We start from the raw sequence: 230771 nt of genomic DNA, 5'->3' as shown, positions 1-230771 counted from the left end.
CTGCACCCCTTGATCCTTTTGTCATTATTTGTCCCCCATGATTAGTTGGACATGGGTCCAGTTGTCCCTCCCGCAAGGCTGGGGGAGGGGCTTTTAGAACGTGGATGGGCTTTGCCCGCCCACCTTCCCATGTTTTCAAATAGAACCTGCTTCTAAGGAAGCAGGCACTAGCCACAGCTAGACAGGGTGACTGATCCTTTTAATTTAATATGGCAGCTCCTATACAGGACTATTAGTGCAGAGAGCTAAGGCTCTCCCATGAATTCTCCTATATTACTGACTCTTGACTTGGCACGTTCCTTGGCTTGCAAAGGGGCATGTGCAGAGTCAGGGTAACAAAACAAAAGGGTGAAGTCAAGCTGATACTAGCAGATATGGTGTGAATCAAGCAGGACTGGATAAGGGGGGGGGGGGAGCTAGCCGGGCAGTTGCTCGGGGCACCAACCTATGGGGGGCACCTGATGGCAGCTGTAAGGTGCGCAGAGTGCTGAGGGCGGAGCTTCGCATGTGTCACGCACCCGCTGCCCGGGGCGCAGGAATGGCTCGAGCTGGCCCTGGAGTCAAGCTAGCATGGTGAACAAAATATGGCACAATAGCAGCATTGGCAGGGTGAAGAGATAATTTTGTCTTGCTAACAGCAGAGGGCACTTTCATTCTAAACACTTAGCTGCTCACCACATTTTGCAAAAGAACATATCTTCATGAGCAGCGCAGCATTGTTCTCCAATCAATATTTCCTTTTGAATTAATAATGCCAACATGTTCCAGGGCTGTGATGCACACTTTGATCCAATAAACATCCAAGAAATAAAAAGCAGCTCCAGTGTTACCGATTGCTCCTGTACCATACACACACAATTGGAGTTAATTGGACTTGAATTGGAGTTAATAGCCATATTATTCTGTTAAATTATGGGGAATTCACATCTACAAAGTTCTCTCTGCTGTTTTTTTCTTTCATTGTGACACTCCACAGAACACTCCGCTTTGCTTGCTCGTTAACATGGGCACAGGAGGAGATAGCTGACGTAGATTCATATTTGTACCTGGGTAAACTGCATAAATATGCCTGGATTTTTTAACGAAACCCTCTATTGATTTAGAGCAAATACAGCATCTTCTGTATGAGCTTCCCCACACTCTGTGTCTGAGAGAGACTACCTAGAACATGAGGGGATAGGTCATCACTTGTACACCTTTCTTTTGTAACTATCAAGATGTCCAGTTGGGGTGGTGACTGGGACAGGCTGTGAACATCTGCTCAGCAGGGAGTGGAACAAAACCTGCCACTCGTTCTACAAAAACAATAGAAGTCTGTCTGGTAAAACTCTGATGACTACCAACCTGGAACAGTGATCAATACTTCAATCTCCTGAGTTAAAGGCTTGCAACCTGACCAGAACTCAACTACAAGGGTCAGGCATGGCAGCCCTATGGCTGGGCAAACTGTACTTTCCCTCCCGGGCGCCTTAGCAATAGGGGTGCTGTAAGGGGCTCAGACTTCCCCTCACTGGCTGCGGCTGGTGCAGCTCAGTTCTGGTGCTGTATAGCAGGAATGCTCCAGTTCCCTGCCTCATCCTGAGTCTCTTAGTTTCGCTGCTGCACTCTGCTGCTGGGAGCCATCCCCGCCCAACTTCTGCGGCGCCTCTTTCCTGACTGGCCAGTGGAAGGGGAGTGTGGTGCCTCCGTCAGCCAGTGGGAGTTTGGGAGGGCAAGGGAAGAGACTGGGAACACAGTGCAGAGCAAAGAAGAAACCAGTAAGTGTAGGGTGTCCTGACCTTGTGCTCCCAGCCCCCTCCTACTGCCAGCCCGTCCCGCCTCCTGGGGATCCCTCCCTATCTCCCAGAGGACCTTCCCTGTGCTCTCGCACCCCTCCCCCAGCTCCCAGGGGACCCATGGCCAGCCCTGAGCAGCAGCAATGCCAGGGATGCTGTGTGCATCCAAGTCAGTTTCCCAAGCGTGGGTGCAGGAGAGAGGTGCAGGGATTAGGATGAAGGGGGCACAGTGCAGGACTGGGGACAGACTGGGGGGCAGGGGTTGGGGAAAGGGAAAACAGTGCAGGGATTAGAGTGCAGGAGGGGAGCAAAGGGGGCACAAATGTTTGGGAGCCCATCATGGCCAGAGGAAATAGGGGGCACCATGACTACAGGGCTGGGGCTCCATTTTCCCTAAGGCCAACCCTGGGGTCAGGGTCAGGTCAGGACAGCTCAAAACCACCACATTCCTTTGGCTCAGGTTGGGTCATCTCTGCTCACCTTCTGCCTGTGAGGTTGGTGCAGCTGCAGCTGCCTACCCTGCTCCTGCCAGCTGTTACCGCCTCACTGTGCTGCACCTCTCACTCCACTGTACACACAGCAGGAGTGCAACACGAAGCTGCCACAGCAATGAGCTCACGGGTAGGGGGTGACTGGAGATGGATTTCAGGCGCAGGGGGCAGGGAACAGGAAGACCAACAGACCTAGTCTTAAGGACAAAACACTGGTGCTGACACAGGACTGAGGTGGAAGGAAGTGTTCCATTCAGGTCAGGTCTGAGAATGATTTGACTTTCTTGGACTTGAAACAGGCTCAGCTTAAACCAGCAGTGGGCAATAACTGGCCTGCAAGCCAACCAGTTTTCCAGGGTTAGCCTCTGGTGGGCCCCCATTGCTGTATTTACCTGTGCCTCTGCAGGTATGGGTGCTTGCAGCTCCCATTGGCTGCGAATCACTGTTCCTAGCCAATGGGAGCTATGGAAAATCGCATCTCAGTCCATGCCACGTCCCGACATTCCCATTGGCTGGGAATGGTGATCCATGGCCAATAGTAGCTGCAAGCCCCTGTAATTGCAGAGGCGCAAGTAAATATAGCAACTAACCCTGGCGAACCATCACCGTCTTATCACCCACCTCTGGGTTAAGCTTTAAAATTAGGCCTGCACAGATCTCTACTGCAGGGATGCTTTCCTCGTCCTGTTCATCTCCGTCGTCATTAATAACATACAATGCACGTTGCTTAAATACTATCCTTCTGGGGCCTGATCTGAACTCTAAGGAACTGCAGGACTTTAACTGCAAGTTAGTATTAATCAGTTAATGACAAATAAGTTATTAAGCTGGATACTGAGGAAACTGTGAAGCTCTCTGGCCTGCATAGATCAGGAGATCAGATTAGATAATCTAATGATCCCTGCTATCTTAAAAATCTCTGACACTAGGGGAAGGGTTTGGATTGAAAGACCAAAACACATATACACAGTTTTTTTTAGCTTCCTAGCAAAAGCCTTTATAGCCAGATGCATTCCCAAGTACAGTGTAGACATATCCGAGAAGTTTACATTTCTCCACAGGTCTTCTGCTCAGTAATCTTTGTTAAAGTAGGAAAAGTACACAGAGGCTTACTGTGTTTTACCTTTTTTTGTGAAAAATCATAATTAACTATGCCTGTGAGGTAAGTACTGGCCCTCACTCTATTATACTGCTAGTGAGATTTGCATACAATGTACTCCAGAGTTAAATTGCTCATAAAAAAAACCCAAGTAAAACATTTAGGAAAAAAAATTTATTGGAAAAAAAGAATTACATCTCACACATATACACCATGAAAATAATTATTTGTGTTTAATCTTCAATAAGAAGAGGTTAAGACTGTCACAAAAAACATACACTCTGTATTACACTCTGTATTACAGCATTACTCTATTTGATCACAGATTCTGGTGGCCTCAGCCCTGTTCATTTATATTGGACAGCAGTACAGCAGGATTAAATGTGCTTGAAACTAATTGGATTACAGATGCTACCCACCTTTAGGTTAAGAAAAAAATTACACCCATCTGGGTCAATATTTAAGATTCACTTTAATAATTTTTTTGGTAAGGCCAAACTCCTTTTCTTAGTTGATTCAGAAATCAACAGCCAGGAGAAAACTCCAATGGAAAGTAATCCCCAACTCATTTTTCTTCAGTGGCTGTATGAGTTAAACGCACCTTAAAATGGCATTTAGGAAATAATGGTGAATCATTTTCTAATAAGAAAGTGACATAAAAAGACTACATTTAAAATGGTACCAACAGCAAATTGTACGGTCATGATTCAATGGCATTAGTATACCCATGATATCATCTCACTCTTACAACTATACCACAGTTTTCCAATATATTAATATATCAGAAGAAAATATTGTTCAATCAGTACTGACCATTTCTCGTATAAATATCAATTGTGATAGTCACTTGGCACTTATGGCTTCAATCTAGCAAAGCACATAAGCCCATTCTTAACTATTAAGTACCTAAGTAGCCTCAATGAAGTCAATGGAACTACTCAGATGTTTAAAGTGAAGCTCACACTTACATGCTCTGCTAGACTATAATATATATAAATCCACAAGGCCTCTTTTATAATTGATCATCTATTAATAAGGTCTTCAGACAAAGTAGTACTAGTCTGACAGCTGACTGACAACTAGCATTATACTGCTTGAAAATATATCCTTTGGAATGCCTTTCCTCATAATGAGACTAGCATTATTTTGGTTCACGAAAGTTTTTTTAAAATGTGTAAACAAACAAACCAAACAAACAAAACACATTAAATGCCACTTAGACTGGAAGGCTTAAATAAGTAACCCATCAGGTGCTGAAGAACGCAGCACAGTTCACTTCCAGCATTTTCTACCATAAACAGCAGGTTTCCTTGGCAACTTAACTTTTTCTTGTGCAAAAACTATGCGTTCAGACTGTGTGGCAAGAACTGAAATCATTTGTTCTAACAGAAACGGTCTAATTTTTAAACAATTCTTGTCAGACCTGGAGACCACGGAACATGCAAGTATTGTTTGTGAAAGCAGGTCCTACAAATGCTACTTCCCATTACTCTACCCACAACTTGAGTTGTCACAGGCAACCCCTATCCAGCTCTAGTTGTCTCCCAGCCCCAGAGGGAACTACTACGAACTGTACCACTGTATAGTGCTTTTGCAGTGGGGGAGCGGTACTTGCTAAAACAATCCAACTGAATTCACTTGAGATCCACTGAGATTTCAATATTGGTTTGAAGTAGCTAGTGATTAAACACCAAAGTTCTTCATAAAATAAATGAGGCCTACCACACCTGCTGGTAATCAAGTGTATCTAGTCTTTCAGAATGAGATAGTGCTTTGGTGTGGAAGAGCAGATAATGTTGAATGTATCCTAACTAGTGTACTATTAGCCTCATATTTACTATTGTAAAGGTTAAGGAACAAAACTTAATATGTTCCATTACATCTTGCAAATGCATGCTTAACATTTAATGAATGTGGATAGCCCCATTGTCATCAATAGGACCTATTCATATGCATGAAAGCATAAGCTGCATGTAACTTATTTGCAAGACCAGGGCCTTAAAGTCGGTGTTGCTCTTAGGAAAACTGGACAAAAGCCTATCCTTAAATGTGTTATTTCACTTTAGAACTATACAAAAAGACATGCAAATGATTGCTCTCTGCAGGCACCTTCTATTTATTTCCTCTATGTGAATCTAAATGTAAACATATACAGTAACCGGCCCATGAAGACTATGTCACCATCAGTAGTCTCCTATGGCTAGGAGACCCAAGGCGGCCCCAATAAGCATGTGCTTGGATATCAAATGTATGTTGTCTTAATCAGGCTCTGGGGGCTGTACTTGAAAATTAAACTAAAATAAACTTGGCACTCCTTGCCCTGAAGGATGTCACTGAGTGAAAAGCATAACCACGTACCTATACTCATGCTAGCTCCAAAGAACAGTTGCATTTCCTCCTGAAGGGCAGTGCAAATAGAAAAGTAAGTGCATGTTGATACGGCCATCCCTCAGAGGGTCCTCAAAACTCATCACACATAAATCGTGCCCACTAACTCCAAAGGGAGTCAGATATGTGCACAGTAAAGCACAGAATAAAGCTCTGATCCATGTCCCCTCCTCTGACCCATGATTAGATGCTCCATCAGGCGTTTTAGTACAGAGCAGAAGCAGCACTTGTCAGGCATAGATAAGAAAAAGCTCCCAAGGGAAACAGTTGATAAGTTCTTCCCCAGCAATTGGAAAGAGTGAGGTATTTATAAGTGGTTTTAGGAGACCAAACTGTTTCTTTAGAAAAATAAAAGGTTAAAAAAAAGTGTGTATATCATCAGATAATCTCTGAAATCTGTGTGTATATATGGCTGGGATGTGGATACTGCATCCAATATTGGATCCTAGATCTGCTTATCTATGCAGGCAGCCACTCACACCTGCTTGGAGACCCTATAAAATAAGCGTAAAAAAACTCCAAACCAGATTCTTAATACTTAGTGGTTTGCTTTTGTCTTATTTGCCCAGCACTAAAAGATAAACATAATGGCTGTGTCTAGACTGGCAAATTTTTCCGCAAAAGCAGGTGCTTTTGCAGAACAACTTCCCAGCTGTCTACACTGGCCGCTTGAATTTCCGCAAGAACACTGACTTCCTACTGTCTGAAATCAGTGCTTCTTGAGGAAATACTATGCTGCTCCCATTCGGGCAAAAGTCCTTTTGCGCAAAACTTTTGCACAAAAGGGCCAGTGTAGACAGCTCAGATTTGTTTTGCGCAAAAAAGCCCCTATCACGAAAATGGCGATCGGGGCTTTTTTGCGGAAAAGTGCGTCTAGATTGGCACGGACGCTTTTCCCCAAAAAGTGCTTTTGCGGAAAAGCGTCCGTGCCAATCTAGATGCTCATTTCCGTTAAAAGCATTTGCAGAAAATCATGCCAGTCTAGACATAGACAATAAGGTACATCAAGGTAAGAAATAATTGTTCTGATCTTCAAAGGTGCTGGGAACGCCACAATTCTAACTGAATGGTATATTTTAGCAACTCAGCTCTTCTGAAAGTCAGGCCACATATTAAAAAACACTTGAGACCAAAAAACCCTTCACTTATCTCCATCCATACTGTTCGTCTATTTTTGCATTCCTCTCAGCATGGGCAGCTAAACAAAGCCAGTCAGCGTCACGTTCTGTTTTAGTTTAATCACATTCACTTTGATTCTTTTGACTCATCTCATCAAAACCCCAGAATCCTGCTAAAATCAAAATCCTTTAGTTTCTAACTTATCTCTAGCTTTACTATAACTCAAAACTGAAATTTGGGTCTATTGGAGTTGAAAAAAATTAATGCTCAAATTACAGTGGGTGAGGCAGCATTATTTAGTCCTTTTATCTACTGTACTACTGCAACTCTTCACAATTTAGAATATAAGCCTTTCCAGTAGAAAGAACAAAATGCATGAGAGCCAACCAGAATATACACAAACACCATACAAGCTGACATTTTCACCAAAAATTAAAACCATTATCATTACATAGCACTCTGTCTGGCATAAAATTCATTTACTTATTTATTTTATATGCTTCAAAGACAATCTTTAAGAGATGTAAACATATACAGAAACAGGGTCATCTATTCAATATGAAACACTCCACAAATATCAAGTACCTAGAAAGTTTACTTGTAAATATTTCTCTGTTTAACAATTTAGAACTAAAAAAATATTACTTAAAAAGGCATATTTTATTTATTTGTAAGCTGTCCAGGGCTGGTGGGGTTGTACTATCCCTACCATGTCAGAGCCAACTTCTGCTCTCCTCCCTCACAACATTATGCTCCCGGAAGAGGCAGATATGGTGTGGCTGGGACCTGAAGCCACAGTGCTGTCTATAAAAATATAATTCGTAAGACTTTCTGTTCCCGTTCTGAAGGCCTGCACAGCCAGCCCCCAAGTTCTACATTTTCTCCCCACTGCAACTAAAACTTAACACATATACACAGTACATAACACTACGTTCATCTAGACACACATTTTTATAAATAGCAATGCAACAACAAATGCAATACACAATTTAGACAGGTAATTTCAGTGATAATATATGGCACATCCTTCAAATATTGTTGGTATTTTCTTTAGTGCGCTGCCTACTTCTCTACAAATTCAGGGTTTTTTTTGCCTCTATACCTGTGGCTGCTCCTAGAGGCAACAATTGAGGAATACGCATCCTTATTCAGGAAAGTACTTCAGACACATGCTTAGTTTTATACATATGCTTATGTCACATTTACTTAAAGATTCATTACAGCTAAGCATGCAAGTGCTTCCCTGAATCAGGTCCAGAGTGAGCTTGGTAACTGGAACAAGTGTTAAACCATAGAAACTTTTTTTGGAATCACTGTTGAGGCATGGGATTGGTTTCTTGATTAACTATATGGAATTCATGGGGGTGCTATACTGTTTATATGTTCTTTTCTCCTGGATAGTTTCCTTTCAACTCAATTTAAATTCTGAGCAACTAACTTTGGATCTCATTCTAAAGAAAACATATTAAAAACTACAGATTCCCTATGAGATCTGTGTTCAAGAGTGTTCTTTGGTAAAATAAGCACAAGTTCATGTTTTTGATAAGCATCAGGGCCATCCTTTTTACCTTCTAATATAAATGTGCATAAACTCACTAATTTGCCCATATATTTAGAAGAGATTTCCAGTTTCACAGCTTATTAGCTATAATTTTTCAGAATAAACCGTCCTTCAATCAAGGATCTCATTTATCAATAGTAAACAGCAAGAGAAAAACAAATGTATTTTCAAAAGCCGTTTTTCTTCTGAAAATATTCTACTCTAAATGTTCAATTAATAATCAATGCCATTGACTTAAATAGGTGTTGAAAGGTACTCTAACAATGAAGCATTACTGAAAAGTACAATTTAAGATAAATTATTTATTTAGTGTTTAAGCTTCAAGAAGTGTTTTGGTTTTAAAGTAGCTGGACTATGTGCCAGTTTTATACCAGCATACAATTCAACTTTTTAAAGGGATATAGATGAGCCATTGTTTCATTTAATGGTGTGGGGGCTAAGTGACATTTGGCTAAGTTACAAAATCAGGCTCTCTGTCTGGCATTTTGCAGAAGAGACTTCTTGAATAGAGGATCTTCCATGTTTCTCACTAAACTGGCTCTCTGCCTTCTTCCACTCACAGAACTGCCCTAATGTTTAAATGATGCCATGTTAGATGCAAAAGGGATGTGATCTGGCACGGCAATCCCTTTGATTTCGCTGATAAGGAAACAGAACTAAAGAATGGACTGTGGCTCTGTCTCTGGAGGCCCTAATCCCCAGTGAGGGAAACATTCTCTCACTCTGAGCTTTCTGTAAAATGCATATGGGAACAGAGATGCAGAATGTCAGAGTCATTTTTCAAATGGCAAATGTAGGTCTCTCAAAAGCAGTCATGGAGCTAAAACATGCTACAGAATTCATCACTAACTCCACCTCCTCTCCATTAGTGAGCTTCAACCCTTGACCTTGCAGCAAGTTTCTGCCGCTATGAAAGTCATTCAAATAAATGCTTAAAGACAAGTCTAGTACTGTACTGTGCCCCAGTTCAGTGGTTTTATATTGGCATGATTTAGGTATTCAAATGTGGGCTTCCCTCTTGTTCCCCCAGTCTTCATATCAGATACTAATACAACCTTAATTAAATCCACTTACTCAGTAACACTACCAAACTGTTCTTCTTGTTTTAATTCTGAAATGGTTAACATTCAAAAATAGCAGTTAATATTTATGCACAGTATATTAATGTAGACATTTTTATTACAATCTTTGACACATATTGCAAATTAAAATAGACGAACACAATCACCGTAACCATATCAGACAACAAATTAACATCAACCAATCAAGATACATATAGGATACTCTTAACAAGGCAGTATGTTTCGCTAGCAACCTCAGTCCTCCAATTCTATTGTATAGTATGTTATCATTTTCTTGCATTTTAAATATAAATCAGCAAATGAACATCTAAGTTACTAATTTTAATGCAGATTTTAAGTGTATTTATACCAAAGTAGGAATAAAACTTCCATGTGACACTTTTTTAAAACTTTAAAGTGTTGTTATACATTTATCTTCCAAGGAAGTCAGTGAAAGTTTTATGCACAAAAAGGCTGGGTTCTGGCCCACAATAGGCCAGATCATTAGTTTAAGTGAGTTTTGGTCCATCTGCATAAGGCTTCACAAGTAAGTGAAACTATAATAACCAAAAAGGCTGCACACAAAGAAGCACAGTATAGAAAATGGGTTCAAACACAAATTAGCTAGCTCAAGTAACATCAGCCTTCCATTTTGACAACAGATGAAAAATCACTGACCAGAATTATTGAATCTACAGCTTGCTGCCAAGTTGCTTGTACCTCTGCAGTCATTAGAGACATTCATTTTAGACTGACAGCTTTTCTTTGTATGAAGATCTGCAAGTGGATAAGATGACCCCTGTACTAGCCTCATTTCCTTTAAATGGATAATTGGCAACTGTGAAAAAGGCCAGAGTGAATAGTGAGCTGTGTGCTTGTTGCTCTGGAAGTGTGTGTCTTTTCTGTATCAGTGGAATCTTCATGGATGTTACTCCAAGAGAAGAGAAGGGAAATAAAAGAATGTTAGCATCTGATTGGACTGAGATCGTGTGCCCCACATGTCACAGTTTGTTCTAAAAACACTAGGAAAAAGTGCTGCATAACATTAACTGGTAAAAATGCCTGTAAGTTATACGAATTGATTTAACATTTAAAAATACCTTTGTCCACATGCTGTGACTACACAAAGGTAACTACAATATGTATTTACAGTCAGTTTCTCAATAGGCCTTCAATTATTATTGTTAGACAGTGAGCCTGATTCTGTAGCTGATGTAAGACCTGATCTAATTAAAGTCACAGAAAGAATATGATGGACTTCAGTAGAAGTTCCTGCACATATCATATGAGCATCTCCCACTGACTTCAACAGATGACATAATGCAGCGGCTGCAAATTGCAGCCAGTTCATAACCTAACTTCTCCAAGTACACTTCTGCATTCAAGTCTTTAAGGTTAAGCATTCCCTCTACTGTGTCCATTTGTCATGAATATCAAACTGAAGGAGCGATCCTGGAGGGGGAGGGTGTGTCTGCTTTTCTCTGAAGCATCAGGCACAGGCCACTCCTGCAGTCCAAATATGTGATTTGGACCACAAGTTCAAGCAGCCATGCCAAATCATCTGCCCCACATAATAGCTGGCCTCTGTTCCACAGATAAAAATTCTGAATTGATTTATTGTCATTTAATCTATTAATCTCGTTGATGGCATCTGTTATTCCATTTCCAAATAAACGTATTTGTTCCTACAATCCTAAAATTGATTGCAATCTTACCATAACTATGCTCTCTTGATGGCAAAAAGCTTGGATCATGTATTGTTATTACTGCTTTCCAAAAGGAGGAGAGGATTATGAACCTCTCTCTTTGATCCCGATGCGAAGAACAGGAATCTTTCACTAGCCTATGGAAAATTTAAGATCCTAGAGGGATTATTCCTATAAGTTTAAAATAGCTTCCCCATATTAAAGAATCATCGTGTGAAAAGATGGAGCAACAATCTGTTGATCAGGCTTCCCAAATCTATGGGAACCACTGCAAATATCAACATGAAATGGTATGGGTTTTAAAAAAGCGAAATAAAAAAGGTTTATGCTTATTATCCACAGAGTGTGCTACATGGCCACTAAGTAACTAGCAGCTGGTAGTGATAAAACTGTATTTATGTTGAAAAATAAGTAGAAAGCCCTTGGAGTTTTATTATTGAATATTTTGATTTAAAAGCTACTACCTCCAATTTGAAAGATGTCTGTTTCCCATGCAGCTTCCATAGCAAACAACATATGCTCAAGAAGGCAGTTAATTAATAAAGATCAGTTTTAAACATATGGAAATTAGTGATTAAGGTATCTAGAAGGAAAACAGCTTTAAAATATTTTAAAGATACAGTGCTGAGGAAGAAGCCTGACTAAATTGTGCTTTGTTATGACTATGAATGTTGGACATCAGCCATAAACTCATGCACTGAAGGAAACTGCTGTGCTTTATTCATATTAACTGAATTATTATTGCTAGAAAGTTATTTCATGGTTGAGGTTACTGTAAATTGTGGCACTCCAGTCAAGTTTACCAAGTAATTTTCAGATGTGTGTGTTTCTTATGTCAGCAGAGCAAACTTAATTGCTGAGTACGCTGGAGATGATAAAGTATTAGCCAGTTAGCGCAAAAGTTGAGTTCTTCCCTTAAATGTACTGCAAAACACATTAGCATCTTATGTGTTATTTGCTTCCGAGATGCTGAAAAAGAGGGATTTAAGACTACTACTAACTGGAAAAATTCCACTCTATTAAAAAAAGGAAAAAAAAAGTTTGGCCTAAAATTAGTGATACCTGGGTATGCTAGTGGAAACAAAACGGGGACTCTGATGGCAGAAAGTCCACTGGGAGGTTGGATGCACAAAGATTGCAGTGGCACACTCTACCTACAACCCAATCATGGCTGAGGGACCTACACTTAGTCAATGGACATAGCTTAGTAACTGGCCAGGAAGAAGTTTCTGGGAAGGCATCCAGGAAATACACAGATCAAGTGCTTTTCCTGGGCAGCCTCAGACAGTGTATGAAACAAAACTGCCCTTCTTTTAGCATGCCCCTGGATGTACAACCCCCTCTCCCCTCCACCCCATTGCAAGAGGGTGAAATTTGTATCTGTGTATGCCACTATGAAGAAATCAAGTTCACAGTGTGTCTTCAGGTTTGGGCACATACACCATACTAAGGCTCATTCTCAGAGGTGCAGAGAACTTGCAGTGCCTGTTGAAGTCAAGAGGAGTTACTGGTAATCAACGTCTCCCAGGAATGTTACCAGCATACATGGTACAAAAATTGTCAAGAAACTTCTTCAGAAAGCATGTCAGGGAACTGGATTCTGATACAAAATTTTAAGCCATAAAAATTCCCCTGCTGCCTCCATGGAAGGAGAGAGAAACTAGAAGAGGAACTTTACACTGAAGTGCTGAGGTTCTATGGATGATAAGTAGTAGTATAGATCCTTAGACATATTCTAACATTAAAAAAACTGCTGTTTTCGCAAGCATAAAATAATTCCTTAAAATTCAGATAATAAAACTGTCTAAAAGTGGCATTATGAACAAATTAATAGTTCTACTTACGCCTTCAGGCAAATGTAGGCAACTGTTCACTATTGTACTTTACTGATGAACCTCTTATACGGTGCTCATTTTAATTAAGCAGGTGAGCCCTCTGAGATTTCTAGATCGAACCATTAATAAAGTATACAATGCCCTCAACAAAGATGCTAGTTCTCAGTACTCCAGTGGCTTGCTGTCCATTACAATACCAATAGGTTTACTTGGCTTTTACTAGAAGTAGCCACAGCACCTTCCTTTCTTAGAGAAGCTTTTTCTTGAAGTCTTAATTTAAAAAGAATTAAATCTAGTATCAGAGGTAGAATTACATATTTCTACCTGGTGCTACTTACTGGCTAATTAAACTAATACAATAGTTCTTTTCTGAAGTGGAGCATGCAGACAAAGTGATGTAGATACTTGTGGTCACTAGAAATTAAGGGATTAGCACCTATAGAAATTGGAATCACATATTCATTCATAGGCCGGAAATAGGATAAGTTATTAGCAACATGAAATGATACCTCTAGACCTTTGCAGAGCACCTAATGCTAAATATCTCTGATCTGCTCCCTACACACAGCCCAAAGCTGTGTGCAATTTCAGCCCTACTAGCAGCTGAGATAGTAAATATCACAATTACCTACCAAATGCCTTTAGTTAAGGGAGTAGGTAGCTAATGAAATTGGTACTAGATGCTTTGCTACAATACATTTGCCAGTCAGCCAGCTATTCCACTTGCAAATTCACACCCAAAGTCTTTGGCAAGGCAGGAAGCCCTGTATTCTCTTGCCATGAAACACAGACTAAGTGAATTTCACAGCCATTTTGATTCCTGTGAGTAAGTTATACAACTCACTTTTTTCCTCCCCCTTAAACCAAGCAAGGGCAGCACATATGTTTGATAGTGGATATCTGCCTATGCAAGGCATTATTTCATGGAAGTCAGGTTTTTGTCACAGATCTAAGGCAAACATTACAATTTACGGGAAAGAAAAAAGAGGACATCAATACATTGTGCGTTACTGGGAGACATACAGCCTTTATAACAACACAGTAGCTTTTATTATTATCTCCGGGTTTTCTATGTCCTTTTTGCTTTGGACCATTCTCAATTCCAGCTGGGCTGGGTTAGGTTTGTTTCCTTTTCCAGCCTGTTCTAAAAGAAGATATTCAAGTGTCAATAATAACCAAACACACACACACACACACACACACACACACACACACAAGAATGAATAATTTTTCTGTCCTGTCCCCATCATTACTGTTTTCCCTTTTCGTTCACTGTACTACCACTTCCCGTTCCCTCCACCAGGGGGTATAAAACAATGTTGTTCCCCCAGCCCAAGTTCTTCTGCAGTACCACTATTATTTAGAGACTAATCCCAAAAAGTTCTGTGGGAACTCAATTTTTCTTTGGATCTTATTGGGACTTGAGAGAGCCCAGCAACCTGTATTCTAGGTGACAAGGACCAAGTTGTGTGAGTATACAGTAGAATAAGGTTACTTATGTGTTTCCAGCTGGTGTTTTTAAAATTTTCCTGTAGAAGAGAAGATAGTTTGAAGAAAAATGTCTTCAGATTAGCCTAAGGCATAGGAATTCACCACTCATTAATAGGCGAGGAATCCATCCCGGTCCCAATATACACAAAAAAGGGTCACGGAGGCAACTGTTACACCCCAAAATAGAAAAAGGTGAGGCTCCCTTGTGCATAACGCTCCACATTCTCCTGGAATTTTCCCAGTCTTGTTCTAATAGCAATGCAATCCCACCACAGGTGCAATACTACTGTCAACTGTGGCCAACACATTTTTACTGCTGTCATCTAGACTAGAGTTAGAGTACACTGCTGTAAAAAAATACCAGTGCTAGAACTCCCTAAACTCTGTTTTGTGGATGTAGTCTAATAATAGGCCACCTTTTGTGCTAAAAACAACTTTCCAGAATGTTTGTTCCAATGAGGATGTGAGCAGAGTAAATTCAGGAAGAGGATGTAAAATGATTACCCTTTGCACACTTGATGGTCCTTTGCAGGACATGCTGCATGGCTGATACAGTCTTCTCACATGCCACCTGTAATTAAATATACATATATATTTAGGCTTACCAACATTCCAATCACTCAAGTTAGTAGCAGTGCTTTGGACTACAATGTTCAGAGGCCAATTTGATTGATCTGAAGGGAACTAGAGTCAATGATTTTCCTCAGTTCTATAAGACACATACAAGTTGGCAGCTGGATTTAACACAGTGTGTAAAAAGGCTGTAGAACCCATAATTAAGAGCAAAAGGATCCAAATTAGGGACACAGTTTCCAAAATTAATAACTAAGAAAGAGTCATCATGCAAGACCCACATTCTCATAGTAAGAGCTCATATGTAAAAATCAGTTATGAACCAAGGATAAAACCAAGTATTTATAATTTATAGAGCATCTTTGATTTGGTAGACTCCCCAAATACTTTTACAGACTGTACAGAGAAAGACACCTCATCAGTCATCACTTGAAATGGAATCACCCAAGCAACATTACTGAATAATGAGTGTTTTTAAGCGGCTGGGGGACATGGGAGAAAGGGAACTTTATAGATAACATTTTACATGCTTAAAAATGTCAAGTGGCCTAGCAATGAAGTTTGGTATGGGGAACAGCACACGCTTTTGCAAGAAGTGTTATTCTATATTCTAAATATTCTCTATCCGGCAGTCTATATCTATATTTTGGGCACTAACAATAATAAAATGAAATAAGTCATTTATTAAAGCACTTTGCTGTCCAAAAAAATCCCAAAAATAACAACAAAACACCCTCCGTCATACCTTAAGGTTATTTGGATGTTTGTGTGTCCAGGCCAAGAGCATTGCAGCAAACAAGTCTCCAGTTCCAACAAAATCAGCATCCACTTTAGGAGACTCCATTCGAATTCTCTGTATCTCTTTGGTGCCATCTGCTCTAGCTGGAAGACAGACATACAGTTAAACAACAGAACCTCTCCATGCAATTACAATGCTTATTATATTTAAAAGGCAATTGTTACTGTAGTGCTTGACACTAAGTTAGCAGGTTTTTAAGAGGATCTTGAAAAATCTGATACAATACACCAGCTCTATCAAACTACGTTTTTCTTCAAACTTTGCTGATTAGGGAGCCATACTCACAGCGTGACTGCTACACAAATTTGGAACAGGTAGCTAACACTATCATCTTTCATATCAGAGTACAAGCCATTGCACGCACAGGTCCGAGCATGTATTTCTCCATCCTGAACTACTGGCAGCTGGCCAGCAAGTATGGTGAATCTGGAAGCTGCTCAAACCAAGATGAAGCATCATGTGCTGGAACACTCAGTATCTCTAGGTTTCACCTCAGTTTTAAAAATAAGGCCAGCCACAGGCCACAACAGAGAACATGCGCCCCTGTACCTAACCTATGATTACCACAACATTAATGAAAAAAACAGCTTATGGTACATTTAGTGAACTAGAATTTTTAGGTGTCAGCAAAACACTAGCTCTGGATCAGGTCTGCATTCCAACTGGTTTCTTTTGGCAGCCCGGCTTGCAATCTCTACATTTACATCCCATAGGGACAGCAGAAAATGGGATTATTCACCATCTTGCGCAACAGCACTTCTTTAACATGAGACCAGTCAGTGCCAATTTGCTGAACACAGACAGTGCTTAGTGCTATCAGAAGGCTTGGGAGATATGGTGAGAAAAAATGGTTTAGGAAAGAGACAAATTATTCCTGCGCTGGTTGTTTACAATCCATTTTGTCAAGAGGACAGTGTGATTTTTCTTCTTCACTGACAAGCATCTTAAGTTTCCATCTTCCCACCCCTCACCACTGCAGGCATCAGAATCTATAGGATTGAGCTGTTCCCATGTACTCCAGGCTGTTTTGATAGAATGATTTATTTTTAAAGCAACAGAAACAAATGGAGACAGCTGTTCAATAAAACAAGACCACGACTTACTTTTCTTTTGGCTCCCTAGTGCAATTAGGTAGTCATTTCCTAGAGAAGACTGTAGGTCTGAGCTTGTGATCACCACTGTGTCTGGTCCCATTGCATGAAGCATATCCATTACCTTCCCATGCACAAAAAGACAAAATACCAGTTATGTGTTACTGCTAAATGGTAGCTCCATTAATAATGCTGAAACAGTTCTGTTGAACACTTAAAAACTTCATTGCAACCCTCATAAAAATTAAATTTTCCCTCAAACAATTAATGTAAAATAGTAAGATTAGATTTTAAAGAAATCTAAAATATTAAGTTATATACTTATTAAAATACATCATTACTCTATTTGTATTGTTTTCAGATTCTCTTCCCATACAGCCAATACTGTGAGTTCAACTATAAGACCTCCAAAGAGGGGAGTGAAACCTTATGTAATAAGAAACTTGTAATAATGAGGTATATGGGGAGGGCTCACAAAAAGTGGCATGATTCAAAATCTTATTAGCCAGAGAGGAAGTGAATGCACATTTATGTGTGTGAGCTAGTGTCTTGTAATAGTTAATAGGATTCAAGTAACTTCTCTAGCAATTGAGCTATTGCACTGAACTACAATGACAGAATGGCTTCTATAGCCAGCTTTATAAGAGACAGGGGAAAATAATCATAATAAACAATGTAATGAAACTCAAATAACGGAAAATTATCTGACCTTGTCCTGTAAATCTTCTCTCAATCTCCTTCTCATTTTGGAACCTAGACACTGTATGTTACAAAGGCATATGTGTATCTGCAGATTACGTGCACGTGTCTAACATTTCAGGTTTATTCCATAAACTACACCCCTATGTGTTTCACACCAGAAGCTAAAATCCCTAGCTGTGATTTCACAGTTGGCTGCTGTGGAAGGGATTTTGATTACACAAAGAATGAATGACTTCAGTTCTGGATTTAGCATAAAAGGCAGATAAAAAATAAATTCTCCCAGAAGAAATCCTCTCAGCCTAGCGATGACTCATGAGCAGCTGAATAATAAGAGCTTATTTCTCCAATTTTTATTCGGTATTGACATCCTTTTTTGTCTGAGCTTCAAAGAAATTTTCAGTCGTCAAACTTCCTCACACACACAAAGTTGGTTAAAAAACCAACAGTAACCTCACCAACTACTGGCTGCGCAATGCGTTTATGAGGTAATGGCAAGACCATTTTCATTCCATATTAAATGTTTCAGCTCGTACTCTCTCAATGAAAACTTAAATATTAAAAATGAAACACTTGAAAAGCCTCTAAAACAGAGACTTGGCTGTAACCTATAAATAGATGCCCTGTGCAGGAACTAACCAATGGTATGTCTGTTGTTACCAGAGCAGCATATATACTGTTATCTCTCATGGTGCGCAAGAATTCAGAGATCATGGAATAGTAGTTCCGAGAACAGGTTTCTTATAAATGGTCTTTTAAAATGAGAAAGCAAGAGGATGGTATCTCTGGCAGAGCAGTTTCTAATAGAACCCTCTTCATTATTTTCCATATAGCATCAGTTGTCTTGCACAACATGCTTGATTCCATAGCTGCGTAACAAGGCGTAGCACATGGTTGCTGGTTGCATAGGTAATAGAAGGAAGACGTTTCTGTTTTTGAGAAGTGAACACTTGGCTTCAGGTCAGACCTTGACAGCAAAGGATATTTCAACAATGCAGACTCAGCAGAGTTAAAAATTCAGGTTGATGTTCCAGTGCAGAGGAGAGCTAAGCTATGCCCATCCATAGTGAATATCAGGCTCAAGTACAGTTATTCCGAGGCAGGTCTAAGACTTGGGCATAATTTATTCACCCCTACAGTGACACCACACCATGTATAATTGTGACAGGATTATACAGTCCTGCAATTGCTCTTGCTATTAGAGCTACCTAGAGAACATTAATTCCATTTGAGAAAAAAGTTTCAAGGTTTCAAAAACTGTTTTCATTCAGCCTTCAAGCCTTGGGGGAAAAACAAATCATGAAGGACATTTCCTTCTCCTCCCTATACCCCATCCTCACGTCCAGAATAGCTAACTGCCACATGGTTAGGGCACTCACTTGGCATGAGACCCCCAAGTTCAAGTCCCTGCCAGATATGAAGCAGTGTAACCTAAACACAAAAGTGCATTGCGGGGTGGGGAATGTCTCTCTCTCTCTCCCCTCCCACCAACCTGAGAAATCTTCCTACCTAAAATTTTCATAAAAATAGAAACATTTCAGTGAAAAATGTGTTTTGCTTCATCAGCATTTTCTAGGCAGGGGAGACGGGAAGCCTACAGGAAACTAATTTTCAAAAGGGTTAAATACATTCATCACCATGCTGTTTCCTCCCTGTCTGAGACTTAATTGATTTTGAAAGGTTGTTACCAGCAAATAATGGTGAAAATCCAGCACTCACACTGTTTGGCAGAGAATTTATTTGTAAAATTGTTACTAAGTAGCGTATTATCACAATTCTTGTGTGGGACGGGTACATACAAACTTTAAGCTAGTGGCTTGTAAGTGTAATTTGCAGAACAAGAGGATTTAACCCTATACAAGGGCAAATCCTTACTATACAATAGGATGTTTGTGAAACCTCCAGGTTGTCACATTGACTGATCATGATGCTACCTGTCACAGGAAAAGGTTCTGGCTCTTCTGTGCCAGTTACTGGGAAATACTGGAAGACCATAACTGGTTGGTGGTCCTCTGCACTACTGCACCCCAAGCCTCATCCTGTTGCCCAGCTCTCTGGATAGCAAGATGCCCATCCTCTCTAAAAGTAAGTTTTAAAAAGTGAAGAACCTTCAGTCACAACTGCCTACAGCAGAAAAGGACTCAGAGCCCAACCCTTCTTGCACACAGTTTCCTCAGTGCTGTTCCCTGCAGCACCACAGAGCTTGCTGGTACATTTGTCTTCTCTAGCAAGCCCTGTGGCAGAGTGAAAGCTAGCCATGGTAGGCCTTGCAATGCTGCTATGACAGTGGTCTCATGCTGGCAGCAGGGGGAGCTACTAACACACCACACTGATTGACAGTGTTCGTTAATAATGTCTGGTGGTTCCTTAATCCCCCACCCCATCCTTACAGCTCACTGGCATTAAGTGCCTGATGCTCTATGTAACATCACTCTTTTTGTAAGTCTTTCTTGAAAGATTCTCCATCATCTAACCAGAACGTTTTCTGTCCATGAAGTGTGGCCTGAGTCACTACCAATTCGCAGAGAAGTTACAGACAAGCACTGATGGGAAGCTTAATAAAGTTTAATAAACTGAAGTGTAATAAAAACAAATGCAAAGTGCTCCACTTAGGAAGGAACAATCAGTTTCACACATACAGAATGGGAAGCAACAGGCTGGGAAGGAGTACGGCAGAAAGAGATCTAGGGGTTATAGTGGACCACAAGTTAAATATGAGTCAGCAGTGTGATGCTGTTGCAAAGAAAGCAAACATGATTCTGGGATGTATTAAGAGGTGTATTGTGAGCAAGACACGAGAAATCATTCTTCTGCTCTACTCCGCGCTGGTTAGGCCTCAGTTGGAGTACTGTGTCCAGTTCTGGGCACCTCATTTCAAGAAAGATGTGGAAAAATTGGAGAGGGTACAGAGAAGAGCAACGAGAATGATTAAAGGTCAGAGAACATGACCTATGAGGGAAGGCTGAAGGAATTGGGTTTGTTTAGTTTAGAAAAGAGAAGATTGAGGGGGGACATGATAGCAGTTTTCAGATATCTAAAAGGGTGTCATAAGGAGGAGGGAGAAAACTTGTTCATCTTGGCCTCTGAGGATAGAACAAGAAGCAATGAGCTTAAACTGCAGCAAGGGAGGTTTAGGTTGGACATTAGGAAAAAGTTCCTAACTGTCAGGGTGGTCAAACACTGGAATAAATTGCCCAGGGAGGTTGTGGAATCCCCATCTCTGGAGATATTTAAGAGTAGGTTAGATAAATGTCTATCAGGGATGGTCTAGACAGTATTTGGTCCTGCCATGAGGGCAGGGGACTGGACTCTATGACCTCTCGAGGTCCCTTCCAGTCCTAGTATTCTATGATTCTATGAGTATTCTATGATACACAAGCTTTAAGGACACAAATTATGAACTCCAGAATTGCCAACAGACGTCTGGCTGGGTGGGCGGGCAGGCACACGCACACGCACACACACACCCCTACCTCTAAAGCTTCTTTTTCTGTGTGAATCTTTCTGCCAGTGAGCAACCTAGGAGTCAAGGAAGAAGATTAAAAATCACATACACTACGGGCAATCACTATCAGTTTTGCCCTCCAGGATTAAGTCTCTCCATATATGGTATTTTGTTTACAAGAGGGCCTGAGCAAACCATTAGCTGTAAGTAGCATAAAGTTCCAGACTGTCTTTCAATGTCTTTGCATACAACAGATAGAAATTTCTTATCTTATTGTCAAATGATTAAAATTTAAAACACTTGGTATGTGAAACTAATAGGTAATTTAAGTCATGTTGCCAAAAGTTATCTGTTTTATGAATACCACCACTTCACAATTGGTTTTTACATCTCCCATTATGAACTGAAGCCATAGAACTACCTCAATAAAAGAGGCAATACCATGATACATCATGGAGATTTAAGCTGACCGGGCAGCTCAACCTACAGAGTAGAATAGGATCATGAGGCACTGCAATGGTATTTCCAAAGCAAACGACTTAAATTTTGATCCAAACTATTTAAAACAAAGCAAAACTTGAACACCCCCCCCCCCCCAACCCTGGATTTTTGCATAGGGGAAGTGCTGGGGGGGGGGGGGGGGCGCAGAAGGGGAGGGGAGGAGGAGAAATATTTTCCAACCAGCTCCAGATATGACTTTTGGACACAATCAAAAGTAACTATATCATTTGGATGTTTAAGAAAACAGGATATTTTTGAGCAGTTATTATTTTAAAAGGTAAAGTACAAATAAATCGCTTGTTGAAACAAATCAGTAAATCTTGGAGATTTACTGGAGAACCATTTACAAAAAAAGTCAGTAACAAGATTCATAAACACACAAAAGCCAATTAACTGAGTATAGTGGAAAGAAGGGAGTTCAAATATTTCTACTTTTAAACCCCAGATTTACTAAGCATTAAGAGAAACGAATACTTACTCAGCTTCAAACTGATTAGGAGTTATTATATCTGCCACAGGTACAATTTTGTCCCTGTAGACTGGAAGAAGATCCTTGGGCACATACTGAAAAAGAAAAGGAAAATTATAATTTCTGAGAGAGTTCATTATTCTGGCAGTCACAGGGATAAATTTCCTTCATCTAAATTTGATTTCCATACGTTAACATACATTCTATAGTCCAGAGAACTACTCCATTTTCAACCTGGAGGAACATTTAGAAGCTAAAGCAATAAATGAATCGGAGTTATAGTCTCTTCCCAGGTTTGCAACTGATTTGTTATGCCACCATGGAAGAATCATGTAACCTCTCCATGTCTCAGTTTCTCATCTCTGTTAAATAAGGAATTACTAGCCATCCCAGATGGAGGTTTTAAGAATAGCTTCATTACTGGGGGCTGGGCAGGTATAGCAAAGGTTCCTGACTTAAAACAATTTTTAAAAAAAAGTTAGTTACAACGGCTACTTTTTATCTTGTACAGTCATAGAAATCATAGAATATTAGAACTGGACAGGACCTTGAGAGATCATTAAGTCCAGTCCTCTGTAAGGATGTTAAATTTAGATTAATCAGCTAATCGAATAGTCAATGTAATTGACTAGCCAACTAATCGTCAATTAGTCAATAAGGGCAACTCCACCTTTGAAATATAGCAAGAGCCCTGCCAGCTTTTGCTACATTTCAAATGCGGAAGTGCCACAGGGAGCACTGGGCCAGTGGGAGACTGCTCAAATCCCCCACTGGCCCTGTGCTCCTCATGCAGGCCTTGCTTTTGAAATGTACGAGATCCTCCTCCAGGATTCTTGTACATTTCAAAAGCAGGAAGCATGGGGCCAGCAGGGGACTGCTTGAATCGCCTGCTCAGCCCTTGCTCCTCAGTGCTTTGCTTTTGAAATGTAGCAAGAGACCGACCTTTGCTACATTTCAAAGACGGAAGTGCCGCCAGTTCCCCACTGCGCTCCTGTCTCTCCCACCTCCCCGAGACAGTGCTGGAGGGAACCAGCTTTTACGCTGGCTTACTCCAACACTGGCTCCTGCTCCCCTTCCCTCCCTCCTCCTCTCCCCCCTGCTGCCTCTCTCTGATAGAGGCAGAAAGGGGTGGGGAAAGCGACCAGTCGAGTTGACTCGTCACTTACATCCCTAGTCCCCTGCCCTCATGGCAGGACCAAGCACCGTCTAGACCAGCCCTGACAGATGTCTATCCAACCTGCTCTTAAATATCTCCAGTGATTCTAGCTTCCCTAGGCAATGTATTCCAGTATTTAACCACCTTGACAGTTAGGAAGTTTTTCCTAATGTCCAACCTAAACCTCCCTTGCTGCAATTTGAGCCCATTGCTTCTGCCCAAAGCAGAACAATTTTTCTCTCTGCTCCTTGTAACACCCTTTTAGAGACTTGAAAACTGCTATCATGTCCCCTCTCAGTCTTCTCTGTTCTCAACTGGACAAACCCAATTATTTCAGTCTTCCCTCATAGGTCATGTTCTCCAGACCTGTAATCATTTTTGTTGCTCTTCTCTGGACCTTCACCAATTTATTCACAACTTTCTTGAAATGTGGTGCCCAGAACTGGACACAATTCTTCAACTGAGGCCTATCAGTGCAGAGTAGAGCGGAAGAATGACTTCTCGTGTCTTGCTCACAACATTCCTGTTAAAGCATCCCAGAATCATGTTTGCTTTTTTTTTTGCAACAGTGTCACATTGCTGATTCTCATTTAGCTTGTGGTCCACTATGACCCCTAGATCCATTTCTCCAGTTTGTCCAGATCATTTTGAATTATGACTCTATCCTTCCCAGCACTCGCAACCTCTCCTACCTCTCTGCAAACTTTATAAGAATACTCTCTATGCCATCATCTAAATCATTGATGAAAATATTGAATAGAACTGGTCCCAAAACAGACCCGTGCAGAACCCCACTTTTTATGCCCAGAATGACTGAGCCATTAACTACGACTCTGAGAACGGTTATCCAGCCAGTTATGCACCCACCTTATAGTAGCCTCATCTAGGTTGTATTTCCCTAGTTTATTGATAAGAAGGCCCATATGAGACCCTATCAAATGCTTTAGTAAAGTCAAGGTTTACCATGTCCACCACTTCTCTTATCCATAAGACTTGTTATCCTATCAAAGAAAGCTATTGGAATGGTTTGAGATGATTTGTTCTTTACAAATCCATGCTGTCTGTTACCTATCACCTTATCTTCCAGATGCTTGCAGATAAATTCCTTAATTACTTGCTCCATTCTCTTCCCCGGCACAGAAGTTAAACTGACTGGTCTGTGGTTTCCTGGGTTGTTCTTATTTCCCTTTTTATAGTACAGTGACTATCTTTGAGATGTGCTGTGTACATACATCTTCCAGAGTAGCAGCGGGTGCACCCAATAAACTTGACACAGAGACCTCAGCTTGCCACATACTAATTGTTCCTCTAGACCAAGCCCTAAACATGTCCTGCTCCACAGCACTGGCCGCACACTCATCTGAAGTGGAATGTGTGTGTGTGCATAACCAGTGCAAGGAAATCTGTTCTGATTTGATAATGAACCCAGCACAAGAGCAGGGATTAACAGAGAACCCTGTTTCACTTCCTTCCACTAACTTGGGACAGTGCTTCCAAGAGCCCCATTTGCACCAGCTGGCAGCAGGATGACGCTAGGCTGGAAGCATCAGGAGAGACTGACGCCTGACTGGGGCGTTTCTGGGTCTCCCATTCCTTCACTTGGAAGGCGAGTCAGCATCAAAACCCAGCAAACTTCTGTTGTTTTGTTTTATTTTTGTCAATAGGGCCCTGTGGGGTGCTGGGTCCACTCATTTGAATCCAGTAGCAGGACCAGGCCCCAAGAATGATGCATATGTAAAGAAATTGTGGAATGAGTCTTTAAAAAAAAAAAAATTCTGTGAAATATGAAGGGGAGAAGTTAATCAATCAAATGTTTTGGGTTTGTAATTTTTGAATAATACACAATCTCTTTAAATAAATGGCCATTCCTACTTCTGCACCATAACTGGAACAAACATATTAAAACAAAATAATTCTTGCTACCCCCACACAGCTGTCTAAAATGCCACTACTCATTTTTTTTGTGGGGGGATGGGGAGAGGGGAGGAGCAACTGTCTAAGAGACTAAAGTCTTCACCTAAAAAGTGCTGATATTCTCCTCTCCCTTCACCTGTGTTCCCATTCTCAACATCTTAACAGCAGCACCACCAGAAATTTGTTGGGGAACAGTTTAACTTGCCCAGGCACTCACCAATGGATCTAAAAGTGACTATACTATTGCAGAGCAATTTAAAAAAACAGCTGTAGAGAGAAGCTGAAGAATTTGGTTTCATTCACAAGTCTGACACCTGCAATCAAGGTCTGAATAAAGACTTTACCTGGATGGGCTGTTACATTCCACATCCTAATGACATAAAAAGCCAAGCACCGGGTACTTACAGCCCACTATTGCCTCATTTAACATAGACACTCTAACTGACAGTATTTTTCCCTATTTTTCTTCCTTCTTCGCTCTCCATCACCTCTCTTTCTCTGCTATTTTTTTGTACCCTGGACCTCTAACTCAATTAATCTGAAGAAGTGAGTTGCACCCACGAAAGCTCATGATACCACTGACATGTTTTGTTAGTCTCTAAGATGCTGTGGAACTATTTGTTGTTTTTAAAATCTAAATATAGTTCAAGTAGAAGATTACCAACCATAGAGCCTTCTCCATCCCATTTGTCACCCATCACTGGATCACAAACTGCAACAGAAAAATAAAACCAACCTTAGAAAGAAAGGACCACCACATAGTCCCTGTGATGATATACACTTATACCCAACAGTAGCAAACATGTTACAACTTTGTATTTTATACACTTGTCTCATTTGAAGCACTCTTGCAGTACATTGGAGCTGGAGTTTGCCATCTATGAAGGGTAAGAGGTGTGGTACAAACAGGAGTCATAGCAATGATAATCAACTTGTGGCCCATCACAGTTCTTGTTTACTGTTGCCCAGGCTTAGGGTTTCCAGATTCTACTGGTTTCTGTCCATGTAGTTTTTCCCCTACCATTTTACTAAAGTGACACATACAGAAAGCAAGGGCACATGAAGAGAGGTGGGTGCTGACTGCATATAGCATTGACTGTCAGAACCATTCACTCCCTCTGCACCCAATCAAAGTGCTGCCAGAGTTCAATCGACATACCCCAAAATTCTAGGTCTGCGAGTGCAATTAGCAAAGCTACCTTATTCCAGGGAGACTCTCTTGGTTACAACAATCTTGCGGCCCATTGAGGTACAGGAGAGTCACTCTGCAGCCCACTCACTAGCCTAGGAGCCTCATTGCTGTGTTAGAGATGCGCTGCTCATGTCCATTCATCTTAAATACGTGTACTCACTACATGCAAGGGTGCTGGAAAATTTTCCCTCAGCAGTATCCATAGGGGTCCGACTCTGCCCTCTGGAGTGGCGTGCATGGGCCACAGTATATAGGGTGCCACTGGCTCCCCCCCACCCTCAGTTCCTTCTTGCTGCAAACTCCAGCAGTGGGGAAGAAAGGCTTGATGTTGAATGGATATAAGCAACATATCTCAAAGCACACTACTTACAGAAACAGATACCTGTATTTCTTCTTCGAGTCCAAGCAGTACCCACAAAGGCAGTAGGCGTTTATGAACATACAGATTGCAGTACAAGTCTGCCAAACTCAGAATCATCCCTGGCCTGGTAAGTGATAGCATAGTGGTTCACGAATATGTACTCATGTCATGACCATGTAACTGCCTTACAGATGTCCTGGATTGGAACATGAACCAGGAAGGCTGCTCAAGAGGCCTGCACCCAGACCAAGAGCGCCCTCACAATTGGCGGTGATAGGACGGCCAGCTCATAACAAGTCTGTATGGAAGAGGCTATCCAATTCAAAATTCTCTGTGTGGACACCAATAGGCTCTTCATCCTCTTAGCTGATGAGATGAAGAGTTGGAATGACTTGTGGAAAGGCATCATCAAGTCCAAATAAAAACACCAGGGCCCTTCTTACATCTGGGACATGCAAGTGCCTCACACTGCTTGTCTTATGAAGCTGAAGGACAGCAGAAAGATACCCTGGCACACGTGGAAAGTAGAGACCACCTTAGGCAGGAAGGCCAAATATGGGCAAAGCAGTACTTTATATGGAAGGCCATTTAAAGCAGTTCCGAGGGTAAGGCATGCGATTCTGAGATCTGCCATCTCAAAGTTACTGCCACCAGGAAAGCTACTGTTCCACAAAAGAAGTGGTGGCAAAGAACATGAGACCAAAGTCTGAAAGGGTAGCCCTGTGAGCCCAGAAAGGATCACATAGAGGTCCCACTTTGGAACGGGTGACCAGACTTGATAGAAAAGTGTGGCCTAGCAGCCTGGGCCTGAAGGACTTGCAAATTTCATATTTATCTGTGATGTGTCCTTCTCCCAAGCACCGTAAATACCTATTGTGTGGATTGCTAATGGGCATGGTTCTCCCGCAGCGATCACTTGGCTTAAAGCCTAGGCACCGGGGCATGTCTCATTAGAGGCCAAGTCCCAACACGGGACCTAACATGTCTCTAAGTTCTATGGCGGACAAATAGAAGGAAACTTAACTATGAAACAAACCTAGAATAAACCAAGTCCAACAAGAAGCATGAACTGCAGCAGCACAGTTCTCAGCAGCAAGACAGAACTGAGGGTGGAGGGAGCCAGCAATGCTCTGTATATCGCGGCATATGTGCATCACTCCAGAGGGCATCACAGCTGGTCCCCTATGGATACTGCTGAGGGAAAAACTTCCAGCACCAGAACATGTGGTGAGCACACACCTAAGCTGAATTCACAAGCAAGCACTTGAAGAAAAGTTCTCTCTGGCAGAGGGCAGGACAAAAGAGAGTAGGTTTAAACTACAGCGTAGCAGATTTAGATTAAGTCTCATGGGCAAGGAACTGGATAACTTCAGGGACAGGTAATGGGAAACACAGGCTTTTGATCTGAGATAGCTGGCCAAGCTCAAATCAGCTATGGGCAGCTGAACATTACTGTCTTCTGCTAGCCCTTGTGTAATCTCAAAGACAGGTCCAGAAGTAAATGGTCCTTTCAGAGATAAACAGGCTAGGATGCTACCCTGTAGGATGTAAGTGATACAGGGTAACGTGGAAAAGTCTGTATCTGAGGATCAAGAGAAGACATCAGTTTCCAGTATTATCAGTACTTCTCAGATCTTCATTGCTAAGAAACAAACAGCAGCAGTATTTGCTGGATAGAGAGGATCACTTCCTAAATCACATCTTTCTTTGGCTGGCACAGTGCAAGAAAAGCACCAGTAGGCACAAAAGGAAAAAAAGGAAAAAAAAATCACTATAGCAACATTAGACAGAGTCCAAGAGAGTCTCAGGAAGATCAGAACTGGGCATTGCTATGAAACTCAGAAGAATGTCAGAGCACGGTCTTCATCTGAAGTGATTTCAATATGTGCATAGAAAAAAAAGACTAAAAAGGTTAAAAGCCATTAAGCCTCTTACCATATACCACGTTAGAGTTCTGTTGCTTCAGTTCCTGAACAATATCAACCACCATTGCAAGGAATGATGCATCCCTTGTGTAACCTTTAGGGAAAAAAAGAATTTGTAAGTTCATTTCATATTTTGATTTTAAACAAAAAATGACTCCTCTCTATGCAGAAACCAATGCTGGTCATTTCTTCCCATTCCTGGAAAAAATGTTTACAACTAAAAACATCTTAATATTTTATTCAGGGATACGCACATCTGGAACAATCAAGTTCAACATTTGCTAAGTCACCAATTAAGCCTGAAAAGAAAAACAAGTCTCGGGAATGACACAATACCTGGTCTAAAATGCTCAGAAATCAAACACTTTGCTTAAAAAGAAAACATATCTGCTTTTGTCCAAAACACCAGTTTGAAGGGTTCATAATATAAAGGAGCATTGTTCAATATGCAACAAATATGAGAGGGAAATATAAAGTTAACATTTCATTAGCATTTCAGAGACTTATGCTGGAGGCAGCCTTCTAAGGGTAGGCTATTGGCATTCTCAAACAGAAAAAAAACCTGAAATCTGGGTAGGTCTACATTGCAGTTACAGGGTATTATTACAGATCATGTACACAAACCCAACCCAGCTTTAATCTAGCTAGCTTGGAGATTGGAGCAGTGAAGCCATGGCAGTGCAGGTTCACCTGGAACCCTGGGTAATTACTTGCCTGGATGGCTCGCTCAAGACATTCAAGTAATTCAGCAATACCATGCTTCCATAGCTTCATTGCTCCAGTACCCGAGCTAGCTTGCATATGTTTCCACACGATGCATTCACACACCATGACTGCATGGTATAGGAATCACATTCCCCATATCTAGTCTGTTTGGATAAAGGCTAGCCCATCATAAAAAGCATTCATATTCTATCTTAACTTTTCTTCAGATATTTAATACTAAAGCAAGCTGGAAATTGACTTCATTTCATCTCACTGGGCTCTCTTACCACTACTATCACGAGTGCTAGGGCTCTTTAGCAAGATAGTATCCTCCAGCTTGTGACTAAGAAATGCCAACTGTAATTAAAAACTTAAATACATTTCAGAGTTTTCATTTATTCATAGAAATACTTCTTTCTTAAAAGCAGAGAAAAATGGGTGTAGTTTCCACATTCATCAAATTCAGTTTACGTCAGCAAAGGGGCACTGGTGTCAGAGGGCAGACCTGGATTTGTAACGAGCAGCCATCATAGGCCACTCTATGGAGATTACGCTAATAACTATTCACCTTCTCAAAGAGCTAGTAAATTAGTGACACAAATATCTCAAGCAGGCCACAAAACTGGGGCTAGTTTTTCCCCTAAGGCGCCTCTTGTTAAAGTAAAGTAACTTTGACAAGATCTGGGAATACCCTTGATTAAAGGCAAACATAACAATATTCAGGTTCACACGGCAAATATAATGCTAGTTCTCTCCATGTAACCCAGCAAATGAAGGATTTGAGAGTTAGAGCCATCTGCCCCCAAACTGACTTCATTTCACTGTTTAGTTTAATAGCAGGTATGCAGGGCCAGCGCGAGCCATTCCTGCGCCCTGGGGAGTGGGCGTGCTACGCATGCGCAGCTCCGCCCCCAGGTGCACAGCACATGGGCGGCCCCACCCCCCGGCACGCTGCCCCCCTTAGAGCTGCCATCAGGCGCACCAGGCAGCTGCCCAGCTAGCCTTCCCCTTAATCTGGCCCTACAGGTATGATCCAGAAAACTCTTTTGTGCCAACTATTAGAGGGCAGAGCAGGACAGAGTGTTAACAGGGATTTGTGGTTCAAGAATGTGCACATTAAGGGTACGTCTACATAGGAGGGCTACAGTCGAATTAAGCTACACAACTTCAGCTACATCAATTGCCATAGCTGAAGTCGAAATAGCTTAATTTGGCTTGTGGCTCTGTTTACAAAGCAGGAAGTCAAAGGAAGAACGCTCTTCCTTCGACTTCCCTTACTCATTGTGAAATGAGGGTTACCATGAGTCAGAGTAAGAAGTCCTCCAACTCGACATTATTTCAAAATAATGGTTTGTAGAGTAGATATGCTCTTTGTTATTTAGGAATGTCAGTTATTCCAAAATAACACTGCTATGTAGATACAGCCTAAGATTACCAAAAGGTGGTATGCAAGGTCATACTAACCACTAGTCATTATCATTGCAAAACATGTGGATGGATAATGTTTAAGAAATTATGCATGTGTACTGAAAATTATATTAAGGCCTGTGAGTTGAGGTAGCTCACCAGGTGATAAATAAGATTCTCTCACTGGTATGTTCAGTAAAGCCTGAAAACTGTCCTTGACTTATACTAAAAATATATGGGAAGAGGTGGGGGGGAGAGGCAACTGCTCTGTCCCTGCCACTGCTCCTGAAGCAAGGCTTAACTACTACTATGCCAGGCCCCCAGAGAGGGGGAGGGAGGGGAAGAGTGACGTAATCCCAGTCGCTGCTCCAGCTGGCCACCGGTCAGCTGCTCTGGCAGCCTCCAGGCTCACAAGGGCTCCACCCTCCCCCAGAAGAAGTAACAGAGGTCCCAGAAAGTGACAGAATCCATACGTCCAGGACAGAATCATAACCTTAGAGAAAACGTGCACCTGTCAGCTATGAGGGAAGAAACTCCTATCTTTGGTCATGTGTGTATTGTCTGCTTCACAATGGAGGACTATTTGCATTACTGAGCCTGACTCATTGAGAGATTGTGAAGTCAGGAGAAATAAAAGCTACAGGGGGAAAAACATAGCAAGGAGGATCCTGTTTACAAGTAAAGACACAGATTTTTTTTTTTGGTGTGTGGGGGGGGGGGGGGAGAAAAACTGAGATAAATCCAGGAGCTTTTACTGAGGAAATGCACTATTATTGTGTGCTGCCTTATGAAAGGAGGGTCACAGTCAATATGGTTGGAAAATGCTATAGATTTTCAGAGAGCTAAGCTTCATAACACAAGGAAGTCTAGGCTTTAGAACACAAGTTATAATCTTATTTTACTTGTAATAATGTGAAAGCCAGTACCCGGGTCTTGCTACTTCTTGAATCTCCTAGCATTTATTTAAATTAAACTTTACATTTAAAAAAACCTTTTACTTTACTTTACTACAGTCATATCTCAGTGTGGTGTGTGCAGCAGAGCAGTGAATGGAGACAGAGCTGGTACGCTGGACTGTACTGCTTCTCTGAGAGCTGCAAATACCACAAGTGTTCAGTGACCAGGGGCATGGTCATGCCAAGAATGTGCTCAAAGGTTGGAGAGTGCCTGAAGGTAGTGTTTGTCTTACCCAAGGCCAATGGAGTTGGGAAGCTAACCCTTAGACACAGAAAAGGCTTCCTCATGCTAAAGGCAGGTGGTAGCAAGGTACCCCACAACCCTGGGTACCCCTCCAAGTGCCACAGCATGTTACTGCTAAAGATCGTAGAACACCACTGTGCTGGATAACCTAGTAACATCCAATTCCTTCTTTGTGGGTAGCTGCCCTGGAAGATAAAAGGCTGATTTCCATGCTCAGCCCAGAGTAGCATTAGAACCCAACACTGAAACAGGGGCTCTATTTCAGAAGACATTAAACTCATGTTCCTCTTCTGTCCATTTCTTTTGGGTTTTTTTTTAAAAGGGAATTGAGGATTCCATGCACAGCTGGGAAAACAAACAAATCCCACAACCCACAGGTCAAAACCAGTCACAAAAATTTGAAGTAGTTTCCAAGAAAGCTAGTTTAGAACATTTCTCCTATTTTTGACTGAAATGTTTCAGTTTTGAAAATATGATTTTTCTTTTTCCTTCTTACTCTTCCACATTTTGCCGCTGAAACCCACTCTTGGGAGAGTGACAGGAAAACTAAAAACTTTTCATGTTTTGCTGAAAAAAGTGAGCATTTTTTTGAAATATCAAAACTTTGCAAAAGTTGTTTTTTAAAAATGGCCAATTTTTCACTACCGTGCTTTTTATTCAAGAATTTTTGACCAGCTCTAACCACATGGCACGCTTTGCAAAAAGCAATGCAGAGGGCTCTTGATCCAGACTTTATTCAACAGAAGACATCCATATGGACCACTTCATTTCTAATTCACACAATAGAGTTGCTCATAGTGAAAAAATAATATAAATATGCAATAATGATTTAGCACTTGGGGGAAGTTAGCATTTTCCAATTAACAAGCTCTCACCTGATCACAAGCAAATATAATGCAGACCACCAGTGGTCCATGTACCAGAATGTGAGTAGCTCTGGAAGAAGATATAAGCCTACAAAGACATGGCCAACATTCCCACTCTGAAAAAAACCAGCTTCTACATGCAGTCCCCGGGTTACGTACAAGATAGGGACTGCAGGTTTGTTCTTAAGTTGAATTTGTATTGTAAGTCGGAACTGGCGTCCAGATTCAGCAGTTGCTGAAACTGACCAGCGGCTGACTACAGGAAGCCTGAGGCAGAGTTGCTCTGCCCTGGGCTTCCTGGAATCAGTCGCTGATCAGTTTCAACAGTGGCTGAATTTGGACGCCTGGGACAGAGCAGCTGGGGTGCTGCCGGGTAGGTCCCCGCAGCACTGCACCTCAGTGCTGTGGGGACCAACCCGGCACCACCCCAGCTGCTCTACCCCAGGTGTCCCCAGCAGACCAGGGAGACGCGGAGCAGCTTTTCTCGCCCCGGAGGACGCGGGCGGCGGGACCGCGGCGCATCTGGGCGTCCCGCCGCTCGCGTCCTCCGGGGCGAGAAAAGCCCTGTTCGTAACTGCGGATCCGACATAAGTCAGATCCGCGTAACTCGGGGACTGCCTGTACTGTCCAAGACTGGGAATGAATACATCAACAAAATACACAGCTACTGCAATTTTTGCATATACACAGCCAGCACTGACAGGGCCAAATGGACTTGATGTAAGCAGGTGCAATCACATTCATTTCAACAGACTTGCACCCCATTTACTCTGAATTTGTCCCCAGGTATCCTAGCTCATCACTCTGTGAAAGTGCAATCTGGAATACAAGAGGCACGGTTACCAATTTTAAAAGCTTTTACATGCTGCAGACACACCTGAAACAAGGAGATGCTTCCAGATTATTTTTCATACATTTTACTGCACATGAAACAATCTTCTGGAAAATCTTGTAATACATTCTGTTTTTCTGGAAAATTGTTCTAGATAGTTGTGGACTGTTCACCCAGGAAAAACAATGTATACATGTACCTCCCAACCAATTGGAACCTGTATACTCTGATATTAATTACTGCATACATCAGTGTCACCTTATTCTGTGTGTTATTTAATACTGCCTTTACCTCGGAGAGCTCCATAAAAATAGGAGGGAAAATAATTCAGCAGAAATGCAATACCCTTCATAGCTCACTGATCCTTATGGGTCATAATTCCAGATTCATACAATTAAAGTCTCCTGTTACCCCAGGCTTTAAAAATACCTCCTTACATATGGAAGTCATGTAATCAATCAATCTGGCAACCAATTTCTGCTTGAATTTTAGAAGCAACGGCTCACTGCTATAAGAAATACAGACAATGACATTTAAAATAGATTTACTGCAGTCAGTGAAGTGGAATGATATTAATAATCCATCCCGATAGAGCAGGAGACTGGATGGGTGTGCAGCTTTTAGTATAGACTGCCTATCTTCTCTTTTAAACCAGTTTATACAAGGGCTCCTTGTCTATGTACATACATACATACATACATACATGAATGCAGGGCCTGGGACTCGTGGCCCAAGTCCTGGGACCACAAAGGGGAGAAAGGGGATGCGCCAGGAAGATGAGCAAGGGGAGCGTGTGCGCACAGGCCGAGAAGGCGGCAGGGAGCCTTAGGTGGGTGCATGCAGCATCGCCACCAGAGACAAGAGGCGAGACCCTGAGCCAGGGATGCGGATGCAGGGGAGGCTGGGGCAGGGGCTAACAGGACAACAGAGGGTGCTGGGAGCACTGGGCATTCAGGGGGCTTCGCACATAGGGACATGGAATGGGAAGCGCTGAAGGGATGTGGGGCAAGGAGGGGGCTCTGGAGATTTGGTGAGGTGCTAGGAGAATGGGGGATATTGGATTTGAAGGAGATGTGGGCAGGGAGAGAAGTCTGGGATTTGCAGAGGATGGAGAGGCACCTAGGGATATCAGGATATGACAGAGGTCTCTCCCTCTCCATATTTTATATATATATGAATGAAAGAGAAAGAGAATGAAAAAGAGAGAGAGAGAGAGAGATTTCCTGTGGGACGACATAGTGACATCACCACGTCATTTGCGTCTGACTGCCTGTCTCTGCTTCTATCCTCAGCCACGTGGCTTCCTCCCTTCCCCCTCCTGTGCACGCCCCCTTACTCCTGTCTGCCAGTGAGTGGTATAGGGGTGGGGGTGCAGGATCTGGGTGAGAGGTAGGGTGCAGAAGGGGGTTAGGGTGCAGAGTCTAGCCAGGAGGGAGGGTGCAGGAGCAGACTGGAGGTAGGTGGTAGGGCATAGCGGCCGGGGGTTAGGGAGGCACAGGAGGGACAAGCATAGCAGCTGGAGGGGGTTTGCGTATGTAGCGGCTGGGGAAGGGGTTGGCAAGCTTCTGCAACCTCCCTTGCTCCTGCACCTCCACCCTGGCCAGACAAGTGCTCCTACCCCCCCTTGCTCCTGCCCCCTCCCACTGACCAGACACCCTACTCCCAAGCCTGTTCTTGCACCCTACTTCCCACCCAGACCTTGTACTCTCCCCCCCTCCTGTACCCCACCCCACCCCCAGATCCTGCACCTCCGTCCCTATCCCACTCTTTGGCAGCCCTGTCCCTCATGCTGAACCCCTCACTTCATCAGAGAGTGTAAGGGGGGGCCACAAAAATCCACTAACCCTGGAACTCCGGAAGAGTTAATCTGGTCAGAGGCCTTGAACCTCAATCCTCCCTCCCTCCCACCATGGGGCTGAAGCACCAGAGGAGTGAAGCATTTTAATTGGGGGCCACATCAGTGAGGGTTGGGGTTTTTTGGAAGGGCTTTTTTTCCTTCTCACTTGTGTGGTCCCCAACTGATTTTTCCGTTGGTCAGTGGTCCCCGGCCCAAAAAAGATATACTACTCCTGCCATAAATAAAGACAATGTAGAAACCTGTGTGTGTTGGACACAATATTTCACTTTATTTAAAATGAAGCCTAGCCAACAAGCCCCCAGTTGGGGCTCAACCCCCATCTGGCTGCAGCATCCCGTTCCCGCCCTGGATCCTGGGGCAGGCCCTGCGGTTGAGCCCCCATTTGGCCACAGGAAGGGCTGGTGGCAGCCCCCTTCCTGCTTCGGCATGGGTAGAAGGGGAGGCCACGATCTGGCTGTGGCGGGCAGAGGGGGTGTTAGTGAGTGTAGTGAGCAGGGGGCCCAGCCTCCAAGTATATATAAAAATAACACCCTGAATTTCTATTGCTCCTTTCATTAGTGGATCACACGGCACATTAACACACACTTACCCAAACCCATATTCAGGAACACATTCCCCATTCCATTACAATGCAGCCACATTACAGCTGGAATATAACACCTGTGTCACAATGTACAGCATAAGGGTTAAAGGACAGGGCATGCAGCCAGCACTGTAGAAGGAATCTGAAGAAGGAAAATGTAATTAACTGTTTTTTAAAAAGGGAAGGACGTGGGTTATCACTTTACTCTCGTGTAAATATAATGGGCTCTGCAAAGAAACATAAGCCGTTACCTGTGAGCACGTAGTCATAGCGGTTCACATTGTTCAGTTTAAGCCCTTCATACAGTTCGTGGAGTTCATCTGAATTTAACACCTGCCCCTTCCAGTGGGCATAACCTGAAAAAGGAAAGCCAAATGACTTACCCAAGTCCATTTTATATTTAGGATCACATATTATACGTGCAGGACTTCCCCGCCACTCCCCAAAATAATGCTGCTGTCAAAAATGGGGTGAGTTATTAACAGAACATTCTCCACATTCTCTCAGTGCTCTGAAAAGGAACGGTTTGTGGATGGGGCTAGTCTGACCACTCTAGACACTCAAGTCTTGCATGTATCAGCAAAAGCATGTAATGCACAAGCAGAGAATGCAAGCTCTCCCCTACATCCTGCATCAGCCAGACCTGACCGGGAGGCCAGAGGTTAATTTTAGTTCTCATAGATTACTAATATATCTTTCATATTATACCAGTGCAACCTGACAGCAACTGGAGAGCTTGATGACAGACATATTTTTTGAGAATAAATTCTATACACTGCAGCCACTCAGAATCAAGCACGCGCACACATACACAGAGAATGTGCTAGGCCCCCTACTCTCACTGCCTTACAGTGTAAGAGAGACATTCTCCATTTACTTTAGCAAACAGGCTTACGTGCTTCGGTCTATCCTGTAAGAGCTATACGAAAGTCAGACAGCCAGCAACTGCCACATTCAGTTGCACCCCGCATCAGAGAAAACACCCTTAATTTGACACGTGTTCATTAAAATCCTACAGTGAAGGAACATCTTATGTCAGTGCTCCACTACAGTAACTTTACTTCCATTAGCAGGATGCTATCCTCAGCGACAGTGCCTCTGAATTTGGAGGCTTTGGGAGCAGCTCTGTGGATATCAGTTAGGGCTTCAGGAACATCTATTATGAGCAAAGAAATAACTTTCTGTGCACTTTTACCATCAGAAAGGGCGAAGCGTTATAAGTATGTATGTGAGGCTTGACTCAGCACCCATTGCAGTCAATGGAAAGAGCTGACCTCAGTGGTCACTGAATCTGGCCTTTTGGACCTTTAAGGCAGCATGTACCCAATATACATATGTTTACTGGCCTGGAACCTATCTCCAGAAGAGGCTGCCTCTATGTGCCATAATGTCACAGATCTCCCTCCGCCAACTGCAGCCCCATTTTGATGAAAGAGAGGGTGCTGCCTTCAGGAAATTCTGTAAGGGCCCCACAGCTTGAATACTTTCAACTGCCTCAGTCTGTATCTGCTGACCGTCAGTGCATTCTGCCACTGTCCTCGTGGCATTGGGACTGTGGAGAGAAAAGTGCTACTTGAGGCATCTTGCCCTCAAAAGCAAAAGGTATTTTTAAATGGTGCTGTAGGGGGTTAATTAGATGGCTTTGGCTTTGTTTTTTCTTCCAATTTCTGTTATTTCAGTAATTATCAAGGGTGGTTAATGCTTGGTATTAGGAATGTGACAGTGTAATCGGGTACACGGTTAATGGATTAGCTCGGGCTAATCAGTTAACCTTCACAATTACAAGGCTCCTGGGACTCACTGGGAGCTGGCTTAAAAGCAGTCTCCCTGAGTGCAATGGCTCCTGGTGAGTCAGCTCCCCCCCCACCATGCTGCTGCCTCTGTATCAGAGGCAGCAGTGCGGGGGGAGAGGGGAACAAATGGGAGCTGACACATGCAGGGAGCCAGCTCCCCTACTCCCCCTGCACATGACCATGTAACTGCTGACATTTTCAGCAGTTACATGGTTAATTAAACTCATTTCAACATCCTTACTTGACATAAGCCCTTTTTGTGTATTTCTGTGTTTGCTCCTACAAACGCAAACACACACAGTAAGTGAACAGCTGCAACCCGTCTGTTGCTTCTTCCTACAGCTTGTGCTATAGCTTGATCTGATGCGTTAGGTGAGGATTTGACCTAGGGTCTGAAACACTACTAATGTGTGTACTGAAGGAGTCTCGCAAGTTATTAAAAGGAACAAATTATTATTCTGTGTTTGCAGCCAAAAAAGTACAGTTTTGATGCCTAGTTTTGACAACAGCGGCTCTGCTACCTTTGAGCCCGTGCAAAAGGGGTCAGGACACAAAGTGCGCTCATTTTGGGATGTGACTAAATGGAGGCTACTGGCCCCTGTCATTTTTAGGGGGGCAATCCTGAAAAATAAAACAAGCTTTTCCTTTGAAGACATACTATCTAGGAAAAAAGCTTATGTTCTCCATCAGCCATATGCTGCAGTCTGCTCTGGCCTTTTATATTAAAACAGCTGATTCAATACAGGAGTGGCTCATCCTTTAATCAAGACCAGGACAGTCTCAGACTTTCCAGCCTATGGGGCAAGCCATCCCATTACACAGTTTCCACTTCTCCAGGAATTAATGTGCTGCTGATGGGAGGCAGGGAAACCTAGGTTTGCCCACAATTCACTCACTCACTTTAGAGGTGTTAAACTCTGTACACGCTAGTCACATTTTTAAACAAGGCCTATTATCCCTAATGCAGTCTAGAGATGACTTTAGTGCAATTCTTCAGTCAGCCCTGTGTTTAGTGCACTGCATATCGTGCCCATTTGGAAAATTCAGAGCTTCACAGAAGGAAGTTGTGCTACCACCACCCTGAGCACAAAATCTGCTTAAGGTGATTCTGTGACTCAACATTCAAGGTGGTTTTAATATGTCAATTCAAAGGGAAGCTGTCAAATGGGCATAAAATGGGTGTATGGTATAGTCAGGACTAAGGAGCTAGTTGTAAAAAGTTGCTGAAAGAAAAGCAATTAACACCACGTGTCTCATCAGCCTCATTCAGGATTGGATGTCAATTCCTCTAGTTCACCAAGCAAATGCTCTCATATCTCTTTTGGACTGACAGTAGAGGCAATTTGCATTATATGCATGCTTTCGACAGACCTGGTGCTTCAAGCCAGTAAAGCAATGAAAAGTGGAAGAGCTAAGCAAAATTATTCTGAGGATTACTAATCTGCTGTCATTCCTAGGTAAAGTAAATTTTTTTTGGTCCTTTTTTGTTTTTGATGTGTGCCAATCAGTTTGTCCCTTCATTAGCCAGAAGGCCCTCTCACTCAAGGGTAACTGAAGACAGATTTGGAATTAGATTTCATGCCTCATAAGGTCTAAGGGATAATCAACTCATGGCAATAATTACCTCATTATTATTTCATTAAATATATTGACTATTTGCTGAACTGTAAAAGAAAGCAGAACCATTTGTGTACATGGCATAGTTCATCCACACACACCGCAGAGTCTTAATATGAAATAATATTTATATTTTGGCACTAGGCAATAAAACAATACAAAGCTGCACATTACTTGAGTATTTATTCACATTATATAAAAAGGGAGCCAAGAAATCTTAGATAAACTATTTGTACTGACAAAAATGATTACACAACATTAGGGTGGGCTGCACTATGCTGAGAACATCAGGGGGTATTGGGTCAGTGTACTAACCTTATAACTTTGGAAGCCAAGTTCAAGGCCTGGCTCACATTCTCTGGAAAGGAAAACATGAGCCCTCTCATCCTAATTTTCCATGTTAACGTTACAAAACCATCTAATTGTGCTTAATTAGAAGTCTCTGATGAATTCAGACCCAGGTCTGGAATAGCAGACCAATGAAAGTCAAGGAATATTTGCAGAGCTGTTTGGGAAAGTTTGCAATATGTGTCTCCAAGTGGTATCTGGTTCAAGCCAATGGTGTAAGTTTCTCTCAGTTTGAGGGATTTTCTTAAATATAAAAGTAAAGTGCTTTTAATAGCCTTTCCTTTCATCAAGCTGGAATTTATTTTTGAAATTCCTTATTTCCCAGATTTACTTTTAAGCCGCAGACTTATCCTGGCATGCAATGTTTCTTGCCCTTCAACTGTCCACACCCTCCATGGGTAAAGTTATGCTTCTGCAAAAGAGGGACCAGGCTAATCCATCTACATTAAAAGGGGGCTATGCCCATGTTGCTTTTGCATGTTTTCTTCTGGACTTATCCATCCACCACACTTTTCCTTCTTTAAAAACATATTTATAAAACTTGGGAATTGCATTACAACTCAAACCAAATCAAATGACTTCCCAACCTCCCCGGGGGAACCAAAATTTTTCAGGGGAAAAAAGGTCAGCTATAAAAATAAATTTATCACAAAGGGGTATGTGAGTCTCTCCTGTTTTTTGTTTCTCCCCATCTATTCCCAACTCCATATACCTTATTCTGAAGCCTGAGCTTTTCCTTTAATGCTCCTTAAAATTATACTGAGTGGCCTTAGTGAAAGCAAGAATCCTTTAAAAGCCTTTAAGGAGGAAAGAAAATGTTGTTTTTATGAGACATGAGTTATTGTGCAACAAGTCAGGTTACACCTACTAGCCACACAACAACCACTGTAGTGTGGTTTAGTGACTGCACTTTCAAACAGTAGAATGCAAAGCTACACACTAGAGCTTGCAGTGCACTATCATAGTGTTCACATGGGATACTGTGGCACCTTCCACCTTGGATTGCCACACTGGCTAGACATGGCCCAAACCTCTGGCACTAAGTTTCTCAGTCTGTAACTGAACACATGGAAGGAAGCTGTGACACGGGAGAAAAAGATGGGCAAGGCACTGTTATAAATAATCTCAGATCAGGGCTACCAACAAAATCACAGGGTCTGGTTCCTTGTCTGTGGAAATCAAACGTTCCTTAAACAGACTATATCTGTTCCTTAAACAGCTTCAGGCATGGGACTCAGTTACAACAAACAACAAAAAAACCAAAATAAAAAACGCATGTTATATACACATTCTGCCAATCACGGTTAGAAAGGAAACCAGCATACATGGATTTAAAAAATATGCGCTAAAGCCCTCCAGATTAGATTTGCACTATTACACAGGGAGCAGGTTGCTACACCAAACAATTGGGCGTGGGGGGAGGAGGACAGCATCTCTGTAAGCCGTGTGACAGTTTCATGTGTGTGTGCATGAAGCACAATGTCACCTGGAGGTGAGTCACTTACTGAAACTGTACAGTAAATACTCCTCACCAGGCAACATGGCAAACTGTGCTCTCTGGGATTTTTGATTAAAAACACTCCCTCATATTTCAGGATCACCAGAGTAGAAAAAAGCTGAATTTTCTGAGCAGCAGTCAATAATGATAGTCTTTTGCTTTATTGACTAAAAATGAGAACAAAAATAGCAAGGATGATTCAGAAGAGCAGACCTATTAGTTGATAAAAATGATAGATGATAAAAATACAAGGAGAACTAAAAAGAACAAGCTTGAAAAAAGTGGGGGGGAGGGAGGGAGAGAAGAGTGAAAGACATTAAAAGAACACAGGGTCCAAAATGTCATAGTGGACTTTTTTCTCCATATTCTATAAATAAATAAAAATAAAAAGTGACACCCACACACAGTGTTATCTGTCCCCTCCAGGATGTAGCTCTTCCTTACAGTGTCACAAAAGCAGCTGAAAGTCAGCTCTAACAGAAGTTCAGCCATTTGTTTCTCTCACAACAGTGCAGCTGAATGAACTCTCATAAGAGAAGGCAACACTGATCTTCCTCACTTCATTCCCTGCAACATCTGACTCTGGGAAACTGCTACAATACACACATAGTAAATTAACTCAGCAATTAGTGGTGCCTTCTCCACAACAAAGACTATGCATTTGGTTATCTGTGTTTGCATGCACACACATGCTTGCCAGCATGTCTGAAACAAAAGAAAGCAAATTAAAAGAACTGAAGGTTTTTTTTTTAAATAATCTCATGATTTTAAAGGCACTCTCATAATTTCTGAACTCAGGGTGGGCAGTACCTTGTTCCATTAACAAAAAGGATCACTAATTCGTTGCTCCTTCCACCATCACCAATAGCTGTCAAATCTCCTTCCTGGCAAACCCTTTCATCATAACCCCTCTCCCAGTTGGCAAACCTTTCCAAATCGCTCGGCAACACTATTAAAAATGGTATCCTTGCTTTCATTTCAAGAATCTGATCACCCTATCGGTATTAATTTGCTTGGCCTCAGAACAGCTTCCCTTTAACTTTCTGGGCTAAGTTAAATCTGATTCTTTTTAATTCTTCATAACATTAATTTATTTTTTAAACAAAAGCAGTAAAAAAAACCCTGGTTAGAATCTTCATCAGTTATAAACATTTAGTTAGCTTCTGCAAGCAAAACTGAGACTACCTACATTTCTAGAGCTTACAATAATTGTATCAAGTTATCAAAATACTGAAAAATTTGATTGCACCACAAAATGTGAAAAACTAAAATCAGCTCCACAGCTTTTAGACTCTAGTGGTGCAAGAGCATCCTGATACTGGTCAAAGGCAACCAGGCAACTAAGCAGCTTTTGGTCAGGGAGAGCTGTATGTGAAAGAAATGTTCTTCATGTTTAGTTATTACTCCTTCCACAGCTTCCTGATATATTTTTGACTTCCTAAATGTCCCTTGGGACAGTCTTTCACCATCCTGACCTCGTACTAAAGAGTGAACTCTTGGCTCCACTGAAGTCTAAAACAAAACTCCTAAGGACTTAATGCACCAGGATTTCACTCAGTGCTTTCTGGTTATAGCAATCTATATTATCCTTCCTGAAATCAATGAGAGCAGGGTCTAAATTAAATGAGCAAGGCACATTTCAGAGCTTGCTCTTGGAATTTCAGTTGCAATTAATTGAGAATAAGAATGTAAAGTCTAGTTTAATTAACTAATTAAACGTTAAGGGGTGCTCCAGCCCAGTCCTCCACCTGCCATGGACACGCTGGAATGGCCACCCTGTCATAGATAGGGGCTGATCCAGGTAAGTTGGCGTGCCTCCATGAGCCCCTTGGAGCTGGAGCAACCTCTTGCCCACAGCAGAAGGGAAGCTACTCCAGCCCCCACTGGTTAACCATAACCAGTAAGCCTCACAATACCAGTGTTTCTTTTCAAGCCCCACTGAGTAGAATCATTGGACTATGCAAGAATCTCAACTTTCATTTTTAAAAAGTTTTTAGGCCTCATGGATGCAGAGAAAAGTTTGAAAATGGGGCAGAAATGCACCCAAAAGACACTCAAGCCAGAAAGCAAACAAGGAGTCAACGTGTATTGTTTACATTTATTAAATTTTTAGAAATAGGCTCAGGATTTCGAATGTTAGAGGTTAGCAACACTGAAATACCAACAAAAGAGGCAAATGACTCACTGTAAAAGTGCCACTGCTAGAGATTCATCCACGGTCGGATAACCTGTACTGGTGATGCATTCTGTGTGTTCTATTTCATTGTCTAATGTCTTATATTGGCATGATATTGCCTTATTCAGTTTTATTTCTAAATTTGCTAACAAAAAAAAAAAAAGCCCATGCCACCACTAAGTAGAGAATGGAATGCATTACATTTAGGCTATGCCTACAATTAAAGCCCTGCAATTGTGCTACTATAATGCTTCCGCGTAGCCACTTATTACAGCAACAAGAGGGGTTCTTCCATCGCTGTTCTAAATTCCACACCCCTCCCCCCAGAAGCTATAGCTAGGCTGACAGATGAATTCTTCCAATCAACCCAGCACTGTCTGCACAGGGATTTAAGTTGACTTAACTACATCACTTAAGGGTTCAGAGATTTCACCCCTTTGAGAGATGTAGCTATGATGATGCAACTTTTCATTTCAGACTAGCCCTTAGATTCAGGCCCTTATCCAAAACCTATTGAATTCAATGGTCTTTGCTCAGGCTTTGAGCACTGTTCTCCTCCTTTTTCATTCAAGACAGATCACAGAATGACTGTGCTTCTTCCCAGTAGCATGTAATCAGGCAGACAGAGTTTGGTAGTTCTAACTCCACCAGAGCAGATTCACAACAGCACTTCAAGATGCATGTGTGTGTATGTGTATTTACCAGTATGGTTTGAAAACTGGACAGAATTCACAGGATCAACTTCAAATCCCAGAACCTGGAAGACAGAATAAAGGAATACTGTTATTAAAACATTCCTCAGCATGCCACTCATATCATAAAACAGAAGATAAATGTTACCATGGTCTGTTACACATTTAGAAGTTTAGAATATGATTTTAAATAAGAGTGGAGTATGGTATTTCAGTAGAGTAAAGGACCTGAAGAGAGAGACACGATGCACCCACAAGAAAAGTGGAGCTCCACATCTAAAGGAGAAGATTAACCTGGGGACAAGGAAAAAGAGACTAGTAGAGCAGCATTCACAGGGTCTGGAGTAAGCTTTAGCCAGGCAATGCCACAACAACAACTGAAAGGGCCAAATGAATATAAAACGAGAGGGAGTAACGGTGGGTGAGAGGGAAAAAAAAGTTCACAGCTCTGAAAAAAACCAAACAACTTTTTCATAAATTTCAAGGGCAAATGGACTGCTGTGATCCTCTAGTCTGACTTACCACACAGCAAAAGTCACAATTTGCTCAAAATGGTTTCTTTTTTAATTAAAGCATATCTTTAAGAGAATAAATAAATCTAGCTGTGGTGGGGGCCACTGCTCACCTAGGTAACAGAGGTATTAAAGCAGCTCTCAGAGAAACTGTGCAGAACCTCAAGCAATAGGATGAGGGCTTACTGACAGAGCCAATAGGAAGGAGGCTTGCTGAAGCAGCCAATTAGGGCCAGGGAGGGCTATATAAAAGGAGCTGCTCAGCAGAGCAGAAGGCAGTCTTTCCCTGGAGTGCAAGGGAGAAGACTGGCTGAAGAGAGAAGCACCTTAGCTAAAGCAGTGTTGGGCAGGCTCAGGAGAGCAAAAAGGAGCTCTAGCTTGACTGCTACCAGACTGAGGCCCTGATACCGGGGAAAAGAAGGTGCTGGGGCTATAGGAAAGTAGCTCAGGGAAACATGTACCAGAGGTTGAAGGAAAGGTAGCAGGTGGCTGCTAGCTATAAGTCCCTGGCTTGGTATCCAGATTAGCAGGTGGGTCTCATCTCCCTACTCTTTGCACCCTATTTATCAATGAGGAGAGTGGCTATGGGCTGAGAAGAGGACATTGCAGTCCAGGGAGTGATGTGGGTCCCAGAATGGTGGGGACAGCAGGAGTGATGGCGGGCAAGGAAGGCATACTGTTAGAATGAGCTAATTCCCAGGACAGCCAGTAGAAGGCACCACAGTGGTGAGTCTTGGCCCAGTAACCAATCTTGATTTAAAAATTGCCAGTGATGGGAAATCACCTCAACCCTTAGTAAATTGTTCCAGCGATCAATTACCTTCTCTTTTAAAAGTCTGTAGCTTATTTCCAGTCTGAACGTGTCTGCTGTCAACATCCAGCCATTGGGTCATGCTAGACTGAAGGGCTAGATTCTTATTCTAGCCTTTACAGCCCTTGCTGAGCCACCCAACAGCAGCTTCATCAGCACAGTGACAGGCCTGAAGGCCACCATGAAATCCAATCAACAAGCTGACATTTGTTGACAGCAAGTGCCATTGACTGATGGAGGCCACAGTGACAAAGTGGATCAACACGCAGATGCCAGGTGTGTCGCACAGGCCCCAAGGGCTAACAGGAGAACCCATTATCAAATACAGGTTGGACATCTCTTATCTGGCACCCTTGGGACCTGACCGGTCCTGAACCAGGGAATTTGTCAGACTAGAGAAAGTTCCCTGCCACAGCCCCAACTGGACTGCCAGCTGAACGGGGGAGGGGAAGCGAGGGGAATACCTCCAGCCCTTGCTGGGCTGCCTGCTGGGCTACTGGCCCCACCACCAATGCCCTGGTTAAACTGCCTGCCAGGCTCCAACAGCCCACACTGCCACAGGCTCGGGCCCTGGTCAGGCTGCTGGGGACTGCCTAGGGCTTAGGTTCTAGTCCCAGCCCCGCAACAGCTTGCGGGCTCTGGCTCCGGTCCTGGTCCCACTACCGCAGGCTGCCAAGAGTGCAGGCTCCTGCCCCATGGCAGCCCACAGGCTCTGGCCCTGGCCTCAACCCCATCCCAGTGCCGGAAGCTGCCCTAACCTGGTCCCAGTGCCGCATCTGTTAGAGCCTGCTGTGGGCTCCAGCCCCACTGCTTGGATGCTGCTGCCAGCCTCAGAGCCTGTCCCATCCTGCTGCTTCAGCCTGGCCCCCTCCTGGATTGTCCTCTGCCACTAGGTTGGCTAGGGTTCTCCGATCCTAGAACATCTGTAGTCCAGCAACATCCATGGGCCAGCAGGACCAGAGAATTCCAGTTTTGGGAGGCACCACCTGTATTTGTTCCTCATGCTGGTACTTAGACTAATCAATGGACCTTTTAACCTGCCCTTTTTAAGTAGATTGAGCTTGTATCTATCACTGTATAGTATGTTTTCTAAGCCTCTAATCTTTCCTATGGCTCTTCTCTGAAACAGCTCCAATTTATCAATGTTCTTCTTGAATTGTAGACATCAGAACTGGACACAATATACCAGCAGCAGATACACCACTGCCAAATACAGTACAGAGATTGAATAACCTGTCTACTTTTATTCAAGATTTCCCTATTTACACCCAAGGATCACGTTAGTGCTTTTGGCCATAGCACTGAACTAGGTACTCCTGTTCACCATGGTCCCAAAATATTTCCCAAAGTCTTTTCTGGGAAAGTGGCTGAAAGAACGCTGTTTGCCCCCAAATTTAGATTTCATAAACAAAGCTTTTATGAAATTTAAGACTGAGAAATTATTTTGAGACTTTATTTCAGTGGCAAAGGCTTAATACAATGGAAACATTTTAAAAATATCCAAAATAAATAACTTTCAATTTCAATAATTGCAATCCAAATAATACAGCAGCAGGAGATCCTGAAAGTGAAGCTGACAAATATATTCTGAATGCCTGAGATGAGAGAAGTAGGGGGAAAAGCCCAAAGTAAAAATTTTATTACTTACAAAACAAGGCTGGGGAGGAGAAAAAAAATAATCAGTAAAGATTTTTAACTTGACACTGTTCATTTGTTAGAAACAGATAGCAATTACTATTTTTTAATCTGTTGTTCAAACCATGTTAGTTTGGAACCATGCTATCCCATAGTAAGAAAAGTCTAATAAAAATCTGACAACAGTTTGACATTTAGTATTTATTTTCACATTCTCCTTGCTATGGATAAATTTTTCTCTCAAAAGACAAGCTGCTATATATGGCTCTGTGAGTCATGAGACAACAGTAATGATGCAGAAATAATCGTGTATGATCCATTTTCAGGCAATTTGCTAGAGGGTTAATTGAAGCTTTTGCTAGTCACGCTCTTCATAGGAGGCACATTTCTTCCCTGTCATCAACAGCGTAACACCTTCATATAAATCAAGACCATGCGAGCAAGTCGTGCCAGCAATAAAGCTCACACACAACTATGTTCCTATAACACATACAGAGAGAGTACATTGTTCCTCTGTAGCAATGATTCATTCCAAATCAGTAAAACAGTGTTATTCTGTATGGAATGACTTTTTTAGAGATGCAGCCGTGTTAGTCTGGTCAGGCTGAAACCAAAAGACAGAACTATGTAGCACTTTAAAGACTAACAAGATGGTTGTTAGCCTTTAAAGTGCTACATAGTTCTGTCTTTTGTTTCTTTTTAGAGAGACTCTCACCAGTACTAAAGATTCAGAGGGGTAGCTAAGTTAGTCTGTACCAGGAAAAACTTAAAACAATAAATAGACTAGTAGTACCTTAAACACTAACAAAACTTGTAGATGGTATCATGAGCTTTTGCGGGCACAACCCACTTCTTCAGATGACAGTATTAGAAGCTGGACTAGAAATCTAATACTCCTGTCATCTGAAGAAATGGGTTGAGCCCACGAAAGCTCATGATACCACCTACAACTTTTGTTAGTTTTTATAGGGCTACTAATCTATTTGTTGTTTAAGTTTTTCCAGTACTAAAGATGTTGCTCCTAGATAACAGCAAGGGGAAGGGGAAATGAGGCTCAAGAAGACTTCTTACTGCTACTCAGAACACAAATTTAGCCTAACATTTGGATTTGAGACTCATGAAACTGCATCCATATGGCAGTTTTGCACAGTTTAATTGAGGGCAAAGGAATTCAAGCTGGAAACTTGGTTACAGTTCACTGAAGCATATAGAAACTATAGACTTTGTCTGACACAGCACAGACCACTCCAGTGCCACCCTATCAATTACCTACTGAGGGTTGCTGTAGTATGATAAAGGCCCTGAATATTTTACCCAGGACACAGCTTTTTCCATTGCCTCCTAAACTTTGCTAGACATCACTTTGCTACAACCAGCATAAAAAAGTAGATAATAAACCATACATTATTTATATATCAAATTATACACTGCCAGACATCACTTCACTTGACTCCTGAACATAGATGTAACATGCAGCAATCTCTTCAGAAACCAGTGTTAAAGTCTGTTGTATCCAACTGGAAATATGAAATTGGGGAAACATTCACATGGAACCCAAGTTAGGACCATGTCTTTTTACTTGTTCTATTGTGCACATTTTGATTTACGTACAAACAATTTATATAGAAAACAGTGAGCCAGTTTGGAATGCTGCCCACATTAGATCCAACAGGCCCTGAAAGACTTTCCCATATGGAGTTAGGTTCACTATTAAATGCACAGTAAATTTTAGGATACTACTTTGCTATGCCAGCATCTGTCTGGGAAGGGGTTTTACACGCAAGTGCACCCTGCCCTATCTCCTAGTGGGATTGCTGCCCTAAATTTGAAATTTAGATTACAGCTGGGGCTTTACAGGAGCAGGTCATGCAAAGACTGTTGCAGGAATGCACAGAAGTCACATGATCTCCCAGTTTCCCTGGCCACACCACTGTTCAGGTAAGCATCATCCTCCCTTTGGACTGCAGTGGCCTTCTACAACCTCTTTTGCAGAGGGGAATTCATAGCTTCTGCCTCTTCTCCCTATCCCCAGCTACTCTTCTACACTGGATACACTCCACCAATAGAATCATAAATCTTGGATGACTCTAACCCCAACCCCAGCTGCAGGTTCGGGGCAGGTAATTCAGGTAATCCCAAAACAGAGAATGCAAGTCCTTAGACTTAATTCAAACAGAGTTCTGAAAAGCCAACTGAAGGAGATTCACACTCATCTCATACAATAAAACGGACTGCTATTGAAATCTCAGTGAGAGGGACTGGAGATTATTACCCCAGGCTTACTGGAAGGTGTTTGGTTTTTTTTTAAATCACTGAAGCATCAGATGCTACCATAGACAAATGAATCTGATATGCAGACGACATGGCTGGTGAATCACTACTATCCCCTTGGGCTAACATTTGGAAGTCTAAATAACAACCTTCACACACATTGAACCAGGATGCAATAAAAATATTCCCATCTACAAAACATGAAATACAACGTTACAAATAAGTTCAAATGAACTTTAAACCTTCAACCACAAAGAGAGAAGGGAAACAGATGGACACTGACCTACTCTGCCTACAATGCAGAGGTCACTATCCTTGACTTGGAGGAGAAGGGGTGAGGGAAATGCTGGTCACCCCTGGAGAGGTACACGATATTCTAGACCACTAATTCTGCTACAAGACCTTTGAAAAAGATTCCAAGAGAAGAGAAATCTCTAAGAAAGAGGGATGCTTAAAAGATACTTAGAGCACTTTTACTAACAAAGTCACCACTTAAAAAAAAAGAGAGAGAGACTGATAGTGACTCTTTCCTGACCACACAAAGGAAAACAGAAGCGCAATTGAATTACAGATGCAACCACCCACAAAAACTTCAGGTTAGAATATGACCTTCGATTAGGATCCTAGAATCAATGAGCCAGTCTAAAACTGCATCCAAAAATATCTTTGAGGTTTGATATCCAGATCTGTCCAGTACAGCTCTGGCTCTTATCTAAATGAATCTTCACTGGTTTTAGTTACAGTGTTTAAGTGTTCTTGAGATTATTATAATTTGTTTAAATTTTGCTCCACCCCCCCCCCCCGCTCCGCCCCCCCAAAGCAGGTATCCAAGTTATACATTTCTGTTATTGATGCATGATATTTCTCCATTGGGAATGGTGGAACAGGGGTGGAGAACAACCAACGTAAAAAAAAAAAAAAAAAATCACCCCTTAATTAAAAAAAAAAAAAAAGAAGCAGCAGCTTCCCTAGCTGTTATGACTAGCACCTAAGATTAGTACAAATGGAAGATAAAATATTTTTATCATTTTCAGAGTTTAACTTGTGTTGTTGTGACCTTAGTCACCTCTATATTCATACCCTATATACAACTGCAAAAGCATTTGTACAAAATATGCCTTGTGCGGTATCTTTTGAAAACTACTATCCCCCTGGTCAATATCATAGCATTGTTCCATGCATTTCACAAGACAGTGTATGGAATTATGGATACTCACTGATATTATGCTTTAAAGTGTGAGACTAAAAGGTATTTAAAACCACGCAGGTCAGCAGGAACTGATAAGCAGGCAAAGAAAGGCAGCCAACATCTCTGACCAAGCATATCAAAATTCAGTGTGTCAGAATTTGTCTTGAGGTTGCAGGTGGAACTTTTACATTGTAAAATGGCAGTAGAAAGCACACAGGAACACACCAAGGCTACATCTTTACTGTAGCCTTCTTCTGCAAAAACTTATGCAAATGAAGCATGGAGTAGAATATTGCTGTGCTTCATTTGCATAATTAACTAACAGCCGTTTTTGCACAAAAAAGCCCTCTTGCACAAAAGCTGTTCTTCCTGAAAAAATGAGAAAGAAAGGCTCTTGCGCAAGCGGGGGCTTTTGCGCAAAAAGGAGCCGTCTACTCAGCTCCTTTCTGCAAAAAAGTATCTTGCGCAAAAACGGCCCCTAATTAATTATGCAAATGAAGTGTGGCAATATTCTACTCTGCACTTCATTTGCATAAGCTTTTGCCGAAGAAGGCTGCAGTAGAGACACAGCCCAAGAGACACCTTAATCAAAATAAAGTTAGCCTCCCCCAAAAAAAGGACAGGGGATCAAACTGTCTCTTAAACAAAGGCAGACCCTGATAGGACACGCAGAAAGAGAGAAAGTTATGCTTTAGCTGAGGAGATAAGGAAAATCTGCATCTTGGGCTTTGGGAGTAAAGTCAAGACAGCCATTTCTTCACAATTCTTCCTTTCCTGGCAACTACTGTACCTTAAATAAAGACTATAGCTTACTAAAAACTAGTTCTTTGCCATTAGAAAGTGTATTTTTACTTGTTTGTTTGTAACCATTTCCATCTTTACTCCTTCCATATATAGCATCACTTAATGCCTTCACCCATATCCTTTTGGAAACAAACTTGTTTTATTCTTACCATCCATCAACTCAATGCTGTGTTTGAGGGAAGGATGTGTTTACCCCTGTTAAATTAATAAGTTGTAATGTACTGAATCTTTAAAACTGCAGCAAATTTAGTATCTTGAAAGCCAGCTTTCTGCATGTACCTGCTAGGGTTGCCAGATGGTTTAAACAAAAATACCAGACGCATTGGTCATTACATCACAATCTACATTACATCTTATTTAGAAAATACCAGACAGTTCTATTTTCTCATTTATATTTTCTCAATTTGTTTCCCGAACAGAAAGCTAAAATACTGGACTCTCTGGTTCAAAACCGGACACCTGGCAACCGTAGTACCAGCTCCCGCATGTCCTCTTCATCCCCTGAAGGGGGAGGGGAGAGGCAGGCAGGAGCCGACACCCGCAGAGAGCTGGCTTTTAGGTCAGCTCTCCACATGTTCCAGCTTCTGCAGAGCCGCTACCTCCCCTGGCCTTTGTGAGAGGCAGCAAGGGGGGCAGGCAGCTCTGCAGAGCCAGCTTAAAAAGCCAGCTTCCTACACGTGTTGGCTCCCAAGTGCCCCTTCATGCTGCTGCGTTTGTGGAGGGCAGTTGGCTCTGCAGAAGCTAGCTCCCCATGGGCACGGACTTCTTCAATGCAGAGGCAGTGGAGGGGTTGTGGGTAACCACTATGATTTACTGATAACCGATAAGCCTGGGTTTAACCGTGTATTTGACTACACGCTAATATCCCTATTGTTAAACTCCATTCAGCTTACAGATAAGTGGCACTGGCAATTGCATTACCGTCCGTCTGCTATGTACATTGGACAAACATCTCAGACACTTCGCCAAAGGATTAATGCCCACAAAACAGATATCAGCCAAGATCACAAAGAGAAAACAGTTTCTTGCCACTTTAACCAGAAAGGACACTCTCTCAATGACTTAACCACCTGCATTCTGCTACAAAGACCTTTTATATCTGCACTTGAAAGGGAATCCTCTGAACTGTCATTCAGGTTAAAATTTGACACTCTCCAAAAAGGAATGAACAAACACTCAAGCTATCTTACCCATTACCAAGATAGCTTCCCCAATTATCACCTCTAATACCATTAACTCACAAACATCCCACTCTCCCCACCTCTAATATCATCAATTCACAGACACTTACCTTCCTTCCTCCTCCCCTCCCCCCCGCATCCCCCTTCTGTTCTGCAATGTGATTTGTCCTTTTCATATGTGTTCATTTTTTTTTAATTGTATCCTTTGGTATATATGGTTGTGACTATTTTCTTCCACTATTTGATCTGAGGAAGTGGGTCTGGCCCACGAAAGCTCATCATCTAATAAACCATCTTGTTAGTTTTTACAGTGCTACATTGTCCTGCATTTTGCTTCAGCTACCCCAGACTAACACGGCTACATTTCTATCACTGAATTTAGAGCTGCCACTTTTGATTAGATCTATTTCCTGGAGGTTTCATCACAGGACGATCTTTAATTTAAGATTAACCATTAATTCCCAGAGACTCCAGCACAATCATGGAGTGTTGGTAACCCTACCTGAACTAGTGTTGCTTGCTACTTAGGTGTATTATCATAGCACGTAGGTGCCGCACTCAGGGACCAGGATGCCTTTGTTTGTAGGAACTGTACAAGCACAAAACAAGAAGCTGTGTTTAAAAGAGTATGCTATGCTTAACCACTAGAAACAAGTAAACTAAACCATTTCCAATGTCTAACAGATGTAGACTGCCAGACAAGAAAACCATACCTTTCATTGGTTATAAAGTTGCCTAATACATCCATGTATGCTTCCAATTCAAAAGACCGCTGATTACCACCATAAAAATTAGAGGTGTGGCCAACATACTTCTAATACCTACTAACTTCATTAATTTAGCTGAGAGAGAACATGTGTGCAAAAATTTAATCACAAAACCTGCCATTACAGTTATATTGACAGAATCTTAGGGAATAAGGGATCTAGTTTTTTCAGAGTGCAATTCAATTACAAACCAGTTTTCTTTCTAGATGCCCTTTTGTCTTCTGTAGCTAGGACAATGCAGCACTTTGCCCTCTCTGTGGGACTTGTGTTCCTCCAGCCAGACAGCATTTTTATTTGTCATTTGGATAAACACAAGTGCTGTCCACTTATACAGCAATGCAACTCAAGCCACTGTAAAACTAAGGAAAAAGGATCTGAATCAAAGAGATGAATCACAAAGGAGGGAAGGACAGAGAAGCAGAAAGGCAGAGTAGAAGACAAGTAAAAGGAGCCTGGACAAAAGCAAGTAAATGGCACACAGGATTTTTCCTTCTCTCCAAATGAAGACTGAATATGTATCATTACTCCTGTAAACAATTTCAGCCTGGGACATCACACCTATCCCTTGCAAATAAATAAATAAATAAATAAATAAATACAACCCCACGTTGGTCAGTATAGACATTTTCAGTTTACCCATAACAGAGTTTGGAACTTCCTGTAATCATGAAACCAACGTGATTTTTTTGTTTGCATGTTAATGAGATATTTAATGAAAAATGTTAAATTAACAACGAGAGTCAATTGAGAATCAGGTACAAAATTCTGCACTTTTTCCTTTGTTCCAGTTTGTGAATGTCAGTGGGAGTTTTACCTAATAAATTCAGGATTCAGCCTAGGGTGGATTGCTTACATTCCTAGGAACAAAAAAGGACCATTGCATGAAATTAGAGAATAATTTATTTTGATATATTACCCCCTTTTCTTCTTGATATAAAGTTATAAATCTGAGTCATAATGTATAATCTGCAGCATGATGATAGCTTGAATAAATACTTTAAGTGATCCAGAAGTTTTTAAAAGCTCCCTGTTGAGTATGGGTTACAGGACATTAGGTACAAAATAAAGGAATCCCTTGGAATACAAAATGGGGTGATTATTCTAATTTGGCTTTGTAGAAAATTCTTGAGTGTTGCTTGCTGTTCTATTACCTTAAGAAAATTCACACATAGCAAATTCACTTAGGGACTAGTAAGGAAAGGAGGCAAGGGGTAGCCAAAGATCGCAGAGAGTGTTTCCAACTTGAAAGCCTTAACAGTGACTTACTATTTCAAAGCCTTCGCCATATGGACCAAGGAGGGGAGGGAAACTTATGAAGATGAGGTGACTTTCACGGAAGTGTCTATATGACTAGAGAATCAGGAGGCTGCCACCACCACAGACCTGATTTGAAAACAGTAAAAATGCGAAGAAAAGAGATACAGTTACTGCTACCTCTAGATCAGGGGTCTCCAAACTTTTCAGCCCGAGGGCCGCATTAACTATCAAACAGCAGTTCGGGGGCCGACTACACACTTGAGGTCCAAATAAAAAACAATCAAAACATGGATGTTGTTTTTAATTATGTATTTAATATTATTTTATTCAGTTATTATTTAATAACACATTCATGTTGTTGTTGTTCGTCCATCGTATTCGAAGAGGACCTTGACATCTAACAGGTTATGGACTGTTCATGGTGTGTCCGCAAATGGCTGATAAGGCCGATACGGGCACGGAATGTTCTACCACAGGTCGGGCAGACATGTGTGGGCACCACTGTTGCAGCTTTTGCAACTCTGGCTTTACGGAGTGCTCGCTTCTCCTGTGCTATGGTTGTCCTTCTGGCTTCAGATGTTTGACAGCCTTGGTAGATCAGCGTGTGCCATGTTGATCGGTCTTGTGCCAGGGTCTCCCAGGAGGTGGTGTCAATATCCAGGGACTTGAGAGAGGCTTTAAGCGTATCTTTGTATCGCTTCTTTTGTCCCCCGTGCGATCGCTTCCCTTGAAACAGCTCACCATAGAAGAGCTGTTTAGGGATGCGATGATCTGGCATCCTTGCAACATGGCCTGCCCAGCGTGTCTGAGCTTTCATCAGCAGGGTGTAAACTGACGGCAGACCTGCTCTAGAAAGGACTTCTGTGTCTGGCACCTTATCCTGCCACCGGATCCTCAGAAGTCTGCGGAGGCAAATCGTGTGGAAGTGGTTCAGTTGCCTAGCGTGCCTCCTGTATACAGTCCAGGTCTCACTGGCGTACATCAGGGTAGTTAACACTACTGCTCGATAGACTTTAAGCTTTGTAGCAAGGCTTATTCCACGGCGGTCCCACACTTTGGTCAACAGTCTGCCGAACGCAGAGCTTGCCTTGGCGACTCTGCAGTTGACCTCGATGTCAATTGTCACTGAGCGGGAGAGGGTGCTGCCAAGATATGTAAATTGGTCCACTGCTTGCAGCTTTTGTCCCTTCACTGTGATGGTGGGCACTTGATGCTGAGCTTTTGGAGCTGGCTGGTGCATCACTTCGGTTTTCTTTGTGTTGATGAGAAGGCCGAAGTTGTCGCATGCTGCTGCAAATTTGTCCATGCTGGCTTGCATTTCCTGCTCTGATCCAGCATTCAGGGCGCAGTCATCAGCAAAAAGGAGATCTCGTAACACAGTCTCTTTTATCTTGGTGACAGCCTGGAGTCTTCGCAGGTTAAACAATTTCCCATCGGTCCTGTATCTCAGTCTGATTCCCAAGGAACTGTTCTGAAAGGCGTCTGACAGCATGGCTGAAAACATTATGCTGAACAGGGTCGGTGCCAGCACACACCCTTGCTTGACGCCGTTTGTGACGGGAAAGGCCTCTGAAGCTTCTCCATCATCCAAAACACGAGCCGTCATGCCATCGTGGAACTGACGTACCATCAAGATGAATCTGTCAGGGCACCCAAACTTCGACATGATGCGCCACAGACCTTCGCGACTGACAGTGTCAAAAGCCTTGGTGAGATCCACGAAGGTGGTGTACAGTTCACGATTCTGCTCTTGACACTTCTCTTGAAGCTGTCGGGCTGCGAAGATCATATCCACCGTGCCACGCTCTTTGCGGAAGCCGCACTGTGTCTCGGGTAATAAACCCTGTTCCAGGTGGTTAATCAGACGATTCAGCAACACTCGTGCAAGGATCTTACCTGCGATGGAAAGCAGTGATATTCCTCTATGATTATCGCAAACTTGTCGATTTCCTTTCCTCTTGTAGAGGTGTACGATAGACGCGTCTTTCAGTTCCTGAGGAATAGATCCTTGATTCCAGAAGGACTGGAACAGCTGAGTGAGTTTGTTGACAAGCACTGCACCACCACCCTTATAGACTTCCGCTGGAATCGCATCAGATCCTGGGGCCTTGCCACTGGACAGCTGGCTGATGGCCTGTAAGGTTTCAGTCTCTGATGGTGAGACATCCAGGCTGTGGTTGATATCCGCCTGGGGCATTCTATCAATCGCCTCGTTATTGATGGAAGATGGGCGGTTCAGTACGGATTGGAAGTGCTCAGCCCAACGCTGTAAAATCAGAGCCTTCTCAGTAATAAGAGTTGCACCATCTGAGTCCAGTAGAGGGGAACTCCCTGAGGGCTGAGGTCCATACAAGGATCTAAGGGCTTCGTAGAACCGTTTGGCATCGTTTCTATCAGAAAACTTCTGGATTTCATCTGCTTTGGCACTCAACCAGGAGTCCTGCATCTTACGAAGCTTGTTCTGTACGATCCTGCGAATGTTGTTGAAGGCATTTTTCTTAGCTGTTGACGATGGGTCATTCTGGTGAGCACGGTGAAGGCGATGCTTTTCAGCAAGTATGGCCTTGATCTCTTCATCGTTTTCATCAAACCAGTCCTGCTGTTTCCTGTGTGAGGGTCCAAGAACCTTTAGTGCAGAAGAGTGCACAATATCCCGGAAGCGTTCCCAGTCCTTCTCAGCATTTTCCTCTAATTGCAGCTCTAAAAGTTGGTTGCCAAGATCTTCTGCTAGTAAAGTTGCTGTGTTGGGGTTCCTCAGTCTACTGACATTGATCTTTTTCATCACAGCTTTGTTTCCCTGCGGACGTCTCTTTGGCTTGATGCGAAAGCTTAATTTGGAGATAAGTCTGTGGTCAGTCCAACAGTCAGCACTCGGCATGGCCTTGGTCACCCTTACATCCTGTCTGTCTTTCCTCCGCACAATGACATAATCAATGAGATGCCAGTGCTTAGAGCGTGGGTGCATCCAGGACGTCTTTTTGCGAGTGGGCAGGCGGAAGATGGTATTGGTGATGATCAAATCATGAGCCGCACATGTCTTCAGTAATAGTAGGCCATTGCTGTTACATTTACCGATTCCATTTTTTCCAATGACGCCATCCCAGGCAGTGTGATCAGATCCTACTCTCGCGTTGAAATCGCCAAGTAGAATCAGCCTGTCAGTGCGCTTCACGGATGAGAGTAGGGCATCGAGATCTTCATAAAACTTGTCCTTTACTTCATCCGGATTCGTCATTGTGGGCGCGTAAGCGCTGATCAGTGTGGCTTGCTTTCCTCTCGGTAGTGGAAGATGCAGTGTCATGAGTCGGTCATTCACGCCCTTGGGAAGACTGGCAAGTTTGCGGACAAGATGATTCTTAACCGCAAAGCCAACTCCAGATTCACGACGTTCGTCACTGCTGCATCCACGCCAGAAGAATGTGTAACCACCTCCTGTTTCCATGAGCTGACCTTCATTTGCTAGACGAGTTTCACACAGTGCCGCAATATCGATGTTAAATCTTGTGAGCTCTCTGGCGACCAGGGCTGTTCTTCTTTCTGGGCGGTCTGCTGAAGGGTTGTCCTGAAGCGTGCGTACGTTCCATGTGCCAATAGTGAGTGGTGTCACCTTGCATTTTGTTCGAAATTTTATTGTTCGACCGCATGAGATGGGATCCCCTCCAGCCGCGGTAAGCTGGCCAGGGTTCTGTGAAGCAAACAATGTTTAGGGCACCTTTTCTAGCCCCTTCCTCTTACTACGGAGGTGAGCAGTGCAATCCTAAAGAGGGCTGCTCAGTCACTCAGGTAGACGCCGAATCCAGCTGTTGCTTCCACCAGCAAGAAGACGACCATTAGACCTGAGCCGCCTGTGTGCAGGTCCGCGGCTACAGCTCCCAGTGTATCCACACCTGCTGCTTCGTCGCTCGCCCGTCGCCACAGGACTTAGGAGATGTCGAGATGTCAAGACTTGCGCGTGAATTGGATTAAAGTGAGGGAGAGGTGCGCATAGTCAGCCTCACTCTCTCTTCCCAGATTCCATCTTACTCCAATGGCAGGACTAAAGTCGAGACGGTTGGAGATGGGCTGGGCGCAGTGGTTGACCAGGGCATCTTTCATGTCTTGCCGTGCTCTTAGCGTACCACATCTCTTGCAGAAACCACCTTCATGACCGTTGGTCCAATTCTAGTAGGTCTCATCCGCTCGATCCGCTGGAGTCTGTCTTCACATGCTCGGGATAGACAAGTCCCTATCTCACCGAAGGTCGATGACCCGACGGCTACTCTCAACCTAGTTTAGCCAGCCTGTCGAAGCTGTTGCCCGGGGTGTGGCCGCTGCACATGCTACAGCTACTAGGAGCCACAGGTGAGAGTTGAGTGACAAGTGGGGACCAAAGGTGGACGAGCTGCCCTGAAAGGACACGACATGCCCGTACATCAGAGGTGCTACCCCTCCCTGAACACCCCATACACCCCAAACACATTCATACACTACACATGAACACCTGTATTAGTGTGAATGGTGAAATTGTTTCCTGGATGCCAAAATAGCAGACATTTCTGGCTTTAGATTTGTTGTCCCTAACATCAACAGTGACCTGAGATTATCATCGGACAAGTTTGTTCTCAAATTGTTCTTCACGTATTTCATTCTTGAAAATGTTTGTTCACACAGGTATGTTGTTCCAAAGATTGAAAGGTACCTTGATGCAAAAGTTTTGACATTAGGAAAGACTTCCTTGGGCAAAAACTGGTAAAAACCCACCAGTCCTATTTTGAACTTGTCCCTAAGGAGGTCATTTGCTTGCAACTCAATGACTTCCAGCTGCAGTTCATCTGGGCAACTGGCCACATCTGCTTCAAATGGGTTTTGAAACAATCTCACTTCTTCTGCCTTTGAATCCAAAAAGGTCTCCACGGGCCGGATGAGAGGGCCTCGCGGGCCGCATCCGGCCCCCGGGCCGTAGTTTGGAGACCCCTGCTCTAGATGATAAACTTGGATACTCATTTTAAAGCTAGAATCTTCACTATTTTGGCTACCTTGTTTTCTCTTTCCCCATGTAAGTGCAGCATGTTACTATTTGACTTTTCTCTATTTTCAAATTTTCTACTGTATAGCAAAATTCTCATTTTATAACAATTTACAAAGCTGCCATGACATTGTTATATTAGATATGTAAGGGGACACATGCCAAGTCAGTTACTATCTGTCTTTCATACTAGAAGAAGGTTTGAGATTGATGATGCAACATTTACTGTTCCCTAAAAGCAAAAGTGCTATGGTTTAGTGGACTGAAAACTGAACCATAAACCAAGAATTTACTCTCCTCTCTACCATATATTTGCTTTACCATCTTAAGCAAATCATTTCAGCCAAAGTTTAAATAAATTATTTTAGAAAGTGTCCACTAACTTGGGGTGCCTTAGTTTCAGATGTCTCATTCAGAACACCTTGGGATGATTTGCCAAGAGACTGCACACAGCTCCCATCACCTTCACTTTTAGCTGATGATCCAGATTATTTTCACTGCTGAAGTAATACAAGTGTTGCCCCTAACCTGGTTCCTGTCCACCCACAATCCCCCTCACACAAATTTGGAAGTGCTTTAAATCCAGGCTACTGAGAGCTGGCAAAAGCCTGGGTGCTAATTTCACTTGTCTTGTAACCTGTGCACTTTGTAATGACAATGCATACTCAGACCTTCTAGGAGGACATACAGTCCTCCCATGCCTTCCCACAATTCTCTCTGCCCACATGCCCAGAAGGACTGACAGGTTCTCCCACAATTCAGTGGAAACCAGCTTACTACAGCAGAAAGGTGTATCCTATGATTCTACCAAAAGTGCTAGTGCCACAGAGGGGTGAGTAAAAGACAAGTAAGACCACAGTAATTTGAATATGGCTGCTCATGCACAGCTGACACTGTCACAAGTGCTGAACACCTCAGTAACCTCTGCAGTGAAGAAAAACTCTTAATAGGAGAGAGACGGTCAGAATGTGGGGAGCAGAGCAGTCCAAGTGCCACCCATTTTTTGAAAGGGGGTGAGAAGTGAGGGAAGAGTGTGGCTGAGCCACCACAGTTAACATGATTTGCAGGAGGTCGAGGGGGAAGATCAGCCCAGCTGTGGAAGGAAGAGCTTAAGTGCTTGAAGACTTCTTCTATCCCTAGAAGAGATACAAGGACAACCAAAGCTGAGCCCAGCAGAGTGGGCATTAACCAATTTTCCTTGTTGCAAAATTAGTTGATGTGAACACCTGAATTTTCTGGCTGGTAAATAAAGCTATGCTAGTAGGAAACAGGACTGATGTAAACATGCAGGGAGAGGGGGAAAGCAAGTTCCATTTTCCCCCAGAACTAGTAAACTTAGCACTTCAGAGACAGGGTCAACATTTTTTTCAAGCCCTATAAAAAGTCCATGTATGGAAGTGAAATACAGAGCAAAGCAACAAAATAGAAAAAAAACATGGCAACCTAATCCAGCATCCAGATACATACTACTGACAATAAATACACTGTCTGTTCACTTAAATACCTGAGTGTCCAAATACAAATCAGCCAAGGACTCCCTACCTAAGATACAGAATTACTCAGTCTGAGGCACAAGTGGCTTTTTAACATCTCCCCCATGGCTCTTTGCAGCACATGATATCAAAGCACAGTATGCTTTAATTAACCAATCAAAATTCTTTTACTATGTTATTAACCAAATGTAGAACACTGGGTCAGTTGTTCTTCTGTGACTATAGAGTAAATGAAAAAATAAAAATAAACTCTTGCTATTGTGACTCTTTGGAGTAATGCTTATTGCTAATTTGGCTCCTGAACCACTGAGATCCGAGTATCACTGCTGTAGCACCTACATTTGAAAAATAACCCCCCTTGAGTCTTCTGTGTCTATACCCTAGTTCAGAATCAGGCACCCGCACTCTCTGTTTTCAATTTGAAGTGCAAATTAAGAGCACGTGGTTAAGCCAGCTTCCAAGTTAGCATCTCATGCTCAGGATCTCCTCCCAAACTCCTTACTACATATGTTTGTCACACTGAACTGGCTGGTAAAACCCAAGCCAACTTTACAACAAGTAACCCATCCTACTGTCTCACATCTCTCCCTCCGGAGGCTGAACTCTTGGTGGACATTCATGTTTTAAAGTGCCATGGGATCCTGCTAGAAGAAAGTTGCAGTGTAAGAAGATCATAGTCTAAGGAAACTTGCAATTAGACATTATTTTCCAACAGATGTGTTGTCAGTTTGACAAGGAGCAGCTGACAGAGAGCTTCTGTGAAGGCCATCCATCATCCTGTTATTCTGCCCAACCATATCATAGATTTCAAGGAAAAGCTGCAAAAAGCAATCTAAGGTGGCTTTGTTTTTTGCATCTTAGAGCATTATAAAAATAGGTGTGAGTAAGCCACTGGGATGTTGCTAAGTTTTGTTGCTTGTGGGGAGAGGATTTTACTAGAAAACTGAGATATACATGTCTGTTGTGTCCCCCTGAAAAAAAAAATGGTGTGCATATGATAACATACTGCTATCACTCAGATTTGAAACAAAAATCTTACTAACATCTCAGTAGCAGGTGCTCTTAGAATGATGAGGCATTTTCTGCCAGCAAAGCCTTTCCTGATATGGCAATATCTACAAATCTTCTTGTAACTTGGATTCTTTGACATCTGAAGAAAGAACTACAAATCAGATGTTGCTACTTCTATTTCCCTTTAGGGAACTGATCAGAACTGTCTAATTGCACTGATGGGATTGGGAGATATAAAGGAGACAAAACAGACTATTTAAAATATAATCTGAACTTTATCTAGTAGTGTATGTAGTTTTTGACTTTAGACAGATAGATATAAAAATAAAACTAAGTTATTATATAAGCTTTTGCTTACTGGTTAATTGAGTACACTTCTACATCCCTACACCGGATCATGTGAAATTTTCAGCTGTTACACAATTATTTAAATGCATTTTAACAACCCTAGTCAAAAGCCATCTAAGGTGACTTTCCACTTTCCTGCCTACACGAAGTCAGTTCCTGCTAAAATTAACCCAGTTTAACTGTATAATAAATAACACTAACAATGAAATGGATCAGTCTATACTAAAGTATTACAGGCAATTCTTATGTTCTTCAGACCCTGATTCTATGCTACTCTGGCCATAAAACTAGTTGAAGTCATTTAATAATGGGTGGGCCAATAGTGATTTGAAAGTTTAAAATGGGGTGAAAGGGAGATAAAGGAGAGGAGAATATGGGGGGCTGGGAGAGGTTTTTTTAACCATCCAATTATGGCTATAGTAAATCTCTTGGTAAAATGTCTGGAGTACTAAACTAATTCCTCTGTATGGTCTTAAACTGTATAGAGAATTACTTAGTTAAAATAAAGGAGGTTTAATAAAAGGACAAGTGTCTCACTATATACTGCCTTTTCAATTTATTGTCCAACTGAAGCTGGCAGAAATCAATTTTTAATATAATTTCCATGGATAATATGTAAGCTTTTTTACTCATATCACCTACATTTTCAGTTTGGGGAAGGGGGGGGGGGAGAGAGTGAATCAGATAATTACTATACAAACAATACATGTTAAATTCAAAGTTATTTATAACCATTACAACAAAATTGCCATATTGACAATATACATAATGTACATATCCTTAAAATTAAACTCTCAAGCAGCACTTTCTTCTTATTTTGCTAATCAATGGAAATATTTATCACTTTGTGTGACCAGTGAAATCAATGTTTACCAACATTTACTGATTAAAAACTGAATCCTTCTAACCCTACATATAACCACTTATCTGTATTTACTAAGTCTAAGTTGTGTATCTGTCATTGGTGAAGTAACTCTCCCCTGAAGGTGATAAATACAATACGTTGCAAGTGCTAGTCTCTTGACAACCTTGAAGTGGTACACTTAACTCCCTTCCAGTTTGACACATCACTGATAACTCTTAGCTTTCTATTTCTAAGCCAATTGTTTCCTTAAGATAGTGGAGATCCAGTGAATAATTTCACTTTATAAAGGCAAGAGAGACTTTTCTTACTTAGATGTAACTGGACATGTTAACACATCACTCAGTAATAGGGTGTTGCCTCTCACTTGACAAGATCAAGTCCCAGAAAAGCAAAATGCAAGAACTGTTAAGAGTTTGTCTTTGGAGCTGCAAAACCAAGGAGTAGGGAGGGGTCTAGAATGGCAATCCTCACTGAGGCAAAATTTGCACTGATATCATTAGGTGTTCTCCCTGAGTAAGAATCTGAGGAAGTGGGTCTGGCCCAGGAAAACTCATCACCTAATAGTAATAGAAATGTAGCTGTGTTAGAGTACGTCTAGACTACAGGCTTTTGTCGACAGAAGTTTTGTCGACAAAGCTTCTGTCAACAAAAAGCGTCTAGACTACAGCCAGTTCTGTCGACAAAGCAAGCTGCTTTGTCGACAAAACCCTGTAGTCTAGACACAACCCTAGATGCAATAACACCTTCTGTTGACAGAACTCTATTGACAAAAGGCGTTATGCCTCGTAAAATGAGGTTTTCCAGCGTCGATAAAACTGCTGAGTTCTGTCGACGTTATGTCAACAGAACTCAGCGGTAGTGTAGATGCAGGTATAGTTTTGTCGACAAAACTCACAAACATCCCACTCTCCCCACCTCTAATATCGTCAATTCACAGACACTTACCTTCCTCCCCCCCCCCCCCCCCCCGCATCCCCCTCCTGTTCTGAAATGTGATTTGTCCTTTTCATATGTGTTCATTTTTTTTTAATTGTGTCCTTTGGTATATATGGTTGTGACTATTTTCTTCCACTATTTGATCTGAGGAAGTGGGTCTGGCCCACGAAAGCTCATCATCTAATAAACCATCTTGTTAGTCTTTAAAGTGCTACATTGTCCTGCATTTTGCTTCAGCTACCCCAGACTAACACAGCTACATTTCTATCACTATCCTGTAGTCTAGACACACCCTTAGTCTGGTGTAGCTGAAGCAAAATGCAGGACTATGTAGCACTTTAAAAACTAACAAGATGGTTTATTAGATGATGAGTTTTCGTGGGCCAGAACCACTTCCTCAGATCAAATAGTGGAAGAAAATAGTCACAACCATATATACCAAAGGTTGCAATAAAAAAATAAATGAACACATATGAAAAGGACAAATCACATTTCAGAACACATTTCCCCCCCGAAAGGAAGGTAAGTGTCTGTGAGCTAATGGTATTAGAGGTGATAATTGGGGAAGCTATCTTTGTAATGGGTAAGGTAGTTGGGGTCTTTGTTCAATCCCCCCCCCCTCCGGAGAGTGTCGAATTTTAGCATGAATGACAGTTCAGAGGATTCCCTTTCAAGTGCAGATGTAAAAGGTCTTTGTAGCAGAATGCAGGTAGTTAAGTCGTTGAGACAGTGTCCTTTCTGGTTGAAATTGCAAGAAATTGTTTTTTCTTTGTGATCCTGTCTGATATCTGTTTTGTGGGCATTAATCCTTTGGCGAAGTGTCTGAGACGTTTGTCCAATGTACATAGCAGACGGACACTTTCGGCACACGATAGCATAGATTATATTTCTGGATGCTCAGGAATGTGTGTTCTTGATCTTATAACTCACTTGGTTAGGTCCAATAATGGTATCACTCCCCGGTGAGCTGTCTGGCCCAGAGCCAGAAAACAAGATGGCTGCCAGCAGCCTGTTAAAGCCAAAAAGTCTCAAAGGCATTTCTTAAAGGGGCCATGCTATTTATTTATTGATTGATTAACAACTTGGGGGGGGGGGAAGGGGAAGGTTTCTTTTGCTCAACAACTTTGGTCTCCCCCTTCCCCCCCCCAGAGAATTTTTTCCAAGGGGTTTTTTTTGGGGGGGGGGAGGGAGGACAAGGGGGGGGGGTTCGATGTTTTTGGTTAAACCATCTGGCAACCCTATCTATAGAGGCAAAGTATTTTTTAAGGTCTCTTGCAGCCTCCTACCTTCTGCACTCAGAATGCCCAAGTGAGGACAGCCCAGACATATGAGAACTTCTCCTCCCCCCCTCCCCCAAGAAAACAGTCTAAAGGTTCCACTTCCATGCATCCCTTTTTGCTATTTAAAATGTGTGCTGCTGTCTTGGTCAGATAAAAATCACTGTAACGTTGCCATATGAGGCAGCCACCCGGGACTACTCTAACAACTGCTCAGGTCAAAAAGGAGTGATAGATGGTCAAAGTTCAGAGCCAAACAGAGCCAAAAAAAAGTACCCAGAAATGAACTCCTTCAAGACAGGCCCAGAAGAGAAAACAACAGAACCGCACTTGTCATCACCTACAGTTCACAACTTAAACCCCTCCAATGCATTATCAAAAATCTACAACCTCTCCTGACCCCTCACTCTCAGAGGCCTTGGGGTGGGGGGAGGGGGGGTGTAAATTCTCACTTACAGACAACACCCTAACCTGAAACAAATTCTTTCCAGTAACCATGCAGCACAGCTACATTATAAGCATCCAGGAACCCACCCCTGCAATCAGCCCCGGTGCCAACTCTGCTCACACACCTACACAAGCATTTTCAACACTGAACTACATCAGCCACCAAATCAGAGGCTCATTTAACTGCACATCCACTAATGTGATCTATACCAGTGTTTCTCAACCAGTGGTATGAGTATCCTTAGAGGTATGCAAGAGAAGTCTGGAGGGTACATCAACAACTGAAATTTGGAGAAAACTGAATTTTACGTTTTATAGCGCTTTATTATTTTTGTACTTTTTACACCCAAAAATGTCATCATCCGCCCGGCTATGATTAAGTTGTTTAAACAACTGTGTTGCAATGGTAGAAAAAATGTTTGTGTGTCTGAAAACTCCAAGTACTGGGGGTACTTTTTTTTTTTTTTTTTTTTTAAAGAAGGTACTTTATAAAAAAAGGTTGAAACACACTGATCTATGCCATGAAACATCAGCAATGCCCCACTGCAATGTACATTGGCCAAAACTGGACAATCTCTATGGGAAAGAATTAATGGACACAAATCAGATATTGGAAAGACAACACACAAAAACCTGTTGAAGAAGAACACTTGAGTCTTGGACACTCATTAATGGATCGCCAAATCGCTGTTTTCTTTCAGACTAATTCCACAAGCCAAATACACAGAGAAGGACTGGAGCTTAACATCATTCACAAGTTTGAATCTTATTCTAATGGTCTGAATCATGATATCCGATGGCGCACACATTATCAACCAACCAACCAACGAAGGTGCCAATGGTTCTTGATGTCTGTGTAGAATCTGGTGTTGGTCATCTTCCTTTCCAAGTGCTAACTAATGGTTTTTAATCAGCTTCTTGTAACTATTTAGTCTTTGAGATGCTACTAGACTAATTGTTGTTTTAAGTTTTTCCTGTTACAGACTCACTCGGCTACCCCCTGAATCTTATATACTCACTGTCTTTTTTTCTTCCTCCTCTTCAATTTTTTTTCCTACTCCCCCTCCCTCCCTTATTTATTCTTGGATCTGGACTTCCAATACTCTGGCCATCTGAAGAAGTGGGTTGTGCCCACGAAAACTCATGATACCATATACATGTTTTGTTAGTCTTTAAAGTGCTACCAGACTATTTGTTTAAGTTTTTCTTATAACAATGTCAGTCAGAGCTGTGAAAAATCTATAAGGGGGCCCCGGAATCTGTGGGAACAGAATCTATTTTGCTCACACTGCCAGATGCCTGAAATGTAGATGTTTGTTTGCTGTGGAGCTAGTGTCATGATCTATTGGCTTGTAAGAGAAGCATAATAATGAACGTATGTAGCGTTTTAGAGAATTATACCAGTTGTGCTTAAATTCCTTGGGCACTTCACTTGTTCTGGCATTAGAGACAGCTAGGCTTGGGAAGCCAGACAGCTGACTGGCCAAGTAACATCAGTTGGTAATGTTTTATTCTTTGTTACTGTTCTTACTATTTTAATAAACTAATGCTTTAAAATGTCAACAGTCAAATATTTTACAATATTTAATCGGTTGGCGGGCCAATTATGTTTTGAAAGTCAAATACCTAGTTCATGGCTAATTTTAATTATTGGTATAAAATATAGTTCTTTTCTGGGCACTAAGGACAATATAGATGGGGTAGATTTGTCAGCAACATTCCTATAATTAAATTTAAAGTTTATATGAACTATAAGCAATATTCCAGAACTCCGAATTTTTTAAAGTACTGAGAAGTCTTATAAAAAATAGTCAAAACAAAGACAAGGTCAGTAAGCGTATTCTTGCTACAACATTGCTTAAAGCTATGACTTGAAAACACAGATACTTTGAGAGCGAGTTGGCATGTGCCCCCACCAACACAATCAATTTCTGTTTTTGTAAGCTGCAATGCCAAGTGTTGCATCGCTACAATTAGAAATATGTTACTACAGACTACAAGCTGTGAGCAGATAAATATAGCACACTCCACACAAGCCTATACTACTTCTTTTTAAAACTGATTTCCATTCCTTAAGAGCTCATAAATAACTAGGAAGCTGAGGAGCAATGAAATGTTTTCACAAGATCAGAAGGATTGATTACATAACTGTACTTTGTGATCTTGGCCTGAGGTAATATATAAGCACAAAGCACACAATTTTTCACTGGAATGATTTTTCAGTGAAAAATTCACTTTTTGCAGAATTTGTCTAAAATTTTTAATTTATTAACAGGAATAAATCAAGTGATCGTATTCCAGCAGCCACTGCAGGGAGAGGCAGAGAACTCCAGTTCTCTTCTCTACAGCAGCAGGGCTTGCAGGAGTGGGAACCCTTTCCCACAGAAAAAAAGTTAGTCAGGGGCTACACACAAGTGAGAGGCAAAAAAAAAAACCAAAACAAAACAACCCCTCATTGACATGGCCACCCACTGAAAAGCAGAAAGCCATTCTCCACGTTCCCCTGCACACCAGAGTTTAGAAGGGCCCAGGCTAGTAGAAGGTGTGCTCTAGTCCCATGGGAAGATAGCGGGTGTTGGAGTGCCAGTGTGGGCTCCACAAGGCTGAGGGGAGCCTCAGGAGTTAGATTCAGGCCTTAGGTTCCCCAACCCTGGCTCAGCATGAGGCTCAGAGTTGGACAGGCATCCTTCCTAGAAGCCTGGCTGGAAGGTTCTCGTCAATGACAAAGTGAAATTGACAAGTAACTTCCAGGTAGAAAGCCAGCAAATTCATCATAAATAAATAAATAATCCATTTTAGTTCTTTCAGGAATCCCTTCCCAGGAAAGAATGTTTTGACTTCATGTCCCTATGTCAGATGAAAAAAACAAAACAAAAGCAAAATAGTTTAAACATGAACATTTTCTACAAGGAAATTACATTTTCTTGCAAGCTACGAGGCAGTGATTGATGGATGTTACATAAACACACTACTGTGCACTTTTTAGTACATAAAACTGTGTTTTATTTATTTGGTAGATGGTTGAATTAGAGCAGGCACACAGATTAAGCATCTTGCCCGTGTCACAAGTGAAGATCAGCCTGCCCAATTTTAATGCTATTGGAACTCTTACCTAAGCTTACATGAGGATGTTCTTGAAAGAAGAATACTGCACCATTGTAACCTAAATCCATTTGGTGTTACTGCAGTAGGCTATGTGTAAGTAGACTTAAGTTACACAACTCCACCTACACGAATAATACAGCTAGAATCAATATAAGACAGGTTAAATTACTGCAGTGCAAACAATGTGCTTGATCAACAAGAGATGCTCTACTATCAACTTAATTAAACTTGAATGAGAAGAGTTAGGTATCAGGGTCAACTGGAGAACGATCTGTGCTTTATTTGGCAGGCCTTCACTAGACCCACTAAAATAGACCTCTTTGGATTTCCAGAGCATCAGTCCAGCTGTAGTATAGATGTAGCCTAAGTTCAACTGGAGCAACACCCTATACAAACACTGGCTTACAGAGTAGTTTCAGTTTAGCTTAAACTAATTTCTAATTGGCTTCCTGAAATAAGCCTGGTTTACAAAGAAAAGCCACAGACTTTTAACTGATGTTACAGATTTTGTTAAGCAGGTGCAAAAGCTCACTTGCTCTCTTTGGACTACAGGCAGTCCCCGGGTTACGTACAAGATAGGGACTGTAGGTTTGTTCTTAAGTTGAATCTGTATGCAAGTCGGAACTGGCGTCCAGATTCAGCCGCTGCTGAAACTGACCAGCAGCGGCTGAATCAGGATGCCTGGGGCAGAGCAGCTGGGGTGCTGCCGGGTTGGTCCAGTAGCGCCCAGAGCGGCACTGCGGGACCAACCGGCAGCTCCCCAGCTGCTCTACCACAGGCGTCCGGAGAAAAGCCTGGTCTGCGGGGGGGGGGGGGGGGGGGGAGGGGGGGCACTAGCTGCGCCCCCCCCAGCAGACCAGGGAGATGCGGGCGGCGGACTGAGAGGTACCGTGGTCCCACTGCCCGGGTCCTCAGAGGCTTTCCTCCATGTCTCCCTGGTCTGCTGGTCTCCAGCAGACCAGGGAGACGCAGAGCAGCTTTTCTCGCCCCGGAGGACACGGGCGGCGGGACCGCGGCGCATCTGGGCATCCCACCGCTCCAGTCCTGCGGGGCGAGAAAAACCCCGTTCATAACTGTGGATCCGACATAAGTCGGATCCGCGTAACTCGGGGACTGCCTGTACTCCCAAGGCAAAGTTATAGTTGCCTCATATTTTGATTAAGACAACCTGCACTGTTCAGGAACAATGGCTAGCTGTCAGAATACAGCACCTTAAGGGAGACTGAGAAGCAGTAGGTAATTACTGTTGTTGAAATGACTCTGGCATGGTGCATACTAGACAATGCCTCAAACGGTTCCACAGAATGGGTAGCAAAAGCCACCTGTATGTGGGGAAAGATTAATTGGCTGCAGGGTACCAAAGAAATTAATCAACAATCCATGAATATAGTCCAGATTCCAAATCACTCTACTCCAGCTATGTGACTATAGTCACAGGTACAAAAAATTAAAATGTGCGTATGAGTGTATATGCACCCATTTTCAGCTTTTACAGACAGCTCTCTATTATATAAAAAAACCCTTAAAAACAATGAATAGTCCTACAGCACCTTAGAGACTAAAACAAATCTAGATGGCTTCATGAGCTTTCAAGGATACCATCTACATGTCTTGCAGCACCGTAGAGACTAACAAAGCTTTGTTGGGTTTTTTATGGTTTTTCAGTTAGAGCCTAACACAGCTACCCCTCTGAAGCTCTCTATATTGTACACGGCGCAAGACATACTGAAGGCTAATGTAAGAACAAAGCCTCTCTCCACAGACAGAACTGCAATTTTTTCAGCTTGCTGTGGATTGGCTGACCTGACTATAATAGAATGGCTGTCAAAGAAGGAAAGACTACAGCAGCTTCTCTTGAAGCACAGGAATCAACTGAAAGCAAATTCACTAATTCTCTGCTTTCCCCTAAGAAAGCTCACAACGTAAGTGAACATATCTAATTCAGCCAAATTCAAGGGAAGGCTAATGCATTTTAAAGATGTTCCTTCAAAAATCACAGCACATATGATCAAATCATTCTGTTTTATATTTCTCCTCTCCCACAGAAAGACAAAGGCTGCAACACTAATATTATTCAGTTCACGACACCAAGAACACACAGTATAAGCCTCCACCGTATTTCCCTGAAAGGTATTTCTTTCAGTACAGGAACAACTTCTCATCATGTGCCATGTACATTTTCTCCAAAAAACATCCTCCTGTGTCTGGATGACGCACACAGCAATCATCGTCTTTCCCTGCGTCACACAGTTCAGGTCCATATCAACCCAACTAACAATGACAGAGGTTTTTCGTGCAGCTAATCTCTGTTTGGGCATACATTTGGCATTCAATTAAATGATTGAATTGTATAGGATTGACTTAAGGCTCTGGGAATTGGAAAGTAAGAAAAATCTCAACATCTACCCTCCTCTCCCCAAATGCTGCTCCTTTTCAAAAGGGAAGAAAACAAAAGCCACCCTATTCTTTATCTCTGAATGTGCACCTCTAAATGTAAACCTCCCAGCCTAGGAATGTATTTACCCTCCTCTGCAAGTGAGGGATTGGACTCTGCTCCCAACATAGCAAATATGAGCTTTGCTATTAACACTACATAAGCTGAGTCTGCTCCCTGTATCTTATAATTTGCATTATAAGTTGCTAAATATTATGACATGCTATTTGCCCGAGTCCACAGATTTGAGATCCTCTTGCTGCTTCTACTAACATACTGATCCATGACTCTACCTAACTAGTCATGGGCAATATAACACATGTATTTTCAGAGATGGGACTTCAGAGTATCATATCCGATTGTTCAGCTCTAGATCTAAATATCATGGCTCTGGCCTATTTCTATGTATTGAACAGCATCCGAAGGAAAAGTACTAATAAACGATGACTAACTTATGCATAAAATGCCCATGCAAATTACACGTCTCTGGGTTCTTTTTAGAAGGACATTTCTTACAGATGATTGGGTATGTAGGGCTGTGTCTACACTGCACCCCTTTTCCGGGAAAGGGATGCAGATGAGACAAGTCGGAATTGCAAATGAAGCGGGGGATATTTAAATATCCCCCACTTTGTTTGTATAAACATGGCTGCCGCTTTTTTCCGGCTCACGGCTTTGCCAGAGAAAAGCGCCAGTCTAGACGGGATCTTTCGGAAAATAAAGCCCTGAATAAGGGATCTTTCGGAAAAGGCTTTATTTTCCGAAAGATCCCGTCTAGACTGGCGCTTTTCTTCGGCAAAGCCGCGAGCCGGAAAAAAGCGGCAGCCATGTTTATACAAATGAAGCGGGGGATATTTAAATATCCCCCGCTTCATTTGCAATTCCGACTTGTCTCATCTGCATCCCTTTTCCGGAAAAGGGGTGCAGTGTAGACACAGCCGTGCTGTAATGTCTTACATAGGATGAACAGACAGGGATTGAGGAGTAATACAGGCCGTGTTAAGAGAAAGCCCTGAATATTGGGCCTGTCCCTATAAAATCAGGACATTTGATCACCCAAGTCTTACCATTGATATGGTCCTCAACACTGTTCTTTTGCTCAAATCAGAATGTTCTGGGTGGATCTGTTCTTTAAGAGAGAGACTGTCCTATTAAAATATTTAACTTTCATTAGCTATAATGATTTAGTGTGCGATCCATTTATTACTTCAGGCAGAAGGTTGATAAATGAATCACATACTAACTCATCCTTGTTTTTCAGATGTCAGCTCTCTTTTAAAAAAACAGTATACAACAAATATCAAACGTACATCAAGGAGGGAGATTCCTAAAACCCAACTAAGGAGAAAAGTCAAATACTTCATGGTGGTCTCTGACTAGCAGATTTCATTTTGCTAATGGGAAGCATTCAGATATTAAGGTCAGTACAAAACCTTAAGACAGAAAGTTACTCAACTGTGTTGGTAACTATAGTATGAATGACCAAAGGCCCAATTCTGTTTTCAGTGACTACAACTGAAGCTGAAATTGGCTGTTCTAACATATTGTGTACCTCAGTTCACTTGACTCCTGAATTATGAGAGGAGTAGTCTTACAGTGATGGGCAGAAGAGCAAAAGTCAGGACTCCCAAATTCAATTTCCAACTCTACACCACCAACTTGCCTGTGACTTTAAGCAACCCAGGCCTTAGCTGTGAAAGGTATGAAACACTTATCTCTCTCACTGAGGTGTTATTGACTTTATCCAAAGTATCCTTGATTTCAAGTTCAGTAAAGTCACCTTAGATTCCATAGATATGCCTGAGCTCTTTTGCCAGTTTGAATTTACAATCATGTGTTTCCCCTCCTCCTCATTTTAAAAATAAGTATTGACCCCTGCCTCTCCTTGCTGTCTTCCCTTCCCCTGCCACTCACAAACGGGGAAAGGACTGAATAACTACCAAAACAGGGGAAGCAGTGAAAATTACTTACTATACACCTGGCAAATAAACAAGTTTAACTGAAGAAAGTCCATACCTCAAACTCTGGCTTAGTCATTCTAGGCATTAGATAAACATCTTTAGACAAAAAAAAGTCTAAGTTGAATGTTAATTTTTAATTTACAAAAATTAGAATCTCAGATTTAAAGCATGAAGTATTTCACATTTATAATTTTTTGAAAAGAGAAAGCAATGAAGTTAAGAAATACAATCAGTAAAAGCTAGACCTCAACGCTGGAAACTTAATTATGCCACTATAAACTACTTTACCATTTTGCAAAAACATCCAACTTTGAAGTTCTAACTGGCTACACATTTTCTAGTAAACGTTACTTCACTTTTCTTGCCTCTTCTGAATGAAGGGCACAAAAACTGACCAAAACATAGAGACTATGAATGACTACCAGCAAGATTTAGATGATTATTTAGTGTTTGGTAAGAGAAGTCACAAATCATATAAAAACATACCCATTCCAATACACAACTGCACCCATGTAGAAAACAAGCTCTTTATCACTCAATAAAATGAACTAGCCACCAATGTGCGGAGGAAAAGGGAAAACACTGCCTTGCTTGAACGCCATCTTTGTGAGAGTGCTCAGCTGTTTGTCTCAGACAGGGCAAGGACTCTGATCTCTGCATTATAGACCATGCTTGCTGATGGCAGGTACTATTTTTTTTTTTTAATTTGATTTTATTTATTTTTGTGGCTACCCTGCTGCAAGCATGGACATCTCTGTCATCTTTACTATAGATTAGCTTTGATTTCTTAGTATCTTTCATATCTTGTTAGGAGAGGTGAAACATCAGCGTTAATCAGAATGTTGGAGCACTATTCAGTACTGATTCAAACTAATGCAGGGAGCTTGGAAAGGTTCCAGGGTCAAGAAGACCACTTACAAACATGTGCCACAACAGAACAGAAGTTACCCCCACAGCGTCTACACCCTGTCACAGGGGAGACAGTCATTTTCTGACGTCTGCTCGAGCAAGGGAACACCCAAATTATCCTCTGGTAAGAATGTATTTTTGCTTTCCCCAACAGAGAAGTTACAGTCTCATGGGATATGGAATCAGTCATTTAATTTTCCGATCTTTACAGCCCTAACGTGATGGTGCTCTGAAATCTATTTATGAAGCTAGCAAATGGAGAAAATATAGATATCATTTTCTGTTTTACTCTATTCATAACTGCTCCAAATAGCAAAGGGACTAGTGCTGAGGTCACAGCTGAATTCACATCATCAACGTTCAAGGCTGAATTATAGCTTGCAAGACATCAGCTGAATCTGCATAACATTTTCTGTTTAAGACTTGACAAACTAAACCAGTGTTGCCAAAACCAAGGCTCTTCCAGTAGCTGTCAAAAGTAAGAACAGTTTGTCAAGATAGGGCTTTGACAGCGATCAAGATTTTACATTACTTATTGATAAGTATCCAATCCTGATCAGGTTATGTAGGAGCTACATTGCATCGTGCCAACCACTCTCCCCCTGGAGGCTGACATTTTCTTAATCACATCCCGTGTTTCCCAACATTAACCTTGCTTCATGAGCCTCATGTCTGCTTTTCACATGGCAGAACAAATTAGAGCAGGCCTTTCTGTCATGCCTCTTCAGCTGACGGATTCCAAAGAACAAATAAAGTGACAAACATTTTCCAATCTTCCAATTGTCTCTAATTAAGCAAAATGGCTCTTAAAAACAGGGCAGAGATTCACCTTGAAGTCGGTAAATCTATGCCAATTTACACTAGGGATGTTTGATATTGTGTAATTGAATAGTCAGGCAACCACATGAAATCTTAGCAATTACATGACTATTTGATATCCCCAGAGGTGGGGCTGGAAGCCAGTACACTCTGGACCCACTCCCAATGAGCTCCCTTCCACCCCCCACCCCCACCCCGCTGCCTCTGTCTCAGAGGCAGGGGAGGGGAAGACAGGCAGCACCATGGAGTTGGTGCTGGGGGGAACCAGCTATTAAGCTCTCCTCATCCAGCACCAGCTCCTGCCTGCCCCACCTTGCTGTCCCTGTAGGAGGCAGCGGGGAAGTGGGGGATAGGTGGGTCTGTAGAGCTGGCACGCATGAGGAGCCTGCTCAAAAGTTGGCTCCCTGCACCTATCAGATCAAGCCTGCCCCCCCTCACCCTCCACAGTGCTGCCTCTATCAGAGGAAGCAGCACGAGAGGCAGGAGGGAAGGTAGACAGGTGGATCCAGTGCTCATGGGAGCATGCTTAAAGCCAGCTCCTCACAGGCACCATCTCCCGCTCCTGTCCTCCCCCCCTCCTCAGAGGCAGCAAGGGTGGGGGAGCATGTGTAGTCGACAAGATTAACAGATAAGCCCAGGTTTATCAGTTAATTGGGCAGTCAACTATACGTTGATATCCCTAATTTACACCATCTGAGGCTCTGGGCTCGGACACCTAATAACGAATAAAATGCAGATTTATGTGATTACAAATTCTTCATTGAAGACATAGCAAGATAATAGCCTACAAACACTCGCCATGGAGTGTTATGGGCAGCAAAGATTTTCCTCACAGAAACTAGATTCTAGATAAATAATATGTTGCACCCCTTCCACCAGCCCTCTGTCATTTTAAGTGGTAAGAAGACAAGGACTGCCTTTCTGTAGGCACAGGAGTGGGGAACCTTTGGGGGGGGGGGCGGGAGAGGGGTTGCTGACCCACAGAAAAATCGGTAGGTGGCCACACACAAGTGAGAAGCAGGGGGTGGGGGAAAACCCTACCCCTCACTCACGTGGCCCCTGATTGAGAAGGAGAAAGACACTCTCCTCACAGCATGCCAGAGCCTATGTGGGTCCAGGCTAGTAGTTTGTGTGCTCCAGCCTTGAAGAGGAACAGCAGGGGGCTGGACTGCCAGCGTGGGCTCTCCAATGCTGGGGGGAACCCCAAGCCTCAGGGGCCAGATCCAGGCAAGCCAGCCTGGCCTTAGGCTCCCCACCCCTGCTATACATCTTTACAGCACATTTTTTTACTTTTTTACTTTTTTATACTGTAAAAAAGGTCACAACAAAAACAAACTCTACACCTGTTTTGTCAAGCACAAAAATTAGCATGAGCGATTAGTTCAGCCTAAGCTTCAAAATCTGAACACCCACAAACCTGAGGGAAGTTCATATCTATACTTGAACCCATTTCTAATCAACAAAGAAATGGCCATTTTTCAGTGTTCAGCACTGTTTCTCACCTCCTTCCGAATTCCAAAGTGACCAGAAATATTTAAGTGTATGGAAGAGTCACGGAAAGAGCCAAGAATTAGTATCATTCATCTTCATTATTGCTTGAGCCAACAGCTCATTCCATTCAGTAGAGAAGTCTACACAGACTACATTTCAAAAGGTCTTTTGTTCCACAAGAGGGAGGTTTGTCTCACCTAAATTATAACCCACCACGAAGAATCTCATTATCTACATCCAAGTGGTGGTGTTTTGTCAATGCTTTTAACGCCCTCCTTGAGATAGCTGCTCTAATAGAATCAAGACATGAAAATACAGAGGCGATTCCCCTATATTTCAGGGATGTCAGGCAATAATCATGTGAACTCAACATTATAAAAACTGAATTAAGGATGGAAAATTCAGTTTAAAAATAATGTTTGAAATACCTATAGGTGACTAGGTGGCTCTTTAGTAATAGAATACAAAGTCGGTCACACTTTCAGGTTCCAGACCTGAATGAAGGCCATTCTGACAGGTACGAAATGCTACTGTGATATCACATGTGAAGACATGCCACAAAATACAAGCTATTCCTAGAAGAGACTTATCCACATCTCAGAAGCTTCCTGGGCCATGCTTGTGGTATAAACAGAGCGCAAAGCCCTTCCCCTCCTCCCCAAGAGGCACAGAAAGATGCACATGTTTTGAGATGTGAGCAGGGGCACAGGAGGCAGGGAACCTGCCTGAGGGTTTCACTAGGCTGCTGGCCAGGAGCTGCCTAAGTAAGCACCTTCTGGTCAGAGCCAACACCTAGCAGCCCACTCCTTCCCACATTCCAACACTCTGCCCCAGGTCACAACCTATCCTTCTGCACCATCTAAACCTCATGCCCCAGGTCACAACCCCAAACCCTGCTCCCTGGCCCCAGATTATAATCTCCTCCCAGATCTTCAACCCTCTCATATATTCCTCCTCCAGATCAGAATCCTCTCCTACCAATAACCCCCCTCAGACCATGCACCCCAGTATCCTACCCCAAGCTCCCTTCTGCACCCAACCTCCATCAAAGATCCCATATGTCCATTAATATCATAGAAGAGTGCAGACCTTGGCCACTTATCAAATTCTTGGAGTGCCTCCCCCCCCCCCCATCAAAAATTACCATCCCGAACTAGGTCAGGTTTAGGATACTTCAGCAAAGCATCTGCCCTCCTGCATCTCATGTGGTTAGAGAAGGACTTCAGTCTCCGGAGCTATCAGCACCACATACACATCAGTGGCACAACTTTTATATACACTTTTAGAAACGAGGGGATGCTTCAAGTGAAGAGCATAAATACAATAAAAAGTTAAATATGGTGGAAAACATGCATGTTTTCCACAAGCTATATGCCACTGAAAGCAAGACAGCCCATAGTAAAGGATAAATGACTTCTACTGTATGAAAACCTGTACAATGGAAACTCTGCAGGTCAATGGCCTTTCCATATTACAAATCTGGCAGCATTGAATTTTTAACTAACACAGTGCGCAGACTGTGTGAATGTGAATTAGCTCTGTTAACACCACTTTTAGAAATCATTCAAGACTACCTTGAGAACAGCTTCTAAAATTAGCAGTTCAACAAAATTACCACCCCAACCCTCCCTGCACACCACCCAGCATAACTGGGTCAGCAGAAACTTATTTAAAAGTGTAACAAGGTAAAATGTATAATGCAGATGAAACTCTTCTGGGAATCATTGCTCTCAACCTTTGTGTGTGGAAAAGAGTCAAGGCATGCGGACCGTCCACCTGTGGTTAACTAACACATCTGCAGTGTCTCAAAGTACATACGTTCAAAGAACATGAAGAAGTGTAATTTATCTCTGGATGAGTAACCATTAACAACTTCTTTCCTGGCTTCATTGCAGAAGAAGCCAATCACAGACACACCCTGGCAACTCAAAAATACTTTAACAAATACTTGTAACACAGCATCAATATAGAAAAAGTGAACACTGCACAATTAACAAAGGCAGTATGTTTCAACATTTTACCTTTTAATGCAGTAGATATTTGGTAGAGAAAGGGACCTGTTAAAAGAACAGATGTTAATTTTTAAAAAGATTTGCTCTTGTTGCAGAACTTGAAGTGAACAGAAGTTTTAACAAGTATTAGCTTCAGTAGGTTCCACCTACAGCAAGCAAGCTATAAATATGTGGGCCTGATTTTCTTTATTCTATGGCTTTCTTTCAGGGCACAGTCTACTTTTTATCTGTACAAGTACCGAGATGTGCACTTTACTTTAATTTTTGGGTAAAAGAGTCACCCTATAATTTCTCTCCAAACAAAAAACCCTGCAGTCATGGGGAGGTGAACAGGAGAGTGTAAGAAACCAGAGTAATTAGTGATTATGCCACGTTGCTTTTATTCGGCACATGGTGATAGATGCCTTTGGCTTAGGGCTGCCAACTCCCACTTTCACCAGGAATCACACCCTTTCTCCCAGATGCTACCTCAGCCAAACCAGCAGATTTTGGGCACTAATAGTCCAGCACAGTAGTGATGCGAAAGCAGGTTCCTTTATCTGCTTTCACTTTGTCCCACTCCAAGAAGTGGCCAGCACCATCACTGCAGCCTTTGGAGGCAAAGGGGCATGTGTGTGTCTATTCACTGAGCGCTGACTCTGCAGATACTATTGGCCTGAAACTGTGGCAAATGGGAGCTGCAGGGACAGTATCTGCAGACAGTGGCACATAGAGACACTGTGGACCACTGCCAAAGGGATACACCTTCAGGAGCTACACCACCTATGTAAGTGACAAACCCCTCTCACATTCCAATCTCCTGACCCAGTCTAGATCCCACACCCCAACTCCCTCCCAGTATTTATACCCTGGCTCCATCTCTCACACCCAAACTCTCTATCAGAGTCCATACTCTCCTCTTGTGTCCCAAATCCCTGCCTGGTCAAAGTGAGTGAAAGAGGCGGATGGAATGGAGAAAATGGGGGTCAGGGCTTCAGAAAAGAAGCAGCACAAGAGCCTTTGAGTCTGCACAATCAGACAGTTGACAGCCCTACTTTGGCCTGACAGTGTTGCACTATCAGAGTGATGGTAACAACAGAAGGAAAGCTAGTGTAGACAAGGCAAACACATTTTTACCACAACAAATTCTGATCTACAAGAATGGTAAAAAGATACCCCACTATTTTGACCCAGCTGCATTAGTGCTACGCTAGTGAGTAGGGATGTAAACAATTAGTCAAGTAGTTGACTATCTGATAAGCCTAGGCTTAGCGGGTAGTTGAGTCAATAATACTAACTATTGCCCCACACACACACACACACACACACACACACACACACACACTGCTGCTTCTATCAGAGGCAACAAGGTGGATGGCAGCAGGAGCAGGTGCAGGGGAGAGCCAGCTCCCCCCAGCACCATCTCCACTGGTTAGGGCAGGGCTCTCACTACATTTAAAAGGCAAAGCCACAGCAGAGTTAGCTCCTGGGGTGACGTGAGCATGGACTACTTAGTCCCAGCTCACGCCACCCCTGAGAGCTAACCCCGCTGCAGTTCAGCCGTTTAAATGTAGTAGAAGTTGGGTGATAGGAGCTGCTGCCCGGCTCCTACTACATTTAAATTGTAGAGCTGTAGCAGGGGTAATGAGTGCCTCCCCACCTTATCGGCTAGTCAGGTAGTCCATGAAAATTCCATCAACCACTCAATTGATTGATTATTCACATTTTAACCTCCTTACTAGTGAGGCTGCACTAGTGATAAGGAGAAACCCCCAACACACACCATACGGATACGCTTTGCATTTAAGCTCTTTTGAAAAAAAATCCAAGGAATTAAGTTCCCTTTCTATTTGTAAATCCCATTGCATCTGCAGCACACGCTGTGTGGTGCCCTTTCATCTTTCAGGCATCTACAGATGTAGCATTATCCTCTCTCTTTTAGAAGCATGACGACTAATGGTCTTTCAGGAGCTTCCTTTAGTTTCCATTTGCCAAAACTCTCAGTTTCTTTTAGCCAGAAAGTGATTAGTAATAAGCGTTAGTATAACAAGCTATTAGGTGATGCAGGATCCTTTTCTGACTATATAAACGGAACACCTCTTGATAGCTATATACAACTGTAATGATCACTTTATATTGAAAGCCTGGAATCATCCCCAACAGTAATTGTTTTGTAGTCTTCGTATATACTTTTCTGAAGCTTGAAGAATACATAAGCTGGGAACCTCATTACTAGTACCTTTTGTAAGAAAATTAGTGGAGGTAAGAAAACAGTTTAACAAAGGAGATCCAAGAATGTGATTAGAACTCATGTAGTCACAAGCTACTCTCAGCACTTATGCCAGTGCATCCACTGAAAATCTGGTCTAAGTTTTCAATAAAATGTAAAAATATAACTAGAGATAACATTTTCACTGAAAAAAGAGCTATATTATATGCCCAAAAGGAAATGATTAGGAATAGCCACACTTGGCCTGATTAAGAGATTATTTCATCCTTCCGATAAAAATATTCATTTAAATTTTAGTAGTTCTGTCATTAAGCTGGAACTACTTTGTCCTCTACTAAGTAAAAATAACTTCCTCGATCTGTATACCTCTTGTCTAACCATGCACCAGAATTCATTGGCTCTGCTGTAAGGAGCCACATTTAACCCTTCTTCCACGGATACAGAACAAGAGGGAAATTTGGCGTAAGGGAGCACCAAAATTACAGAACAAATCCCCAAGCCTGACACTGTCCCCTTCCCCTGGTGAATTAGTAAGTAAAGGGTTCTGAAGATAACTCCATCTCACAGTTTTGATGACTAATAAGATACCCAAATGTCACAACAGCAATTTGGAATATTTACCAAACTATTTTCATTCTGGTTCTGGGAATGGCCCACAGGTTCCCTCCACCAATAGCTCTGATCATATGACATGCACCAAGGAGCTTTAAAGACTTGCACTGTTTGAATTCTGTAATAGCATCCACTGCTACTTCGGTAGGTACTTTTTAAAATTAAAAATATTTCAGTGCATTCCATCCAAAGTACTCTGCAAGCATTAAAGTTTGCCTCATATAGGTTGTGATTGTTATGGGTTATTTTCCCATTTTAATAACATGAAAAATGGACACACACAGAAATTAGAATAGTGATAGAGTAGCTAGAACCAAGGTATTTGCTCCCAGACCTGCATTTAAGGCACAAGGCAAAAGTTGTCAGACTAAACCTTACAGGCCTGCCCCACATGTATAATTAAAGGAACATTATTCCTTACATTATTTTATCCAAACTCTGGATAATGTAAGCAGTGGAATCAATGTCCTTATGACTTCGTTGCACTTACATTTGTTTATTGTGGATCATAGTTACACAAGTACACAGAATCCCATAGCACATGGAATTACTGGTCCATCAAATCTGGCTTCCCACCTTCATCAGTGGTCAATGCAGGATTCTGACCAAGGTGAGAACCCAAAATACATATGACTGTAGTGCTCCACATGGGGTGAACCACAGCTTCTAGTGCTGACCCAGCAGTAAATGAGAGTATGACACATGATATCTGATGAAGCATGCTTTCTAAAACAGGAGCAAAAGACAGGACTATGTAGCACTTTAAAGACTAACAAGATGGTTTATTAGATGATGAGCTTTCGTGGGCCAGACCCACTTCCTCAGATCAAATAGTGGAAGAAAATAGTCACAACCATATATACCAAAGGGGTGTTGGAAACATGCTTTGAGAATATAAAGCACTAAAAGTATGATCTTTAAAAACAACGAACTTACCCAGAAGCATTTCCAGACCCATTTGAAACCCACCTACCACGGTATTTAACTCCACGCATTTATTCAAGTCAGTCCTCATTTACACACCTAACAACCGCTGCAGCAGCTAGTAATAGGACTGAGGATTTGACAATCAAAAAGCGTCCTATGCTCAGCCCCGGGGCACAGGCTCGGGAAGAGCCGACGTGCACCTGTTTGGGCAAACGGCGTCCCTAGACAGTGGCACCCTCCGATGCAGCGCCGCGCCCGGCTGCGGGGAAGCAGCGAGCCCGGGCGCCCCGCTCACCTGCAGGGGGAAGGCGGCCGCCTTGTTGCCCACGTAGCCGCGCACGACATGGCTCTGGATGGAGAGCACCCGGCACTGCGCCTCCGCCTCCGCCTCCATGCCGCCCGCGCGCCCTGCCCCGCTGCTGCTGCTGCTGCTGCTGCTCCACGCGGCCGGGCCGGGGCAGGGGCCGGGGCCTGCCGGGCAGCGCGGAGCCGCCAGGCTCAGGCGGGGAGCGTCAGGCGATCGGCGCAGACAGCTAAAGGCCCGGCTCGCAGCAGCCCGCCCAGCGCCGGAGTGCGCCGCCAGCGCCCGCCAGCGCCACTTAAAGGCGCCCGCAGCCGCGCCGCCGTGTGTCTCCCCCGCACCCCACACACTCACCGCCCCCCACCTCCGTAGCGCCGCCGCCCGCCCCCGGCACCCCGCTACCCCCATATCCTTAGTGCCGGCACCCGCTGCTTCCCGAATCCCAGCTCCGCACTCGCCCTCTCCACACCTAGTGAGACCCACTGCTCGCACACCACACAGTGCCACCCCCCCCCCCCCGTGCACACACTTGCACCCACAATGCCTACAGTGCACATCTCCATTCAATGCCAGCCAGTGCTACCCACAGCGCACACACCCCCGTGACAGCCAGTGTGCACACTGCCTGGCACATACAATTCTCACCCCCCCATGCCACCCACTACTTCTCCCATGCTATTCAGTTCCTTCAGTCCTGCTTACTACACATACCCAGACCCATTGCCACTCAGTGCACATAGATAGCACACACCCCTTGCCACCCACTGTGCCACTTGTGCCTCTACCACACACAGATACATCTCCTCTGTATGTATTGTGCACACAAACTGCCATCTCCCCAAATCAGTCACTGCAACGATATATTCTAATGTGGGCATTGAGGGGCCCCCCGTCACTACACACACTATTTATAGTGTGATGGGGGCCCCTCAATGCCCACATTGGAATATGTTAACCCTCATGCACACTGTAACTCCAGTACCATACACTATGCCATCCCAATAATACCTGCCATGGTTCAAGGCTACAGCACATATTTATATTTCCCCCTTATCATACTTGATGACACTCCATGTGAGGTTTCATGCTCCTCAACTATCATAGAATACTAGAACTGGAAGGGACCTTAAGAAGTCATCAAGTCCAGTCCTCTGCCCTCACGGCAGGACCAAGAACCACCTAGATTATGCCTGATAAATATATTCAGTGATGGAGATTCCACAACCTGCCTAGGCAATATACTCCAGTGTTTAGCCACCCTGACAGGAAGTTTTTCCTAATGCCCGACCTAAACCTACCTTGTCACAATTTAAGCCCATTGCTTCTTGTCCTGTCATCACAGGTCAAGGAGGACAATTTTTCCTCCCTCCTTGCATGGTGTCAAGTATCAGAGGGGTAGCCGTGTTAGTCTGAATCTGCAAAAGTGATAAGGAGTCCTGTGGCACCTTATAGCCTAATAGATTTATTGGAGCATAAGCTTTCGCGGGCAAAGACCCACTTCATCGGATTCATCTGACGAAGTGGGTCTTTGTCCACAAAAGCTTATGCTCCAATAAATCTGTTAGGCTATAAGGTGCCACAGGACTCCTTATCACTTTTCCTCCCTCCTTGTAACTCCCTTTCAGGTACTTGAAAACAGCTCATGTCCCCTCAGTCTTCTCTTCCCCAAACTTAAAAAAAAAAAAAAAACACCTCCCTCCGCCCCAATGCACTTCTTTCCGTCTTTCCTTATAGGTTATGTTTTCCAGAGCTTTAACCACTTTTGTTGCTCTTCTCTGTACCCTTTCCAATTTTTCCACAACCTTCTTGAAGTGTGGTGCCCACTGCCCAGAACTGGATAAAATACTCTAACTGAGGCCTATCCAGTGCAGAGTAGAGCAGAAGAATGACTCCTGTTGTCTTGCTCACAACACTCCTGGAATCATGTTTTGGGTTTTTTTGTTTTTTGTTTGTTTTGCAACAATGTCACACTGTTGACTCATTTAGCTTGTTGTCTACTATGACCTAGGGATGTTAAAGACTAGTCGACTATCCAACTAGTCTATTTCTATGAGATAGAGGCAGCAAAAGGGGATAGGAGGGGTACTTCAAAGCAGCAGCACCGCAGAGCTGAGCTGGGGATCAGCTGTGCAGCGGCGCTGCCTTTTTAAAATGCCAAAGAGCTGTGGAGCCTGGTGGCAGCTGGGAACTCCCCAACTAACCCCGGGTTCTGAGCAGTATTTCCCCAGAATCCAGGGTCCCATGCAGCACCTTGGCATTTCAAAGGGGTAGTGCCGCACCTCTTTGAAGGGGTAGGAATTAACTTTGAAGTAGGAATAAGAGATCCTCCGGAAAAGGGCTTTATTCCGGAGAATCGCGCCAGTCTAGACGCTCTTTTCCGGCTTTTCCCCAAGCCGGAAAAAAAGCGGCGGCCATGTTTATTTAAATCCCACAGGGGATATTTAAATCCCCCGCGGATTTCCCTATTCTGACTTACCTGCTTTGCATGCCTCTTCTGGAGAAGGGGCCAGTGTAGACGTAGCCTTGTAGTATAAGGTGAGTTGTAAAGGGAGCTGTAGCAATTTAGCAAGTTCTGACTTTCTCTGCCCACTGCACCATACTTTGGTTATGGAGTTCCTTAATACTCAAATTTATTTGCATAGTAGTAGGTCTAGGATTTCTAATGAAGTGTTCTCAGATGGCAAATTAGTTTTTTTAAAGACTCACTGACAGCCCTAATCAGGATACAATCCAGACTAATGAGTAGCTGTGTCGCTCCGACCCTCTAAACTACAATGCTTCGCTGATAGCCTCCAGCCTGGACTACTCACAAACCCTCCAGCCTATAAATCACTCCCATCTACATGAGAGTGTTGGCTCTGACAGCCTTGGTTACATTGCACTGTGACCCTAACACACCCACAGTCTTGGATCTTGTCCCTTGCCCCCTCCCCAACATGCACATCCTGTACTGCCTAACCTTATCTCAGATAAGTCCATTATTTCTTCTCTTTTATAGAAATATACATATACTTGCCACCTAAAACTGACTTTTCTGGACACAAGTATATTAACCACAATGTTAGATTTCAAGCAAGTACAAATATTGAAGCATAAGCATCAGAAATAAGTTACAAGAAAAATAAAGATAAAATGCTACTGGTGCCTACTTAAACTATGTTCAAGGTAACCTACAGTTCTTTCACTATATGCTTTCAGTGGTCGGGAGCCATCCCCTACTCCATCAGCTGCTGGGCTACTATAAGCAGTGAATCAACAGGCAGGAGGAAGGGCCGAGACAGGAGTACAGGCAGTCCGCGGGTTACGTACAAGATAGGGACTATAGGTTTGTTCTTAAGTTGAATTTGTACATAACTCAGAACTGGCTCCAGATTCAGCCGTTGCTGCTGAAACTGACCAGGGGCTGACTACAGGAAGCCGGAGGCAGAGTTGCTCTGCCCCCAGCTTCCTGGAATCAGCCACTGGTCAGTTTCAACAGTGGCTGAATCTGGAGCCTGGGACAGAACAGATGGGGCGCTGCCCGGTAAGTCCCCCCAGGATCAACCCGGCAGCACCCCAGCTGCTCTACCCCAGGCGTCCACAACAAAAGCCTGGTCTGCTGGGGGGGGGGGGGCGCATTAGCTGCGCCCCCCCCCAGCAGACCAGGGAGACCCGGAGCAAAGCCGCGGAGGTGGCGGGGTCCCGCGCCTCCAAGACTTTGCTCCGGGTGTCCCTGGTCCGCTGGGGGGGGGGGTCCCCAGCAGACCAGGGACACCCAGAGCAAAGCCGCAGAGGCAGGGGGTCCCGCGCCTCCAAGGCTTTGCTCTGGAGCAAAGCCGCAGAGGCGCGGGACCCCGCCGCCTCTGCTCTGGGTGTCCCTGGTCTGCTGGGGACCCCTCCCAGCAGACCAGGGACACCCGCAGCAGCTTTTCTCACCCCGGAGGATGTGGTGGTGGGACCACTGCTCATCTGGGTGGTCTCGCCGCCCGCGAGTTCCGGGGTGAGAAAAGCCTCGTTCGTAAGTGCGGATCCGACATAAGTCGGATCCGCGTAACTCAGGGACTGCCTGTATTTTGGGGTGTTTGTTCTTTCTTTTTAATAGTTTGTCCCCCTCATGAAAAGTGTCCCCAACTGGGTATCAGAAGATAAAGTCTCTGCTGCTTTTTTATCACTTGTTTGAGTTTCCTTTCCTGCTCGATAAGTCTATGTACTGCTTAAATGCAAGTTAAGCAGAGTACACATTCATTTTGTTTGACAGACAGGCCTGTAACTATCTCAATTTGGAGCACATTAATACCACTGTACAGTGGAATCTTACAGCTTCACAGTGTTACTGCACATTCTATCATATTAATACTCATCAGCAAGTTTTAGTCTTCAAATGATACCTCACAAAGCATCTTTTGTCCCAAGATTACTACAATAGTGTGTACAGTGTGAACACAGGGATACATTGTCACAACAGCATTCAACTGCCTTAACAATGAGACCTTCCTTTCCCCCCCTGCTTCATTCACCACAGCCCTTCCAAGTTCTGCAAGGAAATGAAGCAGGGATCTTACTAGACAATGTTGCCCCTCATTACACAGCCAGGATTCATCTCCAGACGTAAGCCTATCCTGTGCACTGATGAGCGCAGAGGTCCCGAGGAAAGGATATCATACTACATGCACACAAAGGGCTGAATTAGGGTCACACAAACTTAGAATGGACTCAATGGGTGCAGCAGGGCTGGAGCACCCACAGAAAAGAGTTGATAGCTGCTAAGCAGCCACTACCAACCAGCCTCCCCCACTCCACCCCTTCTTTGAGTACACCTCCATCAGTCACCTCCTCTCCCGCTTCCCCCAGAGCTTACCGCACTCTGAGGAACAATTATTAACCAGCATGCAGGAGGCACAGAGGGGGAAGAGGCAGAGCAAGGGTCAAGAAACCCTCAACTTGCAAGGGAGTCAGCATCTATGTGCACAAGTAACCAACATTCCAGCATTTCCTAACTCGAGTGCTTGGCTTTGCCCTCCTAATGTTCTTTTAACACATGTGCACATCCTTGGGGGAGCCTGCCTCAGCTTCTTCTCACCAGGCTCCCAGAAATAAGCCACAAAGGCACCCTCTCCAATACCTTCCTTTAGGTCTATATTTATTAGAAAGACAATCCTCAAAGTACTAATCTCAAGCCACTTTCTATGTCCCCACAGGACTGCATTCCTTATCCAATTCTCCAGCTCCACAAAGTCATCAGGCAAACTGCTCTCCTGGCCTTGCCCTGATTCTTCAGGATCCCGTTCCCAGGGTACTACCCTAGAAGCCCTTGCATCCTTAGCTATCACTGGGCTTTGCTACCTTTCAGGTTTCTAGGTGCTAGACTTCAGCACTGACTCCCAAGCAATTTTTCCTGCTTTCTTTTCCCCCATACAGAAACCTTCCTTATTCCTCCACCAAGCTAACTTTTCTGCCCTTTTATAAAGCCCACATGTCTCATTATATCACCTGATCTTAATCCAAGCCCTTTTGGCTAAGAGGCAATTAATGAGCAGCACAGCTTGGACTGATGGAACAGAGCTGACTAGCCCTAGGCCTCTTATGAGCGTGAATGTGTGTTTAATTTCATAGGTTTTTTTAAAACCAACTGAAAAAAACCCAGAAACTCCACGAGGCATTATATTGACACCTACAAGGGTCATCAGCAAGCTTAGAAGCTTTCTGATCCACTACACAGGCCTCTGCCATTTGAGCCAACAGGATAACTGATAGCAGTAGGAGTTGCCATCCGTACCTGGACCAGCACTAGAGAGCAATGGGGCACTTTGCCAGTGAGTTTCACAGATAATTACTGATTGCAGAGAAAAGGTGAGACTCAGAAACTGTACCTTGCTTTCCAGCTCTAGAGGAGAGCGTGCTCTAAAAGTCTAATGAGCATGGATTCTTTTGCCTATTCCCCCCAAAATGTGATCCCTTTGGTCCTCCCTCTTCCCCACTCATGTCTCTGCCCCCCTTCTAGATCCTTCTCCCAGTTGCATTCTCTTCATCTAGTCACTTCCAGTCTCCACTCTTTCAGCTTCTCATCCAAGTCACAGTTTTCTTGCTGAATCATTCTGTTCCCCACCTTCCCCCCAGCTCCTTGTCCCAAGTCTCCTTGCCCACCAAGTCTCAGCTCAATCAGTCTTGGCTCCTTGTCTGACCTGTTTGTTTCCAACCCTAGTTGCCAATCACCTCCTCTCTGCCCACATTCTCTATCTCCACTGGTTCCCAGTTCAAATCTTCTTCCCCAAGCTCCTTGTCCAGACTCAGTCTTCTACTCACTGTTCCTTGTTCCCATTTCTTTGCCCAACTAAGCCCAATTCTCTCTTCCCACCCCCAGCTTCTCATTAGACCTGTTTTTCCTTCTCCTACATTTTCAGTCCCATCTGCCCATAGCTTCTCATCTGATTTCACTTTCTCAGCCACTGGCTCAGGCTGTCCCATTCTCCCCCACATGATCATTTCAGTCTCAACTTCAATTTCCCACTTCTTGTCAGCATCCAATTTGTTTCCGCACACCCACGCTGTCTAGGCTATGTCTACACTACAGAGGTTTTTTTTTTAAAAAACAGCTTTTTTTCCGAAAAAACTTCACTTATGTCCTCTCTGCAATCGTGTTCTTTTGGAAAAAACATTTGAAAGAACAGAGGGGTTTTTCTGACATTGGTAAACCTTTTTCTACAAGGAAGAAGCCTTTTCCCAAAAGAACTCTTTCATAAAAAGGCCTGTGTGGATGGGAAAGAGGGAGTTCTTTCAAAAGAAGAGGAACGAGGAAAAAGCACATCCACAAAAAGCACTCCATCCATAGTAATCACAACTTAAATGTGAGATAGCTTCTATTCAGTGTGGACACTATGTTTTGAAAAAGCAGATCGCTTTTTCGATGCACTTTGGCAGGGTGGTCGCTCTCTTTCGGAAGAAGTTTTTTCAGAAGATCTCTTCCAGAAAAGCTTCTTCCGAAAGAAGCCTGCAGTCTAGATGTAGCCCTACTCTCCTCCCTCCCCACAGATATGGTTCTTGTCCCCTCTGCATTTGAATTGAGCAGCTTGGTCCTCCACACTGCCTGAGCCTAGCAGGGAGTCATTTTGAGCACAGGACAGAGAGGCAGGCTTCCTGTTGTCCATTCAGGTAGTTGGACCTGGGCCTGGATGGACCCAAAGCAGCTGGGAAATGCAATTACTGGGAAAACCCTGGGTTGCAGAATGCCTGATATGGATGGAATCTTCTGGGAATTTACCTGCAAACGTCTCGTAAGTCTCCACTGAGTATGTGCAAACTGCAATTTTCAGAAGCTTATCACTTGCGAAAATTTGGGCAGATTTTCACATGGATGTCAAAAGTTACATTCCTGACAGAGAGAGAATCCCCTGGACAAATTTTAAATTCCTGATCCACATCATGGGGGTGTTAGAGCTTTACAAATAAAAAGGTCACCAGAATTTTTTATCGTGGGCAAAACAACATATTTTCATCTAGTCTCATTCTTGGAATCAATTCAACCATTTCTGCTGAAATTTTCCACAAAGCATTCACTTTGAGGCAAACAACTAACATGGAAAATTTCATCCTACCTTGTCAGAATTTAAAGGTGTAAGTTACTGAAAACAAGGATTCTATAACAGAAAGTGGCAGGTCCGACTAGATATACTATATACAATAACAAACACCATATGCTACATGCTCATGCATATACAGTAATCTTATATAGAAACAAATGTGCAATTCTGTAATGTTACATTGCACATGATGTGCATCATATATGTTATAATCCCATCCAAACAACATGGAGCACACTTTGTAAATACACATATATATAAAAACAGCAGCCTGAAACGCACACACAATTTGCACAACAAAGACATAGCATGAAGGAAACTTGATTATTATTTTTCATTTCACATTTAATAGTTAGAGGCATCCTGCTGTGCATGTGTTTCCTGAACTTCAGCAGGCAGTGGCTAAGGTTTAGGCTTATAGTAATGTTCTTTACAGTAGAAGGGAACAATACACAGCAGCTTTTTAGTCTGCTAATCTGAAGTCTGCCTCAAACAGGTTGGAGGCAGCTGACTTGCAAGTTGCCATTCTCAGGTGCGCACGTGTGAGGGCATACATACACACACACACACAGATTGCAATGAGAAACTGCTGAGCTGGAATTTATAGGAAAATTTGACACTGTCAAAATAGGTTTAAGCAGAGACGTAGAATGGCTATTATTCTACAACTTCTATAATGGCTATTCTATTATGTATTGTAATAAAAATTATTACAATACATAATTTCCCTTTAAGTTACTGCCACCTCATCACTGATGGAGGTGAGCCACATCCACTCTGATTCAATTAGCACTGATGTCATACTCCCATCTCTGTATCCCTTCCTTTTTTCTTTTTTCTTCAAGCATCAGAAGTGAGTTGTATTTCAAAAAAGCTTATACCCAAATAAATTGGTTAGTCTTTAAAGTGTCACCAGACCCCTTGTTGTTTGTACAATGCAGAATATTTCTCTGAGTCCAAAGTGCTACTATACAGGATATATTTGCTTCTACTTGTGCACAAAAAGATATATCAACTCAAATGAAAATGAATTGCACTCAGGAAGAGAATATACATATAAATCACTGCTGGAATATAGTTCATTGAGATAATATGTTTTGATATGGGATAAAATAAATTACAACTGCAGAGTTTGCCACCAGCATATGATTGCTCTGAAATACTAAGTTAATTGAATATCAATTTACATAATCTGATTTTTTGCTGCTTTTCTCTGGGTTGTGTCAATTTAGGAGCAAGTCTCATGAGTAATTATTTAAGGGCATACTGATGGTTTCTTTTAAGTTTGTATAATGTTAAGATTTGATTACTGGCCATTGTTTTTTTTTAAAAAAACCTTAGATTCTGGAGAATATTATTTGTTCTGCAATCCTACTGCCAGGAATATGATAGGAGTACTTTATTCTGTTGTACTTCCTCACTCCCAGAACATGAGGGGGCTGTGTGCATTGTTCTAGCCACATAGGGTGTGTGTGTGGGTGGGCACACACACCTTTTTTGGAGGAACTCAAGAAATTACTTCCAGTAGGGAAGCAATATATGTAGGAGACTCTGAGTGTCTATTAACATAGTTGTGCATTGACATTAACATTTTCTCTCTACATGCCTCAAGCGCCTGCTGCATGATGCCTCTCCTTCGTCCCAGTAATTATTTCCTTTTCATAGGCAATCCAAAGGAGCCATCAGTAAGTGGCTCTGGCATTTCTGATTGCCCTTTCAACAGCTGCCAATGTGAGTCTTGCATTCTTATCAAACCAGCTCCTCTTCCTAAGAGAGCAAAGCATCTATCGCATTTGGAATGTCAGTCCTTCGGATTCTGGCACAGTTCTGGCAGCCTCCCGCACAGGTGTGCCAGATGGGGCTCAGACACAGGGAGTTATCACACACCTGTTCAGGAGCTGCTTTCACTTTTAGCATCATTAGATGTGACTGAGCCCCTACTAAGGAGTGTGTGTGTATATGCAGGGCTCTGCCCATCTCTGTGCACCAGTTGTCAGTCTAAGGAGGCAGTACATGCTGCACCTCCAAAAAGGACATGTAGAAAGCAGCCCTAAGCACCCTCCCCTTGCCTCAGCTCTCCATGCACCTAGAAGTGCAAAGGCAAAATACCTCTATTAACTGCTACCCAAGCACTGCACTTCTACACCGGGTGTGCTAAAATGTTAGTTAACTCTAATCACTTTCTAATCTAAACAAGCCCTTACAATGGCAGGATTAGGACCTAAGTCAGTACAGTTATGCATTCCCTTCATCAGAAGTCCATCCCTGTTAAGACATTAATTTTGAATGGTTGCTTGAAATGGATTGGACTGTACATAATGAAGATGTACTATGTAAAAGTCCTAGCAGGATTTTACTTATTAGGCCTTACTAAGACTTCTGTTCAAATAGAACTTCCATTGGTTCAGAACTAAAATAATGTTGTCAGGAACTATCAATAATGAGGGTAAATGCTCTTCTCTGGCTAACGGGAAGTAGATTATTGAAAATGGATAGTGTCACAGAGCCCATGCTGTGCTGGAGAGTTATTTGAACATTTTAAATGATTTGACAGGAGGCTTTGATTTGTGCAAAAGATGCTATGATCAATGCTATTTTTTCAGCAAGTTTTAAATAAAATAGAACAGCAAATCAGCAGGATTGGTATGTTTTCTGCAATGCTGCAATAGAATTGGTCTGAAGAATGACTGCCAGACTTAAATCCTTATTGACTGCAATAGTAATTTTAGTGCACAGAACAGCATTTATAGATGTCTTAAACTTTCTTTAGATCAGAGAACGCGTCTCTGGAACTGATGGGAACATGATAGGAAATAAAAAGCCTATCATTACCGCACTCAGGGCCCAGTCCTGCAAAGTGCCGAGTGCCCCCACCTCCTATTGACGTCAGCACTCTTTGGCAGCCCACCGTATTATAATGGCCGGAGGAAGAAGATCAGGCAATGTATTCTAGGACCTGATCCTAGAATGTAGGACCTGATCTTGCAAATTTTATGTGAGTTATCCAACTAAAATAAATGGGACAACTTCCTTGAGTAATATATGCAAAAATTCTGGGCCCAGAAGGCTGAGTGCCCTGAAAAAAATCAGGGCAATAATGATACAAGATTAAAATACCTGAAATGCAAACTGAAAAGAGTCCAGTTTTGATGTTCTACCCATATGTGATCCTTAGTCTGAGACTGACCTACTCCAGAAAAGGGGCTAGAAATATTCTTCCATTCAAAGAAAAAACCCTAAATATTTCATGATGTGTATTCTAAGATGTATATTCTGTACTCATGTATTATTACTTTCTCTGTTACCACAAGCCATAGTATTCCAACTGCTTTTGCCATCTACATATTTTTGGCCCCCATGGAACTAAAAAGTTTAAGGGAATAGAAAGCAGAAATCTAGACCCTGGTATTTTATCGTGTAAATCTTCATGACTACAGGGAAACCAACAGACCCACATTGGTTTACATCTGCTGAGGATCTGGCTCCAAGTTTTTTTTATATTGGCTGAATTCAGAATTGAATACTATTGTGCTTAGATCAACTATCAAAACAGTAGAAAAATAACGTTTCCTATTTCCTTATTCTTTTTTATCTAATTGCTTTGTTTATTCACAGTACAATGTCTTGCCATTGCTATTTATATATAATGGTAACTGTACCTGGTCCTCAGCTGAGAAGTACCTATTTCTAAAAGTGAACAAAACCCCTGCTGTTCAGAGTGACAAACTGCTATGGTGCAATGTAATGCAATGTAATACAATGCAATCCAGTGTGGCATGTGGTCATTATAGTTTCGTGAAAAAGCTGTGTTTTCAGTGGGCTGGAGTTTTTTGGTTTTTTTAAGGCACTTAGGTGTTTTTCTGAATCCCATTGTTTTCTGTAATTTACAGCCATATAGACCTTGCTACCTAACTTCATAGAATCATTGCACTGGAAGGAACCTCACAACATGACTGTATGAAGGGGGGTGTGAAGGGTGCAAACAAAATCCCCCATGGTCCTTCATGCTCTGCCATGGCTGACATAAGGAAGGCAGGGGCGGGGGCATTGCTCCAGCCTCCCCCACCTTGCTCTGGCTGGGGCTGATTCCCGCTTCCTCACTCAGGACCAAGGCTGGGGCGGGGCTGGGCCATGGGGGCAGCCACCAGCTCATCCCATAGCTCACATCCCCCCACACAGAGAAATTCCTGCATATGGGATGCAAGAAGTCATCTAGTCCAGTCCCCTGCTCTTTTGGACTAAGCACCACCTAGACCATTCTTGATGAGTGTTTGTCTAAACCTATACTCTTAATAATCTCCAGTGAGTTTGTATTACTTAACCCCAAAAGAGGTGGGAGACAGTTTATAAGAGATACTGTACCAGATACATTTGTATTATAATCATGCTATGAGCTAGAAAAGAGCAAGCCCGTTGCTGGCACTTCTGAAACTTCTAGTCATAAACTGTATCTCTCAGCAGTTTGCCCTGCATGTGATGGCTTGCGTCACACGCTGTCATTTTGCTGTCATGAGTCACTTACTTCAGTTCCCGTTGCTTTGGGATATAAGCTTGGCGAAGGAAGCCCTGTCTCTACATATTTTAATCCCTGTAGAAATGTGCACACAAAGCAGTGGAAACTCAGGCCTCTGCTGTGCTTGAAATGGAACAGATTTGCATTTGAGCGAGAACTCCAGGGGGTGGACGTTAAGCTGAGTAATATTGCATCTATTTTCAGTCTTGTTACCGGGGTGATAGTAATTGTTTTGTTGTTCTTTTCCTACAGTGCTAGGGGGAAAAAATCCTCACTAGCAGTGAAGGGAATTTAGATTTTTAAAAATTCAATAGCTTCCCCAAAATTTCAACATCACATACAATATATCATATTATCAAAACGTCAAATGTCCAATATAAAACAAAATCTGGGAGTTACAAGCATGACTGTTTTGTCTTATTCTGTTCTTCCTTTAACCTGTATTTGATTTGCCTGTGTAATAACACAACCTTTATGATAACAGGTAACAGGTTTAAAATAAACAAAAGGAATTACTTCTTCACACAACACAGCCAATCTGTGGAACTCCTTGCCAGAGCTAGTTAAAGTCAGAGAAGCAAAACATTGCAGTTATATTTTCTTTTTTCCTGAAAAAGCATTTGCTTTCTGGTATCAGTAAAAAGCCAGAAAAATTCAAATGTAGCCCAAAGAAGTTTGAGTAGCAATAAAAGTTGTGGAAAGAAAAGCTAGAGAAATGTGGACATTAAAATAAAGTAAATTAGAATTGTAGCTTGTTTGAGAGCCACAGGACCTGGATTTGGATCCTCTAAAGAGAAATAATGATTTGGGCACATTTTAGTGTCAAGAATGGGATCCATGAAGGGACTTATGCTGCAGCACTGAGTTTCATGGGGTGTCTAGCTTTTAGAAAATTACAGGGAGAACAGTGAAGCCCACCAGGCCGAGGTAGGTGTCTAAGGGCTTGTCTCCAGTACTCTTCACCCTGTGTCGTCTTTGGTAACTTACATAACTGAATTAGCATAACTTAAGTCAATTTACAGAGTTAGCATACATCAGCATCAGCCCTTAGATCCCTGAACAATGAATGGGGAGAGAAAGGGATCCACAAAAGCCAGCACACTAGGCAGGGAGATGCCTAAGCCAGCCAATGGGATATTCTGGATCTGGGTCTAAGCACTAGCCTCCTTTCAGAGCCTAAGCCAGGCTGCAGGATCATGCCCAACTTTGCTTAGCCATTCACAAATAGGAGGCTGCCTCCTAGAGTCAGACAGTTTAGGTGCCAAAGATGTTTCTGGGACCAGCCTTACCCCATGCAAAATGGCTGCAGGAGTAACTGGTTTCTTATATAACTTCTCTCTCCCCCATTACCTACTATATGTTAATGACAACAAGATGCTAAAATTAGGCTTTGAGAGGTGGGGTTCTGCTCATTGTGCACTGCTGGAAGACAGATCTCCATAATCTTGAAAACTGCCTCGTTTGCATCCCTTGGACATCGCAGCTGTGCTGAGGAGCTGGAGCCAACACATAACATCTTCCTTGGCTGATCTTAGGCAGCAGCTATAATGCCAGCCAGCTGGGGAAAGCAATATCCAGCCCAAGAAGCCTACGGGATTAAAATGGAAAAATCCCACGATTGCTAGAGTTCAAGATTTAGTGAACACATAATCAGTGAGAGCTCTTCTGAAGCTGCAGCTACCCTAGGATATGGGGCCACCACATTTTCCAATGGATACATCGCCAGTAGTGGAGATTGGAACGTGTTCAAGGGTTGGACAGGCTCAGACTTTTCCACTATTGTCAGACCCAATGGAAATTGATTGAACTTCATCCATTGGCCATTAGTATCCTAAAAAATCCTATACCGGGCACACCCTTTGATATTATATTAAAAAAAATTGTGGAAGTATCAGTAGGATGCCACAGGGGAAGGAACTTAACACCTACGACTGGGGTGGGGGGGGGGCAGGAGACAAAGACAGCAATATGTTTAAAAGAGTGGTCTCAATCATAGAAATGTGGGGTTAGCGGGTATTGATTAATCAGCTAATCGAGTCGTCAATGGAATTTCCATCAACTACTCAATTAGTCGATAAGGAGAAAGTGGAGCACTTGCTATCTGGGCTGCACCTCTGCCTTTTAAATATAGTAAGAGCAGCTCACAACTCTTACTACATTTAAAAAGCAGAAGAGCAGCGGGAAACCTGGAGTGGGGACTCAAGCAGTATCCGTTTGCGCCGTTTCCCGCCTGTACCTCTGCCCCCCTGCCCCTTACAGAGATGGTGCTAGGGGGGAAAACCAGCTTTTAAGCCAGCTCTCCCCAGCACCAGCTCCTGTTCCCCACCCTTGCTGACTCTCTCTGATAGAGGCAGCAACAGGGAGGAGGAGGGGGAGTGATTAGTCAAGTCACTACTCGACTATCCAACAAGCATATGCTTATCGGGTAGTCAACTAGTCACTTACATCCCTACAGGGACCTTCAAAAGTCATCGAGTCCAGTCCTCTGACCAAGTTAACCTAGGCCATTCCTGACAGGTGTTTGTCTGATATGTTCTTAAATGCCTCCAATGATGGGGATTCCACTGCCTCCCTTACAAACTTATTCCAGAGTTTAACTACCCTGGTAGATACAAAGTTTTTATTGATATCTAACCTAAATCTTCCTTGCTGCAGATGAAGACCTTTACTTCTTATCCTACATTCAGTGGACCTGGGGAACAATGATCACAGGTCTCATTGTAATAGCTCTTGATGTATTTGATGTACTCCAGCTGAGGCCTTACCTATTGTTTCTTACAGATGATACTCCTGTTAATACAGCCTGGAATGACATCAGCCTTTTTTGCAGCTGCATTATGTTGACAACTCAGATTCCATTTGTGATCCTCTGTAGCCTCCTGATTCTGTTCAGTAGCACTTCCACCTCATCACTTCTTCCCTATTTTGTAGTTGTGTGTTTGTTCCTTCCCAAGTGAAGGACTTTGCACTTATCTTTGTTGAATTTCATGTAGCTGATTTCAAATCAACTCTCCAATTTATCAAGATGATTTTGATTTCTAATCCTCTCCTCTAACTTGCTCACAACTCCAGTAGCTTGGTGTCATCTGCATATTCTCTACTCTATTGTCCAAGTTTATTAAATGAGGCTTAGCTAATTCAGATCTGTAGAGACACTTTTTGTGACTTTTGCTGCCTTCGTCAGGATTTTATAGCACAGCCATTGGGAAATGTTCACTGTAGAATGCAGACTTAAGAGGAAAGTGCTTAGTTATAGTCATATTTGTTTTTCACTAAGAGCAAATTTCACTCATCACAAGTCCTTCCACCTCACTGAAACTTTATGACAAGAAGGACAGGATCCCCAAAGGAGGTGTCAGCATTAGAGACAAAGTCACTACTCGACTATCCATGGGGGACACGGAGAATCCATGAGTGAATATGCTCTATGATTTTGCCTACAGATCCAGTCACCAAGAACCCTTACACAAGAGGCACAGAGGGGCCGCAGGTGCTAATGCTTGTGAATAGCAGCCATGGAGGGACTGTTACAGTCCTGCAGCTGACAGGTGGGTTGGGAGGAGTCCTCTCCTACAAACACACCTACAAAGGCCAAGTAATGGGATTGTGTGAGAAGAAAAGTTGGATTTTTTTTCCTAACCCAGCAAAGGCAGTAGAATTCTATGGACGGTAAGGTGAATGCCAGGTATAGACACTTAAAAGTCTCAGAGGGGTAGCCCTGTGAGTCTGTAACCAAAAAGAAATTAAAAAACCCATGAAAGTCACTAAGGTACTGCAAGGCCCAACAAAAAATGTGGTTAGTATCATGAGCTTTCAGGGGCACAACCCACTTCTAAAATGGGTTATGCCCCTGAAAGCTCATGATGCTATCCACATTTTTTGTTAGTCTCTAAGATACTTCAGGACCATTTGTTGTTTTCTTAGTTCTTTTCAGACACAGATGTTAATGAGTTCTGCAATTGTCCTAAGGCATGTTTAGGAATGACTACTCCATCATATTCACACCCTAAAGAAGCTGAGGAGAGGTCTATGCTAGAAAGTTACATTGACTATGTCTCTCAGGGGTATGAAACTGGTGTGAGTAGCTGGGACAACCTAATCCCTGGGTTTAGACAGCAAGGAGGCAACAGAAGAATTCTTCCATGGATATTTGTATATTCTCAATTAGGAAGAGAGCATCCTTAATGAATGCTGATTTCTTAATCCAGTTTTAGCTTTATCCTCCGTGATGTAAGGTAGCTTTGCATTCCAAAATTGGTCACTAAAGCTAGTGACTTTTTTCCTGTGGCTCAACCCTACCAGATTTTGATAAATCACCTGTCAAGCAATGGAGCATTATATAACTTTCCCCCATCCAGTCCACTATAACTGCAATCCTAGCAATTAAGACACGCCTTGGCAAGGCCAGAAAAATACTTGTCAGCACTTAAAGTACAGAGAGGTTCATTTCAATTTAAATTGCAATGTTATTCCAGAAAACAAAAACTCCTTTCATTTTCTGGAGAATTCAACCACATATGATTCAGAGAACTCAGTGGTTCACAATCTCTCCTGTTAGAAGTCGTAAGTAGAAAAGCCCGCTTTATATCATCTACTTAGTGAAACAAAGAATTTGATATTACGGAATCTTGTATTTCAGAAAATTTGCACATATCTGAAAACCAAATGCTAAGCTTATTAGTGTTAGAAACATAGAGGTCTCTTTGCCAGCTATTCATGCAACACAGCTGTTCAATTTTAGTTCAATGCTTAATTGTAAACATTAATCTGTGACCAAACCTAACTGTATAATGTGCTCCATTTCATCTGTTTTGGGAGACAATCAGCTTCAGACTTGGTGAGCATGTGGATGAAAGCAGCATGATTTTAAGGTGACTCTAGCTTAGTAACCTTTCCTTGATTGAATTAATTGATTTGTAAAATAACTATTCCCTTGGAAGCTCTTAGTAAGATGTCCCAATGCTGGCTACTGGAGTTGGCTGCGTTCTCCTTCTGGAGATGAGACAACAAAGACAGAAAAAAAAAAAGCCATAGCCCAGATACTATACAGAAACAAATAGGAAAATTCTTAGTAGTGTATTGAACAATTTGCACAGTGTACATTAGAAGTGGGCCTGTATACTTTAGTCCCATATTCTTATTTTTTTGATCATGAGTGTGTGCTAACGAAGAAGTCTGACACTAGGTGGCAGCTGTAGGAAGTACAGATTGAAAACAGCAAAAACAAAAGAACGTGTTAAATACTACATATTCAAGGTGCCTAAAAATGACAGTCAGGAGAAAACATTGCAAGAAGGATGTATGCAACTGTTTAGTATAACTAGAGACCCATATTCTTCTTTAAAAGGGATTCATAGTTATCAAAAAATGGAGTGACTAATTTTCCATATTTCTGAAATAAAAACCCTGTAACTAGTGTGTCTTGAAATAAAGATTCTTTAACACTTCTTTTTAAGAAAGGGTTTTCCACTCCTCTACATATAAGAAGAAGGGTGTTTTGCAAGTTAATTGAATATATGGGAAAACAATGAAAATTATGTACAGAGTGCTGTAAAATGCACCAAAAGGAAGAAAAATATTTCTTCCCTTTTTATCCCACCATCACCAGTGTTAATAATCTTAGGGATTACCGTAAAATCTCGAGTATAATGCACACCTATATATAATGTGCATCTGCCTTTTAAAGGTCAAAATTCTTGAATAAACTAAACTCTTATCTATAATGCGCACCCCTATTATACTCGAGATTTTAAGGTATGCATAGGAAGGAAGGGGCTCGTGCCTGCTGCTGGGCCCCCTGCCCAGCTGAGCTCGTGCGTGCTGAGCTCGCACCTACTGGGGGAGCCTTCCCCACCCAGTTGCCAGCGCGCCGAGCTCGTGCCTGCCGGGGGAGCATCTTCCGCTTAGTTGCTGGCACGCCGAGCTTGCGCCTGCCCCCCGCCCAGCTCATGCCTGCCGAGGGTGAGTTTAAAACTTTTTAAAAAAACCTCCTATGGATAATGTGCACCCCGACTTTGCCATTAAAAAACGGGAAAAAAGTTTGCACTATATTCGCAACTTTACAGTACTTGCAACAACAGTAAATTCAAAAATTTCAAACAAAAATGTTATTTTTAGAGTTGACATCTTTTTAGCTTTCAGGGTATTGTTAAATGGCTGATGTTAATTCCTACAAGGGAGAACAGGATCCTCTAAAATATCCCTGCTGGTTACAAGAAGGTCCAGGAATCTTTCAAGTTTGGTTTCTGGAATTCCATGAACCACGATACCCAAGTCTTTAGTCAGCAGAGTTGCTGTGTGGCCTTGAAACCTGTATACTATTGTCAAATGAATATAACAGGGGCTCCACAACCCCGGAAACACAACTCTCAGTTACTATTTGCATCCTCTGTTCAAAATAGCAGACATCAGCTATTTTAGCATTATTTTTAGGTAATGAAATACAGGACACTTGTAATAAGATCCCACTTTTAACTGCAAAACTATTTTTAAAATGTAGGCTGACACTTAAAATATATTTACATTTTAAAGAGGTAAACTACACTGACAGGTTGGTTAAAGAAAGTTTACATTGAAGACAAATAGCTTGGCACGTGGACTCATACACTGAAAGCATGTTCCAACTTTCATTAAAGGCACTGGTAAACTGGAGTTAACTAAACCCAAAGTTGGGAAAGACCTCTATACTAAAGCCCAGTGGAAATCCAGAAATTCAACTCTTATTCTCACATGTATTGTTTTAAGTATTTTTCTTTAGTCATCCTTACATTATTTTCCTCTGGAATGTTCAGATTGGAGTAGGCATCATTTATGTGCATGTTTGAGAAACTGTCTATATTTTCCACAGTGCTACCACACACTACGTCTACACTGGCACCCTTTTCCGGAAATGCTTAAAACAGAACGGTTTTCCGTTATAAGTATTTCCGGAAAAAGCGCGTCTACATTGGCAGGATGCTTTTCTGGAAAAGCACTTTTCCCGGAAAAGCGTCCGTGGCCAATGTAGACACGCTTTTCCGCAAAAGAGCCCCGATCGTCATTTTTGTGATCGGGGCTTTTTTGCGGAAAAGACTACTGTGCTGTCTACACTGGCCTTTTTCCGGAACAGTTTTTCCGGAAAAGGACTTTTGCCCGAACGGGAGCAGCATATTTTTTCCGGAAAAACACTGACAATTTTACAGTAGACTGTCATTGCTTTTCAGGAAAAGCAAGCGGCGAGTGTAGACAGCTGGCAAGTTATTCCGGAAAAGCGGCTGCTTTTCCGGAATAAGTGGCCCAGTGTAGACACAGCCTACATGTTTGAGGCTAGGCAAGTCACCCAAATTCATCTGTGCCTCACGTCTCCAGTGGGGATAATACACTTGCCTACCCGTCACTGGGTGTTGTGAAGAAACACTTAGAAATTTCACTGTTAGGGGAGTACCAACCTAGCTAGCTATATAGGCCACAATCCCCTTGAGAAGATTCAGCAATGAGATTTAAGGGCGGGCCTAGGATTGAAAGCAAAGTCTGATAACTGAACAAGTTGATAACTGAACAAGTTGGCAGATGATACCAAACTGTTTAGGATAGCCAAGACAGAAGCAGACTGTGAGGGACACTCCAAGAAGATCTCACCAAACTGAGTGATTGGGCAACAAAATGGCAAATGAAATTTAATGTGGATAAGTGTAAAGTAACGCACATCGGGAAAAATAACCCCAACTATACGTACAGTATGATGGGGGCTAATTTGACTATGACAAATCAGGAAAGAGATCTTGGGAGTTATCGTGGACAGTTCTCTGAAAACTTCCACACAGTGTGCAGCGGCGGTCAAAAAGGCAAATAGGATGCTAGGAATTATTAGGAAAGGGATAGAAAATAAGACCCAGAATATCTTACTGTCCCTGTATAAAACTATGGTACGCCCACATCTTGAATATTGTGTACAGATGTGGTCTCCTCACCTCAAAAAAGATATTTTGGCCTTGGAAAGGGTTCAGAAAAGGGCAACTAAAATGATTAGGGGTTTGGAACGGGTCCCATATGAGGAAAGGTTAAAGCGACTGGGACTTTTCAGTTTAGAAAAGAGGAGACTGAGGGGGGGATATGAAAGAGGTATATAAAATCATGAGTGGTGTGGAGAGGGCCGATAAAGAAAAGTTATTTATTAGTTCCCTAAATAGAAGAACTAGAGGACACCAAATGAAATTAATGGGGAGCAGGTTTAAAACTAATAAAAGAAAGTTCTTCTTCACACAGCGTGTAGTCAACCTGTGGAACTCCTTGCCAGAGGAGGCTGTGAAGGCTAGGACTATAATAGAGTTTAAAGAGAAGCTAGATAATTTCATGGAGGTTAGGTCCATAAAAGGCTATTAGGCAGGGGATAAAATGGTGTCCTTAGCCTCTGTCTGTCAGAGGCTGGAGAGGGATGGCAGGAGACAAATCGCTTGATCATTGTCTTCGGTCCACCCTCTCTGGGGCACCTGGTGCTGGCCACTGTCGGTAGACAGGATACTGGGCTAGATGGAACTTTGGTCTGACCCAGTACGGCCGTTCTTATGTTCTTAAACTAGCCAGTCAGAGCAAGCTTCCCCCTCGGGCACCTGAGCCAAGGGCAAGAAGCATGAGCAAGAGGGATCCAACTGCAAAAGGACAGTTAAAGTCTAAACCAAGTCATGCCTTTGTCTCTGCTGGTCCTCTACTGAGGATTAACAAACCAAATCCAATCCAATAGCATAACAGATTAAATGTACAATTATATTCTTGCTGCATGCTCATAATTCCTATTACCCAATGGAATCTTATTCAAACATTACCAAAATAGACCCTACCCAAGGCATTTATTCAAGTCTGAAGAAATATATTTTTTCACCTTTCATGTTGCAGGAGATCCATTGCCTGTAAAGGATTTTATCTGGAAAGAAATCACTGTTTCTAGGTTCTTTAGGATATTTATTTTACACTCCTCCCACAGCCCATTGCTGTGGGTGGACAGATCACATTTTCGTGACTGAAGAATTAGATTTCTAATATTTCTCAGATACTGAACATTTAGCTCTTCAGTCAGGAAAATGTGATCAACAGTATTTTAGATGCTTGCATATAGCACAGTTCTTGGAATTCTTAGTAATTATGTGATCATTGTAATCGAATACCTTATGTTTTACTGATGAAAAATGTAGAGAGCCATCACACTGCCCAACTTTTTCACTTAAGTACCTCAGTGAGGCACAGTGATTATACCTTTAAGGTATACCTCTTCAGGTTGGAGTTGTGGTATTTAAACTTACTTTGCTTGTCCTGAAAAGTGTTTTTTACCTCTGTTGACCTCTACTCCTATTATAATGGTCATGTGGACAGACACCTTCAGCCACTAACTTATTTACTTCCAATATGCACACGATAGCACCTCAATTCTGGGTATTGCAAAGAAAGCAAACAGACCCCGGATGCTACCACAAAAATAAAAATTCACTCCAGAATACAAAATCCACAGAAATGACAGTTTATTGGCACTTGACTAACAGATCCAATGTTTAACCATCCATATTTATATTAACAGTATAGTTGCAAATGTACACAAATTAATGGGAAAAAAATTCCTGCCTGCAATAAAAGTTATATATGGGAAATGAGAATAAAAGGAACAAGGGATGTACAAAGCTTTAAGCTTTGATAAAAATAAAAGCTTTTACAGCCTGATATTTTAAATACAATGTTAAACAGTCCCCCCCCCCCCCCAGAGGATTCATTTTGTGCTTCTGAGTTCATCTAAAATCATTAAGAATTACAAACCATCAGAAAAGTTTGACAAGTACAAAGTTGACCAGATTTATAAAAAACTGGGGGGGAGAGAGATCCCCATTACAAAATACTGTCCTTTTTAATCTTAGCCACATTAACTTCACCATTCTGTTTCCTCAATTCTGAATATGGTTGGCAGCTGCAGATTTGAAATAAAATTAAGTGACAACTTGATTAGAATCCACTTTTTGTTTAAATCCATCTCTTTGTGCTAGAATTGTGTTTGCACAGTAATTATCTCAGATGTTGAATTTATTTCTCCTTTTATTTATCTTCAATGTTTACTGGAATTTCCATTACTGAAATGTTCTGGGTTATTTAATTCATTTAACTGAGAAATTGCATTGACTGTATTTTGGGTTTTCTTAGAAACTTGTCCTTAATGAAACTCCAGGTACACTGAAGAAAATGGAATATTTACTACACATGCATATTTACAAGACATTCCATCAATATAATGGTACACAGTATGCATTAAATCCAGGAGCCCCAATGAACAATCATATCACTACAATATTCATTAAACAGTGACTGTCATTTTAACCCACACCATTTAGCATCTGTGGGTCATAGTAACTTGGCCAAGCACTGGGTCACAGGATCCAGAACCAGTAAAGAGGGGTGAGATAACTTGAAGATGTTTGCAGAAAGATAAGAATAATAACCATTTTGTTTGAACCTCTGATACCCAGTATCTCTATATACACCAGTGACTCTGTTGCATCTACATCCCTAAGGAATACTGAATTCCAAACATAATGTATTAAAATCCATGCACATACAGATGCTATTATGCGTATTCCACAAAAGACTTCTTACCCACAGTACAAGATAACAAGCACAACATATTATTGAATAGTCTTTGTTAACGCCTACTCACCACTGCCTTCTCAGAATAAGTCGTTTCTTCAATACGAGAATCTCGTTTTTATATATTAGTAATATACCGAAGAGCAAATATTCATAGTTCTCAGATGTATACTCCCTCGTTCTTTATTGAGCAGCCAGATCAATAAAAAAATGCAACCTACTGAAATTCAGTTCTTCATTTTGACTGAGTAGTAGCATTCAAAAAGTAGAAGTAAATGATTTTCTGAAGCGCTCTCATGTCAATACCACAAGTTGTGGACCGGCACTGATTTAATGTAATAGTAAGAGACATTTAACATTGAGCACCATCCTTAATTTACAATTGTACAAGCATTTTAAGGAAATCCTAAATGAACTGGTTTCTCAGAAGGTACAGTTTCATTCTAGTTGCTGTTGATACTATTTTGCAAAGACAGCAGGCACAAAAGACTGGTAAAAAGATATGGATCTATCTATCTTTCTAGATAGATTTTACATATTTACTATGCTGGCTGAAGTACGCATCTGCTAGTTTTGATATGACATAAGATGATGATATAGGCTTCCTGTGCCTATTGATACCCAGAAGTAAATGGAGGGAAATTAAGTGAACAGCTGTGTCCAGACACTACACTGTGCTTTAACACTGAGGTCCAATGCAGAGGCCTAGTGAAAATCCTTTTTTGTATAGGCACGTCTTCCAGAAAATACCTACTGCACCAGACTGCAGAATAATTCCCTCCACACATCATAATTTGTCAGAAGAAATGAACAGTCTATTACAGCAATTTACTTCATTCTTAACTGAAGTCATAAGAGTAAAAAAACTAAATTAAAAAAAAACAATCAAATCACTGGATAACCATAGAATACTTGAATATTCCATGCAGAATAAAAACATACCAAAAATAAAACCTGTAGAAAGAATTCTTCTGGTTCTACCTTAAAGAAAAAGCTATGAGCTGCTTGCACTATAAAGCTCTACCTTGTATTTAAAGGCACCAAGGTTTTCAGAGAAATGTGTATCCTAAACAAAATGCACTACTCTGTTTTAACTCACTTTAATTTGCTGAATGAAGTTTAGACTATATTAAAGTCTGACCTCTGCTCAAATGTAGTGATACCAATTGTTAGAGGGGAAATAAAGATTGTTTTGAAACTTTTGCCATTTTTTGAGAAAGAAGACAGAAGCTGAACATTAACACACAAGAGACTTCTCAAATATGATAGCCTTATTTCAGTTGTAGTAGGTAAAAGAGAGAATGTGGAGAAGCCAACTGTGCCACAAGTGATAGTGAAGTACAAGTCACTTGTTTGACAATATTTGTGTGGTTTGTATATAAGTAGCTGATTGGCTGATCAATGCCAAGAGTTTATGTATGAAATGATCATCTCAGCAGCTACTTTATTTCTAATCCATGTGGATAAATTTTGCTGCCATCTGTAAGGCCAAGAGGTTCATTAAAACAGAGACTAAGTTTTCATGTCAGGCCAAACCAGAATGCCAGCGATCAGAGAGTTACTTGAGGAACAAATCTGTAAATACACTGACAGCTGCCTAGTACGTTGTTTTCTTTTTTCAAATCCTGAACTGCTGTAGACAGTCAAGGAGCTTGAAGAATAAGTTTTCTTAATCAGTCTCGAAAAACTGACTCTAGCAGTCCTTCAAATAGCAAGTCCTGTGAGAACGCCATGGGGAGACCACACCTTTCAGAAACGTAGGTAGAGTCTCATTTTAATCCCTTCCCAAAACAAGTATAACAAGGTACCTCACAAGGCACAGCTGAAGAGTTGGTAAAGCAGCAGTGTCACAATCAGAACCTCTTATATACAGTTCAGAGAAATTTAAAATAAAAAAAACCCAGAGAAGTCCAAAATACCTCCTGAGAAAGCTCTGGTTTACTGAAATATCCTGTACAAAAAGTAGGCCACTCCGAGCTGACTTAAAAGAAGTCCATTGCGGTTGGTCTCTTCTTAGCTGGTGTTACAAAGGATTTCTTCAGCTGGGGCTCTCCTGTGGGTGCACCAGGTGACTTCAGCACCCCATGGGGAGGCTTTTGTTCAGGGTTGAAAGCCACCCGGGAGGCTCCTTCTGGGCTCACTAAAATACTTTTGTCTGTCTTTTTAAATTCTGTCAATAAAAGTTAAAGAACAAAGTGATTAGAGACCCAGCCGATGAGAGATTTAGGCACTCCTCCAGTTCCCTGATTGCTCTGGCACCCGAATGGGTACCAAGGAAATCTGCCATCCATGCACGAGATCCAGGCTGTTACCAAAACTCAGAGTTTGAAGAGGAAAATCACAGAAATGTAGGACTGGGCAGGACTTCAATAGGAGATCTAGTCCAATCCTGCCTCAGTGCAGGGAATTACATATTACCTAGACTATCCACAACAGGTATTTGTCATTGGTAGTTTTTAACAACAGGTTTGACAGAGTTTACAACCTCCCCGAGTAATTTGTTCCCGTGCTTACCTACCCTTACTGTTAGGAAATTGTTCCTAATGTTTAACCTAGGTCACCCCTGCTGCAATGTAAGCCAATAACTTCTTGTCCCGACCTCAGTGAATCAGGAGAACAATTTATTACTCTTCTCTTTAAAAAAATTCAAGTCCCTCCTCAGTCTCCTCTGCTCCAGACTAAATAAACCCAGTTTGTTCAATCTTTCCTCGTAGGTCATGTTTTCTAGAATATAAGTAATTTTTGTTGCTTTTCTCTGGACTGTCTCCAATATGTCCACATCATTCCTGAAGCATGGAGTCCAAAACTGGACACAGTACTCCAGTTGAGGTCTTCATAGTGCTGAGAGGAGTGGAAGAATTACTTCTTATGTCTTGCTTACATCATTCCTGTTAACATAACCCAGAATTATCTTTACTTTTTTTCCTGCAACAGTTTTTATATTTCTGCGGTACTCCCTCCTAATTTCCCATTTTGTATTTGTGCAGTTGATTACTCCTTCCTAAGTTTTGTACTTTGCATTTGATCCTTATTGAATTTCATCCTTTTTCTCCAATTTGTTAAGATAATTTTGAATTCGAATCCCGTCCTCCAAAGTACTTACAACCACTCCCAACTTGGTATTTTCCACAAACTTTATAAGTGTCATCTCTGTGTTTTGTAAGTGTCATCTAAATAATTTATGAGGCTATAGACTAGAACCAGACACAGGATAGATCGATGTGCGACCCCACTTGATCTGCCCTTCCAACTTGACTGTGAGCTATTGAAAACTACTCTTTAAGAATGGATTTCCAACCAGTTATCCACTGACCTTACAGTAGGTTTGTGTAGGTTATATTTCCTTATTTTATAAGGCCATATATAGCATCAAAAACCCTCACTCAAGTCAACATACATCACTTCTATTACTTCCAAATTACAGAGAAGCCAACAAGCTTTTATGAAAAAAGATGTTTGTGACAAATCTACGTTCACTGTTACTCACTTTGTATTTTCCCTTTTTCATGCCTATGAGATTTCTTCCATCCTCCATAAATTCTTAAAGATAACTGCTTATGGCTCAGATCTCGTTAGCCAGTTCTAGGATGTGTTTCATCAGTCCTTGAAGACATCTACTTTGTCTAAATTCTTAACTTGGTTTTTCCCTATTTTGTCAGATCCTGCCCCATTTATACCGATTTTCACTATGTCAGTCATCTGATCACTGGTAAATCGGTGAAAATATGAAAGACTCTTATAAAGCAGTCCACAGAACGAAATAGATTTGAAACCACTCTGCCATAGCATTACTGAATCTAGTGGATTCTATTCATTAGGGATCAGTGCAGCTTCATGGAGTCAAGACAATCTCCGAGCCAGAAGCTTCTAGATTTTAGTCTGTCCCCCAGATCATAACTTGGGTACATAAACAATAGAATCCTAAGGCCGGAAGAGACCTCAGGAGGTCGAGTTCAGCCCACTGCCGAAAGCAGGACCAACCCCAACTAAATCATCCCAGCCAGCGCTTTGTCAAGCCGAGACTTAAAAACCTCTAGAGATGGAGATTCCACCACTTCCCTAGGTAACCCATTCCAGTGCTTCACCACCCTCCTAGTGAAATAGTTTTTCCTAATATCCAACCTAGACCTCCCCCAATGTAAGCTGAGACCATTGCTCCTCGTTCTACCATCTGTCACTACTGAGAACAGCCTCACTCCATCCTCTTTGGAACCTCCCTTCAGGAAGTTGAAGGCTGCTATCAAATCCCTCCTCACTCTTTTCTTCTGCAGACTAAATAAGCCCAAATCCCTCAGCCTTTCATGTAGGTCATGTGCTCCAGCCCCCTAATCATTTTGGTTGCCTTCTGCTGGACCCTCTACAAAGTTGACAAAAAGACACACTCTGGAAGCAGAGTCTGACAGGTTCTGTATCCTCGTCTACATACTGTTTTGTAGTTCTAGCCTCCCCTGCCCCTGTCTTTCAACACTGCCCTACTGCACACCAAAAGATATACGTATGTTGCAGGTTCGCAGACACATAGACTCACCAGCAGTCATGTTCTTATTCAATCCAAAGGTGACTTTTTTGGAGCTGGAGCCCTGCAGCTTGTTTAACTACAGAATAAAATGAAGATAGAAAATAAAGGTTGATTTGAGGCAACATTAAGTTCTGTTTCCCCGCTGGAGCTCTGCCGAGTCCTAATTTCTTCCCAGTTATAGATTACTCCCACCCTCAAAGACCCATGCATAGCAGCTTTTGTGCTGGAGAAAAAGGAATGATATTGCTTTAGATTGACTAGATAGCTCACCAACAGTCGACTGTCCTTCCTCCCAGGTATTAAGTACACTGGCCCCACCACCACTCTTAGCCCATCAAGCTAAGAGGGTGTTACAAAGCATAAATTTTAACAGGGTTCAGAAAAGTTGAGAAAAAGTTTAAGAGGGTTATATGAAAACAGGTAGGACGCCTTAGAAGACCTCTTCTGTTACAAGCCTCCATGAAAGGAAAGAGCTGCAAAACTTAAGAGACCATCTGTAAGAGCAGCAAGCCCAGCTCTCTCTCCCCAGACTCTGGGAGGTTGGGCCAGGCCGTAGCTACCCCTCCCCAAGTGAGGCCATAGCTGAGGGAAAGGCTGAGGGACGCAGAGTGATGCATGATGTCACTGTGTCATCCCTCAGGAAAAGCTTTTTTTATATATAGAGAGGGAGAGATGGACAAATAAAATGGACATATAAAAATCCCATGGAAATCACAATCTGCTGAGGAGCTCCAGGCCAGTTTTCATCTAGGTCAGGGGTCCCAAACTTTTACCCAGTCTGAATCAATTTTCCTCTAATTGTTTCCAGCCATGTGCACAATAATTTTTTACATGCACGGAGACATATGTGAATATGAAACACAAAACCTAGCTCTGGGCGCTTTGGTAATCAGCTGGGTAGCACTGGACTCTCTCCTGAGCAGTCACACAGGCACTCAGCTTACCAGGAACACTGCTGAGAATTTGCCAGGAGCCTCGGGGCCACATCTAGTTTGCACAAGGCAGAGCAGACAACAGTTGTCTTCAGTGTCACAGATGCTGCTCACGGAGACAACAGATCCCAGCAAAACTGGATGAAGACACTGGTGTAATCCACGTGGAGTATCATGGGTTGGGACCCACATCTGGACAAACTGCCTTCTGTTTTTAGATACAGGCAGCTGTCAGCCACATCCTGGAGTTCCATGAGCCATATTAAGCACCCCGCTAATTTTGGCAGACCAAATCAGGGTCACTTTACCTGCATTGAGGCTCTGGTTGAAGAGATGCTTCCTTTGGCTTTCCTGAAGAAAACTGGCTTTGGCAAAGTTGTTTTTTCAAATTTCACAAAGTCATTCTCTGTCTTGGCCTTCTTTTTCTTTATTAAAGTGAGAGTGCCACCAACCTCCTGTGAGGTGGGGAAAAATAAAACAAAAATTGACTCAGCGTGGAAAAGAGCGGCAGCTAACTGAGAAATACATGCTATGGGTTAGTGCAAGCCATTCGCTAGTGGTGGCCACAATTAAAGAATGGTAACTTATTATGAATGAATGCTAGTTGGCAGTCACTTGTTAGTCCCCTGGTTAACATTTGCCCTCATTACAAAAATGTCAAGTTTGCATGATGGGAAATCTGTGTTCAAGAAAGATCCGCACTGGAATAGGAAGACTGTTGCATGGCGAAAGGAGGTGCATTGGGGGAATTCTGAAAGGTGATGGGAACTTAGAAGACACTTGTTTGAACTTTCAGGGTCCAGATAATGCCACCCCATTCAGGAGCACAAGGTTTCCCTACTCTCTTCTATGTCCATCGGGGAGCTCTGAAGCTTTCCCCTTTCCCTCTGCCCCAGTAGGGCAAGGATTACATGGGACTGGTTCTGTGTCTGTTTAACTCTGTTCCTGCATTGAAAGAGTGTGGACAGGCTGCTACTGAGTAATATAAAGATCTAGAGAACATGACCTATGAGGGAAGGCTGAAGGAATTTGGTTTGCTTAGTTTATAAAAGAGAAGATTGAGGGGGGACATGATAGCAGTTTTCAGATATCTAAAAGGGTGTCATAAGGAGGAGGGAGAAAACTTGTTCATCTTGGCCTCTAAGGACAGAACAAGAAGCAATGGGCTTAAACTGCAACAACGGAGGTTTAGATTGGACATTAGGAAAAAGTTCCTAACTGTCAGGGTGGTCAAACACTGGAATAAATTGCCCAGAGAGGTTGTGGAATCCCCATCTCTGGAGATATTTAAGAGTAGGTTTAATAAATGTCTATCAGGGATGGTCTAGACAGTATTTGGTCCTGCCATGAGGGCAGGGGACTGGACTTGATGACCTCTCGAGGTCCCTTCCAGTCCTAATATTCTACGATTCTATAAGCACACTTTGCTCTCTAAGGAATGACTATGCTAAGAAACCTAGGAGACCGAGAAAGTTACCAAGAATGAAACAAAGTCTCTTGCAGAACCTGGCAACTAAGTGGCTGCCCTCTCCTCACGGACAAATTGAGTCATGTTAGTTCAGATTTTTTTTTAAAAGAGCAAAAATAAAAAAGGGGGCAAGAGAATAAAAGGGGACCCTTTTCAGGGTAATCTTAATCTTAACACCACTGAGACCAGAAGACAATTATGCTCCACTTAAAAAAAAGAGCATAAGTCTTAGTTTTCCAATTCTGGACATTTCTGGTTTTGCCCTTTCCTATTGTTTTACAATGTACACAGCTTCTTCCCCTTCCCAAAATTTTTCACACTTGGGAAACCAAGAAACAAAACATCTCCAACTCCATTCTCTTGAGGGCAGGACAATTTTTAGTTCAGGTTAGTTTTATGGGACATCATTTTTCAGATGCAACTAAGCTCCGTCTTCAAAGACAGAGAACCGAGAACCAGATATTACACCATTTAAAATAAAAGATGTACGAAGATAGATTCCTCTCTTTTTACATCATAAAGGAGAGAAGCAGTATTTAACTTTGCATTAGACACAGATTTAGAGATCCAATATTTTGAAAACTCTATAATGGCAGAAATGTGTGATTTGTGATTTGGAAATGCCAATTTCCTATACTCTCATGAAGCCTTCGTTCTTTGAATACTATTTGACTGCAAAACATAACTCTTTAAAAAATGTTCACAGTATTATGTATAAAAATCTATAGAACCTTTCTAACAGCATAATATATGAGTTACTAGTCTTCCAAGGAGTATACTGTTGGATCTTGTCGATACACAAATGTGCACAGGTTTAACTAAAGATGTGTTTTTAAGCTTGTTTAAACTGGTGTGTAACCAAAGGTACTTAAGCAGTCTGATTTCTAAGGCAGAGGAACAAAGAACAAAACCTTTTCTTAGACTGTGTACAAAGGTTTCCTTAAAACCCTGTGAAAGACAAAATGAGCAATGCAAAGTGCAAAACTAGGATTAAAATATTTGGAAAAACATCTGTAAACGAAAATGAAAATATATAGCTAGTAAATATTCACTAGTTTTCACTAAGGAAAACTCAGAGACTATTTCAAGGGGAAAATAGACACAACACTTCTGGAATCCTGGCAAAGTCAGAATCTGCAAAATATTTTTGGATGCTAAATGCTTTGTAAATTCAGACTGCCTCCACTTACACCTCACGCCCCAAGAAGGACATGGAGGACAAAAAACAAAATGGCCATTTATTGTTGCAAGGAATTCTTATTGCTGCATCAGAAATGGCTTTCTGATGCAGAACAAATTGAGCACAGTGTTGGATGCAATGCCCCTTTACAAGGATTTGGCCCATTCATTCACACAAGTAGTCATGGAAGCACCATGAGCAATGGAAGTGACTCTGATCCATGACATTCCTGGGTGGTGAAAGAGGGAAAAATAGGCACATGGGACTCTCCCACTCCTTTAATTCCTTTTCACAAGGGGAAATTAATGCCCTCTCAGACTACTTAGCTCAAACAAGCCTCACGAGCAAAAGAGAATTAGGCCTCTCTGCTTACGCTCTTTTTGCTTTTCTTGCATGCAGCCTCAAGAACTCCCTTCACTTCCACAGAGTTTATCACCTCTTTGATCTTCCTCTTCTTTTTCAGGGATGCTGGTTTCTGGTTTGAGACCTTGAGTCCTTCTGAACTGCCCAACTTAGGTTTTTTCTTCAATTTCACTTTTTGGGTAGGTGTGGATTCAGAGTCCCCTTCTCCTTTAAGGCTATTCTGCAAGCTTTCTCCTTCTGACTGCAGAGCAGCCTGTTCAGATAAGCCACTTCCATTGAGTAAGACAGTCCCTATTTTCTGTTTCTTTTTCACCATCTTGGTAGTAGTCAGAGGGGCACAGTCACTGCCATCCTGCAGGGCACTGGCATTAGTTGGTCCATTCTGGGATACAGGATTTACAGGAACCTTCTGTAGTTTTGTATTCTTTTTCTTGAGCTGTGTCCTTTTATTCTGTATTATGTGGGTCAGAGCATCCTGAGCACAGTTGTCACCACCTCCTCCACTGCCGGTTGCTCCAATTCCAGTCTCCGTTGGCTCTCTGTCCAGAGATTTGGTTTTTCTTTTTCTCTTATTAGTTTCTGACGCTCTGCCCTTGTTGGGTTCAACGGCATCACATACCCCTTGCTCACTCCTTCCGTCAGGTGTGCTGGAGTTTGCAATTTGACAGTCTCTCTTCTTCCGCCTCTTCCTCTTCTTCTGGCGTCCTGGTGCATCATTTCCCTCTGCACTCGGTGCCTCTTTTCCATCCTTCTCTGCGAGACAAAATCAGAAGCAGAAAATTTAACACAAATATGAAATGAAGGGACAACTGCAACAGTCCAGGTGCTTTCATTATGCCCCTAAAACTTATCTTCATGTACAGCCACCGATTCCATATCATTTTCCCCCCAGGCCTATTCATGCTTTGCTTGCCTTTTTTCCTTTGTTATTGCTGGGTTGCCAGCAGTTTCCCATGAATAGTCTATTATGGGCAATAATATCTCTGCCCCATCAAAGTACTCTTTCTTGGAGGCCTTCCTGCCAGTAAACCCATTAAAAGGCAGCTCATGTGTCAGATGACTGGTACATTTTCAGATAAGAACATGAAGCCTGTAGTAATGTAAATGCAAACCCTGATGGGAGAAACAGCTGTGAAGCCTCCTAGATAGCTTATCTCCATTCCTCTCCTGTAGACATTCCCCCAGTTGCTAATGTTCTAATACAGTGTTTCTCAACATTTCTTTTATAAAGTATCCCTTAAAAAAATTATAAGTACCCTCAGTACCTACAGTTTTCAGACACTCAAATTTCTTTTCTACCATTGCAACACATGTGTTTAAACAACTTAACTGTAGCCAGGCGGGTGATGAAATTTTGGGGTGTAAGAAGTACAAAAATAATAAAGCGCTGTAAGACTTAAAACAAAAATTCAGTTTCCTCCAAATTTCAGTTGTGCTGACATCCCCCGCCCCCCCGACTTCTCGAGTACCCCTGAGGGTACTCGTACCACCGGTTGAGAAACACTGCTCTAATAGCGTTCCTCTTTCAAGAAGACAAATATGTTCTTGCTTGCACGGTAAATACCAATAGTGCTCTTTGACAGAGTGTCATGACCATGAGAGATGGGCAGTAGCCTGGGGACTAAGGGGTTAACTGTACCTAGCCAGGTGACTTGGGTTTAGAAAGATCCAATGTGGACAAGGGGGAGGAAGTTGCAGAGGGATTGGAGGTTGTTTCTGATGGAGTGGAGACAGCCAGGGAGATGAAATAGCCCTCTGGTGATCAAGTGACTGTTTGACCAGCTTGCTGGAGTGTGTGTGTTGCTGAACAGGGATGTTTCCAGTCTGATTCTGTGAAGGGACCAGAGATCCATAAGTCTATTAAACCAGTTCACCTAGGCCCTGTCTCTGTGAGGTAGTGGCCCACTTGGAAAACTAGATTGAAAGAAGCAGGGTGACAGGTTAGTGTCTGGACTGCTTGCTTCCTGATTAGCTGTGGAGAGAAGGAAAATTCCATGGCCATTGTGAGCAAGGCAGACACACCCAGCCAGCCCTTTGTCTTTGGGATACAGAGTTCTGAATTTTAACACAAGGCGAGGGGGAGGGGCAAGACTTGTGTTTGCCCAGGAAGGAGGCAGCTTTTTAAATCAAAAAGCCCAAAATTGTCAGGGTACACTTGCTATGGATTTGTTTCTACTGCTTATCGTAACCTTCATAACCAATGTGGTGTTGTTACTAAGAATTGTAACAATGTCCACTGTGCATGATTTTGTACCAAAACCCTGGAAACTGTTAAGAAATGTACCCAAGGACACACTGTATGTTCAAAAGCCTTGTGACACTGGTATTTCACTGTTGATACCTCTGCTTAGTTTTAGAGCTTCTCACCTGAGAAGGGGCATTCCAGGATTGGTGTGCTATGTGAAAGGGGAAACGGAGGCACAACTACATTTTGGTATCCTGGCTAAGTTCCAACATGCCTACACTATGGGGAATAAGGATACATACATACATTATATCAGCATTAATTTTAAACAATTGCCAAAGCTGGCATGGATAAATTTAATATTTTCTTTAGCTGAGCAAGGGCATTGCTGTACCCACTAATGGGTGTCGGGTCCAAATTTTGTGAAAAGGGGCCCATTTAAGGTGTCTACTGAAAACTTTTTCTCTGCTGATTCTATGTATAATACTTGTGTACGTGTGTGATGTTTGTATATGAAGTTATGGAATGGACTTTGTTCTTGTATGTTAAAATTTTTCTGTCTGGAAGGACTAAGTGGGTGTGGACTGCCTACTGTGAAGAATGCTTATTCAGTGAATGGCTGTGCTAAGTAGCACTGCCTCATGAAACAAAAAACAGGGCTATGTAGCACTTTAAAGACTAACAAGACCTGAGGCCTGCATCTGGGAGACTGCAAACCATCTTGCAGAGGACTGCTTGCATGTGACCAGCTCCAATTGGCAGACAGGAACATTAAAGGGCCCGAGGCTGACACTAAAGACTGTTAAGCTAGCAGTTTGTCCGATCTTTGCTAACCACCTGCATCAAACTCTCGGTGATTGACGTATGACAAGTGTTCTCATTAACAATCTTACTCCCAACTTTTTCTTTCATTAATACACCTTTAGAGTTTAGATTCTAAAGGACTGGCCCAGCGTGCTCTTGTGGGTAAGATCTAAGAGAAAACTGGCCTGGAACTGTGGATGAGTCCTTTGGATCATGAGGATCTGTTTAGAGTTGTGATAGAAATGTAGCCGTGTTAGTCTGGTGTAGCTGAAACAAAATACAGGACTATGTAGCACTTTAAAGACTAACAAGATGGTTTATTAGATGATGAGCTTTCGTGGGCCAGACCCACTTCCTCAGATCAGTGGGTCTGGCCCACGAAAGCTCATCATCTAATAAACCATCTTGTTAGTCTTTAAAGTGCTACATAGTCCTGTATTTTGTTTAGAGTTGGTGAGTGTAACCTCCCACCTGTATGTGAGGCCTGGGTCTGATGGTGGCACAGGGAAACTGGGGTGTCCAAGGGGTTTTGCTGGTAAGGCTTCCTGCTGGCCAGGTTAGCAGCTGAAGTGCTCGGTGTAACTGGTGGGGTGCCTTGGGAAAGGACCCCAGTTGAGGGTAGTAAGTAGCCCTTTTTTTAAGCAATTCGCCCTGAGCTGACGCCCTCAGCAGTACCAAGACCCGGCCTGGTGTATGACAGTGGTGCATTCCCCAGGAGGCACAGAACCTAGTCAATCAAGCTTTGGATCAGGACCCCACGCTATTCTAAATTTGATTTTGAAATTGAGAGTTTGATTAGTTAAAGAGGCAATTCCGGACTCAATTACTTAGGACACTCTCAATATATCAGTCATGGTACTCCATGAATGTGGAAGAGTTTTGTTTAATTCTCATGTATTCGCTAAGAATGTAAATTGTGCTTGTACTTATTTACTATGTTTTATCCCAGACCTCCAGGAAGAAATCACGGCCAGTGTAACCAGAGGCTGTCCAGCACCGTCTGCGATTTGGGGACGTGTCATGACCATGAGAGATGGGCAGCAGCCTGGAGACTAAGGGGTTAACTGTACCGTACCTAGCCAGGTATCTGCTCAGCCAATAGAAATGCAGATAGGGATTTCAAACTGAGACAAAGGAATTTTGGGGTTTTTCCCTCCTTTGTCCCTGAGCAGTTACTCTCCAGCTACTGAGGGGGGCAGACAAAATGTCTCTCTCCAAGAAAAGACTCTTCACTATCTGTAAGTAGGGCAAAGTTTAGACAAATCCGTTAGGTTTTATTGTTTGGGAATAGGAATCTATGTCTGTGCATTTAAAAATGGGTTTTCCTCTCCTAGTTTTGGCCCATGGTGGAATCCCCCCATGAGTATACTGTGACTTTTCCTGTACTCATTATGCTTGCAACAGGAATAGTGTGGTGATAAAATGAAAAGAGAAAGAACTTTTATTATTAACCTGGTATTGGTTAATTTGTGAGTCCTGGTTTTACTTTTGGAGCTGAGATTTCCTAAGTAGTCTCTCACTGGTTTCTTTATTATTACTTAGGTGGTGACAGTGGATTTTTTTTATCCTCAAAATCTAGGGTTTTAAGATTTTTTGGGGGGAAGCTTTATACCAAGGCCTGGAAAGATAAGACTTTGGGATACTTTTGTGGGCCCCCACTTCTGCATTTATCGTGCCAGAGTGGGGAAGAAACTTTGACAGTGAGTAAAGGCAAAGTCCAGCTTCTTCCCTATCTGCAACGTATTGGGTGAAACCTTAGCTCCACTCACAACAGTGGCAAAATTCCCATTGACTTAAATGAGAATTGAAGGATTTCAGCCTTTCCCCTGCATTGCAATGAGACTCAGAAATCAGTGAATCCCAAGCATTGTTTTAAATCAATCTAATCCTCTTATGTTGCCATGCCACACTGGGTGTGTCTGCCCTGCAACTGGGAGCATACCTCCCAGCCTGAGCAGACAGACTTATACTAGCAGGACTTGATCTAGCATGCTGAAAAGAGCAGTGCAGCCACTGTGGCTCAGGCTCTCAAGTCTACCAGACCTCCTAGGTTTGACAATCAGAGTCACAGTGTACCACACATCTATTTTTAGCATGCTATCATCAGCCCTGCTAGCCTGAGTTTGGCTAGCTCACCACTGCAGTGTGGACATACTTGCAGCCTGGTGATAACAGTCCCGCTTCCCTAGCTTTGCCTCCTACCTTTCTCTTTCTCCAGCTTGGCTTTCTCCACAGGTTTAACAACTTTTCTCTTTCGCCTGCCCCTGCTGAATGTATCGTCATCTTCATCTGTAGAAACATCTTCAGGGAAGTCATCTTGTGGGAAGATTCCTGTTGAGGAAAAAAAGTCTGAGGAGATGTCTGGAAGTCCCCACCTCTCTCCCTCAGTAGTTTCTGGGCTCACATTCAGCACAAGGGACACAAACATAGATTCCCCTACTCTACTTGTTCATCAGCAAGTTTAAAGCACCGCAAAGAAATGTGCACCAAAGTGTGAGATTTCTTCATTTTTCTGTATCAAACTAATCATGTTTCTCACTTAAGAAGCAATGAATCTGATTAAGTGGGCAAGACCCTGGCTTATATGCTTCCTAATCAGAAAAACACATCACAGCAATCCCCTCTGAAATTAATACTCTGAAAACGTATGTAAAAACAGCACACAGACACAAAATTCATGAACATGCTTCTTTTTTGATGCTCAATTCTCACCTTCTGCTAGGCCCTGGAACCTGAAAAAAAGTTAAAAAACAAAGTCTTATTGTTACAATAACGTTTGACTGAAATGTCATCAAGTCACTGCATTTATGATGCACACTTCCCACTTTTAAGGAAAGCATAATGAACTGGAGGGCTACAAAACGTATCTCTCCAAGAGATCGGCCTCAAATCTCAGGCAATTCAAAGCCAAACTATTGAAGAAGTCTTGGCAAGAGTGCAGTCTAAGACTCCCCCCACCACAGTTTGAGCACAGCGCTGTTCAAAACACTGTGATTTAAGAGAATGTGGAGTAATTTGTCAAGCAAAGGCATAGAAGCCTGATCACTTGAAATACTTAGAACTACACAAGACAAAGCACTTGACATGCAATGTAACAACTATAAACTGGTATGAAGTACAGACAAAATAACTCAAGTCCCTTCCAACTCTAGTGTCTAGGAAACTGTGAAAGACACAACAGCCAAACCAAAATCTGTTTCAGACCCATGTCAGACAGATTTTGTACTCATATACACTAGGAACTGTAAGCAATGTCCTCTTTTTAAGATATATGGTTAAAGCAGGAAAGTACTAGACAATATATTCACGGCTGAAACGCTTTCATTAAAAGGAGAGAAATCTCTTAATGCAGACACTAGCAGTAGACTGAGTTGTGGAAACAGGTCCTCAAGTCTACTGACAAATCATCATACAGAGCTTTGTTTCAAGAAAACTCACTTTTTGACCAGTTTGTACAGACGTTTTCTGTTAAAGGCAGGTGTATTTTTTCTGCTGGCCAATTCGAAGAGTCTGTTAGCAACAGCTTTATAGTTAAACTGCAAAAAGAAAGCGAGCACAATACAGCATCGTTGTTAGGCAATTATACTAAACAGCCTAGTATAGCTTATGTTATAAATACTTCAAGCAGCATATGCTTCTTACTACTTCCAATCTCTTCCATTACACTTGATCTCTGCCAAGATTCACACCCCCAAATGCACATGCTAGCTTTATGGATGGGTTCTTTGACGACATAACCATGGGAGAGACCAGCTGGGTGAGGCAATATCTTACTGGGTCAACTTCTGTTGGTGGAAGAGACAACCTAAGAGCTTGGTTTAGTTTGAACACTTGCATTTACTGCCAAGAAAAGTTGGTCCAACAAAAGTTATCTTACCCACTTTGTGTGTCACCCTCTGATAAACATAACTTCAGCAACACTACGTTACAATGAAGCATTCAAATAATATTTTTGAAGAACACTTCTAACATGGACGTTCATTCAGAAGGAAAAAGCAAACAAATTAACTTATATTTAAAATCTTTTAAGATTTTAAACGACAAAATTTACATGCGCCATAGGCCATCCCAGAAGCACGAGGTGTCTGTTGTAGCATAATTCTGGATCTCAGCAGTTCATTCCAATGAGTTCATAAAATCTGGCATGCATCTTTAGAGGGGAGGGACAGCTCAGTGGTGTGAGCACTGGCCTGCTAAACCCAGAGTTGTGAGTTCAACCCTTGAGGGGGCCAATTAGGGATCTGGGGCAAATCTGTCAAGGAGGGTACTTGGTCCTGCTGTGAGGGCAGGGGACTGGACTGGATGACCTCTCAAGATTCCTTCCACCTCTATGAGCTGGTATAGCTCCATATATTATATTACTATTAAGGCCTAACCCCATGCCCTGTATTCCCTTCTACCCTGTCATTTGTGCTCTCAGTATCAGTAAGGGCTGTGCTGACTCCTGGGACAGACAGTACAAGATATGGGTTTAGCAACTTTTTTGGTACCTTTTGAGGTGGAAGGGGAGGAAAGAAGCAGTCAGGGGAAAAGGGAGAGAGAGGCAAAACAGAATTTGGCATATGTACTGCTGATTCATCATTTATTTTGTGTAACCACCTCATAAGGAATATGTTAATACAAAACTCAGCTGAAGATATTTAAGGCATGTCTACACTACAATTAAAAACCCATGTCTGGCTCCTATCAGCTGACAGGCTTGTGGTGAGGATGTCCTGGATTGGGCTGTACCCTGAGCTCTGGGATGCATCCACCTTGCAGGTCCTAGATCTCAGCCCCAGCCCAGAAGTCTACACAGCAATCAAATAGCCCTAGAGCCAGACTCAGTTGGCAAGGGCCAGCCACAAGATCTTAGACATACCTTAAGACAGGGCTACTCGATTTTTGGTAGCCCCGGGGGCCACAATACTCACAGCACATGCCGAGGGCCGTAATTTAAGCGTGGTTGCATATACATGCAAATAGCTTCCTTCACGCAGACGAGCATGAATAAAGATCAATCCTTAAACCGTGGTGCTTGACCCAAACATGGCCAGTGTCAGCCAGTCAGCACTTCTCAGGTTCTGCCCATACGGCTAAGCAGCCAGCACTTCCCACAATGCCCTGGCGCTCCCTGCACCTCTTTCCCTGGCGGTGAGAAATGCCGACATGCTGTACCTGTCTGTTCCAGCCAGCCCGTCCGCTTGAGTCTTTCAATGTTCATCCCGCCTTGGAGACACCTCGCCATTGTGGAGCATGTTCCCAGTGAAGGCCATGTTCAACGAATCCCACCCGCAGGCCATGTGTTGAGCCCCGCGTAAACCCAAACTGCACTGCGGGCTGCAAAGAAATGGGCCGCAGGTTGCATGCGGCCCACTGCCCGCGTGTTGAGTAGCCCTGCCTTAAGTTATGCAAGACATATTTATCTCTTTATTCAACTGGTGATGTCTCCACTATACAACAAATAAACAAATCTTAGGATTATTCATGGGGACCTGTCATGTTGATACAAAGCAAGCAAGGCACACACCTGGAGAACAGGACCAATATTTTCATCAGTATTTTCAGAAAGGTCCTTTTGTTCCTCAAAGCCCAGTGCAGATTTTCTTGATAAATGTTTGTCTGTTACAGAAAAAGGATTTTAAAGCTCAGTCAGAAAGTATACGCAAAGTGCTGTGCAACACAGTGGAACAAGAGGCGTGTTAGAGCCATGAAACTCTCCCCCCATGTAGGGAGAGGGGAAGCAGCCATCACCAAGTAGCAAATGAGCAAAGGGCCAAGACAGGAGACCTGATAACTTTCCTTGCTCTAGCACTGACATATTGTGTTATTTTTGGAAACTACCAGAGATGCTCTACACTGCAGGTACCTGCTCTTGGTATTAGGGATGAACACATTCCCATTTATATCCACGTATTTTGGCTGTAAGGATGAAAAACATCATACAATTCAAAACAGCGGTATTATTTCTGGGTCTTTGAAATGACCATCTCCATAGCAGAAGAAACATCTTGGAGCAATTTCCTCTCAGGTCATTATCACAAAATACAGTAAAACTTCAATTGTTGAGCATCCAGTGGTCCAGCACTCCTGATAGTCTGGCACCAACTGGAACCTGGAAGTGCTTCAGCTAGCTGGACAATTGGAGCTGCCCAGAAGCAGCGACAGAGAGAGGGCAAGAGGCAGGCAGCTGTTTAAGCGGGCGGGGGGGATGGGCGGAACACGGCAAGGGGCGAACCCTCCGCCGTGTTGCGGGGAGGCGGTGGAAGCCCCACGCAGCCGGCTTGCAAGTGGGGAAACTCAGCCGCCGGCTTGTAAGCGGTGGCAAGGGGCAGGCGGCGTTCCCCGCTGACCCCCGCCCCTGCCCGCCTGCCTTAAACTGCCTGCCTCTCGCCCCCTCTCCACTGCTTGCAAGCCGACTACGTGGGGCTTCCACCACTTCCCCGCAACACAGTGGAGGGTTCGCCCCTCGCTGCACTGTTCCCCGCCAGCCTTAAACAGCTGTCTGTCTCTCGCCTCCTCTCCTCCGCCGCTTGCAAGCTGGCTGCGCGGGGCTTCCACCCCCTCCCCACAACACGGCAGAGGGCTCGCCCCTCCCCGCGCCCCCTCCACGCAGTGCGGATCCTGGCAGTCCCGGCACAGTACCCTAACGGAGTACCTCCCGATACTCCGGCATATCTGATAATCTGACACCCCTGGGTCCCAAGGGTGCCGGATTATCAGAAGTCTACTGTACTAGTTTTTGGACAGTCCTGGGTTATCTATGGCTGTTGCTATAATTAGACAAATGTGGTACCGCATAGTCTGGTTTATAAAAACAGCACTGAGATTTGTATAATGTATTATTCTATTGTTACTTTGGCTATTAGGTCACCTGGACAGAAGCAAGATTTGCTGTTCTTGTATCCACCTGAGTGCCATAGGCCGGCTGAGAGTAGGAATGGCATTTTTAAAAGACAGGGTACATATTTGGATCCTATCAGTGGCTACCATATTTCTTTAAAATCTGGGCGAGGCTAATTTTCATCACTTCTTCCTCACCTTTGGTCATTAATGGCTCCTTGTTTTCATCTTCATCTTCCTCGGACAGCTCAACATGGTCATCACAGCTTGTTTTCAATTCTTTCATTAGATCTTCAATGGCAAAAGGGGACTGATCCACAATGGCTTCAAAGATACCCCGGGCTACTGCCTGCATCAGGTGACGACTGCGTTATATAAAAGGGATGAGAGTGATAAGGAACACACATAGTGCATTATAAGCTCTTTTTGCTTCCTATTTACATTTAAAAATTCTTTGAAGATGGTGAGACAGAGGTAGAGAGAGGCATCTAATTTTTTGGGGGGCGGGGGAGGGAAAGAACATCTATAACTTAAACAAGTCATGTAACTTCAAGCTGATTATCCAGTTTGGGATTTGGTTCTTCCAATGTTATAGCTTAGACATTTTGCTTATTTATTAATATTTTATATATTCCAGTAATACCAATCAGTACTCCAGAAGTATCTGTTGTGTTAGATACTCTATAAACACAGGTACAGGTGTTTTTTATGTTTACACACCCACTTCATTTATGATTAAGGTAGTCACAAAGGTTTGTCCATATGCTTCTTTCTCTAGGATCTAAACTTCGTTATGTTCTTTGCTTCAATCCATTTGTTTATTACCTCTTGAAATGGCATTTCAAGAACTTCATAGACTTAAGACTAAATAATTAAATAAAATGGAAAATCCAATATTCATCCATCAAACTTACTCCTTAGATTTGGCAGCAATTTTGCAGAATGGTTCAATAAACTTGAGATTCTGATCTGCTGTGAGCTGTGAGATTAAAAGACAGAAAGACTTAGTATAGTAGAGCAGGCAGGTTGAGTAACTCATTGTAGACTGTGAGGAAGATCTTTATAAGACTACGCCAGCACTTTTCATCAGGTCTTTTCCCACTAAAATTGACAACATTTTAGCACCACCACCACCACCAAGGTATCTGATAGAAGCACTATAGAAATAGAGTGCTTGTACACAATGATTTATTAAAACCTCACAATATGTCCTTGATACTCAATTCAAGAAGAAGGTGAAATAAGGCAGAAGAAAGTTAAGTGAGTCAGCCCAAGGTCACAAAGTAATTCTGCCGCACACTAAAACCTGCACACCTTAATCTACAGACTGTCAGACAAAACAGTAATGAACAGTAAGACTGGATCCTTTTACTAAGCTCAATATAAATATAGGCTGAGACTCTCAAAGCAGAATAGGGGATTTACATACACCTTTCAGTACAATTAATCTAAATCCCTTAGACCAGGGCTACTCAACTTTGGAAGCCCCGGGGGCCACAATATCCACAGCACATGCCGAGGGCCACAATTTAAGTGTGGTTGCATATACACATGCAAATATATATGCAAACAGCTTCTTTCACACTGACGGGCATGAATACAAAGATGAAACCTTAAACCGTGGTGCTGGACCCAAACGTGGCCAGTGTGAGCCAGTCAGCACTTCTCAGGCTCTGCCCACAAGGCTAAGCAGCCAGCACTTCCCACAATGCCCCGGTGCTCCTGGCACCTCTTCCCTGGGGGTTAGAAAAGCCGACACCCTGTACTCATCTGCTTCAGCCAGCCCGTCTGCTTGCGTCTTTCAATGCTCACCCCCCCACCTGGGAGACACCTCGCCATTGTGGAATGTGTTCCCAGTGGAAGCCATGTTCAACGGATCCTATCCGCGGGCCATGTGTTAAGCCCTGCGTAAACTCAAACTGTACTGGGGGCTGCAAACAAATGGGCCGCGTGTTGAGTAGCCTTGCCCTGGACAGTTCTCAAAGTTCCAATCAAAATCCTTATGAACCTATGCAAATGCTGGGACTGGAGAAACAGTTGCTGAATTAGGGCCCTGATTGTAGACACTGTCTTCTGTTATGGAAGGTTCCCCTACCCCCATGCTGCCTACACCTCCCAACAGAACTGACTGCTAGGTCACCCCTTGCATTCTGCTGGCTCCTCTTTACACAGCACTGCTACAAAACTAATAGGCACACCATGTCGGTTAGAAAGAAAAAGAAAATAGCTACCAGGAGAGGATTTGCCAGCAGCATCATATATGGACTAGCAAGTAAAGGCTGCAAATTAGTATATGGAGTCTGCAGAGACCCCTCCCCATCAGGCTAAGAAGAGACACTGTGGGGAGGGATTTCAAGTCATAATGAAATGCTGAATTCATATTCCTGCAGCAGAATTTCACAGTAGCTGCTGTAGAACCAGACTTTAAACTGCTGTAAAATTCTACTGCTTTGCAAAAGCCAATAGCATGTAAGCAAAACAGAGGAAGGTCAATATCAAAAGCACTGACAAGCAAACTAAATTAAGATATTGTTGGGTACCTGGCAAGTGTGCATTTTTATAGATTATGGGGTAATCTATAAAAATGCACACATCCAAATCCAGTCATTGAAGACAGTTTTAAAATTAGATTTCTAAACCTCTACAACGTATGTGATTAAAAGACCAGGTCAATTATGGGCTCAAAGTGAATTTGTATGCAAGAAAAGAGTGATTAAAATTTAAAAAGTCCCAAGAGAAATTACAACATTTTTTTTTCTCCAAAGAAAAAAAAGAGGGTAGGAGTCAGACAGAGATTTCTTCGTTATATTTGCCATCTAAAATTGGACTATTTGTACCAGAGCGTGAGAATTGGAAAGTGACCAATGTATATTCCTTGTCTAAGCTCAAAGAAATGCAAAACATAGCCGAACAAACAGTGATAAGTAAAGAGGATTTTAGAAATTTCTTCAATGTCGATAAGCTATATTTAAAACAATTAAATATAACAAACTAGGATTTAAAAACACTGATAAAAGATAGCTGTGTAATATAGAAATACTAATCACAAAGAAAGTTACAATGTGTATTCTACCTCCTTGGCTCCAACTTTAGCCAGTTCTTCCAGATAGATGTCAATAAAATGGAATTTAATCCCATTTGGAGCATTACTCTCTGGGTGTATAACTTCCTTCATTAACAGATGCAGAAATGGCCCAATCAGACTGAAAAAAGAAAAAAAGCAAGCAAGATACATACATTTATATGCCTGGGTATAGTTTGTTTTTTCACCAAATGCTAAAAGATGGCTTTTTGACAGCTTGATGAAAATATACAAGACTGTGCAGAGGCAACAGATTGGACAGAGAAGTCAGTTTACAATGAAAGACTGCTTGCTATAAGCTGGTTTTATCATGAAATTGTCACCCCACATAAGGAACATGCAATTCATAGGATAACAAGATTCCCCTTTTCCAGATGTTCTGTGCTATGACTTCATAGTGCATAGTGTACTTCTAAAATTCTACCGCTAGTTCTCCTGGTTGCAATGCCAAAAAGCTGGGCATTATCAGTATACACAGGAACCATTGAATGCAAGACGTGTTAGCCATCATGCTAAAAGCTCTTATATTCAGTATGTACACATATATCCAAATATGTTTTCACAAGAACCTTATTGTGGAATACATGATTCGACTAACTGCTTAAGCAACTTCACCATTATCAATTACAAACATGTTTAACGTAATAAATAATAATAATATAGACTTTAATGTATGCATTAACTAGCAGGTAAGGCCCATTGTTGACTGGGCAAAGTCAGTTTGCGTAGATTACATTTATGGGAAAGTTCAAGAAATTGCATATATGTAATAGAATTTTTTATTAATGTGCTTGCAAAAGGGAAGTAAAAGAACAGTTTTAAATTTGTAGAATTTCAACTTCAAACATTATTCATTTTATTGAATAATTACCATACGTACAATGAGTTTCTGATTCAGATGTAAAGCTTGCATTACTCTTTCTGTAATTAATTTGAATTATTTTGTGATTTGTAAGAGTAAAAATTTTCTTTGCACTAAAATGACAGTTGAATAGACAGCTTGATCTTAATTCTGTTAGCAAATATTTATGGACTCTAGTCATAAGTCATGACTTTTTTCTGATGAAAACCAAAAATGATTTAAACCTTTCATCCAGCATATTCTGATGTAAAAAAATAGTGCATCCAGTTAATTTACGTGGAAAGATTATTTATGCAAAAATTTGATATCTGTAGGTAATTGCAAAGTATGACTTTACTTGCACTAACAAATCCATAAAATATCTTCAAAATATATATGGGTTGTTCCTCCCTTAACCAGGACTTCCTGGTCTGTCAACATCAGTGGAACTGGATCACAGCAGGCACGCCACAGGGGGCACCAATGACTCAGCTGGGAGCCCAATGTGTGTGGGTGCGGGGTAATGGGGGGGGTGGGCGGCTGGGAGGCAGAGGATAGACAGCCTGGAGGGGAGTTCTGGCCCTGGTGGAGCTCCTTGGTCCCAGCAGCTGGGAGTTCCAGCCCAGCAGCATCCGTGGAGCTCTGGCCACAGCCTGGGAGCTCTACCCCCAGCAGCAGCCAGGGAGCCCTGACCCCAGACGCAGAGCTCTAGCCCCGGCCCCGATCTGGCTCCAACAGCCCAGGAGCTCCAGCCCCAGTAGCAGCCAGGAAGCTCTGGCCCTGGCTGCAGAGACAGACGGCTGCAGAGCTCTGGCCATAGTACTCTGGCTCTGGCAGCAGCGGGGTCGGTGGCACCTGAAGAGCCCCAGGGAGTTGGGGCAGCAGCAGGGGCAGGCTGGAGCCCTAACCCGGTGACAGCATGGGCCATCAGGGGAGGGACCTTCCCTGGTCTGGCAAATCACCTCATTCGGGACTATAGATGTGAAAGACTAGTCCACTATCCGATAAGCAAATGCTTATCAGATAGTTGAAAGGACAGTTGACTAGTCCAGCTGTGGCCAACCCACGGCTCGCTACTCCCCCCCCCCCCCAAAATCAGTGTGGCTCACGGAACCGCCCCTGCGCTCCTAAGAATGGCTCCTCTGTGCTCACCGGGGCAGGGGAGCTGTCTGGTGCTTCCAATATGGTGGCGGCCAGCAGGAGCCTGCTAAGACCAAAAAGCATAGAAATGTGCTTCTTAAAGGGGCAGGCTCTTTTTTTTTTTGGCTCTACAACTTTGCCCTGGCTCTTCGTGCTGGGTGCACTAACATCTTGGCTCTACATCCAGAACGGGTTAGCCGCTTCCCCCATCTTGCTGCCTCCAGCAGAAAGAGGCAGCAAGGGGCGGTACTTCAAAGCGGTAGCACCACTTGAAGCTTGGGGCCAGGTGCCAGGCTCCACGCTTTGAAATGCTGCATCCAGTGCTGCCACTTTGAAACGCTGTGGGAAGTCCAGCATCAGGCTCCTTGTGGTGTTTCAAAGAGACAGTGCTGAGTGGAGCCCGGGATCAACTGGGGAGTCCTCAGCTAACCCCAGGCTCCACGCAGCGCTTTTGCCTTTGATGTGTAGTAACAGCCCTAGGGGCTGTTGTTACACTTCAAAGGCAGAGCCGCCCTATCGACTAATTGAATAGTTGATGCAAAAATGTATAGACTATTCAATTAGTCAGTTAGCTGATACTTAACATCCTTATTCAGGACCAGTCAGGTTCTGAGGGTGCTAGACCACTTAGGTGCAACTTGTAGTAAACTAGACAGCACAAGAGATGTGATACATAAAAGGCTTAAGCAGAACAAAGAAAGCCCATGACTAAAAGAGCTACCTAAAGAGAAAGAAGGCACATTAAATATTTTTGATATAGGCACACTGCATAATTTCTTTATTGTACAATTACATCCGTTTATTTACCTTTCATCCCATCCATTTCTTTTCAGTACTTCGAAGGACTGCCTCAAAACCATGCGGATTAGCTATAAAGCAGAAGAGTTGTTATACGATACTGCAATTTTCTAACAGAGTCAATAAACTAGTTATTGTTTAATTGAGTTTTTTATGGCCCCAGAAAGTTTGCTGGAAAGCTTCTTTCATGAACATATGAGAAGTTTCTCCATTACAAAGAGATGGGGTACAGGCAGTGTATGACCTGAAGTTCCCCCAGCATCTCTACTTACTCTTTTTCTTTGGCTTGGTATGTAACGATAGCAACCATTGTGAATTCCCCTACACAGTTCTATGATGCCCGCCTCTACCCCATAAATCCTACAAATCAGTTAAGGTGCATTTCCCAGTTTACAAAAATTCCAACTGAATAAGTTCAAACCAATTGAAAATGTTAATAGCTTCACACTAACATTAGTTTGTCCCATTGCATATACATTTAATTAAGAGACAGGTATACTACATATGTAACAGCCATAATAAACTTAACCTTACATTGCTGATGTTCTCAATTTGGAGTAGTGAACGTCTGAACCATAAAACCCCAATAAGATAAGTTTTTGAATGAAGCTTCCTTTTTTAAGGAAATAAAAATTGGAAGACGAAAACACTAATCTCATTTCATGGAGTATTTCCATTAATAGATATTTTATGCTCAGAATATGCCTTTAAAATTAATTTACCTCACTGTTAACACAATATCTCCTATACTTTGGTTTCTACTACATGGTAGTAAGTTTAATTGCCACAAATTGTAATTCTTTTGTTTTTAAACGACACCTTGCAGAAAAACCTTAACCAATATGTAAATCTTAATTTTGATGAGGCATCCATTAACATGCCCTCTGGATATTATTACCAACACTCATGTATGTACTTAATTTTATGCCCAGGTATAGTCTTACTGAAGTCAATAAAGAATGCCCGTGTGGCGTAAAGCTAAGCAGATGCATAAGCAGGATCAGACACTTACATAAAAATAACGTAATGACTTCTACATTTGCCATGGCCCCTAAATAGAGGCCTATAAATGCATTGTGCATACTGAAACTGGCACAACTCTGGAAAATTCTTCTGCAAACACATACAAAGCTATGGCAACTCTCTTGTACAGTATCATCATTCTTTGTCCATGTATAATATATATACTAAAAAAAAAATCACCCTAAAGAATTAATATTACCATGTAGTATTTATCAAGGCGCAGTCTGTCTATTCCATTCCATTCACGGTTCATAGTTTGCCAAAAGGTCTGAATGAACAGGTGCTCTGCAACAGAATTAAAATAGTGAATATGCATGTTCAACACTAATATTACTGTGTGTTAACGCAAGCAACCTAGAGAGACCTCTTTTCCAATTTTTCTTTTAATTTTTTTCACACTTCTTCACATACTGGTCCAGCAGTTTCATCACCAGTCTGGAAACACATACTCAAGACTGTTGTGAGGGGAGATACAATACAGACTGTAAGGTGCTCAGGTACTACAGTAACTAGGAGCAAACAAGTATTTTACATAAATAGGTGCTGCAAACAGTTACACTGACTGATCTTTGTAAGAGATCAAATGAAAAGTGTATATCTACTTGAGGCAGAAAAAAGTGTTGATTTCGCACTAAGTTCTACTTGTACCCAGTTAGGCCATGATTCAGCAAATAAATCAGACACATTCTTAATGCTGGATCAGGTTGTTACAGTTCAAAAACATGTCTGTTTTTAATTGAGGTGAAAGATATAAAAGCAAATGAGCAGCTAAATAAAAGTGAAGTAGTAAGGCACTCTCATGGTTTTGTATTGATACCCATCATGGCAATATGGAGCACTTTTTATATCAAAATACTGTTGTACCGCAAACTTTTTCATGTTTGGATTCTGAACATGTGACTGAGACCCGCCTCATACATTGCAATCACAGACAAATCTTGGATGACAACTGGAAAACAACAACAAAAAAGCCCAACAACCCTATCTATATCTGTTCTGGACTCCCCGATGACTGCCTAAAAGTCCCAAAATATAAAGGCCAAAAAAATAGATAAAACAAAATGAAATAGTAAACTTACGAGCTTCAATATTCTGAATGACATGTATAAGTTGGGAGATAGTACTTGCTAGTTCTTCCTTAAAAAGATAAAAGGAAACAAAAATAAATGTTAATGAAAAGATTGTCCATCTCCCAGAATAGGCTGCTGAAAACTCAAATACACTCCCATTCAAGTAAATCTATAGGTGCCTCCTTTAGTGAAGGACTGCCAGTTACAATTAACTCTCCCACATGTGTTGAATTCCAACTTATCCTTATGAACGAAATGTGACAAGAATGTAATTAAATCAGTGTTGCTACCCAAATGAAAGGGAACTGTATCTTCATGGTGCATTCTAGAAGGATATCTACTATATACACACACAACTTCCCCTCATCCCCTCACCCAAAAAAGGACAATTGGATAATATACCTGCAGCAGAGGTTTATCTTGCATCCACATACAATAAAATAATCCTTTCCATATTTTTAATAATTCTTCTTGGCTGAAGCCACCTAGAGTGCAATAAATAAAAAAATTACACATTTGAAAGAAAATCACTTCCTCCAAATTCTTAAAAGCAGATTTCTCATTCTCCATTCACTCACTTCCACCCCTTTAAAATACACATTTTTCCTTCTATTTTGAATGGAACTGAAGCTAATATGACAGTTTTGCTTGTGAAAAAACTCATTTAATGCAATGACACATTGCCTTTTAGCCTCCAACTTGTCTCATATAAAGTAATAAGCGTTTTCAAGAAGTCACAGATGGGAAAAACCTGTTAGGCTGTTTTATTCCATCCCCTTGTCAGCACAGCCCTGCACACAAAAAACACCCCTCACACACCATAGGGAACAAAGTCCCAGTGTTATTTTAAGTGAGGGCATCATATTTAATGTTTCATGAAAAGGATGAGAGGGGAGGAGAAAGGCTAAGGATAAAGCAGGGAGAGTAAGTGGCTATCACTACACTCAAACACCAACACTCAATGGATACATTCAGAAATACATTCTGTGTTTTGAAATCTTATTTAAATGCAATTCAAATACTGAACTCATTTCTCAGTAGTCAGCAGCTATGTATGGGTAAATCAATGTTAGAACGCAGACCAGCAAGAGATGTGACTGAATCACATTTAATATTTTTAGCATGACCCAGTCTTAATCATTGATCATAATTAAGTTCTTTTGATTGTACCTATAGTTGATCCCTTACCAACAAACTCCATGGCACCACACTGAAAAAGATGTGTTACTAAAAATTCAAGAATCTCTAATGGTGCCTTGAATTTGCACTGTGATCTTACGCTCAATTCCAAGCTATGGCACACATACTTCTGAGAAGAAAAGTAACTATAGGCCAAATCTCCCTTGTCCGGCACCCTCGAGACCTGAGTGGTGCAAAAACCATGGAGTTTGCCAGACCAGTGGAGGTCAAGGCTCCCTACCAGGCTGTGGGCTCTGCTCCCAACTGTGGGCTGTTCTCCATGCCTCCTGCCCTGCTGCCTCCAGCCTCTCACCATGCCAGCACTGACTGGGGTTGTCCCTCCCTTGGCGCCAGCCTTGAACAGCCGTGCCAAGCTGCTGACCCCACTGCCTCCAGCCCTGGCCAGGGCTCTCTCTTGGCTGCCAGCTCTGCTGCCTTCAGCCCTAACTGGGGGTGCACCTCTCACCGCACCAGCCCCAACTTAGGCAGTGCCCTCCCACTGTGACAACCTGGCTGGGGATGCACTCCTGGCTGTCGGCCCCGCTGCCTCCAGCCCTGGCTGGAGCCACGCTCCTTGCCGTCAGCCCTCACCAAGGCTGGGTTGCCCACTGTGTGGACCCCTCTTGGGCTGCACTCCCTACTGCCAACCCAGCCTGGTGGGGGTGGGAAGGAGAGGTTGCCCAGGGGTAGCTGCAAACCTGCAGTATAAACAGAATGCACCCATGCCACTTGTCTAGAGAAAGTCAACAAGGTAAGTCACATTGGATAAGTGTCTCTGCGCTAGGGGCTTGTGCTGGTATAAACAGCACTACAGTTGTATTGATGCAAGTTTTCCTACTCTATATAAGAGGATGGGAAGACACAGAAAGCTCTTGCTACTCCCTGTTAAGCCATTCAGTCACCTGATCACTGAATTGTAAGGTTTAAAAAAGTGTGAAAAAAACCTCAAAGAGCACAAATTAAGAAAAAAAAGTGCTGATATTTATCTAAATGTTTTGTAATTATATTAACAAGCGCCCTGGTAATCTGCACATACTAAATTTCCACACATACAATGGATTTATGTTAGCACATTTCATCCTACTGCAGAATTTAAGTTTTCACTTAAAACAACAAAAATGGGTTTAGCTCTTGCAGCAGCCATATATCAAAGTATGCAATATGGTTGTGCGCCAATCTCGTTAAAATACGGCCTAGTATTGCTAACATCGATAGGACTGGATTCTGCCTACACCAGCTACACAAAGACATTTTCTAAGATGCTTGGTACACAGTCATATTGTAAATGGGTGCTCCTACATAAAATTGAAATGTAAACCCTATTGAAGAGGCAGGCAGAAAACATGTAACAGCTATGAATTACACACAGTCATCTCAGGGTAGGTCTACACTACTGTTTGTACAGCTATGGAACCGCACCTCTGCTGCTGTAACGTAGATTCTTCTGAAATGGATGGAAGGAGCTTTTCTGTTGATGTCCACCTCTCTGGGAAGCACTAGCTATGCTGAAGAATTCTTTTGCTCACCTACCTGCCATTTATAGCAGGGACAGGGTGTTAAGTCAGCATACCTATGGCACTCAGGATGCAAAGTTTTTCAGAGCAGACATGGCTAGGTTGATCAAATTTTTAAGTATACATTAGGCCTCCGTCAGGTATCAACTTTAAAGCATGCTTCACTTAACATTTCCCCAGATATCCAACTAGGATGCTTCATATGTGAGCTCAAATGCTTGTTGTCTCCATTTGGCAATCATAACTGAGTTACATGCTGTTTCAAAAAGTGATTTTTATGAGCAATCTCAAAAAATTCATTCTGGTTCTAGAGACATTACTGATTCTGGAAATACTCCCCATTTAAAAAACAGAATCTGAAATATGTAATATTTCTAAACATCCATGTAATTGTCTACTTTACAGTACTTGAAGTCTCTGTGTTCTTAGGAGCCAAGCCGCTAATTATTCCTCCACATTCGTAGTAATATATTTCAGGAAAAAAATTCTTCCCATGGTAAATATAAATTAAAATAATATAAAATAAGGACATGAAGTAGTGAACGCACAAATTCTTCTTATAAAAGGTAGAGAGTACAAGAAGCTCCACTCCCATCTGAGCAGCAGCATCCCTTACTCCTTCTTAATTTGGCCTTGCGCACCACACACCATGTGCAGCATAACCCCATTCTCAGGGCTAACAACTCCACGTGTCTCGTACACTCTGTGACTCCACTTCCTTTCCCTAACACCACTGCCCCTCAGCAGTCTACTGCCAGGGCTAAGCCCTCATGCCTGCCCTGCCCGCCCTCATTCTACTGCCAGGGCTAAGCCCTCATGCCTGCCCTGCCCGCCCTCATTCTCTGATGCCCATGCCTCTCGTGGCACCACGTGCTTGCCTCAGCTACTCCGTCCCTTACCCTGACCCCAGCCATGTGCGACTCCTAACCCCACCCCCATTTCGCAGTTGCCACCGCTTCGTCTCCCCTACCAAACCTCAGGCTGCCTGCCTCAGCACCATGTGCCGGCCCCACCGTCGCCCAGCACCGCGCTCCTGCCCGTCTTTACCCGCCGGGCTCCGGGTCCTGAGGCTGATGTAGCCGCGCAGCTTCTTCACCGCCCGGTCCCGGTTCCGCTTCTCGTTGGCGGCCAGTCTCTGCGCGAACTGGATCTCTGGCGGCTGCACGGCGGCGGTGGCGGCAGCAGGAGCCATGGTCCCCGCTCCACCATCCCCCTTCGCTCCCCCTCCCTCTGCTGGGTAGACGGCGTCCCTCCCGCCGGCCCGCTGGAACCGGCTGACGCGTTCCATCGAACGCCCGCTGATTGCGTCACAATCGCTCTCTGTCGCAAGAGTTCCAGGTCTCTCCGGGGAGGGTTCTGCTCTTAAAGAGCTAGTAGTCACTTATTGAAAGGTGCTTTCCTTCGGTGGGGAAATGTGCCAGTCGCATATTGTGCCACTACACACTATGCGCTTTTAAACGACTCCCCCCCTCACCATGGCGTCTGTACAAGCGGCGGCCAAAGTCCCCCTCCTCCCGGCAATTTCGTTGGACACGGATGCTTTTCAGTATATAAAGCACTCTCCCCTGCATGACACTACACACGCACACATAGGCCACGGTTGTTTGAAACCCTAGGTTACGAGAAACAGCTTCAGGAATTAGCAAACATGGACTGAGAAATCCAGACAAACAATCCCTACAGGTGAAAAGTGAATGATTTTAGATTTTTGGCAGAAATTTGAAAGCCTTTCTTTAACAAAACAGTGTTCCCCTACAATTCTAATCTTTAGTTTAAATCTCCTTTGTTTTGTAAGAACGGTTTTGACCAGCAGTGTCAGATCTCATTTAGATTCAGAAGTATAATACGCATTTTACAAATGGAGATGTGAGGCAGCAAACAACGTAGGCCATTGCTACAATGGATCTATGCAGGTGAGTCATGCCTTTCTATCTCCCAACGACTGGAGTGGGTATCATAGGCATAATTTTCATGGTCAGGAGGATCTTGAAGTAAGCAGTCATGAGAAAAATCTGTGGTAGGAACTCAGGGTGAATTTAGATCCCTAAATCTCCAAGAGCCACAAGACCATTCTTCCTACACAGTATTTTCAACTTCAAAACATTATATGGAAAACTGAGCCTGTATATACCATCAAAAAGCCAGATCCAGGAGACACTACTTGTATCTGTTCTATTTTCATAAAATACTATAAAACATTGCCAGCTCACAGAATCCAACATACACAAATTCAGGTTCAATGGGAGGTATGCACCTAAATACCTCTGAGGATATAGACCACAATTTATCATTTCTTACCATGTAGACTTTCACCTACAAAAACAGAGAAGACACCCTCTAATTCTTTCAACAACACATACCATTGATTTTTCTCTTTTAGACAACTTATTTCTTCTAATCTTCCAATAATTTTTTATGTATTCTTTCAGTGACTTCATCCTGCAATAAATTCTGTTTGGCTGAACCTAGCTACCGGACTGGGGCCCAGTTAAAATTGTAGTCCTAAATACTTGTAACAAAAGAGGGAATTCTGACTTTCACCCAGACATTAAACTACCTTCTACTTTAATGCACACAAACCATTAGGGTTGCCAGATGGTTTAACAAAAAATATGGAACACTCCTCTTTCCCCTCCCAAAAAAAACCACCAGGAAAAAATGTTGTTGAGAAAAAAAAAGGGGGGAGACCAAAGCTGTTAAGTTAAAAAAAAAAAAGAGAGACCAAAGTTGTTAAACAAAAAAGAAAAAAAGGGGAGACCAAAGTTAAAAACAAAAAATGGTGCTGTGGCTTTAAATGGCTCTGCACTCCTCACTCCCTCCCCCACCTGATACGACAGGGGAAAATTGTCCCCGCCAGGCTTCCGTCCAAGGGAAACAGGAAATACTGGACATTTCACGTGTCCGGGATTTTCTGGGTTTTTTTTTTTTAATTTTAACCAGACGGGATCCGAATACCGAACTGTCCGGGTGGAAACAAAACCTGACAATCCTACAAACCATTTTAAATTCACACTTCTGTTTGAAATTATTTATATCTATTATTAGGGATATTAACTGGCTCTTGCCAATTAACATCTGTGGTGTCCAGTCATAGCAGGATGGGTGGTGGGTCCTAGGTTAAAAGGGTTTACTGGTTAAGCACTATCATTTAACCAGTTAACCATTTTAACATCCCTATCTACTATAGTTACATGTATCATCTAAGATTACTGGAAACAACAAGGAATAAACATTTTTAAGCTTGCTTACTTTGTCCATTTTACAATACTTAAAGCCCTATCCTGCAGGTTGTTCCACAGGATCAGATCCTTATGCCCAAGTGATTCCTATAGAGATCAGTGGAACTGCACGCAGGCACATGAGGCCAGCTATGTAAGATTCAAATAAGATCCGAGTCTTGTTTCTCTGTTTTCTGTGTAAATCTTTAACAAACAGAAATGATAAGAAACTATGATTGTAAAATCATAAAGAGTAGAGGCATATTCAAATGTAAATTTACAGTATATTAAACAACTTTAGAAAAATCTGACTAGATTGCAAATTGGCAGTGTCTCTGTGCCCTCCTTCATGATTAATATGTTTTAAGCTTAAATCTTAACATATTCTGTGATTCCTCCATTAAACCCAATGTTGTAACTATATTTTTAAAAGGCTGTAAAGGTGATTTGGGGAATTTGATACCAGTCAGAATTACACCTGTAACCAGAAAATTATTTGAAATAATAATTAAAAACAAAATATCTGGAAGGTGATGACAATAATGGCACGGTTTGCCCAGCATGGTTTCTACAAACGAAAATAATGACTCACTAATATCTTACATAATACACTTAAAAAACAACAAATGATCCGGTAGCACTTTATAGACTAACAAAACATGTAGATGGTATCATGAGCTGTAGTGGGCACAACCCACTTCTTCAGATTGACTGGAGTTTTTTTGAAACTTTGAAGTATCTTACAGGTTTTTTTTTTTTAAAACATGTAATCGGTAAAACAACGGATAAAAGAGAACGACATGGCAATTTATTTAGATGTCCAAACAGGCCTTTGACAAAGTCCCACACAAAAATCTACAAGAAGCTAAGCAGTCATGGGATTAGAGGCAAATCACTGTTATGAACACAAAATTGGCAGAGAAAAGAGAGAATAAGCAAAAAGTAGGATTAGTTAGTTTTCCTTATTGTAAAAAGTTCGCAGAGTGCTTCAAAATTTCAGAGTAGGCCCTCTAGTATTAAACAATGGTCAGGAAATGGTGAGAACTGAAGCACAAATTTGCAATGACACAAAGTTATTTAGTCAGGAACAAAAAGATTATGAGGAACCTGCGAGACATCAACAAACCAGGCACATAGGCAACATGATGGCAAATTAAATTCAGTGTTGATAAATGTAAATAAAACATACTGAAGGAAAAAATTATCTTACAGAGAGCTCTGGATTAATTATCACAACTCAGGAAAGGGATTGGGGCATAACTACACAGTGCAATGGAACCTTTGGCTAAATGGGCTGCAGAAGTTTAAAAAATCCCAAAATGTTAGGATGCATAAGTAATGGGATAGTGACTAATACAATATTATAATGCCTTCATATCAACTAATACAGCATGGCCTGTCTAGAGTATTGGTTTCATCATCTCAGAAATAATATTGTAAAAGAAGAGGGATGTTCAGAAAAGGATAAAAAGACTAGTTAAAGACATGGAAAAATCCTCACATGACGAGAGAATTACAAGATTGGGATTTTATTTTAAAAAAGGAGAGAAGAGGGGACATAATGAAAGTATATAAAGATAGAGCAATTAGACAAGGTAAAACTGATGGTCCTGTCTCCTAACACAAGCACAAAGGACTATCCAATGACATTTAGAAGTGGGGAATTAAAACAAATAATGCAAATACTTTTTTACATAGTAATTACTCTGGATCTTATTGCTCATTGGATGCTTTTTAGGTTAGACTTTAATAAGATTAAAAGGAGTTTTATGGACAATTCATTCAAGAATATGGTAAACATTTTGGAAAGACTATTAAAACTGATGTTGCAAGGGTTAGATAAATTTTTGGCTGCTAGAGACAGTGGGCCAGGGCCTACCGCAATGGCTCTTACACATTGCTCTGAAGCATCTTGCGCTGGCCATTGTCCTTGCTGATACTTCACTAGCTGAGCCTGTACTGGACCAACTAAATCTGCTGCAGTATGGCACCCCCAAAGTGTGTAATGGATATCAAACTGCTGCACTTTGCAGAAAAGAAGTTGCTGGATTTCATTCATCTTCCCACTGTCTTCTATTGTCACTTGGGCTACATCTAGACTGCAAGCCTCTTTCGAAAGAGACTTTTTCGAAAGATCCTTTCAAAAAAGCTTCTTTCAAAAAAGAGCATCTAAACTGCAATCTCTTCTTTGGAAAAGTGAGCTGCTTTTTCGAAAGAGAGCTCCCAGGCAGTCTGGATGCTCTCGTTCGAAAAAGCCCTGTTTGCATTCAAGAACGCCTTTTTTCAAAAGAGCATTTTCAAAAAAAGGCGTTCTTCCTTGTGAAATGATTTCAAAAGAACACGGCTATAGTCTAGATGCAGGTTTAGTTTTTTCAAAAAAAAGCTACTTTTTTCGAAAAAACCCTGCAGTCTAGACACAGCCTTGGTAAAACTACCAGCGTTAGAAACTCCCACTCGCCTGTCTGCTACTTTGGAGATGAACGCCCCCACCCCAGGCATAAGTAGCCTAAAAAAACCCAAAACCAACCCAAAACCTCCAGCGAAGGCAGCTCCCAGCCCAGTCACAAAGGACACTAGCAATCGCACCGGTCCCCTTCAAAGGCTCCCGGGACTGGCCAGCGCACCCTGCCAGGCACCAGCCGCGGGCACCGGGAAGCCTTCTGCGTCCCGCCTCCTAAGAACTGCGAGGCGCAGAATAGGCAAGGAACCTCCACGCGCCTACAAGCGGCCCTTCCCACCAGTCCCAGAACCCGCTGGGCTCCGCCCCCCCCCCTTCCGAGGTGGGATGTTCGAGAGAGTCACGTGGAGCGGAGGCGCGTGGTGGGCGGGGGCTCTGCTCTTGCGCCTTTCTCGCGGCGCGCGGGAGAATTTCGAGGCCGGCGGGCGCCATGAAGCGGAGCGCGCGCCAGGCCGCGGACGGGCAGGTAGAGCGCGCGGCCTTTTCCCTCCGCTAGGTTGCGCCTCGCGCCCATCAGGCCCCGGGTCGCTCGCCCCGAAGCGGCGGGGTCTGGCGGGGCAGGTTCGGTTCCCGGTTGTGCTGCCTCCGCGTGCCCAGGCAGGGCGTCTGCGACCTCAGAGCGCTGCAAACGATAGGCCCCGAAGGGCTTTTGAGAGGGTCAGCTGGGCTCGTCCCGTGCACCAGTCATGGCAGGGTGAAGCCTGAGCTAGGCATCCCCCGACCTGCCTCTGTCACACCTTTCCCCTGAACGTATTAACCATCGAGATTCTGCAATCTCTTACCCTGGGCTACACTCTCCCCCCCCCTCCCAGAAATGTCCTAGTATCCAACCTCATCCCCCCTTCTTTTAAGCCTGTTGCTTCTTATCCTGTCCTCGCTAATGAAGGAGAAACATTTTTCTCCCTCTTTGTAACAACTTTGTATGCACTTGAAAGCTATTTCCTCCCCCTCTCAGGGTTCACTTTGCCAGACCAAATTGGCCCATTTTTTTTTTCAGTCTTCCCTCATAGGTCATGTTTTCCAGACCTTTAATCATTCTTGTTGCTCTTCTCTAGACTGTCTCCAGTTTGTTCACATCTTTCCAGAACTGGAGGTCATAACAGCTCAGAGTAGAGTGGAAGAATTACGTCTCATGGCTTCCGTACAACTGTCTTGCTAATACATCCCAGAATGAAGTTGGTGTTCCTCCCGCCTCCAAAAGACCTGTTTTGACCAGGCTTGATGTGTGTGGATGTACTTTTAGAAAATCAGGACACATTTAGTACATTATATGCAGCCACAGTGACTTCTGCTGTGAGATATGACCTTGGGAGGCCTTGTAAAGATAGATACAAAAAAATAAAACTTCAGTTTACACTCTATAATGTGTATTTGTGTGAACTGTAATGCACTATACAAGAGCTACACTAGAGAATATTAGCCAGCTGTGGAGGTGAGTCACTGAATCAGTGATCTGTTCAACATCACATAATCTTTAGAACAGTGGTTCCCAAACTTTTTGGCATCATGCCCCCTTTTTGATTTTTGAGAAACCCTCACGCTCCCCCCCCCCCCAAAAAAAAAACCCCCAGCAAAACTTGTTGAGGAAAAAAAATTGGCTTTCAAGAGCAGAGCAGGCATTGCCCTTTAAAGGCAGCCATTTTGAAGTCTGCCCCAGCCAGCCTGAGTGGACAAAAGGACCGGGCTCTTTCTTAAGGCTGGGCTGGGTCGCCCCCCCTGCCCCCCTGGAATTTCTTGATGCCCCTCAGTTTGGGAACCTATGCTTTAGAAAAAAGAGGAATAGATAGAACTGGGTTCTGACTTAACAGTTACTTGTTTCATGTAGTGGTGTGATAGCTGTGTTGATCCCAGGATGTTAAAGAAATAAGGTGAGTGAGGTCATATCTTCTATGGGACCACTTTTTGTGGTGAGAGGACAATCTTTTGAATTCACACACAGCTCTACAGAGGTGTAAGCTTAAAATTGATCTTGTTCACCAAAAGAAGTTGGTCCAATAAAAAGATATTACCTCAGCCATCTTTGTCTTTAGTTACTTATATTAACCCATAGCATCGAAGCACCGCACAACATCTTTGTGCATTACAGAACCAAGTTTTATAGATGGAAAACTGAGATTCACAGTTAAATGCTATGGGCATTGTTGCATAGGGGGTTAGTGGTAACATCAGGAATTGATCCCAGCAAGTCTTTTGCAATGGTGCTGGAACAATTTTTAGGCTGAAGGTACCCCTTTACACTTTTTTCCATGCCTCTCTGATGGTTGCCAACTCGATGCAATTTGTGGCAAAGTCAAGTCCGTCTAGTCTAGGAGACTTGACAACCTTAACCCCTCCTTGGCCACAGAGGGGCCACAGATGGGGGCAACTGCTGACCCTCAGGCCGAGGCCAGGAGCTGAGCCCTGCACTGGCAGCAATGGAGCTGCCAAGGCCCGTATCCTAGGTCCAGCAGGGCCAGTGGCCTGTACTCTAGGGCTGTGTCTACACTGGCAAGTTATTCCGGAAAATCAACTGCTTTTCTGGAAAAACTTACCAGATGTCTACACTGGCCGCTTGAATTTCCGGAAAAGCACTGACGATCTAATGTAAAATCATCAGTGCTTTTCCGGAAAAACTATGCTGCTCCCGTTCGGGCAAAAGTCTTTTTCCGGAAAACTGTTCCGGAAAAGGGCAAGTGTAGACAGCACAGTAGTGTTTTCCGCAAAAAAGCCCCGATCGCGAAAATGACGATCGAGGCTTTTTTGCGGAAAAGCGCGTCTAGATTGGCCACGGACGCTTTTCCGGAAAAAGTGCTTTTCCAGAAAAGCGTCCTGCCAATCTAGACGTGCTTTTCTGAAAATGCTTTTAACGGAAAACTTTTCCATTAAAAGCATTTCCGGAAAATCATACCAGTGTAGACGTAGCCTAGGGCTATATCTACACTCACGGCTTCTTGCGTGAGAAATATGTGGAATATTGCTAAGCCTCATTTGCATACCTAATAAACTGCCATTTTTGCAGAAGAGGCTCTTACGCCAGAAGGAGCTGTCTACACTGCCCCTTCTTGCGCAAGAAAAACCCTTTTGCGCAATGCCGCTACGCTGATTATTTTCAGGAATAAAAGCATTGCGCAAGAGCGTTTTTCTTGCACAAGAAGGGGCAGTATAGACAGCTCCTTGTGGCGCAAGAACCTCTTCTGGAAAAATGGCAGCTCATTATGTATGCAAATGAGGCTTGGCAATATTCCACGCTTAGCCTCGTTTGCATATTTCTCGCGCAAGAAGCCGTGAGCGTAGACATAGCCCATGGGTGGTGAGCTGTGGATTGGTGGCTGATAGGACCTGAAGGGCTTTTAGAGCAGTGGTCCCCAACCTTTTGGGGCTGCTGGGAACCCAGGGGCAGGGCTGTGCACGTGCCTGGGGACAGGGCCACCCATATGGACACGCCTGGTGCTGGTGCCACCCATGTGCCACACTCCCAGGGGTCGGCGCTGGTACCGCTCCTGTGCCACGCGCCCAGGGGTGGAGCTGCCCATACGCCGTGCGCCGGGGCTGGAAAAGCCCATGCGCCACGCGCCCAGGGGCGGGGCTGCCACCGCCCGTGTACTGCATGCCCTGGGCGGGTGCCACCCCTGTGTCGCGTGCCCAAGGGCCGGCACCACCCATATGCTGTGCACCCGGGGGCGGGGCTGCCCAAATGCCGCGCACCCGGGGCTGGCACTGCCCATGTGCTGTGCACCCAGGGCCGGCACTATTCCTCTGCCGCACGCCTGCAGCCGGGGCTGCCCCTGTGCCGCGCACCCGGGGCCGGCACTGCCCTTACACCGTGCACCCGGGGGCAGGGCCACCCAAATACTGTGCACCCGGGGGCGGCCCGGGGCCGACGCTGCCCGTACACCGTGCACCCAGGGGACTGGCACCACCCAGGCGCCCGGGGGCGGAGTCAGCCCCGTTCAGTCAGCAGATGCACAGAAATGGCCCGGCGGGCGCCATGGCGCCTGTGGGCACCACGTTGGGGACCACTGTTTTAGAGCTTTCAAGGCCAGCAGGCAGCAGCAAAGCTAGTGAGGCCAGTGGGTAGCTGCGGGGGCTGCCCAGAGGTCTGGAGCTGGCAAAACCGGTGATGGGTTGGCAGTGGGGCTGACTTCTGAGCACGGAAATGCTGGCTGCAGCGCCCCCCACCTCCTGCACCATAACGTCCTGCACCAATAGTCTTCTGAGTCTAGTTTGGGGCCTTAATCACAAAACCATCCATTTTTCAGCGACCTAGTCTGTATGTCTAATTCCTTTCTTTAAAAAAATATTCCAACATTTGAGGCTTGTAAATTATTTCTGAGTGGAGGAAAGAAAAAATAAAACTTGACAATTGCATCTGTCATGTTGCATGAGATGAACTATGTGTACTGAGAGAATCGTAAATTAGAATTCTCAATTTTGTGCATTTAACATCGCAATCCAACTGTTAAAGTATTTAGTACTGAATACACCCATCTTTGATACCAGTTCCAAATTGCTTTTCATTTGTCAAAACTACTGACTTGCTACTTCACCCTTCCTATATGATCACTAATCTGCTCAGTCCCCTGATTGATCACCCTGTTTATCTAAAGCAGTGGTGGACAACCTGAGCCTGAGAAGGATCCAGAATATAACCAATGTACAGTACCAGAGAGCCACAATTATACATCATCAGCTCCCCTCTCCTGCCTCCACCACCTCTCAGTTGCCAGCAGAGGGGAACAAGGGCATGGCAGACTCAGGGGAGAGGATAGGAAGTGGTGGCAGTTTTGGGGGAAAGATGGAGTAGGGACAGGACCTGTGGCTGTGCCAGGGGTTGAGCACCCCCTAACACACTGGAAAGTTAGACCCCGTCGCTCCAGTCCTGGGGTCAGTGCCTGTGCAAAAAGCTTTACAGGCAGTCCCCGACTTACGCGGATCCGACTTATGTCGGATCCGCACTTACGAACGGGGCTTTCTCGCCCTGGAGCTTGCAGGCAGCAATCCGCCACCTCGACCTCCGGAGCGAGAAAAGCTGCTCCCGGTGCCCCTGGTCTGCTGGAGACCGTCTCCAGCAGACCAGGGGCACCGGGAGCGAAGCCGCAGCCGCGGTGAGGTCCCGCGCCTCTGAGGCTTTGCTCTGGCAAAGCCTCAGAAGCGCGGGAACCCACCGCTGCTGCGGCTTCGCTCCCGGTGTCTCTGGTCTGCTGGGGACCGTCTCCAGCAGACCAGGGACACCAGGAGCAAAGCTGCAGCCACGGCGGGGTCCCGCGCCTCTGAGGTTTTGCCAGAGCAAAGCCTCAGAGGCGCGGCACCCCGCTGCCGCTGCGGCTTTGCTCCCCGTGTCCCTGGTCTGTTGGGGGGGGGAAGCTAGTGTGCCCCCCCCAGCAGACCAGGCTTTTGTTGTGGACCCTGGGGTAGAGCAGCTGGGGCACTGCCGGTTGGTCCTGCAGCGCTGCTCTGGGCACTACTGGACCAACCCGGCAGCACCCCAGCTGCTCTGCCCCAGGCGTCCCCAAGTCAGCCGCTGCTGAAACTGACCAGTGCTGACTACAGGAAGCCCCAGGCAGAGTTGCTCTGCCCCAGGCTTCCTGGAATCAGCCGCTGATCAGTTTCAGCAGCAGCTGACTTGGGGACGCTTGGGGTTCTTAAGTTGATTCTGTATGTAAGTCAGAACTGGCGGTCAGTTTCATCAGTGTCTGAATCTGGACGCCAGTTCCGATTTACATACAGATTCAACTTAAGAACAAACCTACAGTCCCTATCTTGTACGTAACCCGGGGACTGCCTGTATTAACATCTGAAGAGCTGAATGCAGCTCCAGAACCACAGGCTGGCTACCCCGATCTAAAGTTTTGCTGACCTGTTTATCTTCCCCTCCCCTCCCTCTGAGCTCCTTGGGATTTAATCCATTAACATGGCAAAGAGATTCACTCTGTCCAGAAAGTTTACAATCTATGTAAATAATCTTATTTTAATACTTTCATTTTCACTCTGGTGTCTTAACCAGGAAATCTGGTATTTTGTTAAATGCCAGACAGCACTGGGCTGTTTTTGATGGGGAGGGGAAGCAGGAAGGGAAGGGACTGCAAAAGAAGTAAAAGGAGAAGTAAACATGAAAGGGAAGCATACAAACAGAAAAGAAAGAGGATGAAGCAGGCAACCAAAAAGGGAGAGGAAATAGAAAAATGTGTAAGAGAAATGCAAATTCCATATAGATTGTCCTGGTAGTTTAGTGATAAAGTATACTTGGAATGACCTTCACTCTCTCATCTGGCTGAAGATGGGAATGTTGCAGAGGCAGCACCTTAGAGTAAAGGCTGTTTGTATGGTTCTTCAGCAGCCCCTTGTGGCTGACTGAAGAAAATTTGTATGCAGTGTTGTAGGCATGCTGGTCCCACGGTATAAGAGACAAGATAGGTGAAGTAATAGTTTTTATTACTCCAACTTCTGTTGGTAAGAAAGACATGTTTGAGCTTAAACACAGCTCTTTTTCAGAAGAAAGTTTGACAGGCTTGAGGGGCAGCTGTTTTCACTAGAGATTTCTTGCCAGCATGGCAGTTGCTGGTTTATTTTAAACAGCACACTTATTTTGAAATAAGCTATTTCAGAATTTTTTTTTACAAAATAGCACATCTACACTACAGGGAAGCCTCAGAATTAGTCTAAGGCAGGCGTCCCTAATGTGGAAATGCTACCTTGATTTAGAGGCCCAGGAGGTACAGGGGAGTAATTATTTTGAATGGCCCTATGGAGGAGCTATTTCAAAATAGCAGTGAAACATTATTCCTCGTGGAATGAGGTTTATAAGATTTTGAAATAACAGAATTGCTGTGTAGACACTAGGGCTGTGTCTACACTGGCATGAATTTCCGGAACTGCTTAAAACGGAATACTATTCCGATTTCAGTTTTTCCGGAAAAGGAGCATCTACATTGGCAGGCTGCTTTTCCGGAAAAGCCCTTTTCCCGGAAAAGTGTCTGTGGCCAATGTAGACGTGCTTTTCCGGAAAAGAGCCCCGATCGCCATTTTCGCGATCGGGGCTTTTTTCCGGAAAAGACTACTGGGCTGTCTACACTGGCCCTTTTCCGGAACAGTGTTCCGGAATAAGGACTTATGCCCAAGCGGGAGCAGAATAGTTTTTCCGGAATAGCGGCTGATTTTGTACAGTAGAGCGTCGTTGCTTTTCCGGAAATTCAAGGGCCAGTGTAGACAGTTCGCAGCTTATTCCGGAAAAGCGGCTGATTTTCCGGAATAAGTGGCCCAGTGTAGACACAGCCTAGGGCTGTGTCTAGACTGGCAAGTTTTTCTGCAAAAGCAGCTGCTTTTGTGGAAAAACTTGCCAGCTGTCTACACTTGCCGCTTGAATTTCCGCAAGAACACTGACGATCTCATGTAAGAAATCAGTGCTTCTTGCGGAAATACTATGCTGCTCCCGATTGGGCAAAAGTCCTTTTGCGCAAAAGCTTTTGTGCAAAAGGGCCAGTGTAGACAGCTCAGATTTGTTTTGCACAAAAAAGCCCTAATCGCGAAAATGGCGATCGGGGCTTTTTTTGCACAAAAGTGCGTCTAGATTGGCACGGACGCTTTTCTGCAAAAAGTGCTTTTGCGGAAAAGCATCCGTGCCAATCTAGATGCTCTTTTCCGCAAATGCTTTTAACGGAAAACTTTTCTGTTAAAAGCATTTGCGGAAAAACTTGCCAGTCTAGACACAGCCTAGCATTATTATTTCAAAATAACTGATGTTATTTTGAAGTAAGTGCTGTGTCGACTCACCCTGACCGACCAGTGTGGACTCACAGCTAGTAAGGCAGGTGATATTAATCAGTTGTTATCTATTTGCACCTGTTTCAGGGTTACTATCTGAAATATCTCTGGATAGTTTTGGAGTGGCTTTAATAATGTGCAGATCATATAAAGACTGGGGATTTCAATATATCTCTAGTTTTGTGTTCTTTTAGGTAAGTGAGATAGCCTATAATGCAAGGTTCTTGGAGAGGGAGAAAGGAGGAAATTAAAGCTGTTGGAAAGATGTTCCCTCCTTTGCCACCCAAAAGGAATAATATTTAAATAAGAGGGTGGAATGAGAGGGAGACACACAAATAGAGATGTATGAAAACAGACAGGAGTGTAAGAAAAATATTAGATATAATAAGTGATCAGAGTAGTAGTGAGTTTGAAATGTGCTGCTTCATTCTAGAATCTAGGGAGAAAAATTTGTGGTTTTGTATAGCACCAGACTAATTGATATTAAAATAACTTGATTTGTGGTTGAAATAAGCGCACACAAAAAGATCACCCCAAAATTTTGTAATTCTGCCTTTTGAAAGCATATTGGAAGACATTCCAGACTAACAAAACTTAATGATTAATCTTGAATGTACAGCAGTTTTCAAGACAGTACAGTGTGCACATGCATATATTAGAGTGAGTACTCCGTTTCTTTTTTTAAGTAAGAGCTAATTTTCTCAGGCGGCAGAGTTTAAATGAATGCTATAGCAACAGTTAAATACAAGAAGAATTATATAACTTTTATTGGTCTTAAATCAGAGTTTAATTGATTCTGTGTGTTGGTTGTGATTCATGAATGTTAATTTATGAGCTTTTAAAATTTGATCTTTTGTGGTGAATATAAATAGTTCCAGTAGAAGACCTATTATGATTTATTAAAATAGCTGAGGAAGTTTCAGAATTTTTTGGATTACTTTAAAATACAAACAGTACATCATAAGCCTTAGGACAATCTAAAGATAGTAGTTCAGCATATGTATGATACTTCATATTTTTAAAGTTCAATGATTTAAAAGACCACTAGATAACATTCCCTTTCAAAATAAATCCTGTATTACTATTGAATGGTGGGAGATGCATTTGTGGTAGAGAAAGATAGATGTTTAACTAGAATACAAGTAAGAGACTACTGCAGAGTAACAAAGATATCTATGGTCTGTTCCATGATTCAGAAGGCTGAGACCAAAGAGGAATTTGTTAAAGTAAAAAAGCGAGATTTGGAGAGACTAACAACTGAAGTAATGCAGTTACGAGACTTCCTACCCAGAATACTGAATGGAGAGGTCTTGGAGAGCTTCCAGAAACTGGACGTTATTGAAACCAGTAAGTTGCCCCACATTAGAAGCAATCATAAATACATTCACCACTATTTATAACATATCCCAGTTGTACAAATGAATATAGATTTTTGTTGACACATTCAGCTTTAATATTTTGTCAAAGAACAGTTCCAGTGTTTTTCAAAATTTCAGAATTAACTACACATGTCAATAAAATATTTTAATTTTGTAGAATTAGTTAATTGAAGACAAAACCTTTATTTACACAATATAAGCTGCCATTTTCCTATCAAAAGACAGAAAGGAAGAGAGATTGGGTCAGGAAGAAGTTTATTCTGCATTGAAAACCATGAAAGGAAGCTTGCAAATACAGTACAGGTTGGACCTTCCTGGTCTGGCACCCTTGGGACCTAACTGGTCCCAGCTGAGGGATTTTGCCAGACATGGGGAGGTTGTTTGTGGCCCTCCTGCTGCAAGCCCCATCCCCTGCCCTGCCACCCGACTGGGCTCACCAGCTCCACAGTGCAGCAGCTCCCTCACTTGCCATCCCTTAATCGGTTAACCCATTAAACAATATGTTTAATCAAATAGCCACTTAAATGGGATTTTACATCCCCACAAATCAGGATGTGATGTTGCAGAAATCTGCCTCTCTAATGCTTTTTTCAGGTTGATTCTGTCAGTGCACAGTTCAGACCACTGGCTGAGAAACTTCTAGGCCAACCACTTTCAGGGCATCAAATGCTCAAACTAGTAATCATAGTCTTTCACCAAATCTATCCGTCTCTGAGCTCCAGTTTCAGTCTCCTTCAGGTACTCTAGCATCTTCACCCCCAGCTTTGGCATTGAGTACTGGCCCCTTGGAATGAGTCTCTGAGATTGCTGCACTTTTGCAGACTCTGGCTCAGGCTGCTTCACAGAAATCCCTCTGCTGCCAATGGTTCTCTCCTTCAGACTGAGCTGTCCCTTTTCCCCTCCCCCCCCATACACCTTTTATAAGGCTCAAGTGCCAATTAACTTTCAGATCGTTCCCAGTTGCACCAGAAGCAGCTACTTAGGTACACACCTGTTGCATCTGTGCCATAATTAATTGGCTATTGACCCCTTTCCAGCCTGTGATGGGCTTCTACCCCATCATTGCCCAAAACAGCTTAGACTTCATTCAAGCTCAAGTACTAAAGATTCTCAATAATTTCTACAGTTGAAATATTTGTTCCTTCCTTTAGCTCATTCAGTGTCTTCCTGACCGTAATAATGGAGGATCATCCACCAGTGGAGTTGCTCTTAGTTTTTTCTCAACCAGCAATATCCAGGTTTCTCAAGGCCCTTCTATATACTTTAGTGGTCAGAAAATCTATTTTAGAGTGGGACATCATTGTTATTCTCCTAAAACTTATGGAACTCATCCCTGCATTTGAGCCTCTCTCCTAGTCTGCTCTATCTCACTCTCAAAATAGTTTTTTTGGTAGCCATCACCTTAGCCCAGCAGAGAGAGTGAGCTTCAGGCATGCATGACTGAACTCTCATACATGTTTCACACCATGTGGCACTTGGTCCATTTAAATTAATCTGTTAACTTACCTGTGTTCTTTCCAAAACCAAGGGGAGAAGTACCTGCACAGTCTGGATATATCAGAGAGCTCCAAATACTGGATTGACAGGAATACATTTTTCAGAATGTCTTCTAATCAATTTTTGGCTACACATGGTTGTTTTATTGGAAAGATTATCAAATTGGATAACACAAAATGTCTCAATGGTACCTCCCTTACCAAATACCAATGCTCACGCCAGCAGAACTCAGACATCTTCTGGCTGCTTCTGAAATTTCCAGCAGGGGCGGTCCGTCCATATAGGTGAACTAGGCGATCGCCTAGGGTGGCAACTTAAAATGGGGCGCTAAATGGTGGCGCAATATCATTGAGGGGTTTGGAGATGGGGGCGCCGATTGCATGGTTCGCCTAGGGCGCCAGTCGCTGCCAGCTAGTCTAGGGCCGCCCCTGTGTGCCAGTATCAGAAATCTGCAATCTAGAGGAAATGCTTCATGTTTGTCAAGCATTATTCCAAATGTGTGAGAGCAGTACTCCAATTTCTATTTGACCGACACAGCCGAAACTCCTCACTGATACCATCTGACGAAAACACTGTTTGCCAGTCATTTGCAGTAGGATCCACGAGGACAAGCACACAAAGAAGAAAGAATGGATATTTACCCTGCAGTAACTGGTTTATTGAGATGATGTCATGACTTCCTTGCCATTTCTGCTTTTCAGTATCCTCAGCAAGGGAAGTCATGACATCATCTCAAGAAATCTTGGTTACTGCAGGGTAAATATCTAAGGGAACTAAAGCAGGATTGCACCCACTCTGCCCTTAATGGCCTCGAGCAGGGGCACAAGAAGGCACAAGGTGCATGTGGGGCCTTAATAATCATGTTCAGTAAACATTCTTAGTTTGTGTGGCATGTGCATTTACCATAGGTTCTACATTGACTACAACATTTCAAGGAGGCACAATTGTGGTAGAGTAAGCAATCATTTGTTCTTTCTGTGTCAGTAAATGGAGCCGCTTTGTTCTTTCTCTATGAACAATGGAAGAACTTACTTGTCTGACCTGAGCACAAGGGGGAATTGTGAGAATGCACTGGAGGAAGTGTTTCAAATTACTTTTTCCCCCCTTTGGAATTTCACAGTTCTTTACCAAATAAAAAAAGTGGGATGCAAGTGACTAGTCAACTACCCGATAAGCACATGCCTTATGCAGTCCTCACTTGTGCCGGTCCCAATTGCTGCGCCTCTCCCTTTGAGATGTATAAGAGCTGCCTTGTACATTTCAGAGGAAGAGAAACAGTGGGGAACCTGCGTGAGTGGGGACTGCTTATGTAAAATTTAGATTAATTGGCTAATTGAATGGTCGATGCAAATTTGCATCGACTATTTGATTAGTTGATAAGGGCACCTCCACCTCTGAAGTGTAGCAACAGCTTCAGGGCTGTTGCTACACTTCAAAGGTGAAAATGCTGTGCGGAGCACAGAGCTAGTGGGGGACTCAAGCAGTCCTACGCTGGCCCTATGCTCCCTACGGCTTTTCAAAGCAGCAGCACCGCATGAAGTCCGGGGTCAATGGGGGAGTCCCCAGCTGGCCACGGGCTGCACACAGTGTTTTAAAATGGCAGCACTGCATGGAGCCCAGGGTCTGGCCCTGGCTCCATGTGGTGATGCTGCTTTGAAGCAGTCCCTTCTCTCCCCCTACCCCTTCCTGCCTCTTTCTGATAGACAACTAGTGTGTCGACTATCTGGTAAACATTTGCTTATCAGATAGTCAACTAGTTGTTCACATCCCTATAAATATATGCATAGGATTTATCTAGTTTTCTACAAACATTAGCACATTTGGGCTATGTCTAGACTGCAAGCCTCTTTCGAAAGAGGCTCTTTCGAAAGATACTTTCGAAAGAGCCTCTTTCGAAAGAGAGCGTCTAGACGGCACGCGGAACTTTCGAAAGAGCAAGCCGCTTTTTCGAAAGAAAGCACCCAGTGAGTCTGGATGCTCTCTTTCGAAGAAGCCCTATTTACATTCAAGAACGCCTTCTTTCGAAAGAAGCACTTTCGAAAGAAGGCGTTCTTCCTCGTGAAATGAGGTTTACCGCCGTCGAAAGAAAAGCCGCGTTCTTTCGATTTAATTTCGAAAGAACGCGGCTGCAGTCTAGACGCATGTGAAGTTTTTTCGGAAAAAGGCTACTTTTCCCGAAATAACCCCTGAGTCTGGACACAGCCTCAGAGTATTTCAACTACATTTTTTAATTGTTCACATACTTCATATCACATAGATTAAATCAACATTTACTTCTGGTTGGTGTTGATATTTTTCTCATCTTTGCCTACAGTATTTCATTATACCTGCCACTGGAGTTTAGGGCAAAAACTCCAGATGATATGCAGATTATGAAAACTAAAAAAAAAGTAGAAAATCAATGACATTAAAATAAAGTTAATGTTCTGGGCAAAAGGAAGCTCAATTTCAACATAGCTTACTGTGCCGTGCCATGGTCAAATAAGAGAGATTTGATCATTCACCATGAATTCTCGATTTCCTGATTTAAGTTATAAAATTCATTTTAATTTATTAGATTTTTTGTAATATTTGTTTATTTATGTGACACATGGTTATAGTACCTGTTGGCCACAAGGAGGAGGCCTGACACAACCAAATATTTAAAGCAGATTTTTCATATTGCATTTGGCAGAATATTCATGGTTGGTGTAAGGTAGTTGCTTGTAACTTCTTACTGAATTTGTATAAATTATTTATTGCAGACATGGAGAAAAGAGAACAAGAACTAGAGCATCTGAGATTGGATTGTGAACACTTCAAAGCCCGTCTGGAAACAGCCAAAGCAGATTGCATGAAGGAGAAAAAGGTACATTTGTTCGCAAAAAAAGCTATGATCTGTATGCTTGTGTTTTAGTAAGAAGTGCAGAGAAATACCAGTTTAGCACGTGAACCCTGCAAGATATAATATCTCTTCAGTCAGGGGTGGATATAGGGCAGGGCGAGCGGGGCGGCCACCCCGGGCCCTGTACTTCAAGAAGCCCTGCGCATGCTCGTGGCGCCACCGCGCATGCGCCGTGGCAAAGGGGGGCCCTGCGAAATTGTGCTGCCCTGGGCCCTGAAAAATAGTCATCTGCCCCTGTCTTCAGTATATGTTTTTTCAGCAATCTGGAAAAATGTTGGACATTGAGTTCATATAACTAAATAATATGTAAATTGTGCTCCTGAAAGTTCTAACTTTCATACTTTTTGTACAAAGGATTGTTCTAGAACTGAAATGTCCATATTATAAGAGTAGTAAAATGAAACATGTCTGCAGTACTCATAGTTATTTGAAGCTGAAATCTTAAAAGGAAACAAATTCACTCTTGTGTGTGATTTTCTTTATCTCTTATTATAAATGTCTCTAAAAAACTAATTACATATTATTCCCATAAATGAAGTTGGGGGAAAACTAAATATGTTTGATAATATTGTTCTTAGATTTCTCCCTTTTTCAAACATAAATTAAACTGGAATTGGTATAAAGGGATGCTTTCTCAGTTATAGATGTATATATTGCAGTCTACGCAGGGGTCAAAATAGTTTGATTTTTTGTATTGTTGTTGTTTACAGTGCGATGCATTTAGGTCAGATTTATTCTTAAATATGATTTCCTTTTTTTAAGATTGTTTGACTTAACATTTGAATCTGGTTTAACCCACGTAATTGAAAATCTACATCCATATGCTCTTTGTCTCAAAATAGAGGAACACGCTGCTTAGGTTTTCTCAAAGCATTTTACAAAATCTTTGCAGATAGTTGACATCAAGAGCTTTTAGGAATTAATCTCTTTAATTTAATATAACATTTCTATAACATGGCCATTTAAAAAGGGAAAACATTTCTCCTGCTGTCATATTATGTACCACTAGTTGGACCTGGGGAAAATTCTAACTCTAGTTGCAGTATTGCATAGAGACATTCTAAAGCAAAGTACAGTGCTTGACCACCAGACAGTGACTTTGGCTTGGCTACACAAGGAGGATACTCTACAGCAGTGTTTCTCTGAATGTGTCTACACTACAGGGCTTAACTCGAAATAAGCTATGCAAATTGAGCTACGTCAATTGCATATCTTATTTCGATATAGTTTATTTCGAAATAGGGAGCATCTACACAGCACTTATTTTGAAATAGAGCACTCTTCCTCCGACTTCCCTTATTCCTCGTACAATGAGGGTTACAGGAGTCTGCGTAAGAAGTCCTCCAGCTTGACAGTATTTTGACACTGTTTTGAAATAACTGCCTGCTGTGTAGACGTGGACTAAGTTATTTCAGAATAGCACTAGTTATTTCGAAATAGTGTTGCAGTGTAGACATACCCTCAAAATGGTCTGTGGACCCACTCTGAGAGAGCTGGTACCAGGCCACTCCGGTTTGTTTATTTACCGGCTCTGCAGCCACAGAGTTCGCGGCTCCCATTGATTGTGGTTTGCTGTTTGCAGCCAAGGGGAGCTGCAGGAAGCAGTGGCCCAAGTCATGCTGCTTCCCATGTCTCCCCTTGGCTGCAAATGGCAAACCACAGCCAATGTGAGCTGCTAGCCTCTGTGGCCCAGTAGCAGCTTTCTCACCACTTTGAGAAACACTGCTCCTACAGTAAGATAGGGTGTGAATTTAAAGTGCAGGAGCTTTTCCAGAAAAGATCTTGGTGTGGATACTCTTATTCCAGAAAAAGTTTGCCTTTTTCCAGTTTATTTTGATCTGCTTCCAAAATTGATTAAATAATGAGAAAAAAGCATCCTTACTCCAGAATAAGCATGTCCACAGGGCCACGAAAGCTTATGCCTTAGTGCCCTAATAAATATTTTAGTTTTTAAAGCGCCACCAAACTCCTTGTTATTTCAGACTAGCTTATTCTGCTGTAGCTATTCTGGTCCATTTCTCCGTGGTATAAGCATCAGAGTTGAAATACCTACACATCATAATGGCACTGACTCAAATTCTGACAGAATGGATTTTATTAACTTGATAAACCGAATGCCATCCAGTTCACAGAGTGTAATTTTTTATATGACTTTAAAATAAATTATGGTACATTTAATAAGAGAATGAGTTTCCCTGGTGTTCTTGGCCAAATTTTTCCCTCTCATCTTCATTGTTGTGCAGTAGATGTTGATTTCCCTGGTGTGTGCAGTGGTGTGTGCATGGATAGGTTGTGAAAGACTTTCAGAAATATGTAATGGTCTGCTTATTTGCATGTCATTGTCCTGAATACTCTTTCAGTTGCTGGCTGTTTAGTAGCAATGATAGTGTGATCAGCTTGGAAACAAATTAAAAAGTAGGGATGTAAAAAATCCATTAAAAAGGTAACCATAAGTCCACTGAAAATCTAGTTTTATGACCATGCACTGACTGCTCCAGACTGCTTTTAGTACATATAGACATTTTTTTGAAAAACTGTTTACAAGAAATGGAAGTCCCAGATTCTTTGATATCAGTAACTAGTGTATGTCTGCTGAATCGACTACAGCAAGAGAAGAATATATTATGGATTGACGCTGAAAAATCTGCTCAGTTAATTTCATTTGCAAAACAGTGACTCACACATTGCATGTCCCAGTGACAGCATATTTAATCAACACAAAGTTGGCTATAAATTGTGTAGGCAGCTAGATGTGGACATAGGAATATATCAACAAAGTAGCTTTTTAGATTATCAATTATGTGACCTGGGGGATCTAATTAAAGCAATCACTCATAACAATAATGTGTAAATCTGCAAAGCTTTGTGGATGGATGTGGGTACCATGTTATAACATGTTTTCTTTAGGTGACTTTAACTATTTCAGTATTTTCAACCCACAACTTCAAAAATTGAGGACTCCCCCCCACCCAAGGATTGAGATCCCTAGCTTTGAAATCCCGATCATTGTGTTTTTCATTTGTTTGTTTTTTAATCATATGTTTGGCTCTGTTTTTTTCATACTCAAACTTGTTAAGAAAACATCCTCTCCACCCACACTTTACGTGTGAGTCGGTGTCAGAGCGGAACACACAGGGCACCCACACAGATGAGATGAGGGCACCTTGATTCCTCCTGAAATGTAGTGTACTTTCCCTCGTTTTAACCATTCAGTTGGCATCCTTTTCTTCACTGGCCGTTTACTCCCTCTGCCCAACACATTCTCCAGTAGCTTCCCCTTTGAGAGGCGTGGTACAGCCTATACCTCCATCTCCCTGACATATTCCAGCTCCTGGCACTCCAGTCCTGATGTCACTTCCCCCAGTGTATCTAGCATTGTACACATTGGGATAGACCGAGTGACCCAGAAACCCATAACCCTTATTCCGCCTCAGCAGACTCCCGCAGCAGACTCCCATCCTATACTCTAGCACAGCCTCAGCTCCCACCTTCCTTTTAGGCTTCAGCAAGTTTCCCCTATCCCAGCCTGCAGGAAAAACTCCTATTCTGGGAGTAAGGAGGATGTTACCCTGCTGGGATCTCTTCCTATCTAAATTAACTTGGCAGACGAGAGACTGTTGCTGCCTACTTCAGTGGGAGAGGGCTTCTCTGGGTATGTCTACACTACAAATAAAAACCGGTTGGCTGGCCCCTGCCATCTGAGGCTGGCTAAGGGGCTGTTTAAGGGCAGGGTAGATGTTAGGCTTGGCAGCCTGAGCTCTGGGACCTTTCATCCTCACGGGCTCCTGGAGCCTGGGCTCCAGCTTTAGTCTAAAAATCTGTACCAAAATTTAACAGGCCCAAGGCTTGCAAGTCTTGAGTCAACAGTATAATTGCAGTGTAGACATCCCCCTCAGTGTTGCACCAGCTCTGTTTCCCATTGACTAGCCCAACGTGCCCAGGAATTGCCTGCAGCTGCTGGGTTGCTGACTGTACTACAGGCTGCTAAAGCAAAAGCTGCAGGTTGCTAGTATGAAACCCTGAGGTGCATGTGGTTGTGCGCTTATTTACAAGCAGATGCAAAAACTGTCCCCAAATTACAATGCTCATAGTGTCTTCACAAGTACAGGTTGGACTTCACTGGTCCAGCACCCTCAGGACCTAAGTGGTCCCGGATAAGGGAATTTGCCAAACCAGGGAAGGTCTCCTGCCTCCGGCCCCCTCAGCCCCTCCCCACTGCTGGCTTATTTGGCTCTGCTGCCATCTGGGCGACATGGCTGCCCAAACCTCGCTGCCAGAGCTACTGCTCCAGCCCCAGTGCCGGCACAGCAGCATGCAGCCCTGGCTCTGGTGCTGCAGCACCAGCCCTGCTGCCGGCCAGTACGCAGCCATGATCAGGCTGCTGATCTGCTGTGGCCCGAGATGGGCTTCACCCGCTGCGCTGCCGCGGCCCGGCCTTACTGTCCCCACTGCCGGGCTGACACGCTCAGGGTGTCGCGGCACAACACTGCTTCTGGGCTGTCACCTATGGGCTGCCCCTGCTCCATGGTCCTGCTACCGCCGCAGGTCTGCTGAGTGCCTGGCCCCATGACCACCAGCTGCGCCTTCTGCAGGACTCGCAGCTGCTGGCCCTCCTGCCCTGGGTCTCTCTTGTTCAGCAAGATCCGCAGTCCTGCCGGACCACACATGTTGCCGGACGAGAGAGTCCCAGTTTAGGGAGGTGCAACCTGTATTATAGCTCGGCTTTCTCTTTCCTTGAAACATTGTTCGTTATTTAGTGTGATTTTTGGTAGGTTTATATTTAGTCCCTTGTAGGCAACAATTTAGAGGGCTTTTTGGGAGATTGGTACTTCTTGATTTTCTTTGTGACCTGCTCATGTCTGTTTTCTTTCTTGTCTGGTCAGGCTATCCTGTCTGATTAGTCAGTAAGGATTATTTAAAAACTGTTTGAGACCTGAGAATATCTTCATTTCATGTCTCTCTTTTTGCCAACCTACCATGTAGCTGTGAGAACTGCCTGCCGCTCCAAAATACTACCAGGTCTAGCTGAATTTACCAATCAGGTGATATATTCTCTGTGTTGGCCTATGGCAGAGTGAGCTAAGCACAAACCAATTCATGCAAACAGGCCTGCTGCTCCTATATCATGAACGACAGATCCTTGGAAGCCTGTGACCTAAGGTCCTAAAATTGGAGGCCATCCCAAAGCTAGGGCCTAGAGCTTAGAGCTCCAGGGATCCTCTCTTAATCTGCCACTGCATGTCAGGGAAGTCGCCTCTAGCTTCTGTGAGATAGGATAGGCCATTATTTTTTTTCTGGGGCATTTATTCTAACTCAGAAACAACTTTATTTCACATAGCTGAGATTCTTAGCCGTTTTTTACAGGACTGCTACCCTAAGACTCTTGCTTAAGACCAAGACTCTTGCTAAGACTGTTGTGCTAAAATGTCTTGTGTCTCAGCGGGAAATGCAATTCTTTGTGTGATAGGAGCTGATTGTACTTTAACTTGAACCACATAGTCTATTGTGGGCAGCTATAGTTCAGCTCTGGCACTACTCCATAAACTACAGGTTGCAGACTCCTCTAATTCCTGCTGTATTCCCCAGCAGACAGCATGATTACTTAGACTGCTCTGGAAAGAGACTGCAGCTCTATGGAAGTACTGCAAATTGCTGCTTATATATATATGGCTGTAATATTGTCTCCCTAGCTTTTAGTGGTAGAAACATAGTTGGGATGCTTTGAAACAGAATGAAATGCTCTTCAGTTTTAATCTCCCCAATTAATTTCAGGAGAAATTAGCCCATCGACAGCAGCTGAATGAGGCAAGACAGCAACTACTGCAACAGGCAGAATATTGTACAGAAATGGGAGCTGCAGTCTGTACTTTGTTATGGGGTGTCTCTAGCAATGAGGAAGCAGTTAAAAACATTCTAGGAGGGGTAAGTACTGCAGAGGTATACATTGTAGTGGGAATGCTTAGGTGTTATAGGTAGATAACTTGCTGTGAAAACCATGACACACAGGTGTATTTCAGAAGCTTCAGGGGGTACAAACCAATTCTGCTAGCCAGATCCACAGACAAGCATTGGAATTAGAGTTCATCCACAAATTCAGTTAACATGCTAATGGACTCAATCCTGATGGAAGTTGGTTGGGACACTACCAATTTAACAGCCATTGAAGGTGCCAACAGCTCTTTGTATAGACTCATGTCAGGAAGGATATTATCTATTGACGTTGATTCTTATCTGCTTCATTTTAACTACCCAATCTTCAGATACTTACTGATTCCCTCTAGCTCCCTGTCTCCCACCCTTCTTCCTTTATTCCCCCCTTCCCCTCCCCTTTCCTATTTATTTTGGGTGTGCACATCTTAAACTCATAACTCCAGTCATTGAAGAAGTGGGCTGTGCCCACGAAAGCTCATGATACCATCTACATGTTTTGTTAATCCATAAAGTGCTACCAGATATATTTCAGAAATTGAACATACAGCAAAATTATTCTCTGAATTGTTTATTCTCTTTGGACTATCCACATATAGAGTCTATAAACTGTTTAATGTATAGAAGCAGGGAACTTTTTTTTTTTTTTGTACAAAACCCCTGTTTTGTGCAAGATCCTTATGCCTGTCCCAGAGAGGCATAAGGATCTTGCGCAAAATGGGATTTTTGCACAAAAACAAGTCCACACTCCTTCTTTTGGCGCAAAAACCCTTTGCGCAATAAGAAATGGCAGAAAAAATGCTAATGGGATCATGACTTATGCTGCTGGAAGAACTCGCAGTGAAGACGTAGCCTAAGACTCTAAACATGCTGTTGCGTGAAGAGAGTACGTGTGTTCCCTCCCCTCCCCCAGCATGTTGCAGAGGGCTCCTTGCAGTGTCACTTCTGCCTTCTTGATTATCTAAACTCCTGAATATCTAAACAAAATTCATGTCCATCCTTCTATTCAGATAACTGAGAGTATATTGTGTAAGATACATTTTAAGTACAAATTTATCATTCAGTAGATGTGCAAAATGAGTGTAACTTGCACAGCTTTATTTTATACTCTTATCAGTTGCCTTTTCTGCTGTGCTGCTTCTGTCCCTGCCATATTTTAGTTGCTCACTTTATTATCACACTAAGGGTACGTCTAAACTACATGCCTCCGTCGACGGAGGCATGTAGATTAGCCAGATCGGCAGAGGGAAATGAAGCCGCGATTAAAATAATCGCGGCTTCATTTAAATTTAAATGGCTGCCCCGCTCTGCCGATCAGCTGTTTGTCGGCAGATCGGGGCAGTCTGGACGCGACGCGCCGACAAAGAAGCCTTTCTTGATCGGCACAGGTAAACCTGGTTTCACGAGGCATACCTGTGCCAATCAAGAAAGGCTTCTTTGTCGGCGTGTCGCGTCCAGACTGCCCCGATCTGCCGACAAACAGCTGATCGGCAGAGCGGGGCAGCCATTTAAATTTAAATGAAGCCGCGATTATTTTAATCGCGGCTTCATTTCCCTCTGCCGATCTGGCTAATCTACATGCCTCCGTCAACGGAGGCATGTAGTTTAGACGTACCCTAAGTGTCAGATGAGTGCAAGTTATACTACTTTACCATTTTGCCAGTTATCTGATCAGTTTGCTCTCAACGTTTAACTTTTGCTACCTTTTATATCATTGCGGAATTTGGCAGTTAAGTTCTAATACTTGCTGGAAGATGTGTTTCGTAAGGGAGGAGTTCTGCAAGGGTCAGTAAACTGTGGCATATAAAGAAATTTGACATATACAGTGAGGTAGTGATAACACTTGTATACTATCATATGTTCCTTTCAATATTACTTAGTACAATCTGTGAAAAGTGATTTGTTTTCCCTCCGCACTTGCAGAGCAAAGCAGTAAAGTTTTTCACGATCACTGGACAAACTTTGGAGAGCTTTGTGAGGTCACTAGGTGAAGATACCAAACACCAAGATCTGGATTCTGATGAAAATCAATTTGTATTAGCTTTGGCAGGGATTGTGACAAGTAAGTCAGTTTGTATAGGTCAGTTTTGTATGTCAGGATTGTATTCCACTCTGTAAGGAGCATATTGTTCAGTAAGTATGATGAGGCATATCTAGCCGTTTGACTAAATAACTGATTATTTAAAATGTTGGTATCTTGTGTGAATCACCATTCTCTTCAAGTTCTAGACAGCTTCATTGTCTTCTAGCTGTGTTGGTTCTGCTATGTTAAGTAGAGTAAAAAGTGATAAAACTTTCTTTCTCATTTAAGTTGGTAAACATGACACTGATTTCACCCTGGGAGCAGATTTATTGGATTTTAGTTTCTTTCTCACTATAATCATGCTTTGAAATCAGAAGTTTAGACAGGGCTTTTGCTTTTAATATAATATTAGTAGAAGACATAAGCTAATTATCTCAACTTCCAGAAGGTATTTATTTCTCACAAATGGTTATTAAGGAAGCCAAATATCCTAGGGTGAGAAGTAAAAGATAGGAATCCAAAGAACTAACTGTGTTTGTTCTTGGCATGAAAAAATGTTAAAAACGCTGGAATCAGCATCTTGAAACAGGGCTTAACTATTGAGATGGAAGTATTTGCTTAAAACACAAAATTATATAGTCTAAACTAAAGAGTATTGTGAAGAACTACAGAAAGAACTAACAACACATAAATTATTCATATATAGTAGTGGTCCTAAATTTAATAACCCTTTTTTGGAGTCTGATGTGATAATCTAGGTGATATTATGGCTAGTTCAATTAAGATGTCTCATAAATGTGAATAAGATGAAAGCCTGTATTTAGGATAATATAAAAATATTATGCCTTTCTACAAATTAAAGGTGTGATTTGATTCTGCCTCAGATTACTTCATTTATAAAAGCATATCAGAAATAAAGGTCCAGAGACTGACAATGAAAATGTTTAGAGGTCTGTGGAATGAAGAAGTCTTCTATTGGAGGACAAAATTTAAAAAAAGTATTGCCAGTGACTTCAGTACTGCTGAGATATCACCTAGTATGTCTACTTAATTTAGAACAGAGAATGTTTAAGGACAAATATGGTAAAGGATATGCTATAATGAATGATTGAACCTTAATCATGGTTTTGCAACCTTAACATTTTTAAGGTAGGTTTTTTTCTTAATAAAAAATGTGATTCTTTAATATTCTAACTCAAGGTTTATTAGCTAAGAAAAAGAAATTAGAGTTATTGAAGGTTAAAGCAGGTAAAATACATTAATAGGTGAGTCCAAGTTTGTAAATTCAGATTGATAGCAGAGATGTAGTAATCTGCAAGTTTGCACTAAGTCTCTTTGCGTTTATCAAAATAGTTCTGGGTATCTCTGTACACTTGTTCAGTATTCTACCCTGTTAGAATTCAAACAATTCAGAGATTGAGGATTGTTCTTTGGATCCATTCTAATTGCTGTCTTCCCCGGAAACAATCTGGCAAATGTTTCCATCACAGAACGGGCTTGTGATGGACCCAGCAGGGTCCGCACTGACCCTGGTCGGGGGACCATCCCTCCCTTCCTCCCTCCACCCCTCCCGGCTCGGGGAGGGCAGGCTGGTGGCGTGAATGGCTGGAGCAGCCCCGGCCGGGCTCAGACCAGGTGCAGGGGATCGCGCGTGGCCCCGTGGTGAAGGGGGCGGGGCCGGACGCGACCGTGATGGGCGGGCTGGGAGCCTGAGAAGCGTGCCGGCTGCCTGGGGCCGCGTGGAGCGGGAGGCGGAGCTCTGCACCCCGGCCGTTGCGCAACGGGGCGTGCGGACGCCAGAGGGGCGGGGCTGACTCACGCTGCATCCATGCCTGGGTCGCTTGAAAAGTGGCCGGGGGAGACAGCTGGAGGCGGCTCAGGGAGGAGCCGCCAAACCTTCCCCCCCCCCCCCCCCCGCCCAGAAGGGCGAGCATCCTGCCCTGCTGGAGGGAAAGAAGAGCAACGCCGGAGCCTCCAGGACACCGGCCGGACGGGGCCAACGGCTCGGGCGCGGTAAGTGACCGGGGCGGACACCCCGGCAGGGCAGTGGAGAGCGGGGAGTGTAAGAATCCCGGGGCAGAGCCCTTCTGGCGCCCATGGGCAGGCGAGTTTCGGGGATCGTCCCCGCCTGTCGTGGAGGGAACGCGCTAGTTGTACCCTGCTTAGGGCCCCGGGCTGGGACCCGGTGGAGAGGGCGGGCCTGGGTCCCCCACACCCTCCCCTTGTCCCTGCCGCCTCAGCCTATCCAGTAGACCCGGCACACTGCAACCCCTGGAGAGCCGGGCGACCTCTAACGCGAGCTAAACGCTTGTCACCCCCTCCCCCCCTTCTGGGGAGGACCTTTCCTAGGAACAGGCCCCCGGACCCCCTTTCCCGATGGGACCCCCAGGACCCTTAACTGGGGTGGAGCAGTGAGTCCGCTGAACCCCGGCACCGACCCGGTACCGGGTGATCGCACTCACCTACCCCTCCCCGGGGACAAGCCCCGGAGCAAAAATACGTCAGACACAGATGGTGGGTCCGCTGAACCCCCCTGCCCCGTCGGAAGGGGGCGCTCGCACCCGGTAAATCCGTCACAGGGCTTTTCCTCTATATACTAAATTCAGACTGGGTCTGTGGATTTCCCATTGTTGAAAATAATGACCCATACTTCAAAGTAAGTATGCTGCTTCATTTATAGATCCAAGGCTCCAGTCCCATTTGATGGGCAGTCCAATTACAGAAATAATTACAATGCATTTAGTTACAGTAATCCAAAACATCATTAGTTTTGATGAAATTTATGAATCAAGTTAATTTTCACTAACATACACTTTTGATCTGGGGTTAATTAAGAACAGGGTATGCATAATATAATGCAATAGTAATAACAGATTATAGGTGAGTGAAGACAATAACATTTCTTTGATATTCACACACAAGTGAATTGGCCTGTGACTTTGATTTGAACTGGTGTCTCAGCATAACACTGAACTGGTCTGTCAGTATTACAGCCAGTACTTAAAAGAACCCTGCAAATGTTAAAAAAACAGCAGTAAAAAGAATAAATAGGAATTAAGTTTGCTAACATCACCTGCCAGATTTCCTTACAGTAAATCCATACCAGATGAGGGTTGTAATTTCTAAAATGTCACACATTTTTGCACTTTTATTTTTTTTCCTTCCTGGTACTGATGAATATATATTCTCCCCTTTTAACCATTTTGTGATTGATAATATAGCAAGACTGACTGACTAACTAACTAATTATATATTTTCTAATAATCTTACAATATCTTTTCTCTTGAAGGGTAAAGTGTGTCAGAATACAATGCAATTGGTCTGATCCTCACCTCACTTGCTCGTATTTTACACCTGCTTCAACTCCGTAGATTTCAGTCAAGTTATTCCTGATTTATATCTGTCTAAGAGGAGTCAGGCTCATTTTTTTTTAAATGCAAGCTGCTATCATATTGTTTCATGCCTTATTGCTTAACATTTGAATTTGTTGTGCTTCCTACAGTACAAGTGTATTCAAGAGGAAACTGTATTCCCTAAGGGTATGTCTACACTACCACACTAGTTCGAACTAGCGTGGTTAATGTAGTCATTCGAAGTTGCAAATGAAGCCCGGGATTTAAATATCCCGGGCTTCATTTACATCTTGCCGGGTGCCGCCATTTTAAAATCCCCGTTAGTGCGGACTCCGTGCCCGCGGCTACACGTGGCACGGAGTAGGTAGTTCGAATTAGGCTTTCCACGAGGAGTAACGGTAGTTTGAATTAGAAAGCCTAATTCGAACTACCTACTCCGTGCCGCGTGTAGCCGCGGGCATGGAGTCCGCACTAATGGGGATTTTAAAATGGGGATTATTTAAATCCCGGGCTTCATTTGCAACTTCGAATGACTACATTAACCACCCTAGTTCCAACTAGGGTGGTGGTGTAGACATACCCTAAGAGAGTAATAATCTTTCTCCATTTTTTACCCATAGTACTTTCCACTGAATTATGAAGCATTCCTGTAAGAGTAGGGGCAAGTTAACCTTTGTTTTTGCTTTACATGTATTCTTTGACCAGGAACTTAGGGGGAATAAATATAAAGAAATCTTCATCTTCTGTCCTTTAATACGGAGACTACATTAGGGTCAAACTTTGCACTATTTCCACAATGATTCTAGATGCTGCCAGTTCAGAACTTAAATCATACCTGTTTCATAACTACATAATTGCATTTTGAATTTTGTTGCCAAACCATCCTGAATACATATTTTAATTAACAACGTATAATTATAAACAGATTTTGACTGCTAGGCATCATTCACTACTTCAGTAGCATATAATAATACAGTTCAATATTGGCTGTTTTGCTAAATATAGGGAAAGGTTTGTAAATGTTATAACTCAGGGTACGTCTACACTACAGCGCTAGTTCGAACTAACTTAGTTCGAATTAGTTAATTCGAACTAAGCTAGTTCGAACTAACGCATCTAGAACTAAAAACTAGTTCGAACTAGCGTTTTGCTAGTTCGAACTAGTAAGTCCACATTGAGTGGACTCTGAACAGGGCTTAAGGATGGCCGGAAGCAGTGCCGGCAGGGCATAAAAGGAGGACTTAGAGCATGGAGATGCTGTCTCAGGCTAGCCGAGGGCTGCGCTTAAAGGGACCCGACCCCCACCCCGGACACACAGTTCTAAGGGGTGCCCCGCTTGCAAAGAAGTTCTGGCTTGGAGTGCCCTGAGTGCCCACACTGGGCACATCACACCACTCGGCCATCAGCCCGGCTGCACTTGCCGCAGGCTGCCATCTGGGGAGAGGGAGTAATTGGGGGGCTGCAGGAGAGCTTCCACCCCCCAGAAGCCCACAGAGCCAGCCCAGTCCTCCCCATCGGGGGCTCGTACCCCATTCCTCCCTCACCTCCTTCCACTTACCCTTCCCTAGCCCCCCTTCTTATTGAGGTACAAAATAAAGATAACGTTTCTTCCAACATTGACTCTGTCTTTATTGAACAAAACTGGGGGAGACTGGGAAAAGGAGGTGGGAGAGGGGAAGAGAAAGGCTGGGAGAGGGGAGGGCAACTAACATGATCAGGGGTTGGGAACAGGTCCCAGATGAAGAAAGGCTACAGAGACTGGGACTGTTCAGCTTAGAAAAGAGGAGACGGAGAGGGGACAGGATAGAGGTCTCTAAAAGCAGGGGTTGGGTGGAGAGGGTGCATTCATAAAAGTTCTTCCTGAGTTCCCATAAAGAAGGACTAGAGGACACCAAAGGAAAGGAATGGGTAGCAGGCTTGAAACTAGTAAGAGAAAGTTGTTGTTCTTGACAAAGCAAATAGTTAACCTGTGGAACTCCTTGCTGCAGGAGGCTGTGAAGGCTAGAACTAGAACAGAGTTTAAAGGGAAGTGAGATAAAGTCATGGAGGTTGGGTCCATGGAGTCCTATTAGCCAGAGGGTAGGAGTGGTGTCCCTGCCCAAAGTTTGTGGAAGGCTGGAGAGGGATGGCACGAGACAAATGGCTTGGTCACTGTCTTCGGTCCATCCCCTCCAGGGTCCCTAGGGTTGGCCGCTGTCGGCAGACAGGCTACGGGGCTAGATGGACCTTTGGTCTGACCCAGGACGGCCATTGTAAGCTCAGGGCTCAGTGTCGGGGGTCTCAGTGGACCCCCTTGATTTTCATGCACACCTGGTCCTGGGTGGCCAGGCTGGCAGCTCTCCTGCCCTAGACGGCCACTTTCCTGTGCCTAGTGCGGAGATCGTGGACGAGGTCCACGATGTCCGCACTAGCCCAGGAAGGTGCCCGCCTCTTGCGGTCCAGGGCAAGCTCCCGGGAGCTGCCAGCCTGGTCCCGGCAAGAGGGGGTGGGCTGGGGGGCATCGGGTGGGTGGCTCTGTGCCGTGCCAGGTGCAGGGTCTGCTAGCTGGGTGCTGGCAGGCTTGCACCTGGCACGGGCACCGTAGCCAGCCCGTGCCCCTTTAAGGGGTCCGGGGCCGGGAGGGGGGCATAGAGTTTCCCTGGTGTTGGCCAGAGTGGCCACCAGGGAAAGCTGGGGAGGGCTAGCCTCCCACTAGTTCGAACTAAAGGGCTACACAGCCCTTAGTTCGAACTAGCTAGTTCGAACTAGGCGTTAGTCCTCGTAAAATGAGGTTTACCTAGTTCGAACTAAGCGCTCCGCTAGTTCGATTCAAATTCGAACTAGCGGAGCGCTAGTGTAGCACCTATTAAAGTTAGTTCGAACTAACGTCCGTTAGTTCGAACTAACTTTGTAGTGTAGACATACCCTCAGTCTTCACAGTTCCTCCATTTTCAGTAGTACAGGTAGTTAATATTTGATTGTATTAGATACTACCTCATTTTCCTGTTTTTGGAATGTATTATTTTATTTTGTGTTCTGTTGTAGATGTTGCTGCACTGGCATGTGGCCGTGAATTCCTGGTTAATTCAAGTCAGGTATTGTTGGACACAATGATGCAGCTTCTGGGAGACATGAAGCCAGGACTTTGTACCAGACTTAAAGTGTATGAAGGCCTAATATTTTTAAAAAGAAGATGTTAAGTTACAATGTAGACAATGATTGTTGAGATCCAGGTTTCTTGGTTAAGCTGTGGTTAAAGTCTGGACCCCAGAGAAACAATTTTCATATCACATGTGTCCCTATTCATTGAATGCATACGATGGTGTGTAATATACCCTGGGCCCATTGCAGAGGTGGTCAGTAGGTGGACTGTGTGCCAAAACCAGAGTGCCAAAGGCTTTTGACCAGATCATGAAATTCCACAGGCAGTTAATGTGAGTGCGGTTAGTGCAGGTAGAGAAGTGGCTGGCTTCGTGCTAGCAGGCTTGGGGGAGCTGGTGCCTGGGCTGGCATATAACTCTGGGTGGCCTGCACCTCCCACTTACCTCTCTAAACAGAGCCAGGCTGACAGTGGGAGCCAAGGCAGATGTCCAGGACTGACTTGTAACTCAGGAGGGGCAGATGTTCCCCCCTACTCTCTCTAATTAGAGCTCTGCCAGACGAATTGGGGCTTGGGACTTCAGTCCCACAGGAGGCTCCAGGCTGCATGCTTTGGCTGTAGACTCCAGCCCCAGCATGCCTGGAAGGGGCGGAAGTCCTGAGCCCCGGCAGTGCAGGAGAGACTGAAGCCGCGTCCCCCCGCTCAAGTCCTGGTGAGGCTGAAGTCCCAAGTCCTTGTATGTTTCATGCAGGGCTGAAGCAGCAAGTCCTAGAATGCCGCTGGAGGGGCTGAAGCCCCAAGTACTGGCATGAATCCTGGCAGGGCTGAAACCCTGAGTTCTGGAGTGCCCTGTGGTTCCCTGAAAAGCCTCTGATGCTCTGGGTTTGGACTGTGGTCTGCCCATTGACTATCCCTGATGTAGGCCATTATTCCTGCAGCTCTTAATCTAATGATCCTGTCAAGGATCTGCCCCCATGAGAGCACCCCTTCTGGATGAGACTTGGATTCATACAGATCTAGTTCTTTTAATGGGAGTGTGTGGTGATAATCTAGCAGTCATACAGACTCTCAGCCCTCCTTTTGGCTATATCTCCCCTTTTCCAGAGTCACAGGTGAAACGAACAACCCAAAGGCTACAAAAGGACAACCCTATAGGCTGTTCTAGGGATGTGATAGTGTAAACAGTTCACAGAGGGCCCCACTGCCCACACCGCTGCCACACTGGGATCAGGCTCCCTGCGGGCACTGGCTCCTGCAGAACCGCCTGCCCTTTCCCCTCACCCCACTGCTGCCTCACGGGAGCAGTGGTGTCGGGGGGAGCGGCTCCATGGGAGCCAGTGCTTATGGGGAGCTTGCTTAAAAGCTGACTCCCTGTGAGCACCAGCTCTTGCCTGCCCCTGCCCCCGCCCCCGCGTGTAAATATGTAACTGCTGAAATTTTCATACATTTATCTGAATGAACACTTTTTAACATCCCCAGGCAGAGTCCTCTGGGTCGCCAGCACAAATTTTAGGGTTAAGTCTCTTCCCTCTTTTGGCATAGGAGATCTGTGTTCCATTTTTGTGAGGACAAAGATGCTGCCAGCTATAAGGCTTCTTCCTTAGATCTGGGAAACTTAAGGATCTGCTCCCCTTTCTAGCTGCCAACTGCTGAGTGGAGCTTCCTCCCAGCTATTGCAATAGTTCATCCACTGTTGGCATTGAATAGGCATTGAATTTTGAAGCCACTTTGACCTTTCAGAATCAGTCTAGAAACATGTCCTCCCTTAACTGTGTGATTCTTCTACTCTGTGCTCCCTTTGGAGGCTACATTGAAAATAGCATTCATACAAAATCTGGTCCTTTTAGCAGGAACATTCAGTGACAATCTAGTGGAAGTGGGCTCTTAGGCCTCCTTCAACCAATTTCGCCCCTTTTCAGAGTTGTAGGCCAAACAAACAAACACACAATCTAGTCAGCTCTGAATACATTTAAAAGACTAAAGTGCAGCATGAGGTACCTGGCGCGAGCCAGGAATCAGCTGGCCCGGCTTGCGCTGTGTCTCTCCTGCTGTGTACCAGCGGCAGGCTCCAAATACATTTAAAAGGCAGAGCCACAGCGGGGTTAGCTTCCAGTGCCATGACCAGGCTGGAGCATGTCCCTCCCGCACTGCCTCCTCCCCCCCTGTCTCCTGCGTGGGCTGGGAGCCAGCAGCCTCCCCAGGGCTGGAGCAGCCTAAGCATTACCCATGAAGGGTGATACCTACCAGGTAACTGGTTAACAGGTTATCCATTTACATCCCTAGTGTTTATGTTTATTGTTACAGATTGATTTAGCGTTACTTAATGGCTGTTTTGCTGTTTCCCAAGTGTAGGGCTTGGAAGTCAGCATTGAAAACAGGATAGACAGTTTTCATATTATTTGCTATTTTTCTTAAAGCCCTGCTTTCTGGAATCATATGATTACGTGAGAATCACAATTTCCATTTTTTAAAAAAATGCAAATTTCAAGCCCTCTTGATTGCATAGAAACGCTTGAAAATGTGACCTCTAAAGGTTCAAAATCCGTAAGGCAAATAATCCCCCCTAACCCAGACTTCTACAAATCTCTTGATTTTTAAGCCAGTCTTACGAGTTTTTTGAGGGGTTCCTCTCGATTTTTGAACATTTTGCAATACCATAATCATTTAGTGATTAAGGGGCTTTCTTTTGGAAATTAATTTTAAAAATAAATTCTTTATTGTAAAAGCAACTAATGCTGATTGCCATACAGTTTCTCATGGTATGAATGCCAGCTACCTCGCTCGCCACAGGCATTTTAAAACATGTGCAAGTCAAGTCTACAGAAAAATCAAAGACTCGGCAGGAAGACATCGAGTTTATAGAGTAGCAACATAAAAAGTCCATCCAACTGGGTTAGCATACAGCCTAGAGAAGACACTGCACAAAATCTCATGTGGCTCAAATTTTAATTCCAAATTAATTTTATAGCAGTGCCACAATAAATTGTGCAGTATCTTACATAATATAGTGATCATCTTTGATCTATTTATAGTCTGCTTGTGATGAAAACTACCATGTAATATTTGGTGTTGGATAAAAAAGAGTATTTATCACAGTTCTAGTATCAATACTATATTAATGAAGGGTAATGTGACTGATATTTATGCTTTGCAGATTAAGGTGACTGGATAAATATAGGATTTGGATTCAAACCAAAGATTCATCACAACCCTGTTTTAAGTGACAAAAAAACATTCTTTTCTCACTTCTGCCTTGAAAACTGACTCTTGCAGGCTTAGGGTTAGAGAGAGTAGACTTGGCAGTCAAACTTGTAAGGCCTGTATGGCTACCATACGATGCATGATTTATTTTTAAGAGCTCCATACAACTAAAAGCTATACAAACAAGTGCAAGTCTAGACTCAGAAATCAGATTACCTCTTTTCTGCTGACCAAACAAAATGCTGATTTAATACTTTTTGTTTTCAATTAATTACTTTATAAATAGGTGGAGCTAGTTCAGAGATGTGGTGACTGGCTTAAACATTTCCAATTTTTGTTACTTGGAGGGTGGAGGTAAATAGGACTAAGAGTCAGAGGAATATAATAATAGGGATAAGGGCAAAGGAAAAATAGTGGGTTTAAATACAGAGATGATGAGGGAGCAGTAGAGCTGAGAGTGGCATAAAGAGCCAAGGAATGTTTTCACATTGTGTTATTATTAACAACATACTATTACTTTGGGCTTAAATCTTTTGAGTGGCTAGCAAAATGGGTTTAAATATCAGGAAACTTCTCCCAACATTCCAGGATTCTTAGTTCACCACAATCACACAAAACAAACACGCAAATGAAAAATTCAATCAAACAGTGTCCCTTTATGTCATTTTAAATCTATTTGACATTTCCATTGAAGGACAGATTGAAAGACCATGCATTGAAGGACAGATTGAAAGAAACAAGCAGTGTAGATGGGTCTGTTTTGCAAAAAAAGTCTTTTTGCACAAGAACCCGTATGGTATATGGGTATATGGGACCTTGTGCAAAAGGGTTTTTTTGCGCAAAATGGACCCGTTTACACTGCTTGTTTTTGAGCAAAAACCTCATGTGCAAAAAGCATCGGCAGAGATATGCAAATGACAGCATGACAAATGCTAACGAGCACTTGATTAGCGTACCAACCCTGCCGACAACAGCCAATGGAGTTGGTTTTGTTTGGAGGCAGTGGATACCACTATACCTCCTTTAAGGATGATACTCCAGGAGGCATGGTGCCTGGCTGGGATAATTTCATGATCTCACTGATTATTAAGACACATTGTTTGGCAGGTAGAGTATACTACAATGGAGTCTAACCATTTCTATTTTAATGACTTCTTTGTAGGATTTTGTTTTACAGTGTGCTTTACTTGTAGCCTGATCCTGTGAAGTGTTGAGTGACATCAGTCCCTACTGAAATCAGTATGCCCAGCACTTCTTTAATTTGGGACAGCTACTTTAACAGGATCCCTTCCATAGAACAGATTTAACCTAATGATATAGAATGATTGACTGCTGCTTTAATTGGAATTGAATTAGCATACATTTTATTTGACAAGGGCATGAGTGGCCAGTGTGAGGTGATTAAGAGGTATTAAAGATGTGAAATTCTAAGCTGCTTTTTTAATGCAGAGGTTGTCAGAGATCAAAAGAAGAATGAAGGAAATGCAGCAAATTCATTTAGTTATTTTGATTCAGAATAGTCATTGTTACAAAATTTTTGCAACCCTTTTTAAAGTGTCCCTTTCATTTGTTGAGACAAGCAGCTTAATCGGGACGATAGGCTGCTCTCTGGGGAGTCCTAGTTAAGAGGATTCAGTTACATGTGTAAGGATAAATCATGTAAGGCCAAATCTTGCTTGCCCTATTCATGTGAATAGTCCTATTCAATTCAGAGGAATTTAAGTGCTGTCAAATTGACTGACTTTTACATGATTACAATATTTTGATTTATAAATTTAAATATCATCACACACGTTGTACTCCTGTAGCTGTAGGTATATAACATGTGACATAAGTACATATCTTTGTATCTTATATTAAGTTAGAAGTATGCATAAGCATCTAGCCACCTGGTAGATGCTCATCCTAAATAATGTTTAAGTATGAGATGCAGTCTAATCACTTTTTCAATTTTATTTTAGACTAATGCTGATGTCACTGTACAATGTGAGCATCAACTTGAAAGGCTTGAAGTACATTAATGAAAGTCCAGGTTTTATTCCATTACTTTGGTGGCTATTGAATGGTAAGATTGTTACAACAGACATTAAAATTATGGACAATAGCTGTGAATAGATATGGATAATGTCTGAGGAGGGATTCAGATCTGTGACCATGTATATTTACATTTTATCAGATAATAAAGGTCCAAAGAGAGGAAAATGTTATTCCTAGCATGTCTTTGCCAGAGGCTGGGAATGAACAATAGAGAATGAATCACTTGATGCCTATCTGTTTTGTTCATTCCCTTTGGGGCACCTGGCATTGGTCACTGTCAGAAGACACAATACTGGGCTAGATGGATTTTTGGTCGGATCCAGTATGAACATTCTTATGTTCTTAAATAATTGAGGGGATGAATATAAGGTTTTTTTTGTCAGTGGTCCTGGTGTATAACATTCCATTCACGTAAGAGTTATTGATGGCAGTTCTTCCAATGAGGGGAAGGGAGAAAACTGATAAAGCAAATGGAAGACAGCTGCCTGTATTTGAATCTATGAATTTTAAAATATCTTTGATCTATGAGACACCATAAAAATGTAACCGCTGAAAAATATGTAGCTTATGGTCAGTCTTAGTTTTTGATCTTGAAACAAATTAACCATGGCAACTAACTCATCCCTGGTATGAGTCCAGTTTCTGGTGATGAGATCCAGCATGGTCTAGTGGATGGGGCAGTGTACTGAAAGTCAGGAGATGTAAGTTGTATTCCCAGCTCTGCCAGTTGTGTGACCTCATGTAAGTAAATTCACCTCTTTGTGTTGATTTCCCTTCTCACGTATCTTTTCTGTTTAGCCTGTAAGCTCTTCAGTGCTGGGTTTGCCTCTATATCTACAGTATCTAGTGGAGTGGGGCTACTGTAGTATAAATAATAATAATAGACGTTAATGGGAGTTGCACCTGCTGATGCAGGGTTTGGATTTGATGCTTGGAGTTTGATCTATTGTATTTCAACAGTTGGGATGTCCTGTATGTCACATGGCGCTCTCATATATTTTTATGTAAAAATTATGTACTCAGGCTCATTATCAAATAACTTTTTCTTCACAGTTAATTATACCTAACAGCCTCCCTGTAAAATATCATACCCATTTTATAGATGTATGCATAGCTGGGGGAGATGAGTTGCTCAGTGGAGAAACCTGAGTATATGATCTTTTGCCTGGCAGTGCATAGAAAGCTTACATACATTGCTCCACATTTTCCTCTTTATGTCAAGCTAATATTTAGGTCATTTCTCTAACAAAAATTAGGTGACTAAAGCTCCCAAATGTTCCATTCAAAAGGCCTTGATAGACAAAATTGGCTTAGATATTTGATGTGATTTTTTTTTTAAATTAAAGCTTCTACAATCACACAAATGGAAAGAGTATGATATACAATTGCAACTGTTGATGTCAAGATAGGCTGAAAGGCTGATCTGTATTCTAAAGGTGTTGCTTATCTGTGTCTGGTATGAGGAGAAAAAGACAGGCTTATATAATACCTTCATTTTCTGAAGTTAAAATTCTTACATTCTGAGAAAGGGCAAGGGTTCCCATGCAGAGTGCATCTGCCAGTTCAGATTCCTCTGTGCTGCTTCCAGTCGACAGAAATGGCTGAGTAGTTTGTGCATCTGGACCCACAGTACTGAGCAGAGGATGAGCCCAGGATTGACTCACTCCCATCCTCTTCCATAGCAGGAGGTCCAAGCAGTTTCCTGTGCTCAGGGCTTTCTTCATCCTTTCATATCGACTTAGTTGTTTTGTTTTCATTTATCTCTTTTCCACTCTTGTTCCTTTCTTCTCTTGCTTGCAGTGTCCAGTCTTCTCAAACCTTGTTTGCCAGGATCCATGACCAGAAACATCAAGCAGCCCAGTCCTGCCTGTTTTCATTTTCACACACTCCTTAGCAAGGGTTTGGACTTTGGTGCACTAGTTTATGCAGTCTGAATCACCCTGCTTAGGCTGAAGTAATGAAGGAGACTCCTGGAAAGAGCAAACTGGGTATGGTCTAGCTCCTGTGATGCCTGGACATTCCACAGCTCTTCGGCCTCGTCAAAGGCCTTCACAGTTCCCATTCAAGGAGCCTTTCACAGTCGTCCTCTGATTCTTCTGCCACTGCCATTGCAGGCCTTGTTCCAATACCCTTCACCTTCTCCGTCCTGGAAGTGTCTATGACTTGGAATTTCGAAGTGTTTATGGATTTATATTCCAGGAATCTTCCTCTGCTTTCCCTTCCCATGAGAGCCTGTGTGATTTCAGTTCTCGTCAGGGGCCAGTATCTTTGTGGTATTGGCTAGGCTAATGCTATTATATTATCTACAGTCATGAAGTAGTCCATCTTCCTCAGCAACATAAACAAATTTCCTCTCTCACACAAAGCCTTTTGAGACTAATTTCTTAGTGCTTCATTTCTCTAGGCACAAGAAGTACATCTCATCTTTTACAAAGGGCTAGACCAAGAAAACCTTTCTCCATTCACCACACCATTAAACATCAAGGAGAAGCAATTGGTGATAGACTCAGATTTGCCATCTCTCCTGGAACAAAACAGTTGCAAGAAAAAATCACATTCTTTGGTATTTTCATTCTTTGGTATCTCTTTATGGCAACTTTTTTTTTAATAGAGCCAAAAGTTTGATTCTTCTTCGAGTGATTGCTCATATGTATTCCAACTGAGGTGTGAAAGCGCCATCTGTAAGGCTGCCGGAAAGTTTTTACCTCAGCTGCTACCCGTTGGGTTAGTTATGGAGTCCCCAGGAGTGGCGCCGATGTGATGCCCTATATATGACCCTGCCAACCCAACAGTCCTTCAGTTTCTTCTTACCGCCAGTGATGACTCTTGGAACTTGTGGTTCTCTTGCTTTGCAAGTGCTTCGTATCCCTTTGAACCTCTAGCAACTTGTTTGTTATTCGACCTTTCATGGAAGGTGGCATTTCTTGTCACCATTACCTCCACCAGATGGGTGCCAGAACTCCGTGCCCTCATGTCAGACTCTCTGTATACTGTGTTCCATAAGGACAAGGTTCAGTGTTGTTATCCTCACCCAGCTTTTCTCCCAAAAGTGATATCTGTCTTCCACACGGACCAGGACATTTTCCTCCTGGTTTTCTATCCTAAACCTCACCAAAGCCCGCAGGAGCAGTGGCTTCACTCCCCAGATGTCAGGTGAGCTCTCGCATTCTACATTGACAAAACTAAGCCCTTTTGGAATCCTTATAGCTATTCGAAACAGTGGTGAACTGGGTGAAGGGTCTGCCAGTTTCGTTGCAGCGCATCGCCTCCTGGATCACGGCATGCATCTGCATATATTATGACCTCACTAAGTTATTTCCACCACCTCTCATGGCACATTTCATTGGCTGCTTTTCTGTCCCATGTTCCTCTCCAGATAATCTGCAGGACTATGACATGGTTCTCAGTCCATATCTTCAGGTCGCACTACACTATTGTACAGCAGCCCACACATGATATGGCCTTTGGGGCTGTGGTACATGAGTCAGCTACAAATTTACTCCAACCCCTCCTCCTATGTAAAGCTTGTGACTTAGTTGAATTGGAATACATATTAGCAAGCACTCAGAGAAGAAAAATGATTACTGACCTTTGTAACTGTTGTTCTTTGAGATGTGTTGCACACATATATATATATATATAGAGAGAGAGAGAGAGAGAGACGGTCCCCGATTTACGAACACGTTACGTTCCAAGCACTTGGTTGTAACTCGATGTGTTCATAAGTTGGATTACATTCACTGACATATGGCCGTGCTGTTTGTAAGTGCGGATTTTGTTTGTAACTTGGGTTCCAGCTGTATTGGATGTTGGTCGTAAATACGAGTGGTCGTAAATCAATTCGTTCGTAACTCGGGGACCGGCTGTACTATCCCCGCCCTCTTTCCTCACTGTCAGAGTAGCCGGCAAGAAGGAATTGAGGGGCATTGGGTCAGCAGGGTTATATATAGGACATTTCACTAGCTCAACTCCAGAGGTCTCCACAGCTGACCTGATGGGTGCAGCTAGGAGAAAACTTTCCGGTAACCAGGCATGCAGCACACACACACGTCAATTGGAATAGATATGAGCAACACATCTTGAAGAACAATAGCTGCAAAGGTGAGTAACTGTGTTTTCTGTTGAATTTGGTCAGAGGTGTTACAGACTTTGAAGGGATTATTGTAATATTCCCCTCAGTTCCAGGGAACTTATTCAGGAATTTCATAAAACAAAAGCAACAAAGAATCAGTGGCACTTTAAAACCAACAAATGTATTAGGGTATAAGCTTTCATGAGCTGCAACTCATTTCCTCAGATGCTGAAAAGAAAAGGGGAAAAAAGGAAGGGATAATTTTATTTCTTTTCTCTTCAGCATCTGAGGAAGTGGGTTATAGCTCACGAAAAATTGTGCCCTAATGCCCTAACACATTTGTTAGTCTTTAAAGTGCCACCAGACTCTCTGTTGTTATGGAACAGACTAACACAGCTATCCCTCGGAAATAAAAGGGAGCAGGAAGCTCTTGAGTGTTCTTAAATATCTCCTCTCTAAATTTTCTCTTGAAGCTATCACAGTTCCATTTGAAAACTCTTATTTTGATCCAGGAAGTTTCTGCAAATGACTCTCTCTACTCTAGAGATCTCAATAAAGCATATCTTCCCATTCCTAAACAACGAGAAGTCCTGAGGCACCTTATAGACTAACAGATGTATTGGAGCATACGCTTTCGTGGGAAAAGACCTACTTCGTCAGATGCATGACATGCATCTGACAAAGGGGGGCTTTGCTCATGAAAGCTTATGCTCCAATAAAACTGTTGGATGTCTACACTGCATTCCTCTTTCAAGAGAGGAATGCAAATGCCGACGAACGAAATTGCAAATGAAGCGCGGATTTGAATTTCCCGTGCTTTATTTGCATAATTGCATCCAGGCACTATTTCGAAATACTCTATTTAGAAAAAAGAAATGCAGTCTAGACAAGGTTATTTCGAAAGAAAACCCTTCTTTCGAAATAACCCTTACTCCTTATAAAATGAGGTTTGAATTGTCTGTGGGTCTCAGAATTTTTTGAAGATTTAAGTAATTCTTCTGGCAGCACCTCTTTTAGAAGTCACCTTAGTTTACTGTTGCCCCAATGCCTTATTAATCAAATCCTCTAATTCTTAGATTTGTCTAAGTCTCAAAAAGTTCAAACTTCAACTTTTAAATCAGTGTACAAAAGAGTGCCCTTTCCCACTTCTGGACTGCATTCATCTCAGCACTCAATAACTTAAGTTTTCATCCTCATGCCTAAAAACAATTTCCTCCAAATCAAGTCTCCTGTGAGCAGCACTGTGAATTTATATTTGTCTTTATAAGCAAGCTTTTCTAAACTTACCTGATTACAGGCAGTCCCCGGGTTACGTACAAGATAGGGACTGTAGGTTTGTTCTTATGTTGAATTTGTATGTAAGTTGGAACTGGTACATATTGTAGGGGAAACTCTAGCCAAACATTTCTCCAGAGCTCAGTTTTATTCTCCCACACCTCACTTCCCTCAGTCCTTTATTCTCAAGCTGAGGTGTCTGCTGAGAAAAGCCGCTCCGCGTCTCCCTGGTCTGCTGGGGGGGGGGGGGGGGGGCACTAGCTTCGCATCTCCCTGGTCTGCTGGGGGGAAGCTAGTGCGGGGTTGCCTCACCCCGTTTGTAAGTAGGGATCCGATGTAAGTCGGATCCATGTAACCCAGGGACTGCCTGTAAAATATATTCGTGTGTTAGTGCACCATCCATATAAGAAATAACTTTCTATTTCTTCATTGTTCTGATAGTTGTATTGTGATCATGCCCAGAGTTCTCAACCAGCATCGAAGTCTCAGTATGCAATAGGTGCTATGCTTAAGATTTCACTTAAACAGCTGTGTAGCTGAGAGGCACATATACAGTGCATCACTTTGCTATATGAAAGACTTCTGGACTCTCACTTCCATGTCCAGTGAGTAATCAGGCACGTTGTTGAGGAAATGGGCCATATTCTTTTCTGATATGAATCTAGAGTTGCAGTGTCAGCTTTAATGGATTTTCACATTTGAAAATTAGATCAGAATTTGGCCCTTTTAGGTGGGATTGCTAACTGGCTGATTTCCTCAGATAGCAATGAGAACAGTCCCTTGACAAAAAGAAAGATTGAACTCACATCAGTTGTTATGCAGGAACTGGAGTAAAAAAAGAGAATATAAAAGGGTACATTTCACAGAAAAAGCAGACTTTCAACATTAGGACTTGCTGCAGCAAGAGCTCATGCTTTGTAAACGCTGCCTGCGTTAACATTTTTTCCACTGCAAATACTTTGTTTATTATGTCACCTTTTATCTCTTTGGTAGGGGAATTTTTCAAAATCCCCAGCGACTGCCAACACGGGTTCAGCTCCCCAAGCGTTAGCAATATCAGGAGTCTTTGTATGGGTGGGCCATCAACTTGCCTCACCATCAGTTAGACCTGGTGTGAGCTAGGAATGTGAAAGTGTAACTGTGTTCATGGTTAACCAATGAGCCTGGGTTCATTGGTTAATCTTCACAGTTACACGTGGCCACTGGCTTTAACCCCATTGCTGCCTTTTAAGCTAGCTCCCTATGGCTTTGTCTAGACTACATCCCTCTGTCGGCAGAGGGATATAAATGAAACACTTCGAAAGTGCAAATGAAGCCAGGATTTAAATATCGTAATGGCGCTCTTTTGAAAAAGTGCTATTTCGAAATTGAAACCGCAGTCTAGATGCAGTTCTTTCGAAAAAAATGCCCCGTTTTTGAAAGAGCCTGTAAACCGCGTCTCGACTGCGGTTTCAATTTCGAAAGAGCGCAATTACGTGATTATGCAAATGAAGCACGGGATATTTAAATCCTGGCTTCATTTACACTTTTGAAGTGCTTCATTTACATCCCTCTGCCAACAGGGATGTAGTCTAGACGTAGCCTATGAGCACCATTTTCTGACTAGCTACCTGCCCCTGCCCCTCCCCCCCATGCTGCTGCCTTTGTATCAGATACAGCAGCATGAGAATGGAGGAGGAAGCGGCATCAGGGAGCTACCTCCCTCGGCCTGTAAACATCGAATCATTGACATTTTCAGCAGTTACACGTTTACCTAAATAAACCCATTTTAACATCCCTAGTGTGAGCCTGCGTAGTGACATAATGCTTAAAATGGGGGCAGCAGCTGGTGCCTCTCCTCGCTAGATCTTCCAGGACTGCTAACTGTGGTAGTGCTGACTTAGCCAAGATGTGAAACTTTTAAAATACTGTCCTGGCATAGGCAGGGCCATAAACTATTGCAAATCATTTGCCAGCAACAAATATTGCATCCAGGCTGGCCAGAAAATGTAACAGGTACACGTACGTTGGATTCACACCACTCAAAGAGCCAATTGTAAACAAGCTGTTTCGCATTGATGTAATGCAGTTACTGAAATCCTGCTGTTGGGGATATTTCATCTAAGAGCACACTCCTAATGACAGATGTGACTGTAAAATCTGCCTGCTTTATCAGCTGTTTTTGTCAGAGACTGAGTGCCAGTGACATCAGACAGTACCTCAGTAGCAGATAGCAAAACGTCAGCAAAGTTAGAGAGTTTCAAGTACCTTGCTAAAATTGCATCAGTATGTTATAATTGTGGTAGGCTTATATTACACATGCTGTTTGAAACCAAGACAAGAGTCTATTTTTTCCACTTAATGATTAGACTTGGATATATTAGCTAAGAAACGTGTGCACCAGTTGTTAGGAGGATGTGATGCAGTGATTTAATTACAACTGAAACATTTTTTTTGGCTTTGTATAAATGAAATTACTCAACTAATATAGAAATGACTGAATCTGGAAGCCATTGAAATAAACATAATGTTGAGTAAAAAAGATTCCTGTCATAGTTGCTTCCTGTCATATTCCCATCCTATTCTCTACTAGAATGTATTTTCAAAGAGAAATTCTTAATGAAACTGGGGAGACCAGAAAAGGGGTGTTTGAGTATATTTTAAAATCCAAGCAGAAAAATATAATTATCCCTAACAAGCAGATTTGTAAAATCATATATAGTCATGATAAAGTGTTTTAACATGCAGCCATTTATGTAACTCTAAGTGTCTTTGGAATACACGTAGAACAATAGAAATCCTAGATGAGAGATATTGGGTTTATTTTATCCATACCTCCTCTGATGTAGCATTATATTCACCAAGTGTCTAATAGATTCTTCATTCAGAGGATTCAACCAGTATAAGAACATAAGAACGGCCGTACTGGGTCAGACTATAGGTCCATCTAGCCCAGTATCCTGTCTGCCGACAGTGGCCAGCAACAGGTGCCCCAGAGAGGGTGGACCGAAGACAATGATGAAGCGATTTGTTTCCTGCTATCTCTCTTCAGCCTCTGACAAACAGAGGCTAAGGACACCATTTTATCCCCTGGCTAATAGCCTTTTATGGCCTTAACCTCTATGAAATTATCTAGCTTCTCTTTAAACTCTATTATAGTCCTAGCCTTCACCGCCTCCTCTGGCAAGGAGTTCCACGGGTTGACTACACGCTGTGTGAAGAAGAACTTTCTTTTATTAGTTTTAAACCTGCTCCCCATTAATTTAATTTGGTGTCCTCTAGTTCTTCTATTTAGGGAACTAATAAATAACTTTTCTTTATCGGCCCTCTCCACACCACTCATGATTTTATAGACCTCTATCATATCCCCCCTCAGTCTCCTCTTTTCTAAACTGAAAAGTCCCAGTCGCTTTAACCTCTCCTCATATGGGACCCATTGGATTCTATGACTGCCATTGGAGCGGGGGGTGAAAGTAACTTAAATTTCTTACAGGTACTGTCCTATCACAACCTGGCTCCCCCTTGTGGGTAGGGGGGACTAAATGGAAGGGGGAGTAGCCATAGCGCAATACCTGTTAGAAATTTAAGTAGAGGGTGGGGGGGCTCAGGTCAGAGGGTTTGAGTGTGTGGGGGGGATACAGGAGTTAGGGCTAGGGATGGGAATGCAGGAGTCAGGGTTGAGGTGTATGAGCACCTTAGGGCAGGGGATGTGAGGAGAGGGCTTAGGGAATGGGGTTGAGGTGAAGGGGTGCAGTAGTTAGAGTTGAAGATTGGGATTCAGGAGTCAAGGTTGGGGGCATAAGGGGCTCAGAATAGGGGTGGCATGAGGAGGGGGCTCAGGGTAGGGGGTTGGAGTATGTGTGTGTGGAGGGAGGGGGGCTGCAGCTACACTTATCCCATCCCTGTGGGTATGTCTACACTACCACCCTAGTTCGAACTAGGGTGGTAATGTAGGCAACTGGAGTTGCAAATGAAGCCCGGGATTTGAATTTCCCGGGCTTCATTTGCATAAAGCCGGGCGCCGCCATTTTTAAATGTCCGCTAGTGCGGACTCTGTGCCGCGCGGCTACACGCGGCACGGACTAGGCAGTTCGAACTAGGGTGGTAAGCCTAGGAAGCCTAGTCTGAACTACCTAGTCCGTGCCGCGTGTAGCCGTGCGGCACGGAGTCCGCACTAGCGGACATTTAAAAATGGCGGCGCCCGGCTTTATGCAAATGAAGCCCGGGAAATTCAAATCCCGGGCTTCATTTGCAACTCCGGTTGCCTACATTACCACCCTAGTTTGAACTAGGGTGGTAGTGTAGACATACCCTGAGAGTTTTTTTCCCCTGTTTGCTGACTAGGGAGCGAGACAAATTACACAGCCTGTGTCCTTCCTCCTCTGCACTCCCCTGGGCAGCTTAGAGCTAGAGCAGGCTGTGCACTTTGCCTCATTCCCTAACCTAACCAGAAGAAAAAAAACACTCAGTGAATGGGATAAGTGCAGCTGCAGCCCCCCACCCCTGAAATTGCAGTGGGGTGGCAGAGGGGGCTTCAGGCTGGGGCAGTCCCAGACACCCCCACTAAGCCCCTCTAACCTGCCAGGCTGCCTGCTTCTAGTGCAGTAGCCAGCATGAAGGCCAGGGAGCAGGGCTAAGAGTGACCCTCCCGTACCCTCTCCCTGCATCTAAGTGCCCCAGCCGGCCAGTTTCTTGCCAGAATGCTGCACCAGCTTAAATGCACCTCTGCATTGGAGACTCTTCCCGGAATTCAATAGATCTCACTAGAAAATGTTCTTACTGTGCAACTAGATATGATTTCCCTTACCTTAAGTTGCATAATTTTATACCTACTTAGGCAATTTCTCTCTTCCTTAGTACTTACATCCTCCTAATGTTTGCAGGCAATACTAATATAAATGCATCAAGCGTTTTAAAACAACTTACATGTATACACTAGGGGGCTGTGCCCCCTACTTGCTAGGTTTGCCCACCCCACATCTGTTCCCCACAGCTGGATTGTGGCCTTCCCTCCTACCTGTGCCACAGCAGGAGGGGGGCCACCACCACCAGCCCTTCCTGTGGCCAGATGGGGGATGGACCGCGAGGCCTGCCCCATGATTGGGGACGGGGACAGCACACCGTTTCCATATGGGGACTGGGCCCCGACAGGCAGGAGTCTGGCCGGGCAGAGAAGTCAAGAGCAGGTTGGGGGACAGGGTATCTAGCTGGGGGGGGGGGGGGGGCAGGAGTGGGCAGGGAGCAGGGTGTCTGGCCAGGGGGAAAGGGACAGGGACAGGAACAGGGAGCGGGTAGGAGCAGGTTGAGGGCAGGGTGTCTGGCCAGTGGGGAGGGAGCATGGTTGGGCGGGGGGCAGGGTGTCTGACTGGAGGGAGGGGGTAGGAACGGGATGGGGGTGCATGAGGCACTGGGGGTGCAAAGTCTGGGTGTGAGATGCCGGGGGGGCACTTACTTCTTTTCATGTCGCATGCCGCTCCCAGGCACTGGAGGCTTTCCCCAATGCTCCAATGGGGAAGCCACCTATGGTCCCGCTTCTCTGGGGCCCTGACACCCTGCGACCCAGCAGGGAACCACCGCCTGCCTGGCGCCCCAGCCTTGCACTCCCCACAAGATTAGAGCGTCAGTGCCGGCTTTCTGCAGGGGCGGGGAAGAGAAGGCCCTAGGCTCTGCAACAAATTCAGCTTGCGCAGCACACATGCACTTCCCCACAAGCCAGATCCAGCGCGGAGGCTTGGGGCTTTCTCTCCCCTCCCCTTGCAGCAGGAAGCTGGTACTGGCACTCTAAACTTGTGTGGGGGGTAGGGGGCATGAGGCTGGAGTGCCAGGCAGGCAGCAGCAGTGGTTCCCCGCTGAATCAGGGAGTGGCAGGGCACCGGACCCACAAGCAGCAGCAGGGCTGGAGGAGGTTGGATGGGAAGCAGTAGGCCTCGGAGAACAGCAGAGCTCACTGAGCGCCCTGTGGCCATCCCCCATCAAAGCTCTGCTGGTGGGAGCTGGGGCATAAGGCGGAGCAGGAGTGCAGCGAGGAGCTGTTGCTGCCCTCTAACCCTCCTGCCAAGGAGCCAGGGGACAGCGGGGAGCCCAGGGAACCCCCTGAGGAGGGACCGGAGGAGCCTTGAGCCATGGCTTCCCCTTCTGACTCTGCCGAGGCTGGGGGAGCAGAGTGACGTGGTGATGTCGTCCTGCAGGAAAAGCTTTTTTATATAGAGAGGAAGATATTAAAGCCTCACAACTCTTTTGTAAGGTACTAAAAGTAGTAGACTTGTTTTATAGATGGGTACACTGAAACCCAGAAAGGTTATGGCTAGCTATATCCAGTTAACTTCAGTAACTTTCTCTTCTGTTTCACTGGACCATATTTTGCTGCCCTTACTCTCAGTGCACAGCACCATTCTCCCAGACAGCCCCATTGTGATTGATGTAAAGCAATGTTCAACACACGTAAAGGGAGCAGAACTTGGCCCTGTATTACAGAGGACAACGTGGCTTGGCTGTATACTTTTTGAAAAGTATGTGTTTAGATTCCCATCTCCATTTTGCCTGAAATAAACAATAAATTCTTAGACGTCTTAGAAGCCTAAAATTTATGCAAGTACACATTTACCAAAATAAACAAATTTTAACATCCCTACCAGGAACCCAGTGAGTCCAACACCAGCCCTGGTGACCCCCTTAAAACAAACTCATGAAACACTTTGTGTTTGTGAGTTACTGTTTGAAAACCAGTACAAATATAGAACAAAATAAATAAGCCTCTGTCTGAATGAAATTTTAGTTTTTACTGACTTTCCTGGTGGTTTTTATGTAGCTGGTTGAAAAACTAGGCACATTTCTGAGGACCCTTGTTAGAGAACCACATTGGGCAAGACTACACTACAAAGTTCTGCTGATATAGGTACGTCAGTTAAGGGTGTGAAAAATGTAGCTCCCCTCCTCCAAAGAACATAGCTATGCTAGCAGAACTCCAAGTATAGAGGCAGCTAAGCCAACAGAATAGTGCTTCTGTTGGAATTGCTAAGGCTGTGTCTACACTGCCATTTCCAGCGCTAAAACTTTAGTCTTTTGGGGGTGTGAGCGATAAAGTTTTAGCACTGAAAAATGACAATATAGACAGTGTTTTATAAAGCTACTGCCCCTGGTTTATGGGGAGTGGCCTCTCCCCTGGCTATAAAGAGTGACTACACTGCCCATGTTAGGGGATTCTAGTGGCAGCATTGTCGAAATACCCACCCAGACAAAGGGTATGAGAAAGTAAATATATTACCCCGTTGTACAGCTGTGGTACTAAGGCACAGAAAGATTGTGATCTATCACCACTCACATTGGAAATCTGTGGCAGATTCAGGTTTAACTAACATAGTGTAAAATTGTAAGAAGCCACCAGTGCTAAATACCTGTTCTCCTGAACTTTTGGCAGTGACAGTGGGAATTTCATAAAATTTCCCATCTAGATAAGGCTTTTGTCATTTCTTGACTATATTTCTCACCTCTAGGCCCTATTCTGTTTGGTATTTTCAACACCTCACAGTTTAATGTCTGTAAATTTAATTAGCATTCTGCTTATCCTGATTTCAGATCATTAAACAAAGGTGTTAAGTAAGCTGACTAATAAGAGAGCTTTTGCTCTAGCCCACTTGAGACCTTCTTTCAGTTCAGGGTATTGTGTTTTATCACTGCACTTGATTTGTTGTCCTACTGCAAGACCTCAGTCCCCATAGCAATGCTAGTATGAAAATTTCAATTAACTTTTCTTAACATTTACATACAATGCTCTGTCAAAGGCTTTACTGAAATCTAGCTATGACAGTGATAGACATAGTAGAAATGCATAGCACATGATACAAATGGATGTTTTCGCTGCACAATATATTAAAAATACAAGGTGGGAATAAGCAAAATAGAAAACTGAAGGGAAAAAAAATAGTCACCTACTGGATATGTCTACCAAAGGCACAAACAGACCCCTGACTGACTATTGGATTTAATTAAAATAGAATCACTACTAATATTTCAGTAGTTATAAATGCATCCTGTTCTTTTAAAAATAGAAATCAAAATCGTACATCTTCATAGGCGGATTTTTCTGACATGTTCCTAAGCAATCAGACCAGATTTGTCTCATTACCATAAAATCAAACCTACCCGATATTTCAGTTTGTGTCAACTATATTATTAACATATGGTGGACTGGCATACTATTGCAAAATGTATTTGATTAAAGTCAAGGCTTTATTGAGCTTAAATGGAATCTGAACCTTATTTAGATAAAGAAAAGCCTGATAAGAAATGCAGGATGACTGTTTTAAACCAAACTAAATAGTAATGGGACATAATTTATCCTTTTCCAAGTCAAACTGCAGCAAGTAAATATTGACTGCTGACTGGTTATATCAAGGTTGTTAATAAATCCACATATTTATGGACTCTACTACATTTGAAGTAAAGAAGAAGGAAACAAAATATTCCTGATTATTCCCAGCCAGTGCTTAGCACATGCAACTGGGTAGAAAGGCAGTGGTGGTTTTATACCTGTCATAAGTATCTAAAAGGGTGTTATAAGGTAGTGGGAGAAAAATTGTTCTCCTTGGCCTCTGAGGATAGGACAAGAAGCAATGGGCTTATATTACAGCAAGGGAAATTTAGGTTGGACATCAGAAAAAATTTCCTAACTGTCGGAATGGTTAAACACTAGAATAAATTGCCTAGGGGGCTGTAGAATCTCCATCACCGGAGATATTTAAGAGCAGGTTAGACAGACACCTGTCAGGGATGATCTAGACAGTGCTTGGTCCTGCGGTGAGAGCAGGGGACTGGACTTGATGACCTCTCAATGTCCCTTCCAGTTCTAGTGTTCTATGATTCTATTATTCTAAATACTGAAGCCAAGCAGCCTCAAAGGGCCATTTCAGCAGCTGAGAATCTTTTATCAAGGTTCATGAGGGATGGTGATGTAGAGCTATAAAGATAGTCCTGGCATAAGGAGGGTGTTCAGAAGTAGCTAGAATCTTTTCTTCCTCACTTCTAGACCCAGATACAGAAGTATGTCTGCATGTTCTACGCCTTCTTCAGTCTGTGATTCTAGAGCCAGAAGTTTTAGCAAAGACAGCACCTGAGATGCGTGACACCTTGCCATTTCAACGTATCATAGCACTGTCAAAGAGCCGCAATGCAGAGCTGCAAACATTGGCGCAAGAACTGCTTGAAGACCTCAAAATCCTTGAGTGTGAAGTGTAGAGCTACAGTCACTGGAGTATTATGACATCACCTATTTACATTTTCCCCATATTTTTTATTTTGCAAGGGTAGGCAAAATAGTATAGCAGATTAAAAATATGCATATTGAGTAATTAGTAGAGATGGACTTGGATTGAAGCATTTGAATCTATTTAGTTACCTGTGTCAGAATCCCTGCCTGAAGCCAGATAACATAGTCCAATAATAATTGAAAAAATAATAATTGAAAAAATATGTTGTTTGTTAGGTGTTTGAACATAATCCTAGAGGAGCTTCCAGAAGAAAGAAAGTTTAATTTGTTTAATAGAGTTTTGATAATAATGTGTTTCTAAAGTGATCCAAACCTGTTAGTGATACATAGAGAATAAAATAATCACCTCAACTATCGGTAGTGCATTCTTTATTTTCAAGGGTAACCTTTTGGTCCAGTTCAGCCCATCTCTAATAATTAGTGTGCTAAAAGTAAACTTTGATGCTTTTTATTACTCTAGTGTTTCAGAAGACATAAGACATTTTATTTCTGTTTCTTTTCTTTATCCTTTCTAATCAAAGGCAGTTGGAATTGTGTATACTGTATTTACAGTTTGCTTTCGAATTTTTCATTCAGATTCATTAGAGTTGCTGAGGAGCTAAGTTAGCAGCTGCCAATGAATAATAGCAACTGAGCTTCCCATGGGCCCACAGAAGGGGAAAAAAATTGCTATGATATTTATATGTAGTTCCATAGCGAAAGAGGCTAAATTTAATTACTGCTTTGTCATGAACAACTGATGTATTTAGTTGAAATCCTCACTATTTATTAGGACTAAGCTTGCTTACCTCAAATAATAACCCTCAAACCAGCTATATTATATATTTTGTAATGCTATGATTTATGTGCCTATCAGTTATGCTGTCATTTTCAGTTCTCTTGTGTTTGTAATATAGCTTGAAATGTAATAATATTGGAAACAGTGACAGATAAAATATATACTTTTACAGGAACAACAACTTCCTCTTCTCTACTGGTGTTATGGTTCTTCACTGATGAAGCCAACACAGTAAGAAAAATTACAATCCTGATGTATTAGAAAAAATGCAACATTGTTGTCTTTTACATCATTGGTACAAAAGGCTCAGAACACAATCTTCTGTCCTCCGTTTTGGCCGGTATTGTTGCTGTCTTGCATCTGTATCATGCTACAGCATTTTTTTAATTCAAGTAGTCACAAAACAATATGAAGCTTCAAGTTTCATCCCTGTTCAGCCAAACATTTAACAAAGGCTTAACTTTGATTTGGGATTTAAGCACAAACGTAAACTTAAGCATAAGTGATTTGCTAAAGTGGAGCCCTAGTGCCACTGATGTTGATGATAAAATGTGGCATAGTTGGTTACATGAAATCAAGTGCAAGTCCAAATACATTTTAAAAATTTCAGTAACTTATTTTTAATATATATACAAACTTGTTGTGCATGGGATAGAATCCTTAGAACAATGCATTTTGTCCCTTAATTAGTTATTATGACAAATGGGTCATTGTACGTCTAAGGAAGTATAAAATACATTAGATAAAGACATAGTTATAGAGCTTCCAAGAAAAGGGGTTTGGCACAGTGCGACAGATATACGATGCAAGAAAAATTAGTAGAAATGGATGTAAAGCGCCTTGTTGCAGAATTTTGCCAACATAGTAAAACATTCCATGGAGCCCAATTAGCACTGAATGAAGAAAATACAAGATATAAACTTCCCAGAACACTTCCAGTAAATCAAAGATTTCTCAGAAAATATGAGACTGATATCACAAATGATATCGCACTAGGAGGTGAGAAGCGGGATGGTGTAATTAAAAGAAAAGGATGCCATGAGCACTTACTGGGAATTGTACTGTTTCTGATTCAAGAATATATAATCCTCACAATGTGTAGATCTTGGTAAGAGTAAAACTTCATAAGTATTAACATGCACGTTTTGAAATTTGCTTTCTCGCTTTGATGAAAAACTCTCCCATGATGAAATCAAAATGGTGGTAACCTGGAATTTCTTGGACCATCAACTCAAATTGTTTAATTTTAAAGTACAGTAAAAGAGAAAAACTGTTTAATCACACAATTTTCTGTGGATAGATGTTCTCTCCCATTAATGTTTTTAATCAAATCATTTGAAGCCAATAAGCCACGGGGGAAAATAGTTCAGGGTATTTGTGGTCAGTCCTGTTTAGTTTAATTTTCAACCCACTGAGAAAAAAGGGTACATTCAGCACTTCCATTCACATTGTAGGTTTTGGTAAAAACCTTACAACTTTTGACCTGAGTGGGTTATCAACTCTGATAGTGAGCCCCTGTAGCTCCCAGCTCCCTTTCTCTAAGATTTAACTTGCTGGGGCTATGCTCTGCTATAGTCAGATGTAATGCCATGGATCCACCAACTTTTGAGGAAATGCCTATTTTTTTAAGTTTAATTATGCTGTTTGAATAAATACAATTATAGTTGGCTCTATAAAACTCACTTCATCTTCTGAAACACCTGAATTATGAAAAGCTCCAGAGACATACAGTGATAAAACAGATAATGTTTTAAGATCGCTATTGCATTTTTAAATACGTTCTTTTTATTGAAGAGTGTTCAACTTGTGTCTTACAGTTCTTAGTGAAAATGTTGTTCATTACTTGGTTTTATGCAAAAGAAAAGGTATTTTGTTTCAGTTCACGCAGAAAAGTTTGAGAGTCACTAGAGCTGAATTGTATCGAGGTCAGAGAAAGAAGTCGGTTTTCAATTTATTTTTTATGAAAGCCTTCACTCTTTAAATATTGTGGTGGAATAAATAGTATCTTACTAGCTATAGTACTTATCAGTAACTATAATATCGTGTTGCTGTCTTTATTTTCTTCCTGTATCCCAGATTCAGTAGGCCCAGGAGTCAACTTCCTTCTCCAGACTGCTGAGATCTGGAAGCAATTTGTTACTGGTTACATTTAATAGAAGCTTTTGTACTGGCAGTAAAGTCTGGTGGCTTCCAAGCACAAATAATCTGACAAATCCTAGTTCTAGTTGTTTGCGGTTTTATGTCCACCTTACTAGTAATAAAACAGGGTAGTAGTACATTTTCAAATTTTCCAATTGTTGCTAACAACAGTTTATCTTACTGGGTGTTATTAAAGCTGGAAGTTCACCATTTGAAGTACTGTCAGCTACAACTTCCCTGAATCAAATGTTTTTGTCGTGAATAATCTTCATTTAGTACCTTAATTTATCTCCAGGTGACTACTACAGAAAATTAAGATGTTAGGTTATTGTAGACCCCCCCCCCCCCCAACATTGTACATTTGGGGAGTTTATAAAACAGGGAAAGAAGCTGACTTTGTTGAAATAAACAAATGTTACTCAACTTTGGAGTGTGTGTCATTGTTTTCTTCAAATAAAAAGAGGAACATAGATGATTATATAGCAGCAACACCTTTTATTGCTACTGTAATGAAAGATCTATCAATTTATACATTATAAATCTCTTACTTTATTGGAAATGTTCCCTCTATTATGAAACTTCAGGATGTTGGGAAATTTTAGTAATTAAAAAAGTGTTTTGGAAATTTATGTTGCACTTTGTGCAATAGTTTAAGTTTCTTTTCATATGGCAGGTGATTAATCACTTTGCCTGTTGTCCTCCAAAACATTAATTTACATAGGACTGAAGTCAGCTTTCACTAACATTCATGTAAATCCTGGGTAACACCATTAAAGCCACCTTTCTTATTGCATATTGTCAGCTCCCATTGGTATTAATTAGATTTTCCATCAAGGAGAGAACTAGAATTTGGTATTTGCATTGAGGACAGTGATGGAGAAGTTTTCGATTTTCACCAGTGTATATGAAAACAGAATATGGTCCTTACACTAACATAAGCCAAAAGGTCAAAAATCTGTTGTGAAAATTCCTATTTACCTCACAGATCACAATGTGCAATTAAAATTAAACTTTGATTCCTTGGAGAGGTGTGTACTCTGCTCACGGCAACGGAAGTTGTTCAGCTCTCGGGCACTGCTGTGGAAAAGTCTGGTTTTTTATTTTCTAAGCTGACAGGAACAAAAATCAAAGTTAACAGAACTCTGTGGAAAAGGCAGGTGGATTATTCTTCCACCTGATTTTAAAGGATTATACACTTGTATTCATCCTGGCATACAACTGATTGAAAAACTAGAGAGCTTTTGTAGAATTAGTGGGCAGGCTGAAGTTGGAGGGAGGAGCAACAGAACTCATACTGATTTGTGGGCCTTCTTGATGAGAATGTTTATCTTGTACTTTCACCGTGTGTGGATGATCGCTCCACTTCATGAAATGGCAGCATAAGAGTTCACTTACAGGAGAAGAGTCTAGAAAATGGGTGAGTGCTGTGATTAGTTATAGACAGGAGTTGGGTATTTCAGGTTACATAGGCAGTGGTGGTCTGTGGGATAGGTCATGCAGGTAGAAAAGAGTATTGAGAAGACATTCATATTGTGTGATCTATGTAAGACATGGTGTAGTGCTGATGTCGGGGGGGGGGGAGGGAGGATTTTGTGACATTGTGTATGGCTCAGAGACTGGGAGAGTGTGTGTGTCACACACAGAGACAGTGTATTATGTGACAGTGACAAGAGATGTGTATGTGTGTGCTGGTTGCTGCTGGGTAAGTTTCTGAGAAGCCATGTGCTGTCTCTAAAACAGGGAAAGCTCTTCTGCTCTGTTGTCTCCCCTCTCTCTCCTCCTCCTGCTCCCTCTCCCCCCCCCGACATCAGCACTCCCCTCCACCCTACTTCCCCATTTTGTACAGTAGCAGGAGAATCACAGGAGCAGCTTGGCTGCAGGGTGGAGCAAGATGTGGGGAGAGGCAGCTGAACACAGGATGCTGGCTATAAGTATGCACGCTCTGCTAATCAGCTGGGTGGGCCGAATCCCACCCCTGGACTTGATTTTGCCCACTCCAGGGTTTCCACTGTAGCATCTTGGAGACTAAGAATATATATGAGCACAGCCCATTTCTTCAGATGAGTGGAGCACAAGGGCATTCTCTGGGGTTCAGTTCCTAGAAGGGCTGTGTATTTGCTTGCTGGGAAAAAGTGGCCCTGTCCCTCAGTTGAAGCAGGCTGGAGAGCTGGGCTCAACACAGCAGGGTTACGGAGTACCCAGGCTGTCAGAGGAAGATGGCTCCATGGTGCCTCAGCACATCAGGTCACAATCCCAAGGGGATCCTGACCCATCGCAGATTGAATGCAGCTGAAATGGGAGTGCACAGCGCTCTCTCCACGCTGCTTTAAAGAACTACTTTTGTGAAGCATTATGTCCCTGCAGGGTGGCACACTGCCGCCGTGCAGCGCGGAGGAAGCACAGTGATCTGTTTACGAGAGCACACGGGGTGAGTCTAGGTAACCAGCCGTCACGTAGCTGAGCACCGTACCCAGTATGATTCCACCCAGCTGCTTTTAGTGGAGGAAGTGGAAGGACCCAGATGGACACTCCTTGGCAAAAGCCTTGACCAGCTGCACTCAGTGAAGTGATACCCTGGCTGAACAGCACCAAGTGGCAGGAAATGATAGTGTGGCAAAGCTGGGAAGTAGTGGGGGCAAAAGACCTACTTGGCTTCAAGATTAAGCTAGATGGGTTTATGAAGGAGATGGTTTGATGAAATAACATGATCTTGGTAACTAATTGACCTTTCATTATTGGTGGTAAATAGGCCAATGGTGGGACGATAGGAGTTACTATAGAGAACTTTTCCTGGGTGTCGGCTGGTGAGTCTTGCCCACATGCTCAGGGTTCATCTGATCGCCATATTTGGAGTCGGGAAGGAATTTTCCTCCAGGGTAGATTGGCAGAGGCCCTGGAGGTTTTTCGCCTTCCTCTGTAGCATGGGGCATGGATCACTGCTGGAGGATTCTCTGCACCTTGAGGTCTTTAAACCATTTGAGGACCTCAATTATCTGAGATACAGGTGAGAGGATTATTCCAGGAGTGGGTGGGTGAGATGCTGTGGCATGTATTGTGCAGGGGGTCGGACTAGATGATCATAATGGTCCCTTCTGACCTTAAAGTCTATGAGACTAGCAGTGGCTGCAGAACTTGGATGCATAAGGCCACTGTCCTGGAAACCTGTACAGAGCGGTAGTGCTGGGCCCAACAGGTAGCACACAGTTCACTACCCCTGAGTACTACGGTTCAGTTGTGAGGGAGGTAGATGGGCTGTTAGGTCAGAATGGTTGGTAATGCACAGGAGACAACTGATGCCTTTGAATGGCTGGGGATTACACAGAAGCCGGGGAGGAGACCCATTATTTGCTCCCCGCACCACGCCTCAGAGTTCAATAAAAAAGGATATTTTTTCTTCAAGGGCCTGGAAGGTCTGTTTGCTCACCATGGCAGGATCATTAACATGAGTATGGAGTAGCCTGGAAATATCAATGAAGCTAGACTCTTTGGATCTGGTATAATTCAAAGAAAAGCTAAAGTTTTGCTCCAAGCAATCAGCATGAGCATTAACGGAGTTAAAATGCTGTCATCCTGGGAGACCCAGCTTAGCCTGTGCTTCCAGGGCATAGGAAGCCTTTAACGGTGGTGATTATCTATAGCAAAATCTGTGCAGTGGATATCTGGAAAACAGTAAGGAAGATGGAGGTGTCTCATGGCATGGCTTGAGACATCCTAGAGGTAGTTGCCTCGTATTATTGGTGCTTGCTGAGTGTTGCATAGCATTTGTGAAAGGGTGAAAGCCTCACAGAGGCATGGCTGACAGAGACAGTGGGACTGTCAGAGTGTTATGGCAATGGTGCCTCTGCCCAGTATCTCCACTATACAGTCCAGCAGACCCTAGACTAGTGGAGTACACATAGGTAATCAGGCCATTCTAGGTGTGAAGCAATGCACTGTATGGTAGCCTGATACAGGCAAGGCAAGAACACTGGTGCATTGGTGCCCCTGGTTCCCACAAAGGTTAGAATATGATTGTAATGATTAAGGTCTATGTTGTGTGCTGCCACAAACCAAATTCTAACTATTTTTGTATCTGCATTTCCAGCTCATTTAAAACTTGGCTCTAGGTGTCGTGTCTAGGAGCAGATCCCCTGCTGATATAAATTGGCTACAGTGGAGCCATGACATGAATTCTCCCCCAAAGCTCCAGTACAGAGAGAGCTTGCAGGAAGCATCAGGGAAGTTGTTCAATGAAGAAATTCTGTAAAATGTGTCCTGAATGACTGAAGCTTTTAATCCAAGCTTTGTTCACTTGCACCTCTATAAACCAGAACTCCCTGGTCCGGACCACAGATGTTCCAAGATCAGAGAGTCCCAGCATGCTACGGAGTGTGGGGAGGACGGAAGCCAGACACTATGCAGGGGAGCGAGTTATATGTGGCCCAGCTGGGCTGTGGGAAGGTGGAGCCAGGAAGCCCAACGCATGGACTAGCTGAGCTGGAGGGGAGGGTAAGGGGACGGGAGTTGGCACACAGCTCAGATAGGCGGGGGGAGGAGGGTTGGGAGTCGGGGGTGGCTCCATTGGGCTACAGGGAGAGCCAGGAAGCCCACAGTGGGGTGAAGAGTGGGGACAGGGCAGTAAGGGCCAGCAGCAGGGAGGCCAGAAATGATGTCCCCATAGTCCGGAAAAATCCCTCATCCGGGACCAGTCAGGTCCTGAGGGTGCCGGACCTGGGAGGTACAACCTGTAGTATGTTCGTGGTTATGAAAGCTCATAAGATAAAGTTGAATAGGTCCAACATAACTGAGAGAAGTCTGCAGTTAAAAGAGACTATTCGGGTATGTCTAGACTACATGACTCCGTCGATGGAGCCATGTAGATGAGTTTACTAGACATAGGAAAATGAAGCGGCGATTTAAATAATCGCGGCTTCATTTACATCAAAATGGCTGCCGCGCTGTGCCGATCAGCTGTTTGGCGGCACAGCGAGGCAGTCTGGACGCGCTGCAGTCGACAAGGGAAGCCTTTGTCAACCTCTCCGGTAAACCTCATTTCACGAGCCATACCGGAGTGGTCGACAAAGTCTTCCCTTGTCGACCGCGGCATGTCCAACTGCCCCACTGTGCCGCCAAACAGCTGATCAGCACAGCGCGGCGGCCATTTTGATGTAAATGAAGCCGCGATTATTTAAATCGTCGCTTCATTTTCCTATGTCTAGTACACTTATCTACATGGCTCCGTCGATGGAGCCATGTAGTCTAGACATACCCTTCATGTACTGATATAAATGTTAGGATAGAATCTGCTGTTAGAAAATTGAGTATAAAGTGGAACGATAAAAGGACATGAGTTCTCTGACCATACACATGGGAACAGCAGAGATTGTGTCCAAAACAGAACAAGAAGAAGAGTAAAATCAGACATGGTGAAATTTAAGTTAATATTCCTTAGAATTGTCCCCGCAGTGGATTAAGTGCGTTTTATAGGGCAGTGCCCACTGACAAACTGAAAAAGCACTGCCATCAACAAAGCAGTATGGGGGTAAGTATAGAGAAGGAGAATGCAAAGATTAATGAAGGTTTGTCTGCCGCTAGGTTGCACTGGTATAACTTAAATGTGATTTTAAACTGATTTAAACTGGGCAGAAGACTTGGTGGATGTACATACTTCAGATAGGTTCATTTCTGTTCAGTTTTAGTTGACTGGATCTAGTTTAAGCTAACCAGCCAAATATAAACTGAAAAAAGTTTCCATAAAGGGATTTGTGTCCGTTTCACTTAACTGCTTTAAAAAAACAAAACAAAAAAAAAACAGATTTTTAAGTTAAACATGTGAAACTTTCTGGTGGTGATAATAGCTGGGTGCTGATTGACTGTAAGACTGTACTGAATAGACAGACATGAGTCCATAGAGTTTTACAGAGACCAGTAAATAAGGATGAGTCCATTGGGAGAACTCCTGAGTATTGTGAACCATGAAGTGAAGTGCAATTCACATTTAAATGACAGAAAATGTGAAACTTTACGATGATGCATCCAATAAGTTTTGTTCTTCCTATCAGAAGCATATGAACACATTGCAACACCAGTATGATGTACTGACAACTGGCAAAGAGCCCAAGGCTGCAATTGTACTTGCATATAGATGCCTGGACATTTTGAAATAGCAGTAATCCCCCTCCCCGCCCCCGAAATCCTAGTATTTGCTTGTTCTTGTAACAATTGTGCCATCTCTCTCAAGATCTGATTGGCCATAGCTGGCATTTGGGACAACACATTGGGCACTCCATACTGTGTAAACCATAAAGAATCACAAAATGTTCATCCGTGTATGTTATTAATTTGTCTGGTAACAAGAAGTTACCAGTAATGACTGCTATTCATCCTATATATACTGCGTCCAGTTCTTCATTCCAGTAATGTTTACTCTGGCAGAGTAATAATCATGAACATAATTATTGCTCTGCTGCAGCAGAAATCTAATCTTTTGGAATGAAGATCAACCGAGGAAAAAGGAGTTGTTCCCATTCCAGTAAGGAAGTCTTCACAGGAAGTCTCTCTAGAAATTATGTCCTCTGCTGCTCTGATCAGCCATCAAGCTATTCAACTGTAACAATGCTGACATACATGTAAGACTGCCCCGGAAACCTTAAGAGATTGCATATCTGACACAGCCAGTGTCTCCAGTGTGGAGGCAGCTAATCTAGCAGCAGACACATCTTGGTTAAGGAAGCAGTGGGAAAGGAGATTCCCCCCCCCACAGCCTGGATGCAGTGGCTCCGAATAGCAGGAGATCAAAAGGTGTGTGAATGGTTACATAAGCAGCAAGAGCAAATCTGAGTGCAAGCATATATAAGGCCTCATCTAGGGATCAGAAATCTTCAAGTCAGCTGGAAAGTGGAGTTGCTAAAAACAACAGATCTCCTGTAACTGGTCTGGGGAGGAGGGAGCATTAGGTTAGACTAAGAACGTGAGAACGTAATATAACCCACATTAAAAGTACCCACCAGGAGGAGCTAATTAATGAATTGTTTTTTTACTTCCTAGATCCTGTGCAGCAAGGCCTCTCTGACTTGGAATATATTGTCATCCGTTTGCTTATTGCAGTGTTCTGCAATGCCACACGGTGGATGTGGAAAGGGAGAAAATGCTTTACAATTTATTTTTTAATTACGATGGCTATTTAATTGTAACAAACATTTTCTGTTGCAAATGGGTATTTTAGAGCTTGAAGCTGAGGATGGTGGTAGCAATTGCTGAAAACTGATTGTGTTTTTGATACTGTCACTATGAAGGGCCAAGATAAGAGGCTGTAAAACAATTATCAGCCCTGCTTTGACTATCAGAAATGCAGCTTTGCTAAGGAAACTGTAAGCTCTGTGTTTTAACCACTGATGTGTTTTTTATCCAGTCTTTGATTTTCTTGGAGGAGATGAGAGTGTCCTTTGCTTCCTCATGTTCCTTCACCCTACTCAAGGGCTGATGTTGCAATTTCTGAGTCTTCTGGGGGTAAGAATACTTCCTTTCTTTCAACCATTCTGGTTTGTGAGGGCAAGGAGACTTTCTTCCTATATTTTTGTATACTGCCTCGTACAGTGAAGCCTGGAGCTTAGTTGGGACCCAGTATGAGAAATAATAATAAAAGCTGTCAACAGTGCCAAATGTGGCAGTCATTACCCACATATAAATGTTGATGCTTTTCAGGTCAGTGGACACTGCCTCCACCAAGGTACAGGAAAGTGAATGAAAAAAGTGATTGCTAAACTTGTCCTGCTTCATTTCTATCCCTTTCAGATGTGTTGAAGTTAAATCAGTCAGTGAACACAAAGGGTTTTAGAGCTGGTGTTCCGAAGTCAGACTGCTTATTAGAGCAGCAGCCTTAAGATACAGCCAGAGGGCATCAGTGCTCTTAGTATTCCGCATCTCCTGCTGAGTAGACTGGGGAGAGGAGAGAGACTATCCTCAGTTTCATCTTGACCCCAGTGAAGAAAGTTGGGAGAACTCTGCCCAGATCCCAAGTTCAAAGAGTGAGTCAAAGCCAAATCCTCAGGGGGCAGGAGAGGGGAAAAGCAAAATGGAGGTGAAGGAAGAAAGGGGCTTCATTTGCTTGATGAGGCTACGTCTACACTGCTGGTTTTGCCAGCAGTGAATATGCAAATGAGGTGCCGATTAGCATATCACAGTGCATCATTTGCATAATTTATGCACACCATTTTTGCAGGGGGGGAGAAGTAGCGTGGATGGGGGTTTTTTGCACAAAACCCCCGTTTTCCACAAAACCCTTTTAGCGGCGATATGCTAATCTGCGTCTCATTTGCATATTCATTGCTGGCAAAACCAGCAGTGTAGACGAAGCCTCGAGAGAACCCATTTACAGTGCACAGTGTAAAGAAGGAAAAGGGAGTAAGAGGAAGAGCTCCATTTCCCAGAGAAATGGGAAGGGATAATTCCACCTGGGCAGCTTATCTTCCAGGGTGACAGAAAGAAACAAACCCTTTCACTGGGCAGTCTAACTCTTATGGGTAAAAGGGAAATCGGGTTACCAGATGATTTCAAAAAAATAGCAGACACATTTGATCTCAGATGGGGAGGGCCGGCTGGGAGGAGATCGGGGGGAGCGGGGCTGGCCAGGTGAGATGGGGGGGAGTGGGGCTGGCCGGAGGGGAACCAGCTGGCGGGGAGCAGGGCTGGCTGGGAGGTTGTGGGGACAGCGTGGCTGGCCAGGGGAGATCGGGAGGGGGGAACCAGCTGGCAGGAAGCAGGACTGTCCGGGAGGGGGTTGTGGGGAGTGAGGCTGACCCAGGGCAACCGGCCAGCAAAGAGCGGGGCTGGCCAGGAGGCAGTTGGGGGCAGTGGGGCTGGCCGGAAGCGGGGGGGTGGGAACCGGCTGGCGGGGAGCAGGGCTGGCCTAGGTGCACACAGATCCCAGGGTGCTGCCCATCCTGCGCATGATCCCGGCAGGGCTCATGGGTGAGTCCAGCCCCAGAGATTCCATCCCGCCCCAGCCCTGCCCCCACCCTCTCTACTGCGTAGTTGCGTACTCTCTGGCTGGTAGACCCGCTCATGCAGTGTGAGTGTGTCTACCAGCCAGGCAGTATGTAACTACGTACCGATACTCTAATAATAATAAAACTTACTTAATTAGAAAATACCGGACATTTATATGCCTGGTATTTTCTCAATTTGTTTCCTGGACAGAATGCTCAAAGACTGGACTGACCAGTTCAAAACTGGACACCTGGCAACCCTAAAGGGAAATACCATCAAAAGTGGACACAACTTCCTATGGGCCCTGGGAAGCCATTGGCTGAAGGGAGGATTTTGTTCAGGACCAGGTCCTTTAAAGGCCTGAGTGAATCATTCATTCTCCAGCTTGTTCTTTTTGGTCAGGACTGGCTGTGCTTCCTCACCAGGAGATTCTTGAAGAGCTGAAGGATAATGATCTCCTTGAATAAGGAAGATGGAGTTGCACAGGTCTACTTGTCACTCTTGAAAGATTTCTGGAAGGGGGTAATGGGTTAAGACCACTGTTTCTTTTCCCAGGTGACCTGTAAAGGTATGTTTGGGGTAGGTGATGCAAGGTCTGGAAATGTGTAAGATGACCTACATCCCTTGTCTCATTAATTTTGTAACTGACTGGGGGTATGTCTACACTATAGTGTTATTTTGAAATATCTTATTTTGAAATAGTTAATTCGAAATAAGTTATTTCGAAATAACGCGTCTACACACAAAATGCATTTCGAAATAGCATTTTGCTATTTCGAAATAGCGCGTCCACACTGAGTGGACGCTGAATTGCATTAAGGCCGGCCATAACCAGGTCCAGCAGGGCATCAGGTCAGGAGTTACTTTGTGTGGCTGCTGCCTGAGGCTATCTGAGGCCTGTGCTTCAAGAGACCCCCTCAGGACAGCCGGTTCTCAGCTTTCCCTGCTTGCTTGCCTACCTCGATGAGGGACAGCAAACATTTTGTCTCTGTATGCTCTGGTTGTCCTCACTCGGGACACCACAGCACTCTGCAACATGGAGCCGGAGCCGCCCCGGGCACTCTGGTGCTTCTCTTGGACATGTTGCTGCGAGCCTGGCTGCACTTTCTGCAGGCTGCCATGTGGGAGATCCATCGGGGGCTGACAGTACCCAGCAGGCCCTGCAGGAGAGCTTCCACCCTGAGGAGCACTAAGAGCCTCCCTGGTCTGCCCCACTGGGGGCTTGTGCCTCATTCCTCCCTCATGTCCTTCCACTTACCCCCCCCTCCCCCCACCCCCGTTCCTGATGTCAAATAAAATACATGTATTTTCATGAACACAAACTCTTTATTTAACAAAACTGGGGGGGGGGGGGGAATGAAACTCTGGTGAGACTGGGGAAAGGAGGTGGGAGCAGAGGCAGCCCTAGACTAGCTGCCAGCAACTGGCACCCTAGGCGAACCATGCAATCTGCCCCCCCCCCCCGAATCCCAAAGGCAGATATTGACTGAGGGTTTTGGTTCTGAGCTGAGGAGAGGGGGGCTGGACCTGGGGATGGAGTTTGGGGGCTGGGGAGAGGGAACAGGGTGTCAGTCGGGGGAGAGAGTCCCCTGCACCCACCTCCTCCCAAGATCCCCCCCCCCCAGAGAGAAGCCGGCATGCACCTCTCCTGGGGTGACCCCTCCTCCTGTGGCGCTGGGGAAGCCAGCGCCTGCCTCCCCTGGGGCTGACACCCCCCCTGGGGCAGGGGAAACCCCTGCATTCCTCCTCCCCCAGGGCCGACCCCCACCCCTCCGCGGCACAGGGGAAACCCCCTCCCCTTCCTCTTCCCCCAGGGCTGATTTCCCCTCCCCTCCCTTCTCCCCCCACGCTGCCTCTCCCAGGACTTACCCCTCTCCTGGTCGCATGGAAGCCGTGCTCCAGGTAAGGCACTGGAAAGGGAATGGGAAATGGAAGGGGCAGAGTTTGGAATTTGGTGCCCCATTCGACTTGGCGCCCTAGGCGGCTGCCTAGTTTGCCTATAGGCATGGGCCACCCCTGGGTGGGAGAGAGGGTGAGAGAGGAGAGGGGGAAACCTTGGAGGAGGGAGCTGGAAGGGGGAAGAAGGGGGAGGGGAAGCCCAGGGCTCAGGATTGGGGGTCTCACTGGACCAACGTGATTTTCATGCGAACCTGCTCCTGGGTTCGCATGTGGCCTTTGGTGGCCAGGCTGGCAGCTATTCTGCAATAGATGGCTGCGTTCCTCTGTCTAGTGCAGAGATCATGGACATTGGGGGCATCCCCCCCAAACCTGAATAAGGTCCATGATCTCCACCCTGGACCAGGAAGGCGCCCACCTTCTCCGGGCCCTGGCAGGCTCCTGGGGAGCGGTGGAGGGCTGGCTGCCAGTGGCTTGCTGGCTTGCGTTTTGGGGCCACTGGGTCAGGGGCAGTGACTGCAGGCTTGGAGCTGGCACAGGCACTGTGGCCAGAGTCAACCCATTTAAGGGCTTCAGGTAGGGGGGAGGGAGAGGAGTGTTCTTGGTTGAGGCTGGAGTGGTCACCAGGGCACCCTGGGAAGGCTGAAGGCCCCCTATTTCGATATGTGTCTATACAGCACTTATTTCAAAATCGCTATTTCGAATTTGGTGTTATTCCTCGTAGAATGAGGTTTACCAAATTCGAAATAAGCGCTCCGCTATTTCGAATTATTTTCAAAATAGCGGTTTGGCTGTGTAGACACTAGTAAAGTTATTTCAAAATAAGGGCTGTTATTTCAAAATAACTTTGCTGTGTAGACATACCCTGGGAAATGAGGGAGTGGGCTGAGTCTATGACATTGACAACAGGCTGGCTGGAAATGAGTGCATATCCAGAATCTCTACCTACTAGGCCCATCTCTAGGGTTTTTGTCTGTTCAGGTCCGTTTGTATTTCCCAAGAAATCTCTCAAGGTGCTCAGTACGCACGGCAGTCTCTCCAGTTTTGTGGGCCCAGAATCAACACAGATGTGCCATTTTATTTCTCTCTCTCAAATGCCACCCCCTCTGTGGCATCTTATAGAGTCTTCCCCTCCTCTCCCCCCACAAGACCTTCGACCAGCGCTCTCTTGAGTCTGAGTCTAAGGACATGCCAGTTTTCAAGTACATAAAAGTTTGTTGCAAAGAGGAGGGAGAAAAATTGTTGTTAACCCCTGAGGATAAGATAAGAAGAAATGGGTTTAAACTACACCGAGAGCAGTTTATGTTGGAAAACTTTCTGTCAGGGTAGTTAAGCGCTGCAACAAATCGCCTAAAGAGCTTGTGGAAACTCCATTGTTGGAGGTTTTTGAAAACAGGTTAGACCAGAGGTGGGCAATAATTTTTACAAGGGGGAGGCACTGCACAAATTTTGGTAAGTCATCATGGACTGGATCCGGGCCCCCCAAAAGGGTGGAGCCTTGTGTGGAAAGGGGCGGACCTGGAGGCAAAAGCGAGGGACTTTGTAACACAGATTGTGGGTGTGACACAGACTGGGTGTATGACACATAGGGTATGTCTACACTACAGCACTAAATCGAACTAACTTAATTTGAATTAGTTAATTCGAACTAAGCTAATTCGAACTAGTGCATCTAGACCAGTGGTCTCCAACCTTTTTACACCCAAGATCACTTTTTAAGTCTCAGAACAGGTGAAGATCTACTGCCCCGCCCCTTCCTTGAAGCCCCGCCTACATTACATGAGGAAATCTAATGTAAATGTACTGCGCAAGTGCGCAGTTCAGAGAGGGCTCAAGAGCTACTCTTAGAGCCCCTGAGATCTACCGGTAGCTCACGATCTACTGGTTGGTGACCACGGATCTAGACCTAAAAACTTGTTTGAATTAGGATTTTCCTAATTCAAACTAGCATGTCCACATTGAGTGGACCCGGAACCGAGGTTAAGGATGGCCGGAAGCAGTGCCGGCAGGGCATCAGATTAGGACTTAGAGCGTGGAGCTGCTGCCTCAGGCTAGCCGAGGGCTGTGCTTAAAGGGACCCGACCCCCACCCCGGACAGACAGTTCTCAGGGGTTCCCCGCTTGCTTGTCTAACTGGATGAGGGACAGCAAAGCAGTCCTATCTTGGAGTGCCGTGAGTGCCCACACTCAGCACATCACAGCACTCGGCCATCAGCCTGGCTGCACTTACCGCAGGCTGCCATCCGGGGGGGGCGGGGGTATCGGGAGGCTGCAAGAGAGCTTCCACCCCGAGGAACCCGCAGAGCCACCCCAGTCTTCCCCATCGGGGGCTCGTACCCCATTCCTCCCTCACCACCTTCCACTTACCTCTTCCTAGACCCCCTTCCTGATGTACAAAATAAAGGACACGTGTGTTCAAAAATAGAAACTCTCTTTCTTTATTGAACAAAACTCGGGGAGACTAGGAAAAGGAGAGAGGCTAAAGAGACAGGGACTTTTCAGCTTATAAAAGAGGAGACTGAGGGGGGATATGATAGAGGTCTATAAAAGCATGAGTGGTGTGGAGAGGGTGCATAAAGAAAAGTTCTTCATTAGTTCCCATAATAGAAGGACTAGAAGACACCAAATGAAATGAATGGGTAGCAAGCTTCAAACTAATAACAGAAAGTTCTTCTTCACAAAGCAAATAGTCAACCTGTGGAACTCCTTGCTGCAGGAGGCTGTGAAGGCTACAACTAGAACAGAGTTTAAAGAGAAGTTAGATAAATTCATGGAGGTTGGGTCCATGGAGTGCTATTAGCCAGGGGGTAGAAATGGTGTCCCTGGCCTCTGTTTGTGGAAGGCTGGAGATGGATGGCACGAGACAAATGGCTTGGTCATTGTCTTCGGTCCATCCCCTCCAGGATACCTAGTGTGGGTCGCTGTTGGCAGACAGGCTACTGGGCTAGATGGACCTTTGGTCTGACCCAGTACGGCCGTTCTTATGTTTTCATGTTCTAAGCTCAGGGTTGGGGGTCTCACTGGACCACCTTGATTTTCATGCAAACCTGCTCCTGGGTGGCCAGGCTGGCAGCTATCCTGCCCTAGACAGCCACTTTCCTGTGCCTAGTGCGGAGGTCATGGACGTTGGAGGCTTCTCCCCATACCTGGATGAGGTCCACGATCTCTGCACTAGACTAGGCGGGCGCCCACCTCTTGCGGACCCGGGCAGGCTCCTGGGAGCCGCCAGCCTGGTTCCAGGAAGAGGCGGAGGGCTGGGTGGCAGCGGGTGGCTGGCTCGTGCTGTGCCAGGTGCAGGGTCTGCTGGCTGGGTGCTGGCAGGCTTGCACCTGGCATGGGCACCGTAGCCAGCCCGTGCCCCTTTACGGGCTCTGGGGCTGGGAGGGGGGCAGAAGAGTTTCCCTGGTGGTGCCCAGAGTGGCCACCAGGGAAAGCTGGGGAGGGCTAGCCTCCCACTAGTTCGAATTAAGTGGCTACACAGCCCTTAATTCTAACTACTTAATTCGAACTAGGCGTTAGTCCTCGTAGAATGAGGTTTACCGAGTTCGAATTAAGCGCTCCACTAGGTCGAATTAAGTTCGAACTAGCAGTTTGTATGTGTAGCGCCTATGAAAGTTAATTCGAACTAATGGCTGTTAGTTCAAATTAACTTTGTAGTGTAGACATACCCATACTGTGTGTGCGCGTGGGGGGAGGGAAGTAATGACAGAGTGTGTGTGTGTGTGTGTTGGCAGCTGCTGGATACATTTCTGAGAAATGCCATGTGCTGTCTTTTTAAAATAGGGAAAGCAGTCCTGCTCTGTTGTCTCTCCCCTCCCCCAGTCTGCAGAGATGGGGCATATGGGTGAGAGAGGGAGAGAACCAGAACAGAGAGACAGAAAGAGCTGGCTGCTGGAGGAATCTTAGAAGCAGTGCATTGCCTCTTAAGAAAGGCACTCATCTTGGTCACTCATCATACTGCAGACAGGAGCTGCTCTGCGGTGCTGCTTGTGTCCTCCTCTCCCTGAACCCTGCTGGGCAGAGATGGGGTACAGGGGAATGGGGACACCCTGGCATGAGCACTCCCCTTCCTCCCCCAGCCTCCACAGCTAGCAGGCATGTTTTGGGAGCAAGGTCGGGGAGAAGGGCAACTAAACATATGCTACAGGCTGTGAAGTATGTATCTCTACTAATCAGCTGGGCAGGCTGGATGGAAATGCTAAGTTGACTGGATGCAGCTAGTGGGCTGTATGGCTATGTCTACATTACCACCCTCGTTCGAACTAGGGTGGTTAATGTAGGCAATCGAAGTTGCAAATGAAGCCCGGGATTTACATATCCCGGGCTTCGTTTGCATCTTGCCGGGCGCCACCATTTTTAAAGCCCCGCGCGTGAGTAGCTTGTGGACGGGGCCACTCATAGGGCGCGCACCCGGTGCTGGTGCCACCCATGCGCCGCACTCCTGGGGTTGGCGCTGCTTCTGTGCCATGAGCCCAGGGGTGGGGCTGCCCATAGGCTATGCGCTAGGGCCGGAACAGCCCATGCGCTGCACGCCCGGGGGCGGGGCCACTCCTGTGCTGCACGCCCAGGGCCAGTGCCACCCCTGTACCACACACCCAGGGGCCAGCTCCGGAAGCCCGGAGCACCCGGCAGCCACGCTGAGGCCCAGTATTATTTTCCTGTGGCCCGGTACTGGGTCGCGACCCATAGTTTGGGAAACACTGCTCTAGAGAGAATACTTAGTCCTGCCATGAGTGCAGGGGCCTGGACTAGAGAACCTCTTACGATCCCTTCCAGTCCTACAGTTCTGTGATTCTTTTACCTGTTCCCTAACATTCAGGCTTTTGCCAAGTCTTGCCTCTTTTTCCTCCAAAAAGAATCTGGTGTAAAGCTCTTCCTTGCCTGTTGATCAGACCAAAATCTTCATTGAAATGTAACTGTTGGTTGAAGGTTTTATAGGATTTTTTTGGGTAGAAAAACTATACTGGCAACCAAATTCTGCTGGTTGCCTGCTAAAAACTCTTCTCCTACGGTATGTCTGCACTAGAGTTTTGTCGGAAAAATGGCCGTTTTTCTGACAAAACGTGAGGAATGTTCACACTGCAGTTGTGCTCTTCCGCAATAAAATCTAAAGAACGAGGGGTTTTTCCAGCACTGGTAATCCTCATTCTATGAGGAAGAAGCCTTTTTGCAAAAGAGCTCTTTTGCAAAAAGGCTTGTGTGGATGGGGAAGAGGGAGTCTTTTGAAAGAAGAAGAAAGAGGAAAAAGCACAGGTGCCCTGGTGGCCATTCCGTCCATAGCAATCACAGCTTTTATGTGAGAGAGCATCCATTCAGTCTGGACGCTAACTCTTGAAAAAGCACATCGCTTTTTTGATGCACTTTTGCAGTGTAGATGCTCTCTTTCAGAAGAAGTTTTTTTTGGCAGATCTCATACGGAAAAGGCTTCTTCCGAAAGAAGCTTGCAGTCTAGATGTAGCCCTAGTGAGAACAGAGCTGGATATGCCACATGGCCTTTAACAGTCATGATCTAGAGAAGCCAATGTAGTAGTGGTTTTTCAAATCTGGGAAGGTGATGAACAACCGTATAATTATTTATTCCCATTTTACAGATGGTAAAATGAGGCACATAGCTAGTCCAGTAATCACTGGCACTTTTAAAATAAAATCTAGAAGCTGCACTGCAGGCTGCTTTGTTGGGCTGAGCCTGCCACAGGTGGGAACTGCTCAGACCGGGCCAGACCCACTACACCACAGGTGGGGGCTGCTCAGGCTGGGCTCACCACACTGCGGGCAGGGAGTTGCTCCAGCCTGGCTGGGACACTGGTAAGAACAGCAAGAGCAGTTTAAGTTGGAAAACTAATGAGAACCCAAGAATTCAGACTCCCAGGCCTGTGCACGAACCAGTAGAGCACAATGTCACCCACGGTAATAGTAATGTGAGTTTTGTCAACTAACTTGTGGACATTCTTTAGAAAATAGGCATCCTAAGAGATTATAGTTAAGACCATTAAAGGCATTTTTTTTTCAAAATGCACCATTAGTCTATGGAACTCAATGCCACAAGATATGATTAAAGCCAAGAGTTTAGCAGAATTCAAAAAAGATTGGAGATTGATATGGCTAAATAGAAATCTACAGTTACATTATATATATATATATATATATATATATAACTCTACAAAATTTGGAAGGGATAAACCTTCCTTCCCTGAGCATATAAATCACCTCATACCATGGGAGCAGGGTTTTGAAGAAATATCCTTTAATCATAGGCTATTTCTTAGCAGGCCTGCCGCCAGGCAGAGGTGGGTGGGGCAGGAGGAGAGGGCAGTAGGCCGGGGGCTTCTGGCTGCCACCACTGCTGGTACTGCAGGAACAGAGGTGGCCGGAGCCCTGGGCACTTTAAATTGCCACCAGCGCTCAGGGATGACTAGCAGATGGGAGGGACAGTGTGGTGCAGTGCTGAGAGCTGGCTGTCCCCATCCCCGCCGTTTCCAGGTCTGCTGAGCTAGGGCCCCCCAACCTTTGTATAAGGGTCTGGCAAGTCTGTGGGATCCCCTGTTTTTTAGTTGCCTTTTTCAGGATTTCTTGTAGCCGCTGACACTGGCCACTGTTGGTGATGGGATACTGAACTAGCTGAACCACAGGTCTGATCTACTATGGCAATTCCTATAATCAGAAAGACTGACTGGTAGTTGGTGTTTATTGCTTAGGTGCTACGTCCATGGTATGTTAATATGGAACAGGAGTAAATTACTGCATAGGGAACAAAACAGAATGAACAGAAACTGGATTATGCATTGAGCAGAGCAGGATATGAGAGTTTAAATGGCTCCCTTAAACCATGACATTTCAGTGGCAAGTTAAGTCATATATGGCATTAAATGTTTCTTTCTATGGTCAATAGCAGTTGACCTGATATTTGATTTTTAGACTTTGTTATTCAAAAATGCCTATGCAGGAGATTCATTCGTTGTCACTTTTTTGTTGACCTTGAAGTTTTTTAAGTGAACACCCCATTGTATGAGGGAACTCAATACTGTAATGGTGATTTGACCCATTGTGTGCTACAACATACTGGGATTTAACCAGCTTTTCTGGGCAAGGCCATCAAATAGTGCAGAGCAAACTTAATTAGCAAATGCTATGAACAATACCCAGCCAACTCACCCTAGTGCTGCAAGTGCTTTCTCCCTCAGTGCCAGTCATATCACTACATATCTTGGACTCTTTTCTATTATTTTTAAACGAGAGAACTAGCTGAGCATAGTCAATATAACAATATATTGTAGTATGACATGTAATGGGTTGCCCTTGGTAAATCCAATCTGTATGTAAAATTGGAGAGAACCGGTTTCCTTCTTAATGTTTCTGAAATTGGTGCTTTCCATTTCCCTCTCTGACCCATGGGTTGTGATCACACAGTGCCATAGCATGTAGATATGAACATGCAGAAAGGTAGAAAGAAAGGGTAGTTCTTCTCCAACAGAGGGCACAAAATAAGCTTTACTTGTACCTTTTTAAGTTAATGTGACCTGGCAAACAAACAATGTAAAATCTTGTTAAATCTTTATGGTTGGGGTACTATTTTACAAAGTGCTGTGTGTGTTTATTTAGCACTTTCTCCTCTGGGAAAAACACCTGCCATGAAGTGGGTTGAGGATGACAGCTTGGCTACGTCTACACTGGCCACAATTTCCGGAAAAGGGATGCAAATCAGGTAAGTCAGGATAGGGAAATCCGCGGGGGATTTAAATATCCCCCGCGGATTTAAATAAACATGTCCGCCACTTTTTTTCCAGCTTGGGGAAAAGCCGGAAAAAAAGCATCTAGACTGGCGCGATCCTCCGGAATAAAGCCCTTTTCCGGAGGATCTCCTACTTCCCTATCCTGACTTACCTGATTTGCATCCCTTTTCCGGAAATTGTGGCCAGTGTAGACGTAGCCCTTGTGTCTGTGGGGAAAGATGCCCCTTTCCTGTAGGTCACATAGAATTATCTTCCATAACCTCCAGTAAATCAGTGCATACTTGCCACTGACCTTAGCGGCTGTAAAGTTATTTTGAAATAAGGGTTGTTATTTCAAAATAACTTTGCTGTGTAGACATCCCCTTAATCTCTGTAGCACCTGGCCAAACTTGATAGTTTTTTTACAAATTTGTACTTTCCAGAAGTTGTGTCATATAAGTGCCCACACAGGAAGTGATTTTAAGGATTTTAACTTGAGCCGTAACAAACAGCTATGAAAGAAAACAATCTGTAAATGCCTTATTTGCTTAACACATAAAGTGGCTGCTGAAGAGTGGTTTTCCTCATGTCGACTGGCAGCATGAAAATTGTGTTCTCCAGCTTGAAAATGAAGAAAGTAAAAACACTTCTTTATCTTCACAGCTGTGCTTCCTTTCCACTCCCCTGCTTACCACATGCGTCTATTTGACTTATTCCCAAACATTCTTAAATACACTGGCTGCATACGTAGCTCAAGGCAGAACTAAAGACTTCAGGTTGTCCTGCTGCTCAGCTCTGATAACAATGATTTAGCTTTGAGGACAAATAACGGTTTGCCCCTAGTTCCCAAATGAAACAGCAAAAGCTTGGGTGAGTGGGAGAGGTAGAGATCAGTAGCTCCACTAGTATAACCATACTTGAGGCAAGGTCTTCAAAAGTGAAGGAAACAGTGAACAGGTCAGATATTTCAGTGAAAATATTTTTTAATGACTTTTTGATAAAAAGAAAAAAGATGTTGAAAAACATGTTGATTTCAATGCAATGTCATTTAGGAAAACTCCCAGATAGTCAGTTGATGATGCTGAAACATCCCATTTCAATATTTTCTGAATGAAATGGCTTTGGGATTTTTGTTTCAAAACAAAATTCATTGTTATATTTATATAAAAGCTTTAAAAGCTTACAAGCAGAACTCTGCTGTTGTGGGGAGCACTACATTCTTATTCTGGATAATTCCGTTCGGTTATGTTGTATTAGAAGTAGTTTAAGCTAAACGGGAAAAAGCCATCCTTGGCTTTGTCTAGACTGCAGAGTTTTCCGGGATACCGGAGTACAGGTAGTCCCCGAGTTACGCGGATCCGACTTATGTCGGATCCGCAGTTACGAACGGGGATTTTCTCGCCCCGGAAGACTTGAGCGGCGGGACGCCTGGTCCTGCCGCCTGCCTCCTCCGGGGCGAGAAAAGCTGCTCCCCGTCTCCCTGGTCTGCTGCGGGAACCAGCAGACCAGGGAGACGGGGAGCAAAGCGGCAGAGGACCCGGGGCCGGACCCGCGGCCGCTTCCAGATCAGCTGGAAGCGCCGCAGGTCGGGCCAGGTCCTGCGCGGCTTTGCTCAGCGTCTCCCTGGTCTGCAGACCAGGGAGACGCTGAGCAAAGCAGCGCAGGACCCAGGGCCGGACCCACGGCCGCTTTCCAGATCAGCTGGGGGGGGACGCAGCTAGTGCCCCCTCCAGCAGACCAGGGAGATGTGGAGCAAAGCCCGGGGCCTGTGGTAGAGCAGGTGGGGCGCTGCCGGTTGGTCCCGCAACACCGCTCCTTGGCGCTACTGGACCAACCCGGCAGCACCCCAGCTGCTCAGCCCCAGGAGTCCTGATTCAGCCACTGCTGATCAGTTTCAGCAGTGGCTGAATCAGGACGCCTGGGGCAGAGCAGATGGGGTGCTGCTGGGTTGGTCCAGTAGCGCCGAGGAGCGGCCGTGCTACTGGACCAACCCAGCAGCACCCGAGCTGCTCTACCCCAGGCGTCCCCAAGTTAGCCGCTGCTGAAACTGACCAGCGGCTGACTACAGGAAGCCCGAGGCACAGTTGCTCTGCCCCAGGCTTCCTGGAATCAGCTGCTGATCAGTTTCAGCAGCAGCTGACTTGGGGACGCCTGGGGTTCTTAAGTTGAATCTGTATGTAAGTCAGAACTGGTGTCCAGATTCAGCGGCTGAATCTGGAGCCAGTTCCGACTTACATACAAATTCAACTTAAGAACAAACCTACAGTCCCTATCTTGTACGTAACCCGGGGACTGCCTGTATCTCAGAAAAGCTCTGCCACATACAGGGAATGTGTCTGTTTTTTCGGAACGGTTTCTAAAAAAGCGGATGTGTTCGTTCGGCATCCCTCGGTCAGAGGAATAAGGGATGTTCCGAAAGAGGAGGTTTTTCCAAAATTTGGCCCCGTGTAGATGAGCCAAATTTCAGAAAAGCCTCTATCGAAAAAAAGCGGTTTGCAATTTGTATATCTTTTTCCAGTAAAACTCTTCAGTCTAGACCTAGCCCTTGACTGGAACAGGAGTACCCCCATAGGAGAGAGGGGGCTTTACCAGTTTAACTAGTCAGTTGAAATCCTGGGATGAGGTTTACCTGGGTGGTCGACAAATACCTTTGATGTCCGCAGAGGAGCGTCCAGACTATCGCGCTGAGCCGACAAACAGCTGATCAGCTGTTTGTCGGCTCAGCGCGGCAGCCATGTAAATTTAAACGAAGTGGCGATTATTTAAATCGCTGCTTCATTTTACTGTGTCGGGTAGCCTAATCTACATGTGTCTGGCGACAGAGGCATGTAGTCTAGACGTATCCGTAGATATTTGAAAACTGCTATCATGTCTCTTCTCTGTCTTCTCTTTTCCAAACTAAACAAGCCCAATTCTCCCAGTCTTCCTTCATAGGTCATATTTTCTAGACCTTTAATCATTTTTGTTGCTCTTCTCTGGACCTTTTCCAATTTCTCCACATCTTTCTTGAAAAGTCTATTCCATTCAATTTTACGGTACAGAAACACCAGGCTAGTTACAGATCCAGCAACAGAGCACGAGCACTTTAGTCACACTTAGTTTAAGAGTGTGATGGATCTGCTAAGACCCTCCCGCCTCCTCCTCGCACCCCCGCCCTCACTGGTTTTCCCCTTTCTCATGCCAGGCGATGGGAAAGGTCCTGAATCTGGAACTAGCCAGGCTCTGTTAGGAAGCAGTGGCCGCATGGCTAGCCGGAGTTGCAGCGACGCTGGAGGCAGAGAGGAATCCCCAGAAACCTGCCAACTCCTATTTGTGTAAATAGAGACTAGAACTGGAGAGCCCTGACTCTTGACTGGACTGTCCCAGGGTATTAGTAATACCCACTTTGAACTGTAACTGTTAAGCTACTGTACCTTGGGAATTTGCAACCTTTCCTTTTTCCTGTCAGCTCTAGTAGAATATTCTTTCCCTTAGTCATGTGTTGGAATGATGACTGGAATCCACCAGAGCTAGTGCCTACAAGCCTTATGCACAGCTGACATGCCACTGGCACCTCAGAAGCCTGGAGTACTCTGGCAAAGAGCAGCCCTAATCACTGAATTTCGAATTTACCAAATGTGGGTAGGTGATGATGCTCCCAAAATGCATGAGCGTTTCTTTTACGTCTACATTTATTTGTAAAGCTGATCAAATTTTTTATCAAACTTTTTTTTTTGTCAAAAATGCAGATTCAGCGACATAAAAACATTTAATGAATTTTCAGTTTTGCCAATTGTTGTTGGAGGAAAATAATCCTATAAACTCAGAAATGTTTTGGTTTGACACTGAAGTCAACGTACTTACGTACCATGTCATCTTCTGTGCAGTAAGGTCACTGGGGACTGCTCTTGTGTTGACTCTGACTACTCTTCTCATCCTGGTGGAATACCAGAGTTGATGGGAGAGCACTCTAATATTGATTTATCACATCTGAGCAAATGTGAAAAATCAACAACCAGTAGATTAATCACTGCAGCGTCGATCCACCACATAGTGAAGACAAGCTCTCAAGCTGAGCAACTAAAATCACTCATCACTTGACAATTTAGAAACTGATCCAGGAAGAGCATATACATTTAGGCCTAAAGTATTTTATATACCTAAAAACATAAAATCAGTCAGTGCACTATAACAGCAATAGACCAATAGGGTGGGAAGGTCATTTCCTAGCAAAAACAACTGAACTATGGGCCTCAGTTTCTCTGGATGGCTGACAGGAAATACCCTCCCCATCAGCTGTTTTCTACTTGAGTAATAGTGTGGGAGGGAAACGCAACACTCTTATGTGATAGGTGATTAATTCCATAATATACATCCCATACCTTGAATAAAGCTAGGCTGCCAAGACAGCTGATCAAAATGTCAGTCGGTGGGTGTGTACTGATATGAAAGCCTAGAGAAAAAACACTTTATTTGGTTAGAAATATGTAGCTCCAGACAGGAATGTGACATTCTGTTTACTGTCTGTATTTCTAGCCATAGGCCCTCATTCTGCTAACATTTGTGCAAAGGCTGTTTTAATGGGACTACTCCTGAAAGTAAAGTGAAGCATGTATAGAGGAGTGTGTAAACTTGGGGCCTAAGATGCTAATTTCCAGAAAGTCTAGTCCAGGAAGGGGAAAGTCCTGTCGAGGGAAAGCCCCGCTGGGATTTAGTTTATGAACAGGACATCCTGCTTAGTTCTGAGATCTATTATATAATTCCAGGTAGCCTAATGGTTTTTGTGAGAGGAAAAAAAGAGGTACTCTCCCTCTCACTTGTCTGCAAAAGCCATTTGAATCTGTGTGGGCATCAGCACTAAGCACTCATATTTTATTGCATTTCATGGCAAATGTTTCCAGTGCAATGTTAAAAATGTACAGCCTGTGTTCATCTCTGTGGAAATGAGCCAAAATACTTTATGTGTATCTTCAAGCTTATGGGTAACATCATGCTCTCTGCAGAGAGGGCTGTAGTCTAGTGGATGGGGAAGTGATGGGCACTTGAACTCCTGGAGTCTGCCTCCAACTCTGCCACCGACTCACTGTGAGGCCATGGGAAAGTCATTTAGGCCCATGTGTTAGCAAGTGTCTACTAGTTCTGGGTCCCTCCCTCTGTTTGTAGGTGCCCAATTCAAGCCATTCGGGGTCCGATTTGCAGAGCTGTTGAACGTTTGACCCTCCTGCTGAGTGTGCTTAGCTCCCCGGAGCCTCTGATTGCTCATCAGAAAGCTAAGGATAATATTTCCCTACTTAACAGGGATATTGGGATGTTTGTACAGTGTTTTGAGACCCCTGAACAGTGGCAACTGGTGACAGAAGGTAAAGGAGCACTGACCCCTTGCTCTGCTCCTGCCCCACCTTTGCGCACCCCTCCCCACCTCTTCCCAGCACTCCCCAGAGTGGCATGGTCAGCACCTTCCCCATGGCTGCTGCTGCTGAGTGGAGGGAATGGCCACGCTGTGCGAGGGGGGTGCATGTGACCCTGCACACACCCCACACATGGCCAGTGTAAGGTACTATAGGTGCAAAATATTCATAAAACAAATGGGAAGGTGTGACACAGAGCCCCACTGGGGCCAACTGGCAAAGGTTTCACTAATCTTTGCAAACAACTCCTGTCCTAGACCTGACAAACTCACCTAATAGCTTTCATGGTATTTATCCATAAAGGGTCTCCTGTGAGGACTCTGCTGAAAACTTGTATCTTACTGATACTCATCATCATTGCTAGATGTGTGCATGGATAATATTTAAGGAATAATCTGTATATATATATTAGAGTGGCTCTGTCTGTGTGTCTGTCTGCAAGACCATTTGTTCAAGAATTCTCCTAAACAGTGAGAGCTAGGGCCACCACATTTGGTAGGCGGTTACTCCTATTATAACTTAAAGCAAGGCCTGGGTTTGATTGCGCCAAGACAAGTGGAAGCCCCAGGAAAAGGACAGTTTTCCATAGCATGCAAAGGGGCGGGGGGGGGGGGGGGGGGGGCTGCTCTTTGGAGGTATGCAATATGAGAATAATACCACTGGGGGCAGTGAGCCTGTAGGGGAGAGCTATCCTGCAGAGTGTCCACTGGGGGCAACTTGGGGGCAATTTGCCAGCATGCTGAGTAAGTAGCTTCTCTGCTCCAAACCCGTCCTCCCAACTCAGCCTTTGGCCACAGCACTGGGGAGGAGAGAACAGGCCTGGGGTGCCCTGAGGAGGTATGCGGGAGAGTTGGGGGAGGGGGAGGAGAACAAGCTCTTGGCCCCCAACCTTCTGCCCCTCTCCCCACATCTCCAAGGCTCTGCCACATCCCAGGCAATGTTGGGTAAGTCTACTACAGGTTGAACCTCCCTGGTTCTGCAACTTGGGACCTGAGTGGTTCCAGATGAGGGTTTTTGTGGAGCAGGGGAGATCATTTCTGGAATCCCCTGCTGCTGGCCCCACTGCCTCACTGGGCTTCCCGGCTCCCACTCCCCACCAGCAGCCCAACTGAACTGTGTGCTGGGCTTCCTAGCTCCTGCCCCCACCCCCTGGGAAGCCCAGCTGCATCGTGCCAGGTTTCTCCCCCCCGCCCCACAGCACACTGGGACCAGAATTGAGCTCAAGTGTTGTGTGTGATACAGGAGTGGTGGGCTAAGGGAAAGCTGGACGCTCAGAACCCACTGCAGCTCTGCAGGTCAGCTCTTCCCTTCCCTCCCTGTGCCTCCCATCCTGCCACAATCAGCTGTTCAGCTGTGCACAAGAAGAGCTGGGGGCAGGGGCAGGTGTGGGGACAGGAAAAGGCAGCAGAAAGTGGGAGGAGAGGGGCTTGGGAGAAGAGGCAGAGTGAGCATGGGGCCTGGGGTGGAGTTGAGGTCCAGCATGACTAGGGAAATCCCAAAGTCAGAGGCCTCTGCACTGTTCTTCTTAAGAACAGAGGTTCTGGAATTTCTGCAGGTATCCAGTGATGGAGGCCAGGACACACCTACTGTGCGGGAATTTGCAGCTGGGGTGCATTTGTTGCCACCCTGCAGGGCAAGGGCGAACCTGGTAGAACCCAGAGGAAAGTTCTTGAGTGTTTGACAGGCTGGTTGTGTTAGGGAGCTAACGCACCGCTGGCAAAGGGAAGTCTCCCCCACGCTGGAGGCAGGTGGCAAGAAGGTGACTTGCAGCCCTGGGTGTCCCATAACGGATCCCAGATGCCTACTGGTTTAGCTGTTTAAATAAGTCCATATTACTTAACCAGCTTTTTGCCTCATTTTGTTTCCAACATGTCTCTGCTTGTCTCCTTTTTCTTTTCTGGCCCTGTAATCCTGTGACCTGGAGTTATATTTTTTACGTTGCTGTTCACTGCAGAATATAGAAGTCAGCTGCATTGTGTGGTAGACTCAATGTATGCATGTTGTCAGCAGATCTAAATCTTCCTGGTTTAGGTTAACAGCAGAATGCTTGTCCATAGTCTACTCCCTCGCTCACTACACTGCCATTGAGCTGAACAGGAAAGCATCATCACTGCTGTTAATTTCCCTGCTTGGTTGTTTTATAGAGACCCAGGCAGTTCATTCTTACCTCAAGCTAAGGCAAAATAAACAAGGCAGATGACTCACTGTCAGCCTGCTTGACGATATATCTGCCACTCCTGAAGGTGATGTGCAGTGAGTTACGGTCTATCCAAAGCAAAGGATCCCTTGCCAGATTGGAGATACACAGCTGTTCAGGTCAGAAAACAGCCATTTCGAACCTTGGCAGCACAGAACCCCCGAGCAAGCATGCCCAAAGTATGTGAGATTGCTAAAATTAAAACAACTTCATACTGAAGAGACATCTAATTATGTGACAGCTGCCTGACATTTGAATCAGCTGCTGACCTAAACCAGGACGATTTAGATCCGCTAGCAATATGTACACGTCACAGCTATTCTGGCACTGAGTTTTGATGTAACAGGAGGCTTCACAAAATATACCCCCTATAAGCGCATATGAATTCCCCAAACACTCTGCGTAGTTTTTTCCTGTATTTCTACAGTTCCCAGCCTTAGAACCTTAGATTCCTAGCTGGCGCAAATCAGCACAGTTCCATGGATGTCTGGGGAGCACCCTGATTGACCACAGCTACAGATACAGCCCTGCACATTGATTCCAAATCCATTTACTGTTGTAGCTGTTGCTGCACATGGGACCTGATCCTGCTTAGGGTTGACTGCCTCACAGACGGGTTTTGAACTCCTTCAGCTCTCACTGACCTTCGGCAAGGGCAGGATCAGTTTCTGGGCCAGGGAACGAGAGTAAGGGCATTGCTATGGCGGGCAGACTAGATACTAGCCTGGGCCTTTTGCTAGTATGATCCACTTAGGATGCTGAATAAAACAAACTCATCTGCAAACAAACTTGGGCTCTGTGCTTCCCTCCACTGAGTGCCATTGGTGGCAACAAGTGGAAGCTTAAAAGAGAAGTGCATCTGGGGCGTGATTCTCCACTACTCTTTGGCTAGCCATGTATATCTGTGAATACAGGCAGTCCCCGGGTTACATGGAGCCGACTTACATCAGATCCCTACTTACAAACGGAGTGAGGCAACCCCGCACTAGCTGCTTCCCCCCAGCAGACCAGGGAGACGCGAAGCTAGCGCCCCCCATAGCAGACCAGGGAGACGCGGAGCGGCTTTTCTCAGAAGACACCTCAGCTTGAGAATAAAGGACTGAAGGAAGTGATGTGTGGGAGAATAAAACTGAGCTCTGGAGAAATGTTTGGCTAGAGTTTCCCCTACAATATGTACCAGTTCCGACTTACATACAAATTCAACTTAAGAACAAACCTACAGTCCCTATCTTGTACGTAACCCGGGGACTGCCTGTAGTACATATAAAATGCCATCGACTCAGACTCCTGCACTCACACCAGTGGTAGCATTTTGCCATCACTTGGAATATCAGGAATGACTTGAGAAGGGGCAAAGCAGTGGAGGATGATGCTATAGGAAGCAGAAGACAAGCAGCTATTGAGCACAAGCCCCTGCGCCCCTAAACCCTCCCCACTCACTCACCTGCAGCTGCCGACAGCCCTCCACACAAACAGTGAGCACTGGAAGCCCCAAGGAAAATCAGGAGGCAGGCTTGACTGAAGGGAAGAGTGGAGCTGGTTACTGGTCACCATAGCAAACATAGTTCATGATCATAAGCACAACAGAATGTCGTGGAGGTCAGAGGAAGGTTGGCTTGTGCTCTGTGGTTTCTGCACCAGAGGAGGTGGAAAGGTGCAGGTGTCATGTAGCTGTTCCCGTCCATAATCTCAGTTGGGGTGCCTTTGTGTTAGGTGCTTTCTGTACAGTGAAGACTAGACCCTGTCCTGAAGGGTTCACCACCTAAAGAGATAAGACAAAGTGTGGAAGACAGCAAGTGGTGGTATGTCAGATTTCACAGATGGAGAATCAAGGCACAGAGAAGATAGCAGACATGCCCAACACGGCACAGTCTGTGACAGAACTGAAAATCAAATCCAGACCTCAGGACTCGCCAGCTAGTGCTGTTACCACAAATCCAGCCTTTGGCTATGATGATTGAAAGGAACCCTAAAATACATGCTTTAGAATGGAACTTCCTAGGGGGTTGTAGCGAGATTGAGCATATAGTTGCAAAGCGTTCTCAGCTCCTCAGATGAGGGAGATCTCGCAGAAGTACATGCTGCTTTCAGAGCAGCAATAGCAAAGTGAGTAACAGTCTAAAGAATGTAAATAAATGATGAGGATAGATTAAGGGCGTGTCCTTGGCCATTTTTTCACTGACAAGAGATTTCAAGGTGACCTAAAAGTTTTCCAAATTACGAAAGGGTTCAGTAAGCTTGATTGAGAAATGTTTATATCAAGGTGGGTTTCAGAAGTGAAATGATGTCCATTAAATCTTAGGGCCAGATCCTCAGCGGATGTAAATCAGCATAGCACTCTTGACTTCAACTGAACTTCTCTCATTTACATCATCTGAAGAACTAGCTCCTAGCTCAAGGGTTGGGCAAATGCCAGCCCACGGGCCAGATCCAATTCCCCATGAATAGCCCCTGGCAAGCCACTACCACTATATTTACTTGTGCCTCTGCAGGTATGGGCAATTGCAAATCCCGTTGGCTGTGGATTCCCAGTGGCTTCCTGATCCACACTACTTCCTGCAGCTCCCATTGGGTGGGAACTGCAGGTGCTCATATCTGTGGAGTCACAGGTAAATATAGTGGCAGTGGCTCATTTGGGGCTATCACTAGCCTTTTTATTGCCCACCTCTGTCCTAGCAAATACAAGTCAGTACTGAACTTGGGCACAATTGCTTCTTTGTCAATATATTGAAGAAATATTTGGAGGAAGCATTTGACTCCCCATGTATGAATTTGAGGCCTAAACACTGTGTTTTCTTACGGAAGAATGGAAGGATTACAGTGCAAAGGCTGAAATGTGGGAATAAATACCTTAAACCAATCAAGCAAGCCTGGGTTGGTTTGACCAAATCATAGCCTCTTCCTAATAGTACACCTAATGTGTCTAAATTTGTTATTAAAGCTCTTCTTTTCTAAAGAGAAAAATATGCCCTGTACTTGTATCTAAACTCCAAATGTGTATCTCCAGGGATCTGCAGGTAATTCAGTCACTCAGACTACTTTATTTCATAAAAACACTGAACTTCTCCCCAGCACCAGGAATTCTTCTTGAGCTATATTAATGCTCTATAGCAGTGGTTTCCCCGCAGTGGAGAGCCCGCGCTGGCGCTCCAACCTTGTGGCCACTGCAATACTGAAGCACCAGCTCTGGCTTCCCACTCTGTGGGTGTGTGGGGAGTGTATGTTTGAAGAAACCCCCAACCTTCCTCACAAGACCCAGCTTGCAGAAAGGGACAGAGCAAGTGGCTCCACACACTGCCGTTCCCTCCCTACCTCCCCGCTGCAAGAAAGGCAGCACAGTGATGCGTGGTCTGGAGGCTTTCCCCACTGCTCCTATTGGCCAGAATTGTGGCCAACGAGAGCAGCGGGAGGCCATTCCTGGGAGCAACTGGGGCGCAAAGCCAGATAAGTGCCACCCATCATGCCCGGACCATGTACCCCAATCCTCCTTACTCACCCCCCCCTGCCAAGACCTCGTACCCCCAACTGTCTTCTGCACCCTCCCTTGCTCCTGCATCCCCCCTTCTGGCTAGACACCCTACCCCCAGCCTGCTCCTGCACCCTACCTCCTGGCCGGACCTCGCACCTTACCCCCTCATGCACTCCCATCCCTATCCCACTCACTGCAACCTTGTCCTGTACACTGAACCCTTCACTTTCACTGAGTCTGGAGGGGTTCACAAAATTCACTAACCCCGGAACCCCAGAAGAGTAAATCCAGCCCATGGGAACCTTGAACCTCAGTCCTTCCTGTCCCTCCCCCTCACCTCCTGGGGTTGGAACAGCAGAGGAGTGAGGTGTCTCATTTGAGGGCCACATCAGTGAAAGTTGGGGGTTTTGGGAGAGCTTTTTTGCTTCTCACTTGTGTGGTCCCCAACTGATTTTTCTGTGGGTCAGTGGCTCCCAATCCAAAAAGGTTCCTCACCCCTGCCATAAATAAATAAAACATGGAAACCTTTTGCCTGGACATAAATTAATATTTTATTTTATTTAAAATGAAGTTTGATAAACTCACATGTGAAAGTTAATGTGTTTAATCTGTTTAATAATTTAATATTTCCTTTCTTACTGGTTAAATTAAACTGTTCTCCCTAGCTGCAACACTAGCAAAATGGCTCAGGCGTAATTATGTAATTAACAGCAAGTTTCCATTAGCAATTGGTGGTCCATGGAAAGGTTTGCATTGAGCCAGGTGGGCCATGGACCAAAAAGTTTGAGAACCACTGCTCTATAGTATAATTAATGAACTTTTCCTCATGCATAGCCTACAATGTAAACATTTTGCACTTGCATGTGAATGGAGCAATTGTCCAGCTTTACACAAATTAGAAACTCCTGCAGTGTTTGTCCTGTAAAGAGACTTCAGTTTCAATGGGCTTCATGACTGCACTCTCATGTTAAGTGGATAAAGGGTCCTTTTCCAAGAAGCACTTTATGTGGGGCCAATGTGTGACGTCCGTTATTCTAAAATAAGTAACTTCTACACATCAGAAATATGCTCCACTTGTACTGCTAATCATTCCCACAAAGGGATGTTTAGAAGGAAAACTGTTTATTGTGAGGAATAAATGAAATTTCTCAAATACAGTTGAAAGAGCCCGACCATGCCAGTTTTAGACATTTTGTCTTCAGTTTTTATTTCACCTATATTTTAACTAGACAATTTACCGGGTGTTGCTTCGGTTTTAGTTTTACTTCATTGAAATCATTGCTCTGAGATGGGGATGGGGCTGGGGGGTTCAGTATAGGCTGCCCCAGGGAGAAAGGACAACCCCAGCCCTTGCTCACTGCAGCAGCTTGGGGCCAGGTGAGAAGCACCTCTCCATGGCCACTGCAGCTCCAGTGGGCACAGCTGGGGGAGGGGTGCCCTGGCTGGGATAGGTTCAGGTTCATCTGCCCCCTAGGCTCCCAAGCCAGAGTGAGGAATGCAGCAAACTGTGCACTAAGGATGTTAAAAACTAGTCAACTATTGGATAAGCAAATGCTTATTGGATAATCAGTCGACTAGTTGATTCCCTCCCCCATCCCCCCCGCTGCCTCTAGCAGCTAGAGGAAGCAAAGCGGGGGGAGGGAGGGGGAGATGGGGTACTTCAAAGGGCTGTGCTGCATTGCTCCTTTGAATGCTACCTTGCTCTGCGTGCCATTTCAAATCAGCAGTGCAGCATGGAGCCCGAGGAATCACCCGCTGACCCCAGGCTCCATGCTATGCTGCCACTTTGAAATGCACAAGACCCCCTGCTGGGGACTCTTGTACATTTCCAAGCTGGCATGCTGTGTGGAGCCCGGAGTCAGCGGGACTTTCCCACTGGCCCTGGGCCGCACATGGAGTTCTGCACTCCTCCACTTCAAAGGAGGAATGAGGAAGTGCCTATCCACTAGTTGAGTAGTCGATGGAAATCCCATCGACTAATCGACTAGTAAGTTAAACACAATTTAACATCCTTACTGTGCACTTTCCTCTGACTCCTTGACAAAAGGGAACAGCCAGCTATGTCCCCGTATGAATGGGGAGGGACCAGTTTCTGCCCCCTCACCTTCCCTAAATGGTGCCTGGGTGGTGGGAGGCTTGGGGCGGGTGCAGTCCCAGAAAGGGACCCTAAGCCCCCAGCCAGCCCTTTCACCTGCCTAGTGATTCTGTCTCTTTTCTGTACAGTTTTATGAAAAACAATCCCATTCTGGGCACATCCCATTTTCCTACCACAACCAAACCCTGACCTTGCTTTAAGTTGTGATAAGAGGAAGATGTATAATAAATGTGATGGTCCTAGCTCTTATGGTTTTGGAGCAATTCTTGAACAGACAGACAGACTCATGCACCTACACACAGACTGAAACTATCTCAAATATATAGTAGATATATATTTTTGCCATTTTGTATACATGTCCTTAGTAGTTCCTGTTTTGGAGAACCACAGCCTGTTGTTATGCAATAATTAAAAAGTATTTTTAATTATTTTTAAAATAAAGTAAGATAAAATGCATGTTATGGATAAAAATTGCCCTTTGAGTACCAGCTATTACTGTTTCAGCAGAGAAATTGTAGCTCTGCATTACATTACAGAGCATGCCAAGTTGTTTTAAAAACAGATGCATTAAAGCTTCTAATCCTACCTTGTCTAGATACTTGGTTTCTGTCAGTGTAGGATCTGAGCCATCCAAAGTCGTTAATGTATGGATCCTCTCAATACTCCTGTGAGGTAGGTCAGTATTATTCTCATTATACAGATGGGAAATCAAGGCACAAAAAGGTAAATGACTTGTCTAAGGGCTCAGAAAAAAGATGTGTCTTTACCACCAGACCAACCCTTGGGGTGTGAATAATGTAAAAATATTCATCACTATTATTTAGATAAACACTGCACCTTTGTTGTAGTCAGTCACAATGGTTGTTTTTCACAAACATTTGTGTGAGCAAAATTGTGCTTATAAGTTTGTTTGCAAAAAGAAAGTATTGTGAACATTTGTGCAACTATGTAATTGTGTCAGCTGTGTTGATCTTGAAAGTTCTTTGTTGCCTTAGACATTCAGTCAGGGATCAGAAACATTATCATGTGACTTAATTGACTAATTGCATCCTATAAATGCTTCAAACAACTTTCAGTGGGAATAGTTTGCCAGCAATCCATAGGACGAAACATGTCCACATAATTATTGATAATGAATAAATTTATAACAGTCTACATATTTATGGTGAATAGTTTGCAAATAGAACAAAATATCTGCTGCACATAATTCATCCCCTGCTAGCAGCCAGGTAGGAATTATTATCTCTATTCTAGCAATCAGAGGGTATGTCTAGACTAAAAGGCTCTGTCGACGGAGACATGTAAAATAGTTTACCCAACATAGTCAATGAAGCGGGGATTTAAATAATCTCCGCTTCATTAAAATAAAAATGGCCACCGCACTGTGCCGATAATCAGCTGATCCGGCACAGCACGGCAATCTAGACGCGGATCAGTCGACAAAGGAAGCCTTTGTTGACTGATCCCTTATGCCTCGTAAAACGAGTTTTCCAGGAGCGGTCAATCTGCATGCAATAGATTGAAGGATCTGAGCCTTAATGTGCAATAAATTACATGTTATTAAAGGGTTGCTTTTTATGCTGGTTTTAAAAATTATATGTTGCATTGCTAGTATTCACACTGTTGTGAACTATGACTCTTGGGGTACATCTACACTGCAGTGTTATGCTGAAATAACATAGTCTGTGTCTACACAGCAAATAATGTCGAGCTGGAGGACTTCTTACTCTGAGTCCCGTAACCCTGGTTTTATGAGGAGTAAGGGAAATTGGAGGAAGAGAGCTCTAACTCGGACTTCCTGCTGTGTAGATAGCGCCACAAGCCGAAATAAGCTATTTTGACTTAAGCTACACAATTGACGTAGCTTATTTTGGCTTTAGCCCTGCTGTGTAGATGTGCCCTAAGTGTGCCCTTTATGGAAGCTGGGGAGTAGGTACCTCTCGAAGACAAGCTCTTCCTGGTGAGTAGCTGACATCCCCGTCCTGAATGAAGATTTAAGTAATTAGGATTTGGAAATAGAGCTAGGAAAATGGAGCTTGTCTATGCATCTTCCTCAACCAAACTGCTTTAAAACAATTTTTATGGGAGACTGAAATGTTATCCATAAGCTAGACTGTTCTCTTCCAAAACCCTCCTGCATATTAATTTCTGGCATGATTGCCAGTATTTACATAATGGGGAGAGGAAGGTATCTTTTAAACGATCCATAACTGTACTGTTGTTGCATGGCTAGGCTTCTTGCTACTAAGCTTCAGGGGGTAGCCGAGTTAGTCTGTAACAGGATAAACTTAAAAAACAACAAATGGTCTGGTAGCACTTTATAGACTAACAAAACATGTAGATGGTATCATGAGCTTTCGTGGCCACAGCCCACTTCTTCAGATGACCAGAGTTTTGTTCTTGCTACTGCCATCCTCACCTTCCAGACTCAGCACAGACTCTGGAAATGAAAGGTTCCTTTCAATCTCCCAAGGTCTGTGTTTGAGGGGTTGACTACTTCTAAAGCGAGATCAGGTACCATTTGCACCCAAATCGTTGTGCTTTCTGCTGAGAATGCCATTTGGTGCCAGCTGTGATGTGGACACCTGTCTTCTGGGAAGTATGCTGAAGCTAACAACTCAGTTTACAGGGGTCATTGAATAGCCAGTTTATGCGTCAACATTTGGTTACAAATTGTCCTGGGAGCAGTTTGAGCTGAGAAAGGGGAGATTCCACATTCCATCGCACACATCTTGAGCTATCAAGTTCTCCTGTATTTAAAAAAGTGTGTGGATAACTATCTGGAACTTCTTTTCTTGGTTTGGAGGCAGAATCCTGACAATGAGACAGAAGTAACGAAACACTTAAACCATGCTGCTGAATTGGGCTAACTCACTAGCTCAAGAGTTCAAAATCAGTTAGCTCATCCATAAAAAGCATGCTTGATTTAAAAAAATAAATAAATAAAATATGACCCATTCCCTAGACTCTGTCCCACTTGCCAAGAAATGAAACTCTTCCCTGAAAGACACAGACATTCACATCTCCCAATCTGCCACCTGTCAAAGCAATTTAAGATTTACTAGTGACAACTGAGTGTTAATGTCTGCCATAGCTATCCTGCAAATATCTGGTACATTCCAAGTCCCTTGGCCCTTTTATTAAGCTTTCATCCCTTAGCTTAGTAGTTCAACTCAGCCGTTAACCTGGTGGCCATTCTGAGTGAGTCACTCTGAAAAATCTAGATCTTCCACTCTCTCTCCAACTTTGAGGGGAAATGAATCACTTCAGAATAGAGAAAGTCATCGTTTGCCCTTGGTATTTCTATGCATGATGGGGCAAGGGCTGCTTATTATTAGATTTTTTTTTTGCGATATAAATGCTTCTTCCTGCCTTTAAAATTCTCCTTCAGACTACATGCTTATGCTCAGCTTATTGCATGACTGTTACAATAGACTTTGTGCAGTAGAGCTGAAAGCAGCTGCAAAAGCTGCATCAGCTTTCTTGTGGGGGTCAGCTTAGAGACAGAATGCCATTGCTACGCTGATTTGTCAAATATCTTTTCACTATTTCAGTGACATAAACCCCTCTTCTGGCCCCTGCTTGCATTTTGAGCCTGCATGCCTGACTCCTACTACATTTAAACTGCAGAGTTACAGTAGCCTCTTATCGACTAATTGTGTACTCAATACAAATTGTATCAAGTTCACGATTAGTCATTTACTCGCTATTTAACATCCTTAGTTTTTAATAGATTGCAAAACCAAGCCATCACTAATACATGCTGCATTGCATCCTAGAAAGAAGGTAGGTGAATTAGATAAGTTCACTGATAAGTTTGATCAGCTTTATACTGAACATATGGTAGACAAAGTCCTACCCTGGCAGCTTGCAGCTCATCAGTTAGGTCAAGAATAGGGCAAGATTTTCTTTACACCAAGGCTATGTCTAGACTGCAAGCCTCTTTCGAAAGAGAGAGTCTAGACTGCACGCGGAACTTTCGAAAAAGCAAGCCGCTTTTTCGAAAGAAAGCAGCAAGTGAGTCTGGATGCTCTCTTTCTAAAAAGCCCTGTTTGCTTTCAAGAACGCCTTTTTTCGAAAGAGCACTTTCGGAAAAAGGCGTTCTTCCTCGTGGAATTAGGTTTACCGCCGTCGAAAGAAAAGCCGCATTCTTTCGATTTAATTTCGAAAGGACGCGACTGCAGTCTAGACGCAGGTGAAGTTTTTTCAAAAAAAACCCTGAGTCTGGACACAGCCCAAGTGCTGCATTTGGATTTGTAACCAGACCCAGAAGCTTTCTCTCTCCCTGTACGCACACCAGCCTTCAGCAATCTCCTCACAACACAGTTTTGGGAGCAAATCACAGTCATGTTGTCACTGTACTTAATTCACTCTTGATTCACTAGTTCTTCCTCTGCTCTTTGGTCAGAATTCATCTCCTGTGACAGACCACCAGTAACTACCCCTAACTTACTGAAACCAAGACCAGGTCCCACTATTTTTAAATAAAACCAGCTTTGGTTTAAATGTGGACTCTCCCTTTTTACCCCCTCTGTCTCACTCAACAGTAAAACGGATAGATAGATAGATAGATAGATAGATAGATAGATAGATAGATAGATAGATAGATAGATAGATAGATAGATAGATAGATAGATACCAGGAAAAGTTTAATATCATGTTGTATCCTAAGCTTAGTAAAAACAGTATCAATCATGCAGCCAAGTACATTGTCTATGAAAGAACTTTCATATCAAGTTTTTGTAAGATGTCAAAATAAGGTGAAAGTACCAAGCTGAAAACTTATTTGCCTTAGAGTTTGTATAAGTTAAAGAGATAATTCAGTCCTTGGACCTATCTCAGCACCATATAATGGAACTAAATACTACTCAGTAAAGTGGTATTTTTTGGGCATGCTCTGTTTCAGGCATCTTACCAAACATTCCAGGGATATCTCTCACAGCAGTTGAATAGAAATTTACTGATCATAGATACTCTATGATTTTGGCACAAGGTGACAGTGAAAGAACACAATTGATCAGAAATATTTCCAGATAACAAGCATGTTGTCTATTCTATTGCAAATAATTGCTGGCAAATGACTACATCATTAGCAAAAGGCCAGATGGCAGAAATGAACATGTATACTCAGAATACAGTGCCTAAGAGAGAAGCAAATTTAAACGAATTCTCTTTATGGAGGGGCTTTTTCAGTAGCCTAAAAGAGAAGCAAATTTAAATGAATTATCTTTATGGAGAGGCTTTTTCAGTAGCCCACATAGAGTAGAAAGAAACCCAAGCAGAAAGTATGACTGCAGATCATATAAGAATGTATAACCAAGACTTTCCTTTCAATAGTGTGACATTTTTTTCTACAGCAGCTATGTATATAGTGCATGTTCACACACACACACACACTTTTTTACTCTATTTAAAATATTCAATGCAGCTCACAAAATTTTAAAACATAATATATCAGGGGCGGGCAATAATTTTTAATGGGGGCCCCCTATATATGTTGTAGCATAAACAGTTTTGGGGATAAACCTGTGCTGTCCACATATAATTAGGGTGCACATCTGCATTATAGTAATGGATGTCATAGAAAATCCTGGTACAGATAGACAGATGTTCAGACCTTCTTTTAATTTTCCATTGTTGGAATTCAGCCATAGTACAGGTTTTTTCCCCGTAATTCTTTTTGAATATGCCCAGAAAAGTTTTTAAATCTGTTAACAGCTGCAGTTCATAGATGTATAGATTTTTAAGCCTAGAGGGGATTGTTATGTTATCTTTACTGATCTCCTGCCTTACACAGGCCGTAGATTTGCACCTTTTAATTCTTGCCCGCAAGACCAACTGCTTGTGGCTGAGCTAGAACATACTTTGAAGAAAGACAGTCTTTCTTCATCTTAAGACTTTCAGCATATCCCTTGGTAAGATGTTGAAGCGGTTCATTACCCTTGCCGTTAAAAAAAAAGTGACATTTCTAATTTGAATTTGTCTAGCTTCAGCTTCCAGCCACTGATCTTGTTATGTCTTTGTCTGCTTTATTAAAGGACTCTCTGCTAGTCAATACCTTCTCCTTGTGAAGGTTCTTATACAGTGATTCTATCTGACAAGATAAGTAGATCGAGCTTCTAGTCAATGAGAGCCTTTAATGAGAGCAGCACAGAAGTTTTTGGGGGGCCTAGGGCAAAATCTGAAATAAAGGCTCCCCGCCCTTCCAGAAAAATTGCCACCGATGGGAGCCCGGAAGGAAGGGAAGGGGGTTGAAGAGCGAGCCTGCCTGGGCTGCTGGAACTAGGGGTGCAACAGCTCCCGCTGGTGTGAAGTAATGGGAGTAATTAAATGTCTGACTTCTGTCATAGACTGGATGTACAGTTTTGTTCAGTGGCTTTAATTACCCACACAATAAAAATTGTTCCAGCAGCAAGACCTGCTGGCCCTGCACTCACCCCAGAGTGGCTGCTCCTATCCTACAGGGCTGGGCCTGGCTCCGGCTCCCCACTCTGGGAACAGCAACCCGGTGGATGGGGTCATAATGCCATTCAGGTTTGGCCTAGCCCCTGCCTCTATCATACGGGACTAAAAGCTATGAATGGGGCAGGTTCCTTCTACTCTGGCCATTTTGCATGGGGTTAGACACACCTATGCATGTCTACCAGACTAGGCCCAGAAGGCAATAGGTGTGGAAATGCCTACTTGTGTGTGAGTTAGTCTCTGAGCTGCTGGGCGGTGTCATGACTCCTTGGCTGTGCACATGCCTACCTACCAGAATTTAGGCACTTTGGGAACTTAAGCAGTGGAACTGTAGGTGTTAGGCAACAACAGGTTTACATGGCAGCTGAACAGGGGCTTAGTGAATGCCAGAAGTGCCTAAATGTTAGACGTAGGTGAGTAAACTGGCAGTTAAAGGGGATGTAGGTACCTATGACTTCCACCCTGCCTGTTAATTTCATTTGGTGACCCCTAGTTCTTTGTATTATGAGAAGGAGTAAATAAGGCTACTTTCTCCACACCAGTAGAGACTTTACAGAGTTCTATCATAGCCATATCAGATTAAAGTCACACAGATTGAAAAGTGACCAAAGGTGATTCTGTGGCTTTGGCTTTTGGCTCTATTGTTCACTTTAATCTAAGGGGCAACAATTTCCCACTCCACCTCAACTCTTGCTGGAGAGAATTTTTGGAACTATCCACAAATCCAACACAGTTTTTAGAAGTCCTGCTAGGAAGGAATACTGCTGTATGGAGACAGAATCTCCCTCTGTTTGATTTGGTGGTCTTTTTCTTGTCAACCAACTTTGGAATAAGTAGGCTGAAGAGTTGAGTGCAATGTGGTAAGACTTTACTTTGTGTTGGCTGTCTTTAGCTAAATAGCCAGGCCTCTTTTCTAGAAGAAGGTGTTTTCTTCTGAAATGTCTCCTGTTGTTTGTTAGAAGGACATTGGAACTTGGCTCTGCCTCAGTAAGATGCTAAAAACAAAGCAAAACATAGAAATCTATTACTCAATAAATCATAAAAACTAGATATCACCAACTTCATCCCAAATGCCACTGCATTGACTCTAAAGGGGAGTGGATAAGGGGGTTGCAATTCATGTGGAGAAAGATAAAAAGCCGAGGAAGGCACCTGAGGAGAGGGTCAGTGTAATGAAAGACTAGGAAAAGGCAGGTGGGGGAAGTGACAGTTTGGATAGTTAGCAGTGGGGAGATGCGAACTGCAGGAAGTTGAGAGAAGAAAAGGCAGAAGCCGTTGAGCAGAGAAAGGACCAAAGCCCAGGGAGGGAAGAAACAAAGTGGATTTTAAAACTCTTATAGAGAAACAAGCAACAGGGGACCGATGAGGGGGAGAAGGAGGGATGAATCAGTGGTAGTGATGTCATGGTTATGAGTGTAGGTGAGGGGGAGTATTGATGATGCTATCCGTAGGAGAAGGGTGGGCAGCAGAGCAGGAAGGAGAGATGAGAAAGTTAACACAATAAAAAGTGCATGTTACTGGGTGGTTGTTTTTTTTACTAAAGTGTGTGAACTTAGTAAAGGCCTTAGAATTTTAGCTATTTGCAGAAAATCCCCTAAGAACTATAAACAAAATCAATCTGAGCTATTCAGAGAAGCACCATCAACTCCTTGCTCCTGAAATAGCTAAAGAGAAAGATGCAAAAAGAGAAAATGAAGGTCAGTAATACCAAGGAATAAAATGTGTCATTAATATTTGAGCAACAGTCACATTTCCAGCAGTGCCCAAAATGACTGAGAGTATGTCTACACTGCAACACTATTTTGATATAACTAGCACTATTCCGAAATTACGTAGGGTACATGTAGACTGCAGAGCTTTTCCGGGATACTGGAGGTACCCC

General features: G+C 43.5%; 3 protein-coding genes and 1 long non-coding RNA gene across 13 annotated transcripts; 2 read left to right on the top strand and 2 right to left on the bottom strand.

Moving 5' to 3' along the window:
• Positions 1 to 3520: 3520 nt before the first annotated feature.
• Positions 3521 to 83184, bottom strand: PDXK (pyridoxal kinase). Of its 2 annotated transcripts, none has more exons than XM_075912532.1 (11): positions 82810 to 83184; positions 44237 to 44291; positions 36354 to 36458; positions 28662 to 28745; positions 25839 to 25885; positions 22113 to 22198; positions 21162 to 21207; positions 17002 to 17113; positions 15845 to 15981; positions 15031 to 15097; positions 3521 to 14174 (listed from the first exon to the last, which is right to left on the bottom strand). In XM_075912532.1, the coding sequence occupies exons 1-11, from the start codon at positions 82906 to 82908 to the stop codon at positions 14152 to 14154; spliced, it is 861 nt and encodes a 286-aa protein (XP_075768647.1). In that variant the 5' UTR covers positions 82909 to 83184; the 3' UTR covers positions 3521 to 14151. The 2 variants fall into 2 exon arrangements, with proteins under 2 accessions (XP_075768647.1, XP_006137992.2); XM_006137930.4 differs by having other exon boundaries at positions 3521 to 14179; positions 82810 to 83175.
• A 21174-nt stretch (positions 83185 to 104358) lies between these two features.
• RRP1B (ribosomal RNA processing 1B) lies at positions 104359 to 135706 on the bottom strand. 4 transcript variants are annotated; one of them, XM_006137883.4, is made up of 16 exons: positions 135451 to 135706; positions 132113 to 132195; positions 131720 to 131777; positions 130840 to 130925; positions 129627 to 129688; positions 126830 to 126959; positions 124671 to 124735; positions 123955 to 124121; positions 122444 to 122535; positions 120373 to 120470; positions 119647 to 119666; positions 119137 to 119265; positions 113956 to 114698; positions 111243 to 111389; positions 110012 to 110078; positions 104359 to 107653 (listed from the first exon to the last, which is right to left on the bottom strand). In XM_006137883.4, the coding sequence occupies exons 1-16, from the start codon at positions 135689 to 135691 to the stop codon at positions 107466 to 107468; spliced, it is 2376 nt and encodes a 791-aa protein (XP_006137945.2). In that variant the 5' UTR covers positions 135692 to 135706; the 3' UTR covers positions 104359 to 107465. The 4 variants fall into 4 exon arrangements, with proteins under 4 accessions (XP_006137945.2, XP_014436491.2, XP_075768613.1 ...); XM_014581005.3 differs by having other exon boundaries at positions 114019 to 114698; positions 135451 to 135692; XM_075912498.1 differs by lacking the exon at positions 135451 to 135706 and adding an exon at positions 134309 to 134730.
• Positions 116010 to 119418, top strand: LOC142821485 (uncharacterized). Its single transcript, XR_012898247.1, has 3 exons — positions 116010 to 116094; positions 117884 to 118017; positions 119170 to 119418. It is a non-coding gene; the product is annotated as an uncharacterized LOC142821485 (long non-coding RNA).
• Positions 135707 to 140406: 4700 nt separating the features above from the next.
• On the top strand, positions 140407 to 200992 carry HSF2BP (heat shock transcription factor 2 binding protein). Of its 6 annotated transcripts, XR_012898246.1 has the most exons (10): positions 140407 to 140545; positions 149016 to 149166; positions 153440 to 153543; positions 159352 to 159501; positions 161431 to 161569; positions 167908 to 168025; positions 173125 to 173228; positions 188742 to 188800; positions 197735 to 198196; positions 199886 to 200992. XR_012898246.1 is itself a non-coding variant. In XM_075912460.1 (9 exons), the coding sequence occupies exons 1-9, from the start codon at positions 140510 to 140512 to the stop codon at positions 197855 to 197857; spliced, it is 984 nt and encodes a 327-aa protein (XP_075768575.1). In that variant the 5' UTR covers positions 140407 to 140509; the 3' UTR covers positions 197858 to 199307. The 6 variants fall into 6 exon arrangements, 5 of the variants coding, with proteins under 5 accessions (XP_075768575.1, XP_075768585.1, XP_075768582.1 ...); XM_075912460.1 differs by lacking the exon at positions 199886 to 200992 and having other exon boundaries at positions 197735 to 199307; XM_075912470.1 differs by lacking the exons at positions 197735 to 198196; positions 199886 to 200992 and adding an exon at positions 190646 to 191131.
• Positions 200993 to 230771: the final 29779 nt, after the last annotated feature.

This window comes from Pelodiscus sinensis, chromosome 1, assembly GCF_049634645.1.
Source record: "Pelodiscus sinensis isolate JC-2024 chromosome 1, ASM4963464v1, whole genome shotgun sequence".
Lineage (NCBI taxonomy): Eukaryota > Metazoa > Chordata > Testudines > Trionychidae > Pelodiscus > Pelodiscus sinensis.
The sequence above is the reverse complement of the archived record's forward strand: the minus strand, read 5'-3'. Positions and strand labels throughout refer to the sequence as shown.

What these genes read in the sequence shown, in the direction of transcription:
- RRP1B (XM_006137883.4), bottom strand. Translation starts at nt 135,691, where the DNA reads ATGGAACGCGTCAGCCGGTTCCAGCGGGCCGGCGGGAGGGACGCCGTC. An exon ending in CAGGACCCGGAGCCCGGCGG is followed by an intron (nt 132,196 to 135,450) that starts GTAAAGACGGGC and finishes ATTGCACTCTAG; the next exon opens with GTGGCTTCAGCCAAGAAGAA. An exon ending in GCAAGAAAAGCAAAAAGAGC is followed by an intron (nt 111,390 to 113,955) that starts GTAAGCAGAGAG and finishes CCCACCTCACAG; the next exon opens with GAGGTTGGTGGCACTCTCAC.
- PDXK (XM_006137930.4), bottom strand. Translation starts at nt 82,908, where the DNA reads ATGGAGGCGGAGGCGGAGGCGCAGTGCCGGGTGCTCTCCATCCAGAGC. An exon ending in CTATGACTACGTGCTCACAG is followed by an intron (nt 28,746 to 36,353) that starts GTAACGGCTTAT and finishes TTTTCCCTAAAG; the next exon opens with GTTACACAAGGGATGCATCA. An exon ending in GAACTCTAACGTGGTATATG is followed by an intron (nt 25,886 to 28,661) that starts GTAAGAGGCTTA and finishes TTTCTGTTGCAG; the next exon opens with TTTGTGATCCAGTGATGGGT.
- HSF2BP (XM_075912458.1), top strand. Translation starts at nt 140,510, where the DNA reads ATGAAGCGGAGCGCGCGCCAGGCCGCGGACGGGCAG. An exon ending in ACTGGACGTTATTGAAACCA is followed by an intron (nt 149,167 to 153,439) that starts GTAAGTTGCCCC and finishes TATTTATTGCAG; the next exon opens with ACATGGAGAAAAGAGAACAA. An exon ending in CTTTGTACCAGACTTAAAGT is followed by an intron (nt 168,026 to 173,124) that starts GTATGAAGGCCT and finishes ATTTTATTTTAG; the next exon opens with ACTAATGCTGATGTCACTGT.